This window comes from Aotus nancymaae, unplaced genomic scaffold (genome assembly GCF_030222135.1).
Source record: "Aotus nancymaae isolate 86718 unplaced genomic scaffold, 86718_ANA_hifiasm-v0.15.2.pri h1tg000010l, whole genome shotgun sequence".
NCBI classification, from domain to species: domain Eukaryota; kingdom Metazoa; phylum Chordata; class Mammalia; order Primates; family Aotidae; genus Aotus; species Aotus nancymaae.
The window spans coordinates 33533292-33796253 of NW_026988421.1; the positions used below are offsets into that span (position 1 = coordinate 33533292).

The window sequence follows — 262962 nt, forward strand, 5'->3', positions numbered from 1 at the left end:
ACTCTTAAACCTTTCTATTACTGCAAATTTTTGGCTTTCTTTGAATATTGAAGTACTCTGGGTAAGAAAGAAAATAAGAACAGTCATTTTCATCCTAATCATCAAATTACAGCTACAAGTTAAAAAAAAAAAAAAATCCTGGACTTTTTCCTCCCAAAGTTATATATTATAGATACTCTCAAAGTATCTATAATATACAACTTTCCTTAGCTTCAGAGAAGGACTCTGCAAGTTCCCTTCTCCATCTAAGAATCTATTTTCTAAGAGTCCAGTCTTCTAACAAGACCCTTGCAGCTGGCCTCTTGGCAGCAGGAGTGCTAGCAAGGCCAGAATTGAAGATGGTGAGAATCAGTAATACAGTTTGGGGATGCAAATGATTTTTTAGAAGTTATAAACAAAAATTAACACTTGTGACATATACATGCTCTCAAATGACAAAACATCAAAGGTGAGAGGAGGAAATAACAATGAATGTGATCTTTTTAAAAAGGGGGTAACAGAAATAGTAATCTTTTATAATAATTATAAATCCTCTGCATACCATAAAAATGATTTGGTTTAGCTTTCAAATATCATCTAAACAAACAAGACAGAGAGGGAAGTTCACTGCTGGGGTTTGCAAAGAGGGGCATCTGTTGATGGGCAGACGCTGCAGGGTGGCTGCTGAAAAGCTCCTTTGATGTGCATGATGGTGGTCTTCTCGGCTACAGTACAAGTGCTTGTGCATCAAGTATAAAATACAAGCCTTTAATCACATAGATCAGCTTTTTAGCTTTTGTAAATTTAAAAACAAAAAGGATAAATAAGGCACTGTACTTTTAAAAACAAAAACTGCTTGGTTCCAAGTTTAAAACCCAAGGAACAACCAGAATATAATATATAACTTCCCTTAGCCTCAGAGAAGGACTCTGCAAGTTCCCTTCTCCATCTGAGATGTGTTTTCTGACATCTCAGATTACGCTGTTCTCCATTAACTGTAAATTTGAAAGGCTTGACAAGCTTATAAAAGCAGATTTAGTTAATGCAAAATAAAAGGTTACTTCTATAGAACAGTTTTATTCTTGGTTACCATTTTCCAATCACTTTGCATCCAGCCGCCTCCGTTTGCTGTGTGAAGAGTCCAGCTTTGCCTTCAGCTTTCGCTTTCTCTGAGCTGCACTGCTCTCTGGGGTTTTTGTCAGGGGTCTGGCCCGAGTCTTTCCACTACTCTGCTTCCTATTCGTGGCTTTCTGCGGCCTTGAAGAGGATTCACCTGCCCCCTTCTGTTTTGCAGGTTTCGTCAGTGTTTCCGAGGCAATAGCCCTTTTGTTTGCATTCTCCTTTTCTTTCCTGGAGGGAGGGCAGCTCTTCCCAGGGGACTTTTTAGGGATCTTCCCTTTATTCTCTTTCAAAGACATCTTTTTGGGGAGTTGGCTGCTTCTGTCCCTTGCAGCTGGCCTCTTGGCGGCAGGGGTTTTGGTGGATCTATCAGCATGCTTTTCTTTGCTGGCTCTCACCGCAGGCCCCTTGTTCTTACTATCAGGAGGGCTGCTGCCTTCTGTTCTCTTGCGTTTACTCCGAACTTCTGCTTTAGGCAAGATTTCAGACACCTGCTTCCCTTTCTTTCCCTTCATTCCTTCAGTACTCTTGGGCTTAACAGGAAACCCATCTGCATCTACTTGCAGGGCAAGCTTGGGGGACATCAGAGGGTTGATGCATACGCTCTTACGACTTGTTTTACTTTCCACAGCCAGACCATCCGGGCATTCCATTTTCTCATTCTTTATTAAACGTTGCTGGGCTCTGAGCTTTCCTCGAATATTGGAATATTTTCTAAGAATCCGAGTACTGGCTGGAGTGGGCAGGTTGGCTGGAGGATGGCTGTTTCTATCTTCCTTGACTTCCTCTATGCTGTCTTCAGAATTACGGTTGGGGCTGACATCACTGCCATCCTCTGGCTCCACCTGGTCAGGATTTTCTCGAAATTTAGCCCAGAGTTTCTGCGTTTTCCAATTATTCCTGGCAGGAGTAGCTCCAGGAAATTTCTTCAAGTGTTTTTTCAAGCGTTCAGCCTGCAGTGAACTGGGATACAGGCTGGAAGGAGCGTATTTCTGAAGTGGATGCTTGACAGGGGGAACGTCTCCTGGAAGACGAGTATTGAGCTTCTTCACAATGACTAGAGACCGGGTTTCAGTTGTCTCTAAGAACCATTTACAAACATTAGATAATTTAAAGTTTGTCATAAACAGCATCTGAACAGGAGAAAACTTCTGACCCTCCAAAGAACCCCTGCATTTTCGTGACCTTTTCTTGCTTTTCCAAATCTCCTTCAGCTTATCTGATTTGTTCCTTGCTCTTGGTGTTGGCTGTCCTTCTTTCTCCAACTGGATCCAGCCCTTCTGAACTTTCATGTACTGGGCATTGAAGTTGGCGATGAGCTCTTGGTTCTCCTCCTCAGCACACCATTCCATAAACTTTGGCTGTTCATCTACCACGGTCTCAACATCATCTTCATCTAGAGGGTCTCCACTCTCTGAAGCTCTACTTTCCTTTGGCAATGGGGGGTTTACTTGTGCAGCCTCCTTTTCTGAAGTCACTTTTGAAGCATCCAAGGAGCCCAGAGAATGAGCATGTCTTAGGTTGTAGGTTGAAGAGGTCAATCTTTTAGGCCTTGGCACCAATTTTGGTGGCCTAGCAGCATCACCACTTCCACTACTCAACAACCCAATAGAGCCGCATGGGGCATCACTGTCATCTTTCTGCTGTGTGTTTTCTCTGTCTGCCTCATTCACAGCCTCCTCCGCATGCTGTGTAGGAAGATGCCCTGGCTCTTCTCTTGCCTGTTCTGGGTCCCTCTTACAAGGAATATGTTCTGAGGGGATATGAGCATTCTTCTCATCTGTTTTAGACTGAACATAGATTTCTAGTCTCTCTCCAGGCAGTGGTTGTCCAGCTGTGGTTATGGGGTCCTTGCTGGGGAGAATCTCTCCTCCTAACTCCTTGACTTCTTTGCCCAGCATGTTTTTCAAAGTCTGCCTGGTGATGACCCCACCGCTTTCACCCTCCTGCTCGGCATCCTTCTCAGGCGGGCGTTCGCTGACACTTGGCTTTTCTCTGTCTTCCAGAGTTTCCGTGTGGAAACCGTCAGGTGGAAGGCCCTCAGGTGTTGCCCCACTAGGGTGCCCTTCTTTTCTTGAACGTTTTGCACCAGGATTTTTAGAAATCTTAATTTCAAGACAAGCTGAGGAAGAATTTGAACTTTGATTTCTTAAGCATCTGTCAGTAGAGGAAGAATCCAAAAGCTGACTTCTTAGGCACCTATCAGAGGCCTCAAGGAGTTTTTTACCTTTTTTCTTCTTGTCCAAATTCTCTTCGCGTGAGTCAGTGCTTGGCTCACACGTGTCTTTTTCTGACAGGCATTTTACATCACCATCCTCTCCCTCTAATTTTCCTGTACCACCTGCTGCCTCACCTTCCTCAGTTTCACTGGGCTTTTCATCAGTAAAAGTGCTGCTCTCCTTCAAGAGTGGGTCGACATCTAGCTCCTGGGTATCTCCAGGCTCAACCTCAGCACTGATGCTCTGGTCGTCCTCAGCCTTGCCCAGACTCATGGGAGGCTCCAAGCATACTGGGGAACTTTGATTTTCTGAGCACTGAGGACTTTCTTCTCTACTGACTGTTTCAGGAGGAGAATGAGGCCTAGAAATGACATCTTCACTGCCTCCCCCAGAAAAGCTTTCAGTAGAGGGAAGCAGGGGACAGTCCTGGGGTACACTCGTCTCCTCCGTATCCAGCAGTGCAAGTGGTGGCTGGTCATGTTCAGGAGAAGACATCCCACTTGCTGTGGGAGCTGAGACTGTGGAGCCATCTTCTGGCAGGTCCTCTTCAGGAAGGTGAGGAGGGAGAGGCCACACCACACTGGAGGCTGTTGTTTCCTCAAACCTAGGGGAGCTGCTCAGATTTGGCTTAATCTCTGTGGGGCAAACCTCAGGCTCTTGAGGTTCTTTTCCAGGTGAAACATCTCCACCTTCTTCCTCAGGAGAGGTTATTTCCTTGCTAGGTTCTTCAGGGTTGTCTTCTCTGGGAAGCTGCACATCTACTGTATGTCTAGGGGCTGAAGTTGTAAGGGTCTTCTTAGGAGTGAAAACTGCCTCTGATGCCAACGCTGAGCAGCTTGCTTTTTCCTGGGAGTGTAAATTTCTGGCTAGTGTACGAACAGTTGGCAGCTCACAACAGTCACCATTGAAAAAGTATCCTCGAGTACTCTTTCTGGCTGTTTTCCGAGAAGATAATATCGATTTTTGATTCTCAAAGTGGCATTCTGTTATTGGTTGACTGATATAAACAACATCACACTGGTTATCATAATCATTTATCCTCAGCCCTGATGCCCTTTTACTTTTCCGAGCTGTCTTAATCGAGGTCGATATCATCTTGGTTCTTGAGTGTCCATTTGCCGCTTTGTGAACAGCTGGCATAGGGCTGGGGCCTAACCAACCATCTTTGGAATGATCAAACTGGCCCTTATCACTGGGATGTAAATGGTAACCCACCTTATTTCTTCCCAGCGAGTGAAGATGGTTCTCTTGCTTTGGCCTTGCATCTTGTTCATTTGCCTCTAAATCCTGGCGTAAAGGTGTTTTTGAGCTACACTGTAAAGTATTCTCTTTATCTGCAGTTCTAGGTGAGCTCCCCAAAAACCCTGAGTCCCAAGCCTCTTCTGATAAAGCTTTGAACAAATTTCTTGGAGGAATAATACAGGTATTGCCCTCTTCACTATTCTCAGCTGCCATTTTTACTGTAATTAGACTTTCTACTAAAGCTGAACTCTGCATATGGTCTTTCCCATCCTCACATATGTTCACATTTGTGTCCTGCTCCTGTCCAGTGGTTTGCCCCTCCAAGCTTTTAGGGATGTGGTGGAAGTTCACTGAGGAAGAATTAGATGCAGTGAGGTATCCTGGAGTGAAACTATCCACTGAACTGCTATTAATAGAATTCGGTTTAGTGGTTGGAAGTTCAGAGGAATCTTTCTGGACAACAGTCAAGGCATTCTCTCTCCCATCTACAGAGTTTGTCTCAGGAGGCTCCTTCAGGTTCTGTTCCGTCAAGTGTAGAGAGCTGTGAGAGTCTACAAACAAATCTACAGAAGCAGGAGACTTCATATCGAGACACAGAGCATCTTTTTCCTTATGTTTGGTGCTTAGCTGGGCACAGCTAGCATTGCAAGTGGATACATCCATTGCTCCAGAATCAGAAGGCTGCAGGTCCTCAGTGCCTGGCTGAGATTCAGTATACAGATCGTTCAGAACACGTATGAATTGCTTTTGATGATGAGTACACAGCTTGACCATAAACTTCTCCAGTGGGGACTTCGACTGATTGTTAGAATCTACTGCTATTGCCTCTGTTGAGTTCTCACTAGACAGACAAAGAGAAAGAAAGTATTAGTATGGTCATTTACCAAAGAACCATTTTTACATTATAAAATTAACCTGATGTTATTCATTTTATTATTAATTTTTTTTTTTTTTTGTAGATACAAGGTCTCGCTATGTTGGCCTAGCTGGTCTTGAACTCCTGGCCTAAAGATATCTTTCTGCCTCAGCCTCCCAAAGTGCTGGGATTACAGGTTGAGCCACCTTGCCTGGCTATCTGTACTATAAAGAGAGTGGGTACTTTGGCCAAAACTGCTTCTAAGTCTGTTTGTATACTTTTGATTCAATAAATAAGAATTATTTACCTAATTATAATATAAAGCCAGCCTGTTATTGTCTCAATTTTTAGTGACAGTATTCTTCATATTTTTTTCTTTTTTTAATTTAACCACAGCGTAAGTTTATATTTATGAAGGATACTTCTTCATACTTTAAAAGTAATCATTCAAAAATCATTATCTTAAAGAGAAGAAATACTGCAAATACATTTTTTTCCTCAAAAAAACTAAAATTTTGACCACATTATTAACTCTAGTTGGTCAACATATACTTTGCTTTATTTTAGGTCTGGGTATTCCTGTTAAATAATCATTGGTTTATAAGTCCACAACACTGACAAGAATTGAGGCACACTACGGTACAAATCTTGGTTTAGAAGTACTTAGATGGTGGCTCACATCTGTAATTCCAGCACTTTCGGAGGCCAAGGTGAGTGGATCACAAGGTCAGGAGTTCAAGACCAGCCTGGCCAATATAGTGAAATCCTGTCTCTACTAAAAATACAAAAATTAGCCGGGCCTGGTGTCGGGTGCCCAGAATCCCAGCTACTCAGGAGGCTGAGGCAGAGAATTGCTTGAACCCCGGAAGCAGAGGTTGCAGTGAGCCGAGATTGTGCTATTGCACTCCAGCCTGGGTGACAGAGTGAAACTCCATCTCAAAAGAAAAAAAAAAAAAAAAGCACCTAGAGAAATTACAGTTGTGGTTTTTGTTTTTTTTTTTTTTACGGAGACAGAGTCTCACTCTGTCACCCAGGCTGGAATGCAGTGGCGTGATCTCGGCTCACTGCAACCTCCGCCTCCCGGGTTCAAGCAATTCTCCTACCTCAGTCTCCCAAGTAGCTGGGACTACTGGTGCACACCGCCACACCCAGCTAATTTTTTGTATTTTAATAGAGATGGGGTTTCACCATGTTGCCCAGGCTGGTCTCGAACTCCTGAGCTCAAGCAATCCATCTGCCTCAGCCTCCTAAAGTGCTAGGATTACAGGCATGAGCCACCACGCCTGGCTGAGAACTTACAATTTTAAGATGGTTTCTCAGCATGACCAATTGGTCATGCTAATGCAGGAATCCTTCTACCTTTCCTGGGAGCATAAAGGAATAGAAATCAACAATTTCACATACTTCAAAAGGTGAGATGATAAGCTAGTCCCAGTTCACAGTCTCTTAAGTGAGGAGACAGATATGAAGCCACACTAAACTGTACAGGCCTATCACTGTGAGGTAGTAGTATTGTATCTTCACTCAAGGTCCACTTGCTACATTCTCCTAGACCTTCAATACATCTTTTACAATCATGCACAAGAAATCATTCTATGTTAAAAACCCCTTTCTACCATTTAAGTAAGTCACCCAGGACAAATCCTTAGAGCTTATCATGACAGATGGGGCTGTGTGAAAGGGTGATGCTAGATTCAAGTCACGCCACAGGCAATGCCTGCTTAGACGGCCAGGCCTTTCACTAGCTGCTTTGCGCTTCTGGATGTCTGAACCCATGCAGTTACTCCAGTTTCCTGGAGTTTTATATAATTTCTCAAACTCCCTCTCTGTATGGATTATAATTCCTCAGGAGACTATTATGTGACTTGACATGAAATAGGGCAGAGCACAGAAGGCAGCTTAAATGTGTGAACAGATGTTGTTTGATAGTATCTTCTGGCTAATTCTTTTCTTCAGTCTTTGACTTTTCTGTCCCAGTCATGAGGCACCTTTACAAGGAAGGCTGACCCTAGACAACCCACATCACCCCTACCTTCCTTCCCACCCTCCACTGGCTTCTGAGCAGTGGGGTCATAGTGGAAAGAGCACAGGCTGTGGAATATGGAAATCTGAGATTCCACTTTTGGCTCTGACATTTACTATCTACAGAATCTTAGGCAAGTTACTTCATGTCTCTGAACCTTGGTTTCCTCATCTGTAAGCTGGGACTGAGTGTCAGTATCTCAAATGATTGTGATATACTAGATAACATACATAAAGCATAAAGCATAAAGCATAAAAGGCTAGGTGCTCAGACAATTTCAGTTTTTGTTCTTGACTCAGGGAGACTTTTAAGATCAAGTGGTGAAAAGGTTGCTGAACATGACTGAATACAAAACCAAGAAACTAGTTAAATCTCTTGCTTAACCTAACTGCTTTACCAGAGAAAATAATACACTGTGTTTTTGTTTTCACAATTAGCAAGAAAGCAGTTTTAGTTGGTAGTGCCATGGGTTTCTGAAAGGGCCTACATTAGACCATGGATTTGGAAGACTAGAAATGTCTTAGAAAATGCCTACCTCAAACTTTCCAAGTATAACTGAATTATGAATACACTAGGAAAAAAGATCATTAAAGTATTACAAAACATACACGAGTATGGTAAACTCTGAAGTACATCCTGGCAATGGGGACAAAATGTGCCAAAGGGAAGAAAAGATGAAAGCAGCTAGGAAAAAAAACCTACTGAGTACTTGTCTATCTGTAAAGTGGACTTAATAAAAAGTTTTAAAAAGGCAATATATGGAATAAGCTCCTCCTGCTTTGCAAAAATGGCAAATATTATCTTCTTCCTTTGGAACAGGCAAGACATCAGTGACACCCTTGGATAAGTGACTGTTAGGACATTTCCAACTTTCAGACTCAATGAGATGTACAAAGGAGCTCAACACACTTCTCATGCAGCTGCAGACTTTTCTGCTCATGGAGCTGGCAGGAGGTGGTCCCTGCTGAAGGACCCCTGGAGCCTTTAGGAGGAACTTTGCCACCATGTCTATCAGGTGGAAGCAACAGCACAGTATGTGTTACAGGTTACAGTACCAGTGAGGAGGTGGAGAGCCAATGAGTAGTCCTGCTATTTACTAGTTATGTGACCTTGTCCAAAACACTTAACCACTTTGGGTCTTAGAAGAGTACCTGCCCCATCTACCACTTGGGAATTCTCCAAGGAAAAACCTACACAGTTTATACAAATATCAACTAGTGTCAGTGAATCAAATTAAAAGTGCTTCAGTAAAAATAACTCGGCTAGCTGGGCTTGCTAGCTTGAGCCTGCAGTCCCAGCTATCCCAGCTACTTGGGAGACTTAAGGTAAGAGGATCACTTGAGCCAAGGGGGTTGAGGCTGCAGGGAACTATGATTATGCCACTGCAGTATAGCTTGGGTGACAGAGTGAGACCCCATATCAACAAACAAATAAGCAAACAAACTTGGGAGATCAGGAACATGCATTAATGCTTTCTTATAACCTAAAAAGAGTAAATTCTCTGGATAAAGTTTAACCTTCAAGTACCAAAAATTTTAAAAGCAAATATTTAAAGATTCAATTTTTTTCTGATGGAAGTCTTAAAAAATTATATCATCTTGAACATAATTTATTATTTCCTGATACTTGGGATCATTATCATATGCACTGTTACTGAAGTTTGGTTATTATTTTTATTATACTGAACCAAATTATATTAATAATTTGGGGGGCTACTCAATTAACTAAGTCTGACTTCCTAAAAAGCCACAGTGGTAGCCTGTTTTGTATTAAAATCTTCTTTCTTATTGGCTTCCAAACAGTGGCTGATCTTAGCCGTCCTATTTCTACCTTTAGTAGAGAATTTTACTTACTAGCTGAGAAGCCATATCCCATGTGCCAGAATAGTACTTTAAAAATAAATAGGCTCTGAATGAAAGCTTGAGGAATAGTTTTAGGGGTAAGTACATGAATTTTCTAACTATAACTTCTGCTGCTCAGAGGCCTTTATTCCTTAGTTCCTGGTTCTTGGATATGTTCCTGATGTTTCCAAGGTAGGTGACTATAAACAAGTAGGATGCCTTTTTAATACATCAAAGAACATACTCGAAGCGCATTTTAGCAGTACACAAAAAGGCTGACAAAGTTCTGTGAATGGGGTGAAGAAATATCATGGCATCTTATTGTAGAAAAATTGAAGAGATAAATGGTTCTTCCTAATTCAAGAAGTACAATCATTACCTAAGTCTTTGCAAAAATTTTCTGGGTACCGCTTCAGGCCTATAGCTGGGCTCTGGAAGCAAGCTTTGGTGCTTGGAATTAACAAGATGCCTGGGGATGAATGAAATCAAGGCATGCATCCAATAAGAAGACAGAGTGCTATGAAGAAAGCTGAAGAAGCACTTTCCTCTAAAGGGATGCTCACACAGAATAAATGAGTAATAATTTAGTCCACAGGTAGTATCTAACTTCCTTTATGATTGTGAGACTCTAATCTGCTGCTGTCCCATGTTTCAATAAATAGCACCCCAATGTTTTTATTACCCTTAACTAACGTAAGGTATTCTGAAGGGCCATGCAGCCAGCCCTGAAGCAACAACTGTGGCCAGATGGCTCAAGCTAGTCCCCATTAGACAACCACAGGTAGGCAGGAATGTGTTTCACAACCTCATGGCAAGAGGTGGCATCTTCCATGCCACCCCTAAGGTATGCTAAAGAAACATGTTCAGGATCCACTGAACTCTAACCTAGAACAATGCAACAAAGCATGTGGATGCCAAAAAACAGCAGTATCATCAGAGAGACTGACAGGCTACACTAACCTTAAGAGACACTTAGAGCAGTAGTTTGTGGAAGCTCAGGAGAATGAAAAGAAAAAAACTTTTCTTTTCACAGAACTGCAAATGGCAACCTCTAGATAAACTGGCTTCAACAGAAAAGGCCATTTGTATGTTTTCCTCATAAAAAGGACCAGAGACAATATACTGCTGAACCACAGGTCGTAAGAGCAGATACCAGGGTATTCTTGTCAGCCTGTTATTGGCCAGCTCAAAACCACCCCACCTGGTTTGATTGCATCCTTTCCTGAAATTCTAAACCACTATTCTTGGTAAAACTCAATTATATGGGGCCTTGTGTACATACAAACACACACACACACACACACACACACACACACACACACACACACACACAGTTTCGCTCTTGTTGCCCAGGCTGGAGTGCAATGGCGCGATCTCAGCTCACTGCAACATCTACCTCCCAGGTTTAAGCAACTCTCCTACCTCAGCCTCCCAAGTAGCTGGGATTATAGGCGCCTACCACCATGCCTGGCTAATTTTTGTATTTTTAGTACAGACTGGTTTTCACCATGTTGGCCAGACTGGTTTTGAATTTCTGACCTCAGGTGATCCACCTGCCTTGGCCTCCCAAAGTGCTGGAATTACAGGTGTAAGCCACTGTGCCTGGCCGGGGCCTTGTATATTTATCCTATAATTTATCTTGTATTGACTTTGTCTTGTTTTTGTCTTAGCTTCCCAAGCAGATTTAAGCTACTTGAGCACAGGTAGGGACCACGTTTCATGTTTTCCCCTAGCAAAAAAGAGGAGAGGGGAAAGGGGACATCTAGGATGCTTCCTGAGTTTTCTTCCTGGGCAGCACTGTTTATTGAAATAGGAATAGAGGTAACAAAGGTAGTGGCTGGTGGTTATTAGGGTGTGTATGTTTCTGATGAGCTCTGTTCTATATGTATTACAATGTTTCCAAGATTCTGAATCTGAGATGTCTAGTAGGCAACTGGACACATAGGAATGATGAGCCCACTGATCGCTTCACTTTGATCTGAGAGCCTTCACATTAATACTAACCTTTGTCCAGGTGTCATTAAATGGCCCTGTTATAACAGCTAACTTTACAATATAGCAATAAAATCAGTTTTGGCTGTAGCTCTAAGTTATCCAGCTTTCTACTTTTTTTCTAGAATTTTTCTCAATAGCACCTAAGTTTTATTTTATTTGAGTCTCCCTCTGTTGCCTAGACTGGAGTGTAGTGGCGCAATCTCGGCTCACAGCAAGCTCCGCCTCCCAGGTTCAAGTGATTCTCGTGCCTCAGCCTCCCAATTAGGTGGGATTACAGGCATGTGCTAACACACCCAGCTAATTTTGGTATTTTTAGTAGTGATGGGGTTTTACCATGTTGGTCAGGCTGGTCTTGAGCTCCTGATCTCAGGTGATCCACTAGCTTTGGCTTCCCAAAGTGCTGGGATTATAGGCGTGAGCTACCGTGCCCGCAATAGCACCTAAGTTTAGATGAATTTTATTTTATCATTTTAATGTTTTAAAAATTAATCTCAACTTCCTGATATTTAATTCTATTACGTTTTTTATATTAAAAAATAGGTGTCAGCCAGTTTTTCCTGTTTTAAACAGCTCGTCTTTACTTTTGCATCTAGTTACTCAATTTTTCTGAGACCTTAGATTTTAACAGACCCTAAATATAGCACTTGCATTAATTTAGAATATTGTTGGGCAGTTAGTAGGGAAACTAGAGAGAGACGATTTTCTGTCCTGCAAACCATTTCCTCAACTTGGCCTAAGGTGGAGGAAGCACTGTTTTAGTTTGGTGCAGATTACAGTCTGTATCATATGATGTCCTTCACATCTGACTAAATAAGATCTGTATAAGAACAGTAAATTCATCACAGATGTTGAAATGATTTGAGTTCATGCTGCTTCTGCTCACCAAGAGGACTCTCTGTAATAGTCAAGTGAATTATTCGTTAATCAGAAATACCTGAAAACCACCACTAAAGCACAGTAAGATGCTAGGGGAGGAAGTACTCCCACTTCTCATAAAGGAAAAGAAAAAACTGGATTTCCAATACTTGAATTAGTTTTCAGTTTATCTCCTTGGTGAGAAATGGCGTGCATGACCTTGACCACAGTCTTCCTATCTTCAGTTCTATGCCTAATTCTTGAGGGTGTGGTAAAGGATAAGATAATATTCATAAACCCTTTAAAAGCCACAGTTTAAGAGCGATTGTTGTTTCACAACCCCATCTTTAATGATTTACTAACACAGCAGAACTTGCCTACCAAGTCAATAACACAACATTTAATTCCTGAAGGAAAGCATTCCTGTAGTTAATACTGTTGGGTGGGAAACACTTAGGTTATCTTAGGGTAAAAGATCAAGTGGAGAAGAGATGTGGTATGAAGATGAAGGGACAAGTTTGAGAGTCTAGAATTTGGGAGTGACAAATTTAGGCATTTACTAACTACCAATAAATTGCTTGATGGGCAAAGACAATATCATTGATGACCAAAATATATTCTTCTTGACTGAAAAAGATAAATAGCCACAGTGAATGACGTTTGGATAGGAGCTAATCTTAATAGCAGAAAAAGGGAGTCCCAGGGAAAGAGAAGGGGAAAGAAAGCTTTAGAGAGCTGATTATAGTCAAGAGTTGTAATTTAGTATGGCTTCACTCTTTAAATAAAACATAAAAATGCTTCCTCAGTCCCTCTTCAAAGAATAAGAGTTCTATTTTTTGCCAGACAATAATCTGAAATTGTGTCCCCTAATTTTCTCACTTCTTCTCTCTTAAACGCAGAAAGTGTAAGTATAGTTGGGAGGGGGGTGTGGGGAGTGGGGGCTGAAAAAAATCTGCTAATAAGTCCTAGGTCTACACTGAGAAATTTATCTGCTCTTGGCTATTTCATATCTGTGTGTCCTCCACACCTGGATATGAGGATATTCCAAGGGCTATGACAAAGGTGTGTAGACATAATGGAGAAGGTGGGCATGAGGCATGGAATTTTTCTTTTTTTACTCTTTAGAAAGGCATAGGTGTACTTTAAAACCCTTGACCAAACTTTTCTTTCCATAAAACTGGATCAGGAGAAGTAGTGAAATGGTAGGCAAAAGTGAGTATAGGAAAGTCAGAAATAAAGTTCATAAAAATCTCAGGCCATTAAATATGTGTTTTCTAGGTGTTTGAAATCCAAGTTATCTAAATTTGGACGTAGATAGAACCTAGATACGGAAAAAGCAATTCTCAAAATTGGGGTTAAATTATCCTCTCTCCCAGAGATCAGAATCATGGAGAATGGTGTGTGAGGGGTTGAAACCAGGATGTACCTCTTCACCCCTACAAGAGTCCCAGCCTCAGTGACTCACCACTGTTAATGGCAACATGGTATTTGTTCAAGTGTGTGGAGCTACTGATCTAAAATAAAAGACATGCAATCCCTTAGTAATAGCTAAGTTTACCATGTTCTTAACCATGTTCACTGAAACTGGAGCAGAATAAAAGTTCAAAAATTATGAATTAATAATCGAAATTGAGGGAAAAATAGGAGTTTCAGAGGGAGCTTACTGGGCATGAAGCCATAGGTGCCAGCTTTCTGTATCTTAAGGCTTAATATCCCTAGATAAGGGACAGAGTAGATCTCCTAAATATCATAGAAGCACTTTAAGGCATATATATTGTATATCCTATTTTTCTTCAACTAGATTGTCAAATTTATTAAATTACAAGAAAAAATAGAACTATTAAGAAGATTCTCATGTTCATTCTTTAACATATTTTTACCCTACAGGCAAATATACCCAGGATGCTAAAATATGAGCAGAAAGTTACTTGGAGAGCAGGAATTAAGCACAACAGGTTAATGCCTCCATCTGCTCTCTGGAAATGTAATGGCCTCACAATTTGCCCTGGACCTGTGACATTCTGAACTATTTCTGTGTTTACTTGTGGCCGAGTGTTAACAACCATAAAATAAATCACCTCTTCCGCTGTCTTAGCTGAAGAATTAAAACAAACAAACAAACAAACAAAAACCAGACATTTCTGACAAACTACTTCTATGTTTCTCCCCCTACCAAATTGATTGTTTCTAACTTCATCATCCTTGGTTAGACTATGTAAAATCTAATGTATATATGGTGTTAATTTTTAAAAAATAAGGGAGGATTCAGGGACAGTGAGAGACATGAGATTTTGGACTGGATGACATACATTTTAAAAAATTTTAAATTATATGTATGTATGTGTGTGTGTGTATGTGTGTGTATGTATATATATATATATATATGCCCCCCCTTTACCTCACTGATATTCATAAGGTGAGCAATAACACTAAATTTTTACTTTTTGAAGTATTTTTATTTTTTAAAGTATAAGGATAAGCAAGGTATTTTATATTTATCATCCTCTCTGGGGTGCTACAGGAATTAATAGTTGTTTATGAACTATTCCCCACCCCAACTCTCTCTAGAAACAAGGTTACAGCTGGAGATGTTCTGGGGGGAGGACTAAACTAAATCTTAATAAAATAATCTGTATATTCAAGTTTTTACTCAGGAATCTTGGAAGACAAAATGTAACTGAATGTGTAGGCACACATGCAGACATGAGTTCTAAGGCCTGATATTTAGATATTCTATGCTACATATTCTACTTCAATTTAGATATTTATTCAACTTCAATCCTTATTATTAGTTTCATCACTTCCCTTGCCTCCAATATACCATCCAGCTTAATACAAAGGTTGACTTTCTTTGGGAAATACTATATTGTAAGCGCTCTGCCCCTAGTTTCTCCTAATTTTAGAGTCAGCATCACATTATCCAGAGCTGCCATCTTCCTAAAGCCCAAATCTCATCTGGTTACTTTCTTGCTTGAAACCCCCATAAGCTCCCCTCTGCTTTCACAACCCTCCTCAGCACCCTCTCCCTGGTGCTGCATTAGGTATTTTTTACTCTACTCTCACAGTCTGCTTCTCTTATTAAACAGTACTATGCTGCATGGTAACTACTGAACTAACCATCTTCTCCATGTGAGAAGATGTCCTCTAGGTCAAGGACTTTGTCCTTTTCAACTTGGTAGCCTCAGTGCCTAAAGCTTGGGGCTCAGCTCATGAAACTGTCCCCAACTTCTTCCAATGGCATTAAATCAGTCACAAATGGACTATTCAAATAAATTACTATGCAGTGAAAATACTTCTCCCAAAGGCATTTTTCAAGGGAATTGAAAGGGGTAGAGAAAACATTTTTACATATAATCAGAAGGGAAAAAAATAAGCTTTCAATGAAAATGAGTTCAATGAGGCAGGGAAAGAAGGGAATTTTGAAGGTTAGACAGTAAGTATGCAGGTTCCTGACTAAGCACACAGGCAGTCCAAGTGTGCTAAGGTACCAGGAAAACTGGGATGAAAAAAAATGGTTTATTACATAATGGCTTTAAAAGGCCACTAGGTTTTCAATCCGGAATTTAGAAATTGTATTTCAACTGTATTGAAATTCAATTCTAGAATTTCAATACAATTCTGATAAATACAGCAATCCACAGCAAGAAATACTTTTTACAGAGTGACCCAGTACACATATCCCAGTTTGTATTACATGTGTATAATGATGTTTCAATGAAACATTATTTATTCTTACTATAATCCTATGTACTCTAATTCTATTCTTTTTTAAAATGCTGGCTAGAGCCATGTTTGGCGGCTCACGCCTGTAATCCTAGCACTTTGGGAGGCTGAGGTAAGCGGACTGCCTGAGCTCAGGAGTTTGAGACCAGCCTGGGCAACATGGCAAAACCCCATCTCTACTAAAAATACAAAAAATTAGCCAGGTGTGGTGGCACGCACCTCTAGTCCCAGCTACCTGGGAAGCTCAGGCACAACAATCGCTTGATCCCAGGAACTGGAAGCTGCAGTGAGCCAAGATCATGCCACTTCACTCCAGCCTGAGCGACACAGTGAGACTCTGTCTCCAAAATAAAATAAAATAGAATAAAATTAAATTAAAATAAAATGCTGGTTAGGACACACTAAATTGATCTTGCAATCCATTAATAGGCTGTAGCTGGTCAATCCAATTTGAAAAACTTGACCTGGTAGGTAGATAGAAAAAAATCCAAGAAGATGGATTTTTCTTAATCCAGCTCTATGCAGTAAAAATTACACTGCCAGGTCTTCTTGGTAAAAACACCTGAAGTCAATTTATTTTTTAGTTTATTTATTTTTGAGATGGAGTCTCACTCTGTAGTCCAAGCTGAAGTGTAGTGGTGTGATCTTGGCTTACTGCAACGTCCACCTCCCAGGCTCAAGCGATTCTTGTGCCTCAGCCTCCTGAGTAGCTGGGACTACAGGCAAGTGCCACCACACCTGGCTATTTTTTTTTATTTTAGTAAAGACAGGGTTTCACCATGTTGCCCAGCGTGGTCTCAAACTCCTGAGCTTAGGCAATCCGCCTGCCTCGGCCTCCCAAAGTACTGGGATTACAGGTGTGAGCCACTGCACCCATTCTCAAGTCAATTTAATAGTTGTTGAAACAAACACCTCTAAACTATGTTAGCTGCGATCTGATCTGTTGGTTTGAAATGCACAGAACTCCTAACTGATAAAACCACATTAAATAGGCAGAATTGTCCCCAACTTCTTCCAATGGAAAAGTTTTGATGATTAAACATACACATTCCCACTCTTAGCTCTTAGATTGTTGTTCAAACTCTACTACTCATGCAAAAACAAGTCTACAAAGCATGCAAAGCTTCACCCTTATACACCCTTATAAAATGTTGTATACAATGGAAATGCAGATAGTTAATTCTATGTGACTTTTAAGTTTCTAATCTTAAACATCTTCTACTTCTAAATAACTTTTATTCCATTTTAGTCTTTGAAAATAAACAATAACTAATGGTTTGATTACATTCCCCTCAAACAGTACCATGAAATGCAAGAAAGCAGCATTCCAGGTTTCAATTACAGTTCCAATATTTTTGTGTTCTTGAATGAGACTGGCTGCCCTTTGCTTCAGTCTAATATGAACACAACGACCTCACTCTGTGTTGTAATCAATAGTTTCTTGCATAATGTCAATCTTTCTTACTCTCCTATCCCTCACGCTAAATTCATGCCCATCAGGTGCTGTCAATACCTTTCATCTATAGAACACTTGCAAAGAGCTGCCATAGTGCTAAGTATTTTACACAACAGAATCTCATTTAAACCTTATAGCAATCTATGACCCTCTTTTACAGATAAAAAAAACTGAAACTCAGGAAGGTTCAATAACTTGTTCAAGATCATATAGTAAGCAAGTGGAAAGGCTGAAATTTTTTTTTTTTTTTTTTTTTTGAAACAGGGTCTCTCACTTTGTCACCCAGGCTGCAGTGCAGTGGTGCGATCAGGGCTCACTGCAGCCTCTCTCTCGGGCCCAAGTCATCCTCCCACCTCACCTCCCAAGTGGCTAGGACTACAGGCATGAGCCACCAAGCCAGCTAATTTTTATATTTTTTGTAGAGGCGGGGTCTTGCCATGTTGTCCAGGCTGGTCTCAAACTCCTGGGCTCAAGTGACCCCCTCACCTCAGCCTTCCAAAAACTGGGCTTACAGGTGTTGAGACATGGCATTTAAAACCAGGCCCATCAAATCCTCCCTCAAACTTGGGGCAGTCTTTCCTCTTCTATCCATGCCCTACCTATTCAATACTCACCTCCTTTATGAGGGCTTTCTGAAAGTCACCTATTAATGGCTGATTTTTAACACTGAGGTTTATATATGCTTTCAATATTTTTATGGCTAATTTCACAAGAGATTTCATTCTCTTCCTAAAAAGCAGTACAAATTTGCTTGAGTCAAATTAAATTGTTAAAATTTAATTAAAACTGAATCTGAAGGAAAATTATGAGTAGGTACAATTCCTAATTTTAATTCTAGGTTGAGTCAAGAATGCCAAAGTGGTATAGAGATAAGATGGCATGAAACTGTGAGTATTATGGGCTACTCATTGTGTGAGGCAGGACAAATCCCTCAAGGTTGCAAGTTCCATGTTTATCACCTAAAAAATGAAAAAGTAAGCCGGGTGCGGTGGCTCACGCCTGTAATCCCAGCACTTTGGGAGGCCGAGGTGGGTGGATCACGAAGTCAAGAGATCGAGACCATCCTGGTCAACATGGTGAAACCCCGTCTCTACTAAAAATACAAAAAATTAGCTGGGCATGGTGGCGCGTGCCTGTAATCCCAGCTACTCGGGAGGCTGAGGCAGGAGAATTGCCTGAACCCAGGAGGCGGAGGTTGCGGTAAGCCGAGATCGCGCCATTGCACTCCAGCCTGGGTAACAAGAGCGAAACTCCGTCTCAAAAAAGAAAAAAATGAAAAAGTAGAATGGGTGCTTAATCAGTGGGTTGATAAAAACTTCCTGTGGTCACAACATGAATGCACTCAACAATGCTGAGCTGTATACTTGAAAATGGTTAAAGTGGTAAATTTTAATGTTTTAACCACAATAAAAAAGAAACCCAAAAAATTTCCTGTGGAATATTTTGAAAATACTGAACATGTCTAAGCCTTATTCCTATAAATTGATTCAGTGGATCTAGTGTAGGACCCAGGCATCTATATTTTTAAAAGGTTAATTCTGCTTAAGACTGATTGTATCTGATAATTCCAAAGACCCTTAGCGCTCTAATATTCAAGGCAGACCTAGCCCACACACAACAGAAATAAAAATTATGAATAACTTAAAATAAAAAGTGACTTTTAATATCTGCAAAAGTATCACAGTTCATAACAAAAACTTTAAATAGACTTTGTTTTAAATAAAAGGCATCTAAAAATGACATCCACATCTTTTTTTCATTTAGAAAATGTTTCAACACAAAGGTGAGACCCAGGTTTATAAGACCTTATTATTCAAAAAAGGGTTTCTACTGTATTTCCCATTGTTCGTAAAGATATAATTTGTGTATCTGTCTCAAATTTAATATAAAATGACATTTTCTATCATTTTAAGTGAGTTGAAATGAGGTCTAAAAACCATTCAGTCTGTAACACCCTCACACTTTACAGAAGAAAAAACAAGTGATCTTTCTAGTGTACCAAGCTGAAAGATAACTTTAAAATTACAATCAAGGCAAAAAGCAGTGGCTCACACCTGTAATCCTAGCACTTTGGGAGGCCAAAGTGAGCAGATCACTTGAGGCCAGGAGTTCCAAGCCAGCCAGGCCAACCATGGGGACCCCCCGCCATGGGTGAAACACCAGCGCTACTCGTGGCTGAGGCATGAGAATCACTTGAACCCGGCAGGTGGAGGTTGCAGAGAGCCGAGATGGCACCACTGCATTCCAGCCTGGGAGACAGAGGGAGAATCCATCTCAAAAAAATCTAACCAGTCACTCCATACGCTGGTCAAATAAAGTTGGCAAGATGAACAACGAACATTGAAAAATGATTAGTCAAGAAACAGCAATATTCTTACGTGCCTATAAAACCTCTAGAGTTGGCCAAGCGTGATGGCTCATGCCTATAAACTTAGCACTTTGGGAAGCCAAAATAGGAGAATCACTTGTGCTCAGGAGTTTGAGACCAGCCAGGGCAATATAGTGAAACCCTGTTTCCATAAAAATTGTAAAAATTAGCCAGGCATGGTGGCATGTGACTACAGTTCCAGCTACTCAGCGGCTGAAGTGGGAGGATCACATAAGCCCAGCAGGTCGAGGCTGCAGTGAGCCGTAATCACACTACTGCACTCCAACCTGGGTGATAAGAGTGAGATTCTAGGCTGGGCACGGTGGCTCACACCTGTAATCCCAGCACTTCGGGAGGCTGAGGCAGGTGGATCACTTGACGTCAGGAGTTCAAAACCAGCCTGTCCAACATGGTGAAACCCTGTCTTTACTTAAAATACAAAATTAGCCGGGCATGGTGGTGCATGCTTGTAATCCCAGCTACTCAGGAGGCTGAGGCAGGAGAATCGCTTGAACCTGGGAGGCGGCGGTTGTAGTGAGCCAAGATCGTGCCACTGCACTTCAGCCTGGGCAACAAGAACAAAACTCCATCTCAAAATAAATAAATAAATATTCTGACAATGGAAGTTCAACAATCTGTATATCAGATGAATCTGATAAATAAAATGTGCTAAAATGCCTAACTTTTAGAAGCAAATAATAATAAAGTGAACACAATGTAACAAGAACTCTTATCTACTATATTACTTAACAAATATTTCCTATTAAAAAAAAGGATTATTCACTTATTTCAGGTACAAAATCTAATGCCACATGACATGGGCATATGGGGTTATATTTGAATACAGTGTTTGGTGAGAGTCCTTGGGGAAAAAAAAAACACCCAAAACTCAGGATATGGCCAAAAAAAAAAAAAAAAAAAAGACATATTCAGTTTTTTTTCCACTTTACTTTCTTATGCAATCTTCCTAATTGCCACACCAGTTAAGACAGAGGGGGCCCCTTAAATTAATTTCCAAAATATCAGCAGAATCAGAGAAAACTCCAGTCTAAAAGAAAAAATGTCCTTTCTTTAAATAGGACCTTTGTAACAACTGAAGGGCTAAGTATCAATTTGAAGACAGGATCACTAAAATAAAGCAAATTCATTTATGAGATGCTAAATTATAATCTTACTACTGATCTAGCCACCAGTTTAGAATGAATAATGGCAAGATATGACAATAAACAAGGAAGTTATGCCTTTGGAACTTACAGCGAAATAATAATTAGCTTTTTAAAAAAAATTTGAATCAGTATGTGACATAACTAGGGGAACAAATGAAGCCAAGAGAACCAGTCCGTAGTACTAATATAAATTCCTGTTTTACAAACATCGCCAAAGGAAGAAACAGCTAGACAGCCAGTCTGTGTGTGACAAAAACTATTAAAAGACAAACTAGACCAATGAGTAACAGCATCATCTTTAAATATAAAACACCATTAAAGGCCAGGCCTGTAATCCCAGCACTCTGGGAGGCTGAGGTGGGTGGATCACCTGAGGTCAGAGTTAAAGACCAGCCTGACCAATATGGTGAAACCCTGTCTCTACTAAAAATACAAAAACAATTAGCAGGGCGTGGTGGCATGTGCCTGTAGTCCCAGCTACTCAGGAGGCTGAGACAGGAGAATTGCTTATGAACCTGGGAGGCGGAGATTGCAGTGAGCCAAGATCACGCCACGGCACTCCAGCCCGGGCAACAGAGTAAGACTCCATCTTAAAAAAAACAAAAACAAAAACCCACACCATTAGAAATCATCAAAAATCACTTCAAACTGCCTACACGTAATTACATCATGAACTTGAACAAGTAGTTTTCTGAAATACATTTTTTTTTTTTTTTTTTGAGATGGAGTTCCGCTCTTTACCCAGGCTGGAGTGCAATGGCGCGATCTCGGCTTACCGCAACCTCCGCCTCCTGGGTTCAGGCAATTCTCCTGCCTCAGCCTCTTGAGTAGCTGGGATTACAGGCATGCGCCACCATGCCCAGCTAATTTTTTTATATTTTTAGTAGAGACGGGGTTTCACCATGTTGACCAGGATGGTCTCGATCTCTTCGTGATCCACCCGCCTCGGCCTCCCAAAGTGCTGGGATTACAGGCGTGAGCCACCAAGCCCGGCCCAATGCAAAGCTTCTTTATATACTTAGTTTCTAACAACAATTTAAATGTTGAGCAACACATATTCTGTTATGTGTCCTGGTAGCATCTTGCCAAAAATGAGAACTACTAGAATAACCTTAACTGACAATGTTGCTTTTGTACTTACACTTCAAGAATTAAGAGCAAACAAAAATTAGTCACTATTCTTTTCGGACAAGGAACCCCAGCATGAAGTTTTACACTCTTAAGAAAATTATGGAAAACTAAGTCAGGACAGAAAAAGGTATTATGAAAATATCACTACATCTTGTCTAGCTGGAAACATTTTTTTAAATGAATAACCCAAAGAAAAAAATCGAGTATCTGTGCGTCGAGTATCAAATTAGTAAAGACACTGAGTTACAAGGCGGTATTGCACCTGAATATGACCGCAGGATCTCACAGCAGCAACTTTAAGAGATTTCACCTTGAAAGAATTTATCATAAAATAATCACTAACTTTGATTACCATGTGTATTTAGAGCTGGAGTACAATCCAACTCTTACCCATTTTGTGAATTTTCCAAAAAGCATTAAAATCTTAGGAAGTAGAAATCAAAGCTTTTAAAACAGTTTTTCACAACAAAATTTATTAGAAGAATAGTGGTTTTGAAAAGTCTAGCATCCAGTGAGAACTACCATACACAACATTACAGCTGGGAATGTTTCTCCAAAATGTCATGGTCAAATAATACAATGGAACCATTAAATCTTAACATGCACGAAAGAACTAGCGCTTTTGACATACAATGAAAAAAAAGGGGGGAGGGGGAACCACATGGATTAAAATTTTAAGTACTCATCACATACATTAAGACACAGTTTTAGTCCAGTCAAAAATCAGAACTGTATTAAAAAATTTAATGTAGTGCAATCAAACCAAAAAACTTAATTTGTGATCATAAGTGCTCTACTACATAAACATTGATCATAGCAAGGAACAAAAAGTTCAAATCACACAGTACAAAAAAAATCTGTAAATAAATATAAACTACAGTACAAGAGAAATATTAAATTATACAATTCCATCAAACTGTAAACAGTATATTGAAATGAGGTCCATAAGAGTAAAGGGGGTTCCTGTTTTGTTGTATGACACTTGAACTTCTAGAAATTTCAAAGTTCCCATTTTCCATATCTTCAAAGGCTATGGGTTTTTTATGTGGAGAGAATTTATTTTAGATGTAAGATATCAAATATTAAAGCAGAGGAAAATCTATTTTGTTAACCACAGAAAGTACTGCAGAAAACAAAAGTAATTTTTAAGAGACAAGTCTTAACATTAAGGATGCAAAGGACTAAAACACTGGAATTAGAACTTCACATCAGAAGAAACTTGTCACTGAGAACTTCAAGGCGACAAAATACACTGACAAAACTGTCTGCTGATATGCAGACCTAAACCTCTGCTAATTTTTTTTTGACATTTTACATACTCATGTTACAACACCAACTTTGGCAGAATCACTACTGATAAACTCAAAGCACTCCTGGCCCAATGGTTCCATCACAGTGGCCAGTGCACAAAATTCTCTAAAGACATTGCATAAACTAGAATGTAGAGGTCAGACACCCAAGGACCAGTGCTTGAATTTAGTAGTAGTTATTGTAAAAGAAGCAAGAGCCACATCAAGAAGGAACTGCATCTGTTACAGCTTACAGAGCAGTTAGGAATGTCTTTTGTTTTAGTTGTGCTGGCTATTAGTGGCATTTAAAAATATATAGTTTAACTGTGTGTGTTTGTGTATGACTGTGTGTAGTGTGCTGGCTATACATTTATGCATGTTTTTTAAAACAATACAGTTAACAGGAACCCCCATAGTATCTGCTCAGTAGTAATAACTGAATATATAGAATGCCACTATAAGAGTATGAGGCACCATGTGCTGGAGAGTTATATGCAGCTTTAAAATCTGTTTGGCTGAGTTATACCTGGATACCTGAACTGAGTTTTTAAGTTGACATTCATCAGATGTGCTACCAGCACGTTGAAATAAAAGCAAAACAGAAAAATACAAGTCACTGTTAGGTTTAAGAATAGCATCAAAGTACCTGAATTGAGTGAGAAGAGTGTGTAAACTGTCCCTGAGGGTTTTTAAACAGTGTGTACAAGCTGGATTCCTAAGAACATTAGTTTTATTAAACAGTGTGGACTGATAAAATACCAATGTCTGACAGCTTAAAGTGGAGGTTATAAAGAATTATACGCAAACACTCCAAATGTATAGTTTATACATTTTTTTCCAAGCAGCAATAAGCTGCTGCAAAGTATACATCCCATCAGAACAAGCAACATGTGGGAGTCAGATAAAGGTTTCTATCTTAGTCTGGTTTTCTGACAGCACAGCCTATCAATATCCAATGACTATTATCTTTCCTAGATCAGAATGTAACTAATTTCGACTAGTAATATAGGATTAGACTTTTAATCAAACACTTTGCTATTACATACTAAAATTCCTTAAACTTACTAATGCTGGTAATACTAACCTAGTTAATCATCCCCCCCACCTCATTTTAGAAATATACCCTTCCACAACTTAAACATTAAGATCCATTTTCAATCCTCTGGTGTAAAAAGCATGTCAGTGAATTAATATTAAAAATTTACAAAGTAAAAAGGCTTGAATTTCAGCCAAAGATTCTAAATACTGCTCATTCCCTGAAGACGTAAAGGGGGAGAGAATCCCTACCCATTTTCCTAGTGATTTATCTTTCTAAAATGGTCTGAAACAATGTTTTATTTTGGAGAATTTTCCCCCTCACCTTCTCTCAAATTCTAAATTCTTAAGCTTGAAATGCTTAATAAAATGGAGAAAATGAGGCAATCACTTGGAATTGCTAGAAAGGTACAAAATGTTGTCTTTTTCTAAAATAAGATTTATATAAATGTGATCTGACCCCATATTATGTAGTATGTTTTATATTTTTAAATAATCATCCTAAAACTTACAGTACCTAAGACTCTGAAGATAAATTAAGACTTTAGTGTTGTAACAGAAAAAGTGCTGAATTATCCCTTTTCTAGTACTTTAGACATTTTGGACAAGTGCTTTCCTAGTAACAGTGAAGTTTACTATATAACCTTCGCCACCAAGCAGGAAAAAGAAAAAGTCACTTGGATGAAAAAAAAAAAAAAAAAAAAAAGACTTTTAAAAGTGTAGCACCGGGTATACCAAATAATAGAAGTTGTTTCACTCATTCTGAGGGGGTAAAAATATTCTAGATTGAAATTCTATTTGGCTATTGACTGTTAAAAATCCCTGCTCTACTGTGTCAGTGTCCTGTGTTCAACGACCCCCAACCCCCCACCCCTAGTCCCCTTACACACTATCCACTGAGAATCTAATCTCTAAAGAGATTATTTTAAAATTTATGTTGTCAGGACATACCTGAGAAAGGGTGCAATTATGCAGAACAAGGAATCCAAGACTGCACTAATACTGGTTACAGGTTCATAAATTCTTTCCCAAGACAAATCTAAAAAGTTTAAGAGGTATGGATCTTCAAATATGTCTAACTGCTTTAGATTTTTTGGTATGTGTGTAGGGTCATTTCCAGTGTTGATCATCTCGAGTCCGTTCAACGACAGTTCAAGATGGGGTAAAAGAGTTCATTTCCACATTCAAATAACAGAGATTAAATATTATAACAATATTTGCTACATCCAATAAATCTATGATTAACTAAAAGTGCTTCCTTTTCAGTTTTTCTTGATACAGCTCAAAACGAACTGGAAACTGTAAAATAACCCCCAACAGTTGCAGAATTAACTCATGTTCTATTGTCAAATCAACATTAATTAGCCTCGATTATCATTTTTAAACAATCTAAGAGATTTCTCTATCAAATCAGGATGGCCTAACTTTACCATATTATCTTGCGACTCATTTTTAGTATTCTAGGGAAGAATCTTTAGCCTCCTCTCCGAAGTCTACATGCTTTTTCCATCCTACTCCACCATCCCCACCCCAATCTCCTTCATAACACTTAGGGCTTATAGCTACAGTGCTATGTTATAGGGCTAATGTCTGCTTCTTCAAAAGGTGACTGCAAGATTATTCAGGAATGAGGGTACACAAATAATGTCCTCCATTTTTCTTTCCATCACCATGTTCACAAATCCTATTCAAGTCTCCAGTACAGAACTAAACCAAAATAAACAAAGAAGAAAGAGCCTGGAGTTCTGTCTTCCTTGGACCACAATTGTACTTTTTTCCTTTTCAGTAGATTTTGAAAGCAATTAAAAAAAAAATCCCTAGATAGCTATATAGTCTCCTAAATGGGCTGTTCTGAAGCCATGAAGTTTTTAGTAATACTGGCCTGACCAAAGCATTAATGAAGACCAAATTCTAATTAAAGTTAACAAGGAAAACAAGCTTTGATATCTTCAAGAAGGCCAAAATTTAACCTATAACTTTCAATATCTCCTATAAAACATAAAGTGGAGCACAATTCTCTCTGTTGCCATATTCTATCACCAATGACAGCAACCTGAATATGCAGAAAAGAATAGTTTATATGAAAACAACCTCTGGAATTCAAAGAAGAATTTTAAAAGCAAAAATGCATGGTCTCAACAGGAAATCTACCAAAATAAAAGTTGTTAAAGAAAATGACTCCGATCTGCAATATATATAACTGCTATAACTCAAAATATTTTCAGCTTTTGATATTATTGAGCTGACTTAATTTGTTTAATGAAAATAAATGAATCCATGCTTCACTATTATGGGTCAATGAGATCTAAGAGAATCACAAAGACTTAGAACCAGGCCTGGCACTATGTGCTTACTTGCGGGTAGGGGGAGAACACGTAGCTCACTAGCAGCTCAAAGGTTGCTATGTACTGCCTAATGACAGAAGGTAGTTATGATACGGGTGTTAACAGGTAGTTGTTTTTAGTCTAATTTAGAGTTCTCTCCGAAACTTGGGAACTAAACTTCTCATTGTGCCTTTAATAGTTTTATCGTCTGATCACACATAGCTCATATTATAGCTAAGGTAAATGTTGGGGAAAAGAAATGCCAATTGATCAAGGTAATGGTTTATGTAAGATAACCAGAGTTCTAAAAGCACTTCAATATTGTAAAGTAAAAGTGTACCAAATAAAGCTAATACACACTTCACACTTGTTGAGCTTGCTCACCAGAACTGAACAGTAATTAACTTCACATAAGGACCCCTATTATCACACAAAGCCTTACTCATATTCATGATCTGCTGCAGCAAAGGTATTATCAAGCAACATCTAAACTTCAGAACAACAAACTTAATATTAAAAAGTATTATACACAAATATAAATTATTTTTCCTGAAAGAGTGACCTTGTCCTTCATGGTATTTGGGGAACAGAAAAAAAGTATATAGCTCATCATAAACATAATTCAGAGTCACTGATAAGCTTACTGAACAAAGTAATATACTACATTACCATCAAACTGAATGACTACGCTGTCTCAGAAATGAGAAAGCTAAAGATAAAATACCAACTAGATATCCTTCCACTGAATTATTTAGTGTTTTTGATTTTATAGTGCCATAGCTTATCTACCCTATATCAAGGTTCTCTGAAAATGCAAAAAATTATTTTAAATACATTATTTCCTATCAATAGTTCCAAGAATGTTATATATTAATAATTTAAGTAATGTTATCATCTGCCTACTGGAAAATGTGAGGAAAAACGGCTTTCGTGATAAAGACAGTTGTGAACTACACTTTCCCATACCATAAAAATGGTCAACTGTTGTTTGGGCCATGCAAAACTCTGATTAGCAGAAATTAAGCATGCTAATAAACCAATCTCTATCACACATTTGTGAGGACATCCCCAAACTAGAATATCTACACTGAAAGTGCCAATACAGAATAGTGGCAAATCAAGAGAGAAATCAAATATTAAGGAATCACTGCGGCACCAAGACTGACAAACAGCCATGTGATGAGCCACCTCCGAGAAATGATATAATGGAACTCTGAACACAAAATTTAACATTAAAAGTGCACCTGAATATTACAAACTAACTTTACAAAACCTATAATAAGGTAAAATATATATCTTTTGAAATATTCCAGCAGCTTCTGTTTTTTTTTTTTTTAAGTTTTTCTTTTTTGAGAGGCTCATGAAATTTAAAAGGGACCACTAGCTAATTTCAACCATGCTTCACAAAACAATAATGGCTATTTTATATTGCAGTTACCAATGTAATGCAATTAGTGCTTTAAAATAATCTATACTCAAAAAAAGAGAGAGAAAGAGAGAGACCTTTGGAGGAAATACGCTTATTCAAAAGCTTCTTGAAAAAGAAAATTTACCTGAATATCAAGTCATGACTGATCTCAAGTGTAATGTTTAAAAGCTTCACAGACATGAATATTACAATCTTCAGGTCTCAGGACTTTTAATCTGAGAAAGTTTAGAGTTTGGTTTGTTTTTTAAATTCACTTTCTAACCAAAACAAATCATAGAATTACTCAAATTTTCACTATTTACAACTCTCAGCCTACAATCTGAAATGACACAATACAAGTTCTCTTATTTAAACTGCAGCATTAAAGGGTAGGCACACCATTCTTCTGCTGCTCGATTGTCATCCACTGAAACACACATAGAAAATATTTATGTTAGTAAAATGATCACTCCATGTACACTACAATGACAAAATTTACATAACTCAACTCATACATCACTTATATAGACTACCACATAGGATTAAACCTCTCTGAACAGTAAACTCTACAAAAGTTGAACTTTTAGGGCCAGATTTTTAATGGGCCTTTAGCGATGTCTTTCTGAGAGGGAATAAAAGCAAGCACAAATTAACTTTCTCAAAGGACCTTTTTGCAGCAATCCTGGGCTACTGAATATCCCAAACATTACGCAAAAAGGTACTATGGCTGCAATTAATTGTGTGCTGACAAATTCTTGAGTGTGTAACAAAGGAGGTGTTCCTTCATAAGCTCAGCCCTTTGCTTTCAGCAAACTTCCTATGATTTCCTTCAATTGCAGATGAAAATCATACATTTCCTAAGGAATTTTTATTGCAACTTCCAGCGAGGTGACAAAATATTGTAGAATCATAAAATGCTACTAAACCCAAACTGCTTTTTCTGTTAAGTACAGAAAACTAAGAGGAAACAGGCTCAGTTATCCACTGATTAAACTGCTACAAAAATAACCAAATCGAGAAGAACCCACACCCAAGCTATGTCAAGAATGAGCAGTGCATGTATTTTAATAACAGCAATGGTGTGCCTAACCTTTGAACACATAGGTTGCTGAGGGAAAACTTAACCTAATTTAATTAACTGCTCCAAAGTTTCCAGGCAAGAATTTATGCCTTGGAAATATCTGGACCTCCCCTCATACTGAACATCTGAAATCAACCTCAATCTAACCAACCCTCCAAGTTTGATTTTATTTTACACTGAAACTCCAATAATGTTTGTTTTTGGTTAAGCATTTAGAAGGGCCTGATCACCTTTCTCAGCAGATTAGAACATACAGTATATGTGGTGTGGATTTTGTTTTGCACAAATAGTAAATTTTAATCTGATCACAATGAAAAATTAAATTCCATGGGCTCTGCTTAGTTCTTGCAAAAACTGCAGAAAAAAAAACTTTCCTTACTATAATTTTAAAAGCCCATCTCAAAAAAAGCTTAGATATTCTTCAAGGAGTGCTTATACAAACATGATCTCAAAGGTCCTGAACTGTGTGCTAAACAACCATGAATATCGGCTAATTATCAGAAAAAGTCAAGAAGGGGGTATTATGTAGGATGCCAAAAAAAAAAAAAAGAAAAAAAAATTCTAACCAACAAAATTAAATAAAAACTAAAAGAACAACCTCTCTCACCCTTCTACTGGTATTGGACTAGTTAAAAAAGGAATTCCAATGAGCTTGACTTCTGATTGAATTATTGTTAGAACTGATATGCATGCTAATCATATCAGGTTACCTTGGGGTTGTGTTTTTTCTCTCATCACAAACATGGATCTTCATTAATGTGGATACTGGGCAGACTACTGAGGCTGCAAAATCTAAGCATCACTTTTGCAGTATCATAATTACTTATTTCTTTCCTTATTTCTCCCATCCCCAATAAACAGATCTTGAATATCTTAATCTAGTTGCTGCAATGATATTCAGTCAGTTAGCACATCAATTCTGTAAAAGGACTGAAGAATACAAAGAAACCTAGTTTGCTAAAATGAGGCATCCTCCATTGTTTTATGTAATGTACCCTGACTGCTCCTGAGTAAATACGGAGCTCGTCCTCCATGAGATAAGGCTACATCCTCACTTGTTGGTGAGACCAAATTCTACCCTTAGAAAATCTCAAATGAAATCACAGCAAAGGTAGTGTTCAAAGTAATTAACTGAAGTATTTCTGAAGGTAGTGTGTGCACATTTTCCACCGCCTTCCCCTCTGGGTGAGCACTAATAGCTTGCTAATTTGTTAAGTAAATCGAATAGTGAGAAGAAAATTATAAAATGTAACTATAAATATAGGACCCAATAATTATGTCACTGAAAAAACAAATTTCTCAAATTCAACGTTCATTATTCTTCTTAGTTTTTCTTTAGTTTAATCCTTCAATTAGTTGAATCGTAGATGAAAAATGTGAATAATTTTGTATTATAAGATGGCTTTCCAATTTGCAGTGATAAAGCTCCCAGTATGACAGACGTGGTTTCTAAAAGGGGGCTTTTTTTCCTCTTCTTTTTTAAAAAGTAAAAACAAATATAACTTAGAAAAAAAACAAACAAACAAAAAGAAGAGCATGCAGGCTCTACAGGCAAGGAGTCCACTTCCATGTATCTGTTCTCTTGTGAGGTAACTCAATTCTCTTTTGTAGAGAAACATGCAAAAGGCCAAACATATTCCGAGCCATACTGCACATGAAAAATTTAAAATATGCAACATTCGGAATGCACATTTCATCTCTGTACACACAAGTCAATGCAAAATTTGCAAAGAAACAAGTGTCACAGTAAATGAAATTATGTGCAAACAATGATAGCTGAACAATGATGCAGTAGTGCTCACCCAGTTTGTACAGTAATTGGCACTCTACAGTATTCCTACTCATTTTTTGATTCATTTGCACTTTGTGCTGCCTCTCCCTGGGGATCTAATTCAATCTTTACAGAAACATCTGGCCCCTCCGACCTCATTAATTTCATCTTTTTCTTTGGAGGGTTTTTCAAAGTGCCCAGCCTCTCCTTTACTTTGTACTCCAGTGTACTGTGGGGAATCCCATAAATACTCTGAGCTTTGGAAACACTCATTTTTCCACTCATAACCACTGAGATTGCTTCCTCCAGTATCTCACTGTTGTACTGTCTGTAACGCCCTCTTTTCTTCCGAGGCTGCTTGGAGCCAGGGTCTCCTTCTTGATCCGAAGTGGGATATGGCTGTCCAGAGGTAGACTGCTCAGCATCTGAGCCCCAAGAATCGGGTCCAGCATCTAACATGCTTTTTCTATTTTGTTTTGGAAGAATAGCCCTTAATTTTTTACTAAGCGCGCTCTCCGTTTGTGAACCCATTACCAAAGAGCTATAGCTGTACTGATCACCAGTGCGAGACTCCCAAGAAAGATCCATTCCTCGAACTTGTGGTATCTTTAAATCTACAGGAGATGAATGGCTCACATCCTTTTTTCCATCTTGTTTTGCTTGAAGTGCCATTTTTGGAAAGGCAGAGTTTTCTGCAAGAAAAGGAAGGTCACTGATGTTGCTGAGTGCACCATTTCCCCTGAACTTCATACGGCTGAGGTTGAACTCATAATGTGGTTTTGCCCAAGAGGCTTCCCTGGATAATATTAAGTGCTGTCCATGATTCTGTAATCCAGATGGCCCAAGGCTGGCAGTTGTGGACAATTGGTTTCTGCTCAGTAGTTCTTCACTAATCTGCAGGGATCGAGCCAGTGGAACTTTGAGTGATGTGGAGTGTCCAAAACCTTCCCTGGTTCCATCCTGTAAGCTTCTTGGAGGTACCCCATCACCACTCCGAAGTCCGTCTGGGCGGTACTGGCTGGGTCTCCCAGGTCGCCTAATTGGATGGAAGGAAACTGATGTGAGCAGGACTTGCACAGGTAGGGAGGGATGGGTGAGGGGACCACTCCTTTATTAGAAGGCCTTGCTTGGGTAACATCACTTTGTGTTATTTATTTATTTTTCTCTAAAATTAAAAAAAAATGGTCTCAGCAGTTAGTTTTAAAACTCGTTCACAAAAAAGGAAAAAGAAAAAAGAAAAAAATCAGGAGCTTTTTGGGCAAAGAAAAATTAAACCTGTCAGCTGGTCTCTGGTTGGGTTCACAAATTTTCGGAGAAAAAGTTTCGCGCAACTGTCTGAAAATAGCATCTTAATTATTAATTACAAAGTAATCATCAGTCTCCATAGATCTACACAGAATTGTGTTACCAATGTGACGTTACCACTAAACAAGTACAGTAATAAAAGAGTAAGCCAAATTATTTATTTTAATTCAATATATTCAACATTCATGACAACTAGTTTTAAAACTGGAACCATATACATTATTGGAACCCATAGATAATTCCTCATTTATCCCACAAACATGTTGACGTTCATCATCAAAAAATCAAACAATTCCAAATAACATTTCTTATCTTGCTTGGGGGAAAAAATACATATATATGGCTAACAGACCCAAGGGGGAAAAAAAATCCCAAACAAACCAAACCAAAAGACCCACTGCATTATAACTTACCACACTTCTTCATTTTAAAACACTATTAGTTATAGATACATGAGTATCATGATTTTCCATTTGAAATAATCCAAGCTTAAAATAAATTAGTCTTTTTTTTTTTTTTTTTGAGACGGAGTTTCGCTCTCGTTACCCAGGGTGGAGCGCAATGGCGCGATCTCGGCTCACCGCAACCTCCGCCTCCTGGGTTCAGGCAATTCTCCTGCCTCAGCCTCCTGAGTAGCTGGAATTACAGGCACACGCCACCATGCCCAGCTAATTTTCTTGTATTAGTAGAGACGGGGTTTCACCATGTTGACCAGGATGGTCTCGATCTCTTGACCTCGTGATCCACCCGCCTCGGCCTCCCAAAGTGCTGGGATTACAGGCTTGAGCCACCGTGCCCGGCCAAATTAGTCTTTATTTACTCATTAAGTTCTACTCAAAGTAATTATTGTCAGAGGGATCTAAACAATTTTTTAGCAGTTTTCTCTGGCTTAAAAAAAGACTTCCCCTTCTTGAAATACCAAACACCTATTTTCAAATTTCAAGTGGACAGCTTTCAAATAATGTTTAAAAAGTCAATTACTTAGACAAAGTTAATTCGTAAGGTTGTGACTTCCACAATAGAGAAAGATTATCAATATTAAGGCTGACATCTGGCAAAACATACCCAAGGGGATGATTACATTAACTAGGCACAAAAGTGGGGCTTTGCAGAAATCATAAACCAGTTATGCTCTACAAAACTCTATGGGGACCTACTATCATCAGTAACACAATAAGGATAACACTGAATATTCAACTAAAAGATGAGCATTCCTATTGGTGCATTTTTCTTCCATAAAACAAAACCAGTAGAAAACACTTTCCATCAAGAAGGATAAACACAGCAACTTCAGCCATATAATACATGAACCTAGTATGCAAGTTTACAGTGAATCTTAAGCAAGGGATTTGTTTATGCAAACTGCACATGGACTTCTCCTATGTGTGTCCTTAATTACACAACTCAACTGTTTTTTGTTTTTGTTTTGGAGACAGGGTCTCGCTCTGTCATCTAGGCTCGAGTACAGTGTTGTGATCACGGCTCACTGCAGCTGTGATCCTCCCACCTCAGCCTCCTGAGTAGCTGGGACTACAGGTGCGTACCACCATGCCTGGACAATTTTTGTATTTTTAGTATAGGTGGGGTTTTGCCATGTTGCCCAGGCTGGTCTCAAGCTCCTGGCCTCAGGTAATCTGCCCGAGTCAGCCTCCCAAAGTGCTGGGATTATAGACATGAGCCACCACGCCCAGCTCAAGTGTTTTTTGATATATAAATAGAACCCAAAGATTTGGGACCATGCTGACATATCTAGTATAAACCATAGTGAAAAGAAAGGGTTAAGAAAAAGGTTAGTAAACTATGCATAATAGATTAATACTTTCTGCAAATGAAAAGTTTTGGAAATTTAGAGAAAATAAAGGGAGATTTTAAGTCTGTAAAGGAATCCTTTGATTTGAAGGTAGACAACAGTAAGCTGGAAAAGGTTAGTCCACTTAGCTTCCACTTGTTCCTTTAATATCTAAGTAACTTCCCCATATTGATAATCTGAAAGTTAAATAAGTCTAAGTATTAACTAATTTAAACTTACCAAGCTATTCTTCATATCAAGATAGTTAATTTTTGTCACACAGTTTTATAGAAATGCTTTTTCAACATGGTGTCTAGATATCTTTATTAAAACCTGACTATTCTAGTTGGTTATTAGATACACGTAGGGAGAAGATGGTTCTTATACTATAAAATTAGGTAGTCAGAGAATTTACTTTAGTATCCTAAGTTATGAAAACTGAGCATGTAATAATGTCTTGGTAGCCTAAGATGGTTATGCATCAACATCTACAATCAGTCTTTCAGAAAATTACATTTTCTGAACTGCCAGAATTAAAGTACAGTTTAAATCAACCACCAAAACCACACCCAAAAGAAACAAACAAAATGAACACGCACACACACGAACTCCACTAGAGATACCAAGTATTGGAGCTCAATTTTCATTCAACAGCTTCAGCACACATAATACTGTCTTCACATCTAAACTTTAGAATTATTTAACTTGAGTTTCACACTCCAAAACATGCCACAACAAAAAGTCCAAAGAAATATTTCTGCCGTATTCATGATTATTTACTGTTTGTACTAAACTGACAAATATTCATCGTACTAGCCAATTTACATTGCACAGATTGTATGTTTACTTAATCAATGGTCCATATTTATAAATGACTTAGTTAGAAGGGTTAATTTTTAAAACCTAAAAGGGAGACTGGCATCAACCTTTGATGAATTATCTATATTAAACTGTGTAAGGCTACAAATATTCTGCCTTACCCGTTCCCTTGAGTACTGGAGCAGCCTGGAGAGTGGCTCAGGGAAGTGCTGCCAGCACATGGACTTTTCTTAGTGGACAGATCAAGTACACCGTCTGCAGAGACACAAAAAAACACCTGAGGACATTAAAAACTCAGAGCAAATGTCAACTGAATAGGCTAAATATGAAAAAGCAGTAGGCTTATTCAACTAAGCAAATACGCGAGTCATATATTTAAGTTATAAAATCAATTCAATCCTGAAGCAACATAAATTTAGCAAGGCATGTTATACTTAATATCTGCAAGGGCTAAATATTAATGGGGCAAAAGAAAAGATAAAACTTGTTACTGAAGATGTTAAGATATAGTGAGATACTAGAAATAGCAGTTTACATAGCATGAGGTCCTCTGTTCTCAGATGCAATTTTCTAAATTTACCTTGATCAAAGCATAGAAGTTTTTAATGTTCTACAGTGGCATACAAACTATAGAACGAAATCCCTCGAGAGCTAAATCTACCTGAAACTCCAAAAGTACATATAAGTTGGACGTAGAAAATTTTAAATAAGATAAAAAAATTATTTTTAAATTTAAGTTTATGTCATTAAAGTACATGTATATACTAAACATGATGGTCTGTAAGATGAATCCGTTGTTAATGATTTATAATTTGGGTGTGTCCTAACAGTTCTCTACACGTATCTATAAAAAATGTATACTTGTATTTAATCTTTTGAAAAAATTTGCAGAGATTCAAAATTCAATTGCTGAATTTTATGAATGCAAGAATTAAGACGACATTAAAAATTGTCGAGGAAAGTTTAAAGAAAGAAGAATGAAACTGTCTTGATACTGATGAGAGCCTGGAAGTACAACCATTCTTTACTGCAACTAGACCAAATCACAAATTCATGTTATTAATACATAAAGTTAGAAGACTTCCTTTTCCCTCAAAGACATTTTTCTCCTTATAGAAATATGTAGAAATCTTTTAAGGATATTATTCTGTCCAAAATTAACAGAACAAGATAATACACAATGTCTCTAATTTTCAGTCGGCCAGCAGAGGGGTCTTGATATCTAGTTATGTTAAAAATCACCCGAGGGTAGACCTACTTACAACTTGTATCTAAAGACATTTTGACTCCCTATTTCAGGCTGCTAGAAATAAACAGGCAACTGGGTTTGTAAACTAAAAAAACCCCATACTCATAAGTGTTCTGTCTTTTAGAGTCACTAATATTTCTAAAAATATAATTATAGGCTTATAGAACCAATTATCCTATTAGACATCTAACCCAATTAGACACATCTAAGAAGCAAAAGTACTGCTTAAAACATTTCCAGCCAAAGATACTATTATTTAAAGACAAGTCAAATAGACAATTTGTCTAATCAAACAGGCAATATATTTTAGGTCTACCACTAAAAATATTGTGGTTTTGGTTGAAAACACATTCATTAAGGAAATATAATTTTTTTTTACTTCATTTGAAGTCTGCATACTATAATGTTATAATGTAGCTCAAATTCTTCTTTGTAGGAGCATGCTATCAATACAATGTATCTCTTAAGTATAACACTAGTCATACAAGTTAAATTAGACTAAGTGGTATCATTTTATGTAAACCTACATTAATACTTTAAATATAATTCTATGTTGCCATTCTCTCAAAATAAACCTGAAGCTTCTGATGCAATAAAGTGAAGAGATTTTTAATGAAAACTACCAATTTGTGGAAAAGAAAACAGTCATCAATAAAAAAGATACAACTTTGTAAATACAGTAACCAAAGGTACATGAGCAATGTGAACTAGGAGGTCTCCTGTCAAGAAATCTCTCAGAACTCAGGTATTTTGTTTGCTGTTCACCACACAAGAAAAGGATAAAAGCAAAGAAAAACTACTCAAAAAAAGTTGATTTCAAAGAGGTTCTTTAGGAATTAAATTTATTTTCCAAAATAAACATGTATTTCTCACCAATAAATCCACACATCTCATAACTTTGCTATATATTCAAGATTTCTATGACAATAAAATCTCAGTACAAACATCACCGATTTACTAATTGCAGTGGTTCAAACAGTGACTGAGCTGAAATGCTTGCCTCAATTTTCGTGAAATTAAAGGTAAAATGAGATCACAAAGCAACAGGAATATCTACTAAAGAAAATAAACTTCAGAGACTCAAGAAACATTTTCTAAACAAAACAACCTCTTAACTTCATCACTTAGTGTCTTCAACAAATTCCCTTTTGGAAATACTTTCAAGTTAGTCAGTGGATGTATGTGTTTCTGTATTTATAAAACACTGAACATACTTAACAACCTAAAGAATGTTCTGCTCCTTTCTCTATTTGTAACCCTAGTGGTTTATTTTTCAAAATTCAAATACATGTTTTTCCTTACGATCTCATTTGCAGGGTATGTAACTTACACCTACAAGTAGAGGTGTATTTCTCAGACAGGTGCTAGTCCTAGAAAATTTACAGGTAAGAGGAAAACTTGCTTTTTCATAGGAGTTTTAAAAAACATAAAACTACTTTGGAAAATATAAAATGCTTATATAAATATCAAGCAACTGAAAGATTAGTGACAACTGTAACCACCTGACTTTTCTGGGTGGTACATCAGTCATGATCATGAACTGCTGACAGATAAGGCTGTTAACAACTTGAGCTGTACTTCTCCATCACTGCATAGTAAGAAATAATTTAAGAATCACATTAGTTTTTACGCTATTATTGCTGCTGATGCTCTACTTGACAACAATGCTTTTTGTTCTTTTTTCTCCCCCAATTAAAGTACTCTGATAAGATAGAGGAGACCTTGACATCAAACCATACCTTGTTCGCTAGGTTCTGACTGAGACTTTCTGACAGTAAGGTCCAGAGGTGAGTCTTGGTCAGCCATGAGAAGTTTGCTGAGCACAGGGTTCTGAGTAGTTGCAGCCGTGGGAGAAGTGGTGACTGGAGATGCTTTCGGCAGGCTTTGGTTCTTTGTGCTATTGGGCTGGCTGGGGTCCTGAGTAGAGCTATTTTTTGAGGTATATTCAGCAGCAAATTGTTGGATCATTCGCTGCATGATCTCGCGGGCCACTAGGGGAATATTGGGGTCGGAGACCCAGGGACTGTCTGTAAATAAAGATTTATTTACTTTTAAAGTGGGACAATGTACTAAAAAAAGATAGCTTTCAAGTAAACATAAAATTACATTTTTTCTTAAAATGCAGTTACCTTAAAAATAGTATCTCCCCTTTGACTTATATTTTTACTCTCTAAGCTTTTGAGTTATAGATTTTTAAAAATAAAATTTTCATTAAAATAATTCTAAACATCTTCCCCCCATATAATAATTGATTATGAAATTAAATAAAGGGATAACAAATAGATATCTTATCGGCAAGAATCACTTACCTGATACAGAAATCCCAAAACCCTTCTCTTAGGAAATCATTACTCTCATGTTAACACACCTATAGATCACAGCAAGTTTCCCTAGATTTTTTCCTCAGTCACCTACTCCTAAATATTTGAAGAATATATTCTGAGTTCATGAGTGCTTAATTTACTTTATAAAGACTGAAAGCATACCAAGATTATAAAAGGAGATACTTAATTTTAAGATCCATTTTAGGCTAGGGCAATCATTCTCACACTTTAATGTTCATCAGAATCACCTTGATGGCTTGCAAAAAGAGATTGTTGGGTTCTCTCCCCAGTGTTTCTGATTCAGTAGTTCTAGGGTGGGCTCAAGAACTGGCATTTTAACAAGTTCTAAGATGCTGCTGGTCTGGGGACCACAATCTTAGAACCTCTGGGCTAGGTGTTTAAATGTTAAATCTCAAAAGCCTTAAAAAAACCACATTATTTTCCAAGAGTACATTAAATAAACCCTGCCAACTAGTAAAACAATAGCTAGGGAAATAATGAAATAAACATCTAAATTATCAATTGCTAGTCACTGTAAAGTTTTGACCATAAGAACTCATTAACTGATAGAACTTTCAGGACTGGAAGAGACTTTGAAGGGCAAAAGAGGTTAGGATGGAAGGGAAAATGACTTGTATAAGTACATCATCATCACACCTTTATAATTATCACACTCTAATAACCAGGAAGACTAAGCTTCTCAAGAGCTGAGACTGTGTGTTTTCTCACTGTGTATCTCTATATACCTAACCTTGCCTGGTCTAAAGTATGTATTCAATTTAGTTGAATACTAAATAGGTCAATCAAATCAATCACCATGAAATAGTCCTTTTAAAAAAATAAAATGAAGGAAATGTGTTTACCTCTGTGTACCTCTATATATCTAATCTTGCCTTGTCTAAAGTGTGTATTCAATTTAGTTGAATACTAAATAGGTCAATCACCATGAAATAGTCCTTTTTTTTTTTTTTTGAGACGGAGTTTCGCTCTCGTTACCCAGACTGGAGTGCAATGGCACGATCTCGGCTCACCACAACCTCTGCGTCCTGGGTTCAAGCAATTCTCCTGCCTCAGCCTCCCGAGTAGCTGGGATTACAGGCGTGCACCACCATGCCCAGCTAATTTTTGTATTTTTAGTAGAGACGGGGTTTCACCTTGTTGACCAGGATGGTCTCGATCTCTTGACCTCGTGATCCACCCGCCTCGGCCTCCCAAAGTGCTGGGATTATAGGCGTGAGCCACCGTGCCCGGCCTGATAGTCCTTTTTTTAAAAAAAAGGGAAATGTGATCAAAAGAGTAAATGGTCACTACAAGTTTATATAGATGATTAGTGATAGACCCTCAATTAAAACTTTTTCCCTGATTTTACTGTTTTACCTGTGACCTTTCTTCCCCATCACACTTTTGGGGCTTTCCAAGACAGTTCTCAGAAAACCAAGGTTTCCCTAGTCTTTTAAAGATTAGCTATAGAAGGCAAACAACTTTACCTACAGTATTTTCAAGCTGTAAGGAACTTAAGAGTTTAATTTAGAAAGTTAAAGAAAAACTGACTCTAATTACTAAAATCTAAAATCTCCACAATTAACAACCAACAAACAAATACACCATCAAAACCTCACAGGACTCCTAAGAACAGGCATTCCCCGCCCCCCCCACCGCCCCCGCCAAAAGACAATATTCAATACCAGAAGATGCTCACAAAGTTGTGATATTTATTTCATCTCCTGGAGTTTAATGAGGCTCTCTCTCCTAATAATAATGTTTCTGTCATACTAAGGAATTATTTATAACTCTAACTTTCTTCTCTATAAATAGAGACTGTAAATATTCCAGATGGTTTAAAAATAAAGGTATGGAACTAGGTAAGGTTCAGAAGTTGCTACAGTTAATAACAATGGTTCCTTAGTGTTTTAATAAACATTTTACCCATACACTGTTTTTTAAGTATCTCTATTGAATTTTCTTAGTATCATTTAACTTTCCAGTTAAGACTCATTTTTTTCTATTTAAAACTCCACATAAACTATCGTACAAATTTCAAGTTTTATTTTTATTTATTGATTTATTTTTTTAAAGATGGGGTTTCACCATTATGGCCAGGCTGGTCTTGAACTCTTGACCTCAGGTGATCCACCCACCTGGGCCTCCCAAAGTGCTAGGATTACAGGTGTGAGCCACCGCGCCCGGCTTTTACATACATTTCTTTTTTTTTTTTAAAGATGGGGTCAAGTTTTAATATTAGTTTACTGTTTCCCCCTTAGTAGCTGAAAAACATACAATACATAAAAAATTTCCATATAAAAAAATAAAATTTACGAATTTATGAGATGTCCCTGTGTTTAAATAGTATTAATAAATATAATTAAAGAGCTCTGTGAAGAGTCAAAGATACCAGGACAAGGACCACAGACCAGTATCTTGGAGCATTCAATGTCTGTAGTGTATCTTGTCTCTTTATTGAATGAAGAAACAGTCACAAGACAAGACAGTGTTTATCCATTACATCTCTGCCTTTTGAATTTCTCTATTTTGTGAAAGTTTCTTGAACAGATTTCATTCTTTGACATACTTAAAATACACATCTACAAATATATCCATATCCAGGAGAACACAGCACAACTGAGTCAAATAAAAGCAACAAATCAGATCAAAAATAAAACTCAGAAAAATATGTTACATCACAGCCACCTGTATATCTTAAAATGCAAATCTAACTTAGATTTTTTAATACAAGTGACAAAGTGAGCTAAAAATAAATGCCATTATGACATCTGTAGATGGTATATTGTTCTTAAAGTGAAATTAATTGATTCTGTATCATAAAAGCCTACTTTTATTCCATCTCTGATTTTGCTTAACTATACATAATCTTTACACTAATTATTTAAAACATACCATTTACAATACTTTGAAACAAGGGACCAAATCTAAGCATTTGAATTATTTATTAAAATATGATTCTCTTCAGATTAAAGTGCCCATCATGTCCTTGGAGACTAAACATTTTTGGTATTAATTTAAAGAGTACTAATGACTATCCTGGAGATGGTTATAAGAGAATTATATTCAAAAATAGCAATATTAATACATAAAGGGGAAGGAAATGTCCAAATTCCAAAGCAATAGTTCTTTCTCTGAGCATCCCATGCCTGTACATAAAAACCAATAAACTCAACTTACAATTTCAGAGCATTCCTGTCTCTTGAAATCTATCCTGAAACTAATTCCAAAGTAATAATTCCTCCCCTAAAGGTTATAACCCGAAAGTTTAATTACTCAAAAAAAAAATTTATAAAAACTCTAAAGTTATTCCTCTATGACAAAGGGATGGGACTAGTAGAAAACTGATAAAGAACTTCTCTGTAGGAGTCCTTACACGACTGACCTTATTCCCCCTAAGCAAAGAGTGGATGAAAAGTGGTTCCTCCATGTAAATTACCAAGAGGCAGTCCTCTTTTCAGATAATGAAGCTTGCTATAACAACACATTAGATCAATGACTCTGTGTATATCCTTCAGGAGAGGAGCTGTAAAGATATTTTATTTGAGGCCAGGCACGGTGGCTCATGCCTGTAATCCCAGCACTTTGGTGGGAGGCCGAGGCAGGCAGATCACGAGGTCAGGAGTTTGAGACCAGTCTGGCCAATATGGTGAAACCCCGTCTCTACTAAAAACACAAAAATTAGCCAGTCGTGGTGGCACGTGCCTGTAGTCCCAGCTACTCAGGAGACTGAGGCAGAAGAATATTTTGAACCCTGGAGATGGAGGTTGCAGTGAGCTGAGATCGTGCCACTGCACTCCAACCTAGGCAACAGAGACTCCATCTCAAAAAAAAAAAAAAAGAAAGAAAAAAATTTATTTGGTAAGCAAACTGATAGAACTGCTCTATTAGTTAGTTATACTTAAATGTGATTTCAACAATCAAGTGTTCATAAAACTAAGAAAACGATTATTTTGAACATAATTTTGGAATTCTGAGCAATCTGTAGGGATAATTAGATACAGGAGACTCAGCTGGGAGACTGAGGTCAGGAGGTGCTAGTGGGTGTTTATAGAGAAGTAAGGATGTACTAAATGATTTAATTCTGCCTAGGGATCTAATGAAAGAAAATGGGGAAAATAAGTGCCACAGAAAACAATCTCTGTGCATTTCTTAATTTTATATGACACTACACCTCACATCACCTTTTGGAAATACTGATCACATTAAGCAGAAGCCCAGTTAGTGTCCAACTGTAAAGAAACCCAACAGAACCAGCACTTATCAGACTTTTAACCAATGTCAAAGGGAAAGAGGGGATATCCAGAGGAATGAGAGGTGTGAACTAGAACAGACGAAGAATTATTAAAGAAAATGGAATCACTGAGTCTGCTGAAGATTAAATAAGAATATTTAAGATTATCAAGAGTTTGTATAAAACTTTAGAACCCATCATAGTAACTACCATCTTGGAAATGGAGGAAAAGTGTAACTAAGAAGTATAAATCCATTTAGAATTTCTTAAAAGTAAAGACTCTTCACTAGAAAGGAACATGAAAGAACTTTCCTGAAGGTTCTGGTTGATAGCAATTTTGCTTTGTGAATAGAGAATAAACCTGAATGCCTCTATGAAGGATTTATAAGCCTCAAGAGCCTATGACTAGAGAACTTTTCTGTATTTCAAAAGAAATGTATAATAAGCCAAATATACTAATGTTTCAAGGAGAAAGATAAATTTTAAAAGTGCAAGAGGTTGAGCTTATTAAATGCCAACTCAAATTTAGGGAGAAAAGTTTTACTACATAATAATCATTTCCCTAATTTTAATATAAAAAATTTTATGAAACAAGACTGTATCAAGGAAAAGAGTGCTCACAAATCTAATTTTATAACTACATTTTCTCTCCAAATAAAATTTCAGGTTAGAATTACTAAAAATTCACACAGTTGGTTTTATTATCAGTGATTAAAACAGTAACGGTCTCCATAAGAAAATTTGTGTAAAAAAATGCAGTGCTATTGAGAGCTTAAAATTTTTAGAATTTCATAATAATTTTCTAAACCATTTAATTAAAACTCACCATCACATCAGAGCCTAAATGTGGGGAAAAGTGCTTAACTTAACCCTAATTCCAATAGGAATTTGACCCAAGAGATATAGAGCAATATAAACTATATCATCAATGAAGAAAAACATTTATTTTAAGAGTAACTTTAAAAATGACATTGAAATTACGGAGATTAATAATACAAGACAAGCAGATGCTAAATATCATTCTTCACTGAAACCAACCTTTTCTATAAAAGACTGCATTGAGGAATTCTTCTGCTTGTCTCTCGAATCGAATGATTTTTGCTTGCTCTTGTTTAAGCAGAGCTTCTTGCCCAGCTCCCGAAGCTGGTTCATCCAGACCGACTAAGTGTCCCTGCAAAAATACTTGGTGAAATAGTTGCACAAAAATCTTTCCCCATTCATTATCAAAAGCATAGATATGAAATCAAAGTCAGCAGCAAATAAGGCAAATTAATTTGATGCAATTAAAACATTAAAAAACTTCAGTATAAAATTTATCTCTTAAAAAGTATAAAAGCAAACTAAATGTAAACATATTCTTTGGCTAGATTTTATCCATGTTTTTTGACTATACATTTTGTTCAAAATTTGCATAAACTCTAATTAAACTTTAACTGCTAGAGGGATAATTTCCTTGTGAACACACAAATATACTGGTTCTATTATACTATACCATAGTTATCTTTCACAGGCAATTCAGACAGAATGCTTTAATTAAAAAAAAAAATTTTAATTCCAAATCTCATTTGAGGATCATGTTTGCCTTCCTAGTATGAGCTCTGTTTTTCACCAGACACAAAACAGAACACTTTTAAAGGGGAATTAGGAAAAAAACTCAATACATCTGAATTCACAATTCTGTCTCTAAATTAGTATTTTATAAACGGTGGTTCTCAAACCTTTAGTGGGTTACAAAATTGATTAATTGGTCAAAAGTAACAGCAGCAAAATGAGTTGAGAAATCAAATGCACTGCATGTTCTAAGTGTAAGCATAGCATTATCTTTTGTTAAAATGTATCTATGTCTGAACACCTTTGCAATATAAACAGTGGATCTGGCTGGGTGAGGTGGCTCATGCCTGTAATCCTAGCATTTAGGGAGGCTGAGGCAGACGGATCACTTGAGGTCAGGAGTTTGAGACCAGCCTGGCCAATATGGTAAAACCCAGTCTCTGCTAAAAGTACAAAAATTAGCTAGGCATGGTGGCGCATGCCTATAATTCCAGCTACTTGGGAGGCTGAGGCATGAGAATTGCCTGAACCCGGGAGGTGGAGATTGCACTTAGATCACACCACTGCACTCCAGCCTGGGTGACAAGAGCAAGGATTTGTCTCCAAAAATAAAGTAGATCAGAAAGTTTCTCTGACCAAAAAGTTGCAATATGCTGTACTATACTCATCCCTGAGACTCCTAGCATATAATATAAGTGCAGGAGCACTGGACCATATTGACAATACTTTGTACCTACCTCCACTCTCATTATCTTACAGTAACTGAAAACAAAAGTATTTTTTAAAAAGCTAAAAGCATATTTAAGTATTCTTTAAGTTCTAGTGCATATAATTTATTTGAAATCACCTTAATGTATGAATTAATATCTTTATTTCCACATATAAGTGCTCTGAATAAGAAAATGGAACATATCTTGGCACAATGAAAGGAATTAAATAACACATTGAAGACATGTTATAATGCACAAATGATTCTCTCAAAGATTTAAAAAATACACACTGATATTTGCAACAAGCTTTCTATGATTTCCCATCCTAAGAATTATGTTAAAAGCACGACCAAAATCTGTATTCAGCATCAATTATATATATTGTAAAAAGGTTAATATGAAGAACTCACTGGCATATTCAAACTAAAATAATGATCCTTAAACACTGCTATATAAGGCACAGTAAGTCTGCTATATAATGTAAAAAAATTTAAATGAAATATTTTAAGTCTTATAAATCATGAGAACCTTTATTATAGCTGTATTTGCCAACATTCTCTTTTATAAAAGGCTAAAATACTATTAGTTTTAAAAAACGAGTAACAAAATAATTCTGATACTGATTTAGTATCTAAAAGGTATTAGGAACAGTCATCAATTTATAAAATCCTTAATTGTATTATACTTTGGTACCATTTCACTGTTTAGTGATTTTTTTAAAAATCAGACATTATGTGGCATAGTAACATTCAGGCTGTCCGGGTGCAGTAGCTCACACCTGTAATCCCAGCACTTTGGGAGGCTGAGGCAAGCGGATTACCCGAGGTCGGGAGTTTGAGACCAGTCTGACAAAAATGAAGAACCCGTCTCTACTAAAAATACAAAATTAGCCGAGCGTGGTGTCGAATGCCTGTAATCCCAGTTACTTGGGAGGCTGAGGCAGCAGAATCGCTCAAACCCGGGAGGCGGAGGTTGCGGTGAGACCAGATTGCACCACTGTACTGCAGTGTGGCCAACAAGAGTGAAACTCCATCTCAAAAACTAACAAACACCGTTCAGAGACTCCTTCCTCTACAGAGAAAGCTGTTTCTCTTTCTCTTCTCTTCTACCCATTAAACCTCCACTCCTAAACTCAAAACAAACAAACAAAATCACTAACAAACAAAACCATTCGGGCTGCCTTCTAATTTAAAGCAACACAGAGAAACATAGCATTCAGTAGGCAAATGCTGCATGTTCTTTCTTGAATCAAACAAGTAACAACTGTATCAACCTGAACTCTGAAACATATACACTACTTTTAATTTATATAAATTGGGTACACCTGTTTTGTTTTAAACACTTACTGAGACATAATTCACATAGTAAACAAATCACCCATCTAACATGTAAAATTCAATGGTTTCTGTTTACAGCTATGACTCTCCATCACCACAATCTAATTTTAGAACATTTTCACACCCCAAAAGGAAATTCCATGTTCATAAACATTCAATTACAACTTCTCAACTTGCCCCCAACCCTAGGCAACCACTATACTACTTTTTGTCTCTACAGATATGCCTACCCTGAATATTTCCTATAAATGTGATCACACAATATGTAGTTTTGTGATGACTGACTTCTTTCTCCTAGAATAATGTTTTCAAGGTTCATCCATGTTGATGCATGTATCAGTACTTTTTACCTTTCTACTGTTAAGTAACATTCCATTGTATGAATATATCTCATTTTATTATCCATTCATTAGTTGACAAATAATTGGGCTGTTTCCACTTTTTGGCTATTACATGCTCAAGTTTTTGTTTGGCCATATATTTTTATTTCTCTTGCATACGTACTTAGGAGTAGAATTTCTGTATCATATGTTAACTATTTTGAGGAAGGCCAAACCATTTTCCAAAGCAGCTACATCATTTATATTCCCAACAATGAGTATAAGGATTCTCATTTCCAACAACAATGTATAAGGATTCTGACTTCTCTACATAATCATGAACACTTATTATCTTTTTGATTAAACCTGTTTTAGTAGATAAGAAGTAGTATATATCATGGTCTAAGGTTTGTATTTTCCTAATTGACTAACAATGTTGAGCATCTTTTCATGTGCTTCATGGCATGTTATACCTTCTTTGCAAAAATGTCTATTCAGATTCTTGCTCATTTTTTACTGAGTTAGTTACCATTTTCTTGTTGCATTGTTAAGAATTCTTGATATATTCTGAAACAAGTCCATTATTAGATATATGATTTGTGAATATTTTCTCCCATTCTTTGAGTTTTCTTATTACTTCATTGATAGTACTGATGGTACTGTTAACAGCCGCCAAGTTTTAATTTCAATGAATTCTAATTTATATTTTTTTGGTCACTTGTGCTTTTGATGTCATACCTAAAAAACTTGGTCATGAAGATTTAATCCTATGCTTTCTTCTAAGAGTTTTATAGTTTTAGGGCTTTAGATCTAGGATGCACATCAAGTTAATTTTGTGTATGGTGTAAGGAAGGGTCCAACCTCATTCTCTCGCATGTGGATAATCGGTTCCAGCACCTTTTGGTGAAAAAACAATTCTTTCCCCCAAAGAACTGTTTTGGAATGCTTGTCAAAAGTCACTGACCATATATTTTACTGCTGGACACTCAATTCTACTCCACTATTTATATCTATCCTCATGCCAGCTTCACATTAAGCTGACCAATGTAGTCTGTAGTAAGTTTTAAAATTGGTAAAGTGTAAATTCTCCCAATTTATTATTCTTTTACAAGATTGTTTAGACTATTTCAAGTCTCTTAAATTTTCATATGAATTTTAGGACCAGCTTGTGAATCCTGCAAAGTCAGTTGGGATTTTGGTAGAAAATGCACTGAATCAGCATATCAATTTGGAAAGTAATGTCATAGCAACAATTGTAAGTCTTTTGATCCACAAACATGTCTTTCCATGTAATTTCTTTCAGCAACATTTTGTAATTTACAGAATACAAGTCTTATACATTTATATTTATTCCTAAGTGTTATATTATTTTTGATGCTACTGTAAACAGAACTGTTTGCAAACTTTCATGTTCATATTGTTCACTGCTAGTGTATAGCAATACAACTTTTTTTTTTTTAGATGGAGTCTCACACTGTTGCCAGGACTGGAGTGCAGTGGCGTGATCTCAGCTTGCTGGAACCTCCACCTCCCAGGTTCAAGCAATTCTCCTTGCCTCAGCCTCCCAAGTAGCTGGGATTACAGACACCTGCCACCACGCCCGGCTAATTTTTTTGTGTGTTTTCGGTAGAGATGGGGTTTCACTATGTTGTCCAGGCTAGTCTCAAACTCCTAACCTCATGATCTGCTCGCCTCAGTCTCCCAAAGTGCTGTAATTACAGGCATGAGCCACCACACCCGGCCTTTTTTTTTTTTTTTTAAATGATGTGGTAGTCTGAACCTTGCTGAACTTGCTAAACTCTGTTTTGTGGAGGGATTTTCTATGTACAGCATCATGTCATCTGTAAACTGAGAGAGTTTTACCTCTTCTTTTGCAATCTGAATGACTTTGGTTTCTTTTTATTGCCTAATTTTCCTGGCTAGACCTCATGTACAATGTTGGATTAAGTGGTGAGAGTGGACATCTTGCCTTGTTCCTGATCTTGGGGGAAGCTGTTCAATCTTTTAGCTGTGTGATTTTGTAGCTCAGGTTGAGGAAGTTTCCTTCTATTCCTGGTTTGTTGGGTTTATTTGTTTTTAAATCAAGAAAACGTGTTGGATTTGGCCAATTGCCTTTTTGGAGGATGTCTACAGAGATGATCATGTGGTTTGTGTCACTTACTCTACTAATACATTGTATTACAGTAATTGACTTTGAGTGTTAAACCAGCCAGGTACAATGGCCCATGTCTGTAATTCCAGCTCTTTGGAAGGCTGAGGCAGGAGGATCACTGGAACCCAGAAGTTTGAGACCAGTCTGGACAACATAGGGAGATCCCATCTCCACAAATCAGTTAAAAAAAATTAACAGATGGGCATAGTGGTGCAAACCTGTGGTCACAGCTACTTGGAGGCTGAGGCAGGAGTATTTCCTGAGCCTGGGAGGTCAAAGCTGCAGTGAGTCATGATTGTGCCACTGTGCTCCAGCCTGGACGACAGGGCAAGACGGGACAGATAGACACACACACATAAATAAGGTGTTAAACCAACTTTGCACTCCTTGGATAAATTCCACTTGGTTGTGGTGTATAACACTTTTTATATGTTGCAAAACTTGGTTTGCTAATGTTTGCTGAGGATTTTTTTGTGTTGGTACTCATAAGTGGTATCTGTCTGCAATTTTCTTTGGTTTTCATATAAACAATACTGGCCTCACCGAATGAAGTCTTCCCTCCTCTCTATACTTTGAAAACATCTGTGAAGAAATGGCATTAATTCTTCTTTAAATATCTGATAGAATACGCCAGTGGAGGCAGGGCAGGGTGTGGTGGCTCATGCCTGTAATCCCAGCATTTTGGGAGGCCAAGGTGGGCAGATCGCTTGAGCCCAGGAGTTCGAGATCAGCCTGGCTAACATCGTGAGACCCCTATCTCTATTCAAAAAAAAAAAAAGAAAATACCAGTAAAGATACCTGGCCATGGGCTTTTCTTTGATGGAAGTTTATAAATTACTAATCTAATCTCATTATTCTAAGTTGTGTTAGTTCACTAGGGCTGCTATATATTTTATCACAAATTAAGTGGCTTAAAACAGCAGATTTTTTCTCTCACAGCTCTGGAGTCCAGGCACCCAAAATTAGGGTGTCAGCAGGGTCATTTTCCTTCTGATGGCTCTAGGGAAGAGTCCTTCCTTGCCTCTTCCTAGCTTCTGGTGGTTGCCGACAATCCTTGGCATTCCTTGCCGATCTCTGTCTCCATCTTTACACAGTCCTTTTCCTTCTGTGTGTGTGTCTGTGTCTCCAAGTCTCTCTCTCCTTACGAGGCAACCAGTCATTGGATTCAGGGTCCACTCTAATCCAAAATGACTTCATCATAACGATTACATCTGCAAAGACCTTACAGTGGTCCCCTCTTATCTGCAGTTCTGCTTTCCACAATTACTCATGGTATGGTAAAATAAAGTATTTGGAAAGAAAAGAGAGAATATTCACATAATTTCTATTATAGTATATTGTTATAATTGCTCTATTTTAAAATTACTGTTGTTAATCTCTTATTGTGACTAATTTATAAACTAAGCTTTACTGGCTGGGTGCAGTGGCTCACATCTGTAATCCTAGCACTTTGGCAGGCCACGATGGGCAGATGACAAGATCAGGAGTTCAAGACCAGCCTGACCAACATGGTAAAACCCTGTCTCTAAAAAAACAAACAAACAAAGCTTTTTCATAGGTATGTGTACAGGAAAAAACATAGTATATATAGGGTTTGGTACTATCTGTAGGTTCAGGAATCCCCTTATAAGGGGGAAGACTACTGTATATTTCCAAGTAAGGTCACATTCTCAGGTACCAGGAGTGGATTCATATGTTTTGGGGGACACAACTCAATCTGCATCATAGGTTTATTCAGACTTTCTGTTCCACCTTACATCTGTATTGATAAGTTTGTATCTAGGAAGCTGCCTATTTCATCAAATCCTCTAATCTGCTGGCATACACATTTGTCACTGTATTCCCCAATCCTTTTTACTTCTGATTTCCTCTATTTCATTTGTGATTAGTAACTTGAGTCTTCTTTTTTTTTCCCCATGCTTCCTGACAACTTCGTAACATTCTTGGAGTACAGTCTTCTTTTGTTCTTGATCAGCGATAGCTAAAGTTTATCTCATTTGTTGATCTTTTCACAAAACCAGTTTTTGGTTTTGTTCTTTTTCTCTATCATTTTTCTACATTACTACATTTATTTCTGCTCATGCATCTTTATTACTCTCTCTTTCTGCTTGCTTTGGGTTTAGTTTGCTCTTCTTTTTCTAGTTTCCCAAAGTGGACGATTAGGGTATTGATTTGAGATCTGCTTTTTAAATACAGGTCTTCTCTAAGTGCCTTCTAAGTACCATTAGCTACATCTCATTTGTTTTGGTTAAGTTTTTTGTTTTAATTCATCTGAAACTAGTTTCTAATTTCCTTTGCCTGATCCAATAAAAGCTGGGCTCCACCGAAGGAGCATGTTGTTGCCAGTGTTTGAGGTTTGCTCCAACCCTAGTAGGGCTCTTAACTGTCTCTTAATCTGACTCTCCGTTAAACCTCTAATGTGATTCTCAGAGCCTACTCTGGCTCCGGAAGCTGCCCGATTCACGAAACAAACAAACATACAACTAACAGGTGTGTCATTTCACCTGATGCTACTAATATCATGGACCTTCCAGGTGTCTCTTAACTGTTCACATAGATCTTTATTATTTTCAACACCTTTAGGGGTTAGATTTTCTAAGCCTGAAAGCTCTGGAGTTTTCTATTTCTTTTTGTTGTTGTTTTGTTTTTTTAAAGAGAGGATCTTGCTTTGTTGCCCACGCTTGAGTGCAGTGGCACAATCACGGCTTACTGCAAGCCTTGACCTCCTGGGCTAGCTATCCTCCTGCTTCAGCCTCCCAAGTGTCTGGGATTACAGGCGTGTGCCAACACACCAGGCTAATTTTAAAAATATTTCGTAGAGAAAGAGTATCATTTGATTGCCCAGGCTGCTGCAGAACTACTGGCCTCAAGCAATCCTCCTGCCTTGGCCTCCCAAAGTGCTCAGATTACAGGCATGAGTCACCACACCTTGCTGTAATGTCAACCCTTCCAATAAAATGAACCAATAAGAATAAAAAAGTTTATATGACATACAACTAATAGAGCTAATAAAATGGCCAAGACCAGGTGTGGTGGGTCATGCCTGTAATTCCAGTACTTTGGGAGGCCAAGGCAGGCAGATCACCTGAGGTCAAGAGTTTGAGACCAGCCTGGCCAACATGGTAAAACCCCATCTCTGCTAAAAATACGGACATTAGCTGAGAATGGTCGCATGCACCTGTAGTCCCAGCTACTTAGGAGGCTGAGTCAGGAGAATTGCTTGAATCTCAGGGTGAAGGTTGCAGTGTGCCAAGATCGCACCACTGCACTCAGGACTGGGCAACAGAGAGACTCGTCTCAAAGAAAAAAAAAGAAAAAGTAAAATAGCCAAAAGATAAGGAAAAGTTAAAGAAATCAATTCATGTCATCTCCCCTCAGCTGAATTCTAAAATAATACATTATTTATCATACGGCAAATAACAAAAAGATGCAAAATCTTCTACTGTAACTCAAAAACCATTTTTCTTTGCATTTATTATTCCTAATAAATTTAGGAATATTTATTCATTATTAAAGAACAAGTCATACATTGTGGGGAAAAACTAAAACAAACAATAAAAAAATAAGAAAAAGAACAAGTCATTGGCATAGAACTAAATAGGAGTAAAGTTGGAGATTTAGGCCAGGTATGGTGGCTCATGCCTGTAAACCCAGCATTTTTGGAGGTCCAGATCAGCAGATCATTTGAGGGCAGGAGTTTGCGACCAGTCTCTTAAATCTATGGCACTTCAAGAAACTAGAGAGCTGTAAATTGTTGAGTCAGAAAGTCTTTGCAAAATTATTTCATGAACTGCATAAATCAATATTGAAAAATCACAGTGTATCTTTTTATTTGTGTTTTAATCTATTAAGAGTCTTTCAGGCATGGTATGTGCCTGTAATCCCAGCTACTCAGGAGGCTGAGGCAGGAGAATTGCTTGAACCTCAGATGTGGAGGTTCCAAGATCGCACCACTGCACTCCAGCCTGGGCGACCAGGAGAGATTATATCTCAAAAAAAAAAAAAAGAGTCTTTCTACCCATAAATTGAAACCAATACCATCAAGCTGCTAAATTTTATATTAACTTAATCAGGTACTTGTATTCTTTTCTCTTTTATTCCTCTATACAAATAAAGGTCTCACCATTTGCCAATAAAAATTTGTAAGCCATCTACAAAAATTTATAATCATCTATATTTTCTTTTTTCTTAAAGTAAACATATTGCACAGAAATCCTACAAGGTCATTTTTTTTTTAAATAAATAATGCATGTTTTTCTCATTCTCTGGAAGATCTTGAAAAAAGCTACCTTGTACACAAAGCTATAAAGAAAAAGTAAAAACAACTAGTATTCTCATCAATCTTAGCTATGAACTGCCAATCACTTGACAGATTTCTGCCAATCGCTTGACATATTTCCCTGAAAAACACATATGCAGATACATTAATTTTAAAAAATTAAATGAGATTCACACTGAAGATCATTTTACCTATTCTCAATATTACAAGGATTTTCTTTCTTATATCATTACTTATTCTTCAAAAACACTTGATAGATTACTGTAAGAGAAAGTATGAATCAAAAGCAACAATTTCTTCTTTTCCTGAAATATATTCTCAAACTTTTTTGAAAAAGTTCTACCAATTTGTATTCCCACTTGGAGCGCTGGGGATACTATGGTTGCCACACTTGCAGACATTAGATTTCACTGGCAAAAAATGGTTCTTTGGGCTGGGTGCGGTGGCTCATGCCTGCAATCCCAGCACTTTGGGAAGCCAAGGTGGGTGGTTCACAAGGTCAGGAGATTAAGACCATCCTGGTCAAAATGGTGAAACCCCGTCTCTACTAAAAATATAAAAATTAGCCGGGTGCAGTGGCATGCACCTGTAGTCCCAGCTACTCAGGGGACTGAGGCAGGAGAAAAGCTTGAACCTGAGAGTTGGCAGGAGGTGGAGGATGCAGTGAGCCGAGACTGCATCACTGCACTCCAGCCTGGGCAACAGAGCAAGACTCCGTCTCAAAAAAAGAAAAAAGGTTCTTTGTTTCAATTTGCACTTCTCTGATTACTGGTAAGAATCAGTATCTTTTAATGGTTTATTGTTCTTATACATTTTCCTTTCCTATGAGTTTACTGGAAGTAATATATTGATTAACCAGTAATTCTAGCACCATCTACTGAGTAGTAACACTTAATTCTCCAAGCAATGTTTGAGGGCACTTTTTATAAAACCATCATAATAGTTCTATAAACATTAATTTCATTTTTGATTTATTTTTCAAATCCATCATCAGTAGCATATTCTTAAAATTACATTAAGTCTTAGTATTTAGAAAGGCAAATCCCCACTCATTATTTATATCTTTAAAATGTCCTGGCCATTCTGGCTTTAGTCTTCAGATTATATTTTAAATCACTTAGTGAATTCTGCTACCCACCCGCAAAAGCTCCCCAAAGAAAGACAATGTATTTTTTATCAGAATAGCATTATACCTAGAAAGTAATTCAAAAAGAGTAATATCCTTAAAAATATTCAGTCTTCTCTTTCAGTAACTGTTTTAAATTTACCTAAGTGGACTTTAATGGATTTCAAACTTTATTCATAGAGTTCCCATGTACTTATTATCTTACTTTTTTCTTGCTGTTATGAAAGGATTTTTCTTTTACTTCCTAAGCGCTACTGCTGAAATAAATGAAGAATGTATTTATATATGTTTGTATATGAAATTTAATTTTATATACAGCTTTCAGGGGAAAGTGTAGGTCATCTATCATCAGGCTCACTACTTTGTGTTCACTTCCCAAATACCTTTAAGTAATTTCTTTTAAGGGAGCTGTGGAAGGTGGTAGGGAGAAGCAGAAAGTAAAAAAGCTATAGAAACTACCAATGCTGCCAGGTGTGGTGGCTCATGCCTGTGATCCCAGCGCTTTGGGGGGCCGAGGTGGGCAGATCGCTTTGAGGTCAAGAGTTTGAGACCAGCCTGGCCAACAGGGTGAAACCCTGTCTCTACCAAAAATACCAAAAAAAAAAAAAAAAAAAAAATTACCCAGGCGTGGTGGTGTGCACCTGCAGTCCCAGCTCTTCAGAAGGCTGATGCAGAAGAATCACTTGAATCCAGGAGGCAGAGGCTGCAGTGAGCCAAAATGACACCACTGCACTCCCACCTGGGAAACAACGCAAGGCTCCATCTCAAAGGAAAAAAAAGAAACTACCAATGCTTTGTGGTCTCACCATCTATCACCCAAAGCAGGGGAGGAGATACAATAGTAAATGGGCTGAGATATTTCCCAACAGGAAAAGCTTTAGTAACAATATTATAAATAATATTTGTCATAATTTGTAATAATACTAAAAGCTTTAAAAACATACACTTTTATTATCTGAGCCTTTATTATGTTTTCTAGGAAGGGCTATAAAATATTTTCAAATATGGAGTATGTCTAGTACATTTTGTGCTGCTATAACAAAATTCCTGAGAATAAGTCATTTACAAATAACAGAAGCTTATTTTCGCACAGTCTGGAACCTGGAATTCCATGATCATGGCAACAGCATTCAGCGTCTGGTGAGGACCTTCTTGCTGCACTCTCACAGTAGAAGGCAGAAGGGCAAGTAAGCTAGCCTAACCCTGCACCAAGCCCGTTTTATAAGAACTTAATTCTATTAAGAAGGAAGGAGTCTTTATGGCTCAATTACCTCTTAAAGGGCCCCACCTCTTAATACTATCACATTGGCAATGCCTGAATTTTGGAGAGGACCCATTCAAAGCACAATTTACTCTATGCTTTTCTCCACAATTTAAAGTAGCATGCTCTTAGTGCCACTAGAAATGCTTTAGAAAGTTCTTTGGGTTGAAGGGAAACGACACTATAAAGACACTGCTGAGAGAAATTAAAAACATACACAGGTGAGATAAACTAAGTAAACTGAAATACTACTATTGATGTGGCAATTGTTTCCAAATTAATCTAAGTTTTAATACAATCCTAATCAAAATCCTAAAAGGCTTTTTCAAGAATTGGTAAGATGATTATAGTCTTTATAAATTTTTTTTTGAGACGGAGTTTCGCTCTTGTTACCCAGGCTGGAGTGCAATGGCACTATCTCGGCTCACCGCAACCTCCGCCTCCTGGGTTCAGGCAATTCTCCTGCCTCAGCCTCCTGAGTAGCTGGGATTACAGGCACACGCCACCATGCCCAGCTAATTTTTTGTATTTTTAGTAGAGACAGGGTTTCACCATGTTGACCAGAATGGTCTCGATCTCTTGACCTTGTGATCCACCCACCTCGGCCTTCCAAAGTGCTGGGATTACAGGCGTGAGCCACCGCGCCTGGCAGTCTTTATAAACTTTTTAAGGAAAGATCAAAGACCTAGATTAGCAAAACAAATTTGATAAACAAAAAAACTGGAAGACTCATACTACTAGATTTCCACATATAAAGATATAATAATAAAGCCACTGTGGTATTGGTGTTAAAGATGGACATAAAGATCAATGACACACAATACAGGCACACTTCACTTTATTGCACTTGGCAGATAACTGTGTCTTTCACAAATTAAAGGTCTGGGGCAACCCTGTGTTGATCAAGTTTAGTGGTTCCATTTTCCCAAGAGCATGTGGTCACTTTGTGTCACATTATCGTAATATCTGCAACATTTCAAAGTCTTTGTTATTATTTCATTGTGGTGATTCCTAATTAGTGATTTTTGATGTTACTGTAGTAATTATTTTTGAGGTCCCACAAACTGCACCTGTATAAGATGGTGAACTAAATTGATAAATGCTAGGTGTGTTCTGATTAGCCCACTTAACAGCTGTTCCCTTGTCTTTCTCCCTCTCCTCCGACGTCCTATTCCCTGAGACACAACAATATAGAAATGAGGCCAGTTAATATACTTTACAATGACCTCAAGTGAAAGAAAGAGTTGCAAATCTCTTACTTTAAATCAAAAGCTAGAAATGATTTAGCTTAGTGAGGAAGGCATGCTGAAAGCTGATAAGCCAAAATTTAGATCTCTTATGTCAGTAGCCAACTTGTGAATGTAAAGGAGAAGTTCTTAAGGAAAATTAGAAACGTGGCAAAAAATGGCAAGAAATCAAAACAGCTTTATTGCTTATACGGAAAAAGTCTGAGTGGTCTGGACAGAATATTAAACCAGCCAAAGCCTAACCCAGAGCAAGGCTCTAACTCTCTTTAATTCTATTCTGAAGGCTGACAGGTGAGGAAGCTGCAGAAGAAAAGTTAGAAGCTGGCCAAGGTTGGCTTATGAGGTTTAAGGAAAGAAGTCATCTCTATAATACAAAAGTGCAACATGAAGTAACAAGTGCTGATACAGAAGACTGCAGCAAGTTATTCAGATCACTCTAAGATTACTGATGAAGGTGGCTATATGAAACAACAGATTTTTCAATGTAGACAAAAAGGCCTCATATTGGAAGAAGATTCCAGCAAGGACTTTCATAGTTAGAGAGAAGTCAATGCCTGGTTTCAAAGCTTCAAGAACAGGTTGACTCTCTTGTTAGAGTCTAATGCAGTGGTGACTTGAAGCCAATGCTCATTTTTACCATTTCCCAAATTCTAGGGCCCTTAAGAATTATGCTAACTCTACACTGCCTGTGCTCTATAAACAGAACAAAGCCTGGATGACAGCATATGTGTTTATATTATGGCTTACTGAATATTTTAAGTCCACAGTTAAGTCCTACTGCTCAGGAAAAAAAAAATTCCTTTAAAATATTACTGGTCACTGACAGTCCAACTGGTCATTCAAGAGCTCTGATGGAGATATTCAAGGAGATTAATGTTGTTTTCATGCCTACTAACACAATACCCATTCTGCAGCTCATGTATCAAAGAGCAATATTGAGTCTTGCTACTTAAGAAATACATTTTGCAAGGCTATAGCTGCCATACATAGTGATTCCTCTGATGGATCTGGACAAAGTAAATTAAAAACTTTCTGGAAAAGATTTGCCATTCTAGATGCCATTAAGAACATTCGTGATTTAAGAGAGGAATTTGACAAAATATAAATACTAACAGGAGTTTTGAAGAACTGACTCCAACCCTCATGGAGGACTTGAGAAGTTCAAAACGGCAGTGGAGGAAGGACCTGAAGATATGGCAGAAATTGCAAGAGAACTTGAAGTGGAGCTTAAAGATTTAACTCAATTGCTGTACTCTCATAATAAAACTTGAAAACATGAAGAGTTTCTTCTTACAGATGAGCAAAAACTTTTGAAAAAAAAAACTTTTTTTTTTTAAATGAGTCTACATCATGCTTTTAAGAAAGTGGTTTCCTAAGAATCTACTCCTGGTGAAGATGCTGTCAACATTGTTGAAATAACAACAAAGGATTTAGAATATTAAATAAACTTAGTTGATAGGCAACACAAGGGTTTCAGAGAATTGGCTCCAATTTTGAAAGAAGTTCTACTGCGGGTAAAATGCAAACAGCCTGACATGCTACAGAGGAATCTTTCCTGAAAAGAAGACTTAATTCATGCAGCAAACTTCATTGTCTTCTTTTAAGAAACTGCCATAGCCACTCTAACATTCAGCAACCACCAACTTGATCAGTTAGCAGCCATCAACATCAAGACAAGATCTTCCACCAGAAAAAAGATTCCAATTCACTGAAGGCTCATATAATTGTTAGCATTTTTCAGCAATAAAGCATTTATTAAGTTATGTACATTGTTTATTTATATATAATGCTATTGCACACTTAACAGACTACAATATAATGTAAACATAACTTTTTTATGTACTGGGAAACCAAACAATTCATGTAACTTGCTTTACTGTGACATTTGCTTTATTATGACAGTCTGGAACCCAATCCACAGTATCTCCAAGGTTTGTCTGTTAGATCCAGAAACGCACCAACATGCACATGGTCAAATGACTAAACAAAGATGTCAAGGTAACTCAATGTGACAACAGACAGTCTTTTCAACAAATGGTGCTAGAACAAGTGGATTTTCTACTGGAATATAAAACCTCAACTCCTACCTCACACCATATAGAAAAATTAAACAGAAATGGGTCCGAGATCAAAATATAAGTTACTACTAAACGTTTAGAAGAAAAAATAGATTTTTTCTTTTGCATTTGACATAGTCAGGCAAAGATTTTTTGGAACAGGACATAAAAAAACAAATTTTAAGAGAAAAAGATATTGATAAAATGAACTTCATTGAGATAAAAAAAAAACTTCTGCTTTTCAAATGACACAAAGAAAAAGACAAGCCTCAGAGAAAATATCTGTATAACATACCTGACCAAAGGGTTTGCAAAATAAATAAAGAATCATTATAACTTATAATGTTTTTTAAAAATGATGAAAGTTTCAAACAAACAAATCACATAAAATATATAGATGGAAAGGATGCTCAACCTCACCAGTTATCAGGGAAATGAAAATTAAAACCAAAATGAGATACCACTACACACCCACTAGAATGACTTATGTTAAAGAGACAGATGATACCAAATGTTGGCAAGATGAAGAACACTGGAACTCTCATACATTGCTGATGGAAATACAAAATGGTTCAGTCACTTTGGTAAACCATATGGCAATATAAAGTTAAACATATACTTATAATACCACTCAGTAATTCCAACTCTAAGTATTGATCCTAGAGAAATGAAACAATATGTCCACAAAAAGATGTATACAAGTCATAATAGCCAACATCTGAAAGCAACTCGGCAGTTCACTGAAAAGGTGAAATGATAAACTGAGCATATCCATGCTATGGAGAATCACCCAGCAATAAAAAGGAACAAAACTTATACACAAAAACAAAAATCCCAAAAAATTATGCTAAGAAGTCAAACATAAAAAACTATATATTTTATGATTCCTCTTATATAAAATTATAGAAAAGGTAAAACTCATGATTGTATAGGTCTGTGAGTCTGGGAAGGGGACTGACTATAAAGGGCACACGCAAACTTCTTAGGGTGAGGGAAGTGTCCTGTGTCTTTCACCATGCTGGTAGTTAGACAACTGTATGCATTTACCAAAATTCATCCAATTGTACTCTTTGGATGAAATTTACTGTATGTAAATACTATCTCAATGCCTAAATATCATTAAAAATAGGTTCAGGGTATTAAAGATACTGAATATATCACTGTCTTTCAACTCTTGTACTAATCACTTGAAATCAAATAAATGATTTTTGCTTGCAATTTTAGTGTCACAAAGATAAGTGATTATTTTCAAACTTCACTTGACTATCTTTCCCCTAAAAAGCAAGCATACTTTTAAGTTGAAAACGTATATAACTTTCCATAAATTTCTTTGCACAGTATTCTGAAAGGATATGCTGTTAGTGGCTAAGAGTTAATGACATTTCACTATTTTTGCTACTACCAAAAAATACAAATCAAGATAAGAAGGCTAATGTGAATGAAGCTGTATGCAGATGGGCAATAAAGGAGGTATGTGTATCAACAATTCCTCACCAAAGGAACCAGATCTCTTTAGAAGAAAGGATTCCATTGTTAGAGCAGAAAAAGGACAAGATGAACCTAGACTATCTTGTAACAGAATGTAATAAATGCTCATAAAGAGTGGGACATGCCAAAAGGACACAGGGAGTGGCTTGAAAGGGACTTCCACTGACCAAATATGAAAGACTAACTGATAACCTATTGCACAGAATAAGAATCCTGACTTCAAACTGATACAGGAAGAGGGACAGGTATTCCTCAAAGTATAAAGCCAACTAAAAAACACAGAAGGAATAAAGGGGTTAAAAAATTACCATTTTCCATCTATCAGAACAATAACTGATTTAGGCAAGAAACTATCAGTGATACTGAAACTAAAATGGATCAAAGCTCAATGAGGAGAAGATGTTTACACAGTCTCAAAGTATCTCCTCATAAATAACTTATTATGAAGGGGAAAACAGTAATACTTCAGTGGAGAAACCTGGTAGACATCAACTCACCAAATCATCAAAGTTAACATCACATCTCTCTCTCTCTCTCTCTCTCTCTCTCTCTCTCACACACGTAAAAATAAGTAAAAACAAAGTTAATAGCACCTGATTAAAGTGACACTGTATGCTTCATATGATATGATACATAAAGGAGGATCTATCATTTAATTATTTAATAATCACTTGTTTAATATTATGAACGTAACATAAAGAAACATCAGAAAAACCTAAATTAAGGAAATTCTATAAAATAAATGTTCTATGCTATTTCAAAAAAATTTCATTGTCATTAAAAATAAACAAAAGGGCTGGGAGCAGTGGCTTGTGCCCGATTATCATATGGTAATGGTAGTAATCCCAGCACTCTGGGAGGCCAAGGCAGGTGGATGGCTTGAATTCAGGACTTCAGGACCAGCCTGGGCAACATGGCCAAACCCCATCTCTACAAAAAAAAAAAAAAAAAAAAAAAAAAAGAAAAAACCAAATATATATATATATATATATATATATATATATATGTATGTATGTAAAATTAGCTGGGTGTAGGGGCATGTGCCTGTAGTCCCAGCCACTTGTGAGGCTGAAGCTAGAGGATGACTTGAGCCCAGGAGGTTGAAGCTGCAGCAAGCCCAGACTGTGTCATTGCACTCCAGCTTGGGTAACAAAGTGAGACTGTCTCAAAATAAAAGGTAGACAAAGACTGAGCCCTGCTTTTCTCCCACAAGCCAGATGTCCTTTGTTTCTCTTACATCTTCTCCTCCATAATCCCAGCTGTCCTGTCATTAACTTATATTTGATTGTGTTACAGGTAGCTGGTACCTGACCTGAGGATGAAGAGAAAGAGAATAAAAAGCAGGATATGTAAATTAATGACTTTCAGGCTTCTCTTAATATCTCAAGAACCTGGCGAAGACATTAAAAACAATATACAAAAAAAAAATAGTATACAATTTTCTGTCAAGGGCTAGAGAGTAAATATTTAAGGTTTTACAGGCCAGATAAGTCTCTGTTGCTTACTCTGTTCTTTTTTTTTTTTTAAACAACTCTTTAGCTTGTGGGTATTACAAAACAGCCTGTAGGCTAGATTTAGTGACAAGCCCTAGTTTGCTGACCCCTGGAAACTCTTAGAGATTCCTCCAAGAACTGTGACAGAAATAGCTCCAATGGTCCCTGAAACAGCAAAGATATCACTGAATAAACAAAGCTACAAAATTATGTCAGCATGGAATCTAGTCCTTACAGTGATAAATATTTAATACAATTAAATTTTAATAAAGATGAACATTTCTTAAAGAAATCTGTAACTCTAATATCCGTCCCCTTGTGAGTTTAGATGTGTTTTGGGTGGTAAGATTGGAGGAGGAGGGTGCTTACTTACATAATGTTTCTTATTTTCTATTTGAGAGGTAAGACCTCAAGAAAGGAAATAGAGGACAGAATGCAAACAGTTTCACATTGGGAAAGGGTAGGATGGCCTAGACTTTAGAAGTGTGATGCAAAACCGACAGGATGACATTTTAAAACCACCCATCTAAACTCAGTGATAGGATTCTCCAAATTTAGATAATATTGGAGTATGAATTTAATTTCATACTATAGGATACAGAAAATTTGTGAATTAAAAGCATGTGTAAACATGCAGGTTTTGTAATAATTGTGTTAGCAAAGCCTCCCCAAATAGATCATGGGCCTATAGCTACAGCCATGTCTGCTACTGACATTTCAAGCAACAAGCTGAAAAGAGCTGACATGATGCAACCGTTGATTTAAATGCCACTTTCCTACATCTTATTACTTTAAATGCCAACAAGTCTTAGGGGAAATGTCTCCACCATTTAAATGTCCATACACTTTTTTTTTTTTTTTTGAGACAGAGTTTCACTCTTGTTACCCAGGCTGGAGTGCAATGGCGCGATCTCGGCTCACCGCAACCTCCGCCTCCTGGGTTCAGGCAATTCTCCTGCCTCAGCCTCCTCAGTAGCTGGGATTACAGGCATGCGCCACCATGCTCAGCTAATTTTTTGTATTTTTAGTAGAGACGGGGTTTCACCATGTTGACCAGGATGGTCTTGATCTCTTGACCTCGTGATCCACCCGCCTCGGCCTCCCAAAGTGCTGGGATTACAGGCATGAGCCACCGCGCCCGGCCTAAATGTCCATACACTTTAAGGTCAATTATCTAACAGAAAACCTTACTTCGCTTAAACTATTGCTTTTTACATAAACAAACTATGAATTGTGCTTAATATAATCTTTGGTATATACCAATGTTACCACTGACTGTTAAGCAGACTATCAAGTTAATGAACGGAAAACCAAAAAGTTTGAAGCTAGACACATTTCAAGAGTTAAATATGCCATTCAAAATGTACAAACTGGGCTAGGCACGGTGGCTCACATCTGTAATCGCAGCACTTTGGGAGGCCGAGGTGGGTAGATCACGAGATCAGGAGATCAAGACCATCTTGGCTAACATGGTGAAACCCCATCTATACAAAAAATACAAAAAATTAGTCAGGCATGGTGGCACGTGCCTGTAATCCCAGCTACTCAGGCGGGGGCTGCGGCAGGAGAATCGCTTGAACCCAGGAGGCGGAGGTTGTGGTGAGCCGAGATCGCGCCATTGCACTCCAGCCTGGGTAACAAGAGCGAAACTCCATTTCAAAAAAAAAAAAAGAAAAAAAGAAGTTAGAAAATTTTATTTTTAAAAAATTTAAGAAATCAAAAGGGAAAGATGTAATATTGTTAGCTGATAGAATCCAAAATGATCTATACATTTAATGCAATCCTTATCAAAATCCGAATGTTGTTTTTCGCAGGGAAAAAAAAATCCACCCTGAAGTTTCAAGACACTCCAACTGCCAAAACAATATTGAAAACAAAAGAACATTTGGAGGTTTCACACCTCTTGATTTCAAAACTTATTACAAAGCTACAGTAATCTCTCCCAGAATGTGGTACTGATATTGAGACACATGAACTAATGAAACAGTCCAGAAATAAACACTTAGATGTGGTCAGATGATTTTCTACAAGGATATTAACACCATTCAATGGGAGAAACAACTCTTCTCAACAACTGGTGTTGGGAAACATGGGCATCCACATACTACTAGGCTGGGTGCTGTGGCTCACACCTGTAATCCCAGCACTTTGGGAGGCCACGGCAGGAGGATCACTTGAGGCCAGGAGTTCGAGACCAGCCTGGCCAGCATGGTAAACCCCTATTCTACTGAAAATACAAAAAAATTAGCCAGGTGTGATGGTATGTACCTGTAATCCCAGTTACTTGGTGACTGAGGCACGAGAATCGCTCAACTCCAGGATGCAGAGGTTGCGGTGAGCTGAGACTGTGACACTGCACTCCAGCCTGGGAGATAACAGTGAGACTCTGCCTCCAAAAAATTAAAATAAAGAATGAAGCTGGATCCTTGCCTTATACCGTATACAAAAATTTACTCAAAATAGATTGAAGACCTAACTGTAAGAGCTACAACTATAAAACTTTTAGAAGAAAACCAGGCAAAAGCTTCATGACACTGGATCTGGCAATGATTTTCTGGATACAACTCTAAAAGAACAGAAAAGTAAAAATAGATAGACTTAAACTAAATCAAAATTTAAAACTTGGTACATCAAAGGACACAAGAGAGTGAAAAAAACAAATTATAAAATGGGAGATAATCTGCAAATTGTGTATCTGATATGAGGTTAATATTAAGACTATATAGGCTGGGGGAGGTGGCTCACACCTGTAATCCCAGCACTTTGGGAGGCCAAGGAGGGAGAACTTGAGCCTAGAAGTTCTAGGATTCTAGGAGTTCTTGAGTCTAGGAGTCCAAGACCACCTTGGGCAACATGACAAGGCCCCAACTCCACAAAAAATTTAAAAATTAGCCAGGTATGGTGGTGAGTGTCTGTGGTCCCAGGAGCTTGGGAGGCTGAGGCAGGAGGATTACATGTGCCCGGGAGGTCAAGGCTGCAGTGAGCAGTGCCTGCACCACTGTATTCCAGCCTGGGCAACAGGGTAGCATCCTGTCTCCCACACCACCACCCCCGGCCCCCCGCCTACTTCCCTCTCCCTGCCCAAAACAACAAATATATATTTTTATATATATACACACACATATATACATATATATAGTTCTTCATACACACACACACATGCATGCATGCATGCATGCAGAACTGTAATTTAACAAACAACCTAATTCAAAAATGGGCAAAGGACTTGAACAGACATTTCTCTAAACATGATATACAAATGGCCAACAATCACACAAAAGCTGTTCTACACTACGAATCACTAGGGAAATGCAAACCAAAATCACAATGAGATACTACTTCACGTTCATTAGCATGGCTACTATTGAAAAAAAAGAAAAACCGCCTTTTGGCTCTCTGAGCAGCACCATGGCGGCTGGCAACAACAAGTACCTTACGAAAGGCAGCAAAAAGGGAGCCAAGAAGAAAGTGGTTGATCCATTTTCTAAGAAAGATTGGTATGATGTTAAAGCACCCACTATGTTCAGTATAAGAAATATTGGAAAGACGCTAGTCACCAGGACCCAAGGAACCAAAATTGCATCTGATGGCCTCAAGGGTCGAGTGTTTGAAGTTAGTCTTGCTGATTTGCAGAATGATGAAGTTGCATTTAGGAAATTTAAGCTGATTACTGAAGATGTTCAGGGCAAAAACTGCCTGACTAACTTTCACGGCATGGATCTTACCCGTGACAAAATGTGTTACATGGTCAAAAAATGGCAGACAATGATTGAAGCTCATGTTGATGTCAAGACTACCGACAGTTACTTGCTTCGTCTGTTCTGTGTTGGTTTTACTAAAAAAATGCAACAATCAGATACGGAAGACCTCTTATGCTCAGCACCAACAGGTTGGCCAAATCCGGAAGAAGATGATGGAAATCAGGACCCGAGAGGTGCAGACAAATGACTTGAAAGAAGTGGTCAAAAAACTGATTCCAGACAGCATTGGTAAAGACATAGAAAAGGCTTGCCAATCTATTTATCCTCTCCATGATGTCTTCATTAGAAAAGTAAAAATGCAGAAGAAGCCCAAGTTTGAATTGGGAAAACTCATGGAGCTTCATGGTGAAGGCAGCAGTTCTGGAAAAGCCACTGGGGATGAGACAGGTGCTAAAGTTGAACGACCTGATGGATATGAACCACCAGTCCAAGAATCTGTTTAAAGTTCAGACTTATAATAGTGGCAAATAAAAAGTCTTATTTGTATTTAAAAAAAAAAAAAAACACCCACAGAAGATAACAAATGAGGGCAACAATGTGGAAAAACTGGAACCCTTTAGCCCTGGCTGGTAACAATGTAAAATGGTGCAGCCAATGTGGGAAAGTCTGGTAGTTCCTCAAAAACTTAAAAACAGAATTACCATATGATCCAACAATTCCATTTCTAGGTATATACAAATAAAAAAAAAATTAAAAGCAGGATCTCAAAAAGAGGTATTTGTAAACTCACGTTCATAGCAGAATTATTTAAAACAGCTAAGAGGTGAAAGCAACCCAAGGGTCCACTGATGGATGGATGAACAAAATGTGATATATACATAAGTGGAATACTGTTCTGGTTTAAAAAGGAAGGAATTTTGACACATACAACAATAAGAAAAAACAAAGGACATTATCTTAGGCAAAACAAGCCAGTCACAAAGTGACAAATACTCTATGATTCTACTTATATGGAGGTATCTAGAATAAGCAAACTCATTGAGACAAAAAGTAGAATAGTGGTTGCCAGGGGCTAAAGAGAGGAGGAAATGGGAGAGTTACTGTTTAATGGACAAAGAGTTTCCATTTTATAAGATGAATAGAGTTTTGGAGACTGACTGCACAACAATGCAAGTACTTAACTGCTGATCTTGTATACTTAAATATAGTTAAGATAGTAATTGTTGTTTTGTATATTTACTGTAATTTAAAAAAATAAAAAGGTACAATCCATGAAGAAAATGCAAATAATTTCAAAAAAGATGGAGACCTAATAAATGGGGAGAGGAGGGAAGAAAAGAGAAACAGAACAAATACAAGCTCTCATAATGGAGGGGAAAGAACAAAGAAAGTCTAACATGCAAATACCAGTTCATAAGAAAGGAAAGAAAAAAATGAGACCTATACTCATGGGCAGAAAGAAAGAAAATACTGACTCTATTAAGACATTTAAATCAAACACTGAGGCTCTATAGAACTCTAGCCCAAATTTGTATATAAGTAGGCATATTCTAAACTTAGGTCACTGATTAATTCTAAGAATCTCCTCAAGCTAGCTACTGAAAAAAAGACAGAGAATCACAGAATTTTAGAGTTCAAAGGTACCTCAATGTGTACACATTCCAAATGCCTCGTGGTTTTTACACTGACAAAATGTAAAATGCAAAAAATAAGATTTTAATATCTAGACTTCAGTAATTTTTTATACTTAAAAATGCACTGCTGGCTAAGGAAATCTTATTTTACTTGAATCTTTTCCTTTCATGTTGCTGGTGTAACTAGAAAACTTTGAGCAGCACTGCAGATGAGAGGAGCACAGTTACCTCAGCCTATTCCACCTTATTCTTCTGTTAAACACTGCCTTCATATCTTAAGAGTTTCTCATCAGTCACTGCTATCTCTGTGAGGGCAAAGTCAGTTGGACACAGTTCTCACACTCAGGCATTCATGCCTCATTTAATTCCTACCAATTGCAACTCCTGAAGTTATACTGACTGTATTCTAATTTCAGTAGGAATGTCCTATCAATGTTCAGTAACTAATATCTTGTTGGTTCTCTTACAATCTTGCCTTTTCCAACTGTTTCCTCCTTTTAACAGTTTTAATTTCTGCCTAAGTATAGTACTTAAGCTTCCCCCTTTAGCTCCCAAAATCTTTACTTAAATTCTTTGCCTATTTTTCTATGGTCCTGTTTTCATCATCATTCCTTTCACTGACAACTTTTCAAGCTAGTAGTGTAGATGCATTTCTTAACTCCCACCAACACCCACATATTCATTAATGCTGTCAGACTTATTGTCTGGCCTCTACAACCAGAATTCTTGAGAACTTATCCTCTGAAAGTCCACTGTAGTATGTTTTGAGGGTACTTGCTCAATCCATCTGAGGTCCATTCTGGGAAATGGTACAGGAGTCCATGTTAGTTTGACAAACATGACAACCCATCCCCCTAGTCATTATAGAGTATGGGGCCAGGAAGATAACTGAATGTAAAATGGGTAACTAATTTATTTTATGACTCTATCTTCTTTTTAATCTGATTCTTCTTACTTCCTAAAATGAAGGTCTTTTATAAAACTCAGTATTTTGTGCTTTACTCCTCAAAAACTTTGTTCAAATAATCCAATCACATGTTTTCAGAAACCCTCTCCAGTATATTTTCACCTCAGATCTTTTATTTCAACTCATTTCCCACAACTGTCTACTGACAGTTTAAATGTTCACTCTCACCTCAAAATGGTTTGAGCTATCTCCACTATTCTCCTCATAAAAATGGCCACTGCACCGCAACTTCCCTTTCTCTCTTCTTGACTTCTGACTTTTAATTCACCATGCCAAGCCATCTGGGGTGGAAGCCTAATGTGAGTATCACTTCCCTCTCCCTTATTTATATATTTACGTAATCACTAAGTTTTGACAATTTATTTCAGATTCTCTACGCACATCGCTTCTTTACGCATCTTCACAGCCATTACTCTAGTTCAGTTTCATTTTGTGAATTATTTTAAGACTCTCCCATAATTTTCTCACTGTAAATCCTAAACACAATTACCAAACCAACCACTCTAAAACACACAAAAATCCTTTTAAGGTTCAGTTTGAGTTCTGTCTTCTAGATTAAGTAACTCCAGTGTCATCTACTGCATTTCTCAAACTGTTACAGTACTTATACTTTCTTTTATTAGCCACCACCTCTAAATTACTACCTATGGGAATGAGAATGGGATTTTACATTCCATGTTCCCTGCCTACATGGGAACTTAGGTTCTGGGTACACAGGATGGATGATTTAAATCTCCTTATAGATTACAAGTCTAATTGCTTTTGCCACCCACAGTTTCCTCAATATTCTACAACCAAGTGGGGACCAGGTCTTTTAATTCTCTGTTATCCTCTCTGGCCAAACACAGAACCAGACATTTAACAAACTTGCCAAATGATTAGTCTATTCGTTGACTACGACCACATAAAATTGAACAGAGCAGTCACCAATTAATGGTTTCCCCTAGCCTGTTTTGCAAACACCACCACAAATCAGGAGACAAAAAAAATAAATTCTTTGATATTTAACGGAATCTCCTACTGAGCACTAATTCACATCAAGTAGTTTTCTTTAATCCTTCTAAATAATCTATACCAGACGTCTCCGGAAATATGACAAGGTAAGCCCCAGTAATTTAGATTTTTACAATTAACTGAGCACCTAATTAACATGTATTAATTTGTCACATCTGTTCAACTCTGCATTCTATTTAAATCTCATATTTAAATATGAGGCGCAGTGGCTCAAGCCTGTAATCCCAGCACTTTGGAAAGCCAGTGGTCAGATCACTTGAGGTCAGGAGTTCAAGATCAGCCTGGCCAACATGGTGAAACCCTAACTCTACTAAAAATACAAAAATTAGCCGGGTGAGGTGGTTCGCACCTGTAGTCCCAACTACTCAGGAGGCTGAGGCACAAGAATCACTTGAACCCGGGAGTAGAAGGTTGCAATGAGCTAAGATCGCGGCACTGCATTCCAGCCTGGGCAACAGAGCAAGACTCTGTCTCAAAATGTATATATCTATACAAAATACATGTATTTTATATATATAATCTCTCCTTTATATATATGTGTGTATCCTTTAAGTATCTCATGTGTTTCTTTCTCACTCCTAGTGGAAGCTATATTGGTATTTTTTCCTCCACAGTTCTTTTTATATAATAAGTATTGTAAATACTTACTGATTTGTGGTATTCTGGTGTAAGATGACAGGCAAGTCACATCAAGAATGGTTGAATAAGCCCAAAGTAATATATTCAACATGAATACATGTTGAAGAATACAATAAAAAGGTAACAACTAGATTATCATTTGCTCTTAATATAAACTTTCAATGGAAGCAGGGCGAAGACAAGGTGAGAATGACTCCTGGACTACGAAAGGCCAGGTATCACTGCACCCTGTGCCGAGCACCTACATCCTGCTGCTAACACGGCCAATATGCCTAGACAAAGGCTGAAGGGGATGCTAAAGGAGACAATGCCAAAGTGAAGGAAGAACCACAGAGATCTGTGGGTTGTCTGCTAACCCTGCTCCTCCAAAGCCAGAGCCCAAGCCTCCAAAGGGCCCCGTAAAGGAGGAAGAGAAGGTATCCAAAGGGAAAAAGGAAAAAGCTGATGCTGCCAAGGAGGGGAATAACCCTGCAGAAAATGGGGATGAAAATCAGACCAGGCACAGAAAACTAAAGGTGCTGCAGATGCTGTGTGAAGCGTGTGCATTTTTGGTAACTGTGTACTCTTGCTGACTGTATAGTATGAAATACTATTTTTCACCAAGTTTCATAAAAATGCAGAATTTTGTTTTACTTTTTTTTTTTAAAGCTATGCTGTGAGCACACAGAGTATTTCATTGTTGCTTTTAAAGCTAAGCTATGAACACAAAGAATACTTCACTGCTGCTTTTTGGGGAAGGGGCACAGAATGTCTCCAAAGCTGGACTGATGTGGGGAAAATACCTTTCCCTTCTAGTTTAAAGACTTCCTCTTGGCTCCCAGGAGGTGAGATTTCCTGACTTTGATACACATGGCCACCATGACACAAAAGCCTTGTGGTATGGAAAAACAAATGTGTTTTTATGTCCTCTTCTCCCTTTCCACCTTTTGGCATCGATTTAACTCCCTTAAATCCAAACATCTGTTGGGACCTCAGCCCCAATAAATGGTTACCAGTGTGTCAGGCAATCTGGACTTATAAGTGATATCACTGAGATGGCACCCCTCAAAAGAGCAGTGGTTCCATTTCTAGATTGTGGATCTTCAGATAAATACTGTCATTTTCATTTCAATTCCTGAAAGTCAGGGGCAGCTCTTGAAAAGTTGTTAAACAATATGCTAAATGTCAAATGTCAACCCTCGCTCTAAACTTCCCCTGTTCAAAGCATCAGATGAAGACTTCATTTCGTTTTATAGAGGCTTTCTGATTTCTGTCCACTGAATAAGGGAGTCTGAAAGTTGTTCTATAGTGTTAACGACAGTCTGCCCATGTCCTGCCTGAAATACCATGATTGTTTATTGAAAGTATCTTTAATAAAGCTGGATACAGTTTGGCTTGGAGGAAAAAAAAAACTATCAATGTACTAAAATAGCAACAAAGGCCTGGAGCGGTGGCTCACACCTGTAATCCCAGCACTTTGGGAGGCCAAGCAGGGTGGATCACCTGAGGTCAGGTGTTTGAGACCAGCCTGGCCAACATGGTGAAACCCTGTCTCTACTGAAAATACAAAATTAGCCAAGCATGGTGGTGCACACCTGTAATCCCAGCTACTCAGGAGACTGAGGCAGAATAATCGCTTAAATCTGGGAGGTAGAGGCTGCAGTGAGCTGAGATCATGCCACTGCACTCCAACCTAAGCAATAAGGCGAGACTCCATCTCAAATAAATAAATAAATAAAATAAAATAGCAGTAAAAACTAAAATGTTAAAGAGATATAACCAAACAATGTATATTCATGAATCGGAAGAAATTATGAAATATTCGCAAAATATTTGCTGATATAGTGAAAAAGATTTAGTTACATGACTCCTGAGCTAGCTGGGCGTTGAAAGGTATCTATAATCTGGCTCCAACCATATCACTGGTAACTTCCAAAAATAAATGCCCTGTTCCACCCAGGATGTGCCTTCTCATCTCCGCTTATCCAGACTTAGATGCTTTTCAAAAACACAGATCAAGTTATAACTTTTTTTTTCTTTTGCAGACAGTCTTGCTGTGTCACCCAGGAACGATCTCAGCTCACTGTAACCTCCGCCTCCTGGGTTGAAATAATTGTTGTGTCTCCCAAGCGGCTGGAATTACAGGCATGGGCCACCACAGTCAGCTAAATTTTTTATATTTTCAGTAGAGATGGGGTTTTGCCATGTTGGCCAGACTGGTCTCAAGCTCCTGGCCTCAAGTGATCTGCCCGCCTGAAGCTTCCCAAAGTGCCAGGATTACAGGCATGAGCCACTGCACCCAGCCTCAAGTTCTAACTTCTTAGAACATTCTCCTAATATGCCAATAAAAAATACTAAATTTACTTTAGTCTTAACATTTAGTGCATAAACTAATTTTTTATTTTGGTATAACATCCTACTCTCCCATCATCCTTAATGAATTGTCATGCTATCTGTACTTTACAACAGCTATCTCTATCTCAGCCATACACAAGAAGAGACTCATCATTGAAGCAGTCCATTTTTAGGAGTTAACTACTAAAAGTAATTTCTTATCCTTCCCATCTCTGCCACCCTCTCACTACTACTAGATTAGCTCTTCGGTAGTTTAGAACTAGAGAGAGATCCAAGATGGCTGATCACTAGCAGCTCCGGATTGTAGCTCCCAGTGAAAGTGCAGAGAATGAGAGGACGCCACACTTTCAGACGAATTTTTGTTGCTCATGGACCAGGAGATTCCCAGTGGAGGAGCCCCATGGGTCGCCAGTGCAACTCTTGTGGCCGGCGCGGCAGTTCTTGGTGCAGAGTAAGCGGGACTGGGTCCCCTTCTGGCTGACGTTGGAGCTCCTGGAAGACAGTCACCTATTCAGCTGATATTGAAAGATGGACTCAAGAAGGGAGCGAGACTGGAGATTCCTGGGCAGAAAAGCACCATCAACCTTAACACCGCTGTTTTAGCCAGCGCAGTGGATTGCTCAGATTTCGGTGCTGGGAATTAACAAGTTGGACATCCACTCAGAGACCTAATTTGAAAGTCGGTAATCACAAAGACGACAGGTGGATAAATTTACAATGATGGGAAGAAACCAGCATAAAAAGGCTAAGAATACCCAAAATCAGAATGCCTCTCCCTCTACAGGGGATCACAGTTCCTCATCAGTGACAGAACAAGGCCTGATGGAGAACAAGTGCATTCCATTAACAGAAGTAGGCTTTAGAAGGTGGATGATAAGAAACTTCTGTGAATTAAAAGAACTTGTTCTAACCCAATGCAAAGAAACTAAGAACTTTGAAAAAAGGTTTGACGAAATGCTAATGAGAATAGACAATTTAGAGAGGAATATAAGTGAATTAATGGAGCTGAAAAACACAACTTCGCAAAGTATGCACAAGTTTTAACAGTCGAATTGATCAAGCAGAAGAAAGGATATCAGAGTTCAAAGATCAACTTAATGAAATAAAACGAGAAGTCAAGATTAGAGAAAAATAAATAAAAAGAAATGAGCAAAGTCTCCAAGAAATATGGGACTATGCGAAAAGACCTAATCTACGTTTGATAGGTGTACCTGAATGTGACGAAGAGAATGAATCCAAGTTGGAAAATACTCTTCAGGATATCATTCAGGAAAACTTTCCCAACCTAGTAAGGCAGGACAATATTCAACTCCAGGTAATACAGAGAACACCACAAAGATATTCCTCAAGAAGACCAACCCCAAGGCACATAATCATCAGATTCATTAGGGTTGAAATGAAGGAGAAAATACTAAGAGCAGCCAGAGAGAAAGGTCAGGTTACCCACAAAGGGAAGCCTATCAGACTTACAGCAGATCTCTCAGCAGAAACCCTATAAGCCAGAAGAGAATGGGGGCCAATATTCAACATCCTTAAAGAAAAGAACTTTCAACCCAGAATTTCATATCCAGCCAAACTAAGCTTCACAAGTGAAAGAAAAATAAAATCTTTTGCGAACAAGCAAGTACTTAGAGATTTCACCACCACCAGGCCTGCTTTACAAGAGCTTCTGAAAGAAGCACTACACATATAAAGGAACAACCAGTATCAGCCTTTCCAAAAATATATCAAAAAGTAAAGAGCATTAACATAATGAAGAACTTACATGAACTAATGGGCAAAACAGCCAGCTAGCATCAAATGGTAGTATTAAACTCATATATATTATTAACTGGATAAAAAGCCAAAACCCATCGGTATGCTGCATCCAGACCCATCTCACATGCAACGATACACAAAGACTCAAAACAAAGGGACAGAGGAAGATTTACCTACCAAACAGAGAGCAAAAATAAATAAATAAATAAAAAGCAGGAGTTGCAATTCTCGCCTCTGATAAAATAGACTTTAAAGCAACAAAGATCAAAAGAGGCAAAGAAGGACATTACATAACGGTAAAAGGATCAATGCAACAAGAAGAGCTAACAATCCTAAATATACACACACCCAATACAGGAGTTCTTAATGACTTATAAAGAGACTCAGACTTGGCCAGGTGTGGTGGCTCACACCTATAATCCCAGCACTTTGGGAGGCTGAGGCGGGTGGATCATGAGGTCAAGAGATCGAGACCATACTGGTCAACATGGTGAAACCCCGTCTCTACTAAAAATACAAAAAAATTAGCTGGGCGTGGTGGTGCACGCCTGTAGTCCCAGCTACTTGGGAGGCTGAGGCAGGAGAATTGCTTGAACCCAGGAGGCGGAGGTTGCAGTGAGCCGAGATCGCGCCATTGCACTCCAGCCTGGATAACAAGAGTGAAACTCCGTCTCAAAAAAAAAAAAAAGAGAGACTCAGACTCACACACAATAATAGTGGGAGACTGTAACATCACATTGTCAGTATTAGACTATCAACGAGACAGAAAATTAACAAGGATATCCAGGACTTGAACTCAGACCCGGAACAAGCAAACTTAATAAACATTTATAGAACTCTCCACTTCAAATACACAAAACATACATTCTTATCAGTACCATATCACACCTATTCCAAAAGTGACTACATAATTGGAAGTAAATCACTCCTCAATAATTGTATAGCATTTCATAGGTTTAAATGAAATATTGGTTGGCTGCTTGTTCGTTATTTTCTTCCCTTATTCCTTCCTGTTTCCACTATTAAGTACAATTATTGGCATTAAAGAGGTTTTCAATTCCCATTTTTAGACAGCATTCTAGCCTGGGCAATAAAGCAATAACTCCTGTTCTCTCTCCCTCTTTCTCTTCCTTTTTCTTCCTCTCCTTCATTCTTTTTTTTTCTTTCTCTTTCTTTCTTCCTTTTTTTCTAAAAAAATCAAAAATCAAAAATAAAATTAAAAAAAACTAGAACCTAATATTCATCTATATACAAAGTCATACTCTGCAGATTTAGAGTGTTCAATTTTTTTTTTTTTTGAGACGGAGTTTCGCTCTTGTTACCCAGGCTGGAGTGCAATGGCGCGATCTCGGCTCACCGCAACCTCCGCCTCCTGGGTTCAGGCAATTCTCCTGCCTCAGCCTCCTGAGTAGCTGGGATTACAGGCACGCGCCACCGTGCCCAGCTAATTTTTTGTATTTTTAGTAGAGACGGGGTTTCACCATGTTGACCAGGATGGTCTCAATCTCTTGACCTCATGATCCACCCACCTCAGCCTCCCAAAGTGCTGGGATTACAGGCGTGAGCCACAGCGCCCGGCTAGAGTGTTCAATTTTCTTTAAAAAACGTTAATTGCAAAACTTTGTTTTCACATTGCAAGATCCTAAAAAAAAAAAAAGATTAGCTGTTCATACTATCAACACATCTGTAATAAAAAAAATCTCATTAGATGGTTTTTCAGTGATATATAAAATAACAGATATACATGTACTTTAGTAAACATACATGTTTCAAAGCAATGACACTCTAGTACTAAGAGTACACCTAGTGCTCACACCTTGAATTCTTAATTCTCTGACTAAAAGTAACTAGAGTTCTTTGGAGAAAGCCAGGGCTAGGACAGGGAAAGTACATGTTAAGACTGAACATCTTTTCATGCCAAAAAGTAAAACAAAGTGCCTGAAAAAAAAAAAAAAAAAAAAAACAGGCAAGAAAGATGTCAAAAAGGGCGCAAGAGCCAATTTCAAAGGGCTCTAAATGGCCTTGGATAATGTGAACTGCAAAGTAAACAATGACTGTAATGAATTATAATCCACAGAATAAGAATTCGAGTTCATACTGATACATTAAAACAAAAACATAAATGGGGAGAAACAGAAGTTCTTCCTTACACTAGAATTCCAACTCATAAAGGTAGAATAATGGAAACAGAAAATCATTTGGTTAACAACACAGTAATATTTTTTTTCAGGCAATATTCATCAGTGGATGCTAAAATTAGTGTATGATCAAAAACTAGCATAATTTTTAAAAAGAGGATATTTACAAAATCTCAAAGTACCTCCCCCTACAAGGAATCCATTAACTACAAAAAGGAAAAAAAAAAGAAGAAAGAAAGAAAGAAAGAAATCTTAGAGAAAAGAGGCAGACAGCACCTTAACCAAGTGATGAAAGTATACATCGCCATGTGCTTTCTGATATAGTGCACTAAAAATGATACATCAGTCAGACTGTAATCCTGGACTGGATCTTGGATGAGATAAAGGACACTATTGAAATAAACGGCAAATTTGCAAAGGTTTGCAGATTATACTATTATATCATTGAATTTCCTGAATTTATAATTGTACTATGGTTATAACATGCTAACATTTGGAAAATCTGGCTAAAGGATATATGGGAATCCCTTTTACAATTTTTGCCACAGTTTCATAAGGCTAAAATTAATTTTAAAATTTGAAGCTTAAAAAAAGGTTAAAGGAAAGTCTCATGAATAAGCAGTACACAGAGAACTGTGTATATATGGTTGGCACATGTAAATACTCAAAACAGCTATTAATTATTATAATTTTCCAAGTTTATTAAGCCTCCTGACTTCTTAGTCACTCTTTTAATAAATATTTTAGAGTGCTTACTTTATGTCCATAAAACAGAAAAAGGGAAGAAGGAAAGAAGTAAGTAGGTAACTGAGGCAGTCAGTCACTAACAGATTCCTAACACAGCTAGGACTGGTCATTTCAAATATGCTTTCCCTCTTTCCAACTTCTGAGTTGGAGAAATTTCCAACTGAGGATTCTTTCCCTTTTTCCAACTGAATTCCAAGGCCTACTTAATTCTTGCTCTCTACTTTCCATGCTCCTGCTCCTACTGTTATCAAAATGCATATATTCTAAAAACATGGATCAAATCCCAGCTATGTGATTTCGCCCATAACTTAATGTCTCTGATCCTTTCCATTTCTTTCTTTATAAAACTAAGATTGTTTTGAAGATTAAATGGGAGCATGTGGCTGGGCGTGGTGGTGCACGCCTGTAGTCCCAGCTGCTTGGGAGCCTGGGGCATGAGAACTGCTTAAACCCAAGAGGTGGAGGCTGCAGTGAGCCAAGATCACACCACTGCACTCCAGCCTGGGTGAAAGAGCAAGACCCTGTCAAAAAAAAAAAAAAAAGGAACATGTAAAAATAACTGGCACATAGCAGATGCTCAGAACGTATTAGTTGCCTTTCCTTTCAAATTATATTCTCTAACTTCTGCAGGAGCCTGAAGTGTAGTTCAAAAATTTTTACTAATCTCTAGGAGAATCCCTGTTCTATTTCCCGAAGAGGCTACTTCATATTTTTCACCTATATATTTTTAAAAGTAAATATAAACAATGTTATTTGCTTTATCCATTCTACAGATTATTTACTGAAAATCCAACTAGCTAAAAGATATGCATAACTGCTGTTTCCCAAATATCAGATCAGTATTTCTAACTGCTTTTCCAAATACTACCTAGATTATTTCACCATGCCAACCTCAAACTCAAGATTCCAATACCATGCTCTATGCTGCCACCTACTGGCTATTACCACACTCTCCAGATAGTTCCTTCTTTAGAATCTGAAACCAGCCTTAAAATGCAAGTCTCAATCCAGTGGATATAATTTCCAAAAAAAAAATAAAAATATTTAGTTTCTAGATTCTAGTCCTGCTCAGACAAGATGCTCCAAATGACTACAAAGAGTTCCAATATAAACACTTTAAGTCTAACACAACTAAAGAAATACTATATATCTGACAATTTACATGATACAGACTTTCGCTTTTCCTATTTTCTATTACAAATGTATGACTTCTCTGAAAATAATAAATGCCAAAAAAAGGAGGTATAGTATCCAATGGAGAAAAACAGCTTTCCCAGAACCAGCTGAGTTGCCAAATGGAAATAGTATTCCTATTTAGAAAACCAACTAAAAACTGTAGAACTACAAACAGTAAAACAGTTGTTTTAAATGCTTCATCATTTCATGACTTTCTCTATCTGTATTTTCTTCTAAAAATATTCACACAAGCCAGTGTGGAGATGTGCATCTGTAGTCCCAGCTACTTGGAGGGCTGAAGAAGCAGGATCACTTAAGCCCTAGAGTAGTTCAAGTTCAGCCTGGACAACACAGTGAGACCCTATCTCTTAAAAAAATTCATATAATACTTTACCTTCATTTAGCAAAGGAAAACTCTCAATCATATCACAAGAATGTACTGTATACAACTACCAAGCATGACTCTCCTCCTTATCGTAAACTGAAAAAAAAAAATTAGTAACTTTTTTTCTTTTTATTTTTCAAAAGTTCCTATTAAATGGCTTGCTCAATAAATAGCCACAAGACATGTGCACGCACACGTGCACACACACACACAGAGTTTAAAATTATGAACTTCAACTTCACTGGAAGTTTAACTCAAAACCATGTTGCTTTACTTTCTAGTCTCTCGTTTTGGAGCCACATTAAGTTTGAAAACATCTTCCTCAATTCAACAAAAATAGACCATTCCAAATAGAGCAACAACTTTTTCATGTAGAAAACAACAAAAAGAAGTCATGAAAGAAGAACATTAAGAAGCTTTTAAGTTGGCTACATGTTGGCTTTCAAATTTTAAAGCAACTTGCCAACAACGATAAATAGTGATACAATGGTTATATGCAGGGGTACAAGGAAGCATATAGCATGGTCTATCTAGTCTTTAGCAGTTGACAATGTAGTCAGGAACAAAAGATTCAAACACAGAAAAAGATAAACAAAATAAGGCAGAATATTAACTGACAAGTAATTGACACAGATAATATTTACAACAGTGTGAAAGGTTGAAACAGCAATAGGAGCAGAGGAAGGGTGGGGCTTAAGAGTAAAAGCAAGGGAATTTCTAGCTGTAGAGAAAGGGTATGCTATGGTATAGTCCAAAAACTAGTAAAAAGCATCTTGTTTAAATGATCAGACCAGTTTAGCTGAAAGAAAATTGTACAGAAAGAAAAGTGGATTAAAATGTGGAGGGTACTGTGGCACTGTTAGGCTAATGAATCCACAAGACAATGAGAAAGTCATCAAAGACTAAGTATAAGGTAACATTTCTACAACCATTTGAGGGGTGAGGGTTGGAAGGAGTTTAACCTTGTAGGAATATTTAAGAGACTGAAGAAAACTAAGAGAGAGCTATAGTAATAATAACTGTGGAAATGAAAAAGAATAAAATTCATTATCAGGGAAAAACTGATAAAATCTGGTCAATGATTTAAGTTAAGAGTGTATAGGGCAGAAGAAAGTGTTTCCAAGGCTTTAAAACAGGGAATAGAAGTACCATGAAAAAAAAATAAAAGACAGTAAACCATTATTAATAAATGTTTCCAACAAGTGAAATGTTTTCTAAAGCAAAATTGTTTATGTTTAAAACAAAGCAATAAAACAACAGATACACAAAGGTTCAGCCAATTTATACAATGAAAATAATAGCATTCATGCCCAGATATTATGAAGAAATGTCTTAAAGTATAAACCATAGTACATCATAAATCTACGTGAATTAATAACTGCTTGATCTAGATCTACGTTACCATTCTTTTTTTTTTTCACTCCTCCGCCCCCCTTTATTATTATTTTTTGTTTTTATTTTTTGTTACCATTCTTTTTGTACTACAAATAACTGATTCCTTGAATTACCACACATTTTATTTTTAAAATAAACACAACAGTTTGAGACCCAGTTAACTGCTCTGCCTAGTGAACTATATAAATAAAACAATGCATGGGGCAGGCACAGTGGCTCATGCCTATAATTCCAGCACTTTAGGAGGATGAGGCAGGCGGATCACTTGAGGTCAGGAGTTCAAGACCAGCCTGGCCGATATGGTGAAACCCCATCTCTACTAAAAATACAAAAACTAGCCGGGTGTGGTGGTGGATGCCTGTAATCCCAGCAGCTCGGGAGGCCGAGGCAGGAGAATCGCTTGAACCCAGGAGGCAGAGGCTGCAGTAAGCTGAGATGGTGCCATTTCACTCCAGTCTGGGCATCCCAGCGTGACTCCGTCTCAAAAAAGAAAAAAACAAAAAAGCAAAAAAAAAAACAAAACAACAACAACAATTTTAAAATGCATGGTATGACACAGATTTCTTAATAGGTTAATCAACAGGATGGAAAGAATTTAAATGGCAAAACCCAGAGTTACCGTCAAACTCTTTCATAATTAAGTATAAAACCAAACCTTCTTTTACCTACAATCCTCCAACAAAGTAATACAATGTTTTAAGAAATGAAAACTTTAAAGTACTACACTAAATAAAAGTTCCTCAAGCTTCTTGGTTACCTTTACTTTATCTCTTCTCAAGCAACAGAATAAACAGTTTTCATCAAAAGTCCAATCAGAAAGGCTTTCAGGTTCACAGTCTGCAAAAAAATAGCAACAAATTAATAGTTATAAAAGAGAATTTTTCAGAAAATAAATTAGAATTAATTTCAAAATACTGTTTAACAAAAACCTAAGTAGTTGGGCCATATTTGTCTTAAAATTCTTAACTCTTAAAATTCTTAAGTTCTTAACTGCTCACTAGTTAATACATCATTAATAAATACATTAACAATATCAACTGAACACAGAAAGACACTTACATGAATACAGCTTTAACCCACATGAAACTGTGAATAAATAGGAGACTGAGGCTTAAATCACCAAGGTATCATGTATGTCACCAGGAAGAATTTGAAATACCAAAAATTTTTTGAATACCTTTAAATAAACTGAGATCTTTTAATAATGCAGGTCCAAACAGCCCTTCAAGAATACTTTCAAACCCTGAAAGGATAAAAACAAAATCCATTACCACAATAATATTCACTCTAGTATTGAAAAATCTTTGCATAAAAAAATGATGGTGTTTTCTTCCAGTTCTCAAGGATCCTGGATTACTATTGAAGGGATGCTTAGAAAAAAAGAGTGTCAACGGCAAATCTACAAGTAGCATTTGCATTTCTGTCAATGATTAATGTTCAACACAAATTCTGAGCACATTCAAGAACAAAACCAATGAAGGAATGGAAATTCACAAGTTCTCCTACCATTTTACAAAATCCCAAACACCTCTTTGTACAAACTCTCAGGCTCCATTTTAAAAGGTACTTTTCTCAATGAATGAATCAAACTGCTTCAAAATTTCCACAACTTACTAGAATTATCTAAATAGTGTTTTTTCAAATACCAATTGAGACAACAGATTTTTTAAGTTTATGAAATCTTCACTGAGAAAAACTACATCACACACATACAAGCTACAACATATATATATATATATATATATATATATATATATATATATATATATCTTTTTAAAGACTTTTGTAACTATTTAACACTGCCACAGTAACTATGTGCCGGTTCCTTTATAAATGTAAACCCTACTGATTATACTTACCAAAAAAAAAAAAAAAAAAATCCAATATACTTGTACACAAACATTTAAACTATTATGTCCTTCTACTGGAGTGAAAGCAGAAAATGAAAAAAATCAAAAACTTTTTTTTTTCTGGCTTATTACCTCAACTACTGGTGATCTACTCCATGACAAATATCTTTGTCATCTTGCAATTTTTTATGGGTCAAGAGAGTAAGAAACTAAGAGCAGGAATCAGACTGTATCTTTAAACAACATACCAGGAATAATGGATTAAAGCAGTGATTCCCAAAATGTGTGCCATGGACCTCACTGAGAACTCAAACGGTTATTACAAGGGGTCTATGAATCGTATGCACCCTCAGTGTGGCCATGTCTTGTTCTTGCAGTATACATACTACTTTTGAAATGCATGAGCATGTTACTACAACAAAGTAAATATAAAAAGTGTTACTGAATTCCTAGCAGCTTAGAGCACTGTGTATTTTGCAACATTATCTGTCACCTAGAGGCTTGTGATTTTTTAATTGTTAAAAAGAACTCCCATGCTTAAAAGATAAGGTACCACTTTATTTAAAATACTACAGCCTGCTGGATACATAAGGCCACCTTGCATCTATCAATTCTTTACCACAAATACAATCACAAAAAAAGATTTAGAATGAGGTAGAAATGATGGCCTCTGAATATGGTATTTTATCCGGCTATAAGAAGATGGTAATGTAAGGGATTTCTTTGCCTTAGTATTAAGCCACAATTTTTAGTAATCTCTAGTTTATCTACACTGTAATGAGAGAGCTGGTTTTTCTATACTACATGATATTTCCTAGATTCCAGATTTTTCATTTATTGTTAGGGAGCAATTATTTTTCAACTCTCTTTACTTCTCATCAAAATTATTCCAAGGACATTAGCAAAATCAAACTAACCACTCAAACAAATGGGAAGTATCTAGGTTTATTATATACCTACAAAAATTAAAACATTTTCCACTAAATTGTTATGGTTCCTTCTCTTCCCCACACTAGGTAGGAAAAAGGGTTAGGGTAGGGCCGTGGGGGTGGGGAGGCAGTGGTAAGAAAAGAGAAGAAACTGCTAGATACTGTCTATCTTGGCCCTGCAGACCAGATATTTTCAGAACACTCTGACTTAAAAAAATAAGTAATTCCCACAGCCTATCTACAATTCTTAAGCCCTCCTACCTGCCCCCACCAAGAGAAATTCTGATTTCACAAATAAAGTATTTCAACATCTTGAAAGTATCAAATACAGACTTCAAATAGCTAAAGGAAATCATTAAGTAGGTCTCATCCTGAAGAGCAAATCTAGTATTCTTTCGCCTAGGTTTACATAAAATTGTAACAAATTCCAAATCTACAGGCTGACCGTAAATTCTTGAAAAGGAAAAGAGTAAATATAGCGAGAAATAATGCCAGGAAAGAAAAATGCAAATAAAAGCTCTGGGAGATAAAAATTTTAAAGAACAGAATCTGATACAAGAAAAAAAAAAAAAACTGAGCAGAACATCAATAATATTAACAAAAAATGAGTCATAAATCAAAAAGCAATCACAAAGAAAGAACAAAAGCAAACAAAAAAACTGGTCATAAACACAAAGATTTAATCACAACTAATTTTGTTCAAAATAGCAACTGTAAACAAGTCACTCCTCTTTTGCTCATACCTGCAACAATACATTAAACCTTAACAAATATTATTGATTTGATACCATGAAGTCCTATTTTGCTACTCTCTGTTCACTGGATGTTAATGCCACTCAGTTTTATTAATACTAAATATTGAATTTAGCAGTTGCATAGCAACAGGGAATGTCTCATGTGCTATGCTTGACATTAACAAAAGACAAATAAGGGAAGAACAAATACATTCAAAATTTATACCATGATATCACCTAAAAGCCAGAAAAATCAATAACAAAATGCCACGGAAAACTAAATACTGAAAAAGACAGTCATGCCATTATGTTCAATCACTAGGGCTTTAAAACTACCTTTTCATATCACACATGAAGAAAAATTATCTTATGAAGTTGACTACTTTTGAAAGAATTCCTATTCAACATCACAACTGGTCTCAAGGTTGATCTCTAGTTTCTTCTTCACTGCAATCTGCACCATGTCTTCAGACTATTCCTAAAACACTGCTTCAATGATGCCAATATCTCTTCAAAGTTTACGCTGCTTAAAGAACAAACTCCAAATTCCAATTCAGCAATCAAAACTGCTTATAATTTGACCCTATCTACTGTTAGCTGGCTTACTTACCAGAGCTTTCCTGCTCATTCCCACAGCTCTGATCAGGATGGTCTTCTGTTGCGTTCAGTGATCATTTCTACTTCCTAATATTTTCTCAAGCCTTTGCATCTCACCTCTGCTCAAATATAGTATTTCTCTCCTTCTAGATACTCTTCAAATTGTTCAACAAATATTCATTTATTCGACATATACTGAGTCTATCATCTGCTAGGGACATGTTACCTGCCCTCATGGATCTTTAGTTTCCAGTTCTCTCATCCTCAGAATTCCCAGATCGTTGTTCGATTTTAAATAAAAGTCAGTTGCTTAACGTCTTCTTTGCTTTCTATTATTTGCAAAAATAAAATTTGTCACAGGCTATCTGAACCCTATGTTCTCATTTTTCTTTCTGTTCATTTATGTCTTGTCTCCTCAAGGAGAATTAAGGCTCCAGGAAGGCTAGGAAGCAATGTTTCTCTTACACGAACAATGTTTCTCTTACAGGAAGGCTTTACATGCCTACTTTTGGCTTCTGATTTAATCACACAGCTCTCGAAAACAGAAGATAGAAGACTAAACTCTCCCACAAATGTCCCCCTTCAATCTAAATCACAATCCATTTCCAACCAAAACTGGGGAAACAAGTTATAAAAAGTAACAGAATAAGAATATATCAAATACAAAGCTAACTAAGGTCAGCAATACAGCCTGTTCTTTTAGAAAAAAATTAACCAGAATGAAAAAGTGGTTTATAGGTCTTGGGACCTCTCCTCTGAGATAACCAGTATAGAGACTAGTAGTTTGAGAGACGTGCTAAAGGAAATGTAGGAAAATATCAGAAAATTAGTAATTTTTACATCAAGGTCCCCTGGATCTTATACTCAGGTTTGTACTGAGCTTGGTGCTCAATCTTCAATAAAGTACAGTCATGTGCCATATAACAATGTTTTAGTCAAGGATAGACTGCATATACCACGGTAGTTCCCTAAGATTATATTGGAGTTGAAAAATCCCTACTGCTTGGTGATTATAGTCATTGTAATGCTGGACTGCAATTACTTTATTCTTAGATAAATTTAGTGTAGCCTAAGTGTACAGTATTTATAAGTCTACAGTAGTGTTCAGCAATGTTCTAGGCCTTCATGTTCACTTACCACTTATTCACTGACTCACCCAGAGCAACTTCCAGTCCTGCACTCTCCATTCATGGTAAGTGCCCTAACTAGGTGTGACAATTTTTACTGTACCTTTTCTATGTTAAGAACACAAATACCACTGTATGACAATGAAATTGTGTGACAATGATGGCAAGTATTTCCTACAGTATTCAGTACCGTAATATGCTATACAGGTTTGCAGCCTAGAAGCAACAGACTATACCAAATAGCCTAGGTATGCAGTAGGCTATACCATGTAGGTTTGTGTAAGTACAGTTTATGTTGAAAAGTGATGAAACTGCATAACAATGTATTTCTCATAATGCACCCCCATTGTTAAGCAACACATGACTGTATTACATTTTAAAAAATATCAGTTCAAAGGTGCTCACTGGCAGTAATAATGTCCTAATAAACAAAAAGGGAATGATACTATCTGGAGTTGTTTGCTTAAAACTCAGGATGTGTGACTTGCTGCCACCACCACAATGAACTTCATAACAAGTCAGTCACAAAGTATTGGGTTGATGCAACAGTAATTGTGGTAATAATTTTAGAGCACTATATTATACAATCTTTTATATTCTATCCAAGGTGATTAAAGTAATCAATTCTTTTTAATTGACATTCGAACTATCTCAGTGTGTCATTCAAAGACCAGATGAACTTCTATAGGTAATGAACAACGATCATTCAGGCTTCTCTTCTCCTTACTACCCCTGGTAATTCATCTCATTATTAGAGAGCTACATTCATTAAGAATTCTTCCTCTCCTCCTGAGCACCTGCTCCCAGATAATGCATATGAACCCTATTTGTTGGCTCACTTATCACTCAGAATTACCCAGCACAAGAACTGATGACAAAACCTGGCCAGATACACCAAAGAGAAATAAAAACTGAATCACAACTAATGGCCCAAACTGAAACAGAATTAATAAGAAAAAAAAACAGTAGGACTTGAAGAAAAATTGTAAGCAGTTATTTTTATTGAAGTCAGGGAGGAATAGCATTTTTTTTTTAAGAGCAAAGAGCGCTGAATAAAAGAGCAGAGAATAATGCTTGAGGGGAGGAGAAAAACTACTAAAATAACCAAAGAGAATTAAGTAGAGAAATACACAACAAAGCAATGATTTAGAAAATCAACTTAAGAAATGCCCTAATATCAGTCTGAACAACATGGTAAAATCCTGTCTCTACAAAAAATTAGCCCAGCATGGTGGCACACACCTGTAGTCCCAGCTACCTGGCAGGCTGACACAGGAAGATCACTGGAGCCCAGGAGGTGGAACCTGCAGTAAGCCAAGATCCGAGACCATCAAAGACAGACGGATGAATGGATGGACAGCCCTAACAGTGTAAAGTGTCAAAGACACATATATCATGAGAAAAATATTAGAGATTAGGTGGTCAGACATGCAATATCTGTAAAACAGGATTTTAAATAAGATTTTTAGAACAAGAAAAGCCAAAAAATGAACATTTTAAAAATTTACATTAGGCTGGGCATGGTGGCTCACACTTGTAATCCCAGCACTTTAGGAGGCCAAGCTGGGTGATCACCTGAGGTCAGGAGTTCGAGACCAGTCTGACTAACATGGAGAAACTCCGTCTCTACTAAAAATACAAAGAATTAGCTAGGCATGATGGCGCATTCCTATAATCCCAGCTACTCAGAAGGCTGAGGTAGGAGAATTGCTTGAACCTAGGAGGTGGAGGCTGCGGTGAGCTGAGATCGCACCATTGCACTCCAGCCTGGGTAACAAGAGCAAAACTCCATCTCAAAAAAAAAAAAAAATTAAATAAAAAAAATTTTTAAGGAAGGAAAAAGAAACAAAAACTTCCTAACATTTATTACTGGCTTGAGTCTTCTTGTCTAATGGGCTCCATGAAATACTGGGGCAGCACTAGGGGTTGGAGGGGAAGCTACACATGTAGACTCTCCTGGTAAAATATTGGAATTTCAACAATAAAAATTTACAAGCTCCAAATATGGGAAATATTTCACTTAATTTTACTTAAGAGGAAAGAGATTTATACCACCAGTCATTTCACTGGTAAATGTAAATGCTAAACATCTATGGAGAGCTGGGTATGTATGGTATGTGGTGACACATACCTGTAGTCCCAGTTACTTGGGAAGCTAAGTGGAAGGATTGCTTGATTTCAAGAGTTCAACCTGAGCAGACTCCACCTCTTAAAAAAGAAAAAAAAAAAAAGCCTACGAAGCTGTGTTTACAAAATTCTAAAGGAAAAAATGTAGACAATGTGTTGCTTATGAATATTGAAAAAAGACATTTATAGATATTCTCCGATTTTGAAAGCAGAAGAGCCATTCACTCTGGGGGTAAGTGTTACTCAAAGTAGTTCCATTAAGTAAAATATGATCTGAAATAAAGATCTCCTGAAAAGGGAAAACACTGTTTGTATAAAAACTAATGGCAGGTGCTGTAAATTCCTAGTAATCTCTAATATGTAGTCAGTCTTCATTTTCATACTATTTTTGTCTTTTATTCCTTAAACGATCTTATCAGGTTTCTTTTTTAGTTTTCTTTTAAAAACTTACTTTTGACTTTTTTGATCTTCTCTATTGTATCTCTGATTTCATTAAATTGTACTCTAATTTTTTTTCAATTTATTTGGGTTTATTCTATTGCATTTTTTTCTAACTTATAAAGGATTCATTTAGTTATTTTCAGGTTTCTTTTTTTTTTTCTTAATCAAGTATAGGATGATTTAAAAGAATTAAAATTTTAATTATTTTATATTAAGAAGCAATCTGTGATAAACCAAATGTGGTATACCCATACAATGGAATAAAATTATATGGATGAATAAGCCTCCAACATAAGGTGCTAGGTGAAAAAAGGACAGAAACAAAAGACCACATACTATGTAAGTCCATTTATATAAAATGTACTGAAAAGGCAAATCTACGGATAGAATAAAGTACGTTAGTGGTTTCCTGGGGTGAGTGAAAATGAAAATAACTGCAAATGGGCAACATATTTCCTTTTGTGTTAAGAGAAATATTCTAAAAGTAGACTGTGGTGATGTTGCATAATTCTCTGAATATAATAAAAATAGGCAAACTGTACACTTAAAATGGGTGAATTGTAAGATGTAAATTATATCTCAAAAAATCTGTGTACAAAATAAGTACTCTATGCCTATTGGTAAATATTTGTAATGTTTTAAGAAGATCTGGCCTATTAGACCCAGCCTTGTAATTCTAATTTAAGATATATCATTGAATAGCTGATTTAGACTTGTAATTTTATGGTGAAATTTTACTAAGTTTGCATCCTGTATAAGAATACTCATAAAACTTAATAATGTCTACATTTATAATTTTAAATTATTAGATTTACAAGACTTATTTAAATATCTAGGAAGGCTTTATTAAATCAATATTTACAGAGAAAATATAAAATTTTAATTTATACTTACAGATTTAAATGTTTTAAGAAATTAAGACATTTATTAAAAGTTTGTTAAAATTTGTTACAGAATAAGATCTGTATTTAGAGAGAACTAGTTTTAAATGTATAAATTTAAATAAAGTGAACATTTAAAAATTAGAAATCAAAGTATGAATTATCTTTTCTATTCACAAAGCCATCATAAAGAATATTATTTTTAAAATCTCACATTTAATAAAAATCAAGTGTTTAAATAGAGCTAGCAGTGTGGGGATACAGGGATAATGTTTAAAAGTATGCCCTGCTGTTAATATATTCATAATTCTAGTCAAGGAGTCAAAATTAACATGCTTTCCCACTATCACACATACACTCCAATCTTTTATTTCTTGCCCTAAGACTGCCTACTGTAGTATTATCACCAAAATCTCCTAAATACCTAAAAATGCCTAAATCAACATCATTTTACTCCTTTCCTTCAATCCATATTTGAGAAATCATGGATTCCTCCTGTATTCTGTATTGCTTACCAGGAAAATGTCATCACGAACACTTTCCTGAGTAACACAAGGTACTCAGGTTAGACACCTCAGTCACAATTTCATTCTTTCCATAAATCACTAAGTATTTCTGGTCACTGAGTCCTATTCATTTCACTTCAAAAAGATTCCTCCCAGCTGGGCGTGGTGACTCATGCCTGTAATCCCAGCACTTTGGGAAGATGAGGTGGGCTTATCACAAGGTCAGGAGATCGAGACCATCCTGGCCAACATGGCAAAACCCCATCTCTACTAAAATACAAAAATTAGCCAGCCAACATGGTGAAACCCCATCTCTACTAAAATACAAAAATTAGCTGGTGCATGCCTGTAGTCCTAGCTACTCGGAGACTGAGGCAGAAGAATCACTTGAACCCAGGATGTGGAGGTTGCAGTGAGCTGAGATCGTGCCACTGCACTCCAGCCTGGGCAACGGAGCAAGAAAAAAAGATTCCTCCCCATCTATTCTCTCTTTTCCACCCCTAAATTCAGGTTTTCACTATTTCTTACCTTAAAAATTATAATAAATGTCATTCATGTTGATAATAATGGCAGTTATCATTAAGTGAACCCTTATTTGGTATCAGGCAAGCACTACAGCAGGTGCTTCATGCCCATAACAAAATCTTCAGAAGAACACTGTAAAACAAGTTCTATTACTACCTGGTACATGAGAAAAAAAAAATCTAAAAATCAAAGCAGTTAATTTGTTCCCAACTGCAAAGGTCAGCACCTAGATTTAAAACCATGCCTGTGACTCTAAAGTCCAGGCTCTTTTCACTTCATCGCACTAACTTTTTTTTTCCCCAGAGACAGAGTCTTGTTCTGTCTCCCAGGCTGAAGTGCAGTGGTCTGATCTCAGCTCACTGCAACATCCACCTCTCGGGTGGGTTTAAGCAATTCTCTTGCCTCAGCCTCCCTAGTAGCTAGGATTAGAGGTATGCACCACCATGCCTGGCTAATTTTTGTATTTTTAGTAGAGATGGGGGTTTCGCCATGTTGGCCAGGCATGTCTTGAACTTCTGACCCTCTGATTTGCTCGCCTCAGCCTCCCAAAGTGCTGGGATTACAGGCGTGAGCCACTTCGTCCAGCCAACACTACCTATTAATAACATCTATTAATTTGTAATTTATCTTTATATTTGCCTACACCACCATCTCTACCACCAGAATCCACCCTTCATGCTGCTGCTAAACATCATTAAAAACATTTTATGGCTTTCCACTGACAATATCGAAGACTTCCAATTTCTGAATGCCATGCATGATCATTATAGTGTCTGATCCCAAATTACCTTTTCAGTCTCCCCTGCTACCATATTCTGTATAATACACTATGCTCTGGCCACACTGATCAATCACAATGTGCACTGTCAATGCTTCCATGCCATTTGAGCACAATATGTCCTCTGCCTATAATGTTCTTCCTGCAACCCTCAATCTAATTCTGAGGTATCCCCTATCTCACCCTACAGACCCCAGGCAAACAGGCAAAGCTAATAACATCCTCATCAGTACTCAAGTTGTACTATTTTATAAACTACACCCTTTTATGGTATTTAATCCATTAGATTTTGAGCTAAGAAATGTTTATTCACCTTTTAACATCAGCCTATTCTTTAAACTACCATTCTCAGGTAAGTGCTTAATAAATATTTGTTGGATATTCTAATTCCTACATCATTATAATTACCTGAGAGGTTGGAGATTTTATGAGGACTGTTTTATGTGTCAGGCATGCTGACGACTTGAAGAAACAGAAATAAAGTAAACAAAACAGAAGGGTAATAGATATCTGACCAAAAAAAGATGGCTTTCTGCTCCAGCTCAAGTAAATTCTCTGTATCTATGGACTAAAACCAGAACATAATTAAGGGCTCTCTTTGCTGGCCCATGAACAGAGGGCAGTAAACTTTTTTTGTGGAAAGCTGTAATTATAGCAAAGATAGAAATAAAATAAGTAAGTTAAAGTCCTGAAAAACAGTGGTATTAATATATTAAGGAGGGAAAAGAAAGATCTACTGAATAGTTAGAACATCATCAGAATATAGTATTACATACATAATGCCATAAATGAGATTCAAAGTATTAAATAAGTTATCAAAATCACAAAGGTAGGGAGTAGCTAGGTCAGAATCACAAAGGTAGTGAATAGCTAGGTCAGATAAATTTAAGTCTTTGGAAATCCAAGGGCAGTTTTGTTTCATTTTTTCTAGTATATCAAACTGTCTAGGTTAATTATGCTTAGAAAGAAACCATTTAAATGCAAATCTGAGGTTGATTAGGAATGAGTCAATTACATCAGTTCACAATCCATAGGCCAAAACCCCTTAGAAGATCTCAGTCATTACAAGGTCAGTAAATCCATATGAGCACTGTTTGTAAATTAAATAAAAATGTGCTTGCCTATACAGTCACTAACTTCACTCTTTTTAACACATCTTGCTACAAGCAATAAATACGTATTTATTTAAAAAGCATTACTGAATCCACGGTAACTTTTTTACATCACATTTTTTTCTCAAAGATACCAAGGTACAAATTACAGTGTGAGAGGTAAGCATTCCTTTGTTTTTGCTTCTCTCCCTCTCCTTTGATGAAAGTTTAAAGGAAGGCCTCATATTCCTTGGGAGTAATGGAGTTAACAAAGTAAAAACAAAATTATAGCTGAATGATTTCCCTCACTTTAGGTAAAATGGAAATTTCTATAGTTGAAAGAACAGAGATAAAAACTCAACTTTGAAGGTTCTTAGGGAGTTGGAAAGGTGGGGGTTCCTTTTCTATCCCTTCCCATCCTTTCCCTATTCCTTTGTCCATTTATTCTCTTCTTTCCAGTTAGCCCCAACCTAGACCTACCATGCTGGCCCAAAAATTACTTTGGGCAGGGTGTTGTGGCTCACGCCTGCAATCCCAGGGGATTACTTTGAGAGGCCGAGGAGGGTGAAGCACTTGAGGTCAGGAGTTCAAGACCAGTCTGACCAACAAGGCAAAACCCCACTTCTATTAAAAATACAAAAATTAGCTAGGTTTCGTGGTGTGCGCCTGCAATTCCAGCTACTCGGGAGGCTGAGGGGAACAATTGCTTGAGCCTAGGAGGCAGAGGCTGCAGTGAGCTGAGATCATGCCACTGCACTCCAGCCTAGGCGACAGAGCGAGAATCTGCCTAAAAAAAAAAAGTAGTAATAATAATAATAAATAAAACTAATAAAATTGCTTTGCAATTAATTTACTGGAGGTAAAAAAAAATTAAAATCACTCATATTTCCCCCCATTCCTCACAAGCAGTCAGTTGTATGTAAGTATTTCAGTCTAATACACTGCTGAACAATAAAAAAAAGTCAATGACATAAGGTATGACTATACGTAATGATGAGATCCCTCCTCATTCTACACCCCTCTAAACACCAGAAATGTCAGTAACATGCATATAAGTGCTATTGTACAAAGCAGTGAAGAGAGCATTTAGAGAGCTGAGAAAAAATATTATCTAGGAGGCAACATTTTTTTTTCTTTTTAGTTTTTAGACACAGAGTCTCTTTCTGTTTCCCAGGCTGGGTTGTAATGGCACAATCATAGCTCGCCGTAACCTCAAACTCCTGGGGTCAAGCGATCCTCCTGCCTCAGCCTCCTGAGCAGTTTGGACTACAGGTATGCACCACAACACCTAGCTAATTTTTAAATTTTTCTTTAGAGACAGACTCTTGCTATGTTGCCCAGGCTGGTCTCAAACTCCTGGCCTCAAGTGATCCTTCTGCCTTGGCCTCCCAAAGCATTGGGATTACAGGCAAAGGAGGTAACATTTCTGAGAACTCAATGAAGTAAGGGAGCAAGCCATATGGAGACACATGAATGTTCTAGACAGAGTGAACAGCACTGAGGTAGTTAAGGTATGAAATATGGTGTATTGAGAATAAGCAAGAAAGCAGGCATGGTCAGCAAAGTGATTAAGATGGGTAGTACAAGATGAGGTAAGAGATTTAGAGGCACGATTATATAGTCCACAGTGAGGAGACTGGATTTTCAATTTTAATAGAAATCCACTGAAGTTTCATATTTAGGCAGTGGTAGAGATAAAATAATCAAATTTATATTGTTTAAGATTACCAGGTGGCTGTACGGATTATTAGATAAAACATTAGGAGACTATTATGACAACAGCCTTGGCAAAAGATATTTTTCAAAATGTTGACAAGACAGCACAGGGAACTTTTTTGAAGTCATGAAACTATTCTGTATCTTAATTGTGGTGTTGGGTATACAAATTTATACATGTAGCAAAATTCACACAACTGTACATAAAAATTGTCAGTTTTACTATATCTTAATTTAAAAAATAAAATTTTTGCTACAAAAAAAATCCATCAGTCTATTTTGCACTTGACCAATGCTTATCTGTAACATCATTTATTGGTCATTTGGAAAGCATTAATTTACTGAGGACTGCACATTTTCCAAATGCTGACCTATTCATCACATAAAATATTACTTTTGTTGGGCCGGGCATGGTGGCTCACGCCTGTAATCCTAGCACTCTGGGAGGCCGAGGTGGGTGGATCACCTGAGGTCAGGAGTTCAAAACCAGTCTGGCCATCATGGTGAAACCCCATCTTTAAAAAAAAAAAAAAAAAAATTACATGTGCTAATATCACTACTGTTCCTATCAAAAAGGTCATTTAAGGGAAGTTCTCATGCTCACAGTGGTGGATTAAGTTTTCCAATATTCTTGCTTTCACCCAGGCTGGAGTGCAATGGTGTGATCTCAGCTCACTACAACCTTCATCTCCTGCGTTAAAGAGGTTCTCCTGCCTCTGCCTCCCGAATAGCTGGGATTACAGGTGCCCACCACTGTGCCCAGCTAATTTTTGTATTTTTAGTAGGGATGGAGTTTCACCATGTTGGCCAGATTGGTCTTAAACTCCTGATCTTGTGATCTACCCGCCTCAGTCTCCCAAAGTGCTATGATTACAGGCATGAGCTGCCATGCCTGGCCCACTTCATTCATTTTTAAGACAATGTGTGCCAAATACTGAAGTCTGAATAATTATAGTTTGTCAGATATTCTTCCAAGTAAAATGGTATTCTATTAAAAAAGTAGGCCGGGCACAGTGGCTAATGGCTGTAATCCCTGCACTTTGAGAGGTGGAGGCGGGTGGATCACCTGGGGTCAGGAGTTAAGGAGATCAGTCTGGCCAGCATGGTGAAACCCCATCCCTACTAAAATATAAAAGTTAGCTGGGTATGGGGGTGCATGCCTGTAATCACAACTACTCGGGAGGCTGAGGCAGGAGAATTGTTTGAACCCAGGAGGCAGAGGGTGCAGTGAGTTGAGATCGCACCATTGCACTACAGCCTGGGTGACAGAGTAAGATTCCGTCTCAAGTAAAAAAAAAAAAAAAAAAAAAAAAAAAGTAGATACTTTACCTTGCAACTCAACTCAATCACAAAGGGCTTTTTATGCATATTTCCCATTGCACTTCATAGAATATTAAGAAGAGACCCAAGGCTCATGATTTAGTAAATGTAGTATATATTTATTGCTTCATTGTGGGCATTTTTAGGTAAAACTGGCACATACTCTGAGTACAAGGCAACGAAATACTACAATGACTACTATAACAATATGGTACACCACTGTGTTAATTTGTGCACCAGAGCAATTTTACTCATCATTCTTCCAATACAAGTACAACTGTCAACACAGTGCAAAGGGGAAATGACACCTTAACATCATCATGAAAATAATTTTGACCTTTCTGATCCCTAAAAGAGTCTCAGGAACCACCAGGGACCCAGGGACCAAACTCTGAGACCCAGAAGGATCAAGTCATTTTTGTCACAGTTTTCTTGCTCCATTTATTAAAGTTGCAACTAATAGTTACATTTTCAGAATACTGTAGCAGATCTTTAGTCCCCAGTTTGCTGAGTAAAAGAAAATAAAGTTAAATGATGAGAGTACTGGTTTAAACATAGGAATAAACGGGTACATTTGGCTGGAGAAATGTAAGCAGCAGGGTATCTCGGTATCTAGTCTAATTATTATAAGTGCTCAGGAAGAGATGTAGGGAGTTTACAGATGGCATTAAAGGTAAGACAATCCAGTAAAATATCTTAAGGTTGAGTAAGTATAAGGTAATATATTTAAGGAAAAAACAACCCAAATTAGATTTATACAATGATTGACCCTAAGCAATCAGTAAGTCTTAGGTGTCATTGTATATTCTTCTCTGAATCTACAATTATTACAAAGAATGTCATTACAGCTAAAAGAGAATACTAAAGCTGTTGGACATTGTTGGGAAGAATATTATAAACTAAATAGTATGGGTTAAGAATCCTTAATCTGAAAATCTGAAATCCAAAATCTGAAACTTTTTTAGCACTGTCATGATCCTCAAAGGAAATGCTCATTGGAGGATTTCAGATTAGGGATCTCAACTGTTAAGCATAACTCAAATGTTCCAAAATCCAAAACAATTCTGGTCTCAAGCATTTGGGATAAGAGACCCTCAACCTGTATACCTATTATATGGTGATGAACTGATCACTAAAGTTCTAAGTGCAGTTCAACAAAGCAAATATAAAGGACTAGAACAATATATGACAAAGTCTTGAGCTGGGCACAGTGGCTCATGTCTGCAATCCCAGCACTTTGAGAGGCTAAGCAGGGCAGATCACTTGAAGTCAGGAGCTCAAGACCAGTCTGGCTAACATGAAGAAATCCTGTCACTACTAGAAATAAAAAAATTAGCAGGGTGTGCTGGCACATGCCTGTAGTCCCAGCTACTCAGGAGGCTGGGACACGAGAATCACTTGAACCTGGGAAGGAGAGGTTGCAGTGAGCTGAGATTGTGCCACTGCACTCCAGCCTGGGTGACGTTGTAAGAGACTGTCTCAAAAAACAAAGTCTTTAAAATCATTAAGAGAAACATATAAAAAAATACTAAAACAGGGCATCCTTTTTAACAAAAAATATAAAATCAAATCTGAAGTATCCTATATTAGACCTTTAAGTAAAAACCTGACCAACCCAAATTCTCTCTTTTTATTTTTCTTTTCAGTTCATCCTGAACAACCCAATTCTCAACTAAAATCCTTTTTATAAAAACATTTAGCCAGCTGCAGTGGCTCAAACCTGTAATCTCAGCACTTTGGGAGGCAGAGGCAGGGTTCACTTGAGCCCAGATGTCTGAGATCAGCTTGGACAACATAGGGAAACCTTATCTCTTAAAAAAAAAAAAAAAAAGTTTAATTAGCAAGGAGCAGTGGCACAGGCCTAGGAAATCAAGGGTACAGTGAGCCGTGATCATGCCACTGCACTCCAGCCTGAGAAACAGATGTCTCCAAAAACAAACAAACAAACAAACAAACCTATTTAACATTCTAACGCTAAAAGAGAAACAAATGACAAGTCAACAAACTATTAAGAATGCCATTTAAAAAAAAAGATTTGTTATATTCTAAGCTCAAAACACATTGGGTCCAATTCTGAAAGCTTTACTGTAGCATATCTTTTTTCAAATAAGAAGTAATGTTCCAAATAACTGTAAAGCATTGCATTTCCTTAAATTAAGTATGTACCAAAACCAAAATAACGTAGTATTTATTTAAGGACATTTTCCCAAAAGGCCTATAAATAGATTTACAGGAACTTCCAGTTGAAGAGTTATAGGTTTATTGGTGGGACCAAACTATTCAGAGAAGTATGTGAAGACGACTTAAAAAGTCCTGTTACTGAGCTGGTGCAGTGGCTCACGCCTATAATCCGAGCATTTTGGGAGGCAGGCAGATCACCTGAGGTCGTGAGTTCCGAGACCAACTGGACCAACATAGAGAAACTCCATCTCTACTAGAAATACAAAATTAGCCGGGCATGGTGGCACATGCCTGTAATCCCAGCTTCTCAGGAGGCTGGGGAGGAGAACTGCTTGAACCTGGGAGGCAGAGGTTGCAGTGAGCCGAGATCACACCATCGCACTCCAGCCTGGGCAACAAGAGAGAAACTATGTCTCAAAAAAAAAAAAAGTCCTATTACTACATATAATTGATAAAATGTGTATTAAGTGCACATATATACCCACTCCCCTCCCCACCAAACACACACATCAAGCTAAGCTGAAAAGGTAGGTAGGAAATGCCTCACGTGCCAGAAATGAAGGAGAAGGTAGGTAGGAAATGCCTCACGTGCCAGAAATGAAGGAGAATCTGGAGGACAGCTGAGAGTGCACTGACACACTAAGTGGATGATGATTAATATGGTAACACAGGAACTTGGGTTTTAATATGCATGCAGGGGCAGAAGGGCCTTAAAAAATGAAACTGAGACTCTCGCATAAAGGCTAGGACCCTAGACCTTACTCCAAAGTGTGGTCCACTGACCTGCCATATCAGCATCTGACGGCTTGTTCCACAGAAATGCAAATTCTTGTATCTTAATCCAGACCTAATCAATCAGAATATCTGTAAATGTGCTCAGGAATCTTAGTTTTAACAAACTTTCCAGGTGATTCTTACGTTTACAGAAGTTTGAGAAATGCTGTCCTAGAGACACTGCACCTTCAGGTGCAGAAAGGATTGACTGGGGGAAACATCCAAACACTGGCAAAGAAAGTTCTCTTCTGAGGTACAGAGAAAGGACGACAGTCTCGCTCGACAAAGTGAATCCCCTGCTTATGCCCAGCATAAGGTTTGGAATCCAAATATACTAATTTAACAGTTTTCAAGTATGTTGCTCCCAGGATTGCTTTATACTCTTAAAAATTACTGAAATCACTAAAGAGCTTTTGTTTATGTAAATTATATCCTTTGATATTTTCTATATTTAAAATTAAAACAGAAAATGGACTCACATTCCATTAGCTGTCAGAGTGAAGACAGAATTACTTACCATAACCTCTGGAAAACTTCACTAGTGAGAGAATGAAGAGTGAAAGGCCAGTAACAGTTTAGTATTATTATTATGAAAATAGTTTTGACCTCCTGAATCTTCAGAAGTCCCTGAACTTGTAAAATTTATGCAAAACTATTACAAATGAGGTGAATTATTATATATTTAACAGTATATTTAAACATTTGAAATGTTATATGGTATATATAACCATATATTATTGTATCTGTGAGCTATATATATCACTGTTTAAAAAAAATCCATATTTCTTAAGAAACTTCCACTCTTGATTCAGCTATTACACAATGTATACATATATCAAAACATGTTGGACACCATAAATATATACAATTTTTGTCAATTAAAATAATTCATTAATTAAAAAGAAACTACCAATCAAGAGAATGAGAAGGTAAACAAGGTAAACCACAGACTGGGAAAAAAATATCTGCAAGACACATCTGATAAAGGACTGTTATCCAAAATATACACAAGATTCCTAAAAATTCAACAATAAGAAGACAGACAACCTGATTAAAAATGAGCAAAAGACCTCTACAAACACCTCATCAAAGACATACAGAAGGCAAGTAAGCACATGAAAGTTCAACATCACATGTCAGCAGGGAAGTGCAAACTGAAACGACGAGATACAGCCATACAGCAGGGAATTGCAAATTGCAACAACAATGAGATGCAACCATACCACTGTCAGATGGCCAAAATCCAGAACACAGACAACACCAAATGCTGGGGAAGACATGGGGCAACAGAACTCTCATTCATTGCTGGTGGAAATGGGAAAACTGTACAACCACTTTGAAAGACTGTTAGTTTCTTACAAAATTAAACATACTCTTATCATATGATGCACCAACTGCACTTCCTGGTAATTACTCAAATAAAATGAAAACATGTCCACATAAAAACCTGTACACAAATGTTCATAGCAGCTTTATTCATAATTGCCAAAACTTGAAGCAACTAAGATGTCCTGTAGTAGGTGAATGGATAAACTATGGTACATTGAGACATTTCTAAAAAGAAATGGGCTATCAAGCCATAAAGAAACATGGAGTAATATGCATTAAAGAAGTGTATTACTAAGTGAAAGAATCCAAGTTGAGAAGGTTACATACTCTAGGATTCCAACTTTATAAAATTCTAGAAAAGACAAAACTATGGAAACAGTAGAAAGACCAGTGGTTGCCAGAGTTAGGCAGGAGGAGGGATAAACAGGCAGAACACAGAAGATTTTTAGAGCAGTGAAAACGACTCTGTACACTACAATGGTCAACACATGTGCCAAAACCCACAGAAAATACAAGACTAATAGTGAACCCTAATATAAATTATGGACTTTGGATGATAATGATTTGTCATCGTAGGTTCATCAACTGTAATAAATGTACCACTGTAGTGTGGTCAAAAGTGGAGGAGCAAGTACATGTGTGGGAGCAAGGAGTACTTTCTGCTCAATTTTGCTGTGAAACTAAAATTACTCTAGAAATAAAGTTTATTAACTTAAAAAACCCACCACTACTTGTCAAGTTTTAATGCTGAATCAAAGAAAAATATCCAGAATTATCTGAAAGGCTATTATAGTATTTTCCAACAAACTTTCTGTATCAGACTGGATTTTCATGACATACTTCAATCAAAATAACATGTGCAACAGTTGAATGACAAAGTAGATATAATAATTCAGTTACCTTCTATTAACCAGACATTGAAGAAATGTGCAAAAATGTAAAAGCAATGCCCGTTTTTCCACTTATTTGTTTTGGGAAACTTTAACATGTTAAGAGGTTATTAGTTCAAATAAATTATTAATACATTAGCTCTTCAAAGAGCTCAGTAATTTTTAAGGGGTCCTGAAACCAAAAAGTTTGAGAGCTGCTTATCTAGGACAACAACACTCAAATGAACAGCAATTAGAGGAAGCTAGAGGAAGACAGAGCCAGTGTATCAACTAAAAATAAGTCAATGTTATCCAAAGAAGAAACAGACTACTGTAAGAAATAGTGAATTATCATACACTGAGAAGTGGTAAAACAATGGAGGACAGATTACATGGCTTTAAAGAGGATATTTCCACCAGAACAATCTATACAATATCATGGTACCACAAATATTGGTTAATAGTCTCAATTAAAATAACATTATATCGCAAAGCCAAGATTTGATATCTGCTATATTGAGCAACAGCATATATTACCATTTTATATTACATATTAAATATCTTAAAATACCAGTTAACCATCATTAAACTGTATTGTAAAACTTGACATTCATTACTTTATGTCATCTCCACAATTCTGAGATAGGTACTATTACTATCTTCCATTTACAGACTCAGATAATGGGGCCAAATAGCTACTAAAGGAGAGAGGCTGGGATTCAAAATCTAAGTACTCTCTTCTCCAGGAGAGAGTTAGACAAACCTTTTCTGTAAAAGACCAGATGATAAATATTTCAGGTGTTGTACACCATATACAATTTCTGCCCCTACTTCACAAAAAACTACGCTTAGCTCGTTAGACTTACAAAAACGGACCACCGTCAAGATGAGCCTAACCAGGTTGTCTGAGAGAATTAAGCTCAAATGCACTAAGATATCCATTGCATGTAATAAATTTATTTTTCTTATGTATCCTAAATGGTATTAGTTATATTTGATTCTTGGAAGACTTGACAGTCATTTCAACTGCGTTCAGTGGTTCACCTACACTCAATATAAGAAACAAATATCAACTCTTACATCTTGGCTATCTGGAAAAATATGATTTTGTGTATTTTTTCTAAAATTGTACTGATGACTCATTAATGCCAACAAAGGGAAGGAGAATTAAATCATACAGTGTTGCTCTACATTTATGTGGTCCCCATTAAGAATATACATAACCGGCTGGGTGTAGTGGCTCACGCCTGTAATCTCAACACTTTGGGAGGCTGAGGTGGGAGGATTACCTGAGGTCAGGAGTCTGAGACCAGCCTGGCCAACATGGCAAAACCTCAACTCTCCTAATAATACAAAAATTAGCCAGGCATGGTGGCACATGCCTGTAATACCAGCTACTCAGGAGGCTAAGGCACGAGAACTGCTTGAACCGGAAGGTGGAGGTTGCAGTGAGCCAAGATTGCACCACTGCACTCCAGCCTGGATGACAGAGTGAGACTCTGTCTCACAAAAAAAAAAAAAAAAAAAAAAAGAATACAGATAACCTAAACAAGATGGCCTTGAAATATATTTTCTCAATGCTAGAAGGCCACCATCGTCACAACCTTTGTAGTCTCACTATGCCTTCCAGGAAAAACCAATGATATAAAATACTTTGCAAAGTTACATTATTTCAAACTGACAGTTCTAAAGGTCACTGACATTATTGAAGGAGAGTGTGGACTAAAAAGCTACACTGCCTTTTGGGGCAATGTCAGTTTAAACCAAATAGACCAAAACCAATATCTGAATGCTAAAGGCCAGCCAGATCCTTAAGGATTTTCAATATTAACAGTGAAGCAACTGAAGCAACATTAAATACGGGAATATATGAAACACCATTAGTCCACAAATCCCAAACCATTACTTCTCGTAACATGCTAGACATGTAAACAGAATCATAAAGATGCAATAGTGGCTGGGCATGGTGACTCATGCCTGTAATCCCAGCAATTTGGGAGGCCAAGGTGGGTGGATCACTTGAGGCTAGGAGTTCGAGACCAGCCTGGCCAACATAATAAAACGCCATTTCTACTAAATACACAAAAATTAGCTGAGTGTGATGGTGCATGCCTGTAATCCTAACTATTCAGGAGGCTGAGGCTCAAGAAAAGCTTGAACCCAGGAAGCAGAGATGGCAGTGAGTTAGATGGCACCACTCCACTCCACTCTGGGCAACAGAGTGAGATGAGAGACCGTCTAAAAACAAAAAAAACTGATATACAGTCTCTGACTTAGATAACCATTACATTTCAGAAGGTCTCATAAAATATTGCCTAAGAGCACAATGAGATATAATTTCTACAACTTTTCTACCAGCACTAGCAGTCTTACTGTTAGCTTTTTATATCATGAAAATAATTATGATTTTTAAAGCTACAGAAGTACTTATTAGCTACAACCTCTGTGAAGATAACTTGGAATAAGATTCTGGTCTGTGCTTGAATCCTCACTCTCCATTCATGACTAAATAAAATAAGGGGAAATAATAAAAAGGAAAGCAGCTTTGCACAGTGGTTTAGAACATGAACTCTTAAAGCACTGCATGGTTTCGAGTCCTAGTTCTACCTTTTCTAGCTATGTGGTCTTGGGCAAGTTTCTTAATTTCTTTGTGCTTCATCTGTAAAACATGTATGACAATATATTTATTTCATCAAGTTTTTATGAGGATTAAATAAATAAATGAGGTATTTGAAAAAATAAATAGTATTCAGCATATAGTGGGTGCTATATACACATCTTAAACGGTAAAACAAAATAAAGGTCAGATGTGGTGGCTCATGCCTGTAACCCCAGCACTTTGGGAGGCCAAGGTGGGTGAATCGCTTGAGCTCAGGAGTTCAAGACCAGCCTGGGCAACATGGCAAAACCCTATCTCTACAAAATATACAAAATTAGCTGGGTGTGATGGTGCGAGCTTGTAGTTCCAGCTACTCGGGAGGCTGAAGTGAGTGGGAGGATCGCTTGAGCCTAGGAGTCAAGGCTGCAGTGACTTGTGATTGCATCGCTGCACTGCAGCTTGTGCAACAGAGCCAGACAGTGTCTTAAGCAAGAAAAACAAAACACAATACAAAAATATCAAGTTGATGAAATGAGAACTCATGGTTAATGAACAATATGAGGCTGACAATGAAAGGCCACCTCACGACAGCTTTCTCATACCCTTGGATCTTAATTTTCAGCAATACTATGCTCACAAGAGAGTATCTACTATGTGGAAGATAGTCAAAACTGAATTCTTTGTCAAAAGTGAATTCTTTATCGTCTCCAAATCTGTGCTACCCCAGTCTCCTCCTTGGTTAATGGCAACTCTAAACTCTCAGTTGCTTAAGCCAAAAACTTTAGAGTCCTCCTATTCTCCTCTCTTTAATCCTCTTCTCTCTCTTCTCACTCTTCACATTAATCTATCAGCAAATTCTGCTGGATCTATCAATCTAATGTATTTAGAGTCCTAATCATTTCTCTCCTCTACTAGTTTCATACTAGCAACCTTCATCTCTTACCTGGATTGATGCAGTAACTTCCAGCTTGGTATATGTGTCAATTCTGCTCCCTGCACTACTGACCAATTCTCAACGTAGCAGCCAGTTAGTTTGCTAAAACTAAGCTATATCTCATCCTGTCAACTCTCCTGCTCAAATGCCTACAATGCTGCCAATTTTGCTCAGAGTAAAAGTGGAGGTTGTCACAATGGTCTATACACCTTACATGGTCTGCATTCCGTTATTTTTCTATACTTTTCAATATACTTGCATATACTGATAATCTCACTGGATCCATTACTTGTATATGGATGCAAATCAGTACTCTTAATATTTTCATTTTTCTTCATTATTAACTAAATTCTTCAGTAAAGAGCTTTCCACTATCAACTATTACCTTTTAATACATTTTGTGGATGATAGGGAAGATAAATGCTTCATTCTTCTCCTATTATAAATTTTCAGGAAATGACACCCTTGCAATCTCCGAAGATAATCAATAAGTTATTTTTATTTTACTTTTTTGAGAAAGAATCTCACTCTGTCACCTAGGCTGAAGTGCAGTGTCATGAGCACAGCTCACTGCAGCCATGACCTCCTGGGCTCAAGTGATCCTCCCACCTCAGCCTCTTGAGTAACTGGGACTACAGACATGCATCATCACATTCAGCTAAGTTTCGGATGTTTTGTAGAGACAGCGTTTTCACCATGTTGCCCAGTCTGGTCTTGAACTCCTGAGCTCAAGCAATTCATCCACCTCTGCCTCCCAAAGTGCTTGGATTACAGGTATGAGCCACCAAAACTGGTCTATTTTTAAAGTATCATTATGATACTTTATATCATTTGACATAGTTAAATCCGTTGTAGTCATTTTTAAAAAATAGTTCATTTTCCATCTTAGGCCAGTAAGAGCACACAAGATGGTCCCAGGGTCCTTTGGATGCTTCAACTTATCTTAGCCAATACACAAATAGGCAAAAGATTTTACCTTGATGTTTAAATTTGCAATTCCTTGATTATAATAAAGACTGAACAATTTTTAAATACGCCTGTTGGCCAGGCACAGTGGCTTACACCTGTAAACCCAGCACTTTGGGAGGCCAAGGTGGGTGGTTCACCTGAAGTCAGAAGTTCAAGACCAACCTGGATGATATGATGAAACCCTGTCTCTACTAAAAATACAAAAAAATTAGCCAGGCGTGGTGGCAGGCACCTGTAATTCCAGCTACTTGGGAGGCCTGAGGCAGGAGAATCACTTGAACCCAGGAGGCGAAGGTTGCAGTAAGCTGAGATGGCACCACTGCACTCCAGCCTGGGCAACAAGAGTGAAACTCCATCTCAAAAAAAAAAAAGCCTATTGAGCTTTTTAATTCTTTGTGAACTATCTATTCATTTCCATGTCCATATTTTCTGAAGAGTCATTAACCTTTTTTACTTTCTGAATATTAAAGAGTTCATTCTAACATATGGCAGGAAGTTCTGTATTAATAAAAGCTGCAATGTTTTTTCTCTGTTTGCTTTTTGACTATATGGCTTTTGTCACATAAAGCATTTAATTTCTAAACAACCATTTAAAGGCCTTTTCCATTTCAATATGTAGTATAATTTGACTGTATCCCCAAATTTCATGTGTTGAGAAATTAATCCCTAAATTCACATGTTGATGGTATTTGGAGGTAAGGCTTTGAAAGGTATTAGGATTAGGTAAGGTCATCAGGGTGGGGTCCCCATGATGGGAATAGTGGCTTTAAAGAAGGGGAAGAGAGACCTAAGCTGGCATTCTTGCCCTTTCCATGAGGTACCCTCCACCATTAGAGGCAAGAAGGCCCTCCTCAGATATGGCTCCTCAACCTTGGACTTCCCAGACTCCATAACTGTTAAGAAATAAATGTCTTTTCTTTATGTATTACCCAGTTTCAGGTATTCTGTCATAGCAACAGAAAAAGAACTAAGACAATATGATAGGGGAAAAAACTGTCTATGTTGCTTCTACTTCTTTTATGTTTTTTTCTTTTTTTTTTTTTTAAAGTTTAAGTCTCTGACCCAGCTAAATATAATTAGCTATTTATAAGTCAGTAATTTACCAGTAGAATTTAGGATCTTCAAAAGCAAGATCTTACCAACTTTGTGCCTCCTACCTGTGGACCATGTTTTTTTTGTTTTGTTTTGTTTTGTTTTTGACACAGGGTCTTACTCTGTCATTCAGGCTGGAGTGCAGTAGTGCAAACACAGCTCACTACAGCCTCAATGAACCTCCTGTGCTCAAGCGATCCTCCCACCTCAGCCTCCCAAGTAGCTGGGACTATAAGGGCACTCCACCACGTCCAGCTAATTCTTCTATTTTTTGTAGAAACAAGGTTTCACCATGTTGCCCAGGTTGGTCTCTAACTCCTGAGCTGAAATGACCGGCTCACCTCAGTCTCCCGAAGTGCTGGGATTACAGGTGTGGCCACCAAACCCGGCCCATGTGTTTCCACATGCATGGTTTGAGGAAGGCAGTAGAGGTGATGAACAATTAAAAATCCTATTTCCTCTGCTCTTAAACTAGGGCAACTGAGTCCTACTGAATTGTAACCACTGAAAAAAAAGGGGCAACACAGGATGAAAGGGAGAAAAAAACTGTGTTCTGTTTTATGCAAGATATTATATAATACATTGCCCTGACATCTCACAAAAATTTTAAGAGGTAAGGGTGGGGGTACAGAAAATGAGTATAGGAACTCTGCTTCTAAGAAATGATGTCTGGATGGAATCTCAAAAGAATAAGCAGGTATTAAATAATTTTAAAGATAGATAAGCCAGGCATGGTGATTCACACCTGTAATCCCAGCACTTTGGGAGTCCAAGGCAGGCAGATCATGAGGTCAGGATATCAAGATCATCCTGGCGTTGAAACCGCATCTCTACTAAAAATACAAAAATTAGGCCAGGCGCAGTGGCGCGTGCCTGTAAGCCCAGCTGCTTGGGAGGCTGAGGCAGGAGAATTGCTTGAACCAGGGAGTCGAAGGTTGCAGTGAGCCAAGATCGCGCCACTGCACTCCAGCCTGGCAACACAGCAAGACTCCATCTCAAAAAAGATTGATAGAGTACTCTAGTCATAGGGTACTCTATGTGTAGAGGTAGGAGAGTGAGAGTACATGATCTATTTGTAGAATTACAAGCAGTTTATTATAACTGCTCCATCAGTTCTTAGCATATAAAATACTATATAAATGTTAGCTATTAATATGCTGATTACTGGAACATGGAGATAAACTGGGTAAAATAGTAAGCAGTAAACTAAAATATGTATAGAAAGTCACGTTAGTGTCCGGATTTTATCTGGAAGATTATGAGGACTAATTAAAGGTTATTGACAGGATAATGGAAATAATGTTTAGAAAAACTACACTAGCAATATAGGTTAAAGATCGGATGGAATACAGATACACAAGAATCAGAAAGAATCTTTAATGATGATGTATGTAGAAGTGATAAAAACTTATAAAATAGCAGAAATCTGCAAACATTATGCAAGACACCTTATAAGCATACTGATCTCTACTAAAGCTACAAAATATCTAATAGTTTTATAGCATGTGATATATATATGCTTAATAATAAATATTTTTGGACTATAATTAATGTTTTCTCTTTTAGTAAAATGAAATTTCCATTCAGTAAAGTAAATCATTCTCAACAGAATTCTTTTTGGGTCATGAAGTGGCCCATTTGTCCTCTTTTCCACAAGCCAGAGAGGTTGCTGAAAGCTCATGAATGTCCCTCAGTCAATCCAAAGGCTGGTTTTCTAAAAACTGCATGATGCTATCCGTTCCCCAAACCCTTTAATCCTAGAAGAATATTTTAGTCATTGTTCACCACAGATTTTTTTTGTTTTGTTTTGTTCTTTCTTTTTTGTTTTTCTATTCTTTGTTCACCACAGATTTAACATCAAAACAACTTACAGCCTGACCAATATGGTCAAACCCCATCTCTACTAAAACTATGAAAATTATCCGGGCTGTGGTGGCAGGCTCCTATAATCCCAGCTACTTAGGAGGCTGAGGCGGAGGCTTAAACCAGGGAGGTGGAGGTTGCAATGAGCCGAGATTGCACCATTGCACTCCAGCCTGGGCCACAGAGGGAGACCCTGTCTCAAGAAAACAAAACAAAACAAAACAAAACAAAAAACCTTATTTAGCATTGAATCCATTCAAATATAGAATCAAGTTAATGAAACTACAGGAATTAGGACTGAAGAAAAAATGTAAACTTCATAAACCTAGAAAGCATAAAACTAAAATAATTTACAAACTCAGCAGTTCAGGGAAAAAGTGATGAAATGAAAGGTCAGAATGCTAATTTCTTTACCTTTCAAAGCACGACCATTGTCTTAAATTGAAAGTTTAAAAAATACCAATGACTTAGTTTTTTTCCCCTCATAATGATTTTCCCCACAAACTCAGAAGAAGCTTTTAGAAACTAATTACAGTACTTCCTGCTGTGAATTAACATTTACTTCATGGTAGCAATGGTTTCAATTTCCCTTTCTGCTAAATTCAAATAGAATTAAAGTTAATATTTAAAAATACAAACAGCATATATAATGTAACCCCATTTTTATTAAAATCATGTCTCTCCTTCCAACCATCCATCCCTCCACTTATCCCCCTCAGCCCTTTGCTCACCCTTCTAGCTGTATCTATGCAATAAAAGTTGTCTACAGTGTTAATAATGGCAGTTATTTCTGCATATGGAATTTGGGGTGACCCTCTGCTATTATCTAATACTACAGTACTTGTTTTTTTTTTTTTTTTAAAATAACCTTTTAAATACAAATCTCATTTGAAATCACATAAATATCTGCCCAACCCCAAACAGCTTATACAGTAAGAACATCCTCCTCTATCGTGATTTTGAAACACTAAGGCTATTATTGTTATAAGGAGAATTAACTGGTGGTCTTTATCTTCACTATAATTTGTTAGCTATGGTCTTATGTTAATTTAGCTTGCTCCTTAGGGTAATTTTCCTTTTTTTTCAAGGCAGGGTCTCACGCGGGAGTGCAGTGGTGTCATCTCAGGTGGCAGCCTAGACCTCCTGGGCTTAAGCGATCCTCCTGCCTCAGTCCCCTAAGTAGCTGGGACTACAGGTGCACACCACCACACCTAGCTGATTTTTTGTCAAGACAGGGTTTCACCATGTTGCCCAGGCTGGTGTCAAACTTCTGAGCTCAAGTGATCCACCTGCCTCAGCCTCCCAAAGTGCTAGGACTACAGGTGTGAGCCACCACACCCAGCTTCTTCCTTTATTTGTAAATAGCACTGCTTCTGTATCTTGCTAAAATCCTCACTCAGTTCAGGTTACCCTCATTCTTTGGACACTCTTAAAAATCTCATTATCAAAAGCTAAACCATGTGGCTGCTGATACTGATGGTAACTCTGAAATTTCCACAGGTTCAGCAATACTTTTTACTGACACTGCGGTAATGGCATAAGCCACATGTGCCCTCACAATAGAGTTCACACCTAACTCCAGCTATTTGGACTATCAGACATGGCTGCCTATGTAGTGACAGTAGCATGTGAGTTAGCTACAGACTGTGGGGCAAGCTACAGGACTAGTAGTTTAGGAGCATTTCTCATCTCAGGTGTTTTTGGTCAGAAGAACTGCTTCTATGTGGCATGGACTATATGGATATATTTGGGACTCTACCAAAAGTTACAAAACTTCCTGGGGAGAAGAACTGAAGACCCTGACTCTATCTTGACTCTATGAAGTGGCAGGTATTTTGACTTCAGAACGTTATTAACTTGGTTTGTTTGTTGTTGCTGTTTTGTAAGATATACATCCTAAAATGCTCCTCCTCCTCTCTGCCTACAATATCATGGTTCAATAAGTGACCAACTACTGCAGCTACTTTTAAAAAGTAACTTAAAATTTTCTAATCTCCTTAGAAAAGGTCTAAACAGGCCACGCATGCTGGCTCACACCTGTAACCTCAGCACTTTGGGAGGCCAAGGCAAGCCGGATTGCTTTGAGCTCAAGAGTTCAAGACCAGCTTGAGCAACATCTACAAAAAAAAAAATTAGCCAGGCATAGTGGCTCATGCCTGTAGTCCCAGCTACTCGGGAGGCTAACGCTGGAGAATCACTTGAGTCTGGGAAGCCAAGGTTGCAGTGAGCCAAGACTGTGCCACTGCACTCCAGTCTGGTCAACAGACTAAGACCCTGTCTTTTATTTATTTATTTTTTTTTGAGATGGAGTTTCACTCTTGTTGCCCAGGCTGGAGTGCAATGGCACAATAATCAGCTCACCACAACCTCTACTTTGCAGGTTATTATTTTTACATATATTAAGTAGATTATACATATATCTATATACACAAAATAAAGCTATGTTGCCCAGGCTAGTCTTGAACTCCTGGGCTCAAGTGATCCTCCCACTTTCCTGCCTTGGTCTTCCAAATGGGATTACAGGTGTAAGCCACCACAGTCAGCTTATAAATATACTTTTTGAGGCAGAATTTTACTCTGTCAGCCGGGCTAGAGTGTACTGGTGTTATCACAGCTCACTGCAGTCTCATCTCCTCAGCTCAAGCGATCCTCCCACCTCAGCCTTCTGAGTAGCTGGGACTACAGGTACGTGCCACCACATACAGGTAATTTTTAAATGTTTTGTAGAGACAAGATCTCCATATGTTGCCCAGGCTGGTTTCAAACTCCTGGACTCAAACAATCCTTCTGCCTCAGCCTCACAAAGTACTGGAGTTACAGGTGAGGCCCATCCCACCTAGCCAATATTTAAAATAGAAAAGACTGACAAATATCATAAATATGGGAGAATGTGGAGTAATCAATCTCTCATACACGTTGGTGGGAATGTAAAGTGATGACATAACCTCTTTCAAGAGTCGTTTGGCAGTTTCTTATAAAATTAAACATACATCTATCTCCACCCTAAGACTTAGCAATTCCACTTCTAGGTATGTACCTAAGAGAAATGAGTAACAGTCCACAAAAAGACTTGTAAAAAAATGTTTATAGCAGTATTATGTATAATATCCCAAAACAATGAAATGCTCATCAGCAACAGAATGGATAAACAAATTGTGGTACAGCCATACAATGAAATACTACTTAGAAAAGAAAAAAAAAAAAAAAGTGAACTAATGTCCAGATTAGCAAATGTATAGAGACAAAGTACATTAATAATTGCCTGTGGCTGGGGTAAGGGAAGGAGACAGAATGAGGAGTGGCAATTCTAAATTGATCATGTAATGGCTGTACAACTCTGTGAGTATAGTAAAACAACAACAACAAAATCACTGAATTGTACACTTTAAATGGGTAAAATAAATGCTATATGAATTATATTTCAGTAAATCTGCTAAAAAAAAAAAAAGAACTGTTAATATTAACACAGCAACACATACAAACATCAGGCTTAAGCAAAAGCCTGACAGACAAAGCAACATACTGTATGATTCCTTTTTATATGAACTCCAGATACAGGCAAAACTAATTTATAATGTTAGGAATCGGTTACTGTGGCAGTGGGGGATTAGCCAGAAAAGGATATTGGCAAACCTTAAGGAGGCTACAAGTGTTTTATTTCTTGTTTTGGGTGACGGTCATGGGGTGTATACAACAGTTATAACTTAATTACTGTACATTTTAATCGCATCTCAATTAAATGCGATAAAAAAATCACTATTTGATTTTGGAAAGAGAGAGGTAGAAACTGACAGTGTGTCTGCTTAAGAATGCCTTCATGCTCACACCTGTAATCCCAGCACTTTGGGCAGCCGAGGCAGGTGGATCACCAGGTCAAGAGATCAACACCATCCTGGCCAACACGGTGAAACCCCATCTCTACTAAAAATACAAAAATTAGCTAGGCATGGTAGCAAGTGCCTGTAGTTCCAGCTACTCAGGAAGCTGAGGCAGGAGAATCGTTTGAACCTGGGAGGTGAAGGCTGCAGTGAGCCAAGATTACGCCACTGCACTCCAGCCTGGCGACAGAGACTCTGTTTCAAAAAAAAAGGAAAGAATGCCTTCATGCTTCTCCAATGGGAATTGTACAGCTATGCATTTACAAAAATATCTAGTATCTAGGTATAATTTTATCTTTTCTTCCCATAAAATTTTAACAATATACTCATCCAGAGTCCCCTTCTAATATTCACAGGTCAGTTTCTCTAACTTTTTTTTTATAAACAGCCTAATATTCCAGTCAAAACTGAACATAAAGGCATGTTTAAGCACATCAAATGGTGAGACAAAAATATAAATTTTTATACAAAGCAGAATGAATCTTAAGAGGGAAATTAAGATCTTACTTTTCTTCTTCTGTCTTCCGAAAATATATGCTGATATCCCGTAGTCCTTTCTACCAACCACACTTCTCCCACCTCCTTCCCCTAGTTAATTAACTCCTACTAATCTCTCATCTCTCAAATTAAATTTTCTTTTCTCAGAAACTCTTCTGAGTTTCTATTACTCCAATCCACCCCCACAACTCACACACATTTATAGTCATGAGCTGCTTAACAACAGGGATATGGTCTGAGAAATACATTAATAGGTGTGTTGTGGTGTGAACATCATAGGGTATACTTACACAAACCTGGATAGTATAACCTACTACACACCTAGGCTATTTATTGCTCACAGGGTACAAACCTACAGCACGTCACCATACTGAAAGTTGTCGGCAATGGTAACACAATGGTAAGTATGTGTATATCTATACATACCTAAACACAGCAAAGGTATAATAACAATGTGCTATTATAATCTTACAGGATTACTGTCATATATGCGATCTGTTGTTGACTGAAACGTTATGAGGCGCATGACCATAGATACATGCAGAGAACAATGTATCTTTTCAGAGGTTTTATCTGGTTCCTTGTATGACTGATGTCCCTCTTTTTCCCATTATATTCTAAGTGCCAGGCGAGCAGGAACAGAGTCTGCTTTGCACATCACTGTATCCCTGGACAGTGCTTGGTAGCTAGTAAAGATGCTCACAGAACATTTGGCTCAGTGAATAAAAATACAATCCAACCAAACCATCTAAACAAAGACTGTACCCAAAGCAAATAAGGACTTTTCCTTGTTTGAAAAATCAACTGAAAGTCAATACACCTTTATTTGACAGAGAACATTTTGGATTAGCATCTATGAGTCATTACTTGAGTATCTACTTCCTTTTCAACTTGGCTCTCAGAATACTGGATTATCCTCTGTGTCATTATTCCCTATCCTTATTCTTCTACCTATTGGTCCCTTCTTAGTTAGGTATATTTATTCTTACAACCTTTAATCTCTGCTTTGTATTTTTTTTTTTTTTTGAGACAGAGTTTCACTCTTGTTACCCAGGCTGGAGTGCAATGGCGTGATCTCAGCTCACCGCAACCTCCGCCTCCTGGGTTCAAGCAGTTCTCCTGCCTCAGCCTCCCGAGTAGCTGGGACTACAGGTGAGCACCACCATGCCCAGCTAATTTTTGTATTTTTTAGTAGAGACAGGGTTTCACCTTGTTGACCAGGATGGTCTCGATCTATTGACCTCGTGATACACCCGCCTTGGCCTCCCAAAGTGCTGGGATTATAGGCATGAGCCACCGCACCCGGCCCCCTCTGCTGTGTATTTTATGATGTGCTTCTCCTGGAGTTTCTAAGATACTGGACCTAAAGAAATTAGGCAAGAAGGTTCATAAACTACTGCCAAGTTAATATTTAATGGCATCACTGGCCATAGAAACATAACTGCTCAGGGATGAGGGTTTCAGATCAGAATGTAAACATATAAAGTGACATTCCTACCACAAAGTTCAAAACAGTTCCTCCAACATTCAGTAAACAGAATGCTAACTGACACAGAAAGAATAAAGTGCCAGAAAGAACAGATACAATAGGCAGGTTAGAAACAAAAGATACCATCATGAAAGAAGGCATCTAGCATTTTGTAGAACATACTAAATCAAAGAAAAAATGTCTACAGATACCAATTTAAACTTACTAGAGAAAAACTATTTTAGCAATTGCCTAAACTAAATGCAAGCCCAGACCTTTGGGTGAAATTTGAACAATTTTCTAAACTCATTTAAAGCAGTTTAAAGAAGACTGCACACCACCAGTCTATGCTTTCTTGAAAAAGATAGACCTCAGAAAAACATGCTCATGCTATGCCAATCACACACTTCACATTTCCAAAGCACTAACAGTGTAACCAAACTTGTAGAATCAATTCCCAGAAAATCAATTCTGAAGGTGAAAAATCAGAAAATTTGTAAGATGGGCCGGGCGTGGTGGCTCACGCCTGTAATCCCAGCACTTTTGGAGGCTGAGATGGGCAGATCACGAGGTCAGGAGTTCGAGACCAGCCTAGAGATGGTGGAAGCCCGTCTCTACTAAAAATACAAAAATTAGCTGGGCACAGTGGTGGGCGCCTATAACCGAGCTACTTTGGAGGCTGAGGCAGAACTGCTTGAACCCGGGAGGCGGAGGTTGCTGTGAGCTGAGATTGCACCACTGCACTCTAGTGTGGGCCCAGACTTAAGACTGGTAGGTCTGAAGAAGGAGGGCCAGTCTTGGAGACGGAGCCGTCATGTGTGGGATCTGATGGTATCTCCAGGTAGATAGTGTTGGAATTGAATTAGAAGACACCCACCTTTGCTGGGTACAGTGGCTCACACCTGCAATCCCAGCACTTTGGGAAGCTGAGGCAGGCAGATCACTAGAGACCTGCCTGGCCAATATGGCGAAACCCCATCTCTACTAAAAATACAAAAATTAGTCGAGTGTGATGGCACACATCTGTAACCTCAGCTACTCGGTAGGCTGAATCAAGAGATCACTTGAACCCAGGAGGTGGAAGATGCAGTGAGCTGTGATCACACCACTGCACTCCAGCCTGGGTGATAGAGACACCATGTCTCAAAAAAAAAAAAAAAGAAAGAAAGAAAAAAAGAAAAGAGAAAACACCCACCTAGTGTGCACTGCAAAATTGATTATTTGCCTGTTGATGGGGGGGAAAAAAACCACATTTGGTCACAGAACTCTTCCGTGTTTTAGACTGTGATTATTGTTACATGGTGTGAGAGCAGAAGAAAAAGATTTTGTTTTCCCATTCTCACACTACCACTGTCAAAAATATTTATAAGCATTAAAAGAAGTGTACTGCATTCATCATTACTAATTTATAACATTTTCTTTACTTACTGCTATTTCATTCTAGCAAATTTTAGTGGGGTTGGGAGGGAGAGCATATGTATTTAAAAGTACTTGCATAGGTCTCCTAAAATTTGTTTTTCCAGGAAAGTCTTAGGTTCCTCAAAAATGAATTTATCACACCACAAAGGTTCTGAACAAGAATTACAGTGCCTGCAGAAGATATTCACTTTCTATAAATTAGAAACCAAAATGATATTCATAACATATACGTTTTTTTCAAAGTTCAGCCGGCCTTAAAGGTGTTACCCAACTCTGTTTGCTGAAAATGAACTAGAACCCAGAAATATTGTTAAAGTTATTAAGTTTTTGCTCAGACTCACCAAAATACGAATTGTCTCCACCTCAATAGCTAATTGCCCCAGACAAGGTCTTTCTTTTATACTCAGGATATCAGCATGTATTTACTGTAGGCATTTCCTTTATTTCTTCTATTAGTTTTCACACACGACTGCTGAGTCAAACACACTGAAAAATGTTTAGCCGTCTATCAACTAGGAACGCAGGTTGAGACACTGTAACTATAGACTAAAATGTAAAGTTCCATAAATATAACCAATCAAAAAGTAACATCACATTTTTTGAAGATATCCACTGGGAAAACTTACGGTCAGCATTTTATCTCAAAACAATGGACGTACCCAAAAATTAAATTGTAGCATGTGCCAAAAATATAGACTCTATTAGCTTTCTAGGACCGCTGGAACTTATCATAAATTGGGTAACTGGCTGAAAACAATATTGCAATTCTAGAGGCTAGAAGTCAGAAACCAAGGTATTGACAGGGCCATGCTCCCTCCAAAGGCTCTAGAAAAAAATCCTTACTTGTTTCTTTCTAGCTTCCGGTGGTTGCCAGCGACCCTTGGCATTCCTTGGCTTGTGGCAGTATAACTCTAATCTCTGCCTCCATCTTCTGTGTCTGCAGCCTAATTTCTCGCTTCCTCTAGAGATAACACTTGTTGGTTTAGAGGCCACCCTAATCTAGTATGACCTTATCTTAATTACAACTGCAAAGACCCTATATACAAACAAGCTAAAATTCACAAGTCTGGAGGTTAAGACTTCAATGTATCTTTCTGGGGGACACAATTCAACCCACCATGTGGCCAAAGTCAGTCAATTTCTTCAAAATGAGATCTAGATTCATGGTTGGAATATTTATCAATTTTTGCCTAACCTATATCCATTTCTCTTAGGTAACAGAATCCAATTTTCATTTGAAGAACCAATCTTCTTCTTCAAGCTCTATGGGAAGGATGATCTTAAACCCCTCTCCAAAAGCAGGCACTTGTCCCTGGTCAAGTCAGAGAACCACACTCTACTGGCCATAGTGACTGGCTCAGGGATGGGCCACATGACCCAAGCCTGGCCAGTGTTCTTCCATCCACTCAGTTTGGCTGGTACTACACAGAAAGAGACACATCAGGCCAGGTGGAGTGGCTCACACCTGTAATTCCAACACTTTGGGAGGCCAAGGTAAGTGGAATGCTTGAGCTCAGGAGTTTGAAACCAGCCTGGCCAACATGGCGAAACCCCTTCTGTACTAAAAATACAAAAAATTAGCCGGGTGTGGTAGCGCATACCTGTAGTGCCAGCTACTCGGGAGACTGAGGCACGAGAATCACTTGAACCTAGAAGGCGGAGTTTGGAGTGAGCCAAGATCATGACACTGCATTCTAGCCTAGGAGACAGAATGAGACTCGGTCTCAAAAAAAGGAAAGAGACACATGTCTTCTTCTAGGATTGTGGACTTTAAGAATGATACAAGTCTAGGCCAGGTGTGGTGGCTCACACCTATAATCCTAGCACTTTGGGAGGCCAAGGCAGGTGGATTACCTGAGGTCAGGAGCTAGAGACCAGCCTGGCCAACATGGTGAAACTTTGCCTCTACCAAAACTATAAAAAAATTAGCCGGGTGTGGTAGTGGACACCTGTAATCCCAGCTACTTGGGAGGCTGAGGCAGGAGAATCGCTTGAACCCAGGGATGCAGAGGTTGCAGTAAGCCAAGATTGCGCCATTGCATTCCAGCCTGGGAGACAGAGCGAGACTCTGTCTCCAAAAAAAAAATAAAATAAAAATAATGATACAAGGCTACTAGAGCTGCAGCTGCCACTGACCAACTTTACCATCATACCTGCCAAAGAAGAAAGTTGAAAGTACAAAGTGGAAATAAGGAAACATTCCTGATGAAACTCCTGGATCCTGCATGAACCTAATTTTACACTCTGAACTTTGAAGTTCATAAACCCACAAAATGACCTTTTTTTTTTCCTTTTTATGATTTGGTTCCAATGCAAAAAATGACCTTTTTGACATAAACTAATCTGAGCTGGGTTTCTGTCATTTGCAATACAAAGTATCCTGATAAATAAAAGCAGAATACTGCAGTATGCCACATGGCTGAGAAGAGAACTCACTTTTTCAAGGTTATTTTCTCAAATTTAGCAAAGAGACAGGGAAAGCAAGTAGAGAAAGAATAGCTTGTATCTGTGTAATGGACACAGATGACCCTATCCACCAGGCCATCTGCCAGGCAGGGTTCTAGAATCTAAGTTACAAATTCATTCATGCTTATTAAAATTATGGATCTGTGAGTTCCATTTTGTGAATGTTTAGATACTTAGGGTTGTTTTTTTATTAAGAAAAAAAAAAAAAAGCCCTAAATATCCAAACACTGACAAAAATTTTCCCTCTCTAATAACACTCCACATTACGATCATCCCCGAAAGTAATGACAAGCCTAATTACTAAATGCTGGCCAGACTGGTGACAATCATATTGAGTATCTCTTTCTGACCAACGTACCACTATGAGGAAATTCATGATAGTCCCACCCTTTAATATGCCTATCATTATTTATGGTTCATTTGTTTGTTTCTCTAACAAACTCTGTCACACACATAGTATGTCAATAAGCATCCTTGTAGTTCTGGAAGAAGCATCAACATTTTATACTCACATACAATCTAAAAGTTCTTTTCTGCCTGTTGCCCACCTCCAACTTTTACCAATTTATCTCTGAAAAATCCCCAGCCCTTTACTTATTCCATTTGCTGGTGCTTCAGAAACCTCAAAGTAATATGTTCTGAACAAAAAGGAAAGCATTACATTTTGAAGTAAAACTAGATAAAATGTTTCACTTGTTAAAAAGTCACATTTCACATGTGTCTCCACACAACTCACACACAGAAAAACTACAGTCCTTACTATCTCTAATACTTCTAATACAGTGGTTCTCAAATGCACAATTCCTCCCACCTAACCTCTCTTAAAAATCACTGTGTTTAAAGTCATTAAGGTATACCAAACTTTGTCCAAAAATCAACATTCCCTTATTTTTCCTTAAATAACTTGAATCACAATAAACAGAACACTAACCTCTTGCTGAATTTTAGTCTGGCACGCTAGAAAAAGAGTGAACTATTTTGTGGTTAGAATACTTCAGGGGTTAGGGAATAGGGACTGGGCAAGATATATAGAGAGAGGCAAGACTGAAGAAACAGGCTGGGATCAGATATATTGGAAAGTCTTTCATGCTGGTTAGAGTAATCTTATTCATATGCCTGTGGTTTCCAAACTTCAGTGTGTCCAAGCATTATTTGAGACACTTGTTAAAAATTCAGATTCCCCTACCCTGCCCAACATCATCTAGGGCAGGGCCCCAAATTAGCATTTTTTAAACAAGTATTTCAGTGCTTTTGTTCAAGCAGATGATACTTGGAAATAATGCTTTAGGCAGTATTTTTCTAAAATTTTCTAAGTAGTCCTACGAGTAAAAGGAAGGATGCTGGGGAATATTCATTTTCAATAGCTTCAGTTTTCACTGTTCTGCAAGTGACTAGGATCATCAGTTGAGAGAGGAGGAGGAGTACATCGAGGCTTAAGAGCCACTGTGGGAAACTGCAGGGATTGACCAGGAAAACACAAACGCATTCCCAGCACTTAAGAGTCCAGCTGAAGCTGGACATAATAAATTTATAGCAGCATCAATTTACACAACTGTTTACCCACATATAAAATTAAATTAACATCTATCAAAACACGTGGGATAACGGCATAATGGAATTTAAGACTTTAACATTTCCAAGTAATAAAAAAGTACAGGGCATAGCTTTGGGAATGGATATCTATTCTTTTTAACAATACACTACTTGAACTCTTCAGTTTATTTAAATCATGTTTATAGGTTGTGGTTTCATAACTAACAATTACAACACTGTTTCTTGCTCTAAAATGTCTTATGAGATAGAAATAACTACAATTAAAATGAACTCTGCAACATTCAAATGTGTACTACACACACACACACACACACACACACACACATATCTATATTAATATCTTAGTATTAACAGGTGACTGAAGAACTCACCAAAAAAGAATAAAATAAGAGAATGTCTTGAAGTGGTAAGTCTATTATTTCTGCTTACGGAAATTAAGTAGATCTTCCCCCCATACTGTTCCCTACTATTCCTTTCTAGTATAGTATCATCCCAGGTAAACAAACTTTCCCTATTCCCATAAGGCCAGATAATTTCTTTCTTTCTTTCTTTCTTTCATTGTCTACCTATAGTGGGCTATTTCTTTTCTGCTCCCCTTACAGAGCTATAATCTTTCTGGAGGAAAAAAAAAAAAAAACAGTATTAGATGGGCACAGTGGCTCACACCTGTAATTCCAGCACTTTGGGAGGCCAAGACAGGAGAATCACCTGAGCTCAGGAGTTCGAGACCAGCCAGGGCAACACAGGAAAACTCTATTTTTACAAAAATAATAAACAATTAGCTGAGCACGGTGGCACATGGTCTCAGCTACTGAGTGATCACGCCACTGCACTCCTGCACAGGCAACAGAGCAAGACCCTGCCAGGAAGGGTGGGGGGAAAGTGTAAGAGAGTGGGGACTGAGAGAGAGAAAAAGAGAGAGAGAGAAAGGAAGGCAGGCAGGTGGGGAGGAATGGGAGGAAGGAAGTGGGGGACAGGGGAGGTAGGGCAGAATAAAAGAAAGGAAGGGAGGGGGGATTAAAAACAGCATTAGACAGGACAGGGCACAGTGGCTCATGCCTGTAATCCCAGCACTTTGGGAGGCAGGTGGATCACCTGAGGTCAGGAGTTCTAGACCAGCCTGGCTAACATGATGAAACCCCGTCTCTACTAAAAAATACAAAAAATTAGCTGGGCGTGGTGGTGGGCACCTGTAATCCCAGCTACTCAGGAGGCTGAGGCAGAAGAATCGCTTGAACCTGGGAGACGGACGTGGCAGTGAGCCAAGATCATGCCATTGTGCTCCTGCCTAAGCAACAAGAGCAAAACTCTGTCTCAAAAACAAAAAACAACAACAAAAAACCAACAAAACAGTGTTAGAACTTTTGGTTCAAGGTAATAAAAACCCAACATAAATGGGCTTGAGAAAAAAAGGGGAATTATCGGTTCAAGTAGATTTTTTAGAGCATGCACAGTTGGATCCAAGTACACAGAAATAATTCTCATCCATTGCTCTGTATGTCTCACACAAATGCACATAGCATCACTCACCGACAAGCTCTCCCCACATGGTAGCTGCTTCCCACTTATAGGCTATTAGCTTAGCTACCCTAGAGAAAAGAAATCTCTTTCCCAAGAACTCCACCAATCAAATCTCAGACGTTATCCCTGAACCACTCACTCACTGTAACCAATGGCCAACATCAGTCCCAGGGGTAAGTCAGTCTCACTCAAATCATACAGAATTCAAGAATGGCAGAAAAGGTGATTCCCTAAAAGAAACTGAAGATGCTACTGCCATAATAGGAGGGGAAAAAAGATCCTGGGAGGGCTAAAATAAGATATTCAGTTGAGAAGGTATGATAAAACACATATATATTTTTTCCCCAAAATAAGGGAGGAATAACTCAGGGAGAAAATTAAAGACACCATTTATATGATTACAACAATATCAATGCATTTAGACTCTGAAATCAGAAAGTCTTAGATTCACATCATCAATTCTAGTACATCTATGAATTATTTAATTATCCTAGTCACCGTTTCTACATAAGTAAATAAAAATGAGTATGGCTGGCAGCACGGTGGCTCAAGCCTGTAATCCCAGCACTCTGGGAGGTCAAGGCGGGTGGATCACGAGGTCAGGAGTTCAAGACCAGCCTGGTCAACATGGTGAAACCTCACCTCTACTAAAAATTCAAAAATTAGCCAGGCACAGTGGCAGATTACAGCTCTAAAGTAATCTGAGGCGGAGAATTGCTTGAACCTGGAAGGCAGAGGTTACAGTGAGCCGAGATAGTGCCACTGCACTCCAGCCTGGGTGACAGTGAGACTCCATCTCAAACAACAACAACAACAACAACAACAACAACAACAACAAAACACTCTTTTCAAGTTGAGTGCACAGATTAAATTGGAAAAATACCCATTTAGCACATAAGTACTTGAAGAATACCTACTGTCATGAATATGAAGAAAAGGGCCAAGCACAGTGGCTCATGCCTGTAATCCCAGCACTTGGAGAGGCCAAGGTCAATGGATCACTTGAGGTCAGGAATTCGAAACGAAGTTTGTATACACCAAAGCATCAGAAAGCAAAGATATCACCTTTTCAGCCACCCATGTGGACAATCTATGGTTGTGTGGCATCAGAATAAAATTACCTTTAGGCTAGACCAGGTACATTGACTCATGCCTGTAATCCCAGCACTTTGGGAGGCTAAGGTGGGAGGACTGCTTGAGCCCAGGAACTTGAGACCAGGCCAACATGGTAAAATTCCGTCTCTACTAAAAATACAAAAATTAGCTGGGTGTGGTGGTAGGTGCCTATCATCTCAGCTACTCAGAAGCAGGAGGATTTCTTGAACCTGGGAGGTGGAGGCTGCAGTTGAGCTGAGATCACGCCACTGCACTCCAGCCTGGGCAACAGAACAAGACTCTATCTCAAAGAAAGAAAGAAAGAAAGAAAGAAACACTGATGTTTTCTGATGTCGATTATAAATGGCCCCGATTCTTTGTCCCTACATGTAACTAGGCCTTTTGCCAGGTAACTTTATAATATCATCCTACCATTAGTGTGGGCTCAATTATGTGATTTAGCCAATGACATATTCATTTAGCCAATGAGTTATCTCATTTAGCCAACGGGATAGTAGATATTACACAAGCAGAGGCTTAAAAAGCTCCTTATTTCTAAATTATTTGTATATTTCTATCATGCCAGGATGATATGATTTGGTTCTGTGTTCCCACCCGAATCTCACCTTGAATTGTCATCCCCATGTGTCTAGGGTGGGACCAGGTGGAGGTAATTAAATCATGGGGCAGTTTCCCCCATGCTGTTCTCGTAATAATGAGGGAGTCTCATGAGATCTGATGGTTGTTTTGTAAGTGTCAGGCATTTCCCTGCTTGCATTCATTCTCTCTCCTGCCACCCTGAAAAGAGATGCCTTTTGCCATGAATGTAAGTTTCCTGAGGCCATCCCAGCCATGAGGAACTGTGAGTTAATTAAACCTCTTTTCTTTATAAAATTACCCAGTCTCAGGTATTTCTTTATAGCAGTGTGAGAACAGACTAAAACAAAGGGTAACACCCCAAGCTATCCTGCTGAATGTGAGAAACATAGAACAGAGACTAGTTGCCCCAGTTATCCCAACTTAGGTCAACCTACATATGCCAAATCACCCCAGACATGGAGCAAGTCCAGCCAAAATCAGCAGAGCCGCCTAGTCAACAACACAGCTGACATGAACGAGCCTAGACTTGATTAACTGAACCTCAAACTTCTGAGTTCAATAAATGCTTCTAGTTATATGTCACTAAGGTTTTGTGATTGATATGCACCATTACTGTGACATCAAGTAATTGAAACACTATCTTACTGTGGTAGGTGAATAAAGAAAATCATTTTTATTCTTCCTTTTACGATATTTATTCTTCCTTTTACGATGTTAATATTGTTAAAAATATTAACAGGCTGTGCGTGGTAGCTCACGCCTATAATCCCAGCACCAGGGAGGCCAAGGCGGGCAGTTCACTTGAGGTCAGGAGTTCAAGAGCCTAGCCAACATGGCAAAACCCCATCTCTACTAAAAATACAAAACTAGCTGGGCATGGTGGCACATGCCCATAATCCCAGAGCTGGACTCTGCCTCAAGAAAAAAAAAGGTGACAAAAATATTAACAAAATAAAGCTTATTCCTATTATCATTACAAATTTACTATTCAAGCATATCTTTAACATATCTTTAAAACTATTAGAAATGGAGAACTAATGTTTAACTTCAAAAAAGTTTACACATCTTAAAATGATTTAAGTTTGGCCAGGCGCGGTGGCTCACACCTGTGATCCCAGCACTTTGGGAGGCCGAGGCAGGTGGATCAGGAGGTCAGGAGTTCAACAACCAACCTGGCCAACACGGTGAAACCCTGTCTCTACCAAAAATACAAAAATTAGCTAGGCATGGTGGCAGGCACCTGTAATCCCAGCTACTAGGGAGGCTGAGGCAGGAGAATCACTTGAAACCGGGAGGCAGAGGTTGCAGTGAGCCGAGATTGTGCCATTGCACTCCAGCCTGAGCGACCAGAGCAAGACTCCGTCTCAAAAAAAAAAGTTTTAAGTTCATGAACAATAGACAAAAACTAGAAGCGAGAAAGCTATTTAATTGTAACAAAATGAAATTGTTTCATAGAAGTAATAAAAACACTGATAAAAACAGAGGCAAAATATTCATTAAAAAAATTTTACTCATTATATTTCATCGTGAAAATCTCCTTCTAGTTACTTTCACTCCCTTACCTATCACCACCATTGCTACTGCTTCTACTTCATGGAGCTCTACCTCCATGGGCTTCTGAAGAAGTCTGTTTCCCTAGAATAAAATAGATACACAGGTTGAATATCCCTTATCCAAAATACTTCTGATCAGAAGTGTTTCAGGTTTAGGATTTTGTTCAGATTTTGTAATATTTGCAGAAACATAATGAGATATCTTGGGGATGGGACACAAGTCTAAATACAAGATTCATTTATGTTTCATATATGCCTTATACACATAGCCTAAAGATTTTTTTTTTTTTTTTGAGATAGGGTCTCACTCTGCTACCCAGGCTGGAGAGCAATGGTGCATCTCAGCTCCCAGGGATCTTCACTTCCTGGGTTCAAGCAACCCTCCCACCACAGCCCCATAGGTAACTGGGACTACAGGCATGCACCACCACGCTGGGCTAATTCTTTTTAAAATTTATTGTGGAGGCAAGATCTCACTATATTGCCCACGCTGGTCTCAGTTCCTGGGCTCAAGCAATCCTCCCACCTGAGCCTCCCAAAGTGCTGGGATTACAGGCATGAGTCAACGTACCTGGCCTAGCCTAAAGGTAATTTTATACAATATTTTTAAAATTTTGTGAATGAAACGAAGTTTGTGTACACTGAAGCATCAGAAAGCAAAGGTGTTACCTTTTCAGCCATCCGTGTAGACAATCTATGGTTGTGTAGCATCAGCATTATTCCTTGCAATTTATATGCTACCAATAAGCAACCATTTTCTTACACTTATTCACACATAAGGACTTAACATTAAAAAAAATGCCATACCATTAATACGTGAAAAAATAATGTGTTTGGGAAAACTAAACAGCACATGAGCATCGCCAGAATACCTGAATCAGTTGTTAAACAACAGCAACAACGTCAGGCTTTCAGTCTCCATCTACAATGCTATGTTCTCACTAAAAAATGACTGTACATGCCGGGCACGGTGGCTCACGCCTGTAATCCTAGCACTTTGGGAGGCCGAGGTGGGTGGATCACCTGAGGTCAGGAGTTCAAGACCAGCCTGGCCATCATGGCCATCATCATGACATCAAGACCAGCCCCATCTTTACATTAAAAAAAATACAAAAAAATAAAAAAAAAAATGACTGTATACTGTATTTATTTTGGGGGGGGGAGGTGTTGAGAAGAAACACCATAAGCAGTTGACAGACCCAGAAGTGGATCCTCTAAGCATGTAGAGGCATTCTGCTGGATGGCTTTTTTAGAATGCCTGCTCCAGAGTCATATGCCTCATTGACAATGTTTTTTGTCTTAGAAGTCTTTCTTCAATTTTATAAACTGACATGATTTCACTACGTTCTCTCTCTGATTTTATAAACTGACATGATTTCACATCATCTATAGACACTTTTTCTGCAGTGTTAACATCATCGTCATTGCCACTATAATCATCTTGATTCAGAATCACTACCTATCTCACCATCAAATGAATGAACTAGAGTCTCATTATCAATGTTAGAATTTTCTTTGGTATCCATTTCTTCCAGTTTACTAACTATCTCTGGAGGTATATTTTTTTGCATATGTAAGCCAGACATCATTTTTTTCTCACTTGACATAGGAAATCTTCAAAGTCATCACCTTGTTCATCATAATCACTGAACATAGTCACAAGGCCAGAGGTTATGCCAGTCATGCACAACCGTGTCTTTAGTCAGTGTGTTCCAAGAGGTAACAACAGCATATATGACATCCTTCGTGCTAAACTTCTTTTGAAAACCTTCCACACCCACACCTCTGTTCACTACTGCTAGTGTGCTTCTCAAAAAAGTGTTTTTATATTTACTCTTCATTCATCTAAGGATACCCTGGTCACATGGCTGAATTAATTTAGTCACATTTGGGGAAAAGTACATGGCATAAACATTTGTAATGAGAATTTCAGCTCGAGGATGACAACAGTTATCAAGGAATAAAGAATCTTGCAGTCGTTATCCAGTCCAGCTTCCCTGCAGTGAGCATGAGCAGTAGTACAAAATGTTTGTGAAACCAATCAGAAAAGATGTCCCTGGTGGATCCATACCTTTTTGTTAGCATAATAATGGACTGGTAAGAAATTCACTCCTTGAAAACAGCAAAGATACAAGCTTCTGCCTATCACCTCAATTTACTCTTATGCATGCCTGCTGCATGAACACATTCCAGAAGTTATTCTGTCCTTGGCATCCTTAATTCCTACAGGAGCCCTTTCATCAGCTGTAGTCAGTATCTTTCTGGAGCAGTAACGACAAAACAGTGACGTTTCATCAGCATTACAGATTTGTTCTGGCATCAGATTTTCAAATCAATGATGACCCTAGCAAACCTGTCAATAACTTTCTCTTCTGCTTCACAATCAGCAGATGGCTCATCACAAATCTTTAGGCCGGGCGCAGTGGCTCACGCCTGTAAACCCAGCATTCTGTGAGGCCAAGGCATGTGGATCACAAGGTCAAGAGATCGAGACCACCCTTGTCAACATGGTGAAACCCTGTCTCTACTAAAAAAATACAAAAATTAGCTGGGCATGGTGGCGCTCGCCTGTAGTCCCAGCGACTCGGGAGGCTGAGGCAGGAAAATTGCTTGAACCCAGAAGGCGGAGGTTGCAGTGAGCCGAGATCAAGCCACTGCACTCCAGCCTGGCGACAGAGCGAGACTGTCTCAAAAAAAAAAAAAAAGAAAAAGAAAAAATCTTTAAAAATTGAATAAGCCCAGCATGGTTGCTCATGCCTGTAATCCCAGCACTTTGGGAGACTGAGGTGGGAGGACTGCTTGAGCTCAGAGGTTTGAGACCAGCCTGGACAACAGAGCGAGCCCTGGTCACTATTAAAAAATTTTTAAAAGTCAGCCAGGCAAGGTGGCATGTGCCTGTACTCCCATCTGCTCAGGAGGCTGAGGTAAGAGGATCACTTAAGCTCAGGAGATCAAGGCTGCAGTGACCTATAATCATGCCATGCACTCCAGCCTGGATGACAGAGTGAGATCCTGCCTCAATAAATAAATAAATAATAAAAATTTAATGCCATGTCTCTTCCTATAAATTCTGCAACCAGCCTGTTTTTAAATTCACAGTTCCCTTCAATTTTCAGTTCATCATGCTTGATCTTTCTTTTTAGAGATGGGGTCTCACTATGTTGTCCGGGCTAGTACTGAACTCTTGGGTTCACATGATCCTCCCACCTCAGCCTCCTGAGCAGATGGGATTACAGGCGTGAGCCACTGCGCCCAGCCTCAATCTTTCTGCTAATGACTAGCATACCATTAAGTGGCATGTGTTCACTGTGATGCTGATGGATGTACTCTTTCAAGATCTAATAAGACCATTTTCAGCTTTATGCAGCGCTTTTCTATTTTTCATTAGCTTCTGTCCATCAATTTCAATACAGAACTTTAAGTTTATCCTTCTGTATATTTCAGGTCATATACAGTGGTCATTCCAACACCATACTCTTCTGTAAGACATTTCAGACAACACTGTCCAGGTTTTCCAACAACTTGACTTTCTTTGCTAGTAATGCTTCCCGTTTCTTGTTTGACCCACAGGGGTATCTTGCAGGTCTTTCTGACAATTCCAATAACATCTTTACGCCAGAGGCAGAGAATAAGCAAAAAAAAAAAAACAAAGTGAGTGATGCACAGAGGTCTTGGTCCTATCATGGGGCATCATGGGGAACCTGCCACTGACACATCTGGTCTGCACACATTCCATCTTACTAGAGGGCACACTTGCATGGGGGAATCTGAGCATACATAGAAAAGATGTACCTCAGCTGAAAAGCACTGGGAGGATTTTTTTTTCCTTTGGGGACACTGAATAAACTGTTGTGTACCTGCATTTTGACTGCAACTCATCACATGAGGTCGGGTGTGGAATTATCCACTTACGGTGTCACTTCAGCATTCAAAACGTTTCAGATTTTGGAGCATTTCAAATTTGGGATTTTCAGATTAAAGATGCTCAACCTGGTTGGCTGGGTGTGGTGGCTCACGGCTGTAATCCCAGCACTTTGGGAGGCCAATCACCTGAGGTCAGGAGTACAAGACCAGTCTGACCAACACGGAGAAACCCTGTCTCTCCTAAAAATACTAAATTAGCCAGGTGTGGTGGTGCATGCCTATAATCCCAGCTACTTGGGAGGCAGAGGCAGGAGAATTGCTTGAATCCAGGAGGCAGTGGTTGTGTTAAGCCAAGCTCGCACCACTGCACTCCAGCCTAGGCAACAAGAGCAGAACTCCGGTTCAAAAATAAATAAATAGATAATCTTGACCAAACGACTCATTCAGGACTGTCACCAGTGTGTGGTTTTGTTTTTTTTTTTTTTTTTTTGGAAAAATTAAGTCCCACATAAATTTCTATTATAGCTCCTAATAACTCCTTCCTAAAAGTCTTCTTACCTAAACAACTTTATATAGTTTTAAGAAATAATGACATACATTTTTTCAAAGTCTTCAGGAAAAGGGGGAAAAGAGGCAAACGTTGTCTAGGTCTTTAGTCTTTCTAAAAGACTTCTTAAATGTCTGTGGAAAATTCTAGTTTCTCTTTTCTTTTTTTGAGACGGGGACTCACTCAGTTGCCCAGGCTGGAATGCTGTACCATGATCATGGCTCACCGCAGCCCTGACCTCCCAGGCTCTAGCAATCCTCTCGCTTCAGCCTCCCAGGTAGCTGGGACCACAGGCACATACCACCACACATAGCTAATTTTTGTTATTTTTTGTAGAGACAAGGTTTCACCGTGTTGCCCAAGCTGGTCCTGAACTCCTGGGCTCCAGCAATCCTCTCATCTCAGTCTCCTAAAGTACTGGAGTTACTGACCCCAGCCTGTTTTCTCTTTTCTATTTTTACTCTATTTATGCACTTAAATACCTTTACCTTTCACCAGTAAAATATACTAATGTTTGATTTGGATATGTTACATAAAATAAGCAGAAGTTCTTCTCCTAAGGCAAAAGGCACCAAAGGGAAGGTTCTCTTTTAAATAAGATCATACATTTGTAGCCAGAAGTCATAGGTCTTTTTGAAATTATTTACAGTAGATGTATGGGGATTTCTCAGTATACATCTATTTATTTTAACATGCCAGAATCTATTTTAATAAAAACTATACAATGAAAGCCTATACATAATAAATATATACACAAATAAAAACTGGTTATACAAGTCTCACAAGGGAAATAGCTTTATCATTTTATTCGTACCTTTCTTTTTATTTATTTATTATTTTTTTTAAGAAGCCAGTACAGCCAGGCACAGTGGGAACATTTTGGGAGGCTGAGATGGGAGGACCACTTGAGCCCAAGAGTTTAAGACCAGCCTGAGCAACACAGGGAGAGCCCCCCATATCTAGAAAAAAATTAAAAAATTAGCCAGGCATGGTGGTACACACCTGTGGTCCCAGCCTCAGGAGGTTGACGTGGCAGGATTGCTTGAGCCTGGGAGGCTAAAACTGCAGTAAGCCTAGATCACACCACTGTACTCCAGCCTGAGTGACAGTGCAAGACCACATCTTAATTAAAAAAAAAAAAAGAAAAAGAAAAGAAAGAAAAGGAAAATAAATAAATAAAGCCAGTACAACAAAATTCCAGTGCCTTTTTTTTATTTTTATTTTTATTTTTTTGGAGACACAGTCTCACTTTGTAGCCCAGGCTGGAGTACAGCAGAGTCATCTCGGCTCACTGCAACCTCTGCCTCCCAGGTCCTGGTTCAGGCAATTCTTCTGCCTCAGCCTCCATAGTAGCTGGGATTACAGCCACACGCCACCATGCCCAGCTAATTTTTGTATTTTCAGTAGAGATGGGGTTTTACCATGTTGACCAGGCTGGTCTCAAACTGACCTCAAATAATCTGCCTGCCTTGGGTCTCCCAAAGTGCTGGTGTTACAGGCATGAGCCACCATCCCCGGCCAATCGAATCATTAGCTCTATTAAACATTGATAGAAAAATGACCAGTTTAAAGGTTTTTCTCAATAACAATGACCAAAGATTTATGGACTTCTTGATGTTCATCTATAATTATTTTACTATAATCAGTTAAGTCCACATACATGGTAAACTTTGTCAGCTTCTTTACTAGCTGAATAAAAATTCATATAACCTAACTCATAAGAGATTAGTGTTTATATCATTTAAGGTGCAACAAAAGAGCCACATTTGAAACGTGAAATACTCATAAACACTGATGTTTCCCTTATTCTTTTTTTTACTATTACTGAAGGCAAGAAGCTTCCCATTTTATTTGATGGGAATCTCTCCTTGTTGCCTTTGTCACATCTTCCTGTGCTTGCTAGTAAGCATTATTTTCTCTAAGACCAATGATGTATGAGTTATCAAAATAGTATATTCATTTTTAAAATTTATCCAATTTCTTCTTCTCAGTAATTACACATTACTTAGTAACTTCCTTTTCTGTCAATTTAAAATATTGCCAGCTGCACCAAATTTAAGTCACATAGAAGGTTACAAGTGAAGAAAAGGCATTTGGCTAGATTCAGGAGTCCTGAATCCTGACCTCAATCTGTTTTACCTGTTTGCCCCTCCACCAGCCCTCCACACCTCCTTGAGGTCCCTGGGAAGAATATCAATAGAAGAAAAGGCCAAGCAGTTACTGTTACAAGGCCTTTGTTACAAACCTCTATGAATTAGGCTGGTCCACAAAGAAGACTCACCAGGTGTAGAATCTGTATCACTCAGATATCCTCTGCTGCCTTTCCCTCTCCTAAGCCCATGCTCCAATCTTAGCTAATGGTGTAGAATGGCCAGTCGAGCAAGATAGGAAGGAAAATTAAGCCAGTAGAAATATTCAGCTCAGAAACTCATTTAGCTAACAAAACTAAAAAATTGAAAAGAAAAAAGGAAACACAAATAGGACCGTAACAGCTGAAGAGAAGGAGGCAAGGTACTCTAGTCAAGGCCAGAGAACAGAAAATTAATAGAATAAATTCCTGTTTATGGTAAGATTATGGGTAGAGAAACCAAAATACCTTAATGTAAGACATAAAGCACATAAGCAATCAGTAATTAGAAACAAAGAGGACAACTTAATGGAAATTCTAAAAGAAGGGCATATGCATAATGCTGAAGATTGAAGGCTAGGTAAGAAAGAGAGATCTCCATCTTTACAAAAAATAAAAATATGCTGGGCGAGGTGGCTCACGCCTGTAATCCCAGCACTTTGGGAGGCCGAGGTGGATGGACCACCTGCGGTCAGGAGTCCGAGACCAGCCTGGCTCACATGGAGAAACCCCATCTCTATTTTTTATTAAAAAAAAAAAAAAAACCACAAAAAATAAAAATATTAGCCAAGCACCATGAAGTGTACCCGTAGTCCCAAGCAACTTGGGACGCTAAGGCAGGAGGATCACTTGAGCCCAGGAGTTGGAAGTTGCAGTGAGCTAGAATCATGTCACTGTACTCCAAGCCTGGGTGACAGAGTGAGATCCTGTCTTAAAGAAAAAAGAAGATTAGCTGGGCGTGGTGGATCACGCCTGTAATAATCCCAGCACTTTGGGAGGCACAGGAGGACGATCACCTGACGTCGGATATTAAAGACCAGCCTGATCAACACAGAGAAACCCTGTCTCTACTAAAAATACAAAATTAGCTGGGTATGGTGGCGCATGCCTGTAATCTCAGCTACTCAGGAGGCTGAGGCAGGACAATCGCTTGAACTCGGGAAGCAGAGGTTGAGGCGAGCCAAGATTGCGCCACTGCACTCCAGCCTGAGCAACAAAAACAAAACTCCATCTCAAAAAGAAAAAAAAAAAAAAAGAAAGAAAAAGAAAGGATGATTAAAGAGCGTAAAATTTTGTATTCTAATCCCAGGTCTACCACATTGTAGCTGAGTGATTATGAATGAAATCTGTAATCTACCTAAATCTGTTTCCCCACCTGTAAAACAGATGTTAACAGATGTTTTCTGCCAGACACTGAGGCTCATGCCTGTAATCCCAGTACTTTGGGAGGCTGAGGCAGGAGGACCACTTGAGGCCGAGGGTTCAAGATCAGCCTGGGCTACAGAGCAAGACCTCGTCAATACCAAAAACAAAAGAAAAGAAAAATTAACCAGGCATGATGAAACATGCTGTAGTGTAGTCCCAGATACTCCAGAGGTCGGGGCAGGAGGATCACTTGATCCCAGGAGTTTTGAGTTTACAGTGTGCTATGATCCTGCTGCTGCATTCCAGCTAGGATGACAGAGCCAGACCTTGTCTTTAAAAAACAAAGAAAACATGCTTGCACTGACTGGAAGGAAAAGGAGTAGCCAAGTAAAAGTTCACAAATACCCACACAATGGGAACAATAAAAAAAGTGAAAAACAAGAGATCATCAAACTGAACATGTGCATGTCTCAATTTAATTCAACATTTGCCTCCTCTATATACAATGTATACTTGCTTCAAAAATTTGTATTAACTAGGGGCGGGGCATGATGGCTCACACCTGTAATCCCAGCAATTTGGGAGGCCGCGATGGGTGGATCACTTGAGGTCAGGAGTTTGAGACCAGCCTAGCCAATATGGTAAAACCCGTCTCTACCAAAAATATAAAAACTAGTGGGCTGTGGTAGTGGCATGTGCCTATAATCCCAGCTACTCCTCCAAAGGCTGAGGCAGGAGAATCACTGAACCTGGGAGGCAGAGGTTTCAGTGAGCCAAGATCGTGCCACTATACTCCAGCCGGGGCAACAGAGCCAGACTCTGTCTCAAAATAAAAAGAAAGGGATTTAGACAATTTTTGTATAAACTCATAATTCTAAATGTTTGAGGAGTCTGTTACTATATTAAATCAGATACAAATTATTTACAACACAATTCATATCTGATTTAATACAGTAACAGGCTGTAACAAATTTGCCTTTGTGGTAAATTTACATTTTCACATATGGATTTTTCTTTTACCAAGTAGGATACAGTCTCTAGATCACTTTAGTTTCTCTTTCCCTTTATACTATGAGTTTAGAAAAGGTGGAAGCATGCCTTTACTTTCTGCAAAGCTCTAAAAAAATCACCTACTAAGAGAAGTATACACAATAATCACTTAAATGATTCAAACTGTATGAAAAATAAGCTAATCATAAGATCAAACAACAGTAACAGACTACCTAGTATTATAAAGATAATAATGCTCCCGTCTGGTGGCGTGGCTTGAGCCTGTAATCCCAACACTTTGGGAGGTTGAGGTAGGAGGACTGCTTGAGTCCAGGAGTTTGAGACCAGCCTGGGCAGCATAATGAGACCCCCATCTCTATATTTCTTTTTATTTAATTTTTAAAAACTAGGTTTTCCAATGATAGCAACTATGGAAAATAATACTGGTGTTTGCAACATCTTCTAATTCAAAAAGAAAGTCTTGTCCAGGCACGGTGGCTCACACCTGCAACCCCAACACTTTGGGAGACCAAGGTGGGTGGATCACTTGAGGTTACAAGTTCAAGACCAGCCTGGCCAACATGGTGAAACCTCATCTCTACTAAAAATACAAAAATTAGCTGGGTGTGGTGGCTCATGCCTGTAATCCCAGCTGCTCAGGAGGCTGAGGCAGGAGAATCACTTGAACGGCAGAGGTTGCAGTAAGCCAAAATCGCACAACTGCACTCCAGCCTGGGCAACAGAGTGAGACTCCATCCCCCCACAAAAAACAACAAAAACCAGAAAGTCTTGATGTGTATCATCTTTAACAGAGGTTTAAAAAAAAAAAAAAAAAAGGAAACTACCTAATTTCAAACAGCAATTGAAGCAAGTTAACTAAAAAGTATGCTTCTGGTCTGGGCACAGTGGCTCACGCCTATAGTCTCAGAAATTTGGTAGGCCGAGAAGAGATGATGTTTGAGTTCAGGAGTTCTAAACCAGCCTGGGCAACATGGTGAAACTCCGTCTCTACAAAAAAGCTGGATGTGGTGATGTGCACTTATAGTCCCAGCTACTCGGCAGGGCTGAGGTGGAAAGATCCCTGGAGCCCAGGAAGCAAGGTTGCAGTGAGCTGAGATCATGTCACTGCACTCCAGTCTGGGCAAGAGATGCCGTCTCAAAAATGGGAAAGAAAAAAAAAAAAAAAGTAAACAAGTTCACTTCTAGAAGAGTACAGTTCTGTATTTTCTTACCTGAGAAGTTACATAAATATTTCAGATTTTTCTAACATTAAAATATCATACTATTATTTCTATGAATAGGAAAGTATATACACTGAGGGAAACCCTAATTGCTTTAACGAGATTACTAAATGTTTTCTAATTGAGTAATTTCTTTTGTTTTTTTGGGACGGAGTCTTGCTCTGTCATCCAGGCTGGAGTGCAGTGGCACAATCTTGGCTCACTGTAAACTCTGCCTCCCAGGTTCAAGCGATTCTCCTGCCTCAGCTCCTGAGTACCTAGGACTATAGGCGCTCACCACCACGGCAGGCTAATTTTTGTATTTTTAGTAGAGACAGGTTTCACCATGTTTGCCAAGCTGGTCTTGAACTCCTGACCTCAGAGTATCCGCCTTACTCCTGACCTCAGAGTATCCGCCTGCCTTGGCCTCCCAAATTGCTGGGATTACAAGTGTAAGCAACTGTTTTTTAATACTCACCTCTACGTTCCCACATTTCTAAATAAGATAATATGTAAGTTTTCTAGAAAGTATAAAATGTGCCATGCAGATATAAGATGGTGATACCATTAATAGATTTGCTGATATTTTCTGCTATGTCAGGTTTTAAAGTTAATTATTCACCTAAATTTTTGCACATTTCAAAATTCTTGTGAGACAACTGTATGTTTCTAAATAATCCCCTTCAAGCTTGTAAAACACCTTGATGAACTTTTCTTTTTTCCTCAGACAGGGTCTTGCTCTGTCCCCCAGGCTGGAGTTCAGTGATGCAATCAGGACTCACTGCATCCTCGACCTCCTGAGCTCTGCATCCTCGACCTCCTGAGCTCAAGCGATCCTCCCACCTCAGTCTTCTGAGTAGCTGGGACTACAGGTGCACAGAACCACACACAGCTAATTTTTGTATTTTATAAGGAGACAAGGTTTCTGTTGCCCAGGCTTGTCTCAAAGTCTTGGGCTCAGGCAACTCCTCTGCCTCAGCTTTCCAATGTGCTGGAATTACATGCGTGAGCCACCGCACCTGACTTGTGATGGACTTTTATTGATTTAGAAGTTTTAAGAAATGCTGCTTTACTTCAAATGGCATAGTTATAACAGTTTTTAATACAGTCGTAAGGCACAACTGAGTAGAGTTTATTTTTTCTCTTTAGTCTCCAGAGAACATTTAAAGTCTAAAAAGTTCCTTTAGACTGGTCTAGGCCAGAAGCAGTGGCTCATGCCTGTAATCCCAGACTCCGTCTCTATTTTTCTTTAATCTAAATTTAAATATATATATATAGAAGAAATTTTAAAATAGACATGTCTGAAGCATATTAATTTCTCATCTCCCAATACCAAATTTGAAACATTAGTCTATACCACTAGTAACAGCCATCATTTTTTTCTTTTAGCAAACGGTCTGACTTCTCCTGCTCTTACAACAAATTCACTTCACACAAGACTAAATCCTTCTATCACCCTCAATTATAAGAATTTCATTATAGTAAAGACTCAACAAATACTAGTTTTACAATGTAAAATTCACAGGTTTGCACAATAATGAATTCAGGAAAATGATTAAGTGATATGCTAAAAGAATCTACAACTCTCCTTAACAAATTAAAACAAATTTTAAGTAGATTAAAATATGAAACAAAGGAATAAAAACAAGACCAAAAATAATTAGAAGATGCCACACAGCTTTCCTAACTTGCCCTTCACAATCCATTAAGCAAAGGATTCTCAATCTAATTGTCACCTACCCCATAAGATAGTTTCATCCTTAAGACATCATTTGTAACAGACCAAATCTAACCAATTCAAAAATAAAAGAAACCAAGAGTAACAAAGAAATTTAAACAAACACTTTAAAAACAGTATATTTGGGAGGCCGAGGTGGATGGATCACGAGGTCAAGAGATCGAGACCATCCTGGTCAACATGGTGAAACCCCGTCTCTACTAATAGAAAAAATTAGCTGGGCGTGTGCCTGTAATCCTAGCTACTCAGGAGGCTGAGGCAGGAGAATTGCCTGAACCCAGGAGGCGGAGGTTGCGGTGAGCCAAGATCACGCCATTGCACTCCAGCCTGGGTAACAAGAGCGAAACTCCGTCTCAAAAAAAAAAAAAAAAAAAAAAAAAAAACCAGTATATTTAATTTAGCACCACCAAAAAACAAAACATAAGATGGGCAGGGTGGCTCATGCCTGTAATCTCAGCACTTTGGGAGGCCAAGGCAGGAGGAAGGTAAGAAGTTTGAGACCAGCCTGGCTAAAAGGGTGAAATCCCGTATTTACCAAAACTACAAAAAAATTAGCTGGGCATGGTGGTGCCCGCCTGTAATACCAGCTACTAGGGAGGCCAAGGCAGAAGAATCACTTGAACCTGGGAGGCAGAGGTTGCAGTGAGCCATGATCATGCCACTGCACTCCAGCCTGGGCGACAGAGCAAGACTTCATCTCAAAATAAAAGAAAACATTTGCCATAAATTGTATAACTTGTCAGATGTCTGGGTTTTATAAAATGCAAACAAAAAATGTAATCTTAAATTTCAAATATATTGCTAGTGAGATTCCTCATACTGCCTAAATTACAACTATTCAATCTCAGAAATGGAATAGATTCATTCAAAAACATCTGTGATAGGGCAATATAGAGAGCAAAGACATCCTTCTCTATCCAAACTCCTGTCATTTACTATCCAAAATTCAGGCATAATATAGATTTAAACAGTATGATGTACCACATTATCTGAACTTAGTATTTGAACCCTCATCATACAAGGCAGAAATTTAGCTTTGGATAGGAAAGTAAATGTGTGCCGTTACATAACCCCATCAAATAACTAACAATTTTAATAACTGATAGAAAAGATGTTTAAGAAAGCTTTTCTTGGACGGGTGTGGTGACTCACACCTGTAATCCCAGCACTTTGGGAGCCCAAGGCCGGCAGATTGCCTGAGGTCAGGAGTTCAAGACCAGCCTGACTAATATAGTAAAACTCCATCTCTACTAAAAATACAAAAACTAGCCAGGCATGCTGATGTGTGCTTGTAGTCCCAGCTACTCGGGAAGCTGAAGCAGGAGAACTGCTTGAAACCTGGGAGGCAGCGGTACAGCGAGTCGACCCAAGATTGCATCACTGCACTCCAGCAGCCTGGGCAACACAGTAAGATTTTATTTCAAAAAAGAAAGCAAGCAAGCTTTTCCTGAGAATTCTATTTCATTCCATTACTATGCTCATTATTCTCCTCACAAGGTATCCTGCGTTTAGCTTTTGTTACAGTATATCTGCTTATGTGTTCATCTGTACTTGTTCTCAAATGGGGAGTATGATGAGAAAAAAAAATTTGCAAAGTATGTATTGATAAGTATATCCAGAATATATACAGAATTCTTACAATTCAACAATGAAAAGATAATAACCCAATTTTAAAAATGGGCAAGGGATCTGAATATATCTCCAAAAGCATATGTAAAGATGTTCAACATTAGGAAAATGCAAATCAAAACCACAATGAAATAAACCTGTCTTTTAAAAAATTTTTTGTATTTTATTTATTTTTTTCAAACATGACTTCATACCCACTAGAATATCTACTATATAATCAAAGCAGACAATAACAAGTGTTGGAGTGGATGTGGAGAAATGGAACTCTCATATACTGCTGGTGGGAATGTAAAATAACTGCAGCCACTTTAGGAAACAATTTGGCAGTTCCTACAAAATTAAAACAAAGTTACCACATGACCCAGTAATTCCATCTTAGATACATACTCAAGAGAACTAAAAACAAATGTCCACATAAAAACTTGTATGCAAATATTCACAGAAGTATCATCCATAATAGCCCGGAAGTGGAAACAACCCAGATGTCCATCAACTGATTAATGGATAAAATGTGTTATGTCCATACAATGCAGTATTATTTAGCCATAAAAGAAACAAAGTGCTAATAATGGTACAACATGGATGAACCTTAAAAACATTATGCTAAGTGAAACCAGCCAAACATAAAAAGCCATATATTGTATGACTCCAATTACATGCAACGTCCAGAATAGACAAACCCACAGAAACAGAAGCAGATGAGTAACTGCCAAGAGCTGGGTCGTAGGAGGAATGGAATGTGGGACTGCCTATGGATATGGGGTTTCTGTTTTAGGAAATCAAAATGTTCTGAGGGTGGGTGCAGTGGCGCACACCTGTAATCCCAGGACTTTGGGAGACTGAGGCAGGAGGATCACTTGAGCCCAGGAGTTCAAGACCAGCCTGAGCAACATGGCAAGACCCCATCACTGAAAAAAATAAAAATATTCTGGAATTAGTGATGATAGATACACAACCTTGTATTCAAATAAACAAAATTATAATTCACATACCATAACAATTTAGTGGTTTTTTGTTTATTCGAATTATAATTAATTATATTAAAAGTGAAAAAAAATTCAAGGTATGGACCACTGTATTTAGGATACCTGCTGAATACAAGAATGGTCAATAAAATGAGCTAATGGTTTATACTGGATTTTATTTCCAAAACAACGTGCAAGTGTATGGAATAGTAAAAAGAACTTTAAAATAAACACAGACTAGAAGATAATTTATACAGTAGTGATGTTAAGTTTTTCATTTGCAACTATGAAAAATAACAGCTTTGCTTATTTGCATCTATCCAACATCACAAACTGAGATTCCATACAACAGATGGACAGACTTAAAGGAAATACGAATCAAGAGAGAGGTTCAGAGTCACATCGAAACAAATCAAGCCCCTCTGCTGAGCTTTCCAAGCTAGTGTGCAAACCAGGGCAGACCAATCCATTATATAATATACACCTTTAACTGCCACACTTCACAGCAAATACTCTTTCCAATATACCAAATCCAACTTCCAAGGATGAAAATCTGTCAATACTAAAACTTTCCAAAAATACATTTGTAATAGCAATGGAAGGTATAGCCTCCAAATGAGCTTGCTTAGAAGATAATACTTCTGTGGATAATACTGTCCTGTAAAAGTGGTTTAAAAAGGAATCTGTGTCATTTTTGTAGAGATCCACAATGAAATTCTTAGCTAAAGGAAACATTCCTTCCCTGAGCTAAGGAAAGAAATGTATTGCAAACTGCAAGTTGCCTAACAAAAAGTCTCCACTTTCTACCCTGCATTAGAAAACCCTACAACCTACCTCTGCAAAGCTATCATGTGTATGTCTCTTAAACTAATCATGAACTACTGTTTAAACTGACAACACTGCTGTCCTTTTTTGCTAATGCCATTTCTTATGAATGGAATGCCTTTTCCTTATTCACCAGAATTAAGCAAAAATCTACCACCTTATTCATGAAATCTTCCATCATCATCTCAGGAAAGATTTCTTTCACTTCTAAACACCCCTAGTCACCATCATATGACACACTATGTCTTGTACAATAACTGAATATATTACATTTTCTCTGAAGTTGAAAAGTTCCAGTTCCTGAAGGCTGGGGAAGCTTTCCCAGTAACTTTGCCCACACTGCCTGGTAAAAGACAGATGCTTATTTAAATAAAGTAAACACCTAACTGCCCTTCATCCTCAAGACAGCATCAAGTGATTAGGCAGGTACTCTGAAGGGGCAAGTTCCAACAAGCAGGTGGCTAATGCCTATAATCCTAGTACTTTGGGAGGCTGAGACAGGAGGATGCCTTGAGGCCAGGAGTTTGAGACCAGCCTAGACAACACAGTCAAATCCTGTCTCTACAAAGAAATTTAAATAAAAATAAAAGTGGCATCAAAAAACCAATTCTCACTACGTAAGAAATTCCAGGTCATCCTGTATAGCCCCATAAGACTAAAAAAATGGCATTATTCAAACACTTCCTAGAATTGCTCCAGCTACAAGCACATTTGAGGAAATTAGGGCAATCTGAAATAACTTTCTGAAAGTCAAAGAGACTCATCTGCTGTCCTATTTTTAGCCAAGCTAGAGCTAAGCTGAAATCACCACAACTTTCCCCACATTAGGAAGAGCTTGTTGAAAATATGGCAAGGGCAAGGTGCAGCGGAGCAATAGGTTACATCGTATCAGGCGCTACATCATATCAGGCGCAGAGAGAGCCTAGATCTTCCTGGAATCTAGATTGATCATCTTAGTCTCAGAAGACTCCTTAATAATCACCTGGTAACCAAATATCCATCTTGATCACAGTCACTGTCTGAACCCAAGACTAACTCCAATTTAACTAAACCTAATCATTTAAGCACCAACTTCACCACTGCCGCCACCACCTGCTCTCCAAAAAACTATTAACAGAAGGCAGAATTCGATTTTAGAAATGACTGAGAATTAATTTTTAATCCAAAGTTCTGTAAATTAAATACCTTTCAGAAACCAAATGACCCTAAAGTATTAAGATAATCAGTTAAGAGAATCAAATAGGCTAACTGTTTAGAACCAAACCCATTAAATGAGGAATTATTACATCTGGAAGTAAACAAGTTACCTTTTGAAAGGTATATGGATCACTGCCAGTCTTTTTAAATATAGAAAATTCTTAACACTACAATTAATTTACTTAGAATGCTCCTCTTAAAGAACAAAATTACACACAATAAAAGAGAAAACATGAGGCTCCACTGATTTTAGTTGGGAAGACTATGAATATATGTTACTGCTGAGATCAAAATATTGCTCTGCACTCTGGACTCTCTGAACTTTACTACCTTTAAAGTGGAAACTTGGAGTTTAAAGTATGCTTTAAGAAATTTGATCATCAGATTAAAATTTGCCTTTAAAAAGTGAACCCAAATTTTGATATTCCATTGAGATATTTACAGAAATAATTTATCAGTCATAATGTTAAATATCAAAAAGACAGCCAGGCACAGTGGCTCACGCCTGTAATCCGAACACTTTGGGAGGCCGAGGCAGGAGGATCACCAGCACAGGAGTTCGAGACCAGCCTGGCCAAAATGGTGAAACCCAGTCTCTACTAAAAATATAAAAATTAGCCAGGCGTGGTCGCACACACCTGTAGTCCCAGCTACTTGGGAAGCTGAGGCAGAAGAATCGCTTGAACCCGGGAGGCAGAGGTTGCAGTGAGCAGAGATCACGCCACTGCACTCCAGCCTGGGTGACAGAGCGAGACTCCGTCTCAAAAAAATAAAAAAATAAAAACAAAAACACATCTTGTCAAGCAGCAGTAACTAACCACTAACTAGCAATGACTGATAAAATGGGGTCCTGAGGCAGGAGGTCAAAATTAAAAGCAAAAAGAATTAGAATAAGATACACAACTAACTAAAACCATCTAAACTATAGCAACATGAACTTAGAAAATTCACAGGATAGGACATTATAAATTTCAAAAGCTTTCAAAGACTAAAAAGCCCTGCTGAAAAAGCCAATCACGAAGAAACGCAAAACACACAAGAACTAAAAATTCTTCAAAACAATTCCAGCATTTTATATTAATCCACAATTCTAAAAACCCTTTAATTTCAAGCTTCTCAAAACCTGCTACATGCTCTCTTCTACGATGGTCCGAAATAAAACGTAATTCAAAAAGTACTTAAACTGATGTAACATTTTAGTAAATGTATAATAGGTTTGAAAGAATAAAACAAGCAGAGACAGAGCAGAGTACAGGATAACCGATAGCCAAAAGACTGTTTTCTGGAGGGCAGCACTGGTCTTGGATTGGCAGGAGAGGAATTTTAAAATATACTCATGAGACGAATTATACCAAAAAACTGACTCATGCCTTCATTATTTGCACAAGCATATGTGTGAAAATGTACTTTTAACCTTTGGACAACCAAAGTGATACCAGATACCTTAAAGCATTGTTGCCTATATTAATTATGGTGTTACAGTCTAAATCCTTAACAAAACTCACGTTATACATTTTAGTAATGAAAAGCTGCAGAAATGGAAAGGCTTACATTCTTTAAGTAAAGGTTACCTGATTTTTCACTTGTTTAAAGTTTCAGTTTTGCTTTTTAATCTATTATCAAAAACATCTCTTGTGGGACATTGTAAAAGGCAGACCCTCCTGTCAAGCCAGAAAGCTTAAACACAAAGACATTGAGCTAACCAAGTGCTGTAATTCTTCCAAACTGAGCCTCTCCATACCCCCTCCACCCTTCCCCCCAACAGATATGTCTATTAAATCAGTGTCTGTTCTCCCCCTCGCACAACAAAGAGAACTTCTCACCGCATGAAATTGCCGCTGAATGGACACCAGAAAGCAGGATTTGCATAATTCCTTCCAACGAAACCCTGTCGGGAAGGAGGGGATGAGGGGCCCAAGCGAACGGATAGAATCTCGTAGATTCTGCCGGGGAAGACCTGGTTCCCAAGAATATTGCCCTGGGGGAGAAGGGGCTGGAATTCTGTGCCTCCCCGAGGACTGGGCGTGGGGGACAGAGGACGACGAGAGGGCATCTCCCCACACACCAGCAGCACCGAAGCAAAGACCGGGAAGTAACAATACTGGAGGACAGGAGAGTGAGACACAAGGATGGACTGGGCTAGGGGGCGGCGGGCGGAGCGGAGACACCACACGGGCCACTTACTTTTTGGAGGGGGGTTAAATATATGAGTTAAGCCCTTATGGTCCCGCCGGCCGCCGCACAGAGGGAAACGGGACCTTGGGAGAGAAAAACAGACAAAACACACAGTGTGAGAGGCGCAGCTCGGCCGCCCGGCCCCTCCCGGAGCGCCCCAGTCCGCGCTCCCTCTGGCCCGCAGGGAAAAGCTACCCGCGGGCGGCCCAAGGTCCAGGAGGCGGGGGGTGGACAGGGCAACGGGCGAGGCTACGGCTCCGGCCAATCCCCGGGAGGGAACGAGAGCGACCCCCGCCGGGGCTCCTCGTTCGGACCCGGTCCCACCCCCTCCTCCCCGCCGCACGACACCAAACACAAATACGCACACACCGACCCGTGCGTCGAGGATTAACTCCCCGGCCGCCGCCGCCCGCAGAGGAAGTGCAGCCGCTGCCCCCCGCGGCCATGACACCCCACTCGGCTCGGTCAGGCGCACCCGGGGACTGTGACAGCTCTGGCTCCCTCCGCCCCCATCTCCACCTCACGCTTCGCACACGCCCGAGCGCCGGGCGCCCGCCTGCCGCCCGCCGCGCGTGCACGCAGGGCTAGGGGCGCGCCCCGCGCGTGGGGGAGGGGTGGCGCGGGAGGAGGACGGGGGCGGCCGGAGCGCGGGTCGGGGGCTGAGCACGCCCGCGCCTCTCGCGCCACCCTCAGTGCAGAGGCAGCGCCGCGGGGCGAGTTGCCACAATAAGCCGGTAGCGGCGCCAGGGCGCCGGGCCCGGAGCGGGAGCAGGATCGGGAGCAGGATCGGGAGCAGGAGCTGGGGCGGGAGCGGGGAGGGGGGGAGCGAATGGGCGGGGAGGAGAAGCGGGAGGGGGAAGAACACGCGCTCCCGCCGAGAGCCCGCCCCGGGGAGGCGCGCGGAGGGGAGGGGCCGGCGCGCGCTCGGCGGAGCGGGGGAGCCCGCCTGGAGGTCGCGCGCGCTCGCACTCCGGGGGGTGGGGGAGGGGGACGCTCGAGCCTACGAGGGCGAGCGGGCCGGAGCAGCAATTGCCACTTCCCCGGCTCCCTCCCTGGTCCGGGGCGGCCTGCAGCGGGGTGGCCTGAGGGCCCGCGGCGGCCGGCGGAGGGTCTCACCTACACAGTGAATGAGCTTGTGGCGCCACGAATCCAGTTCTTGCCGAAAGCCGCGTCTCTCAACGGAGCATTGCTGCCGCCTACACACCCTCGCCATCTTCTGCCGCCCGCCCGGCCCTGCCTCCGCCGCGGCCCCGCGCACGCCCAGCCGCGTCGCCCGGGGCCGCGCACGCACCCGCGGCCCGGGCGTCGCGCCTCCCGCCGGGGGCGGTGCAGGGGCAGGGCCGGCCTCACCTCGCCGTGGCCCCGGTGTGGCCCCGGGGCGGCCTGGGCCCGCGCTCCCGCCCCGCGCGCCGCCCGCTGGGCTGCGGTCCCGCCGTCCTACTCCCCTCCTCCGCGGCGGCCGTAGTCTCTGGCCGCCCGGGACGGCGCCTTCCCACGGCCGAAGCTCAGCCCCGCCGGCCCCGCGCCGCCCTCGCACACTCCCCCAAGGCCACGGCTGCCCCCGCCTTCCCCGGGGCTTTTTGTTTTTTACGCCAGCCCCATTTATCACTTCCAACCTGCCTATCGCTTGGCACCAACTGTTGCAAGTTCCGTACTAACTGCTGCTCTGAACTTGGTCGAAACTGCTCCTCCCCAGAGCCTGCTTAAGAAGCAGAAGTAAGAATAAATGCCCGGATGCCCGTGGAGGCACTGAGCTCTAAGGTTTTCAAAGGTGAAATGGATACACGTTATTAAGTCATTCGGAGACTTCGCCAACATTGGGAAACCCAGTAAAAAGTGGAAATCAAGCGTTTTAAATTAAAAAAATATATAGGTTTCTACTAGTAAGACTGATCGTAGGCGAAATTCTCAAGAAATTTCGGAATATTGTGCTCAAGTGAGAATTGACTTTAATATTTCAAAAAACAGACTTAATTAGGAATACTTAAAGCAGTCTATTGGAAATGCTTTAATTTCAGGTTTCAGGAAAGGGCTGGAAGAGGAATATTTTCGATGACCAAACCTCTTAGAATAATTGAATCACACTGCACAGAGCACTATCTGTCATTTAAACGTAATGCCGATCTTAATTTTGTGACTGTTACCTCGAAGAGAACGAGAAGAGAGAAGAAAGGGGAACGAAAGGAGACAGGGAAAAGAAGTGGAGTAGGAAAAAAAAAGCAGAAGAGATCGCCCTATACCAGTAAGCCTAGTACCCTAGGATTCTGTCCTCTTCCCCCCCCACCTTTGGTGTTTAAGATTAAGGACAGTGCATTTCTGCTTTTAGAAATTTAAATTGAAGTTTGAAGACTTAATTTTAATTACTGTAGTAAGTAAGGCAAAGTCGTTAAATACTTGACATCAGGAATCCCATTGGTGTATTGATTTAGGTCTTTTCAAAGGTGGCGGTCCTGGTTCTCTGCATCAGCCACTGGTGGAATGGCAGAATCGCGTATCTATCCATACACAGATGGACTGGGTGGGCCTCGGGTACGGGTGGCTTGAAATGCAAATGCAAAGGTCAGAAGGCACCTTCCCCTCCCCTCACTCCTACCCCACCTCACCAATCTTAAAATATTGATCTTTCCACAATTCTCAAACGTCCACAATATTTCATTGGCTTAAGAGTACTATCAGCCAGGTGTGGTGGCTCACGCCTCTAATCCCAGGACTTTGGGAGGCCTAGGAGAACGGATCACAAGGTCAGGAGTTCGAGACACGCCTGACCAATATGGTGAAAACCCGTCTCTACTAAAACTACAAAAAAAAAAAAAAGGCCGGGCGTGGTGGCTCACGCCTGCAATCCAAGCACTTTGGAGGCCAAGGCGGGCGGATCACCTGAGGTCGGGAGTTCAAGACCAGTCTGACCAACATGGTGAAACCCCATCTTAAAAAAAATAATAAAAAATAAAAAAATTAGCTGGGCGTGGTGGCGGGTGCCTGTAGTCCCAGCTACTCGGGAGGGTGAGGCAGGAGAATCGCTTGAACCTGGGAGGCGGAGGTTGCAGTGAGCCGAGATCGTGCCATTGCACCCCAGACTGGACGACACGACGAGACTCCGTCTCGGGAAAAAAACAAAAAGTACTGTAAAATGAGCACGCTAGGAAGTATGGAGTTTCTGGGTACATAATACATAATAATGTCCTGAGTGATGAGGGGAGAGGACTAATACCAGATAAAAAATGGCTATGGACAACCATCCTTCACGTGTGATAGCAGGACATCTTGTGTCACCCGAAACTTCCTTTCTTCGCCGCTAGGTGGCGAGTTTGAGTCTTTTGCAGCCTTTAACCAAGTTTCTTTCGTGTTTGGAGGAAGTATAGTTCAGTTTCAAATAAATAAACAACGTGTAATTCTAAAATGAGTAAATAATGAATGCATTTTCCAACCACCCCACGTTAATTCGTTTAAAAAAACAATCAAGCCAAGAGTAATAATTCCTTGACATAATCTTAGTCTCAGATATATGGATTCAGAGAATCCTAGAGGCTTCAGAGATCAATTCTGTGAATGCTCTTAATTATGAAATTGGAAGCCCAGGCAAATAAGGTGACTTGACCAAGATTACATAGTTGCTGGGTAGAGAAAGGGCAACAAAGTCAGAAGACAAGTTTCCCACTTTCCAATTTAATGCTAGTTCCACTCTAAGTCTCAGTTTCTGCTTCACTTATTTTGAGTTGGGAACTAACTCATGGTTGACTCGTCGCAAAGACCTATTTGGAAGAAAGGATAAGGGAGGCAATAATAACAGCTAATATTCATTGAGTATGTACTATATGTTTATCATTGCAGCATTATTTCACTCTATCCAAATAATAATGCTATGAGTAGATATTTACCACATTTTCCAAATTAGGGACACAAGACTCAGATGAGTTAAATACATTTGTCACGATCACATAGCTACCAAATTCCCACTGAGATCTCTGTGACTCTAAGCCTCTCTAAATTGCCTTACAAGTAGAAAATTGGCTGGGCTTGGTGGCTCATGTGTATAATCCCAGCACTTTGGGAGACGAAGGCGGGCAGATCACCTGAGGTCAGGAGTTCAAGACCAGCCTGGCCAACAAGGTGAAACCCTGTCTCTACTAAAAATACAAAAATGATGGCTGGGTGAGGTGGCTCATGCCTGTAATCCTAGCACTTTGGGAGGTTGAGGCGGACAGATTACTTGAGGTCAGGAGTTTAAAACCAACCTGGCCAACACAGTGAAACCCCATCTCTACTAAAAATACAAAAAAAAAAAAAATTAGGCATGGTGGTGGGCACCTATAATCCCAGCTACATGGGAGGAAAATCTCTTGAACCCGGGAGGCAAAGGTTGCAGTGAGCCAAGATTGTACCACTGCACTCCAACCTGGGTGACAGGGCGAGACTCCATCTCAAAAAAACAAAACAAAACAAAACAAATCAAAACACATATCTTCATGAACCCTCAGACTCTGGAGTTAGGTATTGGTTTTTTAAGCCAGCCTTTGTGGGAATTGCCTTTGATTAACCTATTAAAGAGGGAAAGAGTATGGAGTCCAAGCCACTCAAGAAACTGGATATCCCCGAAGAATGACTTGGGTTACCAGCTATGGACCCTTGGAAGATGAATCAAATCCTCCTCACTAGTTTTTCTTTGCAAATTCATTTGCTTTTATTTTTCTAATAACTATAAACTCTATTTTCCATGTACTCAGGGCCCCTGGGTAGACAGATATAGCTTGATTTCAGAGCAGACATAGGCCAAGAAACCATGGCATTGAGTGCGCTGAGTCCAGACAAATATTTATATGTACGTCCAAATTTGAAGAGAAAATGTATTTCTTTAGGTTTCAAACACTGTAACAGGTATAATGCAAAAATAAAAACTTATCACAGAGTTTTTTTAAAGATACAAAAATCAGCCAGGCGCGGTGGCTCATGCCTATAATCCTAGCACTTTGGGGGGCCAAGGCGGGTGGATCACGAGGTCAAGAGATTGAGACCATCCTGGTCAACAAGGTGAAACCCCGTCTCTACTAAAAATACAAAAATTAGCTGGGCATGGTGGCACACGCCTGTAGTCCCAGCTACTGGGGAGGCTGAGGCAGGAGAATTGCTTGAACCCAGGAGGCGGAGGTTGTGGTGAGCCGAGATTGCGCCATTGCACTCCAGCCTGGGTAACAAGAGCGAAAGTCCGTCTCAAAAAACAACAAACAAACAAACAAACAAAAAAACAAAAATTAGCCAAGCATGTCAGGAGGCTGAGACAGGAGTACCCATCAAACCTGGGAAGCAGAGGTTGCAGTGAGCCAAGATTGCACCACTGCGATCCAGCCTGGGCGACAGAGCTGAGACGCCATCTCAATAAATAAATAAATAAATAAATTGTGTTACAAGTAGAAAATAGACTCTACAACTGGAGGATTCATTTAAATCTACATGCCATGTTCCATGCGAGTTAAGCAGCTGGACAAACATTCTGAGTTCCTATCACATGGCAAGTGGTGTCCTAGGCACCAAGGACACACAGATAGCTAAGACACAATTTCTGACCTTTGTTGCTTTGGGCTCCCCTGAAAGAGGGTCTTAGCTGTAAACTCATACATTCTAGGGAGAGGCAGACCGTGTAACTTGGCAGTTAATAGGATCTGAAGACAGAGCTTGGTTGGAATTCTGGCTCCATTTCTTAGTGGCAGTGTGACCTTGACAAATTAGCTTTTCTGGTCATTAATTTCCTCATGTGAAAAGAGGATAAAAATAGTCTATAAGGTGAGGTTTTCGTGAAAATGAAATGAAACCATTCCCATACAGTGGCTAGCACATTCTTAGCATGAAATGAGCATCCGTTCTCTGATTAGGCCTTCCTAAGCTCCTGTGTGCTTGCCCAGTCTGCAGGGTGATGGGAAACCAAGATGCTTGTGCAGTTGGAGTCAATCTGTGAGAGTGTGAAGGAATGACAGCAACAGCCTTAGCCTTTGAAAACAACCTTAACTGAGCCATGTTCTGTAGTTCTCACAATGGCAGAAAAGGAATGTCAGAGAAGGGGAGTAAGACTAGGCTTGTCAGCATTAGATCAACTGCTATCTGGTGTCTGATTAGTTGAAGGTGCCATGCAACATAAAAGTGATCATTGACAAATGGGAGAATGAAATGGGTTGGAGTCTTCTAAAAAGGAAAGCACATCCTAATAGGAGGCTTTTAAAAAAAAAAAACACAGTCAACTTCTAACGAATTCCAAAAAGCAACAGATGCTTTTTGAAGCACGTTTCAAAGATTATATTTATTCTTCACAACAAACCAATCAAGTATCCCCATTTTATAAGAGCACAGAGAGGTTAAGTAACTTGCCCAAAGTCACACAGTTTATAGATCTGGATTCACACTCAGGCAGGCTGGCTACCTGGGTTCAAATCCAGATCTATAACCTGTGTGACTTTGGGCAAGTTAGTTACAGCCAGCTCTTTAACCATCTCACTATTTTTTGCCTCCAGTGCTACTTCAGGGAAATGGGACCTTAAGTTGGAAACGAGACCTAGCCAGACAGAAGGGAAGCTATGTCACTTGGTCACACGGCTTTTGGTCTTTTTTAAGAAACTAATCATGTAGTGGCTCTTTTTGCTTAATAGAAGACTTTCAGGCAGGGCACAGTAGCTCACACCTGTAATCTCAACACTTTGGGAGGCCGAGGTGGGAGGATCACTTGAGGTCAGGATTTCAAGACCAGCCTGGCCAACATGGTGAAATCTCCTCTCTACCAAACATACAAAAAAAAAAAAAAAATAGCTGGGTGTGGTGGTGCACCGGTAGTCCCAGCTACTTTGGATGCTGAAGCAGGAGAATCACTTGAAGCCAAGAGGCAGAGGTTGCAGTGAGCCAAGATCACACCACTGCTCTCCTGCTCTCCACCCTGGGCAACAGAGCAAGAACCTATTTCAATAAATAAATAACTTTCAGAGTTTCTCTCTTCTCAGTCTGTCTACCTGTATGCCACTGGCCTAGAAAACTTTATGCTTTTACTTTATGTTGCATGTGTGACATTTATTTTTCTTCTGTAGTTTTATTGAGATATATTTCGCATACCATACACTTCTCCCATTTAAAGTGTATACTTCATCTGAAAGCAGGCGCGTGGAGGAGGGTGGCAGTGGGAGGAGTGGCAGCTCTTGGCTGATTCCTGGGCTCTTGGCTCTGGGTCTCTGGCGTGTGTTTTAGCTAAGCAGAGACATTTGACTGTCTCCAGCGGATGCTGCCTTTCCACGTAAATGAGAACTTCTGTGCCTGGCGACATGGTTTTACTCTCACATCCAAAAACTCCCAGTTCCTACACAGCTACGGGCTTGTGTGTTTTGAGGCAGTTCCCTTCTTGGAGGTCTCCTTGTTACAGTTATGGGCTTTGGCTCCCACTGCTCCCCCATGCCACTGGGCTTGTTCTAGAGTTCAGGAACCATCAACCCTCCCCACCACACATTGCACCGCAAAAATTCCTCTTGGGCTCTTTCCCCATTATCTTTTCACCCTGCCAGTCAGAATGAGGATCATTATTGAAGATCCACTGTTTCGGATGGAGGTGGTGCCCACCCTCTTAACGGAGGAAAAGATTCCAGCTACCGATGCCGCTGATGCCAGCCTGAACCAGCATTCTAGAATCAAAGGCAAATGAGACATAGTGTTGCTGCTCATGACTTTTTCCCCCACGCAGCCACCTCTGTTTCACTTACCTTATATCCAGAGATGCTTTATCCCTAGTGTGGAGCAGCTGACTTTGGGGATCCTGGGCCAGAGTCATGGGGAGATAGACCATGGCCAGGATATGTTTCCAGCAGAGCAGCTCTGTCATCTGCAGGATTGCAAGGTGAATCTTCACAGAGCTGCCTGCGGTGAGTGTATTGTTGCAGCCAAGACTTTCAGCTTCCCTTACTGTCAGAGGACTGCCTGGCCCTCAACAGTGAGCTTCATCAATCCAACTTTGAGTGCAGTAAGAGGGGAGTGCCTACTGATCTGTCTTTGGCTCTTTCAGACCTGCAGTCCCACCAGGGTCATTCTCTTCTCCCTGATGGTCCAGGATGACAAACATAAGATGATTATTCACTATGTGAACACATCCTTGACAGAGAAGTGTGGCTGCTCTTGAGACACCCTGGAGCCTCGTCCTGGCCCCATACCCTTCTAAGTCTTGGGGCTTTAGTTGGGGGTGGACTTGGTTCTCATAGCAACTAGAGCTCTTTAAAGGGAAGTAGGATTTGACTTTGTTTCTCAAAGCACAGCAACAAAGATGGATGGCAGTAACCCCTCTTAGATGCTTCTTTTTAATGTGGACAGAGGCTCCCCGAGTGCTGTTCTCAGTCACTTCTATCAGTGGGAAGCTGGGCCCATTGAAATGTCTGACGATTGCTCTGTCCTAGATTGTGTGAGTGGGCCAGGCTTAGTGCCACCTCCGGAGTTACTTAGGTGGGCAAAGAGGAACTGGAATTGAATGCATGTTAGCCCTCATTGTAGAGGTAAAATTGTTACTGGTGTTAAACAAGCTGGCTTTGGACTCTTCCAAGCTCTTTAGATGCCACTGTTCTTCTCTGAGGCTGGTCCAGACCTGGCCTAGGCATGTAAATGCCTCCCCACCTAGCATTCCTGGCCGCTTTGGAGTGAGTGACGGCTCTGTCCAAGGGAGCATTCTGTCATGGGCTAGTTATGGTTAAAAGGCACCAAGGCCTTTCCTACCTAGTGTCAGATGGAAGCCTCCAAGTAGAGAATGTTACTCAACAGATCGTTGTTGGGGTGGGGGTCTTCTGGCATCATGGAAGATTTTCTTTCTTTTTTTATTTTTTTGAGACAGAGTCTCGGTCTGTAACCCAGGCTGGAGTGTAGTGGCACGATCTCAGTTCACTGCAACCTCTGCCTCCCAGGTTCAGGCAATTCTGTCTCAGCCTCCCGAGTAGCTGGGATTAGAGGCACCCGCCCATGCCCTGCCCAGAAGGTTTCCTTACTATCATTTAAGGAATTTGATGATATTAGCTTTTCTACTATCTTTAGTAAAACTCAGTATTGTTAAAAAAAATAATAAAAGAATAAAATGTGCACTTCAGGGGGTTTTAGTATATTCACAAAGTTGTGCAACCATCACCACAATCACTTTTAGAACATTTTCATCACCCTAGAAAGAAACCTGTAACTATCCACATTTATTCACCATTCCCCATCTCCTCATCCCCTGGCAACAACAAATCTATTTTTTTCTCTATGAGTTTTCTTATTCTGGACATTTCACATAAATAAAATCATACAATATGTAATCTTATTTTTTTTTTCTGAGACCGTCTTGCTCTGGTGTCCAAGCTAAAGTGCAGTGGTGCGATTTTGACTCACCATAGCCTCTAGCTCCTGAGCTCAAGCATCCTCCCACCTCAGCCTCCTGAGTAGCTGGGACTACAGGTGTGTGCCACCAAGCCCAGCTAATTTTGGAGGGATTTTTTTTGCAGAAACAGGGTTTCACCATGTTGCCCAGGTTGGTCTTGAACTCCAGGACTCAAATGATCTGCCTGTTTCAGCCTCCCCATGTGCTGGGATTATAAGGATTAGCCACTGTACCCAGCCAATGTTCGGTCTTTTGTGACTGGCTGCTTTCAGTTAGCATGTTTTTAAGGTTCATCTATATAGTGTTTTCTTTCTTTTTTTTTTTTTGAGACAGTCTCGCTCTGTTGCCAGGTGCCAGGCTGGAGTGCAGAGGCACGATCTCAGCTCACTGCAACCTCCGCCTCCTGGGTTCAAGCAATTATCCTGCCTCAGCCTTCCGAGTAGCTGGGACTACAGGCACACGCCACCATGCCCAGTTAATTTTTATATTTTTTAGTAGAGACAGGTTTTTACCATGTTGGCCAGGATAGTCTCGATCTCTTGACCTCATGATCTGCCCGCCTTGGCCTCCCAAAGTGTTGGAATTACAGGCGTGAGCCACCACACCGGGCCTTTATATAGTTTTTTCATAGCAACCTGTTAAGCAAAGGTTGATCTATGTTGTAGTATGTATCTGTATTTACTTTATTATTATTATTATTATTTAAGATGGAGTCTTGTTCTTTCGCCCTAGCTGGAATGCAGTGGTGCTGTCTCAGTTCACTGCAACCTCTGCCTCCCATGTTCAAGTGATTCTTCTGCCTCAGCCTCCCAAGTAGCTGAGATTACAGGTGTGCGCCACCACACTCAGCTAATTTTTGTATTTTTTTTTCTTCTTTTTTTTTTTTTTTTAATTTTTGTATTTTTAGTAGATACAGGGTTTCATCATGTTGGCCAGACTGGTCTTGAACTCTTGACCTCAAGTGATCTACCAGCCTCGGCCTCCCAAAGTGCTGGGATTACTGTTGTGAGCCACCATGCGTGGCCTATGTCTACTTTTTATTGTTAAATAATATTTGATCATTTAGATACATAAAATTTTAGATATAAAATTTTGTTTATTTCAGTTGTATATTTTTTGTTTTCACTTTTTGGCTATTATGAATAATGCTGTTATGAACATTTGTGTACAAGTTTTTGTGTAGACATATATTTTATGTTTATTATAAATATGAATGTGTTCTATATTAATTTTGAAATAATTTCAAGTGACAGAAAAGTTGCAAGAATTCTCATGTCCTTCTCATTCAGATTCCCCAAGTTTTAGTATTTTATCATATTTGTTTTCACTCTCTCTGTATATACCTACTATATAGTTTTATTGTTGTTATTCTGAGTCTTCTTTTCTTTCTTTCTTTTTTTTTTTCTACCCAGGCTGGAGTGCAGTGGTGCAATCTCAGCTTAGTGCAACCTTTGCCTCCCAGGTTCAAGCGATTCTCATGCCTCAGCCTCCCAAGTAGCTGGGACTACAGGCATGCACCACCATGCTTATATATATATATATATTGTATTTTTAGTAGAGACTAAGTTTCACCATGTTGGCCAGGCTGGTCTCAAACTCCTGACCTCAAGTGATCCACCCTACCAGGCCTCCCAAAGTGCTGGGATTACCACCTTGAGCTACCATGTCCAGCCTCCTGAATCTTCTTATGAATAATCTGATGGAAAGTTACACACTGGATATACCATCTCCCCTAAATATCAGGTGTGTACATCCACTGTCCACTGTTTTATCATAACTAGACTCAGTCATACATTTTGGGAGGAAAGAAAGAGAAGACAATCAGGCAATGCAAAGCACTCCAAATCTAGATCGTCAATTGCATAGCAAATATAGGGATACTCAACATAGGATACATCAATTGCATAGCAAATATAGGGCTATAAAGAAAGAGAAGAAAATCAGGCAATGCAAAGCACTCCAAATCTAGATTATCAATTGCATAGCAAATATAGGGATACTCCAGCCGGGTGCGGTGCCTCAAGCCTATAATCCCAGCACTTTGGGAGGCCGAGGCGGGTGGATCACGAGGTCAGGAGATCAAGACTATCCTGGTCAACAAGGTGAAACCCCGTCTCTACTAAAAAAACAAAAATTAGCTGGGCATGGTGGTGTGCGCCTGTAGTCCCAGCTACTCGGAAGGCTGAGGCAGGAGAATTGCTTGAACCCAGGAGGCGGAGGTTGCGGTGAGCCGAGATCGTGCCATTGCGCTCCAGCCTGGGTAACAAGAGCAAAACTCCGTCTCAAATATATATATATATATATACACATATGGATACTCTTTTACGTGAATCCTGCTGTCCTTTGTAGGAATGAGAAGTAGCCTTGAAGGGGTCAAGCTGATCTGGAGATGGACACAACTAACCTTTACTTCACTTCTCAGATAAAATTTACTGTAGGCACAATTTATTTGAAAATCACCAGCTGGGTACAGTGGCTCACGCCCATAATCCCAACACTTCGGAAAGCTGAAGAGGGAGGATCTCTTGAGCCCAGGAGTTCAAGACCAGTCTGGGGAACAAAGTGAGCTCCTGTCTCTACAAAAAATAAAAAACAATTAGCAGGGTGTGGTGGCGTGCACTTATTCTCCCAGCTGCTCAGGAAGCTGAGGGGGAAGGATTGCTTGAGCCTGAGAGATGAAGGCTGCAGTGAGCTGTCATCCTGCCACTGCACTCCAGCCAAGGTGACCCCTTCTCAAAAATAAATAAGGCTGGGCACAGTGGCTCACGCCTGTAATCCCAGTACTTTGGGAGGCCGAGGAGGGTGGATCACTTGAGGCTAAGAGTTTGAGACCAGCCTGGCCAACATGGTGAAACCTTGTCTCTACTAAAACTACAAAAATTAGCCCAGCGTCACGGCGGGCACCTGTACTGCCAGCTACTTGGGAGGTTGAGGCAGGAGAATCACTGGAACCCGGGAGGCGGAGGTTACAGTGAGCTGAGATAGTGCCACTGCACTCCAGCCTGGGCAACAGAGTGAGAGCCTGTCTCAAAAAAATTAAACAAATAAATAAGTAAGGCTGGATGTGGTGTCTCATGCCTGTAATCCCAGCACTTTGGGAGGCTGAGGCAGGCGGATCACGAGGTCAGGAGATGGAGACCATCCTGGGCAACACAGTGAAACTCTGTCTCTACTAAAAATACAAAAAATAGCTGGGCGTGGTGGCATGCACCTGTAGTCCCAGCTTCTCAAAGCTGAGGCTGGAGAATTGCTTGAACCCAGGAGATGGAGGTTGCAGTGAGCCAAGATCATGCCACTGCACTTCAGCCTGGGCAACAGAGTGAGACTCCATCTCAAAAAAATAAAAATAATCATAAAAATAAATAAATAGAGGCTAGGCGCGGTGGCTCACACCTGTAATCCCAGCACTTTGGGAGGCCGAGGCGGGTGGATCACGAGGTCAAGAGATCGAGACCATCCTGGTCAACATGGTGAAACCCCGTCTCTACTAAAAATACAAAAAATTAGCTGGGCATGGTGGCATGTGCCTGTAATCCCAGCTATTCAGGAGGCTGAGGCAGGAGAATTGCCTGAACCCAGGAGGCAGAGGTTGCGGTGAGCCGAAATCGCGCCATTGCACTCCAGCCTGGGTAACAAGAGCGCAACTCCATCTCAAAAAATAAATAAATAAATAAAAACACCTACTGACATGTGAGACATCATCTGTGGTGGTCCTGAACTTTTGGGCAAATTGTGTCCTGCTCATCAAATTTTAAAACTTTATTCTTCCAACATAGAATGTAAGCTATTTAAAGACAAATGTGTTCAGTGGGGCATGATTTTTCTCAGCAGCTAAAGCCATCACTAGAAAAGGACCTCTCAATGGAAAACAAAAGCTTGAGGACTCTGGCCTATTCTGTATCTAGATGCTATGTCTTCTCTTTCTCTTCCATCTGCTCATTCTTCCATTATACTCCTATCTTAGAACACAGATTAACAACTTTAGCTTTTCTTTCACTCCTTGGGTTTGAATCCTAACCTCTCTAAACCTCAGTTTGCTCATCAGTGAAATGAGGCTAATAATATTACCTACATCAAAGAGTTCTTGTGAGGATTAACTGATATAATCCATGTAAATCATTTACCTGGCTGGCACATAAGGGTAGTGAATGTTGATATTATTTTATTTTTCTTTTTTTTTTTACTGATAATATCTGAGAATTATAAGCTTTTTTACCTTATTTTCTTTTTCTTCACTGATCATATGATATTATTATTTCATTTACAAACTAATTTATGAAGTGTTTATATCAGATAGACCCTCTCTCCCCCAGAAAGATACTAAAACCCTCCCTAAAGCCTGCACCAAAGATGCTGTCTCTGCAGATCGTATCACCTATTGACATGATTGGGTCTCATAGTAAAATCTTGAATTTTTTTTTTTTGTTTCAAGAAGGAGTCTTGGTCTGTCGCCAGGCTGGAGTGCAGTGGCACGATCTCGGCTCACTGCAACTTCTGCCTCCTGGGTTCCAGCAATTCTCCAGCCTCAGCCTCCTGAGTAACTGGTATTACAGGCATGTGCCACCACGCCCAGCTAATTTTTGTATTCTTAGTAGAGATGGGGTTTCACCATGTTGGCCAGGCTGGTCTTGAACTCTTGGACCTTGTGATCCACCCACCTCGGCCTCCCAAAGTGCTGAGAGTGTAGGTGTGAGCCTCTATGCTGGTTCGTTTTTTGTTTTTTGTTGTTTTTCTCTTTGAGACAGAGTGTCGCTCTGTCGCCAGGCTGGAGTGCAGTGGAGTGATCTTGGCTCACTACAACCTCAGCCTCCCAGATTCAAGCAATTCTCCTGCTTCAGCCTCCCGGGTAGCTGGGATTACAGGTATGTGCCACAACACCTAGCTAATTCTTGTATTTTTAATAGAGACGGGGTTTCACCATATTGGCCAGGCTGGAGAAATCACTATCTCTGAAGCAGAAAACAGGCCTTCACCAGACACTGAATCTGCTGGCACCTTGATCTTGGGACTTCCCATCCTCACAGAACTGTAAGCAATACCTTTCTGTTTACAAATTACCCAGTCTACGATATTTGTTAGAGCAGCTCAGATAGGCTAAGACTGTACATAAGTATGTACACGTGCATGTGTGTTTTAGTCAAGGTTCTCTGGAGGGACAGAACTAATAGGATGGATATACATATGAAGGGGAGTCTTTTAGGATAATTGACTCACACAATCACAAGGTGAAGTCCCACAATAGACAATAGGTCGTCAGCAAGCTGAGGAGCCAGGAAGCTATTCTGAGTTCCAAAACCTCCAAAGTAGGGAATTCGACAGTGCAGCCTTCAGTCTGTAGCTGAAGGCCCAAGAGCCTCTGGCAAACCACTGGCATAAATCCAAGAGTCCAAAAGCTGAAGAACATGGAGTCTGATGTTCCAGGGCAGGAGAAAGATGGAGGCCAGAAGACTCAGCCAGTCAAGTCTTTCCACATTCTTCTGCCTTCTTTTATTCTGGCCACTGATTAAATGGTGCCCACCCAGATTAAGGATAAATCTGCCAGGGCTGGGCGCGGTGGCTCACGCCTGTAATCCCAACACTTTGGGAGGCCGAGGCGGGTGGATCACGAGGTCAAGAGATCGAGACCATCCTGGTCAAAATCGTGAAACCTCGTCTCTACCAAAAATACAAAAAATTAGCTGGGCATGGTGGTGCGTGCCTGTAATCCCAGCTACTCAGGAGGCTGAGGCAGGAGAATTGCCTGAACCCAGGAGGCGAAGGTTGCAGTGAGCCAAGATTGCGCCATTGCACTCCAGCCTGGGTAACAAGAGCAAAACTCCGTCTCAAAAAAAAAAAAAAGGATAAATCTGCCTTTCCCAGTCCATTGACTCAAATGTTAATCTTCTTTGGCAACACCCTCACAGACACACCCAGGAACAATACTTTGCATCCTTCAATCCAGTCAAGTTGACGCTCAGTAGCAGCCATCGCAGTGTGTATGTACATACACACACACGTGCGCGTGCACACACACACACATATGATCTGCTAGAATTCAAATTGCTGTGTCAAAGGGATTGCATATTTCAAAATGTGACAGATTATTCTCCAACAATATATTACTTCCACTAGTAATATACAGGTTGAACATCCCAAATTCAAAAATATAAAATCATGCCGGATGCAGTGGCTCACACCTGTAACACCAGCACTTTGGGAGGCCAAGGCGGTGGACCACCTGAGGTCAGGAGTTCGAGACTAGCCTGGCCAACATGATTAAACCCTGTCTCTACTAAAGTTGTGAAAATTAGCTGGGCATGGTGGTGGGTACCTGTAGTCCCAGCTACTTGGGAGGCTAAGGCAGGAGAATCACTTGAACCCAGAAGGCAGAGGTTGCTGTGAGCCGAGATTGTGCCACTGCATTCCAGCCTGGGCAACAGAGCAAGACTCCATCTAAAAAAAAATTAAAATTTAAAAATTAAAGACCCAGGGATTGCAGCAGCGGGCGCACGACTACGTTTACAGGGTCTCCCGGAAGGCCCGAGTCAGAAATTGTTGAAAATGTTAAATTTGATTCCTAAAAGCATTCAATGGCTTACAGAGGAGATGAATTGTGGTCTGAGGGATGATATGAATATGAAAGACTTCCGAGAGAACGAGCATCACCTCAAAGTTATCCCAGTGATGAATCTGGTTATAGATGGACAAGAGATGATCATTCTTCAAGCAGGCAACCTGAATACAGGGACATGAGAGATGGCTTTAGAAGAAAAAGTTTCTACTCTTCCCATTATGCAAGAGAGCGGTCTTCTCATAAAAGACATAATGCTTTTTTCAGAGAATCACCTGGTGGCTGAAAGGATTCTCCACACAGCAGATCTGGCTCCAGTGTCAGTAGCAGAAGCTACTCTCCCGAAAGGAGCAAATCATACTCTTTCCATCAGTCTCAACATAGGAACAAAGAGAGGCCTGTCCAATCTTTGAAAACATCAAGAGATACTTCACCCTCAAGTGCTTCAGCAGCTTCTTCATCAAAGGTGTTAGACAAATCCGGTAGGCTAACTGAAAAGGAATTTGCTGAGGCTGCAAGCAAGTGGGCTGCTGAAAAGCAAGAGAAATCAGATGAAAGTAACTTGCCTGAAATTTCTGAGTATGAGGCAGGATCCACAGCACCATTATTTACTGACCAGCCAGAGGAACCTGAGTCAAACGCAGCAGATGGCATAGAATTATTTGAAGATAGTCAGCTAACCAGTCGCTCTAAAGCAATAGCATCAAAAACCAAAGAGATTGAACAGGTTTACTGATAAGACTGTGAAACTTTCGGGATGGTGGTGAAAATGCTGATTGAAAAAGATCCTTCATTAGAAAAGTCTATACAGTTTGCATTGAGGCAGAATTTACATGAAATAGTCTGCAGGACAGACTCAGCAGCTGGCGCCCCATGTGACAAACGCTGCAATGGTTCATGACGGAACCCTCAAAAATGGAGGTGAAGAGACTGCACAGTCAGCCCTCTTTGGATTCCAGCACAACGCATCAAACATTACCATGGTGCAGCCAGAACCCAACCCAGTGCCAGAAGTGAAGGAAGTGACCCCAAAGAACCTACAGTCCCAGAGGTTGCGGCTTCGTTGGACGGCACAAGCCCCAACTATCACCTGGGGGGTGCTGAAGAAGACAACTCAGGAGGCTGAATAAATCCTGCTCCGGACACAGACACCATGCACTCCAGATAATTTATTCCTTGCTATGCTTTCTGTTATACATTGCAACTCTTGTAAGGATGCAAAGCCGAAAAATGTGCAATGACCACTACGCCTGACAAACCTGTTGCTGCACACATCTGTACTCTTCAATCAACAAAGCCTAATGAAAAAAAAAAAAACAGAAAAGGGGGAGATGTAGGAGGTGGGTCAGGGTGGTGGGAGAAATTACAGGGAGAGAACGCAAACCCTGAAAGGTCGGAAGGTTTTGCAAAAGCTTCAGGAGAGAATAAAAGCTGAAGGCAGCTAATTCTCTTACCCTGAGGCTAAGGGGAAGGGGTAGGTAACAAGGGAGTGTACAGGAATTTATCTAGATAAGTTTGTTTGTTTGTGTCTCCAGAAACCAACCTTTGATAATCTGTGCCTGTGCAAGACTGCTCCCTGGAAAGTGGGGAACAACAATGTTAATTACCCACAAATTGTGTTTGCTCCAGGCCTTTGTCATTAAATCTGTACTGAATAAATACAAGCAGCTCTGGCTTATCAGGACTGCTCTCTCTTTGGCAAAAGCCGGCAGTCACCTAGCTCTCTTTCACAAAAAAAAAAAATAAAATTAAAAACTTTTTTTAAAAAAAGAAATATTTCAAAATCTGAATCTTTTTGAGTGCCAAGATGACACTCAAAAAAAAAAAAAAAAAAACTTATTGGAGCATTTCCCATCTCAAAATTTTGGATTTGGGATGCTTGAGTATAATGTAAATATTCCAAAATCCAGAAAATTCAGAATCTGAAACACTCCTAGTCCCAAACATTTTGAATAAGGTATACTCAACCTGCACACATGCCTAAAATATATACCTTGCCCCTACATACATCTGTGGCTACCCTTGCGTTTCTCTCCTTCCCTTTATAGCTAAATTCTTCAAAATAAGTATTTGTTGTCTCTACTTCCTTATTCTCCCCCTAGACTCTCCAATTTAGCCCTTTCCCCCACTATTTTCCCCACTATTCTTATTTATCAAATGTCACCAGTGGTCTTTATTTTGAACAAATTTACTGACTGACTTTCAGTGATCTTGTTACTGGTGAAAGGTATCCGAGTTACCGGTGACAAATCTTATGGCTTTGCGGCAGCCTCAATTCTTGCCTTCTCAGAAGAAAGAATTTGACCGAGGGGCATAGGCAGAAGGAGAGAACAAGGCAAATTTCAAGCCAAGAGGGAAAGTTTATTTTAAAAGCTTTAGAACAGTAAGGAAAGGAGGGAAGGTACACTTGCAAGACGGCCAAGCGGGCAACTTGAGAAACCAAGTGCATGGCTTGACCTCTTGACTTGGGGTTTTACACATTGGTGTGCTTCTGAGATCTTGTGTTATTTCTCCCCACTCATGAGATCTCATTGGGAAGCTGCTGATCAGTTTCAAGTGTTTTCTATCTAGTAAGAGACTGCCTTTCCCTCGCACTGGCTGTGACCAATTATTACTTTGGAGAAACAGTTCACAACCGCCTGACCATCACCTGATGGTCGCCCAATGCTCCTGGTGTATAGTGGGGGAAAGCCCTCTCCTGCCCTGCTCATACCTGACTAGCTACCTACTGTCACAATATTCCCTGATGCCTCAGAAGTTTTCCACACCATTGAATGCTATTTCCCTCTGATAACACTTTCTTATCTTTCTACTTCACTAGCTCCTCCAACATAGTCTCATTTGCTGGTCCTTCCTCTCCTCCCAGATTGAAATGTTGGAATACCCAACACTCTCGTCTACTCTATTTGCTCTCACTTCCTCGGTAGATATCAACCGATTATGTGACTTTAAATTACATCTGTATGCCAGTGACTCCCAAATGTATAACTCTATCCTTGTCTCACCCCTTGAACAACAACTTCTTACATTGCATCTCCTCCTGGATGTCTAACAGCATCTCAAAGTTAATGTATCCAAATCCTACTCTTTTTTTTTTGGTGGGGGGAGGTCAAGGTCTCTCTGTGACCCAGGCTAGAGTACAGTGGTGCAACCACAGCTCACTGTAGCCTTAACCTCCCAGACTCAAATGATCCACCCCTCTCAGCCTCCCAAGTCTGGGACTACAGGCCACCACACCCAGCTAATTTTTTATTTTTCATAAGTCTTGAACTCCTGGGCTCAAGGGATCCTCCTACCTTGGCCTCTCAAAGCTCTGGAATTATAGGCGTGAGCCACCAAGCCTGGCCCAAACTCAACTCTTGATTTTCTTTCTAAAATCCATCTGCCCCTTTTATAGTCTCTCTATATTTATAAATGGTATCCCATTTACCCACTTTTATAGGCCAAAAACCCAAAGAGTTACTCTTGAGCACTGTCTCTCCTTCAGATCTATGAATGAACAAGCCCTGTCAGCTCTATCTTCAAAACATAGTGTGGGCTAAGCGAGGTGGCTCACGCCTATAATCCTAGCACTTTGGGAGACTGAGGTGGGTGGATCACTTGAGGTCGGAAGTTCAAGACTAGCCTGACCAGCATGGACAAAACCCGTCTCTACTAAAAATACAAAATTAGCTGGTCATGGTGGCACATGCCTGTTGTCCCAGCTACTCCAGAGCTGAGGCAGGAGAATCACTTGAATCCAGGAGGTGGAGGTTGTGGTGAGCTGAGATCACACCATTGCACTCCAGCCTGGGCAACAAGAGTGAAACTCCATCTCAAAAGAAAGAAAGTCTGAATCCGGCTGCTTCTCCCCATGTTCACCTCTATTACCTTAGTTGAAGCCACCATGAGCTCTTATCTGAACTGCTGCAATAGCCTTTTAACTGCCCCCTGGCACATACAGGCACTTAATAAATGTTAAATAAATGACTGAATGTATACATGCATATCTGAAAAGGATACAAAAACATAATCCACAAACTGTTAAGACTGGTATCAAATCAAGTTTAGCCTAAAGCTGCCTCCTTAAGTATTTTAAGTTCAGCCTAAAGGTTTCTCAGTATATTGTGAACTATATACAAGTGGAGCGTAAAACAGACCGTAGCCTACACTCATGCCAATTACCTAGTTTTGGCCAATCAAATGTAGCCAACTGTTAGAACCGTGTTCAAAGAAGGCAAACACCAAGCTGTAACCAATCCAGCTGTTTCTGTACCTTACTCCCATTTTGTGTCCGTCTTTTCCCTTTCTCTGCCATAAATCTCTTTCCATCATATGGCTGAGCTGTAGTGTCTGAGCATGTTCTGGCTCTGGAGGCTGTCCAATTCACGAATTGTTCATTGCTCAATTAAACTCTTTTTTTTTTCTTTTTTTTAAAAAATGGTGTTTCACCATGTTGGTCAGGCTGGTCTTGAACTCCTGACCTCAGGTGATCCGCCCGCCTTGGCCTCCAAAGTGCTTGGATTACAGGCGTGAGCCACTACACCCGGCCTAAACTCTTTTAAATTTCATTCAGCTGAAGTTTTTCTTTTATCACTGGTTGACTTTCTGTAGAGTGACCTTTTTTACTTTATACATTTCACTGTGACTTGAATTGTTTATAATAACACATTATTTCTAAAATCAGGAAAAGGAAGATGACCTCTAGATAAAAATAGACAAAACGCAGCAACACAGCAACATACTCGAAAATCTCAAATGTAAATATTTTAAGACTATAACGTTCTCGGGTAGGGTGCGGTGGCTCAGGCCTGTAATCTCAGCACTTTGGGGGGCCCAGGTGGGCAGATCACAAGTTCAGGAGTTCAAGACCAGCCTGGCCAGTATGGTGAAACCCCATCTCCACTAAAAATACAAAAATTAGCCGGGCCTGGTGGCACGCGTCCATAGTTCCAGCTACTTGGGAGGCTGAGGCAGAAGAGTCACTTGAACCCAAGAGGCAGAATTTGCAGTGAGCCTAGATCTTGCCACTGCAGACCAGCCTGGGTGACAGAGCACGATTCCATCTAAAAAAAAAAAAAAAAACAGAAGATAACGTTCTCATAAAATGTTAGCAATGTCCTCAAATGTGTGGCAAATTATAACTCAGGAAAAAATAATAATGAATAAGTAGTTCCTTTTAAAAATTGATAAACCTTTAGCACTCACCTGGCCCAAAAAAAGAAAAATTGATAAATTTCAGTTTGAACTTAAGCAAATGTTGTCTTTAATCTTAGCTACTCAGAGGTTAAATTGAAAAAATATACTAGAGTAATGATCTAGCCAGTAAAAATGGTAAGCATATGAAATATGGTTATTTACATTTAATGTAAGGTTAACCAAAAATAAAAAATAAAAAAGAGTACTGGGCTCAGTGGCTAACACCCGTAATATGAGCACTTTGGGAGGCCAAGGCAGGCGGATCACCTGAGGTCGGGAGTTTGAGACCAGCCTAACCAACATGGAGAAACCCGCCTCTACTAAAAATGCAAAAAATTAGCCGGGCATGGTGGCACATGCCGGTAATCCCAGCTACTCTGGAGGCTGAGGCAGGAGAATCGCTTGAACCTGGGAAGCGGAGGTTGCAGTGAGCCGAGATCACGCCATTGCACTCCAGCCTGGGCAACAGGAGCAAAACTTCGTCTCAAAAAATAAAATAAAAAAGAGTGCAGTATATTCATATCCATCACAGCAGTGTAAAGATATATGGATAGACTTCTTCGTCATCTTCTTTTTTTTTTTTTTCAGAGAGAGGGAGTCTCCCTCTGTTGCCCAGGCTTGAGTGCAGCGGTGCAATCTTGGCTCATTGCCGCCTCCACCTCCCGAATAGTGATTCTCCTGCCTCAGCCTCCTGAGTAGCTGGGATTACGGGCGTGCACTACTGTGCCTCGCTAATTTTTGTAATTTTAGTAGAGGAGTTTCGCCATGCTGGCCAGGCTGTTCTCGTACTCCTGAGCTCAGTTGATCTGCCTGCCTTCCTCTCAAAGTGCTGGGATTGCAGGTGTGAGCCACCGCGCCCAGCCTCCTGGATAGATATTTTAAGAATAAAACTGCACTCAGAATGAGGTAAGTAGGATTTTAAATTTATGAGATCTTTTCCCAAATGACAATAGAATTAATCAATTAGTTAACATATAAATAGGCAAGGCTGGGTGTGGTGGTCCACACCTGTAATCCCGCCAGTTTGGTTGGTGGAGTTGGGAGGATCCTTTGAGCCTAGGAGTTTGAGACCAGTTTGGGCAACATGTGTCTGTCTCTACAAAAAATAAAATAGTTGGCTGGGTGCAGTGGCTCATGCCTGTAATCCCAGCACTTTGGGAGGCCGAGGCGGGTGGATCACTTGAGGTCAGGAGTTCCAGACCAGCCTGGCCAACATGGTGAAACCCTGTCTCTACTACAAATACAAAAATTAGCCAGGAGTGTTGGCAGGTGCCTGTAGTCCCAGCTACCCTGGAGGCTGAGTCAGGAGAATCACTTGAACCTGGGAGGCGGAGGTTACGATGAACCAAGATGGTGCCATTGCACTCCACCCTGGGAGACAAGAACAAAACTCCATCTCAAAATAATAATAATAAATAAATAAGTAAAATAAAATAAAATAGCCAGGTGTAGTGGTGCAAGCCTGTGGTCCCAGCTACTCAAGAGGCTGAGGTGCAGGCTGGGCGTGGTGGCTCATGCCTGTAATCCAAGCACTTTGGAGGCCAAGGCAGGTGGATCACCTGAGGTTGGGAGTTCAACACTAGCCTGACCAACATGGTGAAACCTCATCTTTAAAAAAAATAAAAAATAAAAATAAATAAAATAAAATAAAATAAAGAGGCTGAAGTGGGAATATTGCTTGAACTTGGGTGGACTGGGCTTCCATGAGCCGCAATCACACCACTGCACTTCAGGCTGGGCAACAGAGACCCTGTCTCAAAAAAAAAAAAGAAGTCAGTTTGAGAGGATGTAGGAATTAAATATCTTTTTTTAAAATTAATTAATAAATTTTTTCTAGAGACAGGGTTTCACCATGTTGGCCAGGCTGATCTTGAACTCCTGACCTCAGGTGATCCACCCACCCTCCTTGGCCTCCCAAAGTGCCGGGATTACAGGTGTGAGCCACCTTGCCTGGCTATATAGATTTTTTTTTTTTTTTTTGAGATGGAGTCTCACTCTGTTGCCAGGCTGAAGTGCAGTGGCACAATCTCAGCTCACTGCAACCTCCGCCTCCTGGGTTCAAGTGATTCTCCCGCCTCAGCCTCCCAAGTAGCTGGGACTACAGGTGCGTGCCACCACGCCTAGCTAATTTTTTGTATTTTTAGTAGAAACGGGGTTTCACCATGTTGGCCAAGATGGTCTTGATCTTCTGACCTTGTGATCCGCCCACCTCAGCCTCCCAAAGGGCTAGGATTATAAACCTGAGCCACCTAGCCCAGCTGGAATTAAATATCTTTAGCATAATTTTGGATTTTTAAAGGAGTGAGTCTTTTTTATAAACCCTCGGAATCCTGTTTTATGCTGATCTATTTTTCCCTGAACACATGACATTTTCTTCTAGTTTTCAGGAAACAAATAGAAAAAATAATTATTATTGTCTATGTTAGGTGAGTGTAAGAAGTTATTTTTAATAGAATAACCAGAAAGGAGTTGTTTTAGCTAGGTAGCAATGAAAGCTATTTCTACCTGTTACAGGAAACAGAGGGTTCTTGGATCTCCAGCAAGAAGAATTCAGGGTGAGCCCACAGAGTAATGTAAAAGCAAGTTTATTAAGAAAGTAAAGGAAGAAAAGAATGGCTACTTCATAGACAGAGCAGCCCTGAGAGCTGCTGGTTGTCCATTGTTATGGTTATTTATTGATGATATGCTAAACAAGGGGCAGATTACTCATGCCGCCCCTTTTTAGACCATACAGGATAACTTCCTGGCATTGCCATGGCATTTGTAAACTGCCATTGCACTGGTGGAAGTGTAGCAGTGAGGATGACCAGAGGTCAGTCTCATCACCATCTTGGTTTTGGTGGGTTTTGGCCAGCTTCCCTGCAACCTGTTTATTAGCAAGGTCTTTGTGACCTGTACCTTATGCTGAGCTCCAGTCTCAGCCTGTAAGTTAAAATGCCTTAACCATCTGGGAATGCAGCCCAATAGGTCTCAGCCTCGTTTTATCCAGCTCCTATTCAAGATGGAGTTGCTCTGGTTCACGTGCCTCTGACATATGAAAATTTTCTCTTAAAATTTTTATGGCTGAAAAGGCATAAAATCTGAGATAGACAAAATGAAAGTGTCTAGTCCTCAAAGTTTAGGTTTTTTTATTTTTTATTTTTAATGAGATGGAGTCTCGCCTGTAATCCCAGCACTTTGGGAGCCTGAAGTGGGCAGATCACTTGAGGTCAGGAGTTTGAAACCAGCCTGGCCAACGTGGCAAAACCCCATCTCTACTAAAAATACGAAAAAAAAGTAGCCAGGCATGGTGGCAGGTGCCTGTAATCCCCGCTACTCCGGTGGCTGAGGCACGAAAATGGTTTGAACCTGGGACGAGGAGGTTGCAGTGAGCTGAGATCTCCCCACTATATTCCAGCTTGGGTAACAGAGTGAAACTATGTCTCAAAAAAAAAAAAAGTATATTTGAGAAGAATATAAGTGGTCAACATATCGAAGTATGTTGTTTACCATGTTTCTGATTCTCTCCACTTCTAGACATGGTAGCATTTTACTTCCTGGCCCCACTGTTTGGTCCCACTGTTAGGGTGGAACCACATGCTTGTTGTAGTCAATGAATTAATTGTGAGCAGAAGTGATACATATTTGCCCTCCAGCCAGGGCTGCAGAGCAAGACTCTGTCTCAAAAAACAAGAAGTGATACACATGACTCCCAGGCTGGGTCATTTGAATATTGACACAGCACCCTCCTGGGCACTCTTCTCTCTGTGGATGGCAACCAGAAACATTCAAGGTGACTATTCTGTCAGTTTGGGTCCCTGAGTGAGTCTGATGACCTGAGCCATTCTGCTAACCTTCAATGAATACATAAGGTAAGCAAGTGTTCTTGTTTATACAGATCATCTGTTACTTCAGCATAAATGCATAGTTCTTGAATTTTTGCAAACGAAACTGACATTCTAGGTCAAGTCGCTATAAACCCTTTCCTGCAAGGGAAACTTCTATCCTGACTTCTAACCAAATATATTAGTCTTATTTGTTCTTATACTTTAAAAAGTGTTGTCATACAATATGTACTCTTCTTCTTTTTTTGAGTCGAGTTCTTACTTGGTTGCACATGCTGGAGTGCAGTGGCACAATCATAGCTCACTGCAACCTTGAACTCCTGAGCTCGAGCAATTCTCCCACTCCAGCCTCCCAAGTATCTGTTATGCATCACCATGCCCAGCTAATTTTTAAACTATCCATGGTTTCAGGCATCCTCTGGAAGTCTTGGAATGTATCCCCTGTGAAGGAGGAGCACTACAGTATATTCCTTATTTATAAAATTGTTGTTTACATATAGTTTATATACTTTGGATATTAGACTTCTGTGGAATATGCATATTATATTTTGAATATCTTCTCTCATCTGTGCATTGCCTTTTCATTCTTGTGACGGACCCTCTTTTTTGAGCATAAGTTCTTAATTTTAAGATAGTCCAGTTTTTTTCTTTTATAATTAGTGCTTTTGTCTTGAAATGTTTTGCCTGCTCCAAGGTGAAGGAGATGTTCTCTTTTTTTCTTTTTTTTGAGGCAGAGTCTCTCTTTGTTGACCAGGCCAGAGTGCAATGGCACGATCTCTGCTCACTGCAAACTTTGCCTCCTGGGTTCAAGCAATTCTTCTGCCTCAGCCTCCCAGGTAGGTGGGATTACAGGCATGTGCCACCATGCCTGGCTAATTTTGTATTTTTAGTAGAGACGGGGTTTCACCACGTTAGCCAGGCTGGTCTCAAACTCCTGGCCTGAGGTGATTCACCCACCGTGGCCTCCCAAAGTGCTGGGATCACAGGCATGAGCTACTATTCCCAGCTTTATTTATTTTTTTTTTTTTGAGACGGAGTATCACTCTGTCCCCCAGGCTAGAGTGCAGTGGCATGATCTCCACTCACTGCAGACTTCACCTCCCAGGTTCAAGTGATTCTTATGCCTCAGCCTCCCGAGTAGCTGAGATTACAGGTGCATGCCACCACACCTGGCTAATTTTTGTATTCTTTGGCAGAAATGGGGTTTCACCATGTTGGCTAGGCTGGTCTTTAACTCCAGCCCCACTCAGGTGATCCGCCTGCCTCAGCCTCCCAAAGTGCTGGGATTACAGGCATGAGCCACTGCACCCAGCCTAATTTTTGCATTTTGGTTGAGATGGGGTTTCGTTAACTCCTGACCCCAGGTGATCCACTGCCTTGGCCTTCCAAAGTATTGGGATTACAGGCATGAGCTGATGCACCCGACCCTTGTTCTGATATTTAGGTCTTAAAAATAGACCCTGTTATAGTCTGTAGTTTCCAATGTACAGGTTTCACACATCTTTTATTAGATTTATTCCTAAGTATTTGATTTGTGATGACAGTGGGTTTTTTCGGAACTCATTTTATACTTGTTTAATGCTGGCCCATCCGTAAATAAAATTGTTTAAAACAAACAACTTGTTTTTGAACGATTTTAGATGCAACAGAAAAATTGCAGCTAATACCCTCCACCCAACTTCCCTTAATGTTAACATAACCATGGCGTATTTGTCAAAACTAAGAAAGTAACACTGAAACAATATTATTTACTAAACTATAGACTTTAATTAGATTTTAGCAGTTTTTAAACTATTGTCCTTTTTCTGTTCCAGGGTCCAATACACCTGTAATTTCACCACTTTGGGAGGTTGAATTTGGAGTATGGATTGAGCTCAAAGGTTTGAGACCAACCTGGGCAACATACTTGTTTCTACCAAAAATCAAAGTAGCTGGGTGTGGTGGTACACACCTGTAGTCACAGCTCCTCAGGAGGCTGAGATGGAAAGATCACTTGAGCCCAGGTGTTCAAGATTGCAGTGAGCTGTGATTGTGCTGCCACTGTGCTCCAGCCTGGGTGACAGAGCAAGACCCTCTCTCAAAAAAAAAAAAACTACATTGCATTCAGTCACCATTTCTTCTTGGTCTTCTCCAGCCTGTGGCAGGCTTTCCTTGCTCTTCATGACCCTGAAACTTTGAAGAGTACTGGTCAGGTAATTTGTAGAATGCCCCTCAGTTTGGGTTTGGCTGTTGTGTTCTAATGATTATGGTGGGGTTATGGGACTTGGGGAGGAATATTGCAAGAGGTGAGGTGCCCTTCTCCGTGCACCATGTCACGTGGTACATATGTCAATATGAGAGATCACGGGTTGATGCAAACATTGATCATTTCATTAAGATGATAGTTGCCAGGTTTCTCCACTGTAAACTTACTATTTTTCTTTCTATACTATATTCTTTGGATGCAGTCACTAAGTCCAGTCCACACCCAAGCAGAGTTCTTTTTAAGTTCTCCTTTTTAGTCTTTTCTTGACATCCTTCTCATAAAACTATTGATCTATATCTGTCACTATATCTAATATCGATACCTAATATCTGTTATTTATTATCTATGATGCATTATAGCTATGATCTTTTATGTCACTACTGCATTTCTTAGAGCTTTAATGAAATAATATAGTATGTACTCATTTTTGTCTGTTTTTTTTTTCACTCAGAATAATTCTTTTTCATGACAGAACATGAACCAGGATTTCCAAAAAGAAAATGATTAAAATTTAACAGTAAATACTTTTAAATTTTCATATGTTTTCACTTTGGTTGAAATATGGACAGTTACTATGCATTAGTTAAAAAAAAGTTTAGGGCCGGGTGCAGTGGCTCACGCCTGTAATCCCAGCACTTTGGGAGGCTGAGGTGGGTGGATCACCTGAGGCCAGGAGTTCAAGACCAGCCTGGCCATCATGGTGAAACCCCATCTTAAAAAAATTAATTAATTAATTAATTAATTTTAAAAAAAAGTTTAGGTCGGGCTTCGTGGCTCACGCCTGTAATCCCAGCACATTGGGATGCCAAGGCAGGCAGATCATGAGACATCAGGAGTTTGAGACCAGTCTGACCAACATGGTGAAGCCTGGTCTCTACTGAAAATACAAAAAAAAATTAGCCAGGTGTGGTGGCTCACACCTGTAATCCCAACTACGTGGGAGGCTGAGGCAGGAGAATTGCTTGAACCTGGGAGGCAGGGTTGCAGTGAGCCGAGATAGCACCACTGCACTCCAGCCTGGCTGCAGAGAGAGATTCCGTCTCAAAAAAAAAAAGTTCAAAGTACTTTCTAATTTCTCTTTTGATTTTTTTAAATTTGATCCATGGGCTACATGGAAGTATGTTACCTTGCTTCCAAAATATTATAGTTTTTCTATAGCTGTTTCTGTTATTGATTTCTAATTTAATCTGATTATATTCAGAGAATATACCTTATGATTTTAATCCTTCTAAATTTATTTAGATTGTTTTATGGCCCAGAATATGGTCAGTCATGATAAATGTTTCATATGTTCTTGAGAAGAATGTGTATTCTGTCTGAGTACAGTGGCTCATACCTGTAATCCCAGCACTTTGGGAGGCCAAGCTGTGCGATCACTTGAGGTCAGGAGTATGAGACCAGGCTGGTCAACATGGTGAACCCCCATCTCTACTAAAAATACAAAAATTAGCCAGGTGTGGTGGTGCATGACTGTAATTCCAGCTACTCAGGAAACGGAGGCAGGAGAATTGCTTGAACCCTGGAGGTGGAGGTTGCAGTGAGCCAAGATCTTACCACTGCAACTCCAGCCTGGGTGACAGGGTGAGACTCTGTCTGAAAGAAAGAAAGAAGTAAAGAAAGAAAAAGAAAGTGTATTCTGTTGTTGTTGGGAGTCAAATAAATTGAAAGTGTTGTTCATGTCAGCTCTATCCTTGCTTATCTTCTGTCTACTAAATTCTTGAGACAAATGTATTGAAAACTCTGATTATGCCAGGTGCAGTGGCTCACACCTGTAATCCCAGCACTTTGGGAGGCTGAGGCGGGCAGATCACAAGGTCAGGAGATCAAGACCATCCTGGCTAACACAGTGAAAACCCGTCTCTACTAAAAATACAAAAAATTAGCCTGGTGTGGTGGTGCGCGCCTGTAGTCCCAGCTACTTGGGAGGCTGAGGCAGGAGAATCGCTTGAATCTGGGAGGCGGAGGTTGCAGTGAGCTAAGATCCTGCCACTGCACTCCAGCCTGGGCGACAGAGTGAGACTCCATCTTAAAACAAACAAACAAATGAACAAAAAACTCTGATTATAATTGTGGATTTGTCTTAAAGTCTTGGTCTTCGAATGTCCAGAAAATGTTGATTGTATGGCAGATATTATATGTAAAGTACCATATATGCTCCAGATGGTGTTATAGCCCATCATAGAGAATTCATCCTTTAATCTGTTGGGCTGATAGAGGAGGGGGCTGATCATCTCATTTCAATCTGGGACTGAGCATGTGTGGGATTAGGAGGAAAGCTGGGTATGGTAGAAGTGGATTAGATTCAGCCTATCTCTGATTTGTTCTTTTTCCAAGGAATGGTCTTTTAGGGCTCTTAAAATTGAGAAATAGGGTTTGTTACCTTTCTTGAAGGTTTTTGGAAAGTTAAGTTCTCTCTCTCTCTCTTTTTTTTTTTTTTTTTGAGAGTCTTTCTCTGTCACCCAGGCTAGAGTGCAGTGGAACAATCTCAGTTCACTGCAACCTCACCTTCCGGCTTCAAGCGATTCTCCTGCCTCAGCCTCCCAAGTAGCTGGGATTACAGATGCCCGCCACCATGCCTGGCTAATTTTTGTATTTTTAGTAGAGACAGGGTTTCACCATCTTGGCCAGGCAGATGTCGAACTCCTGACCTTATGATCCACCCACCTCAGCATCCCAAAGCGCTGAGATTATAGGCGTGAGAGCCACTGCACCACCCAAGTTCTGCTCTTAAGAGGTTTTCAGGGAGAGATCCAAGATGGCTGATCACTAGCAGCTCGGGCACCTAGCTCCCAGTGAAAGCGCAGAGAACGAGAGGACGCCACACTTTCAGACGACTATTTGTTGCTCACGGACCAAGAGATTCCCAGCAGAGGAGCCCCACGGGTCGCCAGGGCGTCTCTTGTGGCCAGTGCGGCGGTTTAGCTGGCGCCTTAGAGCGGCAGTTCTTGGTGCAGAGTCTGGAGATTCCCGGGCAGAAAAGCACCATCAATCTTAACACCGCTATTTTGGCCGGAGCAGTGGATTGCTCAGATTTCGGCGCTGGGAATCAAAAAGTTGGACGTCTGCTCAGAGACCTAGTTAGAAAGTCTGTAATTACAAAGATGACAGAGGGATAAATATATAATGAAGGGAAGAAAGCAGCCTAAAAAGGCAGAGAATACTCAAAATCAGAATGCCTCTCTCTCTACAGGGGATCGCAATTCCTCATCAGTAATGGAACAAGGCTTAATGGAGAACGAGTGTGTTCCAATAACAGAAGCAGGTTTCAAAATGTGGGTGATAAGAAACTTCCGTGAATTAAAAGAACTTGTTCTAACCCAATGCAAAGAAACTAAGAACCTTGAAAAAAGGTTTGACGAAATGCTAACGAGAATGGACAATTTAGAGAGGAACATAAGTGAATTGATGGAGCTGAAAAACACAACACAAGAACTTCGCGAAGTATGCACAAGTTTAAACAGTCGAATTGATCAAGCAGAAGAAAGGATATCAGAAGTCGAGGACCAGCTCAGTGAAATGAAACGAGAAGACAAGATTGGAGAAAAAAGGATGAAAAGGAATGAGCAAAGTCTCCAGGAAATATGGGACTATGTGAAAAGACCTAATTTACGTTTGATAGGTGTACCTGAATGTGACGAAGAGAATGAATCCAAGTTGGAAAATACTCTTCAGGATATCATTCAGGAAAACTTTCCCAACCTAGCAAGGCAGGGTAATATTCAACTCCAGGTAATACAGAGAACACCACAAAGATATTCTTCAAGAAGACCAACCCCAAGGCACATAATTGCCAGATTTATTAGGGTTGAAATGAAGGAGAAAATACTAAGGGCAGCCAGAGAGAAAGGTCAGGTTACCCATAAAGGGAAACCTATCAGACTTACAGTAGATCTCTCAGCAGAAACCCTACAAGCTAGATAAGAGTGGGGACCAATATTTAACATCCTTAAAGAAAAGAACTTTCAACCCAGAATTTCCTATCCAGCCAAACTAAGCTTTATGAGCGAAGGAAAAATGAAATCCTTTGCGAACAAACAAGTACTTAGAGACTTCACCACCACCAGGCCTGCTTTACAAGAGCTTCTGAAAGAAGCACTATACATATAAAGGAACAACCAATATCAGCCTTTCCAAAAATATATCAAAAAGCAAGAACATTAACACAATGAAAAATTTACATCAACTAATGGGCAAAACAGCCAGCTAGCATCAAATACCAGTATTAAACTTATATATATTCTAATTGGATAAAAAGCCAAAACCCATCGGTATGCTGCATCCAGACTCATCTTACATGCAACAATACACAAAGACTCAAAACAAAAAGAAGGAGGAAGATTTACCAACCAACCAGAGAGTAAAAATAAACAAATAAACAAAAAGCAGGAGATGCAATTCTCACCTCTGATAAAGTATACTTTAAAGCAACAAAGAGCAAAAGAGGCAAAGAAGGACATTACATAATGGCAAAAGGATCAATGTAACAAGAAGAGCTAACGATTCTATAGATCAACGAGACAGAAAATTAACAAGGACATTCAGGACTTGAACTCAGACCCGGAACAAGTAAACTTAATAAACATTTATAGAACTCTCCACTTCAAATACACAAAACATACATTACCACCTCACACCTATTCCAAAAGTGACTACATAATCAGAAGTAAATCACTCCTCAGTAATCGCATAGCATTTCATAGGTTTAAATGAAATATTGGTTGGCTGTTTGTTTGTTATTTTCTTACCTTATTTCTTCCTGACTACATCATTAAGTATAATTATCGGTATAAAAGAGGTTTTCAAAACTCATTACTAAATTGCATTCTAGCCTGGGCAAGAAAGCAATACTCCCATTCTCTCTCTCTCTTTCTCTTCCTTTTTCCTCCTCTTCTTCATTCTTTTTTTTCTTTCTTTCTAAAAAAAAAAAAAAGAGGTTTTCAGATTGGGTATTCAGTCTCTCACCGAAAGTGTCTTCAAAATTTGGCACACAGCTTCAGGGGAGACTAGGTGCCTCCATTTGACATCTGAAATATTCAATTTGCCTCCCTACTGTTCCACATATATACAAAAATCTCAGCTGATTTCACCATTTTCTGTACTGGGAGGTTCTGCTCTGGGGCCAACCCTGGATTCTCAGCCTCCGGTTATATGCAGAATAAAGTATCTAGATCCTCTGTATCAATACTCCTTCTGAGGCTACCTCTTATCTGTTTTAGTTTTAGTCCTCTTTCTGCTGGTAATACTGTGATATCATTTTTTTTTTTTCTTTTTAAAAATTTTTTTTTAAATGACGGGGTTTCACCATGTTGATCAGGCTGATCTTGAACTACTGACCTTAGGTGATCCACCGCCTTGGCCTCCAAAGTGCTTGGATTACAGGCATGAGCCACCAGGCCCAGCCCACGATATCATTTCGTTTTCAAATTTATATCTGAATTTTTTACTAAGATATACATTTAGTTTACCTTCATCTTATTTACTGTGATTTCACTATTCTTGAAATATATATATCTGAATCACTTTTCAAATGTATATTTTACCTTTTTTATGATTCTGAAGTACACATGAATCATTTTCCAAACAAAGAGGAAAAGAGGCCTTCTATAGGACTTTGGCTTCTGTCAGTATGACAGACTACACACTAGAAAGCATCCTGCTACTCTAAAACAAGGAGATTCTGGAAAAGGTTTTTAAATACATTGTGGGGCTTAAAATCTTCACATGATTCTTAAAAAAAAAAAAGAAAAAAAGCTGGGCGCAGTGGCTCATACCTGTAATCCCAGTACTTTGGGAGGCCGAGGCAGGTGGATCATTTGAGGTCAGGCGTTCAAGATCAACCTGACCAACATGGTGAAACCCTGCCTCTAAATAAATAAATAAAGGCTCAAACCAGAATGGGAGCATGAGTATTGAGAGGCTTGGAGTTTGGTATTGCCCTAAGGGTAAATGTAGACATATCAGTGTTTACAACTGATCGGAGACAAGCTTTGGGCTAGTTTCAGATAGGCTTCTTGACCCTGAGACTCCTAAATAAGGAAATATGTTGGAAAAAACTAAAGTAGTTCAAGAAGGGTAGTTCCTGTTGGATTCTAGTAAAAGCATAAAAAAATCCCCAATTTAAGCCTCCAATATCCCCAAAGATTAAGATAAATACCTATGTTCTTTCAATCAGAGATCAGCAAACTATATTCAAACTATAAAATAACTTTATATGAAATACTATGAATTTTTAAATGGAATTACAAAATAAGCAACAAAGACTATCATAAATAATTGGAATTTTTAAAATAGAAATAAACAATGTATGTGAAATGAAAAATATAATTTGACTTTTTTTTTTTGAGATGGAATCTTGTCCTGTTGCCCAGGCTGGAGTGCAATGGCATGATGTTGGTTTACTACAATCTCCGCCTCCCAGTTTCAAGAGATTCTCTTGTCTCAGCCTCCAAAGTAGCTGGGATTACAGACACACACTGCCATGCCCAGCTAATTTTTTGTATTTTTAGTAGAGATGGGTTTCACCATGTTGGTCAGGCTGGTCTCAAACTCGTGACCTCAGGTGATCCACCCACTTGGGCGTCCCAAAGTGCTGGGATTACAGGAGTGAGCCACCTCACCTGGCAATTGTTGACATTTTAAAACTTCATAAAGCCTTGGCTGACAGCAGATTATACAAGGATAAAAAGAGAATTATATTATGGACGCTGAATCTGAATAAATTACCTATAATGTAATAAAGAAAATAAGAAGATGGAAATTATAAAAGTCGGATTAACAGATGTGCAAAATAGAATAAATCTAATCTACGAATTTCTGGGAGATTAGTAAGAATATAGAAAAAGAAATAATTAATGGATTAATGATTATTTTTCAATTCTGATGAAAGATATAAGTTTATGAATGTCCAAAACATGACTTCCTTTTTTATTTTATTTTATTTTTTTTATAATAAAGATGGGGTTTCACCATGTTGGTCAGGCTGGTCTTGAACTCCCAACCTCAGGTGATCTGCCCGCCTTGGCCTCCAAAGTGCTTGGATTACAGGCGTGAGCCACCACGCTTGGCCAAAACATGAGTTACAGCAAGCTTGATAAATAAAAAGGACTCCATGCTGGGCGTGGTGGCTCACGCTTGTAATCCTAGCACTTTGAGAGGTCAAGGCAGTCATATCACTTGAGTCCAGGAGTTTGAGACCAGCCTGGGCAACATGGCAAAACTCCATCTCTACAAAAAAATACAAAAATTAACCATGTGTGGTGGTGCACATCTGTACTCCCAGCTACTTGGGAGGCTGAGTTGGCTTGGTAGGTTGAGGCTGTAATGAGCTGAGATTTTGCCACTGCACTCCAACCTGGGTGATAAAATGAGACCCTGTCTCAAAAAAAAAAAAAAAAAAGAAAAGAAAAGAAAAAAAGCTTAAAAATCTAGGTACCTTATAGTAACACTCCAGAACACAAAGGTAAAAATATTTTAAAAGCATCTTAAAAGAAAACAATTTCCTATAAATGAATGACAACTAGACTACAGATTTCATAACAACAAAGGTAGAAAAATACATTTATCAGGTGGACGTGGTGGCTCACACCTGTAATCCCTGCACTTTGGGAGACCAAGGTGGGCGGATCACTTGAGGTTAGACGACCGAGACCAGCCTGACCAACATGGTGAAACCCCATCTCTACTAAAAGTACAAAAATTAGCCGGGCATGGTGGCAGGCACCTGTAATCCTAGCTACTCTCAGGAGGCTGAGGCAGAAGAGTCACTTGAACCCAGGAGGCAGAGGTTGCAGTGAGCCAAGGCCAGCCACTGCACTCTAGCTTGGGCAATAGAGTGAGACTGTGTCTCAAAAAAAAAAAAAAGAAAAGAAAAATAGAAAGAAAATACATTTATCAATAATGTCCTCAATGTGCTAAAAAAAAATCATTAACTGTCAACCTGAAATTAGAGAAATCATTATCCACTTTGAATTATGTACCTAGAAAAATTATCTTTCAGGAATGAGGGAAGAATAAAGCTATTTTGAGGCTAATAACATCTGAGAGAATCTGCCACAGCAGACCTTCACCAAAAGAATGCCTAAAAAATGACTTCAGAAAGAAGAAAAACGGTCTCAGAATGAAGACCTGAGATCCAAAAAGTGATAGTGAGGAAAGAAAGTGGTGTAATCACAAGCCACCGAGACCATGACATTGCAGTGGAGAAAGAATTTAGTTCACACAAGGCCAGCCCATGCAAGAGAACTGGAGTTAACACCCTGATCAGCCTCCCTGAAGGCTCAGACCTTAGGGCTTTTGTGGACAATTTGGTGGGCAGGGGGCTAGGAAATGGGTGCTGCAGCTTGGTTGGGGATGAAAACATAGGGGTGTGGACACAATCCTCATGTGCTGAGCTGAGTTGGCCTCTGGGTGGGACCACAGGACCAACTGAGTCATGACCCAGGAGTCTGGGTGGGGTCAATATGAAAAACATCTCAAAAAAGACCAATCTTGGGTTCTATAGTATAGATAGCATAGCATCTAGAGTGATATTATCTATGGAAGCAATCGGGAAAGTGACAACTCTTGTGACCTCTGGCTGCATGACCCCTGAGCAGTAAGGGATTATAGAAACTATGTCTACATCTTTAAAAAAGAAAGACAGAAAGAAACTATGTCTCCATCTTAGAAGAGTTCAGACCCTTACCATAATTTTATTCTTGTGGCCTTTCATTAGTCTGACAAAGGGGGTTTTTGGGCCCCTGAGCAAGGAAGGAGTTAGTTTTAAGGAGGGATTATGATTATTCTTATTTTCAAGTTAAACTCTAAACTAAATTCCTCCCAAAGTTAGCAGTGAAAATTCAGAGACGATCAGATTGTTATAAAATGAATGCCCATTGTGCAGGATTTGGAAAAAGAAAGAAGAAAGAGTAATTCATTTTAACTTTAAAAATATGAAGCAAAGAAAAAAAAAAAATACCAAGGCTTTTCACATGTGGCCATGATGAAGTAACAGGTATTAGGCTTACTCTTACATCAGAAACAACAAAATTGGCAAATATATGAAGCAACTGTTTCTCGGCATTGAATAACAGACAGTGCTTACTGTGATGTTTGAGAAAATGGAAATACATGAGCTGAGCTCCGTATTTGACCCAGCTCTCTGCCTGGGCGCACTTTCCAAACCAGGGTGCAGAGAGGTGAAGACTAATTAGAGTGCAAAGATGTTGCCGAGCTGAAGAAGCAGAGATCAGAGTTTCAAATGGTTGTAGTGGCTGTGATTTTTGAGGCAGAGTAGAAGAAAGGAGAGATGTACACAGAAAAGGAGCTCAAGAAATACAAAGGGATTCCCTTAGTCTTTGGCTGAATACTAAGTGCTACCTGCACAGGAAAACATCCACAAATTCTGGCAGAAAACAGCTATTGTTGGGTTGCAAGAACAGAGATAACTTGGAGTCGCTGGAAGAGTGTAGGGATACCAAATTATGGTTCTGAATAGAAAAAAGTAGAGAGGGAGTCTCTCTGAGCCTACACTGGCTTCGGAGAGTGCCTGATTTAAAAAAAAAAAAAAAAAAGGTCAGGGCGGGGAGTCTCGTGTCTGTAATCCCAGCACTTTGGGAGGTCGAGGTAGGCAGATCAATTGAGGTCAGGAGTTTGAGGTCAACCTGGCGTGGTGAAACCCTGTCTCTACTTAAAAAAAAAAAAATACTAGGCGGGTGTGGTGGCACATGCTTGTAATCCCAGCTATTTGGGAGGCTGAGGCCGGAGAATTGCTTGAACTGGACAGCAGAGGTTGCAGTGAGCTGAGAATGCACCACTGCACTTCAGCCTGAGTCTCCATCTCAAAAAAAAAAAAATGTTGAGAGAACTTGATGTATTCCCTGGGCATTGAGTTTGGATCTCAAAACTTCCATGCTTTAGAAATAGGGCTATTTTAAAAAATAAAAAAAAAGAAAAAAAGAAAAAATAAAAGAAAATAAAGAGAAAAAAAAGAAAAAGAAAAAATAAACTGATACAAATCAAATTAACTTCCAGGAAAAAATATATGAACCTTAACTTTTTTTTTATAGGAAGACAATAACATCCAAATGCTTTACAATGTAATATACATAATATATAACAATCAATAAAAATTACCAGACAAGATAATAAATAACCAGGGATGCAAGGAAGGACAGAAAATAGAAACACATCCAGAGATGATATATATGTATGTGACATATGACATATATATGTATATTAGTTTCGTTTTGTTTTTGTTTTTGTTTTTTGTTTTGAGATGGAGTTTTGCTCTTGTTGCCCAGGCTGGAGTGCAAAGGTGTGATCTTGGTTCATGGCAATCTCAGCCTCCTGGGTTCAAGCAATTCTCCTGCCTGAGCCTCTTGAGTAGCTGGGATTACAGGCACCTACCACCACGTCTGGCTAATTTTTGTGGTTTTGGTAGAGACGGGGTTTCACCATGTTGGCCAGGCTGGTCTCAAACTCCTGACCTCGAGTGATCTGCCCACCTTGGCCTCCCAAAGTGCTGGGATTACAGGCATGAGCTACTGTGTGTGGCCGATATATATATACATATGTTTCTTTTTCTTTTCTTTTCTTTTTTTTTTTTTGAGACAGAGTCTCACTCTGTCACCAGGCACCAGGCTGGAGTGCAGTGTCACTATCTTGGCTCATTGCAACCTTCGCCTCCCGGGTTCAAGCATTTCTCCTGCCTCAGCCTCACGAGTAGCTGGAACTACAGGAGTCGCCACCACGCCCAGCTAATTTTTTGTATTTTTAGTAGAGACAGGGTTTCACCATGTTGGCCAGGATGGTCTCAAACTCCTGACCTCGAGTGATCTGCCCACCTCGGCTTCCCAAAGTACTGGGATTACAGGTGTGAGCCACTGTGCCCAGACAACATATATTTATTGACACGGGATCTTACTCTGTCACCCAGGTGGAGTGCAGTAAGATGATTATAGCTCACTGCAGCCTCGATCCCCTGGGCTCAAGTGATTCTCCCGCCTCAGCCTCCTGATAACAGGTGTGTACTACAGGTGTGTACCACCCCACTAGCTTATTCTGTATTCTTTGTACAGACAGGGTCTTGCTATGTTATCTAACCTGGGTATGAACTCCTGGGCTCAAGCAATCCTGCTGCCTTGGCCTCCCAAAGTGCTAGAATTACAGGCATGAGCCACTGCACCTGGCCAATGACAGAGATTTTTAAAGATTTCTAAAAATAGCTATTATACATACATGAGGTCCTTGAGTGCCCAAACCATGCCTTCTCCCAAGGAGGCAGTACAGGGCAAGGATTAAGAATATGGGCTCTGGCGTTAAGTATACGACTGGATTCAAATCTCACATATGCCATTTGCTAGTTATGTCAAATTTAGAAAGTTATTTAAATTGTTTGAGCCCTGGTTTACTTAACCTAAAATAGAAAACAAATCTCTCTCACAAGAGTTTTCCTAGAATTAAGTGAAATCATGTACAAGGAGTGCTTAACACATGAGTGAGAGATTTATAAATATTATCTATTATTACTCATATGACCTATTTGTCAACAAAGATATAAAGTCTGTAAAATATTTGAAGAGATTAATTCGGAGCCAAATATGTGTGACCAATGGCCCACAGCATAGTCCTCAGGAGATCCTAGAACATGTGGCCAAGGTGGTCGGGGTGCAGCTTGCCTTTATACATTTCAGGGAGACTTAATTCATCAATTGGTACATGCAATATTTACATTAATTCTATCTAGAAGAGCAGGACAACTTGAAGCAGGGGCTTCCAAGTCATAGGTAGACTTAAACATTCTGATTGGCAAATTGTTGAAAGAGTTATTATCAATAGAAAGGAATGTCTGGCTATGGTAAAGATTTATGGAGACCAAGGTTTTATCATGCTTATGAAGCCTCCAAGTAGCAGGCTTCAGAGGGAATAGATTGTGAAAGTTTCTTATCAGGACCAGGCTGGGCTCAGTGGCTCACACCTGTAATCCCAGCGCTTGGGATGCTCCCTTTTGTCTTTCCCTTGTTTTATTCTTTCTGTTTTGTTAATTACCATAATAATATTTTATTAAGCATCTCTAGGACCCATGAGGAATAGCAAATTTGATAAGGCTTCTCAAACAGAACTCCCTGGGATTCTGCAGGAGTAATGTTGAGGTGGGGAAATTCTGGGCAGAAGATGGCAGGTCCCTGGTGAGGGTCCCAACCTCAAGCCTGGAACTGCAGCCCGAAGTGAAAACATGCATTCCTGTTTTCCCACTCAAATATTGCCTTTTCCAAAGCCACCCATGGCCTGCCCTGTCCCCCATCCTGTGCCCATAAAAACCCCAGGCTCTGCCAGCAGAGAAGGAGAGGAGGAGAAGAAGAAGAGGAGAAGCAGCTGGATGTCAGAGACTACAGTTGGATAATGGAGAGAAGCAGTTTGACTTCAGAGGGATGACTTGAAGGTGTTGCTCCAGGGGAAGATTATCTTTCTTCTCCATCCCCTTTCTAGCTCCCCTTCCCACTGAGAGTCACTTTTTTCTTCTTTTTTTTGAGACGGAATCTCACTCTATTGCCCATGCTGGAGTGTAATGATGTGATCTTGGCTCACTACAACCTCTGCCTCCTAGGTTCAAGTGATTCTCTTGTCTCAGCCTCCCAAGTAGCCGGCATTACAGGTGCCTACCACCACACCCAGCTAATTTTTTGTATTTTTAGTAGAGACAGGAGTTTCACCATGTTGGCCAGGATGGTCTCAAACTCCTGACCTCAAGTTATCCACCCACCTCAGCCTCCCAAAGTGCTGGGATTACAGGCATGAGCCACCACGCCAGGCCATGAGAGCCACTTTCATTGACAATAAAATCCTCCTCATTCACCACCCTTCAATTCTTTCATGTAACCTGATTTTTCCTGGACCCTGAACAAGAGCTTAGGTACCATGGATGTGGATGCAAAGGCTGTCACACTGACCCTCCACTGAACTGTTAACACTTAAGCCATCTGGGGATGGCAAAGCTAAAAGAGCACTGACTGTAACACTCCTTCTGGGGTTTGGGGGGACATAGGTACTCCCCATTAGATGCTGCTGCACGGCTACACAGAGTTTTTCTCCTGCCAGCGCCCAAAAGCGCTCGCCCCCACTCCTGAACCTACTTACCTGCATGCTCCCTCCCATGGGGGTTAGGCACAGTGGGTTCTAGCGAGTAGTTTGCCCCTGCTGGCGCTGAAGCAGCCCGCTAGCTCCAGTCCCACACTCCAGTTCCTGCCCACGAAGGGGTCAGAGAAAATTTCCTGCTTCAATGTCACCTGGGGTACCCATGTAAAAGAGGCTCCCTTAACCCTAATAATACAGGAGTTAAGAAGAAAATTACTTAGGCAGATAGTGAGGGTACAAAAGTCCTCAGTAAGGTTTTCCTTTTAATGAAAATCAGCTCCAAATCATTTTCATTTCTAACAAAGAGCAGCCTGTAAAATCAAGCTGCAGACGTAGATGCTGGCAGTTGCGCCAATCATGTTCAAGATAGTGGCTGCGTTTTCCCTTCTCATTGTCAGCCACATATACAGTGAGGAGGAGACAAGATGGCACCGGCCAAGGAAAGAATTCACTTGCATAATAAGGTTAGGGTGGGGTGACAAGACTTCCCCACATGCTGTGTAAATGTCACACCTGATGGAACCAATCTGTGAGCCCTACATCAATCAGACACAGCCTCTTCAAGCCAGACTATAAAACCTGATGCATCTGCCACAAGCTGGTCTTTCCTCTCAGAAGCCCCTCTCTCCCACTCACTAGAGAGATAGCTGTTCTTTTTTTTCTCTTTCTTCTGCCTATTAAACCTCTGCTCAGCTGGGTGCGGTGGCTCACGCCTGTAATCCCAACACTTTGGGAGGCTGAGGCAGGAGGATCACGAGGTCAGGAGTTTGAGACCAGCCTGGCCAACATGGTGAAACCCCATCTCTACTAAAAATACAAAAATTAGCAGGGCATGGTGGCGCATGCCTATAATCCCAGCTATTCAGGAGCCTGAGGCAGGAGAATCACTTGAACCTGGGAGGCAGAGGTTGTGTGAGCTGAGATCGCGCCACTGCACTCCAGCCTGGGCAACAGAGTGAGACTGTGTCTCAAAACAAAACAAAACAAAAAAACAAAAAAAAAGCCTCTGCTCCTAAACTCCTCCTATGTGTCCGTGTCCTCAGTGTTCTTGGTGCAAGACGACAAACCCCAAGTATTTACTCCGGACAATGTAACCACTTCACTAACATTTACCATGACCTGGGTAATAAATGTATTCAGTGGGAGCATGTCCTGGTCATCACAAAGCCAGTCCCATATGGCTTGTATATAAAATATACCAGCTACTTCATCTAGGGTGCTCCACTTGGCATTTTATAGGAAGAGTTGGGCAGTCCCCTTCTCAGGGTATACAGACCTTGCAGTGGGGTTTATCCAGTCCCCTAGGCTGGTTGTTCTCTCACAAATAATGTCCTGTGCATTTGGATCACACATACTCGTCGGCAATCATTTAATAATAACCTATGGGTCTTGCATTCACCCAAACATTCTGTCTTGTTCTGTAGCACTCAAAATTATGAAACTACCTTTGCAAAAATTATATTAGTGAGAAAAATTATAACAGTAAACTGAGCTAACCCACCACCCCATGTTGCCTTTCCCTTAATTATTCCTAGGCTATTAGGCCAAGCTAACTTTGGGAGACATTTAGGCTATCATTTAAATGATGATAGACCTTGCCCAAAATTCCACCACTTCTATAAAGCCACTTTATAGAAAGCTACTTTATATAAAGCTACTTTATATAAGCCAACAAGGGGAGGAGAAGAGACAGTTACGTCTGCTAAAGTTCAGACATAAATGATTCTCAGCCAATATTCTGGAGGTTATAAGATATGAAACTTCCCCAATTACTCCTGCAAATAGCACCACTATTGTAGATTGGCCTTTTGAGATATCTTTTAAAGCTTTTTGCATGTCTGACACCCAGGGCTGCACCTAGACCTGCCAACCCTGCTCTTGTGGCCCCACCCAGAAATGATTCAGCCCACAGGAGGACAGCTTCCACCCTCTAAGATTCCAGCTCTGCCCCAACAAACCAGTAGCAAGCAGCTATTGTGGCCGTCTCCACCCCTTCCCCCAAATCGTCTTTGAAAAACCCCTAACCTCTGAGCTTCCAGAGGAGATTATCTGAGTTGAATTCCATCTCCCACCTGGTGTGGCCCCTTCATGGCTATTAAACTCTTTCTCTACTACAATACCATGGCCTTTATGCAGCAAGCAGGAAGAACCCCTCAGGCAGTTACAAATTTGGGGGCTATTTAATAAACATCTTACTTAAGTCACATGAACTTGAATAGCATTTGGGCTTATTATTTAATTTATGAGAACTCTTTAATTTAAAGCCAATTTGGTACCTTGTGGCCAAAACACATAACAAAATACATGTATGTTCACATAAACACGCACATACACACTCATACAAAGATCCTATAACTTTTACTTCAGAACTTTACCCATGACGTATTAATAGAAACTCACCAGTTTGCAAAAACAACAATAACAACCAAAGGTTGGATCCAAACAGTGGTTTTTATCTCAGTAGAAAAATAACTAGATTTAAAGCAGGCAGAAAAGAAAACAGAGGAAAAGAGAGTGTAGGAAATCTATGACTACAGGTGGACCTTTGTGCTCTGCTGCAGGGCCCACATGCAGCAGATGTAATTTGTTCATCAGTTTAAAATGTACACAAAAAGACCATAATATGTCCATTTTACCCAAACACTTGCAAGTAGAGATGCCATAAAACCAACAGGGTACCCCCAATGGGGTCATTCTTCTTGTTTTTCCTTATTCTTAGGTCGTTTCTCATTTAAATGTTTTTTATCTTATTTTTATTTTTGTTTTTGAGACGGTGCCTCGCTCTGTCGCCAGGCTGGAGTGCACTGGCACAGTCTTGGCTCACTGCAACCTCCGCCTCCTGGGTTCAAGCGTTTCTCCTGCCTCAGCCTCCCAAGTAGCTGGGACTACAGGTGCATTCCACCATGCCCAACTAATTTTTTTGTATTTTTAGTAGAGATGGAGTTTTACCATGTTAGCCAGGATGGTCTCTATCTCTTGACCTTATGATCCACCCACCTCGGCCTCCCAAAGTGCTGGGATTACAGGCATGAGCCTCTGCACCTGACCTTCTTACTTAAAAAGCAAGGAGGAACTGAGCTGTGCCCTGGGGCTTTGTGGAATGGGTTGAAATGTGCTGGTTGTGGGTGGGACTCCACAGTGTGTCCCCACTGAGTCATGTCTCCTCTCTTATGTGTCTCAGTTTCTCTCTCCAGGGGTCTAGCATTTCTGAGAGGGCTCAAAACCTGGAGTGACCAGCTCCTATATGTGCTTCCTGGATGAGCCTTTTTTTTTTTTTTCCTTTAAAGATGAGGTTTCACCATGTTGGTCAGGCTGGTCTTGAACTCCCTACCTCAGGTGATCCGCCCACCTTGGTCTCCAAAGTGCTTGGATTACAGGCATGAGCCACCACACCTGGCCTAGGATGAGCCTTTTTAACTAGTTTTATTGGGGGTTCCCTGCAGTGTTGCTAATGTTGTGGGGGCTCAACCCCCGTGTCACTCCCACACAGACTCCAATCACCCAGGGGTGACTTTTGACTGGGAGGAGCAAACTGCTCTTTTTCTTCAGAGCTAAGGAAACTCAGTCTCTCATTTATTTACAAAAATGACAGTAAATGTGCAGACAAGCCAATTGAGCTTAATTTTGGGAGAAAAAGCAAAGGAGAAGACCCTTTAGAATGCACCTTCAAACTAGAAACCAAATGGAGTCCTCAAAAAGGAGTCCTTCTCCTTGTCTTTTTTTTTCTTTTTTCTTTTTACTACTCTGCACTTATTGGTAAGATATTTTCTCCTTGTCTTTAGAAAAAGGCAATAGAGGCTGGGCGCTGGGCTCAGACCTGTAATCTCAGCACTTTGGAGGCCCGAGTGTTGATCATGAGATCAAGAGTTCAAGATCAGCCTGGCCAACATGGTGAAACCCCATCTCTACTAAAAATACAAAAATTAAGCAGGCATGGTGGCATGTGCCTATAATCCCAGCTATTCAGGAGGCTGAGGTGAAAAAATCACTTCAACCTGGGAGGCGGAGGTTGCAGTGAGCTGAGATTGTGCCACTGCACTCCAGCCTGGGTGACAGAGCAAGACTGTGTCTCAAAAAAAAAATAATAATTTTAAAATTAATAAAAAAAAAAAAAGAAAAAGGCAATGGAGAAGACCCTTTAGAATGCACCTTCAAAGTAGAGTTAGGGTCCTCCACAACAACTTCCTATGAGAAAAAAAAACCCAGCTCAGAATAAATCAAGGACCATTAACCAAAGGGAGGTCCAGGGCTGAGGAGGACTAACCAGTTCCACTGAAGGAAAAGCTTGAAGTTGGAAAGACTGTCTTTCTTTTTTTTTTTTTTTGGTAACATTCTTGGAGTATGGAGAGACTTTCAATAGGTCCCTGCTGGTACCTTAGCTCTGAGTTCAGGCAATTCCTTCAGGGTCCTGAGTCTTTTGAGGCCCCATGTTGGGTGCCAAATTATTGCTGATGAAAAGAACCAAACTCTGTAAAATATTTGAAGGCATTTATTTTGAGCCAAATATGAGTGACCAATGGCCTGTGACACAGCCTTCAGGAGATCCTGAGAACAGATAGCCATGGTGGTTGGGGTACAGCTTGCTTTTATACATTTTAGGGAGACATAATATATCAATCAATACATGTGAGATTCACATTGGTTTGATCTAGAAGGGTGGGACAACTTGAAGCTTGGCAGGGAGCTTCCAGGTCATAGGTAGATTTAAAAATTTTTCTGATTGGCTATTGGTTGAAAGAGTTATTATCAATAGATATGAATGTTTGGGTTACATCAAAGGATTGTGGAGACCAAGATTTTACCACACAGATGAAGCCTCCAGGTAGCAGCCTTCAGAGAGAATAGATTGTAAATGTTTCTTATCAGATTTATGGTCTGTGTTGATTGTAATGCTGGTTGGCTTTTCCTGAATTCCAAAAGGGAGGAGGGTATAATGAAACATGTCTGACCTCCCTTCCCATCATGACCTGAACCAGTTTTTCAGGTTAACTTTGGAATGTCTTTGGCTGAGAGAAGGGGTCCATTCAGATGGTTGGGGGACTTTAAAATTGTATTTTTGGTTTACATAGTGAAGGCTGGCTTATTACAGGCATTGGATTTTTTTTTTTTTTTTTTTTTTTTGAGACAGAGTCTGGCTCTGTCTGCCAGGCTGGAGTGCAGTGGCACAATCTCAGCTCACTGCAACCTCCGCTTCCTGGGTTCAAGCAATTCTCATACCAACTTCCAGGTAATCAAGGAGCTGGGCATTTTTGTATTTTTAGTAGAGATGGGGTTTCACTGTGTTGGCCAGGCTGGGCTTGAACTTCTAACCTCAGGTGATCCACCCACCTCAGCTTCTCAAAGTACTGGGATTATAGGCATGAGCCACCAGGCTGGCTTGATATTTTATTTTTATTTTTATAATTTTTTTTTAAGAGACAGAGTCTTGCCACATTGCTCAGACTGGTCTCAAACTTCTGAGCTCAAATGATCCTCTCACCTCAGCCTCCCAAAGTGCTGGGATTACAGGTGTGAATTACCGCTCCCGGCTTTTTTAAAAAATAGAGATGGGGTTTCCCCATGTTGCCCAGCCTAGTCTCAAACTCCTAGGCTCAAGCAATCTGCCTACCTTGGCCTCCCAATGTTCTGGGATTACAGGCATGAACCACTACACCCACCTGATTCAATATTTTGGGTGAAGAAAGGAATGAATGACTCTAGGATATATTATCAAACCCAGTGGAGCTCACCTCTGGCCTGAATGTTTGATACCAGCTGGGGTGAGAGTAGTGAGCGGTTACGTCGTCAGATCCACTCAAGGCATCAAGCAATTGGCTGAATGGAGAAGGGAAGAGTAACACTGGGGCCCAGCTACTTGGGATGAAAAATCAGTCAACACAGAAGCGAATTGAGTACTCATGTTTCAGAGGCCTTTAGGGAGAACAGAAGGCCGACTAGTGTCTGGCCAAGGTGGAAGCATCTGTTTTATCTACTGCTCTCTGTTACTAATTAACTATGGGCGCCCCTATTGCCAACACCCTTGTGCTCAAACACAATTAAATTTTAAAATAACATGACTTTAGGAAGAACTGTACAAAGTACAGTGGTCTATGGATAGGAGTTGCCAGGGTGTAGGCAGCAATGCTATCTGGGATCGGAAATCCTTTCTGCCTGTTTACTTTGACCAAGAATCAGACCCAAGTTCTACCCTGAAGTAGAGAAGGAGGGTGAACATTATGACCTATCTCTTTAAAATCTCAAATATGGGACCAGGCCCGGTGGCTCACGCCTGTAATCCCATCACTTTGGGAGACTGAGGCGGGCGGATCACCTGAGGTCAGGAGTTTGAGATCAGCCTGAATGGAGAAACCCCATCTCTACTAAAAATTAGTAGGGCGTGGTGGTGAATGCCTGTAATCCCAGCTACTCGGGAGGCTGAGACAGGAGAATCACTTGAATCCGGGAGGTGGAGATTGTGGTGAGCGGAGATTGTGCCACTGCGCCCCAGCCTGGGCAACAGAGTGAGACTCTGTCTCAAAAAAAAAGTTGAGGGGGAGAGGGAAACTAGCTATGGGGTATACAAAACACCCTGTGCCATCTTTGCAACTTTTTTGTAAATCTAAAGGTATTGTACAACTAAAATGTTTATTTTATTTATTTATTTATTTATTTGAGATGGAGTCTCATTCTGTTGCCAGGCTGGAGTGCAGTGGCACAATCTCGGCTCAGTGCAATCTCCCCCTCCTGGGTTCAAGCGATTCTCCTGCCTCAGCCTCCTGAGTAGTTGGGACTACAGGCATGCACCACCACACCAGATTAATTTTTGTATTTTTAGTAGAGACAGGGTTTCACCATGTTGGCCAGGATGGTCTCGATCTCTTGACCTCGTGATCTGCTCTCCTCAGCCTCCCAAAGTGTTGGGATTATAGGCATGAGCCACTGCACCAGGCCAAAATATTTATTTTAAATTAATTAATTATTTATTTTTTGAGATGGAGTCTCACTCTGTTACCCAGGTTGGAGTGCAGTGACGCGATCTTGGCTCACTGCAACCTCCGCCTCCTGGGTGTAAGAGATTCTCCTGCCTCAGCCTTCTGAGTAGCTGGGACTATTGGCAGGAACAAGCATGCCCAGTTAATTTTTTTTTTTTTTTTTTTTTAGTAGAGATGAAGGTTTCACCATGTTGGCCAGGCTGGTCTTAAACTCCTGACCTCAAGTTATCTAGCCACCTCGGCCTCCCAGAGTGCTGGGATTATAGGCATGAGCCACCATGCCTAGCTAAAATTTTTGAATTTTTAAAAAGCACATTAGACCAAAGTTTGGCCGGGTGTGGTGGCTCACGCCTGTAATCTCAGCACTTTGGGAGGCCAAGGCAGGTGGATCACCTGAAGTCAGGAGTTTGAGACCAGCTTGGCCAACATGGTGAAATTCTGTCTCTACTAAAAATACAAAAATTAGCTGGACGTTATGGCTCATGCCTGTAATCGCAAGCTACTCAGGAGGCAGAGGCACAAGAACTGCTTGCAGTGAGGTGGAGGTTGCAGTGAGCAGAGATCGTGCCACTGTATTCTAGCCTGGGTGACAGAGTGAGACTCCATCTGAAAATAAAAAAAAATAAAAAAAAAAATCACATTATACCAAAGTTTGTTTCTCTGATTCTGCCACTTACTAGATAGGTGACTTTGGGCAAGAGATTTAACCCCTCTTTAATTTTTTGTTTCTTCATCAGAAAAATGTGAATTATAGTAGTTCTATTTCAATAGCTTGATGGGAAGATTACATGATGTCCTGACAATAAAGTGTCTAGCACAGCACCTAGTATGGAGCAAGACATCAATTCACACTAGGTGATCAAGGCTCAGTTGGGGCCAGGCACTCTGCTCAGCAGGATAAAATAGGGTTAAGCTGAAGTAAAACAGGAGAATAGAGGAATCAAATTCACCCACTCCCAAACCCCTGCTCAGACCCCTCCATGCCCTCCATGTGCCTTTGCTGGTAATGAGTTTGGCCCTAGTAAGAGTGAAAGAAAGGGGCATTTTGCATCCTCCTCAATTACATTCTGTTCCCATCACCAGCCCTCCCAGTCACAGCCCAGCCCCTCTAACATTCCTCAACTTCAAATTAAGTTTTGACCAAAGTCCTCTTGGGGCCAGAGACAGAAACACTCTCTAGACCAAGGACCTGAGGGTGCTAACCTATCTGACAACAAAAGCTGCAGGCAGTCAGGCTATGGCCATAAAATCCTCCCCACATCTTGGTGGGCAACGCAGATAGACCTAGGGAAGGATGCTGGCTGAGAGAGACTGTGGTTCTGTAACTCTGCTAACCCTTCCAGAGTCTGTGCCTAAGTAACAAGTGGGTGGAGAAGAGAGAGAAATGGCCACTTACTTCCATGTGCAGACAGACACTGCATTTATTGCAGGCTTATCACAAAAGTCTGGTAGTTATTATATTTCATAACAAACAGTTATTGGAGGGTTGGAAGGAAAGCAAGACCTAGGAGAAACTGAAAGGGAGAAAAACAAACAAAACAGAAAAATGACTGGACGCGGTGGCTCATGCCTGTAATCCTAGCACTTTGGGAGGCCGAGGCGGGTGGATCACCTGAGGTCCAGAGTTCGAGACCAGCCTGACCAACATGGAGAAACCCTGTCTCTACTAAAAATACAAAATTAGCTGGACATGGTGGCACATGCCTGTAATCCCAGCTACTTGGGAAGCTGAGGCAGGAGAATCACTTGGACTCAGGAGGCAGAGGTTGCGGTGAGCCAAGATTATGCCATTGCACTCCAGCCTGGGCAACAAGAGCGAAACTCTGTCTCAAAAAAAAAAAAAAAAAAAGTTCCTAGTGTACAGACAAAAAAAAAAAGTTATAAAGGATCTCTTTTAAGCTTTCAGACAATCCTTGTCCACCCAAAATGTTAAGACAGAAGGTTCAAAATAAATTTTATTCTCATTAATATTAATTAAAAATAAATATATAGGCTGGGCGAGGTGGCTCACACCTGTAATCCCAGCACTTTGGGAGGCCGAGGCAGGTGGATAGCTTGAGGTCAGGAATTGAAGACCAGCCTGGCCAACATGGTGAAACCTCATCTCTACTAAAAATACAAAAACTTAGCCAGGTGTGGTGGCGGGTGCCTGTAATCCCAGCTACTCAGGAGGCTAAGGCAGGAGAATTGCTTGAACCCAGGAGGCAGAGGCTGCAGTGAGCCTGGGTGAGACAGAGTGAGACTCCATTTATATATATATAAATGCATACAATACATGAGATTCTCCTCAGGGTAATGTCAAAGTAGGCTCAAGGAGATGGTGGTGGGAAAGAGAGGAATTGGTTTGGACAAGGTACTTGACAGAGAAGTGAAAGGTAACTGCATTTAGAATCACAGTATACAAAATTTCACTATATTTTCTAATAAGTTGCAGAAATGCTATTACTTCTTTGCAAATTAATTTGTTTCTAGCTATTTTACTAAACCTACATTAATTTCAATACTTTTTTTTTTTTCTTTTAGAGATGGAGTTTCGCTCTCGTTACCCAGGCTGGAGTGCAATGGCCCGATCTCGGCTCACCGCAACCTCTGCCTCCTGGGTTCAGGCAATTCTCCTGCCTCAGCCTCCCGAGTAGCTGGGATTACAGGCACGCGCCACCATGCCCAGCTAGTTTTTTGTATTTTTAGTAGAGGCGGGGTTTCACCATGTTGACCAGGATGGTCTCAATCTCTTGACCTCGTGATCCCACTCGGCCTCCCAAAGTGCTGGGATTACAGGCATGAGTCACCGCGTCCAGCCAATTTCAATGCTTTTAACCAATTCTTTTTAGTTAATACTGAAACTATGTCATCTAAAATATTTTTGTTTCTTCATTTTTACTGTTTGTCCCTTTTAGTTCTATTTCTTGTCTTATTGCAGTGGAAAAATTTTCAAAACAGTAAATAATTATAATTAAGAAATAGTAAGTATCATTCTTTTGAAGGGAATTCATCTCAGATTTCTTCACGAATTTGATTTGGTTTAGATGAACTATTCTTTATTATGTCATGTCATTTTTCCCATAGAGTAATTCATCTCTTCTCTTCTCTGCTAGTTTAATTCCTACCTATTCTATCAAAGATCATCTGAAATCTCACCACTCTAAGTGTGCATATACAAAAGCATGTGTATGGACACCCAACTAATCTTAATGTAGTTTTTTATATTTCACAGAGGATTTTCATATACAGATTCTCTTTTTTCTTTTTTCTTTTTTTTTTTTTTTGAGACATGGTCTGGCTGTGTTTCCCAGCCTGTCTCAGCTCACTGCAGCCTCCTCCTCCCAGACTCAAGCCATGCTCCCACCACAGCCTCCCAAGTAGCTGGGACTACAGATGCATGCCACCATGACCAGCTAATTTTTGTATTTTTGTAGAGACGGGTTCTCAACATGTTGCCCAGGCTTGTCTTCAGCTCCCGAGCTCAAGTTATCTGCTTACCTCGGCCTTCCAAAGTGCTGGGATTACAGGTGTAAGCCCATATAGATTTTCATTTGATGCTCTTGACAACCTATGAAGCACATATTATTAGGACTTCCTTTTACATATAAAATTCAATCTTTGTGCAGTTAAGTAACTAGCCCAAGAACATAAGTGAAACTGACTACAGTTTTGCATTATAGGGAAAAGATTTTTGTATGGCAAAAAATTGTGAGAGTTGAGAGTGTGTCACATCCAACTTGTAAAATAAGGTATTGAAAAACATCTCACAGATTTAGCAAAATCAACAGGCTTAGCCCCAAATTCTGTAGATTAAGGAAACCTCAGGTAACCTCAGCCATAGAAAATCAGTTGCTTCATCCGAGTTATGGCACCAAAAAAAAAAAAAAAAAAAGAAAAGAAAATCAGTTGCTGAGTCTCAGGTTACTGATGCTCACAGTGCCGTCAATTCTTCCTTGTTCTGAAGTGTAAAGATCTGAAAAAAGATCTTTTTTTTTTTTTAATATAAAGACGGGGTTTCACCATGTTGGTCAGGCTGGTCTTGAACTCCCGACCTCAGGTGATCCGCCTGCCTTGGCCTCCAAAGTGCTTGGATTACAGGCGTGAGCCACCACGCCCAGCCTGAAAAAAGATCTTACCAACCATTTGCAAGGTTGGACATCGGAGGCTACACCATCAGTTATTGATCTTGGACTGGACTCCTTATCTCTTGGATGGGGTAGACAATAGCATAAAATAGCCTAAAATAAAAAAGTATCAGAGACCATCCTCCCAAAATCTAAAGGGCTGAGAAGTATTATTTTAACATTCTAGGCTGGGCACAGTGGCTGACACCTGTAATCCCAGCACTTCCGGAAGCCAAGGTGATAGGAATACTTGAGCCCATGCGTTTAAGGCTAGCCTGGGCAACAGAGGGAGGCCCTGTCTCTACAAAATACAAAAAAAAAAAAAAAAAAAAACCCTAGCCTGCATGGTAGTATACACCTGTGGTCATGGCTACTCAGCAGGCTGAGGTAGGAGGATCACTTGGGCTGGGAAGGTTGAGGCTGCAGTGAGCCATGATTGTGCCACTGCACTCCAGCTTGGGTGACAGAGTGAAACCCTGCCTCAAAAGAAAGAAAGAAAGAAAGAAAAGAAAAGAAGGAAGGAAGGGGGGGGGGAGGGAAGAAAAAAAGTAGAAAGAAAGAAAGAGAGGGAAAGAAAGGGAAAGAGGAAGAACAAAAAAAAGAAAGAAAGAAGGAAAGAAGGAAAGAAAGGAAGGAAGGGAGGAAGAAAGGAAGGAAAAGAAAGAAAGAAAAAGAAAGGAAGGAAGAGAAGAAAAAGATAAAGGGCCAGAGAAACCCTTTTTTCTTCTAATCTTGCTGAAGTAAGGTCAGGATATTTTGGGGAGAAAAAGGAACACTTCACTATGTGAGTAATGCAAACAAAGGCATAAAATCCTAAGTACACAGAAAAATTATTTTACAGTGCCCATGAGTCTGATGATAGATTAAAGTTTAGACAAAGCTAAATATAAACATCATAACTTAAGATACATATTTTTTCCATTTGGGTGTGGTGGCTCACACCTGTAATCCCAGCACTTTGGGAGGCTGAGGTGGGTGGATCACGAGGTCAGGAGTTTGAGACCAGTCTGGGCTGGGCATGGTGGCTCATGCCTGTAATCTCAGCACTTTGGGAGGCTGAGGCAGGTGGATCACCTGAGGTCAGGAGTTCAAGACCAGCCTGGCCAACATGGTGAAACCCTGCCTTATAAAAAAAAAGAGACCAGTCTGACCAACATGGTGAAACACTGTCTCTACTAAAAAATACAAAAATTAGCTGGGCGTGGTGGCACATGCCTGTAATCCCAGCTGCTCAGGAGGCTGAGGCAGGAGAATCCCTTGAATCCGGGAGGCGGAGGTTGCAGTGAGCCTAGATTGTGCCACTGCACTTCATCCTGGGCAAGAGAGCAAGACTCTGTTTCAAAAAAAAAAAAAAGAAAGAAAAGAAAAAAAAGAAATATATATATGATTTCCTAATTCCTGATTCCTATCTTTTATCTTTACTGTTTTTCCCTTTCCTGGCCAATTTGTCCAAGACATCCTCAGGGTCTGATAGGAAGTGCCTCCTTCCAGAAAAGGCTGGCTACCTGAAGTGAATCGTGAGCCTAATAGGGGAGAAAGCATTTCCCCCAGACGGAACCACACCTCAGGTGCCCTGGGCTCCGAGGCTCACTGTTGTAGTTACTCTTCCAAGACTGGAGAGGAGCTGGTTTCTGTGTGGTTGACTGAACCTCTTCGTAAGAGACCGTAAGTGCAGGATGAGCTCCTAATGAGGGTAGTGGGCGGACTCCTTTGACCAACAGAGTCCATTTGTTAGTATCTAAGATAGGAACAGGTATGTGCCTAGGACTTAATCATTCCAGTGGATATGAGTACAGGAGACTGAATCACAGTGGTCAAGGTGGAATGAGCACAAAAGGAGAAGGATGTACTTTTTTTATTTTATTTTATTTTATTTATTAATTTTTTTAAGGATGTACTTTTAAAAGTTATTCTTTTAAACTATAGTGTGGTAAGCAGAGGAATTGTTCTCTTCTACTGTAAAATATATTTCTACTGAATTTAGGACTGGCCATCTCATATCAGTACTGTCTATTCTTTCCTCTGAGAACTACTGACAAAACACTGGCAGATTATCCATGTCCAGCTCTTTACCTCCCTACTCCATGCAGACAAAAACCTATCTTTACCAAATACCAGCTCTACTATACGTTACAATTCATTTAAAAACTTCTCACCCATATTTTCTTGTTAGACCTAGTTGCGATTTCTTTAAGAACATCAAGAACATTTTTTCTCCTCAAAAATATTTACTATCAGGCTGGGCACAGTGGCTCATACCTGTAATCCCAGCACTTTTGGAGGCCAAGATGGGTGGATAGCTTGAGCTGAGGAATTCGAGACCAGCCTGGCCAACGTGGTGAGACCCCATCTCTACTACAAATACAAATATTAGCTGGGTGTGGTGATGCTTATCTATAATCCCAGCTACTTGGGAGGCTGAGGCATGAGAATCCTTTGAGCCCAGGAGGCGGAGGTTGCAGTGAGCTGAGATCGCACCACTGCACTCCAGCCTGGGTGAGAGGGCAAGACTCTTTTATTTTTATTATTATTATTTTTAATAGAGATGGGGTTTCACCACGTTGGCCAGGATGATCTCGATCTTTTCACCTCGTGATCCGCCCGCCTCAGCCTCCCAAAGTGCTGGAATTACAGGTGTGAGCCACCGCACCCGGCCAAGACTCTTTTTAAAAAAAATTACAGTCAAATTTGTTCAGAGGAAGATAGCTTTTGGGGACTATAGTCAGCCCTCCATTTCTGTGGGTTTTGCATCTGTAGATACAACCAAATTTGGATCTAAAATATTCCAATCCTGTCCTTAGCGTGGCCAATAAAAATTAATAAATATAAAATAAAATATTCCAGGAAAAAAAGGATAATTGTATTGAACATGTACAGACTTTTCTTCTTTTTTTGTTTTTGTTTTTTTCTTGAGGAGTGGAAGATAAAAACAGACTTTTCTTCTTGTGATTGCTCCCCCGACAATACAGTATAATAACTATACAGCATTTATAGTGTATTAGGTATTATAAGTAATTTGGAGATGACTTAAAGTATATGAGAGGATGTGTATAGGTTATATGCAAATACTACATCATATTTTATTTATTTTGAGATGGAGTCTCACTCTGTCACTCAGGCTGAAGTGCAGTGGCACAATCTCGGCTCACCGCAGCTTCTGCCTCCCAGATTCAAGCGATTCTTGTGCCTCAGCCTCCTGAGTCGCTGGGATTATAGGCACCTGCCACCATGCCCAGCTAATTTTTTTATTTTGAGTAGAGATGGGATTTCACCATCTTGGCGAGGCTGGTCTCAAACTCCCGACCTCAGGTGATCCACCCACTTTGGCCTCCCAAAGTGCTGGGATAACAGGTGTGAGCCACTCCACTGTGCCCAGACTATTTTTTTATTCTTAAATTTTACTTATTTTTCTACATACTGACATGTACCATATGTCATTTTATATGAGACTTCAGCATCTGCAGATTTTGCTTTCTGTGAGGGGTCCTGGAACGAATTCCCCGTGAATACTTAGGGACAACTGTATTATTATAGCAAATCGAAGTCTGGCGTGGTGGCTCATGCCTGTAATTCCAGCACCTTGGGAGGCTGAGGTGGACAGATCATTTGAGGTCAGGAGTTTTAGATCAGCCTGGTAAACATGGTGAAACCCTGTCTCTACTAAAATAAGAAAATTAGCTGGGTGTGGTGGCGGGTGCCTGTAATCCCAGCTACTAAGGAGGCTGAGGTAGGAGAATCGTTTGAATCCAGTAGGTGGAGGTTGCAGTGAGCCAAGACTGCGCCACTGCACTGCAGCCTGGGTGACAGAGAGAGACTCCCTCTCAAAAAAAAAAAATATATATATATATATAATAGCAAATCCTATATATTTTATATTGATGCTCTTAACTTTAGATTTCTGGAAATAAGTTTTCCTGTTTGTTACTAAATTTTGGGGGTGCTATTATTTCTGTCTTTTTGCCTCTTATAAACTGACTTTACTTACAATTATAGCATTTATATATATATATGTATATGTATAAATTCTAAAAGGACTAGGTTCTTTTTTTTTTCTCTTTTTTTAAAATTTTTTTTTTAAGATGGGGTTTCACCATGATGGCCAGGCTGGTCTTGAACTCCTGACCTCAGGTGATCCACCCACCTCAGCCTCCCAAAGTGCTAGGATTTCAGGTGTGAGCCACTGCGCCTGTCCAGGACTAGGTTCTTAATGTAAAAATTTGGAAAAGATAGAAAAGATGATGGAAGAAATTAAACTACTAAATCCATCACTGAGACAAAAGCCACATGCAACGTTTGGGGCCTATTTTCTCTTTTTCTCCTTAATTGAGACAATGCTATATATTAAATGTTGTAATCTAGATTGGGCGTGATGGCTCATGTCTCTAATTCCAACACTTTGGAAGGCCGAGGCAGGGGGAACACTTGAGGCCAGGAGTCCAAGACCAGCCTGGCCAATGTGGCGAAACCTTGTCTCTATTCAAAACTCCAAAAATAAGCAGCACGTGGTAGTACAGGCCTGTAGTCCCAGCTACTCAGGAGGCTGAGGTGGGAGAATCGCTTGAACCTGGAAGGCAGAGGTTGCAGTGAGTTGAGATGGTACCACTGCACTCCAGGCTGGGCAACAGAGGAGTGAGACCCTGTCTGAAACAAAAAAGAGAAAGAGTAATTCCCGCAGACCCTGCTGTTTGGGAGCCTAGAGTTTTTTTTTTTTTTTTTTTTTTTTACCTATCAGCTTTCTCAGGTTGAATGGAGTTTTATTATTACCTAAATCAGTCTCCCCCAGCATTCCAGGATTGGATTTTTTTAAGGATAATGTAGTGAGTAGGGGCCAGTGGGTCAGGAGTGGTCTGGTCAGGATGAAATCATAGGGAGTTGAAGCTGTCCTTTTGCACTGAGTCATGGGTGGGGACCACAAGCTCAGATGAGCCAGTTTATGGATCTGGGTGGTTCCAGCTGATCCATCAAGTGCAGGATTTGTAAAATATCTCAAGCACTGATCTTAAGTTTTATAACAATGAGGTTATCCCCAGGAGCAATTTGGGATGGGTCAGGATAGTTTAGCCTCCAGCTGCTTGACTCCTAAACCATAATTTCTAATCTTTTGGCTACTTTGTTAGTCCTACAAAATCAGTCTAGTCCCCAGGCAAGAAGGGGGTTTGTTTGGGAAAGGGCTGTTCTCATCTTTGTTTTAAACTATGAACTATAGCCTGGACACAGTGGCTCATGCCTGTAATAGCCAACTGGTCAGTAGTTTGAGAGCAGCCTCGCCAAATGGTGAAACCCTGTCTCTACCAAAAATACAAAAATTAGCCAGCTGTGGTGGTGCACACCTGTACTCCCAGTTACTTGGGATGATGAGGTGGGAGAATTGTTTGAACCTGGGAGGCAGAGGTTGCAGTGAGCCGAGATTGCGACACTGCACTTCAGGCTGGGTGACAGAGGAAGACTCTGTCTCAAAAACAAAACAAAAACAAAAAACCCATAAACTATAAACTAAGTTCTTCCCAAAGTAAGTTAGTTTGGCCTACTATGTCCAGGAATTAACAAGGACAGCTTGGAGGTTAGAACCAAGATGGAGTTGGTTAGGTCAGATCTCTTTCACTGTCTCAGTTATAATTTTTGCAATGGTGGTTTCAAGATAGTATCCTGGCTAAGGCTGGTCTTCACTTGAAGACCTTCAGGAGGCAGAGGCAGGAGGATTTCTTGAGCCCAGGAGCTCGAGACCAGCCTGGGAAACATGGTGAGACCTTGTCTCTATGAAAAAAAAAAAAAATCACCTGCATGTGGTAGCCTACTCTGTAGGCTGAGGTGGGAGGATAGCTTGAGCTTGGGAGATTAAGGTTGCAATGAGTTGTGATCATGCCACTGCACTCCTGCCTGGGTGCCAAACAAAACAGTATCCTGTTTATTGCATATCTCTGCTGACTGACGCAATGCAAATACTCTGGCCTTTAGGTATGCAAATTGTTCTGATGGGTGGCCGGATAAATTACTTCCAAATTCCTATGTGAATAAAGTCAGTTTTGTATCTATTTATAAATTCATTAACATATTCTTGATTGACCAATTCATGTGGGATTCTTTGAATTCTCTTTTGAACTGGTTATAATACTTTACTGATTCCCTCATTAATCAATGAGTTAAATTAAATCTTGATAGGTATCCACTTTAGATTTGCATGACAGTCACGATTTTACCTCAAAAAAATTATCCTTTAACACAACTGACAGTATATTACAAACATTTCTTTCTTTCTTCTTTTTTTTTTTTTTTTTTTTTTTTTTTTTGAGACAGAGTTTCGCTCTTGATACCCAGGCTGGAGTGCAATGGCGCGATCTCGGCTCACCGCAACCTCCGCCTCCTGGGTTCAGGCAATTCTCCTGCCTCAGCCTCCTGAGTAGCTGGGATTACAGGCACGCGCCACCGTGCCCAGCTAATTTTTTGTATTAGTAGAGACGGGGTTTCACCATGTTGACCAGGATGGTCTCGATCTCTTGACCTCGTGATCCACCCGCCTCGGCCTCCCAAAGTGCTGGGATTACAGGCGTGAGCCACCGCGCCCGGCCTCTTTTTTTTTTTTGTACTACAAATATTTCTTTCTTTCTTTCTTTCTTTCTTTTTAATAAAGATGGGGTTTCTCCATGATGGCCAGGCTGGTCTTGAACTCCTGACCTCAGGTGATCCACCCACCTCGGCCTCCCAAAGTGCTAGGATTACAGGCGTGAGCCACTGCACCCTGCTACAAATATTTCTTTAAAATTTATTCATGAGTAGCTGGTTGTGGTGGCTCATGCCTATAACCCTAGCACTTTGAGAGGCTGAGGTGTGCAGATCACTATAGCTCAGGAGTTCGAGACCAGACTGAGCAACATGGTGAAACCCCATCTCTACAAAAATTAGCCAGGCATGCTGGTGAACACCTGTAGTCCCAGCTACTTGGGAGGCTGAAGTGTAAGGATCTCTTGAGCCCAGATACTGCCACTGCACTCTAGCCTGTGCAACAAAGCAGGATACTGTACTAATGAAAAATTCATGAATATATATTTTATTTTATTTATTTTTTTGAGACAGAGTTTCACCCTTGTCACCCAGGCTGGAGTGGAATGTCACGATCTTGGCTTACTGCAACTTCTGCCTACCAGGTTCGGTGATTCTCCTGCCTCAGCCTCCCAAATCGCCGGGATTACAGGTGCACACCACCATGCGCAGCTAATTTTTGTATTTTTAGTAAAGACGGGGTTTTGCCATGTTGGTCAGACAAGTCTTGAACTCCTGACCTTAGGTGATCCATGTGCCTTGGCCTCCCAAAGTGCTGGGATTACAGCTGTGAGCCACCATGCCCAGCCCATTTTAACCATTTTAAAGTGTACAGTTCAGTAGCGTTAAAGTATATTCGCATTGTTGTGCAACAGATCTCCAGAACCTCTCCACCTTGCAGATGTTAGTTCTGTCTCATTGCTCTGATTTCTTTAGGGACTCCAATTTTATAAATGACTGTTCTTTGCCTCTCCTCTCTCTCTCTTCCCATCTTATCATGTTTTCTAAAAATCTCATTTTCATTTCCATAGTTGTTTTTCTGTCTTCCTTGCCAGCTGGGCTCCCATCTCAGGTATTTACTTTCCTTCTTCTTTTTTTTTTTTGAGATGGAATGTCAAGATCTTGGCTCAATGCAACTTCTGCCTTCTGGATTCAAGCGATTCTCCAGCCTCTGGAGTAGCTGGGACTACAGGCGCATGCCACCACACCTGGCTAATTTTTTGTATTTTAGTAAAGATGGGATTTCACCACGTTGGCCAGGATGGTCTCAATCTCCTGACCTCATGATCCACCTGCCTGAGCCTCCTAGCAAAGCTCCTAGCAGCCTCCTAGTGCCAAAGCGCTAGGATTACAGGTGTGAGCCACCGCACCTGGCCTCTTTCTTTCCAGTGTAGCACTCAATGACTTTCTTTGTTTCTTTTTTTTTTTTTTTTTTTGAGACAGAGTCTCTCTCTGTTGCCAGGTGCCAGGCTGGAGTGCAGTGGCATGATCTCGGCTCACTGCAACCCCCGCCTCCCAGGTTCAAGCAATTCTCCTGTCTCAGCCTCCTGTGTAGCTGGGACTACAGGCGCATACTACCACACCCAGCTATTTTTTTTGTATTTTTGGTAGAGACGGGGTTTCACCATGTTGGCCAGGATGGTCTCGGTCTCCTGACCTCGTGATCCCCTGCCTCAGCCTCCCAAAGTGCTGGGATTACAGGTGTGAGCCACCGCACCTGGCCTCTTTCTTTCAAGTGTAGCACCCGATGACTTTCTTACACATATTTACACCCATGTAACCGGCATCCTACCCACTCCTTCATGCCCTCCATCACTCAATACTCCCCCAACACAGGTAATCCCTTTTCTGACTTACATCCTCTTTAGTTTTGCCTTTTCTTGGTGTTCATATGTTTGAAGTTGGAAAGCATGTAGTAGTTTGTGTCTGGTTTTTTTCACTCAATAATACGTATATGAGATTCAGTTTACAACTAATTGATCACAACCAGTTAGATTTCTTTGCTCCTCCTCTACTCTCACTGCTTCACTTGAACAGCCTTTACAAATTTGTTTAAACTAGTAGTATGTGCACAGTTTTCAACATATCTAGCAGTAGTTTGTTTTATTTTATAGCTGACAACAAATATTCTCTGAGCATCTATTGTATGCTGGGCTTTGGAGCAACTACCATCTTGAACTACGAGGGCCGTGGTTAAGGCTGTGTTCTTTCTTATGCCCAGCACACCCGGGTGACACTCTATGCACAGGAAAATACAAAACCTGAACAATGTGAATGCTTCTCATCATCATTCGCACAGGCTTGCTGAAGTCAGACAAACAGCTATTAGCATGGCGCCTGGGACTGTGGCAATTACGGATCTTGTGAACCAGTGGTTCTCAAACTTCGGCATCAGAATCACAAGAAGAGTTTGTTACAACACAGATGGTGGGGGCCCTCAAATCCCAGAGTGTCCACTTAATGGGTCTTAGATGAGACTTGACAATTTGCTTTTTTTTTTTTTTTTTTTTTGAGATGGGCTCTTTCTCTGTCACCCAGGCTGGAGTGCAGTGGAATGATCTTGGCTCACTGCAACCTCCACTTCCTGGGTTCAAGCAATTTTCCTGCCTCAGCCTCCCAAGTAGCTGGGACTACAGGTGTGGGCCACCATGTCTGACGACTTTTTGTATTTTTGGTAGAGACGAGATTTCACCATGTTGGCCAGGCTGATCTCGAACTCCTGACCTCAGGTGATCTGCTCACCTTGGTCTCCCAAATTGCAGGTATTATAGGCGTGAGCCACAGTTTGCATTTCTAAGAATCCCTCAGGGGATGCTGATGGTTTAGTGCTCACACCTTGAAAACGACCTTCAAGATGCCAGGTTAACGGATGTGGTTCTCTCACCAGACCCCTCACCACCACCTTCATCAGTGGCAGCTCATGGTCCCTGAATCTTCTCCGGGAAAGCAAAGGCCAGCTCAGGTAACTTTTGCTATCTAAGCCAGGCTCCCGTGCTTGGGATGGCTCAGCAGAGGTTTCTGGTTGCTGAATTGGTACGGAGGAAACTAGGCTCAGGAGAGCAGTGTTGTCACCTATGCTGTTTTTTTGGTGTGTATAGTCACTTATTTAGTAGTCATCTTCAACATTATTACAGATGGGCACTTGCTCTAGCTTCTAACTTCCAGAAGCCCTTGGTAACCACACCTGGCTGGCGGTCCAAAGTACTCTGGGAAAGTCTGGCCTTGCTGTCAGGGGTGATGGGCAGCAGAGCCTTCCAGTGGCTTCACATTCTGGAATTTCTCAAACAGGCTGAGCAACAGGCTTCAGAGAAGTGAGTGTGTGTGCCAAGGGATGGGATGTTCTCTGTGGCATCATGGTGCTGCTGGCCCTTCTTCACCAGCTCTCAGATCATCCTTTCCTACTCCTGCCCAAAACAACCTCCTCTCCAAGAGGTAATTCTCCTGTTAAAAAGACAGCCTCCTCATGGTGGTTTCCAGGTTATGAGACCTGGGTGTGCCTGGGATACCCAGCTTTTTTTTCACAGCCTTCATTTCCCAGATGGGAAAACTTCAGGATCTATCCTTGTTGGCGACAACGTTTCTTCTTTGACAAAGAAAGTTGGATGGGAGGGGATGGCAGTGATCAGCTGGGCATGTGGGAATTCCCAGGTGAGGACGGCTCAGAGCCTGGGATGCTCAGGATGAAGAGTCAGGGACCATGGCTTGATGATGACTTGGTTGATGTTTCTTTCAGTCTGAAAGATGTGCCTACAGAGGGTTGCATCTACTTTTTCCAATGGTGTCCTTGCTCTATTGCCAAGTGCAGGAGAGACAGGCTTAGTGAGGGCTGAGGTGTTTAACATGGCTTCTCCCGGAGATTTTCATTTTTTCTTGGGTCTCCTGAAGAATTTTCATGCACACTGAATCCTGCATATTTGTCATCCAGCTGCATAAGCTCAGACCTCACTGGCTGCTGGTCATCTTGAAAAGCCCATGGATACATTTTATAGCAACAAATTTAGAATGGATTAATTCCAGAAAATATTGAAAGTAGAAGGCTCTTCCCATTCACAAATCAAGTCTTTTTTTATAAAAATCTGACTGCTCTTAAAGTTGGTTGATCTTAGAAATTTTGGAGAATTCTGATTTAGCAAGCCCGGAAAGACCTGTCCATAGAAACTGAAGCTCTGGCCGGGCATGCTGGCTCATGCCTGTTATCCCAGCACTTTGGGAGACTGAGATGGGAGCATCACTTGAGCCCAGGAGCTTGAAACCAGACTGGGCAACATAGGAAGTCTCCATCTCTGCAAATAATTATAACAATAAAATATAATTAAATTAAATTAAATTTTAAAAGAAAATAAAGAAGAAGAAAGAAAATAAACGAGGCCAGGCATGGTGGCTCATGCCTATAATCCCAGCCCTTTGGGAGACCAAGGTGAGTGGATCGCTTGAGCTCAGGAGTTCAAGACCAGCCTGGCCAACATGGTGAAACCCCATCTCTACTAAAGATACAAAAAATTAGCTGGGCGTGATGGGGGATGCCTGCAGTCCCAGTTACTTGGGAGGCTGAGGCAGGAGAATTGGTAGAACCTGAGAGGCGTAGGTTGCAGTGAGCCGAGATCACGCCATTGCACTCCAGCCTGGGTGACAGTGTGAGATTCATCTCAAAAAAAAAAAAAAAGAAAAAGAAAAAAGAAAGAAAATAAATGAAAGAGAGAGAGGAAGGAAGAAAGAAAGAAGAAAAGAAAGAAAGCAGGCAGAAAGAAAAAGGGAAGGAAGGAAAGAAAGAAAGGAAAGAAGAAAGAGAGAAAAAGCCTGGGTGAGGTGGCTCACGCCTTAATCCCAACACTTTGGGAGGCCAAGGCAGGCAGATCACCTGAGGTCAGGAGTTCGAGACCAGCCTGGCCAACGTAGCGAAACCCTCGTCTCTACTAAAAATACAAAAATTAGCTGGGCACTGGCACGTGCCTGTAATTCCAGCTGCTCAGGAGGCTGAGGTAGGAGAATTGCTTGAACTTGGGAGGTGGAGGTTGCAGTGAGCCGAGATTGTGCCATTGCACTCTGGCCTGGGTGACAGAGCGAGACTCCATCTCAAAATAAAAAAAAAAAAAAAGAAAGAAAGAAAATAGGGAAGAGAGAGAGAGAAAGAAAGAGAAAGAGAGTGGGAAAAAAAAGGAAGAGAGAGAGAGAAAAAAAGAAGAAAGGAAGGGAAGGCCAGCAGGCAGTCCTTTAGGGGACTCGGGGTATTTTACCAGAACTAGCCCAGCAGTGCACAGTGCCACCTAGTGGTGAGCCTGCACCAGAGGGATCTTCCTTCTGGAAAGTGTGTGATTGCAGAGAAGGGGCTGGACCACAGAGGGTAAAATACCCCCTTGGGTGAGCTAAGACAAAGTTCAGCAGCAGATGCGACATATTACATCCTCTCTGGTTTCTGAGGTCTTGCCTCTCTTAGCTTACAGTTTCCTCTTCTGTACAATAAGGGCAGCCAGGTGAACTTGAAGTTCCCTTTCTGGACTGTTTCTTTATGTGGATCAAAATCCCCCTCTAAAGCTTCCTCTCATACTTCCTCTTTTTCTACTTGCAAGTAAAGAAGATAATAAAATGAAAGTCTTTATTATGAAATGAGAATTTTATTCTTAGTTCAGGCTGTAGAACAGCTTAAGTGCTTAAATCTTACTTAAGTGCTTAAAGTAAGATTTATTTGGCAAAAGTGTAAATTGCATTTGGACTGCAAAATGAGGTTCTAGAACATGCAGCATGCTTAGAAAACAACATGAGAATGTTACATTTTTCCTGCGATTTTTTTTTTCTAAATTGTGAAAGCCACATTACAGAAGATTTGAAAAACAGAAGGAGTGACATCGCTTCTATCACTGACATTGTGGACATGCTTCCACTTGCCTTTTTTTTTTTTTTTTTTAACGGAGTCTTGTTTTGTTCTGTGTTGCCCAAGCTGGAGTGCAGTGTCATGATCCCGGCTCACTGCAGCCTCTCCCTTCCCAAGTTCAAGAGATTCTCCTGCCTCAGCCTCCAGAGTAGCTGGGATTACAGGTGCCTGCCACCATGCCGGCTAATTTGTGTGTGTGTGTGTGTGTGTGTGTGTGTGTGTGTGTGTGTGTGTTTGGCAGAGGAGTCTCGCTCTGCTGCCCAGGCTGGAGTGCAGTGGTGTGATCTGGACTCACTGCAACCTCTACCTCCTGGGTTCAAGTGGTTCTCCTGCCTCAGCCTCCTAGTAGCTGGGATTACAGGCACCTGCCACCACGCTGACTAATTTTTGTATTTTTATTAGGGTTTCACCATGTTTGCCAGGCTGGTCTCGAACTCCTGACCTCAGGTGATTCACCCACCTAGGCCTCCCAAAGTGCTGGGATTGCTGGGATTACTGGCCAGAGCCATTGTGCATGGCAATTTTTGTGTTTTTAGTAAAGACAGAGTTTTGCCATGTTGCCCAGGCTGATCTCGAACTCCTGGGCTCAAGTGATCTACCTGCCTTGGATTCCCAAAGTGCTGGGATTACAGGCATGAGCCACTATGCCCGGCCTGCTTATATTTTTTTCTATGATTTTTTTATCCCTATCCTTTGCCCATTCTATGAGCTTGTTTATATATTTCATTCTTATTAATTTCATAATTCTTATGAATTTCTTGTTAATTTGAAGCAGATACATACAAAATATAAAATATATTTATATTTTAATTATATATATATATATATAGTCTCCCAGGCTGGAGTGCAATGCTGCGATCTTGGCTCACTGCAACCTCCACCTCCTAGGTTCAAGTGATTCTCCTGCCTCAGCCTCCCAAGTAACTGGACTACAGGTGTGTGCTACCACGCCCGGCTAATTTTTTTGTATTTTTTTAATAGAGACAGGGTTTCACCATGTTAAACAGGCTGGTATCGGCCGGGTGCGGTGGCTCAGGCCTGTAATCCCAGCACTTTGGGAGGCCGAGGCGGGTGGATCACGAGGTCAAGAGATCGAGACCATCTTGGTTAACATGGTGAAACCCCGTCTCTACTAAAAATACAAAAAATTAGCTGGGCATGGTGGCGCGTGCCTGTAATCCCAGCTACTCGGGAGGCTGAGGCAGGAGAATTGCCTGAACCCAGGAGGCGGAGGTTGCGGTGAGGCGAGATCGCGCCATTGCACTCCAGCCTGGGTAACAAGAGCGAAACTCCGTCTCAAAAAAAATAAATAAATAAACAGGCTGGTATCAAACTCCTGACCTCAGGTAAACCTCCCGCCTCTGCCTCCCAAAGAACTGGGATTACAGGTGTGAGCTGCCGCGCCCAGCCAGTTATTTATATTTTAATAATATTTACACTTCATTATATCTTGCAAATGTTATCTTCCAGTCAATTTATCTTTTGGCTTTGTTTAAAAAAATGTATTTTCACTGAGCGCCATGGCTCATGCCTGTAATTCCAGCACTTTGGGAGACTGAGGTGTGTGGATCGCTTGAGGACAGTAGTTCAAGACCAGCCTGGTCAATACAGTGAAACCCGCCTCTGTTAAAAATAGATACAAAAAATTAGCAGGGTGTGGTGGTGCACTCCTGTAATCCCAGCTACTCGGAGGCTGAGGCGCTACTCAGGTGGCTCTCTACTAAAAATACAAAAAATTGGCTGGGGGTGGTGGCTCACGCTTGTAATCCCAGCACTTTGGGAGCCTGAGGCGGGTGGATCATGAGGTCAAGAGTTCAAGACCAGCCTGGCCAACACAGTGAAACCCCATGTATACTAAAAATACAAAAACTAGCTGGGTGTGATGGCGGGCACTTGTAATCCCAGCTACTCAGGAGGATGAGACAGGAGAATTGCTTGAACCTGTGGAGGCGGAGGTTGCAGTGAGCCAAGATCGAACCACTCACTCCAGCCTGGGCGACAGAGCTAGACTTTGTCTCAATAAATAAATAAATAAATAAATAATAATACAAAAAATTAGGAGAGAGATCCAAGATGGCTGATGATTAGCAGCTCGGGCACGTACCTCCCAGTGAAAGCGCAAAGAACGAGAGGACGCCACACTTTCAGACGAGTGTTAGTTGCTCACGGACCACGAGATTCCCAGTGGAGGAGCTCCACGGGTCACCAGGGCGACTCTTGTGGCCGGCGTGGTGGTTTTGCTGGTGCCTTAGCACGCCAGTTCTTGGTGCAGAGTCCGGATATTCCCGGGCAGAAAAGCACCATCAATCTTAACACTGCTGTTGTGGCCGGCTCAGTGGATTGCTCAGATTTCGGCGCAGGGAATCAACAAGTTGGACGTCAGAGACCCAGTTAGAAAGTCGGTAATTATAAAGACGACAGACGGACAAATATATAATGAAGGGAAGAAATCAGCGTAAAAAGGTAGAGAATACTCAAAATCAGAATGCCTCTCCCTCTACAGGGGATCGCAATTCCTCATCAGTAACGGAACAAGGCTTAATAGATTACACGTGTGTTCCAATAACAGAAGCAGGTTTCAAAACGTGGGTGATAAGAAACTTCTGTGAATTAAAAGAACTTGTTCTAACCCAATGCAAAGAAACTAAGAACCTTGAAAAAAGGTTTGACGAAATGTTAACGAGAATGGACAATTTAGAGAAGAATATAAGTGAATTGATGGAGCTGAAAAACACAACACGAGAACTTCGCGAAGCATGCACAAGTTTAAACAGTCGAATTGATCAAGCAGAAGGAAGGATATCAGAAGTCAAGGACCAGCTCAGTGAAATGAAACGAGAAGACAAGAATGCAGAAAAAAGGATGAAAAGGAATGAGCGAAGTCTCCAGGAAATATGGGACTATGTGAAAAGACCTAATTTACGTTTGATAGGTGTACCTGAATGTGATGAAGAGAATGAATCCAAGTTGGAAAATACTCTTCAGGATATCATTCAGGAAAATTTTCCCAACCTGGCAAGGCAGGGTAATATTCAACTCCAGGTAATACAGAGAACACCACAAAGATATTCTTCAAGAAGACCAACCCCAAGGCACATAATCGCCAGATTTATTAGGGTTGAAATGAAGGAGAAAATACTAAGGGCAGCTAGAGAGAAAGGTCAGGTTACCCATAAAGGGAAACCTATCAGACTTACAGCAGATCTCTCAGCAGAAAACCTACAAGCCAGAAAAGAGTGGGGACCAATATTTAACATCCTTAAAGAAAAGAACTTTCAACCCAGAATTTCCTATCCAGCCAAACTAAGCTTTATGTGCGAAGGAAAAATTAAATCTTTTGCGAACAAACAAGTACTTAGAGAGTTCACCACCACCAGGCCTGCTTTACAAGAGCTTCTGAAAGAAGCACTATACATATAAAGGAACAACCAATATCAGCCTTTCCAAAAATATATCAAAAAGCAAAGAACTTTAACACAATAAAAAATTCACATCAACTAATGGGCAAAACAGCCAGCTAGCATCAAACGCCGGTATTAAACCTATATATATTTTAATTGGATAAAAAGCCAAAACCCATCGGTATGCTGCATCCGGGCCCATCTTACATCCAACAATACACAAAGACTCAGAGAGAAGGAGGAAGATTTACCAATTGAACAGAGAGTAAAAATAAACTAATAAACAAAAAGCAGGAGATGCAATTCTCGCCTCTGATAAAGTAGACTTTAAAAGCAACAAAGATCAAAAGAGGCGAGGAATGACATTACATAATGGCAAAAGGATCAATGCAACAAGAAGAGCTAACGATTCTATAGATCAACGAGATAGAAAATTAACAAGGATATTCAGAACTTGAACTCAGACCCGGAACAAGTAAACTTAATAAATATTTATAGAACTCTCCACTTCAAATACACAAAACATACATTACCACCTCACACCTATTCCAAAGGTGACTATATAATTGGAAGTAAATCACTCCTCAGTAATCGCATAGCATTTCATAGGTTTAAATTAAATATTGGTTGGCTGTTTGTTTGTTATCTTCTTCCCTTATTCCTTCCTGACTACATCATTAAGTATAATTATCAGTATAAAAGAGGTTTTCAATACCCATTACTAAATTGCATTCTAGCCTGGGCAAGAAAGCAATACTCCCATTCTCTCTCCCTCTTTCTTTTCCTTCTCCCTCCTCCCCATTCTCTCTCTCTCTTTCTCTTCCTTTTTTCTCCTTCCTATTCTCTCTCTCTCTCTCTCAAAAAAAAAAAAAAAAAAAAAAATACAAAAAATTAGCCAGTCATAGTGGCGGGCACCTGTAATCCCAGTTACTCCAGAGCCTGAAGCAGGAGAATCGCTTGAACCTGGGGGGTGCAGTTTGCAGTGAGCTGAGACCGTGCCACCACACTCCAGCCTGGATGACAGATTGAGATTCAGTCTCAAAACAAACAAACACTCTTTATATGTGTACATATGCCTGTTTATGGATAGAAAAAAAAATTAAAAGATACGCCTCATAAGTTTATCATGAGTTTCCTCAAGGAGAGGGAATTGGAAGGTTGAAATGTAGGAAGTGAAGATTTTGAATTTTTATTTTACAGATGTGTATTTTTTGAAATATAACATCAAGAAAAAAATCACATTACTAACTGGTTAATTATCCAAAAAGCAGACAAATTGTTTAGACTATGGGAGGTAGAAGGATCGATACCCATGTTTTTCCACTTTGGGAGGCCAAGGTGGGCGGACCACTTGAGGTCAGGAGTTTGAGACCAGCCTGGCCAACTTGGTCAAGCCTGGTCTCTACTGAAATATATGAAAAAAAAAAAAAAATTAGCCGTGAGTGGGGGTGGGTGCCTGTAATCTCAGCTACTCCAGAGGCTGAGGCAGGAGGATCACTTGAACCCGAGAGGCAGAGGTTGTAGTGAGCCAAGATCATGCCACTGCACTCCACCCTGGGTGACAGAACAAGACAAACAAACAAAATGTTTTTTTTTTAAATCAGGATGGCCAAAGGGAGGATAATGGCCTCATACATCAACAGGTTGGCAGATTTGATAGTCTTGTGTGCTGTCAGGGTAGAAGTGGAAGCAGTAGACAAGAATTTCAGGAGGGCTAATTTTAGCACAATATGATGTAAGTTTCTAATCACTAGAAGTGACCAAAAACTGAAGCATCTGTCACATGGAGTTTGAGTTTTCCATTGCTAGAAATATTGAAGCTGGGGCTAGGTGACCATCTGCCATGTGTGCAGTGAAATAAATGTCTAAATTTGACTGGAGAATGCACTAGATGACTTTGAACAACCTCCCAATGCTAGAATTCTATGATTGTAATACCTTCATTAAAAAAATTAAAACCTTCATTAAAAAATAGCGTTGTAAATGAAGGACCTGAAGAATCAGAAATAACAAATACAATATACAAAGTCATCAAATACATAAAGGGAATTATTACATGATAGATGTGACATTTTGAAGAGGCAAGGAAAAGATTGATAATTCAGTAAATAATGATAAGGCAACTTGAATTATGGAGAATATAAAATTAGTTTTCTTCCTCATTCTTTACCAACATGTTCTTTATGGATCAAAGTTTTACTTGGTAAAAAGAATGAACTATTAAAAATTGAGTCAGATAATAATGGCTGCACTGTTTTTATTATCTAGGAGTTGGAAGCCATTTTGAAGGAATATATTAAATCCAGAGGCCACAACTTAAGTGAGTGGAAAATTTGACTCACAAAATATGTTTCTATTGAAAAGAATACTATTGAAGTCAAAAGATACACAGCGAAATAAAATATATATTTTTTAAAGGGACAGGGTCTCACTATGTTTCCCAGGCTGCTCTCAAACTCCTGGGCTCAAGCAATCCTTTCATCTTGACTTCCCAAAGTGCTGGGACTGTAGATGTGAGCCACTGCATCTTGCGTGAATATTTGTAAGAGCTATTTTGCTTCACATGGAAAGAGTTCTTAAAAATTAACAATTTAGGCTGGGTATGATGGCTCATGCCTGTACTCCAGCACTTTGGGAGGCCAAGGTGGGTGGATTGCTTGAGCCCAGGAGTTCAAGAACAGCCTGGGCAATATGGTGAAACCCTATCTCAACAAACAACACAAAAGTTAGCTGGGCATGGTGGAGCGTGCCCACAGTCCCAGCTACTCAGGGGTACAGAAATGGGAGGATTACTTGAGCCCAAGAGATCAAGGCTGCAGTAAGCCATAATTGCATCACTGCACTCCAACTCGGATGACAGAGTAAGACCTTGTCTTAAATAAAAATTAAAATTAAAAATTAAACAATTTAAAGATGAATACCCTAGCAACAAAATAGGCAAAACTCATGAACAGGTAAATCATATTGAGAAATATTGACCTTTACATACTTGAAAAGATAGTTTCATTCATAGTGAATTCCATTTTTCCATCAAGAAGATTAAAAAGTATTAAAAAGCTTGATAATGCCAAGTATTGCCATGAAGATATAGAGAAATAGGTAATCCTGTATCCTGTAAATAGAAATGTAAATTAGCACAATATTTTGGAGAATTTGATATTATTGTAACTTTTAAATGCATGTACCATTTGTTCAACATTTTAATTCTAAGGATTTATCATATAGCTTTATACTTTTGTGAGGGTATCTGAATGTGCAAAAAAATATGATAGGAGTAGAGATTGGGATCCAAGATGGCTGAATAGGAACAGCTCTGGAGTGCAGTTCCCAGAGAGAACAACGCAGAGGGTGAGTGAACACTGCATTTCCAAACGAGTTATTACTGCCCACAGGCCAGGAGATTCCTGGGATGAAAAGCACCATGAGTTTCCAGCATGGCTGTTTCACCTGGCAACTCACACAAATCTGGGCGGCCATTTCAACTGGCACCTGGAATGCCTGGGAGATAGAGCCACCCATTCAATTGAAAAAAAGGGGGACTGAAACAGGGAGCCAGGTGATCTGGCTTGGCAGTTCCCACCCCCAACAAAGACTAGCAATTTGAAATGCTCTGGATTGAGAGTTTCACAGTAAGTGCAGTTGGACCCGGGAGGGTCTAGCTCTGTGGGGGGAAGGCATCCGCCATTACCAAGGCAGTCCATCACTACCGAGGCTGTCCACCGTTACTGAGGCAGTTCTAACTATACCTCTATAAACAAAACTGCAAGGAAGTTCATGCAGCAGCTGGGCAGAGCCCACGGCAGCTCAGCAATGCCTCTGCAAGCAGACTGTGACTAGGCTACCTCTTAGCTGGGCAGGGCATCTCTGCAAAAAGGCAGCAGCATGTCAGGAACTTATAAATAAAGCCCCACTTTCCCAGGACAGAGCACCTGGGAAAAACAGCGGTTATGACTTCCATGCAGCAGACTTAAACATACCTGCCCAGCAGCTCTGAACAGAACAATGGAACTCACAGCTCAGCACTTGAGCTCCAATAAGGGTCAGACTGTCTCCTCAAGCAGCTCCCTGACCCCCATATATCCAAAGATATAAAATAAAATTAAAAACATAAATAAATAAAAATAAAAAAATTTATACTATAACATGAATGAACTTCAAAATAATTACGCTAAGTGAAATAAGTCAGACAAACAGGAGTACATACTGTGTGATTTCATTTACATGAAACTGTAGGAGCTGGACATGGTGGTTTTGGCCCATAATCCCAGCACTTTAGGAAGCTGAAGCTGGAGGACCTCTAGAGCCCAAGAATTTGAGACAAACCTGGGCAACATAGACAGACTTCATTTCTACTAAAAATTAAAAAGCTAGACAGGCATGGTGGCGTGTGCCTGTGGTCCCAGCTTCTCAGGAGGCTGAGGTAGGAGAATCACTTGAACCCAAGAGGTTGAAGCTGCAGTGAGCCATAATCATGCCACTGCAATTCAGCCTAAGCAACAGAGTGAGACCCTGTCTTAAAAAAAAAAAGAAATGCAAACTAATGCATAGTGACAGAAAATAGCTCAGTAGTGATTGTCTGGAGATGGGGTAGGTTTGTGTGGGGGTACAGAGGGACACAAAGCAACCTTGAGAGCTGATGAATACTTTCATCATCTCGACTGTGGTAATGATCACTGGCATGTCTGTATAACATTTATCGAGTTGTATCCTTTATTATTTATTTTTTTGTAATTTATTATTTACTTTTTGGCTAATTTTTGTACTTTTGGTAGGGACAGGGTTTTGCCATGTTGGCCAGGCTGGTCTCGAATTCCTGACCTCAAGTGATCCACCCACCTCGGCCTCCCAAAGTGCTGGAATTACAGGCATGAGCCACCAAGCCCAACCAGGAAACAGTTTTTTAAGCAGTGCTAGCTTACAAACTGCAGAAATCTTTTCAGTTTCCGCTTGTGTAGCAAAAATGCCACAGTTTTCATGGGAACCACTTCTCTTCATCTCGTTCTTTATTATACAAAAAGTGGGTGTTTTTTTTTTTGCATACAGTGAGATTGAAACTGCCTTTGCAAAAATTATGACAGTGAGAGAAATGCAACATGACTGACTCCATCTTCTAACCTCACAAACTGCCCTTGTTCATTCTTAGGTGGAGGCCAAGCTAACTATGGGAGGAATTTAGCTTACACTTCAACTTTAAAACGAAGATGACAACAAGTGCTTCCCAAAATTAACCCCCTCCTTGCTCAGGGATTGAAACCTCCTTTGTAAAACTAACAAGGTTAGAATTATGGTTCAGGAGTCATGTAGCTGGAGGTCACAAGATTTGTAGCCTCTGCAATTGCTCCTATAGAAAACAGCACTATTCCAAAACCTCAGATTGGTGTTTGAGGTATTTTTCAGACCTTACACTCTGGTGGACCAGCTGGCACCACCCAGACCAGTAACTTATACCAAGAAAGTAACTCAGTTGGTCTTGTGACCCCCACCCAGGAACTGACTCAACACAAGAAGACAGCTGTGATCCCCTATGATTTCATCCCTGATCTAACCAATCAGCAGTCCCATTCTTTAGCCCTCTGCCCACTGTTCTATCCATGGAAAACCCTACCCTCCAAATTCTTGATGAGGTGGATTTGAGAATTATCTCCCATTCTTCAGCTTTGCTAGCCCCACAATAAGTAAATTCTTCCCTCCTTCCTTCCCTCCTTCTCTCCTTCCCTCCTTCCCTCCTTCCCTCCATCCTTCCTTTCTTGAGATGGAGTCTTTTTTTTTTTTGAGATGGAGTTTCGCTCTTGTTACCCAGGCTGGAATGCAATGGCGCAATCTTGGCTCACCGCAACCTCCACCTCCTGGGTTCAGGCAATTCTCCTGCCTCAGCCTCCTGAGTAGCTGGAATTACAGGCACGCGCCACCATGCCCAGCTAATTTTTTGTATTAGTAGAGACGGGGTTTCACCATGTTGACCAGGATGGTCTTGATCTCTTGACCTTGTGATCCACCTGCCTCGGCCTCCCAAAGTGCTGGGATTACAGGCTTGAGCCACCGTGCCTGGCCCGAGATGGAGTCTTACACTGTTGCCCAGGCTGGACTGCAGTGGCATGATCTTGGTTCACTGCAACTGGGTTGCCTCCTGGGTTCAAGTAATTCTCTTGCCTCCCAAGTAGCTGGGATTACAGGCACCCACCACTACACCCACATAATTTTTTTGTATTTTTAGTAGAGATGGGGTTTCACCATGTTGGCCAGGCTGATCTCTAACTTCTGACTTCAGGTGATATGCCTGCCTTGGCCTCCCGAAGTGGGAGCATCTCTTGAACCTGGGAGGCAGAGGTTGCAGGGAGCTGAGATTGGGCCACTGCACTCCAGTCTGGGCAACAGAGTGAGACTCTGTCTCAACCAATAACAGCAAAACAGAAACTTATTGGCTGGGTGCAGTGGCTCACACCTGTAATCCCAGCATGCTGTGGAGGCCAAGATAGATAGATCAATGAACCCAGGAGTTTGAGACTAGATGGGAAACATGGCAAAACCTCATCTCTACAATAAATACAAAAATCCACTTGGCATAGTGGCATGAACCTGTAGTCTTAGCTACTTAGGAGGCTGGGGTGGGAGAATCACCTGAGCCCCAGGAGGTGGAGGTGGCAGTGAGCGATGAATGTGCCACTGCACTCCAGCCTGGAGGGCATAAAAAAAAAGAAATTGAAACATATTAACCCCAAAGCACTGTCAATAAGTCAGAGAAGAAGAGGAGGCATTGAAAAATATATTTTTTAATTGTTTTCTTTTTTTTTTTTTGAGGTGGAATCTCACTCTGTCATCTGGGTTGGAGTGCAGTGGTGTGATCTTGGCTCACTGAGACCTCCGCCTCCTGGGTTCAAGTGATTCTCCTTCCTCAGCCTCCCAAGTAGCTGGGATTACAGGCGCATGCCACCAAGCCCAGCTAAACTTTTTTGTATTTGTAGTAGAGACGGGGTTTCACCACGTTGACTGGGCTGGTCTCAAACTCCTGAGCTCAAGCAATCTGCCTTCCTCAGCCTCCCAAAGTGCTGGGTTACAGGTGTGAGCCACCTTATATGGCCCCTAGTCTTAACTTGTAATAGGTACACAATAATTATTTTTTAATTAATTTTTTACAATAATTATTTATTTAGTGAATGAATGAATAAACAAACATTTGAGGAACAGTCTGATGTATTAGAAAGAACACAGGCTTGGAGTTGCATTGTGCTGTGTTGAATCTTGGCTTTTGGGTATGTGGCCTTAGGCAAGCTACTTGACTTCAGTATCCATCCCAAAAATGGGTTCACAATTCCTCTCTCTGAGAATCATTACATAAATGAAATGAAACAATGCCTGTGCATGCTTATGTCAAAGCTGGCATTCTTTTTCCTTTGGGTGAGCATGTAAGGTAGCTCATGTTAAGCCTAACTTCTACTATAAAAGGGGATACCCCAAAAGAGGACTCATAAAACCAATGCCAGAGACTAGAGCATGAATTCTATATTATTTTTTGGGGTAACTTCTGTTCCTCTGTGCTGCATTCTGGGAATTTTCTTCTGACCCCTGCTCCATTCACTGATTGATTTGGCTGTAGCTAATCAGGTATTAAACCCATCTTTTGAATTGTTTTTGTTTTTTTTCTGAGACAGAGTATCACTCTGTTGCCCAGGCTGGAATGCAGTGCATGATCTCTCTCTGTCTCTTTTTTTTCCTCCAGGCTGGAGTGCAGTGGCGTGATCTCTGCAGACTGCAACCTCCACCTCCCAGGTTCAAGTGATTCTACTGCCTCAGCCTCCCAAGTAGCTGAGATTACGGGAGCGCACTACCACTCCTAAGTTTCGTAGTTTTAGTAAAGACGGGGTTTCACCATGTTGGCAAGGCTGGTCTCTAACTCCTGGACTCAAGCGATCCTCCCACCTTAGCCTCCCAACCATCTGTTGAGTTTTAAGTTTTTATTATTATACTCATGTAATATGGTAAAATACACACAATATAAAATGTATTTTTTTCTCTGAAAACATGTCAGGTTCACATAAAACTTATTTTAAAACTTTTTAAAATGTACAGTTCTGTAGCATAAGTACATTTACATTGTTGTGCAATCATCACATCCATCTATCTGCAGAACATTTCATTTTCCCAAACTGAAACCCTGTACCCATTAAACCAGGGTACACAGGCCTGTATTGGTCCCTGGCCCGTTAGGAAGCGGGCCACACAGCAGGAGGTGAGTGAAGAGTGAGGAGCAAGGCTTCCTCTGTATTTACAGCCACTCCCCACCATTTGCATTACCACCTGAGCTCCGCCTCCTGTCAGATCAGCAGCGGCATTAAATTCTCACAGAAGCACGAATTCTATTGTGAACTGCACATAGGAGAAATCTAGGTTGCTCACTGTTCATGAGAATCTAATGCCGATGATCAGTCACTGTCTACCATCACCTCCAGATGGGACTGTCTACTTGCAGGGAAGCAAGCTCAGGGCTCCCACTGATTCTACATTATGGTGAGTTGTATAATGATTTCATGATGTATTACAATGTAATAATAATAGAAATAAAATACACAGTAAACGTAAGGCATTTGAATCATCCCAAAATCATCTTCCCCTCCTACACCTGTCCATGGAAAAATTCTTCCACGAAATCAGTCCCTGGTGCCAAAAAGATTGGGGACTGCTGCATTAAACAGTAACTCCTGATTCTCCTCCCCCCACCCTCAGCCCCGGTAACCATTGTTACACTTCCCGTCTCTGTGAATTTTACTCTTCTAGTTACCTCATATAAGTGGAATCACGCAGTGTTTGTCCTTTTCTATCTGGCTTACTTTACCTAGCGTGTCTTCAAAGTTCATCCAGGTTGTAGCATGTGTCAGAATTTCCTTCCTTTTAAAGACTGGATCATATTCCACTGTATGTATGTCACGTATTTTGCTTATCCTTTCATCAGTTAATGACCATTTGAGTTGTTTTCACCTTTCGGCTATTGTGAATAATGCTGCTATGAACATGGATGTACAAATATCTGTTCAAATCTTTGCTCTTAATTCTTTTGTATATATTCCCAGAAGTAGAACTGCTGGATCATATGGTCATTTTGTTTAAATTTTTGAGGAACCATTATAGTGTTTTTCACAGTAGCTTCGCTGTTTTACATTCCCCCCTAGCAACCCCAACGTCTCCACATCCTCATCAACACTTGTTATTTTCTGTTTTGTTTGTTTGTTTGTTTGTTCTGAGGCAGGGTCTGGCTCTGTGGCCCAGGGTGGAGTGCAGTGGCATGATCTTTCCTCCCTGTAACCTCTGCCTCCTGGGCTTAAGCCATCTTCCCATCTCAGCCTCCCTAGTAGCTGGGACCACAGGCGTGTGCCACCACACCCGGCTAGTTTTTGTACTTTTAGTAGAGAAGGGATTTCACCATGTTGGCTGGCTGGTCTCAAACTCCTGACCTCAGGTGATCCACCCACCTTGGCCTCCCAAAGCGCCAGGATTACAGGTGTGAGCCACTGTATCTGGCCATGAATGTATAGTTCAAATACCTAATCTACCAACTTTGCCTCTTAAAACAGTGCCTGGCTGGGCACAGCAGTTCAGGCCTGTAATCTCAGCACTTTGGGAGGCCAGAGCAGGAGGACTGCTTGAGTACAGGAGTTTGAGACCAGCCTTGGCAACATAGTGAGAACCCGTTTCTTCGAAAAATTAAAAGAAAATTAGCTGGGCGTGGTGATTCCTGTCTGCAATCTTAGCATTTTGGGAGGCTGAGGCAGGAGAATCGCTTGAGCCTGGAAGGTTGAGGCTGCAGTGAGCTATGATTGTGCCGCTGCACTCCAGCCTAGGCTACAGAGAGATCCTGTCTCAAAAAAAATTAGTCCTCAATTCATTAGAAGCGTGGTTTACATAAATCACAGTCAGGTGGATCCAGAAACATAGGTCTTGAATAGGCAGTTGTCTATACCTGTATCTCACTGCCAGGGTGAGATCTAAAACATTTAACACTAGTCCGGCTGATGTACCTTCAGAACAGATGCTGCTGTAGGGTTGGAGCCCCCTGCTGGCAGCCCCCTGCTGTGCGTGACATTACTCCTTGGGGAGAGGTTCAGGGGGAGACCCAGGAAGTTACAGGGAAGGGATGACAAAGGCCACTTGAAAGAATTGGGCAGTGACTATTTGGTTTTTTTTTTTTTTTTTTTGAGACAGAGTTTCGCTCTTGTTACCCAGGCTGGAGTGCAATGGCGCGATCTCGGCTCACCGCAACCTCCACCTCCTGGGTTCAGGCACGTCTCCCGCCTCAGCCTCCTGAGTAGTTGGGATTACAGGCACGCGCCACTATGCCCAGCTAATTTTTTGTATTTTTAGTAGAGACGGGGTTTCACCATGTTGACCAGGATGGTCTCGATCTCTTGACCTCGTGATCCACCCGCCTCGGCCTCCCAAAGTGCTGGGATTACAGCGTGAGCTACCGCGCCCGGCCCTGGGCAGTGACTATTGACTCACAGTATGTAAAGGTAAGTAAAGGTGTTTCCATTTTAATGCAGCACACGCTGTCTTATTCCCCTGGGAAGGCAAGCCTGGAACAAGGAACTGTGTGTGTGGTTTACAGTGGATGGTGAACCCAGGAAGCAGGAGTGGAGACTAAGGAGACTGACCGGGAAGAAGGGAAAGCCAAGCTGGTCACGTCGGTGACTGCTGTGGGCACGGGGGCTTCCATCCCAACAGGAACTTCTGAGATTGTACAGAAAGTGCCTCAAACTGACCACCCAATGGATGAAAGGCAGAAGTTAGTTGTAAGTGTTCATTCATCAACCCCCATCTAGCATTGACAGAGCGTCATCTTGAAGGTTGTGACACCCTTGCACTTGAAGGTTTCACATCAGTCAGTGCCAGGGGTGCTCCTGCAGGCATGCCACACCATGGCATCAGAGAACACTTCGGGGTCAGGGGAAGGGGGGCAGCGCATGCTTGGGGTGAGGCAGGGCCACAGGAAGTGAATTGAAGCCTGCCTGGAATTGTGTCCACAAATAATAGCAGGAATCGAGGTGTGGCCAAGAGGATTTGAGGCAGTGCATGGAGCACCCAACACTTAGGCATTCCTGAAGAACCTTGGGTTCAGCAAAATCAAGCAGTGAGAATAACAGGGCTTATGGGGAAAATGGAGTTAGAGGCAGATCACTCTAAGTCTATGCAAATCTGTAACCAGAATGCTAATAAAAATAGTGGTTTGCACATAAGGAGATAACTTGGACTGCCCAGACTGCCTCGGTGTGGCTGGAGACTGTCACAGTAGATATTTAAAATGTTCAATATGATAGGGTGGGAACATGCCGTCGACACTTTAATTAGAGCTGGCCTGGCAAGTGTTGAAAGAGTGCAGATGGCGGTGCACTCTGAGTGCTAGTCAGGTGGATCCAGGAAGCAGTGCAACCTGGCTGAGAGCTGGGGAAAAGGGCCCTGGGTGTGGGTGCTCGTTGTAATTTTCCTAAAATATAGCTGAAAGGGCTCATGCAATTAGTGTAGCAGCTGAGCTGAGCGCTTCTTCCTTCCCTGATGATGGTTATAATTTTACTTCTGCAATGAACCCATAACAGAAATGTGTCTTCTAGCAGAACAAATGTGTTTCTGGGTCTCACTGTATGGTATGGCTACTGTATTGCATACTGGTTAAGTATTGGCCCATTTCACTGCTCCCATGGGCTTCGCTTGCTCTACGCTGATAACATACTTCCTTGTTTCCATCCTCAGACGCTGCACCATTGCCCACCAGGTTTCCAGATGCAGTACCTTCTGTAGCTCTGCCATTTAGAATCCTGTTTATTGACAGGTGTTAATGTGGACAGCCTATTTATTTATTTGTGAGGTGGAGTCTCGCACTGTCTCCCAGGCTGGAGTGCAGTGGCACGATCTCGGCTCACTGCAACCTCCACCTTCCAGGTTCAAGCGATTCTCCTGCCTCAGCCTCCTGAGTAGCTGGGATCACAGGTGCCCGCCACCACACTTGGCTAATTTTTTGTAGTTTTAGTAGAGATGAAGTTTCACTATGTTGGCCAGGCTGGTCTCAAATGCCTGACCTTGTGATCCACCCTCCTCGGCCTCCCAAAGTGCTGGGATTACAGGCGTGAGCCGCCATGCCCAACCTTGGACAGGCTATTTATTAATGAACTTCTCTGGTGTAATTTATAAGCCTTTCTCCCCCCATGACAATGTTTCCCAGTCCCCTCATAACTGCCCCCATGAGAATCCCTGATGAGTGTGCCTTGGTACTTGGACTCCATCTCCTTCTCTTGCTTCAGACTTACTCATTATGCATCAAAATGACCTGCATAGGAGGCCCAGGTACAGTGGTTCACACCTGTAATCCCAGCACCTTGGGAGGCTGAGGTGGGCAGATCACCTGAGGTCAAGAGTCTGAGACCAGCCTGTACATCATGGCAAAACCCTGTCTCTATGAAAAAAAAAATAAAGATTGGCTGAGTGTGGCGATGCATGCCACCACAGCTACTTGGGAGACTGAGGCAGGAGAATCACTTGAACCCGGGAGGTGGAGGTTGCAGTGAGCTGAGATCATGCCACTGCACTGTAGCCTGGGAGACAGAGCTGGACTCCAAAACAAACAAACAAACAAACAAACAAGCAAGCAAGCCAGGTGCAGTGGCTCACACCTGTAATCCCAGCACTTTGGGAGGCCAACACAGGTGGATCATGAGGTCAGGAATTCAAGACCAGCCTGGCCAAGATGGTAAAATCCTGTCTCTACTAAAAATACAAAAGTTAGCTGGGCATGGTGGCGCACGCTATAGTCCCAGCTACTCAGGAGGCTGAGGCAGGAGAATTGCTTGAACCCGAGAGGCGGAGGTTGCAGTGAGCCGAGATCCCGCCACTGCACTTCAGCCTGACGCCTGGCAACAGAGCAAGACTCTGTCTCAAAGGAAAAAAAAAAAAAAAGAAATGGGATTCAGCATTGCTGATTCATGTATAACTTATTATTGTATTACATGTACACTTATTACATATATAGCTAAGCTTTGGGGGAAGTAATTTGGCAATATCTATAAAAATGCAAAATGTGGCCAGGCGCAGTAGCTCACCCCTGTAATCCCAGCACTTTGGGAGGCCCAGGTGGGCAGATCACCTGAGATCGGGAGTTTGAAACCAGCCTGACCAACATGGAGAAATCCCGTCTCTACTAAAAATACAAAATTAGCCAGGCGTGGTGGCGCATGCCCGTAATCCCAGCTCCTTGGGAGGCTGGCCACAAATATGTTGGTCTATTTCAGGAGCAGAATCTGAATCCTAATACAAAGCAATTTATTTTTGGTGTATAAAAGAAATAGTAAAACCCTTGCATACATGTGTATATGGAACTTAGAAAAGGTGTGGAAAAACACGTGCCAACTTGTTAACTTTGGTTACTCAGTAGGTGGGTTGGAATGGAGTTGGGAATAATGAACTTTGTCTCCATTGGAGGGTATGAATTCTCTCAGCTGTGTTCTAGGCAGGCATTTTATGTTGCAAGGAAGGGACTCATTAATGGAGTTTGGTGTACAGACTCAAAGAGGTCACAGAAACTCTAAAATCAGAACCCAACAACAGCTGGGTTCAGGGGAACAGGAAAGTCCTCAGGAATTGTGGCTCACCTCTACTTCTCACTGTGGCTTCCTGCTTGGGGCACAGCTGCTACTTGCCCATGGCCCAGAAATAATTGTTTCTTGGTAATGTCTAGATCAGTGGTTTTCAGAGTGTGGCACTCTGCCCAGCAGCATCAGAATCACCTGAGAGCACACTAGAAAACTGAATTATCGGGCCCTACCCCGAATCTACTAAATCAGAAACTCTGTGGGTCCCAGCAATCTATATTTTAAACAGTTCCTCTGATGATTTTCATGAACATTAAAGTAGAGAACAACTTGTATGGATGATATTCCAGCTCTAATACCTATACTTAATTGGCAATAGGTATTTCTTAAGAGAGGGGGGGAGAGAGAGAGAGAGAGATAGAAAGTCTCTAATAGGCTCAATTTACCTTATTTTTGCCAGGCTACAGAAATTATAGGTCACTTGTTGGCTGATGGATTTATTGGGTCAGGTGTCCATCCTTATTCCAATCAATCTTTGCAAGGATACAGGGTCACAATTTATTTAACTCTTTCCTTGTGGCTATACATTTGGAGAATGCCATTTTTTTTTGCAATTACATACACACATACACACACACACACACACACACGTTCATAGAATCAAAAAGAGTGCACATCAGAACATCACATTGTACCCCATAAATATATAATGCATACAATTATTTTATTTTATTTATATATATATATATTTTTTTGAAAGAGAGAGAGAATAGGAAGGAGGAAAAAGGAAGAGAAAGAGAGAGAGAATGGGGAGGAGGGAGAAGGAAAAGAAAGAGGGAGAGAGAATGGGAGTAATGCTTTCTTGCCCAGGCTAGAATGCAATTTAGTAATGGGTATTGAAAACCTCTTTTATACTGATAATTATACTTAATGATGTAGTCAGGAAGGAATAAGGGAAGAAGATAACAAACAAACAGTCAACCAATATTTAATTTAAACCTATGAAATGCTATGCGATTACTGAGGAGTGATTTACTTCCAATTATATAGTCACCTTTGGAATAGGTGTGAGGTGGTAATGTATGTTTTGTGTATTTGAAGTGGAGAGTTCTATAAATGTTTATTAAGTTTACTTGTTCCGGGTCTGAGTTCAAGTTCTGAATATCCTTGTTAATTTTCTATCTCGTTGATCTATAGAATCGTTAGCTCTTCTTGTTACATTGATCCTTTTGCCATTATGTAATGTCATTCCTCGCCTCTTTTGATCTTTATTGCTTTAAAGTCTACTTTATCAGAGGCGAGAATTGCATCTCCTGCTTTTTGTTTATTAGTTTATTTTTACTCTCTGTTTGATTGGTAAATCTTCCTCCTTCTCTCTGAGTCTTTGTATATTGTTGCATGTAAGATGGGCCCGGATGCAGCATACCGATGGGTTTTGGCTTTTTATCCAATTAAAATATATATAGGTTTAATACCGGCGTTTGATGCTAGCTGGCTGTTTTGCCCATTAGTTGATGTAAATTTTTTATTGTGTTTAAAGTTCTTTGCTTTTTGATATATTTTTGGAAAGGCTGATATTGGTTGTTCCTTTATATGTATAGTGCTTCTTTCAGAAGCTCTTGTAAAGCAGGCCTGGTGGTGGTGAACTCTCTAAGTACTTGTTTGTTCGCAAAGGATTTAGTTTTTCCTTCGATTATAAAGCTTAGTTTGGCTGGATAGGAAATTCTGGGTTGAAAGTTCTTTTCTTTAAGGATGTTAAATATTGGTCCCCACTCTTTTCTGGCTTGTAGGGTTTCTGCTGAGAGATCTGCTGTAAGTCTGATAGGTTTCCCTTTATGGGTAACCTGACCTTTCTCTCTGGCTGCCCTTAGTATTTTCTCCTTCATTTCAACCCTAATAAATCTGGCGATTATGTGCCTTGGGGTTGGTCTTCTTGAAGAATATCTTTGTGGTGTTCTCTGTATTACCTGGAGTTGAATATTACCCTGCCTTGCCAGGTTGGGAAAATTTTCCTGAATGATATCCTGAAGAGTATTTTCCAACTTGGATTCATTCTCTTCATCACATTCAGGTACACCTATCAAACGTAAATTAGGTCTTTTCACATAGTCCCATATTTCCTGGAGACTTTGCTCATTCCTTTTCATCCTTTTTTCTGCATTCTTGTCTTCTCGTTTCATTTCACAGAGCTGGTCCTCGACTTCTGATATCCTTCCTTCTGCTTGATCAATTCGACTGTTTAAACTTGTGCATGCTTCGCGAAGTTCTCGTGTTGTGTTTTTCAGCTCCATCAATTCACTTATATTCTTCTCTAAATTGTCCATTCTCGTTAACAGTTCGTCAAACCTTTTTTCAAGGTTCTTAGTTTCTTTGCATTGGGTTAGAACAAGTTCTTTTAATTCACAGAAGTTTCTTATCACCCACGTTTTGAAACCTGCTTCTGTTATTGGAACACACGTGTAATCTATTAAGCCTTGTTCCGTTACTGATGAGGAATTGCATTCCCCTGTAGAGGGAGAGGCATTCTGATTTTGAGTATTCTCTACCTTTTTACGCTGGTTTCTTCCCTTCATTATATATTTGTCCGTCTGTCGTCTTTATAATTACCGGCTTTCTAACTGGGTCTCTGACGTCCAACTTGTTGATTCCCTGCGCCGAGATCTGAGCAATCCACTGAGCCGGCCAAAACAGTGGTGTTAAGATTGATGGTGCTTTTCTGCCCGGGAATCTCCGGACTCTGCACCAAGAACTGGCGTGCTAAGGCACCAGTAAAACCACCACGCCGGCCACAAGAGTCGCCCTGGCGACCCGTGGGGCTCCTCCACTGGGAATCTCCTGGTCCGTGAGCAACAAATATTCGTCTGAAAGTGTGGCGTCCTCTCGTTCTTTGCGCTTTCACTGGGAGGTACGTGCCCGAGCTGCTAATCATCAGCCATCTTGGATCTCTCTCCCTATTTTTATATTTTTACAATTTTGGGGGGTTGCCCAGACTGGATGGAGTTCAGTGATGCCACCTTGGCTCACTGCAACCTCCGCCTCCTGGGTTCAAGTGATTCTCATGCCTCGGCCTCCAGAGTAGCTGGGATTACAGAGGCGCTTGCCACCATGCTCATCTTATTTTTGTTTTTTTTTGTATTTTTTTTGCTAGCAATGGAGTTTCACCATGTTGGTCAGGCTGGTCTCAAACTCCTGACCTCAGGTGATCTGCCCACTTCAGCCTCCTGCTGGGATTATAGGCATGAGCCACCACACACAGCCATTTTTACAACTTTTAAATGCTAAAAAAAAATGCACAATTTTATGGCCTTTATATCAGTTTTACTTCCATTAGCAGCATGAGATTGTATCAGCACAGTATCATCGAATATTATAATTAAATTATTCTTGCTTTCTGGCTAATTTAACAACATCACTTTCCAAACAAAAACAAGTCATACCTTTATTTATAACAACAACAAAAAAGGGAGTGGGGGCGATAATATGTGGCAAGAGTCAAAATAGAGGCTTAAAGGGTCGGTATCAGAGAGACACTGCCGGTGTTGTTTAAGGCAAGTCATGGGGATGCAGAGAGGAAGGAGGAAGGCCTTATGGAGTGTTGTGAGCAGGGTTCACAGCGAGGGACTTGGGAAGAGTGCAAGGCATGGGCTGGGAGTCAGGGAGAGCTGAAAAGGTACTGGAAGATGTCACTCTCATCCTCTCATTAGAGCCACTTAATAGGTCTGCTAAAAGGTGTCTGAAGGAATCATGAGACATCTGGTAGCTCATGGGTTAAAAAGTTCACATATGTATGCATTATGGACTTAGAACTTGCTTGTGAAAAAAATTGGGAGCAGTTTATTTTTACATATTTTCAATAACTTTTTTTTTTTTTTGACAATGTCTGGCTCTGTCGCCCAGGCTGGAGTGCAGTGGCATGATCACAGCTCACTGTAGCCTCTACTCCCTTGGCCCAAATGATTCTCCCACCCCAGCCTCCCAAGTAGCTGGGAGCACAGGCACGTGCCACCATACCAGGCTAATTTTTCTTTTCTTTTTTTTTTTTTTAGAAACATTGTTTCACCATGCTGCCCAGGCTGGTCTTGAACTCCTGGGCTCAAGTGATCCATCTGCCTCAGCCTCCCAGAGTGCTAGGATTACAGGCATGAGCCACTGTGCCCAGCCCTCAATAACTTTTTTTTTTTCCAGAAAACGTATGGGTCATAAAGGTGTGGGGAAAGGAGAAATAAATGGGAGATAATTTTGACCTTATATAGATAATGAGGTTATTATATTTGAGCACTAACTGAGCTCTGTAAAAGAGAGAAGGCAAAACCGGGTCTATTTGCTGAAGCAAGTCAGGGTCCAGAATCTAAAGCATAACGTAGGTTAATACAGTAGCCAGGATTCAGAATGCAGCTGCTGCAATTTGCATTTCTTGATTACTAGCAATTATGAGCCTTTTAATATATTTCTGTTTACTTAATTCTCCTAATGCAAATTGTCTGTTCTTTTGTCTGTTTACTCACTAGGTTCTTTTCTTCTTTTTTTAAATAGCTACAATAAGACTTTTCTATGAATCTTTTTTCCCCTACTAATCGTTTGTCATATTTGTGATGAATATACATATTTTTTGAGACAGGGTCTCACTTTGTCACTCAGGCTGGCATGCAGTGGCATGATCATGGCTTACTGCAGCCTTGACCTCCTGGGTTCAAGTGATTCTCCCACCTCAAGCCCCCCAAATAGCTGGGACCACAGGTGTGTGCCACCATGACTGGCTAATTTTTAAATTTTTTGTAGAGTCTGGATTTTGCCATCTTGGCCAGGCTGGTCTTGAACTCCTGAGCTCAAAAGATCAGCCCGTCTCAGCCTCCTAAAGTGCTGGGATTACAAGCATTAGCTGCCACACCTGGTCTATTTTTTAATCTGATGTCTTTTTAATCTTAATTTTGCTTAACTGTTAAGTTGTAGAAATGAAAAAGTTTGTATATTTGAATGTCTGGCTTTAGTGATACTTTCTGAGTTGAGAAATTTACCAATGCTTTACAGATTTGATAAATAATCCATTCTCATTTCTTTTAGATTTTATTTAATGTGACTTCTATATTACACACTTCAAACCTTCTGGAGTTTCTTTTTGCAGTATGTTATTAAGACAGAGATCTGATTTAATTTCTTCCCCAAATTACTATCCAATTATTCCAACACCATTCAAAGAAAATGTCCTCACCTCAGGGTTTTTAAAAGCTTACAGTATCATATGGCGAGTTTATATTTAGCAGTGTCTATTTGTGTATTCTCCATTTTGTCCATTGCTGTGTGTTACTTTTCTTTTCCTTTAAATTTTTTTTTTTTTTTTTGCCATTGCTACATTGTGTTCCCTCCTGCTTTTGTTAAATAACCTCATATTTAGAAGAGAAATTATCCAGGGCACTCAGGGCAAAGTCCTATTGTGACGGTTCTAGCGGTTTTTTGGCCAACCGTTAATATATAACAAATCCATATCATGATATGTACATGTAACAGACAAAAGCACTACTTGTTTATTAGTATAAAAGTTATACATGCTCCTGGCAAAGTTTTTATTAATGGTTTTATTATTGAGATATGATTCACATAGCACACAATCAACCCATTTATTTATTTATTTATTTTTTCTTTTTTTTTTCTTCGTATTGGCATTTTCTCAGAAACAATCGACCCATTTAAAGTGTATAATTCAATGGCTTTTAGTATATTCACAGATAGGTGTAATCATCACCACAATAAATTCTGGAATATTCTCATTATCTCAACAAGAACCTTTGCACCCTTTAGCCATCATCCCCCGTGCCCTTATTTCCTTGGTCTTGGGCAACCATTAATCTACTTTCTACTTTCTGTCCTTAGATTTGCCTATTTTGGACATTTCATGAAAACGGATTCATAAATTGTGGTCCTTTGTGACTAGCTTCTTTTACCTAGCATACTGTTCACAAGGTTCATCCATGTTCCGTTCAGCATGTATTAGTATTTCATTTTTTTAAAAAAAGATAGAAATGAAGTCTTGCTGTGTTGCCCAGGCTGGTCTTGAACTCCTGGCTTCAAGCAATCCTCCCACCTTGGCCTCCCAAAGTGCTGGGATTACAGGTGTGAGCCACAGTGCCTGGACTTCATTTCTTCTTATTGCCAAATAATATTCCATCGTATGGATATACTACATTTTATTTATTCATTCATCAGTTGATGGCTATTTGGGTTATTTTCACTTTTTGGCTGCTATGAATAATGCTTCTATGAATATTCGTGTACAAGTTTTTGTGTGAATATAGGTTTCCATATCCCTTGGGTATACCCCTAAGAGTGGAATTGCTAGACCATATTGTAAAGTTTTTAAAACACAGGATTACATAAAGTAAGAGTTATCTATTCTATACTGTCCCTCAACATCTCCTTCCCTAAGTCAGTCAAGTACTGTAATATTTGGGAGCATATTCTTTGTTCCCAGCATGCACATATGTACTCTCCTTTTACTGCTTGTTTTTACTATTCTTTCTTTACTTTCTTAAAAAATTACTTTCTCTTTTCCTCTCTCTCTCCTTTCTCTTCCTTTCCTCCTCTCTCATTCTTTCTCTCTTCTTTAATGAAAATGGAAAGGAACCTAAGGGAGGAGAGATCATAGCCCAGGGCACAGCCTACCCTGCAGACCATACATTATTGTGATCTAGTTGCCTGCTGAGAGCTCTGACCCACGGAACAGAGGAGAGAGTGCAACAGGGAGACTGTGGCCCTGGCTCTCCCCTTCATCAACCTCTCTGCACCTCTGCAGGTAATCACCACCATGCCAAACAAAATCATTACATGTAGCAGAAGCAACATTCCTGGGCAATGCTTAGTCTTCCTCACCACCCTCTATCCACCCTGCTAGCATAGGCTTAGAGTTAGGAGTGAGATTTGCAAAAGAAAGTTGATACTTATCAAGAAAAATAAAACAAGGTTTACCCTATAACCACTATCATAGTCACCTCTCTTACCAATGCTAATAATTTTTAGCTGACTCTCTTGACTTTTCTAATTAAATTATATCTCTGACAAACAGCTTCTGTTTTTTCCTTCCTGTATTTTACCTCAGTTACTTTGCTGATAGCACTAGAACAGTATTTCTTTTCTTTTCTTTTGTTTTTTTTAGACAGAGTCTTGCTCTTGTCACCCAGGCTGGAGTGCAATGGGGCGATCTTGGCTCACTGCAACCAACATCCACTTCCTGGATTCCAGCAACTTTCCTGCCTCAGCCTCCCAAGTAGTTGGGATTACAGGCACATGGCACCATATTTGGCTAATTTTTTGTATTTTTAGTAGAGACGGGTTTCACCAAGTTGGCCAGGCTGGTCTTGATCTCCTGACCTCAAGTGATTCGCCCTCCTCAGCCTCCCAAAGCGATGGGATTGCAGGTGTGAGCTGCCACACCCGGCCTATAACAGTGGTTCTTAATTCCATCACATTATAACAAAAAATATGTAACAATACTTTTAATAATCTGAAATGAAATTCATAGACAATATAAGCCACTTAATCTCATAATTTCTAAACTATCAGTATTATGCTATAAGGTAATAAGGACTCAAGGAGAACTTAAGGAAACTAATTCTATAATAAGATAGTATTATTTCAATATGTAAACGTTAGGGATAGAAATGTACTAACAACCATAATGAAGCTGTCAGAGAGACTTCTATCTATGTACATTACCACTGGGAACTGACAACACAAATTTCGACTGATACTAGGCTACTCAAATATCTACTGTGGTGCTACAGATAAAAAGATTTTTCCAAATGGTCAACAGCTTTTGATAAAATTTGGAAAAAACAAAGTACAATATTTCCTCAAATTATGTGCTAATTTCATTCTTGGAATTTTTTTCAGAGAATTATTAAATTCTTGCAAAGGACTCAATCATTGAATTTACATGTGAAATAGCATAGGGCATTAGAAGGTTGTGTGGAACATGGGATAATTCCTCGATTTGTGAAACTAGCATCTTTGGGCCCGACCCAATAAATGCCATTATCAACCCTGGGTCATTATGATAACCAAATATGCTCCCACATTCTTCCAATACATTTCCTAGAAGGTATGTATGTATAGGTCTCTAAGGGTGTATATACCTCCCCTGTAGAGATCCAATGGTGATTCCAGAATGACACTCCAGTACAATGCTGAGCAGACAGACGTTAGCAGGCACTTGTCGTTAAAATGCTTGTTTCACCATTCCCTATGATGTTTCCTCTTGGTTTCTTTTTTTTTAATTAAAAAATTTTATTTATTTTATTTTATTTGGAAATAAAAGCAAAAATATTTTAAATATTATATATGTATCTTTAATTTTACACACACTCTCACACACACATATATATGTATACATATACACACACACATGGTTTTTACATTATTTTTAGGACAGGGTCTCCCTCTGTTGCCCAGGCTGAAATGCAGTGGCACCATCACAGCTCACTGCAGCCTCAATCTTCCAGGCCAAAATTTTTATTTTAACATTTTCTTGGATACCAACATTCTTGATTTCTGATGGATAATCTTTATCATGTTAAAGAAGTTTTCTTTTTTTTTCTTTTTCTTTTTTTAATTGAGCCAGAGTCTCACTCTGTCACACAGGCTGGAGTGCAATGGTGCGATCTTGGCTCACTACAACCTTCCATCACCTGGGTTCAAGCGATTCTTATGCCTCAGCCTCCCGAGTAGCTGGAACTACAGGCGTGCGCCACCACGCCTGGCTCTTTTTTTTTTTTTTTTTTTTTGTATTTTTTGTAGAGATGGGATTTTGCCACATTGGTCAGGCTGGTCTCAAATTCCTGACCTCAGGATATCCACCCGCCTTGACCTCCCAAAGTGCTGGGAGTACAGGCATGAGCCAACGTGCCCAGCCAGAAGCTTTCTATTATTAGTTTCTCTTCACTGTTTTTGTTTCTAGAACGTGAGTTTTAACTTTTATTAAATACCTTCTTAGCACCAATTAAGGTGATCTTGGCATCATACTCCTTTATTAACAGAATGATTTATATTAATAGTGTTTCTAATATTTATTGTGCAGTTTTAATGTAAATTATGATAAGTTAAAATAGCTAGAAAATCAAAACCCCCTGCTTTTGTTTACTTTTCACATTTTTCTTAATATTCTTGCTTATGTATTCTATTTGTTAATCAACGTTTTGGAGGAATAATTTGTATACAATGAAATTCATTCATTTAAAGTTTACACTTTGACTAATTTTCACAAATGTATGTTACATGTGATAACTACTATAGCCAAGACATAGAATTTTTCCACTAGTCCCTAGTCCCCTCATGCTCTTTCTTTTTCTCTCTCTCTTTTTTTTTTTTTAATAGAGAAAGGGTTTCACCATGTTGCCCAGGATAGTCTTGAACCCTGAGCTCAAGCAATGCTCCTGCCTCAGCCTCTCAAAGTGCTGGGATTACAGATGTGAGCCACAGTGCCAGGCCTACCTTATACTCTTTTTTTCCCTATTTTTTTCTACTTTTTTCTTTCTTTCTTTTTTTTTTTTTTGAGACTCTGTCACCCAGGCTGCAGTGCAATAGCACAATCTTGGATCACCGCAAGCTCTGCCTCCCGGGTTCAAGCAATTCTCCCTCAGCCTTCCAAGTAGTTGGGATTATAGGTGCCCGCCACCATGCCCGGCTAATTTTTGTATTTTTAATAGAGATTGGGTTTTGCCATGTTATCCAGGCTGGTCTCAAACTATGGACCTCAAGAGACATGCTCACCTCAGCCTCCCAAAGTGCTGGGATTACAAGCATGAGCCACCACGCCCAGCTCATTATAAGAATATATCACGGTTTTTTAATATGATGAACATTTGGGTTGTTCCCAGCCTGAGCTCTTATGAATAAGGCTGCTGTGAACATTCATGTGTAAGTCATTGTGTGAATACAGGTTTTCATCTATCTAGGAGTGGCATGGCTGGCTCATGTGTTGTTTATTTAACTTTATAAGAAACTTGCCAAACTGACTGTAGTGTTGATTAAAGCCTAACTTCTGCTTTCACAACGTTTATCATCCCTACAATAGAGCCTGGTCCACCCCTCCCAATCTTTTCCTTTCTTTTCCTTTTTTTTTTCTTTCTTTCCTTCTTTCTTCCTCTCTTTTCTTTCATTCATTCTTTCTTTCTTTCCTTCCTTCCTTCCTTCTTTCTTTCTGGATAACATCTTGCTCTGTCACCCAGGTGCAGTGGTGTGATCAGAGTTCACTGCAGCCTCAACCTCCCAGGCTCAAGTGATCTTCCCACCTCGGCCTCCCAAGTAGCTGGGACCACAAGTGAATGCCACCATGCCCAGCTTTTATTTATATATTTATTTATTTATTATGACAGAGTCTCTCTGTCACCCAGGCTGGAGTGCAGTGGCATGATTGCAGCTCACTGCAACCTCCGCCTCCCAGGTTCAAGTGATTTTTCTGCCTCAGCCTTCTGAGTAGCTGAGATTACACGTGTGTGCCACAATGCCTGACTAAGTTTTGTATTTTTAGTAGAGGCCAGGTTTCACCATTTTGGTCAGGCTGATCTTGAACTCCTGACCTCAAATGATCTGCCTGCCGCAGCCTCCCAAAGTGCAGGGATTTCAGGCGGGAGCCATGGTTCCTGGCTCCAGCTAATTTATTTTTATTTTCTGTAGAGACAGGGTCTTGCTATGTTGCCTAGGCTAGAATCTTTGCTTTTCTATGAATGAGTGGGTGCCTAAATTTGAGAGAAGGAAGGGGCGAGTGGGGGGTGGGGTTGTCCATAGAGTAAGCTGAGTTACACGGCAGCCCCCTTTGTGGGCATTTCCTGGGCAGGGCAGTGGCATCTGACCCTTTCAGACCATGGGGCAATGGCTCCAAATTCTCACCTTGGTGGTTGATTCATCAAGTACTCAGAAAAGGAAAACACTAAAAAATTATAGAAAGGAGAAGTGGATAGAATGGGCCCAGTGTCACATGTGTGAATGACTCTTTGCGCTTGTCTTTTACTGGATGGGAATCCTTATCTACTTTCTGTTTTCGATATTTGTCAGAGAAATGTGCCTTGGGCTTTATCCTTTCCCTTCTCATAACCTCTTACCTCGGGTTGCAGCCAAAGAGGAACCAGAAGTTCTGCTGTCAAAAGGGGAAGAAGACAAGTTAATGGTGACTCTCCCCAGACAGCAAAAACTCACATCAAACTGCTTTAAAAGTAACACAGCCCAGTGTAGCCAGCCTCACTGACAGAGCCTGGGTCTTCAGCAGTTAGACAGGTCAGCCAGGAGCACACCAGGGCAGTCGGGTGCAGGGAGAGCAGATAGCCCTTTACTGTCGTCCCCTTCAAAGATGTCCAAGGGCATGCCCAGGCCAGGCTGGCCCACTGACAGCAGTGGGGGTGGAAAGGCCCAGGACTCTCTGAAGTTCCATTTACCTCTCAGGCTGCCAGAGCAACCTGACTTCTCCCTCTGCCCTTCCTTCCACAGGTGGCACTTCCAGGAGCACTCCCTGGTAAGCATGCATCCTGTACACATACTTCCTTTTTTTTTTTTTGAAAGAGTGTCTCACTTGATTGTCTGGGCTGGAGTGCAGTGGTGTAATCACAGCTCACTGCAGCCTCGACCTCCTGGGCTCAAGCATCCTCCCACCTCAGCCTCCCAAATAGCTAGGACTACAGGTGTGCACCACCACACCTAGCTAATTTTTGCATTTGTTTTTAAGATGGAGTTTTGCTCTTGTTACCCAGGCTGGAGTGCAGTGGCATGATCTCGGCTCACTGCAACCTCCGCTTCCTAGGTTTAAGCAATTCTCTTGCATCAGCCTCCTGAGTAGCTGGGATTACAGGTGCCTGTCACCATGTCTGGCTAATTTTTTGTATTTTTAGTAGAGATGGGGTTTCATCATGTTGGCCAGGCTGCTGTTGAACTCCTGACCTCAAGTGATCTGCACACTTTGGCCTCCCAAAGTGCAGGGATTATAGGCATAAGCCAACACACCTGGCCAATTTTTGTGTTTTTTGTGGAGACTGGGTTTTGCTATGTTGCCCAGGCTGGTCTCAAACTTCCAGGCTTAAGTGATCCGTCTCCTTGGCCTCCCAAAGTGCTGAGATTACAGGTGTGAACCACTGCGCCCAGACATGCACATTTAATTCCTTCTCAAGAGTTTGCTTCCTGGGGAGCACAACTGGGACAATTACTTCAGGAAAAAGTAAGCAGTGAACTTCTTTTTTTTTTTTTTTTTTTTTGAGGCAGAGCCTCACTCTGTCACCCAGGCTGGAGTGCAGTGGTGATTTCTCAGCTCACTGCCACCTCCACCTCCCAGGTTCAAATGATTCTCCTGCCTCAGCCTCCTGATTAGCTGGGATTACAGGCACCTGCCACCATACCTGGCTAATTTTTGTATTTTTAGTAGAGAAGGGGTTTCACCATGTTGGCCAGGCTGGTCTCAAACTCCTGACCCTATGATCCATCCACTTCGGCCTCCCAAAGTGCTGTGATTACAGGTGTGAGCCACCACACCCAGCTGGTAAGCAGTGAACTTCTATGATCCTATTAATGTGACGAATGGATACATACTTCCAAATGTGTAGAAAATCTGTGAAACCATGCAAAAGGTGCTATTAACAATAGCCACCCTCAGAGATGAGGTGTGGGGTCCTTTGGGATGGGGAAGTGGTGGCTTTATACTCTTTACCATAAACATGAATTACCTTTTCTTTTATCATTGAAAAAGGCTTTTACTTCTGAAGAGGCATGCAATTGAAATGTGATCAGTTGTCATGGCCGCTGTTTGTGGAACCTGTTCTATGTACCATGTATTTCAGCATGCATTCCATAGTCCTCACAGTGACGCAAAGAGGTGGATGTCGTGATTACACCATTTTGCAGATCAGAACACTGAGTATTAGAGATGCCAAGTGACTGGTTCAGGAGCACTTGTTACCAGGCAGAGGAACTGGAATAGACCTGGGCTCTGACTGCAGAGTTCAGGCTCTTTCTGAGCTCAATCAGGATGTGTGTCTTTCTGTCAGCCCAAAGGACACCTTATGTTCTAGGCCAAGAATATGGGGGAAAGAGCAAATGACTGGGAGTTGAGCAAGCTTCAGTTCCTGTTGCCATCATGAGCTAAGTGACCTCTGTGCCATTTATTTATTTATTTGAGGCAAGGTCTCCCTAGGTTGCCCAGGCTAATCTCGAACTCCTGGGCTCGAGAGATCCTCCTGCCTTGGCCTCCCGAGGTGCTGGGATTACAGGCCTGAGCCACCATGCCTGGCTTCTCTGTGCCATTTATTGTCGCTATGCTGTGCTCACCTCATCTGGAAAAATCCCAAAGGCAGTTTACTGTAGAGACAGAACCAAAAGGCTCTCGGGCTGACAGAGCTGTGTCTCGCTATTTACTGTGTGATTTTTAGTAAGTTACTTAACCTCTCTGAGCCTCAGTTTTCCATTCTCTGAAGAAGAGAAAATGGATTGTAAGACTCAGGGTTGTTATGAGGGTTAAATAAGATAGTATAACAGCACTTACTGTATTCTAAGAACTCAAAAAAAGAACTCCCTCCTCCTTGAAATGTAAACTTTAATTTTTGGGATAAAGAAAAACTGCCCATAGTTTTAGCATAAGTAACAACACCCAATTTGATGAAGAAAATATATTTAATATATGCAAAAGGACTGGTTTGGGATTCTTCTATGGTTCAGCAGAAGAAAGAAACCATTTTTCTCATGCCCATAGTCTAACTCCACACATTCCATGTGACTGACAGATCTCCCAGGGAGTTATAGGCTGTCCTGGATGGGAGGTGAGAGAGCAAGAGGTCTCACCTGGAGAGTGTGAAGGGGAAAAACAAATCCCTAGACTTGGGAAGAATGATACTATTATGGGTTGAATGGTGACTCCCAAAAAGGTGGCCCACATTTTAACCTCTGGAACCTGTGAATGTGACCTTATTTGGAAAAAGATCTTTGCAGACGTAATCCCAAAGTGAGATCATCCTGGATTATCTGTTTTTGTTTTTTTTTTTCTTTTTTTTGAGACAGAGTCTTGCTCTGTCACCCAGGCTGGAGTGCAGTGATGTGATCTGGGCTCACTGCAACCTCTGCCTCTGGGTTCAAGTGATTCTCCTGCCTCAGCCTCTTGAGTAGCTGGGATTACAGGCATGTGCCACCACGCTTGGCTAATTTTTGTATTTTTTTTTTTTTAGTAGAGACAGGGTTTCACCATGTTGGCCAGGCTAGTCTTGAACTTCTGACCTTGTGAACCACCTGCCTTGGCCTCCCAAAGTGCTGGGATTACAGGCATGAGCTACCACACCCAGCCCATCCTGAATTATCTGGATGGACCCTAAATCCAATGACAAGTGTCCTTATAAGAGACAGAGAAGAGACACCTGGGGAAAGAGAAGGTCATGTGAGGACAGAGGCAGAGATCTGAGTTATGCAGCCGTAAGCTGAGGAACTCCTGGAACCCTCCAGAAGCTGAAAGAAGCAATGAAGGATTCTCTTCCATGACTTCAGAGGGAGTGCTGCCTTGCTGACACGTTGATTCCAGATTTTTGACCTCCTAAATTGTGAAAGAATAAATATCTGGACCAGCCTGGTGGCTCATGTCTATAATCCTAGCACTTTGGGAGGCTGAGGCAGATGGATCGCTTGAGCTCAGGAGTTTGAGACCAGCCTGGGCAACACGGCGAAACCCTATATCTACAAAAAATATCCTCCCAAAATTAGCTGGGTGTGGTGGCATGTACCTGTATTCCTAGCTACTCAGGAAGCTGAGGTGGGGGATCACTTTAAGTCTGGAGGCAGAGGTTACAGTGAGCCAAGATTGTGCCACTGCACTCCAGCCTGGGTGACAGAGTGAAGCCTTGTCTCAAAATAAAAAAAATTATGTAGTTTTAAGCCACAAAATTTGTGGTAATGTGTCACAGCAGCCACAGGGAGCTAATACAGGTGGCATGGGACAATTTTAGTGGCAACTCTGGGAAAAGAATCAAGATTAAAAGACATCAAAAGAAGACCCATTCAACTAAACATGTAACATCAGACAATAGGGCTGCAGACCTCACGCAGACGACATACTCACCTTCTAAAACCGAGTCACACAGACAGGGAAGTAGGTCAGTAGAACGGACAGGACTTAAGGGCAGGAAACCAAAGAGGTCGTGTTGCACAAAGGGAGGGATGCCGCCCAGCTCAGATCCTGCCCCAACAGTGGCAAAATGGATCTCTCAAATGCTAGGAAATTAGACAGAGATATACAGAGAATGAGCACATTTCTTTTTCTTTTTTCTTTCTTTCTTTTTTTTGAGATGGAGTCTCACTCTGTCACCCAGGCTAGAGTGCAATGGCACGATCTTGGCTCACTGCAAACTTCACTTTCCAGGTTCAAGTGATTTTCCTGCCTTAGCCTCCTGAGTAGCTGGGATTACAGGTGCCCATCACTACGCCCAGCTAATTTTTGTATTTTTTTTAGTAGACACAGTGTTTCACCAGGTTGGCCAGCTGGTCTCGAACTCCTGACCTCAGGTGATCCACCCGACTTGGCTTCCCAAAGTGCTTGGATTACAGGCGTGAGCCACCACGCTCAGCTGGAGCACATTTCTGTTAGAATAAGAAAAAATGAAAAATATATTAAAAGGGAAATGGTCAAGAGGTGGGAAGACATAGCTTCCTTTCAAGGAGCCAGTAGCCACTGGGGTGTGCTATCCTCTCATGGCGAAAGGTTTGAGAGGGATGACTCACAGGCCTCTACTGAAGGGTCTCACAGAGAAATGCACCAAAAACAAAGGGCATGGAAGCAACCTGAGTGTCCAGTACTAGAGGACGGGTGAAGTGATAGCACAGCCACACAATAGGACATGATGCAGCCACGATGCTGTAGATAAATATTCACTCAATTGAAAGATGTTCAAGACATATTAAGAGCAGAAAGCAAGCGTGAAACAGTAGGTACAATGTAGTCCTGTTCCTCATACGTAAAATGCAGATGAAGATAATAGTGCTTACCCTACAGAGTTGTTACGAGCATTTGATTAATATATGCAAAGTGCTTGGCAGTACCTGGAACATGCACATGCTGTACAGCATCACTGTTTTATCATCACTTATTTTTTTTTTGATTCTTCAAATTTTTATTTTATTTATTTATTTATTTATCTGTAGACAGTCTTGCTCTGTCGCCCAGGCTGGAGTGCAGTGGTGCAATCGTGGCTCACTGCAACCTCCACCTCCCAGGTTCAAGTGAGTCTCATGCCTCAGCCTCCTGGGTAGCTGGGACTACAAGTGTGTGACCCCATGCCTGGCTAATTTTTATTTTGTTTTGTTTTGTTTTGTGAGTACATGATGTCTCCCTCATCTGGCATTTTCTACCTTCCAATGTCCTTAAAGTCCACACAGGACTTACCTAATCCAAAGCTTCTTTTCTATTTCGACTTTCTGCCAGTCTCTCCCACCCCTCTTCTGTGACCTCCATTGGCTTAGGCACACTTCCCTTTCCCAGGCTGACCAGCCCTCTGGCAGAAGCCCCTCAATCATCAGCCAATCCGAGTCTGGCAAGGCTCATGATTTCAGATAAATAAATAGATAAACATAGAGGATACAGATATAGACATAGGTCCCTTTTAGTAGCGCTTGTTTTTCGTCATCCTAAGGAATTCTCAACCACATGGACAGTTGACTAGAAGACTTCACACGCATGCATTGCAATTTCCTCCTGGATATGTAACTTCCCTCAAATTCTTCAAGCTCCCAAGAAGCTGTAGAGGAAAGGGCTCCTGGTACAGGCTTAGAGAACTCAGCAGGACGGCCCACAGCTGTTTCCACATTTCCCCTTCCCCAGCTGGGCCCTGCACCGGTGGCCTGTGCTGCAAAGTCGCCCCAAACAGCCACCTCTCCCTGCCTCATTGACTGTAGCTCTGCCCAGTAACATCTCCTTCCTGGCTCCTGACGCAGCTTGCTCCCTAAAAACCTTCCCTAAACCCCCTCTGTGCCCCTGTGGGGTTCTTCTTTCCCTATTTCCCCTGTCCATATACACTTCCCTCACTTGTCCCCGCATTCTATTTATTTTTCAGTTTATTGTGGTTTTCGTTTTATTTTATTTTTAATTAATTATTTATTTATTTAGAGACAGAGTCTGGCTCTGTCACCCAGGCTGGGGTGCAGTGGTGCCATCTTGGCTCACTGAAACCTCTGCCTTCTGGATTCAAGCAATTCTCCTGCCTCAGCCTCCTGAGTAGCTGAGATTACAGATGTGTGCCTCCACATCCAGCTAACTTTTGTATTTTTAATAGAGATGGGGTCATCAGGTTGGCCAGGATGGTCTCAAACTCCTGAACTCAGGTGGTCTGCCCATGTCAGCCTCCCAGAGTGCTGGGATTACAGGCATGAGTTACTGCACCTGACCATTTTTTTTTTTTTTTTTTTTTAGAGAAGCAGGGTCTTGCTCTGTCACCCAGTCTGGAGTGCAGTGGTGCGGTCACAGTTCACTGCAACCTCAAAATCTTGGGCTCAAGCTATCTTCTTGCCTCAGCCTCCTGAGTAGCTGGGACTACAGGCACACACCACCATGCCAAGCTAACTTGGTTCATTTTTTGTAGAGATGAGGTCTTGCTATGTTGCCCAGGCTGGTCTTGAACTCCTGGCCTCAAGAAATCCTCCCACCTCAGCCCCCAAAATGCTGGGATTACAGGTAGATGCACCATGCCTGGCCTTGTTTTACTTTTTAATGTAAAACTAACATATATTTATCATGAAAGAGGAGGGGCCGGGCACGGTGGCTCATGCCTGTAATCCCAGCACTTTGGGAGGCTGAGGCAGGTGGTTCACGAGGTCAGGAGTTCAAGACCAGCCTGGCCAATATGGTGAAACTCCATCTCTACTAAAAATACAAAAAGTAGCTAGGCATAGTGGTGTGTGTCTGTAGTCCCAGCTACTTGGGAGGCTAAGGTGGGAGAATCACTTGAACCTGGAAGGTGGAGGTTGCAGTCAGCCAAGATCACACCACTACACTCCAGCCTGGGTGACAGAGCCAGACTTCATCTCAGAAAAAAAAAAAAAAAAAAGAAAAAGTAAGAAAGAGGAGGTAGGGCAAGCCCCAGTCAAGAAATGAGCTAGTTCTGGATATGACTGGATATGGACTGTGTTGGTGGGATCAGTTTAAGACAGAAGAAAAAGAATAGAAAAACCAGCTCCATCTCCTTTATTTTTCCCTGCTTCCCCAGAAAAATATACTTTTTAAAGGCACACATGAAAATTGTGAACCCAATGCGTACTATGGTCTTTCTGAGGTCCACTGAACAACGCAATATTCTCCCTGTGTTAAATTTGTGTTACATTTAACACAAATCTGAATCGATTGAAATTAAAGAAACTATAGGCAAAAGAGTAATACTCGGTGCAGAAAAATTAAAACAGCAAAGTCAAAAGGCAAAAATAAAAATAAGCTGCAGTCTCCTCAATGAGCAACAGCACGGTAACAACACAATGAGTCAGGCTTTCCAGATGCTTCTATATAAACAGGTCCACGTCTCTCACCTGTAGTTCTCCCAGGCAGAAATCCCTGAAACCACAAGGCTGTTTTGTTTTTGTGTTTGTCTTCCAAGTTTGTAGCAAATTTGTTTGGCTGCACCACCTGATCCAAACTGATGTGGTGCTATTGATATTCTTTAGTTATCTCAATTAAAGTGACTACTCTGCAGAAATATTAATGAATTTGACTGTTGTGAGTTGCTACCTCAAGCACACTAAGGATGTTCTGTAATTATGCACCTTTGTAAAATCTGAAAAAGTCTGAATCAAAATACGTTGACCCCCAAGGTTCAGAACAGTAGATCTGAATACTTAAAATAAGTGACGATAGTGCTCGCTTTGGCAGCCCATATACTAAAATTGGGACATTGCAGAGAAAAATGGCATGGCCTCTGTGCAAGGATGACAAGCAAATTCATGAAGCATTCCATATCAAAAAAAAAATTGTTTTAGGTCAGGCGCGGTGGCTCACGTCTGTCATCCCAGCACTTTGGGAGGCCGAGGCGGACTCAAGCCCTGATCCCGGTTGTCAGGACTCAAGACCAATTGCTACTGAAGGGACACAGAGGCAAGAGAGTCCCAGAGGAAGGAGATCCTCCAGGGAAGGATTTAGGAGGCAATGGCTCCCTCACAGTTCACATTGGCAATTATGTTTCAATATATAAATTTTGGAGGATGCATAAACAGCCACAGTGGACATGGAGACTGGATCCGGGTGACGAAGTAGAGGGAGGAAGAGAGGATGATCCAGGCTTTTGGGTTGGACGTTGGCTGGAAGGTAGGCAGGTGGTGGTACTCTCCGCCAAGATGGGGACTGTCAGAACTGGTTTGTAGATTTTGGTTTTGTGAATGTTGTTGAGTTTTAAGTGTCTAGCCAGTGACTGGAGATATGTGGCTGAAATTTATGAGAGAAAGCCAGATTGGGATTGTGAATTTTGGAGGCAGCAGTATTTGGATGGTAACAAAACATGGACTGTCTGGAAGAGATCATCCAGTGACAGTGCATAGACTGAGAGAGAAACAGACCTGAGATAGAACCTGGGAAGCACCAAAGTATATGGAACAGGCAGTGGAAACTGTCCACAAGAAAGACAGAAGGAGGGCCGGGCGCGGTTTCTCAGGCCTGTAATCCTGGCACTCTGGAAGGCCGAGGTGGGCAGATCACGACATCAGAATTTGAGACCAGCCTGGCCAACATGGTAAAACCCCGTCTCTACCAAAAATACAAAAATTAGCTGGGCGTGGTGACACATGCCTGTAATCCCAGCTACTGGGGAGGCTGAGGCAGGAGAATTCCTTGAACCCAGAAGGCAGAGGTTGTTGCAGTGAGCTGAGATCATGCCATTGCACTCCAGCCTGGGTGACAGAGAGAGACTTCATCTCAAAAAAAAAAAAAAAAAAAAAAAAAGAGTGGGGCCAGAGAGGTTGGAGGGAAGCCAGGAGTGATTTTGGCTCAGAAGCCAAAGAGAGAGTGATCAGAGGCAACACATCCAGAGAGTCAAAAATGGCTGAGTTGGAGAGAGATCCAAGATGACTGACCACTAGCAGCTCAGGACTGTAGCTCCCAGTGAAAGTGCAGAGAACGAGAGGACGCCACACTTTCAGAAGAATTTTTGTTGCTCACAGACCAGGAGATTACCAGCAGAGGAGCCCCACGGGTCGCCAGTGTGACTCTTGTGGCCTGCGCGGCGGTTTTGCTGGAGCCTCAGCGTGGCAGTTCTTGGTGCAGAGTGAGTGGGACTGGGTCCCCTTTTGGCCAATTCCCGGGCAGAAAAGCACCATCAATCTTAACACTGCTGTTTTGGCCGGCGCAGTGGATTGCTCAGATTTCGGTGCTGGGAATCAACAAGTTGGACGTCCACTCAGAAACCCTAACTTGAAAGTCGGAAATCACAAAGACGACAGGTGGATAAATTTACAATGATGGGAAGAAATCAGAGTAAAAAGGCTGAGAATACCCAAAATCAGAATGCCTCTCCCTCTACAGGGGATCACAGTTCCTCATCAGCAACGGAACAAGCCCTGATGGAGAACGAGTGCGTTCCATTAACAGAAGTAGGCTTCAGAAGGTGGATGATAAGAAACTTCTGTGAATTAAAAGAACTTGTTCTAACCCAATGCAAAGAAACTAAGAACTTTGAAAAAAGGTTTGATGAAATGCTAACGAGAATAGACAATTTAGAGAGGAATATAAGTGAATTAATGGAGCTGAAAAACACAACACGAGAACTTTGCGAAGTATGCACAAGTTTTAACAGTCAAATTGATCAAGCAGAAGAAAGGATATCAGAGTTCAAAGACCAACTTTACAAAATAAAATGAGAAGTCAAGATTAGAGAAAAAAGGATAAAAGAGAATGAGCAAAGTCTCCAAGAAATATGGGACTATGTGAAAAGACCTAATCTACGTTTGATAGGTGTACCTGAATGTGACGAAGAGAATGAATCCAAGTTGGAAAATACTCTTCAGGAGATTATTCAGGAAAACTTTCCCAACCTAGTAAGACAGGACAATATTCAACTCCAGGTAATACAGAGAACACCACAAAGATATTCCTCAAGAAGACCAACCCCAAGGCACATAATCGTCAGATTCATTAGTGTTGAAATGAAGGAGAAAATACTAAGAGCAGCCAGAGAGAAAGGTTGCCCACAAAGGGAAGCCTATCAGACTTACAGCAGATCTCTCAGCAGAAACCCTACAAGCCAGAAAAGAGTGGGGGCCAATATTCAACATCCTTAAAGAAAAGAACTTTCAACCCAGAATTTCATGTCCAGTCAAACTGAGCTTCAAAAGCAAAGGAAAAATAAAATCTTTTGCAAACAAGCAAGTACTTAGAGATTTCACCATCACCAGGCCTGCTTTGCAGAAGCTTCTGAAAGAAGCACTATACATATAAAAGAGCAACCAGTATCAGCCTTTCCAAAAATATATCCAGCTAACATCAAATGGCAGTATTAAACTCATATATATTATTAACTGGATAAAAAGCCAAAACCCATCGGTAAACTGTATCCAGACCCATCCCACATGCAACGATACACAAAGACTCAAAACAAAGAGACAGAGGAAGATTTACCAACCAAACGGAGAGCAAACATAAACAAATAAATAAAAAGCAGGAGTTGCAATTCTCACCTCTGATAAAATAGACTTTAAAGACAGGAGCACCCAGATACATAAGACAAGTTCTTAATGACTTATAAAGAGACTTAGCCTCCCACACAATAAGAGTGGGAGACTGTAACATCACATTGTCAATATTAGACTGATCAACGAGATAGAAAATTAACAAGGACATCCAGGACTTGAATTCAGACCCGGAACAAGTAAACTCAATAAACATTTATAGAACTCTCCACTTCAAATACACAAAACATACATTCTTATCAGTACCATATCACATCTATTCCAAGAGTGACTATATAATTGGAAGTAAATCACTCCTCAATAATTGCATAGCATTTCATAGGTTTACATGAAATATTGGTTGGCTGCTTGTTTGTTATTTTCTTCCCTTATTCCTTCCTGTCTCCATTGTTAAGCACAATTATTGGCATAAAAGAGGTTTTCAATTCCCATTTTTAGACTGCATTCTAGCCTGGGCAATAAAGCAATACTCCTGTTCTCTCTCCCTCTTTCTCTTCCTTTTTCTTCCTCTTGTTCATTCTTTTTTTTTCTTTCTCTCTTTCTTCCTTTTTTTTTCTTCAAAAAAAAAAAACAAAACAAAAATGGCTGAGTTGAGAAGTGAAAGAGAAGGACGGAGGGAGACTTAAATATGCTTCAACAATAATAGGATGACATGTCTGGAGAAGAAGTTGAGGATGGAGGAGACACAAAGCCCCAAAACTGTCTTGTTTGATGATGATGACGACAGCGATAGTGATGATGACGATGGCTCGATGATTCCTTACTATATGTCAGATACTGTGTTATGGTTTTAGGTAGGTTTATTTGTTTGCTTTTGAGATAGGGTCACATCCTGTCACCCAGACTGGAGTGCAATGGTGCAATTAAGGCTCACTGCAGACTTGACCTCCCAGGCTGAACTGATCCTCCTGCCTGAGCCTCTTGTGTAGCTGGGACCACAGGCATGTGCCACTATGCCCGACTAATTTTTTGATTATTCGTACAGACAGGGGTCTCGTTATGTTTCCCAGGCTGAATTCCTGGGCTTAAGTGGTCCTCCCACCTCAGCCTCCCAAAGTATTGGGTTTACAGGTGTAAACTACTGCACCTGGCCTTAAGTAGTTTTTCTTTTTTTCCTTTCACTCCTGGTAACTCACAGAACACTTAGGTAGTTATAAAAGCTTTTTATTATGAAAATGTTCACATATATGTGAAATAGAGAAAATGGTATAATGAAGCCTCATGTTTTCATCATCCAGATTTAATACATATCAACATTTTGCCAATCTTGTATAATCTAAAAAGGAAATTAAGGCCAGGTGTGGTAGCTCACGCCTGTAATCCCAGCACACTCTGGGAGGTCGAGGCGGGTGGATCACGAGGTCAGGAGTTTCGAGACCCGCCTGACCAACATAGTGAAACCCTGTCTCTTCTAAAAATACAAAAATTATCCAGGCATGGTGGCAGGCGAGGTTTTTGCCTCAACACCTGGGGATTATAATTCAGGTTGAGATTTGGGTGCGGATGCAAAGCCTAACCATTTCAGAACCCGATGGAACTATCATTTTATTTGAGAAACTAACTTGTTTAGGCTAATTATTTCAAGACATGTGTATGGAATGTTTTCTATGTGCAAGTCATTGTGTTAGGTGTGGAGGATGCCAGGAGTAGCAAGCTCTATTCTTGCTAGGGACCAGGAACAGAGATAAAGCTAGTATTCAAATTATTGTAAGAAAAAGAATGCTATAATTGTGAGAAACAAGAAGAGTATAGGTGTAGAGAACAGTTTCAGAGGCTCAGGAAACACTCTCAGAACAAGCAATATTGGAACTGGACCGGCAAACGCAATAGGATTTTAGCATGCGTGGATTGTACCTGAGGGTTATATTCCAAATAAAAGTGACCCTAAGCAAAGTCATGCTGGTCTCTAAGTATGGAGTTTATTTGGGGAGTAGTAAGCAGTCTGATTTTCTTAGCACCTGGGATACAAGAGCAGAAACAATGTGAGATAAATTGGGAATGCGCATTGATGTTAGATCACCTAAGACCTTGAGGGCCAGGCTGAGTAGTTTGGATTTTATTTTGAAAAAAAAAGGGAAATTGTGAAATGTTTTAAGATGTATCATGGCATGATTTATAACTATGATTTAGAAGATCTTTTGGCAGCAATATGCAGAGGAAATGACGTCCAGAAGCAAGAAGACCACTTAAGAAAGTGGCTGGCTATATAGACGGATAGATGATAGACGGATGGGTGGATAGACAGATAGATGGATGGATGGATAGAGATAAAACAACCTAAATGTGTGTGTAAGTGTGTGTGTGTGTGTATGTAGCTGATGCGTCACAGAATTTTTGAGCTATTTTATTTCATTTTTAATTGTAACCTAATTAACAGGTCTATCAGCTCACATAGTTACCATTTTTCTCTTTATCTCTTTCTTTTCTTCTTTCTTCCTTCCTTCCTTTCTCTCTCTTCTTTCTTTCTTTCTGTCTCTCTCTCTCCCTTCCCCTTCCCTTTCCCCCTTTCCCTTTCCTTCCCCTTCCCCTTCCCAGCTACTCTGGAGGCTGAGCAGGAGAATCACTTGAATCTGTGAGGTGGAGGTTGCAGTGAGGTGAGACGGCACCATTGCACTCCAGCCTGGGTGACAAAGCAAGACTCCGTCACAGAAAAAAAAAAAAAGGAATTTAAAAATTAATTGAACAAAGGGATTGGAAAATTAATTTAAAAAATGAATGCCTGGCATATCTTAACGAATTTTTAAAAAGTCATACAAATTATTCTCTCAGGCTGGGTGCAGTGGCTCATGCCTATAATCCCAGGGCTTTGGGAGGCTGAGATGGGCAGATCACCTGAGGTCAGGAGTTTGAACCAGCCTGGCCAACACGGTGAAACCCCATTTCTACTAATAATACAAAAATTAGCCAGGCGTGGTAGCGTGTGCCTATAATCCCAGCTACTTGGGATGCTAAGGAAGGAGAATTGTGTGAATTTGGGAGGTGGAGGTTGCAGTGAGCCGAGATTGTGCCACTGCACTCCAGCCTGGGTAACAGAGCAAGACTCTGCATCAAAAAACAAAATACAAAAATAACGAAGTATTCTCTCAGACTCAGACCACGCTGAAATTAAACTAGAAATAATTAACAGAAAGACGGTTGGAAAATTCTAAAATACTTGGAGGTTAAACAGCATACTTCTAAATAACACAAAGGTCAAAGAACACAAAGGTCAAAAAAGAAGTCTCAAAGTAACTTTTTTTCTTTTTTTTTTGAGGCAGAGTCTTGCTCTGTCACCCAAGCTGGAGGGCAGTGGCACAATCTCAGCTCACTGTGACCTCTGCCTCCTCAGTTCAAGTGATTCTCATGCCTCAGTCTCTTGAGTAGCTGGGACTACAGGCACATGCCATCTCATGAAGCTAATTTTTGTATTTTTATTACTTTATTTTTATTTTTTATTTTTTTGAGATGGAGTCTCACTCTGTTGTCCAGGCTGGAGTACAGTGGCGCAATCTCTGCTCACTGCAACCTCCACCTCCTGGGTTCAAGCAATCCTCCTGCCTCAGCTTCCGAAGTAGCTGGGATTACAGGCACACACTACCACACCCGGCTACTTTTTTGTGTTTTTAGTAGAGACAGAGTTTCACCATGTTGGCCAGGCTGGTCTTGAACTCCTGGCCTCAAGTGATCCACCCGTATTAGCTAGAGGGAAACTTCTAGCATTGTACACATATATTAGCAAAGAAGAAAGATCTAAAAATCTACACTTCCACGTTAGGAAACTAGAGAAAGAAGAGCAATATAAGCCTAAAACAATCAGAAGAAAAGAAATAAGAAAAATTAGAGCAGAAAACAGAGCCGGGTGCCGTGACTCATTCCTGGTAAGCCCAGAGACTCAGGAGGCTGAAATGAGAGGATCACCTGAGACCATGACTTCGAGGCTGCAGTAAGCTATGATCACACCATTGCATTCCGGCCCAGGCAACGGTGAGACCACATTTCAAAAAAACAATAAAATAAAAATAAAAATTAGAACAGAAAACAATAAAACTGAAAACAATAGAGCAAAATCAATGAAAGCGAAAGTTGATTCTTCGGCAAAATCAATACAATCGATAAACTTCTTGCTAGCCAAGGGAAAAAAAGAGAGGAAAACATACATTACTAATATCAGAAATAGAAGGTTGGGCACGGGGGCTCATGCCTGTAATCCTAGCACGTTGGGAGGCTGAGGCAGGTGGATCACTTGAGCTCAGGAGTTTAAGACCAACCTGGGCAACCTGGCGAACCCTGTCTGTATCAAAAATACAAAAGTGAGCCAGGTGTGGTGGTGTGTGCCTGTAGTTCCTGTTACTTGGGAGGCTGAGGCAGGAAGATTGCTTGAACCAGGGAGGTCAAGGCTGTAGTGAGTTGAGATGGCACCACTGCACTCCAGCCTGGGTGACAAAGTGATACCCTGTCTCGAAAAAAAAAAGAAAGAAAGAAAAAAAGAGAGAGAGAATAAAGAAAGAAGAAAGAGAAAGAAAGAAAAGAAAAAGAGAAGAAAGAAGAAAGAGAAAGGAAGGAAGGAAAAGAAAGATAAAAGAAAGAAAAGAGAGAAAGAAAGAGAGAGAGAAGGAGGCATCATTACTGATTTCATGGATATTAAAAGAATAATAAAGCAGCCGGGCATGGTGGCTCACACCTGTAATCCCAGCACTTTGGAAGGCGGAGGTGGGTGGATCACTTGAGGCCAGGAGTTCGAGCCAGTCTGGCCAACACAGCGAAATCCCCTCTTTACTACAAATACAAAAATTTAGCTAGGCACAGTGGTGCGTGCCTGTAATCCCAGCTACTTGAGAGATGGAGGCATGAAAGTTGTTTGAACCCAGTAGGCAGAGGTTGCAGTGAGCTGAGATTACTCCACTGCACTCCAGCCTGAGCAACAAAGTGAGAGTTTGTCTCAAAAAAAAAAAAGAAAGAAAGAAAGGATAATAAAGAAACATTATGAACAAACTCTATTCTCACAGATTTGAAAACTTAGATGAAATGAACCAATTCCATGTAAGATACAAACCATTTTACTGTCTTACATGGGCACCGTTCTGGGTTCCCTAAAACAATTGCAATAGTAACGTGCAAGATCACTGATCACAGATCAGCATAATAGATATAACAATAATACGAAGGTTTGAACAATTGCAATAAGTTGCTGGTGATCATTTGCTGTTGCAAAAATGTCCCAACAGATTTGCTCAATGAATGGTTGTCACAAACCTTCAATTCGTAAAAAACACAAAATCTGAGAAGTGCAATAAAGTGAAATGCAGTAATACAAGGTATGCCTGTAAAGCAAGATGGATTATAGATCTAAACGTAAAGCATACACCTATAAGAATTTTAGAAGATAACATCAGAGAAAAGCTTGGTCACTTGGGTTTTGCTATTACTTTTTAGATATAACACCAAAGCACAACTCATGAAACAAGAAAATTGACAAGTTGGGCTTCATTAAAACTAAAAACTACTGCTCTGTGAAAGTCTGACACCGTTCAGACTGTAAAGAGACAAGCCACAGATTGGGAGAAAATTTCTGCGAGACATGCACCAGATAAATAAAGAACTTATATCCAAAATATACAAGGAACTCTTAAAACTCAACAGTAAAAAAGCCCCAAACAGTCCAATTATAAAGTGGACAAAATACCCAAATAGGCACTTCACAAAAGAAGATATACAGATGGCAAATAAGTATATGAAAAGATCCTCAACACCATAGTCATTAGAGGACTGCAAATTAAAACAACATTGAAATACTGCTACAAAACTGTTTGAATAGCTACCGCTAGGCGTGGTGGCTCACGCCCGTAATCCTAGTGCTTTGAGAGGGCAAAGCAGGAGGATCACTTGAGCCCAAGAGTTCGAGACCAGCCTGAGCAACATAGTGAGACCTCATCTCTATTATTATTTTTTTTAATAATTTTATTTTATTTTTTATTTTTTGAGACAGAGTCTTGCTCTGTCACCCAGTCAGGGGTGCTGTGGTGCGATCTTGGCTCACTTCCAATCTCCGCCTCCCAGGTTCAAGTGATTCTCCTGCCTCAGCTTCCTAAGTAGCTGGGACTACAGGCATGTACCCAAGCCTGGCTAATTTTTGTATCTTTAGTAGAGACCGGGTTTCACTATGTTGGCCTGGCTGATCTCGAACTCCTGACCTCAGGTGATCCACTACCTTGAACTTCTAAAATGCTGGGATTACAGGCATGAGCCACCGTGCTCGGCCTAAAAAATAGTTTTAAAAAACCTATTTGAATAGCCAAAATCCAAAGCCACTGACAGTACTGAATGCTGGGGAGGATGTAGAGCACAGGACCTCTCATTTATTGCTGACAGAAATGCAAAATGATACAGTTTGGAAGACAGTTTGGCAGTTTCTTACAAAGCTAAGCACGTGGGCCAGTCACAGCGGCTCACGCCTGTAATCCCAGCATTTTGGGAGTCCAAGGTGGGCAGATCACCTGAGATCAGGAGTTCAAGACCAGCCTGGCCAACATGGTGAAAACACGTGTCTACTAAAAATACAAAAATTATCTGGGCGTGGTGGTACACACCTGTAATCCCAGCTACTCTGGATGCTGAGGCAGGAGAATTGCTTGAACCTGGGAGGGGGAGGTTGCATTGAGCCAAGATCGCACCATTGCACTCCGGCCTGGGCAACAAGAGCAAAACTCCGTCTCAAAAAAACCCAAAACAACAACAACAACAAAAACAAAGTTAAACACAATCTTGCTGTATAATTCAGCAATTGTGCTTCTAGGTATTTACGCAATTGTGTTGAAATGATGTCCACATAAAAATCTGCCCAGAGGCCAGGTGCTGTGGCTCATGCCTGTGATCCCAGCACTTTGGGAGGGCAAAGCAGGAGCATTGTTTGAGCTCAACATAGCAAGCCCTTGTCTCTACAAAAAATTTAAAAATTAATAGTCCTAGCTACTCAGGAGGCTGAGGTAGGAGGATTGCTTGAGTCCATAAGTTCAAGGTTTTGAGGTTGCAGTGAGCTATTATCACACCACTGCTCTCCAGCCTGAGCAACAGAGTGAGATCCTGCCTCAAAAAAAATAAAATAAATAAATAAAATAAATAACGACCTGGAAAACAAAAACCAACAACCCTCCACGCAAATGTTTATAAGTACCTTTAATCACAATTGCCAAAGACTGGAAACATTCAAGCTGTCCTTCAATCGATGAATGGATAAACCAACTGTAGTACATCATACAATGGAAGATTACTAAATGATAAATGAAATGAGCTCTTAAGCCATGAAAAGACATGGAGGAGACTTCAATGCATATTCCTTTCCTAAGAAAAGGCAGCATACTGTATGACATTTGGGAAAAGGCAAACTGTATTAGTCTGTTCTCATACTGCTATAAAGAACTACCTGAGACTGGATAATTTATAAATAAAAGAGGTTTAATTGACTCACAGTTCCACATGTCTGAGGAGGCCTCAGGAAAATTACAGTCATGGTGGAAGGTTAAGGAGAAGCAAGTAGTACCTTCTTCATAAGATGGCAGGAGAGAGAGCGTGCACAGGAGAAACTGCCACTTCTCAAACCATCAGATCTTGTGGGAACTTCCTCCCTATCACGAGAACAGTATGGGGGAGACCACCCCTATGATCTAATCACCTCCCACCAGGTTCCTCCCTCCACACATGGGGATTACAATTTGAGATGAGATTTTGGTGGGGACAAAGGGCCAAACTCTATCACAAACTGTAGAGATAATAAAAAGATCAATGGTTGCCAGGAGTTCAGGGGTGTTCAGGAAGGGGTGAATAAATGAAGCACAGTGAGTTTTTAGTGTGGTGAAATATTGTTTGATCCTGTAATGGTGGGCACATGACATTATGAAGATATTAAAACCTGTGGAAGTATACAATACAGGGTAAATCTTAATGTAAACTATGGACTTCAGTTAATAGTAAAATATCAGTATCGGTTCATTAATTGTAATAAATGTACTACACTAATGCAAGATGTTAAAAATAGGGAAAACTATGCGTATGTGGTGGGAGGGGTTATGTGAGAAACAGGCAGGATATATGGAAACTCTGTACTATATGTTCAATTTTTCCATAATTCTAAAACATCTATTAATTAAAAAACATAAATGTCAGAATAACCAATTAACAAAAAAAGAATGGGGATGGGGAAGGTTTACCTGACTAGATGTGGCTGAGACTAACTAAATGCTTTATTAACATTTAGCAGCTAAAGGAATTTATTTCTTTGCTTCCCTTTCAGATGAGAGCATAAATAAATCCGTTAGGTGAGAGTTTAAAAAAAAGCTTTAAAAATGAGACCAGATAGCTAGCCTGTGCCCTTTTGGCCCTTCCCTACTCCCTTTTCTTCCTATCTGGAATAAGGGATTTATGGCTGGAGCTTCAGCAGCCATCTTGGAGCATGAGGAAATCATAAGAGTGAAAACTACTGCTAAGAATAGCATAGAAGCCTGGGCTCCTGATAAGCGTGGTTCTTCCATGCCAATCCTGGGTGTCTGATATCACATTTCTTTCTTTCTTTTTTTTTTTTTTGAGACAGAGTCTCACTCTGTCACCCAGACTGCAGTGCAGTGGTGCAATCTTGGGTCCTTGAAACCTCCACCTCCTGGGTTCAAGTGATTACCTTGCCTCAGCCACCCAAGTAGCTGGGACTATAAGGATGCACCACTATACTTGGCTAATTTTTCTTGTATTTTTAATAGAGATGAAGTTTCACCATGTTGGCCTGGTTGGTCTGGAACTCCTACTCTCAGGTGATCCACTCACCTCAGCCTCCCAAAGTGCTGGGATTACAGTGAGCCACCACACCCACCCCTATATCGGACTTCTTTTACATAAAAGAAATAAAATTACTTCTTATGTTAACCCCTGTTATTTACATTCGTTACTAGCAGCTAAGCACAATTCGACCTTATATACTATGTCATAAAACTTACTACAATGCTATTATAATAAAAACCATATATATCACAGGAATAAACAATACAAGTAGAACCTAATAAGGAATCTAGAAACACATTCAAATGGGAGCTTGATATAAATAAAGATGACATTTCATTCAGAGGGGGAAGGATGGTTTACTTAATATATGGTGCTAGCAGAACTGACTATCCATCTGGAGGGAAACACAGTTACACTTCTACCCCACTTCATATGCAAAAATAAACTCCAGATGGATTAAAAGCCTAAATGTAAAAAATGAAAATATTAAATACAAATGTAAGAAGTTATTTATAAAACTGTAAAGTAAAAAAGACCTTCTGAAGTAGATGAATCTCAGAAACCCTAAGAGTCACATCTAAAAATAAGTCATGCATCGCCTCTGAAAAAATAACATATTTTTTATATAGTGAAAGAAACCATAAACAAAGTCAGGAGACAAATGATAGATGTTAGGTACGCTCTGAATGAAGAGAACACCTGAACAGGCTTTGTGTGAGCAACATGGCTGTTTATTCATCCAGGTTCGAGTGGGCTGAGTCTGAAAAGAAAGTCAGTGGAGGGTGGTGGGATAGGAGTTGGTTTTATAGGTTTGGGGTAGGCAGTGGAAAGTTGCAGAAGTTACAGTTGAGGGTGTTTTTTGCAACCTGGGGGAGTGTTGCTGGGGGGAGGGGGAGAGGTGTCATAAGGTCCAAGGTCCAGTGTCACAAAGTTGGCTTATCAGTTGAGGCAGGAACGGTTGAGGTAGGAGCAATGGCAGAATGTTGCAAGGTCGGTTAATCAGGCACTGCAGGGTCCAGTGTCACAAGGTTGACTCAGACTTTCTGGCTCCAGGAGTCCATCTGGAGGGGTATGTGTGGGTCACAGGGGTCACCATGGCTTAACTAGGGTGTGACCCATGGTGCAGTCAGTTCAAAGAACCTTGCAATAGACTAGAATAAATACTTAGAATATATATGACACAAGATAAAAGTTGCTAATGTACCTTAGCGATTATAAACCAATTAAAAAAAAAGACCATTAATCCAATTAGAATCTGGCAAGCATATCCCCAGGCACTTCCAGAAAAAAAAAAAAAACGAAAATCATAGGCAATGTGAAAAGATTCTCAATCCACTGGTATTCAAAGAAATGCTAATTAGCATAATAATGAGCATAACTTTTTAAAAATTCATCAGATTGGCAAAAAAAAATTGGTGAGACTATTGATATGAGTGTGGAATGAGAACTTCTACAGCCTCTCTGGGAAGTATTATAATAATATGTATTTTGAAGTGCACATATCCGTTGATTTAGCAATACTCTTACAGGAAAGGGGTCCCGATCGAGACCCCCAGAGAGGGTTCTTGGATCTCTCCAAGAAAGAATTCAGGACAAGCCCGTAAAGTGAAAGTAAGTTTATTAGGAAAGTAAAGAAATAAAAGAGCTGCTGGTCTGCCATTTTTATGGCTATTTCTTGATGATATGCTAAACAAGGGGTGGATTACTCATGCCTCCCCTTTTTAGACCATCTAGGGTAACTTCCTGAGGTTGCCATGGCATTTGTAAGTTGTCGTGGTGCTGGTGGGAGTGTAGCAGCGAGGATGGCCAGAGGTCACTCTTGTTGCCATCTTGGTTTTGGTGGGTTTTGGCTGGCTTCTTTACTGCAACCTGTTTTATCAGCAAGATCTTTATGACCTGTATCTTGTGCCAACCTCCTATCTCATCCTGTAAGTTAGAATGCCTTAGCCATCTGGGAATTCACCCCAGTAGGTCTCAGCCTTGTTTTACCTAGCCCCTATTCAAGATGGAGTTACTCTGGTTCACACACCTCTGACAATACTTTTTATAATCTATCCTACAAAAGAATAGCACCAGCACATAAAGAAATATGTTCAAGGAGATTTATTGCAGCATGGCTTTTGTAGGGGCAAAAATATGTACTTAACTTGAAGGAAAAGAACTGAACTTTGCTGAGTAGAGAATCGCTATATTGTGGTATACCTATACTATGGAGTATCACACAACTTTTAAAAAGAATCAGTTAGATATATGTGTATTGACCTAGAAGTGTGTGTGGGTTAATGGAGGACTTTCTTTGTTCTTAAGCATCCATTTGAGCACTGTGTTTACTTAATCAGGAAACAATTTGCATCTCATCTATTAGATATGGAGTCACACATGGAAACTTGAGTTAGGCTGGGTGTAGTGGCTCAAGCCTGTAATCCTAGCACTTTGGGAGACCGAGATGAGCAGATCACTTGAGGTCAGGAGTTTGAGACCAGCCTGAATAACATGGTGAAATCTTGTCTCTAGTAAAGATACAAAAATTAGCCAGGCATGGTGGTGCTTGACTGTAATCCCAGCTAGTCAAGTGGCTGAGGCACGAGACTCCCTTGAACCCAGGAGGCAGAAGTTGCAGTGAGCTGAGATTGCACCACTGCACTCCAGCCTGGGCGACAGAGCAAGACCTTGTCTCAAAAACAAAACAAAGCAAAAAAACTTGATTTAATTGGCACTGATTTATTCCAATGATGTTTTAGCACAGAGTGGCACTGCATGCATTGTTCAGTGAGTCTACCTCTTTTTTGGGCTCAAGATGCTCCCAGCAATACCTGAGTTAATTCTTGGACCAGTCCTCCCAGAGGCAGCACTATTAACTGGACAAAACAAACAAAAACAGGAACCTAAAGGCAATGGAGAACACGAAAAAAGTAGACAAACACAGAAGAGCCAACGCTTAGAAGAAAGGAACTGCAGCCAGACACGGTGGCTCACGCCTGTAATCCTAGCACTTTGGGAGGCCGAGGTGGGTAGATCACGAGGTCAAGAGTTCGAGACCAGCCTGGCCAATATGGTGAAACCTCGTCTCTACTAAAAAATGTAAAAGTTATCTGGGCTTGGTAGCACACACCTGTAGTCCCAGCTATGGGGAGGCTGAGGCAGGAGAATCACTTGAATCTGGGAGGCAGAGGTTGCAATGAGCCAAGATTGTGCCACTGCACTGCAGCTTGGGTGACAGAGTGAGACTTTGTCTCAAAAAAGAAAAAAGGAAAGGAAAGGAAAGAAAAGAAAGGAACAGCACTGGGTTTCTCAGTTTTATAGCTTTTTGCCAGAGGGCAGGCCCCATGTCACGCCCTACACAGTGACTAAAATTCAGATAGATCCTATACTGTGCAACTGCGTTGGAGACCCAAAGGACACAGCAGCTGGAAAGGAGGGCGTTATCTCAGAAAGAAGTAAGCAAGAGCAGAGCTCTAGGCCCTGTGCATGAACTCTGCCCAAACCTCTGGCCGACTTCTGAACTATAGCTGTGTAGGGCAGGCTCTGAGCAGCCTGTCACAGGTTGAAAAAACTGGGCAGAATTTCGCTGCTGCTCACCACAGTAGAGAAGACAGAGTTTGCAGTTTGAGTTGAGCCAAAATAATTGCCTGTTTGAAAATAAAACTTTTCAGAGGCATAATGGGATCGAGAGTCTCTACAAGTGTCATGTACAAGGTCGAGTACAGTCCAGTATTGTCCAGCCATCTTGATTTAATTGACACTGTACCCAGCAACTGCAAAACATGTGTTCTTTTCAAACGCTCATTCACCAAGATCCATCATAAGCTGGGCCATCAAACAAGTATCAGTAAACTTTTTTAAACCTTATTTTTACTTTTATATTTTTAACAAAGATTTGAACAAAAAAAATCAATAAATGTAAAAGGTTCACGCAGTCTGCTTTCTGACCATAATTAAATTAGAAATCAATAACAATAATATGTTTTAAAAATATAAAAATATAAATATTTATATAAATATATAAATTAAATATATAAATATTAACTCATTTTTTATTTTTTATTATTATTTTTGAGACAGGGTCTCACTCTGTCACCCAGGCTGGAGTATGGTGGCTCAATCTTAACTCACTGCAGCCTCGACTTCCTGGGCTCAAGCAATCCTTCCATCTCAGCCTCTCAAGTAGCTGGTACTACAGGCACACACCACCAGGCCTGGCTAATTTTTTTATTTTTTAAATTTTTTATAGAGAAAAGGTCTCACTATTTTGCCCAGGCTGGTCTTGAACTCCTGAGTTCAAGTGATCCTCCTGTCTTGGCTTCCCAAAGTCCTGGGATTACAGGGCACTGTGCTCAGCTTAATTCACTTTTAAATAACTATGGCTCAAAGAAGAAATCACAGGGGACATCAAAATATGTTGAACTAAGCTACAATGAAAATATAATATATCAAAAGTTTGGAGATACAGCAAAACTACTGAATTGGGGAAATTTAGAACTTTAGATGCTTACATTAGAAAAGATGGAAGGAATAAAATCAGTGGCCAAAGATTCAACTTTTGCTATATAAGAGCAAAGTGAACCTTAAACTTACTAAAGTAAAAGGAAGGAAATAAGACAAGACCAGAAACCAGTGAAGTGGAAAACAAACAATAGAAAAATTAACAAAACCCAAAACTAGTTATTTGGAAAGATCGAGAAACTTGATAAACATCTATCTAGATTGATAGAGACAGACAGACAGACAGACAGACAGACAGACACACACACACGAGAGAGAGAGAGAGAAAAAGAGAGAAAACACTAATTGCCAGTATCAGAAATGAAAGAGGAAATATCTCATGTACCCCATAAATATATACACCTACTATATGCTCACAAAAATTAAAAATCAAAAAAAGAAATAAAAGAAGAGCTATCATTACAAGTCCTACAGACATTAAAAAGATAAAAAGAAAACATTATAAGTGACTTCATGTCAATAAATCTAAAAAACAACAGATAAAATGGACACATTTCTTGAAAAAGGCAACTTACTAATATTGGCACAAGATGAAATGTAAAATCTGAATAGCCTCATATCTATTGAGGAAATTGAAATTTTTAACAAAATATTAGCAAATTGGCAGTATATATAAAAAAAAAATGATAGGTCACGACCAAGTGAGGCTTATGTAAGAAGTTCAAGGTTTGGTTGAACTGGTAGATTTACAGAGAAGAACTGCAAAGTTAAAGCATCAGCTCAAGAAAAGAATTTCTACAGTTGCTTTTTGAAGGTACTGGTAGGGAGAAAGTAGGTGGTTGGATATAGCAAAAAAGCACCAGATTAGGAATAGGGACCAGGGTTCTAGTCCTGGTTCTACCTCCAACTCAAACTATGGTGTTAGAAAGGTCACTTTGCCTCTCTTGGCCTTAGTTTCCACGTGTCCAATAATGACCTCTTAGGGCGTTTTCCAGCTCTAACACTCTAAGAGTCTACGAAGCCAAGTCCTAAAATTTTTTGTCACAGCTGCCTAGACTTTCTGCTTCAGCACCTCCAAAGGCAGAAGTAGAAAATATGCAAGATATGCATTCATGCACAAATGAAGTGACCATCTGCACATGACTGGAAGTGCCTAGGATTCACAGTAGCCCCCACTCGAGATCACCACATGTCCTCAGGGAGTACTTTCAAATCAACTCTCTGGAAGCCACTCAATATGTTGCTGTGCTGTTATTGTACTATGGGAAGATCATGGACTCTGGTCTCAGACTGATCTGGGTTTTGTTGCTGTTATTGTTTTTGAGACAGAGTCTTGCTCTGTTGCCTAAGCTGGAGTACAGTGGTGCAATCTCGGCTCACTGCAACCTTCTCCTCCCAAGTTCAAGCAATTCTCCTCTCTCAGCCTCCTGAGTAGCTGGGATTACAGGCATCCACCACCATGCCCAGATAATTTTTGTATTTTTAGTAGAGACGGGGTTTCTCCACATTGTCCAGGCTGGTCTCAAACTCCTGACTTCAGGTGATCTGCCCACCTCAGTCTCCCAAAGGCATGATTCCAGGCATGAGTAATCACTCCTGGCCCTGATCTGGGTTTGCTCAAAGTCCAGGTCTGCTGCCTGCTGAATGACCCAGGAAACATGATCGAATCTAACTTACTCTTAGTTTTCTTCATCTGTGAAGTGAATACCTATCATGCAGAATTATGAGAATTAACTGAGATAGCGTAAGAGAGTTCATGAGTTGTAGTAGGTGCTCAATAAATGCTAGCTTCCATTCCCTTATCAGTAAAGAATTAGGTTTGGCTACACATAGCAGAACACCCAGATAATCGTGGCTCGATCAAGACAGAGATGTATTTGTTTTTCCTCTCCTGTAAAGGATGTCAGATATGTGAAAACTGGAGCTTGTTTGGGAGCTCCTTGGTCATCAGGGAATCAGGCTCGGTCCAGTTTTCTGCTCTACCATCTTTAGTGTATGGGGTCCATCCATATAGTCATCACATGATCTAAGACGGTTGTTGGAGCTCCAGCCATCACATTCACATTATAGGCAGGAAGTAAAAGAAAGGGAGACAAGCAGAAGGGTATCTGTCAGCAGAGTTAAGTCTCTTACAAAGAATTTTCTGGGACACCCCAGCCAATGACTTCCATTTACACCTTATCAGCTCCTCTAAGTTGCAAGAGAGGCTGAGGAATGGTCTTTTAGTGGAGCACATTGTGGTCCCCAAATAAAATTGGAATTCTGTTCTTAAGAAATTAGGGGAGAATAAATATTAGGTGGGCAATGAACAATCTCTGTGACACTTCTTTTTCCTGTTGCTAAAGTTATTTTTGGTAGACCAGTTGTTAAATTCTGCCATCAGTGATGGAATCCTGAGTTGGAACAATCTTGACAGGCTGGAACACTGGCCCCAATCTAACATATAATGTTTGTTGCTGTTGCTGTTGCTTTTCTTTTTTGAGATGGAGTCTCACTCTGTTACCACAGCTGGAGTGCAATGGCATGATTTCTGGTCACTGCAACCTCTGCCTCCCAGGTTCAAGTGATTCTTGTGTCTCAGACTCCCAAGTAGCTGAGATTACAGCGGTCTGCCACCATACCTGGCTAATTTTTGTATTTTTAGTAGAGACGGGGTTTCACCATGTTGGCCAGGCTGGTCTTGAACTCCTGACCTCAGGTCATCCACCCACCTCAGCCTCCCAAAGTGCTGGGATTACAGGAATGAGCCACTGCTCCTGGCCTGTATGTTTAATTAAGCATTAAATTATTGCAGTTGGGTTCCAAGCACCCCCACCAACAAAGCAAACACAACTGTACAACTGTAGTGTGACAGAGGGAAAGGCATGGCTTCTACGAGTTACATGAAAAAGAACTGGCGTTCTGAGGTGACTACATGCTCAATATGAATCAGCAAGGTGGCGCAACTGCTCTAGGATGTTGTCCTGAGGCTGCCGTGAGAACAGTGGCCAAGAGACAGCTGTCACGGACAACACATGACAAGGGAGGCAATTCTGGCATAATAAATGGATTCGAATTCAAAATCTAGCTTTGCTACTTACTAGCCCAGTGGCCATGAGTCAGGTGAATTACCTTATCAGAGCCACGTAGTGGATACCCAACATTTTATTTCTCTGAACTTGAGGTCCAGGGCCTGGAAATGGGCACTGTCATCACTCAAAATGGCCCAAGGAGGGATCCATAGGCTGTGGCAGGGCCTGCATGGAGAGTGGCCGTTTCGGTGAGCAGGGAAGGAGGGCTAGGCTTCTAGGTTTCAGCTGCAAGAATACAGTTCCTAAAAGCTACAAATGTTCCCAAATTACCTGCATCGAGTTTTGATATGATGCCCTACTGGGCTGAAACTGTCTCAGGCAGACAGGAAGGGCAGGAGTCTTTATAAAGCCAGGGAGTTCACAAGGCAAAAACAGGCACTGGTGCCCTCAAACTCCTTTTCCCTGTCCCCACCTGTGATGTCCTACCTGCCACCTGCCAGTCCTACAGGGTCCAGTCTTCACGCACTCTACTGTATCCATATGAACACGCCCGAGTCCTCTTGCTCTGCCGAACAAAACAAAGAACAAGTCCTTTGAATGAAACCTGTGGGAGCTTGGGCAGGTCATTCAGCTTGTATATCAGTATCTTCATCAGTAAAATGAGCAGGTTGGTCTTGATAATTTAAAAACAAACAAAGCAGTTAAACATTCACTGTGTGCTGGGCCTGGTGCTGGGCATTGGAGATGCAGCGGTGAAAGACACACAGCCTTGCCATCAAGACACTGATGGTCTCATAGGACACTGACAGGGAGGTGGGCAGGGAGGTGGGAGATGCCACAGAGCACCTTGGGGTGCTCCAAGGTGGGGACTTTTATGGATGTTTGTCCTTCGTGAGAGTAAGGCAATTCTGGCAGAGCAGGAGAGCTCACGGGTGACAGAGAGCTACTGTCTACCTGCAATGTGAGGTGATGCCAACAAAGGCTGGTGGTGACTTGTGGGGCCCTTGTGTCATGGCAGGGCCTGCTTCAAGCATTTACCACCTAATCTAGTGGCAGAAGCATGGGCTCTGAAGCCAGACTGTCCGGGTTCAAAACTCAGCGCTGCAATTACTAGCTGTGTGCCCTTGGGCAAAAGTTGCTTAACTTCTTATGTGTAAAATGCGTGTACTCTTAGTACCTTCCTCATAGGATAGCTAAGAGAATTAAGATGGATCATGAGTATCCATGGTGACACACTCCTCCACCTTCACATTTTGTCCTAGCAAGCGAGGTTTTGCTAGCCAGGGAAAAGGCTCTGATCCCCAGGTCTGAAAGACTATGAAATAACATCCTGAAGATGTAAGAAGCAGGGATTTCTGCCGCCCTGCCCTCAGGCCCCCATTCCTTAGATGACACATGTTTACCTCTCCAACCTCTCCCTTTTGCCAGGCCAAACAGAACTGTAGGGCAGCAGTCAAGGTCGGGTTCTCCATTCTTCCTCAAGCCCATTCGCCTACCACCCAGTGCTGCAGGGACCGACTGCAGAGCCTGCTCAGGAGAGCCAGTGCACGGGGGCGGAGCAGGGCCTTCCAGAGGGGCAGCTGCCCACCTCCCTATCCCCACCACTCCCATTCTGCAAAACCCCCCAAATGGAGGCACAAAACCAAACAGACACTACTTCCCCCAATCTGGCTCTACCTGCTCTACAAAGAAATGGAGTGAAATTGCCAGAGTCAGGGATTAGTCATGTCCTCTCACCAAGGGACTGTTGGCTTCTGAGTCCTTTTCTCACCCCAATTCGAGAGGTCGGTGCTATGCAGGAATGGGAGCAGAGTTTGGATAGCTGACCTGGCACCCAAAACCTTACCTGTACCTGGAGGGGGCTTCTAATGGTTTAACAAGTTAAAAAATCCTTTAGGTTAAAAGTTGTCCAGATGAACTTGGTTAGGAGGAAAGAAAAGGCCCTTTCTCCCTAACATCCAGAGCTGGAAGGGAGGAACATGCATTCGAATAGTGGGAATGCCAAGGGAGTTGACCTTGAATGGACAGATGCACCCTCAGCAGAAATGTCTCTGACAAAGGACACAAACTAGCCAGGCCGAGGGACTTGTAAAGAGGCAGAGAAGCTTCAGGGAGAGAAGGAAGGGGGTAGTCAGGAAGACCAGTGTTCAGGCAAGGTTGTCCAGATAGGGAGATTTTCCTGACCTATCCAGGAGGGCCCAATGTAATCACTAGGGTCCTTAAAACTGGAAGAGGGAGACAGAAGAGAGTCAGAGAAAGAGATGTCGTGACAGAAGATGGAACAAGGGGGCCATGAGCCAAGGAATGTGGATGGCTTCTAGAAGCTGAAGAAATCAAGGAAATGGATTCCTTTCTATCTGGCAGAAGGAAACCCAATCCAGCCTCCACCTTGATTTTAGCCCATGGAAACTCATGTCACACTTCCGAGCTACAGAACTGTAAAATAATAAGTTGGCGTTGTTTTAAGCCACTAAATGTGTATTAATTTATTATGGCAACAGTAGAAAATGAATGCATGGCCTCATCCTGATATTCCCATTCTTAGATCCGTTTCATTTATTTCCACCTAGACTTGAGCCCTAACCTTCCCTCATCTCTGCTCTCTGGGTCCATCCTCTAGCCCTGGGTTGTTGAGAACTCCAAGGGCATGTGCTATTTAGGTGAATTTCAGTAGCAGGCAAAGGGAGGAGTCCAAGAAGAGGACAGGTGAAGACAAAGGTTAAGCAAGAGCACTAGCTCTGAAGCAGACTGGCTTGGTACTGAACCTCCAGGAGCTTTTATTCTCTGTGGAAGCCTGAGCAAGGTATTTGGCTTGTTTCTTCGGCTCTAATGTACAGATAGTGATAGGCGCTACCTCAGAGGGTTTCTGTGAGGATGCAGTGCAAAACGTGTGTAAGGTGCTAAACGCGGCGCCCAGCAGAGAGCAACACAGGAAATGAATGGCAG

The 262962-nt window shown here is 40.5% G+C and overlaps 1 protein-coding gene, 1 non-coding gene and 2 pseudogenes across 10 annotated transcripts; 3 read left to right on the forward strand and 1 right to left on the reverse strand.

Annotated features, from left to right (window-relative positions):
- Positions 1 to 322: 322 nt before the first annotated feature.
- LCOR (ligand dependent nuclear receptor corepressor) lies at positions 323 to 142655 on the reverse strand. 9 transcript variants are annotated; one of them, XM_021672920.2, is made up of 9 exons: positions 142558 to 142645; positions 141447 to 141520; positions 141086 to 141150; positions 80688 to 80753; positions 80268 to 80347; positions 43640 to 43772; positions 37783 to 38070; positions 34956 to 35049; positions 324 to 5400 (listed from the first exon to the last, which is right to left on the reverse strand). In XM_021672920.2, the coding sequence occupies exons 3-9, from the start codon at positions 141129 to 141131 to the stop codon at positions 1080 to 1082; spliced, it is 5028 nt and encodes a 1675-aa protein (XP_021528595.2). In that variant the 5' UTR covers positions 141132 to 141150; positions 141447 to 141520; positions 142558 to 142645; the 3' UTR covers positions 324 to 1079. The 9 variants fall into 9 exon arrangements, with proteins under 9 accessions (XP_064230094.1, XP_021528595.2, XP_012294823.2 ...); XM_012439400.3 differs by having other exon boundaries at positions 142554 to 142642; XM_012439405.3 differs by lacking the exon at positions 141086 to 141150 and having other exon boundaries at positions 142558 to 142639.
- Positions 65031 to 65840, forward strand: LOC105708181 (small ribosomal subunit protein eS1-like; annotated as a pseudogene).
- Positions 142656 to 157364: 14709 nt separating the features above from the next.
- LOC105708182 (periphilin-1-like) lies at positions 157365 to 158630 on the forward strand (annotated as a pseudogene).
- An 82367-nt stretch (positions 158631 to 240997) lies between these two features.
- Positions 240998 to 241104, forward strand: LOC135274061 (U6 spliceosomal RNA). The gene has a single exon (XR_010341875.1). It is a non-coding gene; the product is annotated as a U6 spliceosomal RNA (small nuclear RNA).
- Positions 241105 to 262962: the final 21858 nt, after the last annotated feature.

What these genes read in the sequence shown, in the direction of transcription:
- LCOR (XM_012439399.2), bottom strand. Translation starts at nt 142,650, where the DNA reads ATGGCGAGGGTGTGTAGGCGGCAGCAATGCTCCGTTGAGAGACGCGGC. An exon ending in AGATCTCAGTTTATTTAAAG is followed by an intron (nt 80,348 to 80,687) that starts GTATTCAAAAAA and finishes ATTTTTTTGCAG; the next exon opens with ACTGTGAACCTGAAAGCCTT. An exon ending in TCCAGTACTCAAGGGAACGG is followed by an intron (nt 5,401 to 34,955) that starts GTAAGGCAGAAT and finishes TTGTCTGTCTAG; the next exon opens with TGAGAACTCAACAGAGGCAA.